Below are 288358 nucleotides of genomic sequence, written 5' to 3' on the forward strand. Positions count from 1 at the left end.
CATGCGACCCCCCTAAGATTAACTCAGGGGAGGGCGTTCATTGGCTGATATGGGCATAAAAGGAGATAAACTCATGGTGTGGCCACCATCTTCCCCTGACCTCAACCCTATAGAGAACCTTTGGAGTATCATAAAGCAAAAGATCTATGAGGGTGGGAGGCAGTTCACATCAAAACAGCAGCTCTGGGAGGCTATTCCAACTTCAAGCAAAGAAATACAAGCAGAAACTCTCCAAAAACTCACAAGTTCAATGGATGCAAGAATTGTGAAGGTGATATCAAAGAAGGGGTCCTATATTAACATGTAACTCGGCCTGTTAGGGTATGTGTCCACGTGCAGGACAAACACGCAGCATCAAACACACAGCGTCCAGATGTACAGCATAGTGGAGGGGATTTTATCAAATCCCGTCTCCACTATGCGTGGTAACACGCACCCGGCGGCCCTGTGATTCCGGACATGCTGCGCGTCTTTTAAGATCGCAGCATGTCCGTGTACCTTGCGCCGCCGCAAGGTATATCACAGGGCGCTATGTGTGGGGTGCGATGATGCAATGAACACATCCGGCATCATCGCGTCACAGAAGGGGCGGGGCTTAGGGCGGAGCGGGTTTGCCGCTCCGTCCAAACCGCCGGCCATCCTGAAGGAGGAAACATACCCTAAGGATGTTTTGGCGTTAAATAGCTTTTTTGTTCAGTGAATGTGACCTCCTAATGCTGCAAATTCCACAAATGAGCATTTTCAGTTCTTTAAAACATATCAAATGTTTAGAAATTCTACTGTGCCTAATAAGTTGAAACAGTGCATTTTGAGTTTTTATTCATTTTGGAGATTATACTGTTATCATTGGGAGGTTTCTTCAATAAAATTTGATGTATACTCTAACGGGTGATTACTTTTGTTATGGGTGATTTGCACCAACCATTTAGGAAAATCCGATAAAAATGTAATTTGCATAATAATTTGGAACATAGTGTACATTAGGGATCCTGTTATCTTAGTCTCTGAGCTGTTCCTTTGCTTTGGGGAAGGGGGGCCGCCATTGGCTTCATCTGCCTAAGACTAAGTTCACATTACATTATAGGCAGTCCTTTAGATGGACTGCGTTACACCGCGGCATAACGCGGTGTAACGCAGTCCATTAACGCTGCCATTAAGCCCTATGACGGACGCATCGCTAGCGCACGCCCAAAATGGGCGTGTGCTTGCGATGTGCCGTCATTGAGTGATGGACCCTGGGACGTGGGCTGCAGCGTTTTCGGGTCCGTCACCGCTAGTGCAGATAGAGCATCTGCTAGCTCTATCTGCGCTAGCGCGATCACATTTCGGCACTTGCGTTAACGCAGCCCGTTTAACGCATGTGTTGAACGGCTGCTTTAACGCAATGTGAACTTAGCCTAAGGTTAGTTTCACATTTCCGTCGTTTGGCCTCCGTCGCAATGCGTCATTCTGTGCAAAAAACGCATCCTGAAAAGTTGCTCGCAGGATACGTTTTTTGCACATAGACTTGTATTACTGACGCATCCCGACGTATGGACATACGTTCCATATGTCGTGCACTGGATGCGTCGGTATTTGTCGGACCGTTGTAGCGAAAAAAACTTTCAAGGGAACGTTTTTTCGTACGTCGGGTCCTGCATTTCCTACCATGCATGCGCGGCCGGAACTCCGGCCCCTCCTCTCCGGGACTTTAGAATGGGCAGCAGATGCGTTGAAAAACTGCATCCGCTGCCCACGTTGTGACGAATTTTCACAACGTTCGTCGGTACGTCGCGCCGACGCTTAGCGACGGCCGCGTACCAACGGAAATGTGAAAGAAGCCTAAGGCACCAAAATACTTTGTCATGGCTCTGTTGGAAATCACTGGGAAGAGGGGAAGCTGTGTCCTAAATGGAGGTCAACATTCTCCTCTTCTGCTCTAGTCATTGTCTATGGGACTGCCAAGTGAAGCGCTCAGCTATTTTCAGCAAAAGGGTCTGCATGTGATATTTTTGCATTCACTCAATCCACAAAAAAACACAGAGTAGCCACATAGACTTTAAAGTGTATGTGGTCTGTCAGTGACAACACTGAAACAACATGTACTTGACTGAGCAGAAGACTGGAAAAAAATTTTTCATTTTGGTGTCAATTGGCCAGAGGCCGAAGTGGCTGGTCATCATCAGGGAGAGGCAGAGGGATTGAGATACAAGTAAAAACAAAACTGTGGCGATGCTTCATATTGGATCTATTGGTGTGTTATTGAGACTTAGGCCGGGGTCACACTAGACCGTAATACGGACGAGTGCAATGCGATAAAAAATCGCATTGCGCTCGTCCCAATGTTAATCTATGGTGCAGCTCCCATCATCCGATATTTTCTCCGCCGTATTCAGGATCCGAGTGAAATCGCAGCATGCTGCGATTGTCAGCGTATCTCGGCCGAGACTCACCAATGCAAGTCTATGGGTGTGAGAAAAAATCGGATTACACACGGACCATGCGTGTGCATTGCGAGAAATACGCATCGGTGTTAGAGAAAAGCCGGTAATTCAATTGCCGGCTTTTCACTTCTCCTTCACAAACCCGACAGGATATGAGACATGGTTTACATACAGTAAACCATCTCGTATCCCTTTTCTTTTTGCATATTCCACACTACTAATGTTAGTAGTGTGTATGTGCAAAATTTGGGCGCTGTAGCTGCTAAAATAAAGGGTTAAATGGCGGAAAAAATTGGCGTGGGCTCCCGCGCAATTTTCTCCGCCAGAGTGGTAAAGCCAGTGACTGAGGGCAGATATTAATAGCCTAGAGAGGGTCCATGGTTATTGGCCCCCCCTGGCTACAAACATCTGCCCCCAGCCACCCCAAAAAAGGCACATCTGGAAGATGCGCCTATTCTGGCACTTGGCCTCTCTCTTCCCACTCCCGTGTAGCGGTGGGATATGGGGTAATGAAGGGTTAATGTCACCTTGCTATTGTAAGGTGACATTAAGCCAGATTAATAATGGAGAGGCGTCAATTATGACACCTATCCATTATTAATCCAATTGTATGAAAGGGTTAAAAAAAACCACACACATTATTAAAAAGTATTTTAATGAAATAAACACACAGGTTGTTTTAATATTTTATTACTCTCTCAATCCACCTGCAGACCCTCGCTCTGCAAAATAATAAACCAACAATATACATACCTCCTGTTGATCGGTCACGTCCCACGAAGTAAATCCATCTGAAGGGGTTAAATCATTTTACAGGCAGGAGCTGTGCTAAAGCACTCGCTCGTGCCTGTAAACCCCGGGTGCTGAAAGGAAAGCTGGGTGATCTGTACTTACATTAAGTCGCGGTGAGGTGCCCTCTGCTGGATGTCCTCATGAACTGGAGCCTTGGAAAAGTTCCCACGCTCGAGTTCATATGAGTTCATCCAGCAGAGGGCGCCTCACCGCGACTCAATGTAAGTACAGATCACCCAGCTTTCCTTTCAGCACCCGGGGTTTACAGGCACGAGCGAGTGCTTTAGCACAGCTCCTGCCTGTAAAATGATTTAACCCCTTCAGATGGATTTACTTTGTGGGACGTGACAGATCAACAGAAGGTATGTATATTGTTGGTTTATTATTTTGCAGAGCGAGGGTCTTCAGGTGGATTGAGAGAGCAATAAAATATTAAAACAACCTGTGTGTTTATTTCATTAAAATACTTTTTAATAATGTGTGTGTTTTTTTAACCCTTTCATACAATTGGATTAATAATGGATAGGTGACATAATTGACGCCTCTCCATTATTAATCTGGCTTTATGTCACCTTACAATAGCGAGGTGACATTAACCCTTCATTACCCCATATCCCACCGCTACACGGGAATGGGAAGAGAGTGGCCAAGTGCCAGAATAGGCGCATCTTCCAGATGTGCCTTTTCTGGGGTGGCTGGGGGCAGATGTTTGTAGCCAGGGGGGCCAATAACCATGGACCCTCTCTAGGCTATTAATATCTGCCCTCAGTCACTGGCTTTACCACTCTGGCGGAGAAAATTGCGCGGGAGCCCACGCCAATTTTTTCCGCCATTTAACCCTTTATTTTAGCAGCTACAGCGCCCAAATTTTGCACATACACACTACTAACATTAGTAGTGTGGAATATGCAAAAAAAAGGGGATATGAGATGGTTTACTGTATGTAAACCATGTCTCATATCCTGTCGGGTTTGGGAAGGAGAAATGAGAAGCCGGCAATTGAATTACCGGCTTTTCACATATATCGCGCTGAATTAAATATAAATACAGAATATATATATGTGTCTCAATGACATATATATATATATATATCCAGTGCAATATAAAGAGAAAAAGTGATTTTATAGAAGACCGGTGAGTGCCCTCTCTGCTTTTTCTCAACTTCAGCATATATATATATATATATATATATATATATATATATATATATATACTGTATATATGTTTTAACGAACATTTGAGCACATAAATCCATTAGACGTCGGTTTTGCAAGCCTGCGAGAAAATCTCGGCATACGGATGCCATACGGATGTCACACAGATGTCAAAAGGATCATTTGATGCGAGGAAATCGCATCCTCGCACTGCACACGGATCACTGTTTTGGAAACATTTGTGCGATTCTCGTCCGTGAAAAACGGACCGTTTTTTTATACGTTGTGTGTGTCCCCGGCCTTACAGGCAAAAATTGCCCATAAGACAAAGCAAGACTTAAAGAAAGAGGAGACAGCCTGGAGGTCTCTTTGGGGGCTGTGGCTAAGGTGGTGTGGCTAATTGCATTGTTATCATGGGGTGGAGTTTGCTGAGGCTGTTAGGATGACAATAGTCGAAGTCTTGTGTGAGATGACAGCTTGGGAGTAGCTGTTGACCAGTGTGTAGATTGCCTGCCTTAGGGTAAGTTCACACAGGGCATTTTTGCTGCTTTTTTTTTCTGCAGCAAAACCTGATCTTCTTGGGAGGAAAGAAGCTGCGTCAAAAACGAAGGTTTAGGTGCGTTTTTGGTGCGTATTTGGTGCATTTTTTTTCTCTTTCTCCATGCTAATGTCATTGGATTTTCAGCAGCAAATAATGATACCTGCGTTTTTGCTGCATTTTTTTCAACACCCATTCAAGTCAATGGGTGAAAAAACACAGCAAAAACGCTGAAAGAAGTGACATGCTCTATGTCCAAAAAACGCAGCAAAGCACAAAATACTGATCAAACAAAAAAACAATGTGTGTGCATGCGATTTCTGAAATCTCATAGGCTTTGCTGGTATTGTAAAAATCCAAAAATTGCAGACCAAAACTTTTTTTCATATGGTACACTTCCAAAATTACATAAATACAAAGAAGAAGGGAAGTACAAAACCAGAAAATAAAATTTAAAATATTTTATTCAAAATGAATTAAAACCGAAAATAATCAATGTATATAGGGAACTCAAACAAGGCAGTGAGCTCCACACATTATATATAATCGTCTAAGGGGCACTTCCGTCTGTTTGTCTGTCTGTCTTTCTTTATGTCTGTCTGTCTGTCTGTCACGGAAATCCCGCGTTCTGAATGGTCGCGGCCGCGAATTTGCCCCTTCCTACTCTCTGTCAGTGCCCCCTCCAGTCAGCGCTCACACAGGGTTAATGGCTGCGTTATGCCGCGGTGTAACGCAGTCCGTTAACGCTGCTATTAACTCTGTTTGACCAACTTTTTACTATTGATGCTGCCTATGCAGCATCAATAGTAAAAAGATCTAACGTTAAAAATAAGAAAAAAAAAAAATAAATCATTATATACTCACCTTCCGGCGCCTTTCCCGCTTATCACGACGCTTCGGGCCAAGCATTGCGGTCTCGCGAGATGATGACATAGCGGTCTCACGAGACCGCTAAGTCATCTGGGTAATTTCGCAATGCATTGCTGGGAACGGAAGCTGGCGGCCGCATCGCTTGCATAGGGACAGCTTCACTGGACGCCGGAGGGTCAGTGTATAACTATTTTTTATTTTCATTCTTTTTTTAACAGGGATATGGTGCCCACAGTGCTATATAGTACTTGGGCTGTTATATACTGCGAGGCTGCTATATACTACGTGGGCAGTGTTGTATACTGTGTGGCCTGTGTTATATACTACTTGGGCAATGTTAAATACTACATGGGCTGTGTTATATACTGCATGGATGCTATATATTACGTGGGCTGTGTTATATACTACATGGGCAGTGTTATATACTACGTGGGCAGTGTTATATACTACGTGTGCAGTGTTATATACTATATGGGCTGTTATATATTACGTGGGGAGTGTTATATACTACGTGGGCATTGTTATATAGTACGTTGGCATTGTTATATAGTATGTGGGCTGTGTTATATACTACGTGGGCTGTGTTATATGCTGCGTGGATGCTATATATTACGTGGGCTGTGTTATATACTACGTGGGCTGTGTTATATACTACGTGCGCAGTGTTATATTCTACGTGGGCTGTGTTATATACTACGTGGGCAGTGTTATATACTACGTGGGCTGTGTTATATACTGCGTGGATGCTATATATTAAGTGGGCTGTGTTATATACTACGTGGCAGTGCTGTATACTACGTGGGCAGTGTTATATACTACATGGCAGTGTTATATACTACGTGGGCAGTGTTATATACTACGTGGGCTGTGATATATACTACGTGGGTTGTGTTATATACTACGTGGCAGTGTTATATACTATGTGGGCTGTGATGTATACTACGTGGGCTGTGTTATATACTACGTGGCAGTGTTATATACTACGTGCGCTGTGTTATATACTACATTGGCAGTGTTATATAATACGTGGGCAGTGTTATATACTACGTGGGCAGTGTTATATACTACGTGGGCAGTGTTATATGCTACGTGGGCAGTGTTATATACTACTTGGCAGTGTTATATACTATGTGGGCTGTGATGTATACTACGTGGGCTGTGTTATATACTATGTGGCAGTGTTATATACTACGTGGGCTGTGTTATATACTACGTGGGCAGTGTTATATACTACATGGGCATTGTTATATAGTACGTGGGCAGTGTTATATAGTACATGGGCTGTGTTATATACTACGTGGGATGTGTTATATACTACGTGGGCTGTGTTATATACTACGTGGGCTTTGTTATATACTACGTGGGCAGTGTTATATACTGCACTTTAATTGTATTCTCATGTTTTATTAATTTCATGTGTTATGGTAAATTATTGCCTACTATGTATAGTTTCCCTTTTTTCACCATTGCCACTGTCTTACATGTCCTCCTTTATATATTCCCTTTTCTCTTTTCTTCTTTTTTCTATATTCGTTTTTTAGTATTTGCTTAAATTTTCCTTTTCTGTCTAATATTTCCTTGCTTTACACTCATTTACTGGGTTCACTGTTATGATCCTAGTGGCTGAGGATCACAAAACGGACTAGCTAAGTTTATGAACATAGACACGAGCTCTAGGGAGGTGGTAACTGGACTGACCGCAAACCTGATCCTAACCAACACACTAAAGGAAGCCGGTGAACGTGCCTAAAATCCTGGACGTCTCGACGCAGCCTGAGAAACTATCTACTCCTGGAGGGAAAGTAAGACCTCACTTGCCTCAAGAGAAATCACCCCAAAGATATAGGAAGCCCCCAACAAATAATAACGGTGAGGTAAGGGGAAAACACAAACGTAGAAATGAAAACAGATTAAGCAAATGAGGCCCGCTAATACTAGATAGCAGAAGACAGATAGTGAACTGTGCGGTCAGTAAAAAACCCTATGCAAAATATCCACGCTGAGAATACAAGAACCCCCACACCAACTAACGGTGTGAGGGGAGAAACTCAGCCCCCTAGAGCTACCAGCAAGCAAGGAAATCACATATTAGCAAGCTGGACAAAAATAAACCAAGAAACATATGACCACTGATGGTCAAAAAATGAACCAAGCAAAACTTAGCTTCTCTTGAAGAGACTGATAACGAAGGACTGCAGGAGAGCTCCAAAATAGCACAGAAGACATTACATAGTTACATAGTTATTAAGGTTGAAGGAAGACTGTAAGTCCATCTAGTTCAACCCATAGCCTAACCTAACATGCCCTAACATGTTGATCCAGAGGAAGGCAAAAAAAAACCATGTGGCAAAGAGTAACTCCACCATGGGGAAAAAAATTCCTTCCCGACTCCACATACGGCAATCAGACTAGTTCCCTGGATCAACGCCTTATCAAGGAATCTAGTGTATATACCCTGTAACATTATACTTTTCCAGAAAGGTATCCAGTCCCCTCTTAAATTTAATTAATGAATCACTCATTACAACATCATACGGCAGAGGTTTCCATAGTCTCACTGCTCTTACAGTAAAGAATCCGCGTCTGTTATTATGCTTAAACCTTCTTTCCTCCAGACGTAGAGGATGCCCCCTTGTCCCTGTCTCAGGTCTATGATTAAAAAGATCATCAGAAAGGCCTTTGTACTGTCCCCTCATATATTTATACATTAAAATAAGATCACCCCTTAGTCTTCGTTTTTCCAAACTAAATAGCCCCAAGTGTAATAACCTATCTTGGTATTGCAGACCCACCAGTCCTCTAATAACCTTGGTCGCTCTTCTCTGCACCCGCTCCAGTTCAGCTATGTCTTTCTTATACACCGGAGACCAGAACTGTGCACAGTATTCTAAGTGTGGTCAAACTAGTGACTTGTATAGAGGTAAAATTATGTTCTCCTCATGAGCATCTATGCCTCTTTTAATACATCCCATTATTTTATTTGCCTTTGTAGCAGCTGCCTGACACTGGCCACTGAATATGAGTTTGTCATCCACCCATATACCCAGGTCTTTTTCATTGACGGTTTTGCCCAGAGTTTTAGAATTAAGCACATAGTTATACATCTTATTACTTCTACCCAAGTGCATTACCTTACATTTATCCCCATTAAAGCTCATTTGCCATTTATCAGCCCAAGCTTCTAGTTTACATAAATCATCCTGTAATATAAAATTGTCCTCCCCTGTATTGATTACCCTGCAGAGTTTAGTGTCATCTGCAAATATTGAAATTCTACTCTGAATGCCCCCTACAAGGTCATTAATAAATATGTTAAAAAGAAGAGGGCCCAATACTGACCCCTGTGGTACCCCACTGCTAACCGCAACCCAGTCCGAGTGTGCTCCATTAATAACCACCCTTTGTTTCCTATCCCTGAGCCAGCTCTCAACCCACTTACACATATTTTCCCCTATCCCCATTACTCTCATTTTATGTAACAACCTTTTGTGTGGCACCGTATCAAAAGCTTTGGAAAAGTCCATATACACTACGTCCACTGGGTTCCCTTGGTCCAGTCCGGAACTTACCTCTTCATAGAAGCTGATCAATTTAGTCTGACATGAACGGTCCCTAGTAAACCCGTGCTAATACTGGGTCATAAGGTTATTCCTCTTCAGATACTCCAGTATAGTATCCCTTAGAATGCCCTCCAGGATTTTACCCACAGTAGAGGTTAAGCTTACTGGCCTATAATTACCGAGTTCAGTTTTTGCCCCTTTTTTGAATATTGGCACCACATTTGCTATACGCCAGTCCTGTGGTACAGACCCTGTTATTATGGAGTCTTTAAAGATTAAAAATAATGGTCTATCAATGACTGTACTTAGTTCCTGCAGTACTCGGGGGTGTATCCCATCCGGGCCCGGAGATTTGTTAATTTTAGTTATTTTTAGACGCCGCTGTACTTCCTGCTGGGTTAAGCAGGTGACATTTAATGGGGAATTTTTATCACTAGTCATTTTGTCTGCCTTGGGATTTTCTTTTGTAAATACTGATGAAAAAAAGTCATTTAGCATATTGGCTTTTTCCTCATCCTCATCCACCATTTCCCCCAGATTATTTTTAAGGGGGCCAACACTGTCATTTTTTAGTTTCTTACTATTTATATAGTTAAAGAATATTTTGGGATTATTTTTACTCTCTCTGGCAATGAGTCTCTCTGTCTCAGTCTTTGCTACCTTGATTTGCTTTTTACAGAATTTATTTAATTTTCTGTATTTATTTAATGCCTCCTCACTACCTACTTCTTTTAATTCTCTAAATGCTTTCTTTTTGTCCCTTATTGCGCCCCTTACAGCTCTATTTAGCCATATTGGTTTCCTCCTATTTCTAGTATGTTTATTCCCATACGGTATATACTGTGCACAGGTCCTATCCAGGATGCTAATAAACGTCTCCCATTTTCTTTGTGTATTTTTGTGTCTCAGGATATCGTCCCAGTTAATTGCACCAAGATCCTCTCTCATCCGTTGGAAATTTGCCCTCCTGAAGTTTAGTGTCCTTGTCACCCCCCTACTACCCATCTTATTAAAGGTTACATGAAAACTTATTATTTTGTGATCACTATTCCCCAAGTGACCCCCAACCCTTATATTTGATATGCGGTCTGGCCTGTTGGTTAATATTAGGTCTAGCAGTGCCCCCCTCCTTGTTGGGTCCTGAACCAGTTGTGAAAGGTAATTGTCTCTCATAGTTGTCAAAAACCGATTACCTTTGCTGGAACTGCAGGTTTCTGTTCCCCAATCTATTTCAGGGTAGTTGAAGTCCCCCATAATAATGACTTCTCCTTGAGTCGCAGCTTCATCTATTTGCTTTACGAGGATATTCTCCATTGCTTCCATTATTTTTGGAGATTTATAACAAATCCCTATCAGTAATTTATTATTTTTTCCCCCTCCCCTTATCTCCACCCACAGGGACTCTACATTTTCATTAAATTCACATATATTATCACGCAGGATGGGTTTTAAGGTCGATTTTACATACAGACACACCCCTCCCCCTCGCTTATCTGTATGGTCATTTCTGAACAGGCTATAGCCCTGCAAGTTAACAGCCCAGTCATGGCTCTCATCCAGCCTCGTCTCGGATATCCCCACCATGTCATAATTATGCTCCAACAACATTAGTTCTAATTCATCCATTTTGTTGGCGAGGCTTCTGGCATTAGTATACATGCACTTGATGTTACTCTCTGTACCTCTATTCTTTCTTAAATTACTAACTGTTCTAACCCCACCCCCCATGCCACCGCCACCCCCAACTTCCTTATTTGTGCCCAGGTCTCTATCTGCACTATCTTCCCCTCCTATAAAATGAATACCCTCCCCCCCAATCCCTAGTTTAAACACTCCTCCAACCTTCTAACCATTTTCTCCCCCAGCACAGCTGCCCCTTCCCCAATGAGGTGCAGCCCGTCCCTAGCGTAGAGCCTGTAGCCAACTGAGAAGTCGGCCCAGTTCTGCAGGAACCCAAACCCCTCCTTCCTACACCAATTCTTGAGCCACTTATTAACCTCCCTAATCTCCCGTTGCCTCTCTGGCGTGGCACGTGGTACAGGCAGTATTTCGGAAAATACCACGTTGGAGGTCCTTGCTTTCAGCTTGCAGCCTAATTCCCTGAAATCATCTTTAAGGACCTTCCACCTACCTCTAACTTTGTCATTTGTGCCAATGTGCACCATGACCGCTGGGTCCTCACCAGCCCCTCCCAGTAATCTGTCCACCCGATCAGCGATGTGTCGGACTCGAGCGCCAGGTAGGCAGCACACCGTCTGACGATCCCTGTCTTTGTGACAGATTGCCCTATCTGTTCCCCTAATAATTGAGTCCCCCACTACCAGCACCTGCCTGGCCTGCCCTGCTCTCCTATTTCCTTCCTTACTGGAGCAGTCACTCCTCCGGCTTTCAGAGGACATGCCTGGCTGCAGCAGTGCTACCCCTGTACTGGCACCCCCCTCATCTGCCAACTTAGCAAACTTATTGGGGTGTGCCAGATCAGGACTAGCCTCCCTGGCACTCTTCCCTCTACCCCGCCTTCTATCTGTCACCCAGCTAACTGCAACACTGTCCTGCAGCTCCATCCTACCATCCCCCTCCTCATCTATCCCATTGAGCGTCTGCTCTGTGAGCAGAAGACTCCTCTCCATATTGTCTATGGATCTCAGTGTTGCCAGCTACACATTTAGATCCAGTATCTGGGTTTCCAAATGCACAATGTGCTCACATCTTGCACAGCAGTATGCACCCTCGACCAGCTGGTCAAGGACTGCATACATGTGGCAAGATGTGCACTGGATGGCATTAACAATTGTGGAGCACATTTCCTAATGGGGATTGCACCACACAGCATTGACAGCAGGCAACAACTGAGAGTCCAGGTGAACTAAATAGGAAACCAGCTAAGAGATAACGAGACAGCTGATCCTGCCTCAGACCTGCAGAATGACACAAAGAACCACCAGAGGGAGCCCAAAGACAGCACTCACACAGTACCAGTTGTGACCACAAGAGGGAGCCCAAAAACAGAGTTCACAACAGTACCCCCCCCTTGAGGAGGGGTCACCGAACCCTCATCAAAACCCCCAGGACGATCAGGATGAGCCACATGGAAGGCATGAACCAAATCGGCCGCATGAACATCAGAGGTGACAACCCAGGAATTATCCTTCTGACCATAGCCCTTCCACTTAACCAAATACTGAAACCTCCGTCTAGAAATACGAGAATCCAAGATCTTCTCCACCACGTACTCCAATTCGCCCTCAACCAGCACCGGAGCAGGGGGTTCAACAGAAGGAACCACAGGCACCACATACCTCCGCAACAAAGACCTATGGAACACGTTATGAATGGCAAACGACGCTGGGAGGTCCAAACGAAATGACACCGGGTTAAGGATTTCCAAAATCTTATAAGGACCGATGAAGCGAGGCTTGAATTTAGGAGAGGAAACCTTCATAGGAACATACCGAGAAGACAGCCATACCAAATCCCCAACAAGAAGTCGGGAACCCACACCGCGATGGTGGTTGGCAAAGCGCTGAGCCTTCTCCTGTGACAACTTCAAATTGTCCACCACATGGATCCAAATCTGCTGCAACCTATCCACCACAGAATCCACCCCAGGACAGTCAGAAGGCTCAACCTGACCCGAGGAAAAACAAGGATGAAAACCAGAATTGCAGAAAAAAGGCGAAACCAAAGTAGCAGAACTAGCCCGATTATTAAGGGCAAACTCGGCCAATGGCAAAAAAGTCACCCAATCATCCTGATCAGCAGAAACAAAACATCTTAAATAAGTTTCCAAGGTCTGATTAGTTCGCTCGGTTTGACCATTCGTCTGAGGATGGAAGGCCGACGAAAAAGACAAATCAATGCCCATCTTAGCACAAAAGATCCGCCAAAATCTGGACACAAACTGGGATCCTCTGTCAGACACAATATTTTCAGGGATGCCGTGCAAGCGAACCACATTCTGAAAAAATAGAGGAACCAAATCGGAGGAGGAAGGCAACTTAGGCAAGGGCACAAAATGGACCATTTTGGAAAAACGATCACACACCACCCAGATGACAGACATTCTCTGAGAGACTGGAAGATCCGAAATAAAATCCATGGAAATGTGCGTCCAAGGCCTCTTCGGGACAGGCAAAGGCAAAAGCAAACCGCTGGCACGAGAACAGCAAGGCTTAGCCCGAGCACAAATCCCACAGGACTGCACAAAGGAACGCACATCCCGCGACAAGGAAGACCACCAGAAGGACCTAGCCACCAAATCTCTGGTACCAAAAATCCCAGGATGTCCTGCCAACACCTAAGAATGAACCTCGGAAATAACTCTGCTGGTCCAACTATCTGGGACAAACAGTCTCTCTGGTGGGCAATGGTCCGGTCTATCTGCCTGAAATTTCTGCAGCACTCGTCGCAAATCTGGGGAAATGGCAGACAAAATCACTCCCTCTCTGAGGATACCAGCCGGCTCTGAAACTCCCGGAGAGTCAGGCACAAAACTCCTAGAAAGAACATCAGCTTTCACGTTCTTCGAACCAGGCAGGTACGAGACCACGAAATCGAAACGGGAGAAAAACAACGACCAACGAGCCTGTCTAGGATTCAGCCGCTTGGCAGACTCGAGATAAATCAGATTTTTGTGATCAGTTAAGACCACTACACGATGCTTAGCTCCCTCAAGCCAATGTCGCCACTCCTCAAATGCCCACTTCATAGCCAACAACTCCCGATTACCAACATCATAATTTCGCTCGGCAGGCGAAAACTTTCTTGAAAAGAAAGCACAAGGCTTCATCACAGAGCAATCAGAGCTTCTCTGCGACAAAACAGCCCCTGCTCCAATCTCAGAAGCATCAACCTCGACCTGAAAAGGAAGAAAGACATCAGGCTGACACAAAACTGGAGCCGAAGAAAACCGGCGCTTCAGCTCCCGAAAGGCTTCCACGGCCGCAGGAGACCAATTAGTCACATCAGAACCTTTCTTGGTCAAATCCGTCAAGGGTTTAACCACGCCAGAAAAATTAGCAATGAAGCGACGGTAAAAATTAGCAAAACCCAAGAACTTCTGAAGACTCTTAACAGATGTAGGCTGAGTCCAGTCATGAATAGCCTGGACCTTGACTGGGTCCATCTCAATAGTAGAAGGAGAAAAAATAAAACCCAAAAAGGAAACCTTCTGTACTCCGAAGAGACATTTAGAGCCCTTCACAAATAAGGCATTAGCACGCAGGACCTGAAATACCATCCTGACCTGCTTCACATGGGACTCCCAGTCCTCAGAAAAGACCAAAATGTCATCCAGATACACAATCATAAATTTATCCAGATATTCTCGGAAGATGTCATGCATGAAGGACTGGAACACAGAAGGAGCATTAAAGAGTCCAAAAGGCATCACCAAGTACTCAAAATGGCCTTCGGGCGTATTAAATGCTGTTTTCCATTCATCCCCCTGCTTAATGCGCACAAGGTTATACGCACCACGAAGATCTATCTTGGTGAACCAACTGGACCCCTTAATCCGAGCAAACAGATCAGACAACAATGGCAAAGGATACTGAAATTTGTCCGTGATTTTATTTAGAAGACGATAATCTATACAAGGTCTCAGAGAACCATCCTTCTTGGCCACAAAAAAGAATCCTGCACCAAGAGGGGAGGAGGACGGGCGAATATGTCCCTTCTCTAAAGACTCCTTTATATAGCTCCGCATTGCGGCATGTTCTGGTACAGACAAATTAAAAAGTCGTCCCTTAGGGAACTTACTACCAGGAATCAAATTTATAGCACAATCACAATCCCTGTGAGGAGGCAGGGCACCGGATCTTGGCTCATCAAATACATCCTGGTAGTCCGACAAAAACTCAGGGACCTCAGAAGGAGTGGAAGAAGCAATTTATACCAAAGGAGCATCGCCATGAATCCCCTGGCAACCCCAACTTGACACAGACATAGCTTTCCAATCCAGAACTGGATTATGGGCCTGCAGCCATGGCAGACCCAACACGACAACATCATGCAAATTATGCAGCACAAGAAAGCGAATCACCTCCTGATGTACAGGAGTCATGCACATGGTCACTTGAGTCCAATATTGAGGCTTATTCTCAGCCAATGGTGTAGCATCAATTCCCCTCAGTGGAATAGGGAATTCCAAAGGCTCCAGGACAAAACCACAGCGCCTGGCAAACGACAAATCCATCAGATTCAGGGCAGCACCTGAATCCACAAAAGTCATAACCGAGTAGGATGACAAAGAACAAATTAAAGTAACAGACAAAATGAATTTAGGCTGTATAGTACCAATGGTGACAGGTTTAGCAATTTTTTTTAACGCGCTTAGAGCATGCTGAGATAACATGAGTTGAATCACCACAGTAAAAGCACAACCCATTTTGACGTCTATGATTTTGCCGCTCAATTCTGGTCAGAACTCGGTCACATTGCATAGACTCAGGTCTCTGTTCAGAAAACACCGCCAGATGGTGCGCAGATTTGCGCTCCCGCAAACGCCGATCAATCTGAATGGCCAAAGCCATTGAGTCATTCAGACTTGCAGGAGTGGGGAACCCCACCATAACATTCTTAATGGCTTCAGAAAGACCTTCTCTGAAATTTGCAGCCAGGGCACACTCATTCCATTGAGTAAGCACCGACCATTTCCGAAATTTTTGACAATACACCTCAGCTTCATCCTGGCCCTGAGAAAGAGCCAGCAAGGCCTTTTCTGCCTTGTTCTCAAGATTAGGTTCCTCATAAAGCAGTCCAAGCGCCAGAAAAAACGCATCCACATTCAGCAATGCAGGATCTCCTGGCACCAGAGAGAAGGCCCAATCTTGAGGGTCGCCACGTAACAAGGAGATAACAATTTTAACTTGCTGAGCGGAATCACCAGAGGAACGAGGTCTCAAAGATAGAAATAATTTACAATTATTCTTAAAATTCAGAAACCTAGATCTATCTCCAGAAAACAACTCAGGAATAGGTATTTTTGGCTCTGACATAGGGCTATGAACAACAAAATCCTGAATGCTTTGCACCCTTGCAGCAAGATGATCCACACTAGAAGTCAGACTCTGAATATCCATGTCTGCAGCTGAACACAAAACCACCCAGAGATTAAGGGGATGAGAGAAGCTGGACAGACTGCAGCAAAGGGAGAGGAAAAAAAAAATTGTACTCAGGGCTTCTCTTATCCCACTTCTGCGATGCATTAAACACTTGTCGGCCTGCTGTACTGTTATGATCCTAGTGGCTGAGGATCACAAAACGGACTAGCTAAGTTTATGAACATAGACACGAGCTCTAGGGAGGTGGTAACTGGACTGACCGCAAACCTGATCCTAACCAACACACTAAAGGAAGCCGGTGAACGTGCCTAAAATCCTGGACGTCTCGACGCAGCCTGAGAAACTATCTACTCCTGGAGGGAAAGTAAGACCTCACTTGCCTCAAGAGAAATCACCCCAAAGATATAGGAAGCCCCCAACAAATAATAACGGTGAGGTAAGGGGAAAACACAAACGTAGAAATGAAAACAGATTAAGCAAATGAGGCCCGCTAATACTAGATAGCAGAAGACAGATAGTGAACTGTGCGGTCAGTAAAAAACCCTATGCAAAATATCCACTCTGAGAATACAAGAACCCCCACACCAACTAACGGTGTGAGGGGAGAAACTCAGCCCCCTAGAGCTACCAGCAAGCAAGGAAATCACATATTAGCAAGCTGGACAAAAATAAACCAAGAAACATATGACCACTGATGGTCAAAAAATGAACCAAGCAAAACTTAGCTTCTCTTGAAGAGACTGATAACGAAGGACTGCAGGAGAGCTCCAAAATAGCACTGAAGACATTGACAGCAGGCAACAACTGAGAGTCCAGGTGAACTAAATAGGAAACCAGCTAAGAGATAACGAGACAGCTGATCCTGCCTCAGACCTGCAGAATGACACAAAGAACCACCAGAGGGAGCCCAAAGACAGAGTTCACAACAGTTCACACAATATACTCACGCACCTTTTACCGGTCGTTATACTTCACCTGCAGCGGAGTGCGCTTACGTCTGTTGGCCTGTCTGGGTTGCCGTGGTAATGCGTCCCTGCTCGTCATCTTCTCCCTCCCCTCTTCTGATGCATCTGAGTTGGGCGTAGTTGGTGACATGGGGCGCCGGCCCTGCCGCTTCCGGTCTTGTCCCCTTTAAACCACGACCCCCAGGAAGAAGCTACGTGCGAAACGCGCGTCGGGGTTTTCCTCTCTCCTTGCAATCCATACTAATGCAGGTAATGACATGGTGTTACTGTCTCTCTAATAATTTTTCACATTGGCATCTATGAATGGCTTTTTAGTACTTATACTTACCCTGCTGTAATCATGCACTTGCACCTTATTTAAAGCCATCTTTATTCTTTATAGGATCTTTTTTCAATAGACTCCATATATTGATATATATTTAGTTGCTATTGGTGCACTCGCACCTTATTTAAAGCCAAACATTTTTTATTTTTTATAGGACTTTCCTTCAGACCTCATATACTGATACAACTTTGGGGCCATGCACTTGCACCTTATTAGCTGATAGGTCCTGATTCTATAGGTAGTTCACTTATTTATTTAAAAAGAAATTATTTTTTTCTATAATCCAGGCCTGCTGTTTCATTGTTGTGTAATGTATTGGCACATTGGCCATTAGAACTTTGTATTTTATTGTCATTATGTTATGGATTGTGTGGAGCTCACTCTGCCTTGTTTGAGTTCCCTATATACATTCATTATTTTCGGTTTTAATTCATTTTGAATAAAATATCTTAAATGGTATTGTAAAAAGCAGCTGAAAATTAGCATAAAAAAACGCAGCAAAAACGCCCTGTGTGAACTTAGCCCTAAGTGTGTCCCCTAGTGTTCATTGTAACCTTCAAGTACCTGTAAAGCAGGTAAAATGACGCAGTAACACAGAGGCACAGAGCAAGGGTCAACTTTTGTTTACTTAATCATCAGTAATGAACTCCTCACAGGGAGACAACAGGGAGATAACAGGGAGGGGAAAACAGGTTGAACAGTGTAATGACGATTTAACTCAACAGTCTTTTCATCAGTTTCCACTTATCATGGCTCCGCTATCCTTTTCTCGCTTGCAGTCCGAAGGGTGATGGGATGCTGGCGGATGCCGGTGCTGTATCTTCAGGCTTCCCCGCCTAACACACAGTCCCGCTTCTGGCGGCAGTGGGTGGTCACAGGTTTTGCCCACTGAGCTCCTAGTCTATTGAAGTGCAGAACAGAGGAGTGAAGCGCTGCACAAGTCTCTACTCGGTGTGTGCTTTCCTGTGCACCCACCAATACCTGGATGCCCGCACTGCAATGCTGCACTTGGAGCCCGAATCTCAGCACACCCGCTGGTACCTGGATGTCCGCACCGCAATGCTCTGCTCGGCACATGTCTCTCTGTGCTCTGCGGCCGAGAGCCTTTCCAACAAATTCCCGCTCTGCATGCTCTGACCTGCACGCTCGGCAATGCTCCCTGAGTCCTTACTGCCCCCGATCCTTATCGCTGCTCACGGCACAGGTCCTCACTCACTCAGCCCTCCGGTGGGAAGCCCCTCTCTGTTCCTGCGCAAACCTCCTTATACTATCTTGACTCACCACGCCCTTTCTCTGCAGGTCATGAGTCTCCTCTGTCCTCAATTTCCTTACCCCTCTGCAACAGGAGACGCAGCCTCGGCAGTTCCTGACTCAGTGTTTCAGCAGGACTTGCAGTCTGGTTCTCTCTTCTACTTTCTGTAATAATTATAGGGGATAACTCAGGAGACTCTTTGCGTGGAACAAGACAACTACAGGACACAGTTTTCTAAGTGGTAAAGTCTATATTATCACACGATGTTTCAAACAGGTGCAGAGAGAAACTCAAGTCCACAACACTTGGTGTAAATATTAAATGCAGCTTAACAGTCTATAGGGAACTTCAGAGGAAAATGCAATCACGCAGAAGCACAATTATTCTTGAGGATACTTGACACAAATAAGTCCTTGTTTAGTCCAAACACAGATAGATATGCTTATAAGGCAGTTCAAATAATATCTTAGCTCAATCAGGGAGGCCTGGGTAATAGTCTCAGGTTTTTGCAGAGCAGCAACAGCTTACATGTCCAACAAATGCAGATGGGAGAAAACACAAGCAGCAGATGAAGGAGGATTACTGGAATCTGGTGTATACAGCAGGAACTCGGAGCAGAGTAGCAGGATCACCACACAGGTTCACAATAGCAGGTATATAGCCAGGGAGTCACCAGGGTCAGGAGCTGGAGGCAAGGCAGAATACTCTAGCACAGACTGAAGGCTGGGGTGGAGTTTTATAGCAGGAAGATACAGTGCACATGAGACCAAAGATGCCATCTTGGAAAAGGGCAGTAATGCCCAAAAGGTAATAAGAAATGTTCAGAGTCCTGACACTTTCTCTCCTTTAGCTCGCCATTCCATGGACAAGAGCTCTTTGTGCCCCTTTATGTTCTTTGGAGGTGGGTCACAATTTTCGAACCCATTTCTGCCTCTCTTGCACTACATTTTGCCAAGGAAAATCGTTCTACGCATATTGCATGGGCGGGACACCAGCGTGGACATACTGAGTACTTTGAGGCACCTCTTGAATTTTCTCATCAGGAGTACTCAGAGCTTCAGGTACCTCATGCAGAATTTCAACATCCGGCTCTCCTCCATGGCATTCAATGTCCTCCACTAAGTCATCTGACTGTACTAGGTGTGAGCCCTACCTCCTCTGCTTCACTGGGGCTGCCGTCATTTTCAACTTCCTTGGCGCACACCGGCTCTACCCAATTCACTTCCATGCTCCTGGGTAACACAGACATCCCGCTGCAGGAAAATGGTGCCTTCTCCCTCACTTCTCAGCATCCGGCGCCATTGCTTCGCCTTGCTCTGGGTGAGGCTCCGCTCTGCTCACCTTTCCATTTCTTTCAGGTCTCCGTCCATCCTCTATGGTCACTCTGCAATGGGTGGACCTTCTCCCTCCACTCGGTTCCTCGGGGGTGGGTTTTTCTGTCCAAGGACCATCTCCTCCAGGTGCAGCATTCTCTCCAGTAGGCATGACCGTTGGGGGAGTAGGCGAATCTTTGTCGTTGGCTGCCTCTTGTAGGGCAACTCTTTGTCATGTGTCCCATTTTTCCATAAGTCCAACACTCACTTTTGAGCCTGTCTGGTGGGCGTTCATTCTGTATCGCTGTCCCCCAGGAAAGGTATACCCTCTCTGCAATCATTCTTCATCCCAGGATATAGGATTAGATTCTGAGGTTGCTGCTGGAGTTTTTCTTGCGCTCCATAATCCTCCTCTAATTTCTCTTATCTCTTGCCGTAATTTACCCCGGGGTATGGGATTGAATTACAAGGTAGCAGCAAGGGTTTATTTTATGCTCCATTTTTCAGCCCTAATTTCTCGCATTTTATGCCATAATTCGCGAGCCCACTCCGGCTCTGCTGCGGGCAGGGTAGGTACTTCCGGACTATCCATGCTAGAGCCGCCCCCCCCCACCTGTTCCTGCTCTCGCATCTCCTCCCCCACTTCTAAGAAGGTGATATGTGGGCTAGTGCGCAACCGTTCTCTCAAAGCTTGCTTAAACGGCGCGTCCCTAAGATGCATCACAAACTGGTCTCTCAAGATCCTATCAGGGGGTCCCACTCCCATAGTCCCCACATCTTCCCTCTTAGCAATGTACGCACACACCTCCTGTAACACATTGATATACGGCGTCACCATCTCCCCTTCTCACTGAATGCGGCCAAACAAACGCATGCGCAGTTCCTCAACATCAATGGGGTCTCCATGCACCTCTTCCAGGATCTGCATCACCTTATCCAGCATATCCTGCTCATGTGGAGGGAGAAACATAACGGGCCTCGCCTTGTAGGGTCATTAACGCTATCTCTGCCTGCAGCGCAGGGGCCATGGGATGCATCCGCAGCATGCTCTTAACCCTTTCAGTCCAGTCCCACAACATCATGTTGCTCCCCGTGAACTTTGGGAGATTATTAATCACCCGCAATGGCAAGCTGAACCTGGGGGTACTCATAGTGGACTGGTCTGCGGCGTCTGAGTCCAAGGACTGCATCCTGCCGACTACGCCAAATGTAAAGCAGGTAAAAGGATGCAGTAACACAGAGGCACAGAGCAAGGGTTAACTATTGTTTACTTAATCAGCAGAAATGAACTCCTCACAGGGAGACAACAGGGAGATAACTGAGGGGGGAAAAAAGGTGTAATGGTGAGTTAACTCAAGAGTCTTTTTATCAGTTTCCACTTATCGTGGCTCCGCTGTCCTTTTCTCGCTTGCAGTCAGATGGGTAATGGAATGCCGGCGGATGCCGATGCTGTGTCTTCAGGCTTCACCACCTAACACATGGTCCTGCTTCTGGCGGCAGTGGGCAGTCACCAGTTTTGCCCGCTGAGCCCCTAGTTCATTGAACTGCAGAGCCGAAGAGTGAAGCTTTGCCCAAGTCTCTACTCGGCATGTGCTTTCCTGTGCACCCGCCAATATCTGGATGCCCGCACCACAATGCTGCACTTGGCGCCCGACTCTCAGCACACCCGCTGGTACCTGGATGTCCGCACCGCAATGCTCTGCTCGGCGCACATCTCTCTGTGCTCTGTGGCCAGCAGCCTTTCCCAACAAACTCCCGCTCGACGTGTTCTGACCTGCACTCTCGGCAATGCTCTCCGGGTCCTTACTGCCCTCGACCCTTATCGCTCCCGCGCGGCCTATCACTGCTCGCGGCACGACACAGGTCCTCACTCACTCAGCCCTCCAACGGGTAACCCCTCTCTGTTCCCATGCAAACCTCCTTATACTATCCTAACTCACCACGCCCCCTCTCTGCAAGTCATGGGTCTCCTCCGTCCTCAATTTCCTTCCCCCCTGCAATAGGAGGCCCGGCCTCGGCAGTTCTGGGCTCAGTGTTTCAGCAGCACTTGCATTCTGGTTCTCTCTTCTACAGACCCATAAGAGAGTTGAAACCAATAAGCTTGTTGTAAAAGTGTGAAAAAAAAAATAAAATAAAACCTTGTTTCATTATCTCTGGTCTATGTCTTTAAAAGGGAACTCAGAATCATGGTCTCGCATGCAGAAAAAATTAATACAGATCATGAGATTTTTAATCACCATGAAACATTTACTTCATTAATTAATAACTTTGTTTAAAAGCTACAAAGAGTATTAATTATAGGTGATGATGACAGCCAGAGTGGTTCTTATAACTACTCATTACCAAGTGCACTCAGCTATAGCATTCCACATAGACACTGACCTATAACAAAAAAAATGGATATATAGAAGCCACAGAACTTTTTCCTTTAGGACTCATTCACAAGTCAATGTTTAAACACGTACACTATGTGATAAAATGGTGCCAGTATCATCAGTGTTGTGCATCAGTGTGTCCATTTATATCATCGGTGTGTCATCCGTGTGTCCATTTTTACCATCAGTGTGTCAGCAGTGTTTTTAATGGATGGATAAAGAAATAAATGTATATAAAAACTTCCCCTATACTTTGCAATGTTAAACACGGTCAAAATACGAATGGCATACAGATGCCATCTTTGTGCTGTGTTTTTCATGGACCCATAGACTTGTATTGGCCCTTTTCATCCATTCTGCCAGAAAAAAAACGCACATGTCTCTGTGTGTTTTGCACGGACACGAGTTCTGTGAAAAACATGGATATGCAAACAGCAGCATAGATTATAATGGCTGCGTGTTGTAAAAAGTGGATACAACATGTACATGCAACACAGACATCTGAATGAGGCCTAACGCTACATCTACCACAAAGAGTTCATTACTGCAAAATGATAGGATTCCAGCTCTTTGACCCCATTGCTGTGTTTCAGGATCCCCGGTCTTTCCCCTCATAGCTGTTTTGCAGGATCCCAGCACTTTCTTCCCATATCTATTTTACAGAATCCCAGCACTTTTCTCCGCCATGACTGTGTTGCAGGATCCCAGCATTTTCCTCTCAAATCTTTGTTGCAGGATCCCAGCACTTTCCCCCAATAGCGATGTTCCTGGATCCCAGCACCTCCCTCACATAGCTGTGTTGCATGCATGATTCCATCAGCTTCCTCCCATAGCTGTGTTGTAGGATCCCAGCACCCTCCTCCCATAGCTATGTTATGTGATCCCAGCACTTTAACCCATAGTTGTTTTCCATGATCCTGGCATTTTCCTCCAATAGCTGTGGTGCAAGGTCAAAGAACACTCCCATAGGTTTGTTTCAGGATTCCAACACTTCTTCCCCCATAGCTGTGTAGCATGATCCCAGCCCCCCCCCCCTGAATATACCGGGAGTTAAAGTAGCCTTCCCTTGCGCTGCGGTGGTGTAGTCCCTTACTGCCTATGGCTTCACATAAGGGTCTCACAGATGCGATGTTTCGCTCTCTCTGTCCCCCGTATAGGATAGGACAAAACCCATATGACTGGTGACTTGAGCCTGTTTATAGGGTCTCTTAGATAACCCGGCTCTGTAGGTGTCACCGTGCCTCCTGGGTGTGGGTGCGGACAGGTGACCTGCAATTAGCTGTCCTGCCAGTCTCTGAAATAAGGCGTAGAGGTCCTTACTCCCTCGGTGTTCCGGCTACCAGGATTTTGCGCCTCAGAAGGAGGCAACCTGAGTGGGGCTGGACCCCTTCTGGTATCCTCTCCTTTGCTTCGACTTCCTTCACGCTCGCTGCAATACAATTCTGCCTTTCAATGTCTCTTTCTGGGAGCTGCAGCACTGAGGGCATGCACAGCTCCTTTAAACTTCTGTCCTCCTCAGACTACTGTCTGGAGCTTTGTCAGGAACTGATTCCTGTCTGGAACTGACTAACTTTCCCTACAGACTACCAGTTATATATATGGCATTGCACAGGGCCCCAGGCAGCACACAGGGGGCAGAGACAAGAGACAGTGCACAGGTCACCAGACAGCGCACAGGGGAGCAGAGACAGCGCTCAAGGGGGGAAGAGACAGTGTGCCCAGGGGGGAAAGAGGCAGCGTGCAGGGCCCCTGTGCGCTGCCTCTGCCCCCCTGTGCGCTGTTTGGGCTGTTTGGGACCCCCTGTGCGATGTCTGGGGCCCCGTTCTTGAGTATATCACTCAATCCTGTGCGATGTCTGGGGCCCCTGTGCGATGTCTGGGGCCCCGTTCTTGAGTATATCACTCAATCCTGTGCGATGTCTGGGGCCCCTGTGCAATGTGTGATGCCTGGGGCCCCCCGTGTGATGTCTGGGGCCCCTGTGTGATGTCTGGGGCCCCTGTGCGATGTGCAATGTTTGGGGCCCCTGTGTAATGTCTGGGGCTCCTGTGCCATGTCTGGCGCCCCTTGGGCTGCCTCTGCTCCTGTGGGCCCCATTCTTGAGTATATCACTCAATCCTGTGTAATGTCTGGGGCCCCTGTGCGATGTGTGATGTCTGGGGCCCCTGTGCAATGTCTGGCACCCCTTTTGCTGTCTGGGGCCCCATGCGCTGTCTCTGGCCCCTGTGTGCTGCCTGGGGCCCTGTTCTTGAGTATATCACTCAATCCTGTGCGATGTCTGGGGCCCCTGTGCAATGTGCGCTGCCTGGGGCCCCTGTGCCATGTCTGGGGCCCCATGCGCTGTCTCTGCCTCTCTGGGCGCTGCCTGGGGCCCCGTTCTTGAGTATATCACTCAGTCCTGTGTGATGTCTGGGGCCCCTGTGCAATGTATGGGGCCCCTGTGCAATGTCTGGGGCCTCTGTGCAATGTCTGTGGCCCCTGTGCGATGTATTGGGCCCCTGTGCCTTGTCTAGGGCCCCTGTTACATGTCTGGCACCCCTTGTGCAGTTTGGGGCCCCATGTGCTGTCTCTGCCCCCCTGTCAACTGCCTAGGGCCCCGTTCTTGAGTATATCACCCATGTGCAACGTCTGGGGCCCCTGTGCGATGTTTTCCGCCCCTTGTGCTGTCTGGAGGCCCATGTGCTGTCTCTGACCCCCTGTGCGCTGCCTGGGGCCCCTGTGCACTGACTAGGGCCCCTTTATTAAGTATATCACTTAATGGTTCTCAAAAGCGTGAAAAATCTGATCTAGGCCACTTTAACCCCAGGTATATTCTGGGCGGGGGGGGGGTTAATCTGGCCTGTTACAACGGATCAGGCATACTTACTCCGTGACGGATCTGTAACTGTCGGGGCTGTCACCCAGTTTGCACCCAGAAAGCTTAAGGCCCTGGACCGACCTTTGCACTCAGGAGTAGGGGGCGCAGCTAAGCTAAAAGAGCTGCAGCGCGTGGGAAATCAGTATTAGCGGGAACGTGCAGCGCGCAGGAGGGCAGTGTCAGGGCTTCTACTATAGAGCATCCTTACAGAGCAGGCCCAAGCCAGAAGAGTCTGAGAGCCGTGACCAGAGACTGCCGACAAAGACGCATCCGCTCCCCGCTGACATCGCTGACCGCGAGCGACATGTCCCTCAGTCAGGACATAGACATGCGCACGCACCGACGGGGAAGCCAGGTCACCCACCGTGAGTGGTTTCCCTTTATACCTGCCTTCAATCGTTTGTTGTCTCTGGACTCTGACAAGGAAAAAGACTGTGTTCTTCCCTGTACGTCATTTCTCAACTCACCGCCGACCATCGACCAGACCACAAGGAATCACCACCGCCGCCAGGATCCAGGACGCCATCTTCTCCAGGACTACACCGGATCTCTTACGTGCCACTGCATTGGAGCCAACGCTCACATCCCAAAAGCCGCATTCTGACGTCGTCGGACTGATGAGTTTGCTATCCTTGAACTTGTTTCTACCTTATTCACTACACCCGTTTCCCCTGAGTTCCAAACCTCTTGTTCATTTACACTGTTTTCCTCATTTCCTCCCTGCAAGGAGTATACCTGTCAAATTAAACCCCATGTTAACCCTTGCTCTGCCTCCGACCCGTTACTGCAGCTTACAACCTGCTCACCCGATCACTTTCCTCCCATAGCTCTTTTGCAGGATCCCAGCAATTTCCTCCCATAGCTGTGCTGCAGTATCCCAGCACTTTTCTACCATGGCTTTGTTGCAGGATCCCAGCACTTTCCCCCATAGCTGTACTACAGGATCCCAACACTTTCCTCCCATAATAGTTTGGTATTCAGTTGTATTAAAGAGAACATGTCATCATAATTCCTGTTTTTAAACCTGTACCACCACATTTTATGGCATCTAATTAGCATCCGATTCCTAACAAAACTTACAGAACTGTAGCTTGGCAGGCATACCTTCAAAATGTTCTTAGAATATCCCTCCCAGTATATTCTAAGGAAAGCCAGTTGGCATGTAGAGGTTTCAGAGCATGCTAATCCAACCTTTATCATATGGATGATGTCCCCCCTGTAATCTTACAATCAAAACTAGCTGTGCTGGTTTAGTGGGTTCACAACAGGCTCCGAGGAAGGTACCTACACACCCATCGGACTACTCAGTGCTCATTGGTATATAACAGAGATCATTTTCTGCGACATGCTTGGAGGCAAAGCTGTAAAGGACAGATTGATTTCATTATCCTTCTGGAGCGCCCGCTAGGACCGTGGGGTACTCGGGCCGGGTCCGGTAGTCGTTAAAGGGGTGGTCACGGTGGCAATGACCCGGTCCGTGGCCCTGGGCGTCCAAGTTAAAGGAAAGGACTTTAAAGGGGTTGTTTTGAATAAAGAATGTTCTATGTGGTATTCGGTCAGAGATGACCGACGCTGCTTAAAGGGGTCGACTGGGAATGATGGTACTGCAGCAGGAATGGTATGGCTTCCCACAGGTGAAGCTAAGTCCCCAGGGCTCCCGGTGTAGTGGGTAAAGATGACAGACGGTGTAGTGCCAGAAAGAATTGGAGGACACAAGGTTGCAGTCTCTTTACCTTTTACTGGTAGTATGCAGCCACAGTCCAGGGTACCGGTAAAAGGTGATGGTGAGGTCCGGCCAGCCTGGAAGCGGTTTGGAGTCCCTTTTATCCAGGTGGGGTTGGAAGCCTTCCTTACTGCGCTGAAGTATGCGTCCCTTGCTGCCTAAGGCTTCACACAAGGTCCTCTCTCTCTTTGTCCTAGGACAGTACCCACATAGCAAGCAACACAAGCTTTTTTACAGGTGTCCCTAGTTGCGGCGACTCTGGGCTCTATATGCCTCTATGCCTTCAGGTGTGGTTGTGGACAGGTGACTTGAAATCTCCTGCCCTCTGGTTTCTGCTGTGGGGCTTACAGTCCCACACAGCCTCGGACTCCCGGTGTCCAGTTCCTGCGATGATTCTGGAGGGAGCCCACTCGCAGCTCCCCTCCCAGTATCTTTCCTCTCCTTTGCTTCTTCTCCCCTCACACTTTCCTACAATCTGACTGACTCCTGTCAGGAGCTGCAGAACCTTGTGTCTGCACAGCTCCAGCTCTCCTTTCGACACACCTAACTCCTCCCCCAGCCAGAATATATATAAGGAAGCTCCCCTGAAACCAGGTCTAGAGCTCCCCCTTCTGGCCTGGAGTCAGAACATGTTGCATGTATGTGTTACCTGTTAAAGAGATACTCCTCGCTTCCAGGCATGTCATCACCCTCCCCGAGAGGAAGGCAATACCACTGTGGTACTCGGACTCCTGGGGTGTCACACTTCCACTTCCAGTGTTTGTAATCGTTTAGCAGCATGAATCCTCATGACACGTTCCCTTTAATAGCTGAGCTATAGCTTAGAATGCAGATAAAACCAGACATGTACCAAGTTCTATGTAAATTCATGATAAGCCAATTCCCTGTTGGGGGCAAAGCGTTTCTGTTCTATTTCTTTGCAGAAATTTCTGAAATATCCCATTCACATAAATTCAGCTTTCAAAAATCCATGCACATGCTGCAGAAATAACTTCATCAAGAGGTACAGTATGCAAGAGATTAATGCTTTTTTTTTCTGTCTTGATGTGGCTTCTATTCCAATCAGTTAAAGGGCCACTGTCACCCCCTCCAGCCGTTATAAACTAAAAGAGCCACCTTGTGCAGCAGTAATGCTGCAGTCTAACAAGGTGGCTCTTTTAGTTTTTGCTTCTGTTATTCCCTCAATAAAGCGTTTTATAATTTTCCCTAAATACCTGTCTTTGTACCTGGAGGCAGGTCTGAAGCCTCCTCTGTGAAGCGCCCAACTGCCGTCACTCATCTCTTCTGGGGCGATGGTCGCCGCCCCCTGCGCGCTGTTCTTCTTAAATCCGGCGCCTGCCTGGGGCATGCATAACACAGTGCGGGGCGGGGATTCAGTAACAGGGTGGCCGCACTGCCCGCACAGGCGCAGTCAGGCACCCGGCATCTGAGCTATGACGGCCAATGAACACTGCGCCTGCCCCAGGCAGGCACGCACAGCGCAGGCACCGGATTTAAGAAGAACAGCGCGCAGGGGGCGGCGACCATCGCCCCAGAAGAGATGGGTGACGGCAGTTGGGCGCTTCACAGAGGAGGCTTCAGACCTGCCTCCAGGTACAAAGACAGGTATTTAGGGAAAATTATAAAACGCTTTATTGAGGGAAGCAAAAACTAAAAGAGCCACCTTGTTAGACTGCAGCATTACTGCTGCACAAGGTGGCTCTTTTAGTTTATAACGGCTGGAGGGGGTGACAGTGGCCCTTTAAAGTCATATGGAAAATGAAATGGTTTGGAACCCTAGTAGTAAATCGTATTTTAAATAATTCTATTGGCGGTACGTAATTCCACAACTTGCACAATGGACACGCTATTGTCAGAATCTGTTTATTACTAAGCGTTCTTATATAATCCAAACACTGCAATTTTAAACCAGTCTCCATCTATAGAGACTAGTCATTTATATTTGATAACTATATATTTTAATAAGTCAATGAAGGGTACATTTTTATTTTGCAATCTGAGACAGTTTGTAAAAAAAAATTCAGTTGATAGTATTCCTCACTTTAACCTCAATGTGAAATGCATTCCTAAAATGTGTAAAATTACATTTTTCTTCTGAAAGTTTTGTCACTTGCCAACCCACACATGCTGCATTCTCAAATGATAAAGTAAACTGAACAATCCCATAGAGTGATGTGTAAATGTCTATGAATCGCTTGCCATCTGACGCTCCCTTCTGGCATATTCATACATGTAGTGATAGGTAAGTTCTGTTTTTTGATATGCAGACAAGTAAAGCTATAATGGACATGGTATGTGTTATCCCATCATTTATGCAGCACTTAGCACATGATGTTTTTAAAGCACTTTGCTGTATTGTCACGATTCTGTGTATTGTGTTCAAAGTAAGGCTCCAAGCTGCTCCCAGTCCAGTGTCTTCATGCGCTGAGTTACTTTTTCACAAAACTTGCCACGTTCTTGTCTCTTGTTCTTATTTTAAATTGCACTTTTAATGTTCCACTGGAGGGAAATTTGCTTCTGAAACATCTGTGTGGTCTTGTGCTGAATTTCCCACAAACTGCAAATAGTAATAAAACAGATTATAAAATAAGCTTGCATCGGAGATTCAAACCTATCTATATCACCTATTCAGAGCATATGTGTTAAATGTATGAGCGCTGTGGGACTTACTGCTGGGACCCTCACAACTAGAGGAAAGAGGGTCCTAAAGTACCATGTGTTAAAGGAGTGGTAGTGAGCATGCGCAACCTCTGCTGCATTCACTGTCTATCCGAGTGGTGAATGCACATGCTCATTACTGCACTACTCATAAAGAGGACTTAGGACCTAGTATTTCGCTACCTACATGTGGTGGGGGCCTTATGTTCAGCAGGGACAGGAAAGATCATTAGAGTTGTTAAAAAAGAATGCAGGGAGCCATGTACAGGGCAATCCTAGAGAAAAACATGTTAGAGGCTGAAAAAAAAATGAGACTGGGGTGCAGGTTCACCTTCCAACAGGACACACTACCCTATGGTAAGACTTGAAAAATGCTGTTCACAGACACTCTCCGTCCAAACTCACAGAGAAAAAAGGATGAGCAAAAATTTCAGCTTCTAGATGTGCAAAGCTGGTAGAGACATGTCCCAAAATACTTGCAGCAGTAGCTGCAGTGAAAGGGGTTCCTGCAAAGTATTGACTCAGGGGTCCTAAATACAAAAGGCACATCACAATTTTTATATTTTTAAACTACGGTAATTAAAAAAACAGGTATCATTTCCATTACACTTCACAATGAATACTTTTTCAAGGCACTGTATCTCTGATCGCAGTTAGTTAACCATTCAGATGCCACTGTCAATCCCTGCAACTGCCAATCTCATAGGAGATTATCATTCTTACTTTTTATTGCAATACTGAAGTATTGCAGTATATTGTACAAGCGATCAAACAATCACAGGTTTTTAAAAAGTGAATGTTTAGTAAAATAAAGCTTTTAAAATATTAAGGAAATTTCTAAAATATAAAAGTTTAATCCACCTCCTTTTTAAATTTAGAAATAAATCATATATATAGTTTGTGTATATCTATCTATCTATCTATCTATCTATGTGTCTGTATATATATATATATATATATATATATATATATATATATATATACTGCGTGTGTGTGTATATATATATATATATATATATATATATATATATATATATATATATATACACAGTACAGACCAAAAGTTTGGACACACCTTCTCATTTAAAGATTTTTCTGTATTTTCATGACTATGAAAATTGTACATTCACACAGAAGGCATCAAAACTATGAATTAACATAGAAGCTCATCAAGAGAATGCCAAGAGTGTGCAAAGCAGTCATCAAAGCAAAAGGTGGCTACTTTGAAGAACCTAGAATATAAGACATAATTTCAGTTGTTTCACACTTTTGTTAAGTATATAATTCCACGTGTTAATTCATAGCTTTGATGCCTTCTGTGTGAATGTACAATTTTCATAGTCATGAAAATACAGAAAAATCGTTGAGGTGTGTCCAAACTTTTGGTCTGTACTATATATATATATATATATATATATATATATATATATATATATATACAGTATATATATATACATATATATATATACATATATATATATATATATATATATGTATATATATATATATATATATATATATATATATATATATATATATATATATATACATTTGGTATAGTTGTGTCTGTTAAACCATGCCAATGTCAAAATAAAAAAATAAATAGAACAATAAAACTACCAAAATGTCCTCATACGCATATGTTGATGAAAAAAAAGTTATGGCTCTTGGATAAGGAGGTTGCAAAAAACAAACAGGAGCACCAAAAGAAAAAGTTGCCTAATCAGAAGTGAAGTGTATTAGTACATATGGCATCCCTAAAATACACAATTTATTCCATTACAAATGCACTAAAGAAATATTTCCTTTAAATAATTTTCTCTGGTTTTTTTTTGTGGCAGGTTTGTTCTCTGACCTGTGGCAAGGCTATGCTGGCATTATGCAGATCAATCATAGCTAGAGAAGGGATCCGAGACTCTGGCATTGTCTTATTTTCTTTCTTCACCAGTTTTGAACTACGAACTGGAAAAACATTAAGGAAATTGTTTGACATTACAAATATTTCGGTAATAACATTTATAGAAACATTTAGTAGAGAAAATGAAATGTTCAGGATATACTGCTTATTTGTTTTCTAGAAGTAATACACAGTTATTATAATTTTTCTGGCTGGGAAATCATTGCCTCATTGTACCTACATTTGAAATGAAGTCTTACATTACACACTGAACACCCAGAGGGAATACTCACTAATGAATTGTCCTTCATAGCTACATGTATGACTTATTCCCCGCATAACACATAGTATTCTTAAGAGACCCACAATACACAAACGACAGAGATATCTCGTAGTTATTATATCAGTTTCCTGAACTAGAGAACATCTGGCAGTGTGTTCAGTATATAGAAAATAACAGTTCTGGCTTTGTTCACACTTGTGTTTGTTCTCTCCTAGTAGGTTTCTCTTTGACAGCCAGAATAATATAGTATGCTATGGGATACTGTTCACATCGCTCCAGCAATGATGTGTTGTCCTAACATGCCATGGCGTTGCCAGCTAGGCGATGTTTCAGTCTTACTGACCTCACTTGTCCATAGTGTGCAGAACACTCTGTAATGCTCCCCAAAAAGGCTCAACTTTCTAGCAAAAGTCAGGTTCGGACTTCGGTGTTTTTTTATCCCAGCATGCGGAGCATGATCCCACAACCCTCTCTTGTCCATCTCACAGTGAAAGCGCTTAGCAAATAATGTAATGAAACAAATTCCAGGAACATTTTAAATGAATATCAGGCCATTATAGCTCCTGAAGGCATCTACACCAGAAAAGCCACTCCTTAAAAGCCAAAGAGGACAAAGAAGAGCCAATTGAAGTGTTTGAGGCTAAAAATATTCTTTTATTTTGATAAAAAACACAAAAATCCCCCACAGGGGTTAAAATAGACATACAAATGGTGATTAGCAAAGAAAGATGATGCTTTATGCATACAGGCATCAAGAGTGGGTGAGTTGGGATTCACTTGCATGTGTGTTGGGGATCAGTTTGTGCAGAATGGGTAAGAATTACTGTGCTGAAGTGTGGTGGAGAGTGTTGATGGAGGGAATTTAATGGCCACTATGACACATATGGGTAGGTTGTTCAATTTTCCTTCTCACATACCCAATCCTAATGCCTCTATGCATAAATGACCGCCTTTTATTGCTAGTCACCATTTGTATGTCTTTTTCTAACCCCTCTGGGGAATTTTTGTGTTTTTTGTACTAATAAAAGAATATATATTTTTAAGGTACCTTCACACGAAACGACTTTACAACGAGAACGACAACGATCTGTGACGTTGCAGCGTCCTGGCTAGCGATATCGTTGTGTTTGACACGCAGCAGCGATCTGGATCCTGCTGTGATATCGCTGGTCGTTGAATAAAGTTCAGAACTTTATTTGGTCGTCAGACCGGCGTGTATCATCAGGTTTGACACCAAAAGCAACGATACCAGCGATGTTTTACGCTGGTAACCAGGGTAAATATCGGGTTACTAAGCGCAGGGCCGCGCTTAGTAACCCGATGTTTACCCTGGTTACCAGCGTAAAAGTAAAAAAAACAAACACTACATACTCACCTGCGCGTCCCCCGCCGTCCGCTTCCTGCTCTGACTGAGCGCCGGCCCTAAAGTGAAAGTAAAAGCACAGCGGTGACGTCACCGCTCTGCTGTTAGGGCCGGCGCTCACACAGTACAGGAAGCGGACGCCGGGGGACGCGCAGGTGAGCATGTACTGTTTGTTATTTTTACTTTTACGCTGGTAACCAGGGTAAACATCGGGTTACTAAGCGCGGCCCTGTGCTTAGCAACCTGATGTTTACCCTGGTTACCCGGGGACCTCGGCATCGTTGGTCGCTGGAGAGCGGTCTGTGTGACAGCTCTCCAGCGACCAAACAGCGACGCTGCAGCGATCGGCATCGTTGTCGCTATCGCTGCAGCATCGCTTCGTGTGAAGGTACCTTTAGCCTCAAACGCTCCAATTTGTTCTCCTTTGTCCTCCTTAGTAAATAATGTAGCAGTACTGTGTTAGTGAAAAGAGCTGTGTTAATGGGCGTCGCAGAAGATTGTGGGATCTAATTCTGTATGCCTGGATTCCACAACCTGCAACTTCAGGCATGACTTTTATGAGAAATTTGAACCTTTTCAAAGAGCATTAGGAAGAGTTCTGCGCACTTGGACAAAGCTGATATTTAGAAAAACCTCAAGTCTAGGGCTGACCACTCTTTTATCAAGTAACAAGGGTAATCCCTGGCTGTTGATGGGTAGAATTAGTGCAAATCGATTGAGCCATGTCAATAGTCAGCTGCCCTTCTTTTTATTAGCTACCTGGACAACATCCATGTGATGTAGTGCACATGGGACATCTTGTCACAGAGAGTCAGGTATGAGGCAGTCCTCAGGGTCCTGTCCAGCTGTCACAGATTACTGAAGTGGCCAATGAACCATGCCCTGAAAGTCATTTGGCACCAATGTCAATAAAAGGAACTCTTAAAGGATTAAACACTCCATACTCACAGGTTTACTGATTCATGATAACTTTTGACTCTCCCTGTCCTTTATCATATGTCCAAGCACTTTCCACCTTCTCTTGCCTCAAATCCATTTCTAAAATCTGCTCTTTACCCTCAGCATATCCCACCTAGACTACTGAAATATCTCTGATCCTAATAGTCTTTCACCACTCCATTTCATCCTTGACTTTGCTGCAAGTTAATCCACCTAGTGAGCTATTTTTCTACCACCTTTTGATTTTTCTGACAGTCCCTGCACCTGCTATGCAAATAGCAGGTATAGATTTGTTTGTCTATTGTATGGACAAGCAAAAGCTGTTCATACAACCACCTGATCTTTATGTCCTCAAACATAACTCATTGGAGTACAGTAAGAAAACCTCCATACACATTGGTCGGTTAATCCTGCCAACTTTTATCTAATGTACATGGGGGCCTCCTGACTGTGCCTTAAATATGTTACATTTTACTCGAGTGTAGCATATTTTGGTGAATTCCTCTCATTATATTTACACTTACAATTTAAGATCTTAAGAAACAATGTGATAAAAAAAACCTCACCGCTGTAAAGAGAGCCAACATCTGTGCTTTTCAGTTCTGGCAAGTGGCCATAGCTGATCTCTGGCAGTCTCATTTCAGCTCTTGAAAACTCCCATTTTTTCTTGTTTAGCTGAAGTGGGGTCTTGTCGCTGCCAATCTGCATAAAAAGATATATAAGATAAGATAAACATAAGTTATTAGGCAACACAGGTCAATAATCCCCTGATGCAAATATAACTGCTAGATACAGTGCCTTGTGAAATATCACTGCTAGATACAGTGCATTGTGAAAGTATTCGGCTCCCTGGAACTTTTCAACCTTTTCCCACATATCATGCTTCAAACATAAAGATACCAAATGTACATTTTTGGTGAAGAATCAACAACAAGTGGAACACAATTGTGAAGTTGAACAAAATTTATTGGTTATTTTAAATTTTTGTGAAAAATAAAAAAACTGAAAAGTGGGGCGTGCAATATTATTCGTCCCCTTTACTTTCAGTGCAGCAAACTCAGTCCAGAAGTTCATTGTGGATCTCTGAATGATCCAATGTTGTCCTAAATGCCTAATGATGATAAATATAATCCACCTGTGTGTAATCAAGTCTCCGTATAAATGCTCCTGCTCTGTGATAGTCTCAGGGTTCTGTTTGAAGCACAGAGAGCATCACGAAGACCAACGAACACAACAGGCAGGTCCTTGATACTGTTGTGGAGAAGTTTAAAGCCGGATTTGGATACAAAATGATTTCCAAACCTTTAAACATCCCAAGGAGCACTGTGCAAGCGATCATATTGAAATGGAAGGAGTATCATACCACTGCAAATCTACCAAGACCCGGCCGTCCCTCTAAGCTTTCATCTCAAACAAGGAGATGACTGATCAGAGATGCAGCCAAGAGGCCCATGATCACTCTGGATGAACTGCAGAGATCTACAGCTGAGGTGGGACAGTCGGTCCATAGGACAACAATCAGTCGTACACTGCACAAATCTGGCCTTTATGGAAGAGTGGCAAGAAGAAATCCATTTCTCAAAGCTATCCATAAAAAGTGTCGTTTAAAGTTTGCAACAAGCCACCTGGGAGACACACCAAACATGTGGAAGAAGGTGCTCTGGTCAGATGAAACCAAAATCGAACTTTTTGGCAACAATGCCAAACGATATGTTTGGCATAAAAGCAACACAGCTCATCACCCTGAACACCACACCATCCCCACTGTCAAACATGGTGGTGGCAGCATCGTGGTTTAGGCCTGCTTTTCTTCAGCAGGGACAGGGAAGATGGTTAAAATTGATGGGAAGATGGATGGAGCCAAATACAGGACCATTCTTGAAGAAAACCTGTTGGAGTCTGCAAAAGACCTGAGACTGGGACGGAGATTTGTCTTCCTACAAGATAATGATCCCAAACATAAAGCAAAATCTAGAATGAAATGGTTCACAAATAAACGCTTCCAGGTGATAGAATGGCCAAGTCAAAGTCCAGACCTCAATCCAATCGAGAATCTATGGAAAGAGCTGAAAACTGCTGTTCACAAACGATCTCCATCAAACCTCATTGAGCTCGAGCTGTTTGCCAAGGAAGAATGGACAAGAATTTTAGTCTCTCGATGTACAAAACTGATAGAGATATACAGTGTCGGACTGGGGTGACAAGGGCCCACCAATAACATTGACTTTGGGGGGCCTACTTTTCACCTGCATTCAAATATTATACTGCCTTCGTTCACAAATTTATCTATACCTCTATATAATAATAAACTGGGTAGCGTGGTTAATGAATGATGAGATGCTGCTTTTTTCTGTTCAGAGTGAATCAAGTGAATTGTGCCAAGTACTGCCTATATAGTGGGGTTGGGGGCCCAGATCTACACAGGGGCTCACCCGAGGATTCCCCTGTTACCCTGTGGGCCAGTCCGAGCCTGGAGACATACCCCAAGCGACTTGCAGCTGTAATCGCAGCAAAAGGTGGCGCAACAAAGTATTAAGTTAAAGGGGCCGAATAATAATATTGCACGCCCCACTTTTCAGCTTTTGATTTTTAACAAAAATTTAAAATAACCAATAAATTTAGTTCAACTTCACAATTGTGTTCCACTTGTTGTTGATTATTCACCAAAAATTTACATTTGGTATCTTTATGATTGAAGCATGATATGTGGGAAAAGGTTGAAAAGTTCCTGGGAGCTGAATACTTTCGCAAGGCACTGTATATAGGGACATACATTGCAATTTTGCTTTACAATTGTTGGAGTGATTTTTAACCGGCTTTCCCCTCTTAGTGTTTTCTGCTTCCTCTGAATCAACATTGCAAAATACTAGGCTACTCTGAATGGAGGGTCGGGGTACTTGTAGCACTGGTAATGGATAGCAAATTCAATACGTAAACAGATGGTAAATAGTGATGAGCGAATGTGCTCTGATAAGGTGTTATTCGAGAATGCTCGGGTGCTAACTGAGTGTCTTCTGCGTGCTCGAATAATATGTTAGAGTCCCCACACCAGAATGTCTGACAGCAGCTCAACAGCCGAAACACATGCTTGGATGGTCTGTTTGTTACACAATCCCTTCTTGTGTTGCAGCTGTCGAACAGCCACCAGACATGCAGGTGCGGGAACTTGAACATATGTTTCGAGCACGATAAAGACACAGCACACGAGCATGCTCGAATAACACCTTATCAGAGCACGTTAGCTTATCACTAATGGTAAATATTCTGCACTGTTGTGATGTCACACACTATCTGTACAGTTCCTTCAGTGTTTTATGCCTTTCTCTCCCTATCTCTATGACTGAACTGTGAGCTACAACATCCTTTCACTATCCAGATTCAGAGTGTAGACAGCAATATTGAGCTTGTACATGCCCTATGCAATGTGGCATAGGAAGGTAGCCATGGACAAGGAACTCATGTTGCACACCCTGGCACCCTACATGAAAATAGGGGTTCTGACCGGATGTGTAGACTTTAGCTATGGAGGCATTACACTCTTGCAGGCTGCATGCTGCCGATGACTGGCTAGCCAGGACCAGGTCTTGCAAAGTTCAAAGAGGAAGACCAACACTTAAGGGTAAACTGTCATTTACTCAATATTAACTTGGTGGGAATTATATACAGCAGATAGTGGGTACATACATTCATGAATGTTTCTTTTAGCACTTGAAACATCTTTATACACATTCTTTCCGTGCTTCCCAAAATGACTCGGTTCTGTCCTGCTTAGACCTCTGTGTTCACCACAACCCAGCACAATACTTCTGAAACTTCCCTTTCTCCAATAACGATACTACAGTCAGTAAGTGATAATCCTTTTCTTCAACCCACAGTTCCGCATCTTTTTTCCCCTTAGGGGAGCTATTTTGTCATTATGGTCATTACTCAACCTCTCTGCTTTTCAATGTCTTGGAACTACCGCCTGGGGCACTCTCTTGTCCCATGTTTCCTGCTCTGATCTGTCCTGTTACCTTCTGGACTTACAAGCTCGGTATTGCATTGATAGGATTCCTGCCCACAGATTCAATTTTTGGAGAATCACTCACACCTTCTGTGACTTTCTCTTGCCTTTTTCCTGGATCTCGATATTCGTTCCCTAGGTCTCCATTGACCCATGTCATGAGGCTCTGCTGACTTATTAGACCGTAGGTCTGCTTTTGCTGCAGGCTGGGTCCTTTCTGACCTTCTGTCTCTGTCCCTTCACTTTATCCCCTCTCACGCTGGGCTAGTCCCAACTAATTACCTGTTGGGCTTGTCCCAACTGTTACCGTCCCTATCAACTCACTGCCGCTGGGCAGAACACAACATATCTCTAATAACACACATTACTTCTCCCCTCTGTACCAGTCTGTCACTGTAAACTTGATTACTGTAAACGATATTTATAACCCTGTATGTAACCCCTTTCTCATGTACAGCACCATGGAATTAATGGTGCTATATAAATAAATAATAATAATTACTAAAACATTGCACATCAAAATACATCACAACAATACACGTGTCTTCAAAGGGGATAAGTGGGCAAAACTTCCATCTTCTTACACCTATCTCATGGATATGTTTGCATCTTCTTTGCATGTACTATTCCCTTAAAAAAAAAAATTTCGCTGAAATTAAGTATTTTAAAGAGATTTGACCCTCTATGGGAAAGTAGCTTTCAATTTTTTTTTATTTCCTGGTAAAAAGGATTCAATGTGTGAACTCCAACATATGCTTTTATTTTGTTCATATACATATACAGGTGCTTCTCACACAATTAGAATATCATCAAAAAGTTAATTTCTTTCAGTTCTTCAATACAAAAAGTGAAACATATATATTATATAGAGTCATTACAAACAGAGTGATCTATTTCAAGTGTTTATTTCTGTTAATGTTGATGATTATGGCGTACAGCCAATGAAAACCCAAAAGTCATTATCTCAGTAAATTAGAATAGTTAACAAAAAACACCTGCAAAGGCTTCCTAAGCGGTTAAAAATGTCCCTTAGTCTGTTTCAGTAGCCTCCACAATCATGGGGAAGACTGCTGACTTAATAGATATCCAGAGGGCAGTTATTGACAGACTCCACAAGGAGGGTAAGCCACAAAAGGTCATTGCTAAAGAAGCTGGCTGTTCACAGAGTGCTGTATCCAAGCATATTAATGGAAAGTTGAGTGGAAAGAAAAAGTGTGAAGTTTCTACAATGTGTGATGGTTTGGGGAGCCATGCCATCTGCTGGTGTAGGTCCACTGTGTTTTTTTCAAGACCAAAGTCAGTGCAGCCATCTACCAGGAAATTTTAGAGCACTTCATGCTTCCCTCTACCGACAAGCTTTTTGGAGATGGAAATTTCATTCTCCAGCAAGACTTGGCACCTGTCCAAACTGCCAAAAGTACCAATACCTGGTTTTAAAACAACAGTATCCTTGTGCTTTATTGGCCAGCAAACTCACATGACCTTAAAGGGAACCTGTCACCCCCCCTGGCGTTTGTAACTAAGGCTACTTTCACATTAGCGTCGTACGACGCACATCGCAATGCGACATGCCGATGTACCGACGCATACTGTGAAAAAAAAGAACACAACGGGGGCAGCGGATGCAGTTTTACAACGCATCCGCTGCCCCATTGTGATGTCCGGGGAGGCGGGGCCGGAGTTCCGGCCGCGCATGCGTGGTCGGAAATGGCGGACACGACGCACAAAAAAAGGTTACATGTAACGTTTTTTTGTGCCGACGGTCCGCCACAACACGACGCATCTGTCGCACGACGGATGCAATGTGTGGCAATCCGTCTCAATGCGCTAATGCAAGTGTATGGAGAAAAAAACGCATCCTGCAGGCAATTTTGCAGGATGCGCTTTTTCTCCAAAACGACGCATTGCGACGTGCGTCGTATGACGCTAGTGTGAAAGCAGCCTAAAAGAGCCACCTTGTGCAGCACTAATGCTGCATTCTGACAAGATGGCTCTTTTAGTTCGGGTCCCTGGCACTGCTGCAATAATCGCTTTTGAAATTTCATACCTGTGAAATCGTGCGGGGGGCAGGTCTTTCTTCTTAATCCAGATGCCTCACATCCGTCACTCATGACCTCTGCACGCCGGGCGCTGCCTCCTCTTCCTTCAGTAGCGTCCCCGGCGCCTGCTCTGGTATTTTTTTTTTTCAGGCATGCGCAGTTGCGCTGCCCTTCGAACTTACAGTGCAGGCGCTGGGGACAATATTATTATTATTATTATTATTATTATTTATTGTTATAGCGCCATTTATTCCATGGCGCTTTACAAGTGAGGAGGGGTATACATAATAAAAACAAGTACAATAATCTTGAACAATACAAGTCATAACTGGTACAGTAGGAGAGAGGACCCTGCCCGTGAAGGCTCACAATCTACAAGGGATGGGTGAGGATACAGTAGGTGAGGATAGAGCTGGTCATGCAGCGGTTTGGTCGATCGGTGGTTACTGCAGGTTGTAGGCTTGTCGGAAGAGGTGGGTCTTCAGGTTCTTTTTGAAGGTTTCGATGGTAGGTGAGAGTCTGATATGTTGCGGTAGAGAGTTCCAGAGTAGGGGAGATACGCGAGAGAAATCTTGTATACGATTGTGGGAAGAGGAGATAAGAGGGGAGTAGAGAAGGAGATCTTGTGAGGATCGGAGGTTGCGTGTAGGAAACAATACTGAAGGAAGAGGTGACAGGTTCCCTTTAATCCCACAGAGAATCTATGGGGTATTGTCAAGAGGAAGCTGAGAGACACCAGACCCAGCAATGCAGATGAGCTGAAGGCTGCTATCAACGCAACCTGGGCTTCTATAAAACCTCAGCAGTGCCACAGGCTGATCGCCTCCATGCCACGCTGCATTGATACAGTAATTGATGCAAAAGGAGCCCCGATCAAATATTGAGTGCATTTACTGACACACATTTCAATAGGCCAACATTTCGGATTTTAAAATCATTTTTCAAGCTGGTGTTATAAAGTATTCTAATTTACTGAGATAATGACTTTTGGGTTTTCATTGGCTGTAAGCCATAATCATCAACATTAACAGAAATAAACACTTGAAATAGATCACGCTATAATGACTCTACATAATATATGAGTTTCACTTTTTGTATTGAAGAACTAAAATTAACTTTTTGATGATATTTTAATTTTATGAGAAGCACCCGTACATACACATTTTGTACAGTACATAAACTTACCAGTGTTGAAATGTTCGAATTGTAAGCCGGGGAAGGTTTTCCTCCATTTTTTTTCAAAGAACTGACAAACATCTTCCCTCTTTCATCTCCTCTTCAAGTAAATAAAAAGTTAATTTAATATGTAACTCCTAAGAAACGTGGCATCAGAGAAAGGTTACACATAAGGACTTGATGAAAATCAGCATTATCATAAACCAAATATCTACCTTTCAGCTCTATTTTGTTTTTAGGCGTAACATTGGCTGTTTAGTAATCTCATTACCCTAGGATCCCACCAATCACAAGAACAAAGGGGTCTATGTGCATGAAATGTGCAAATGCCCATTTTACTTCTACCAGAAGCAGTGCCATTCTGTGTGCAGTGTTTGGTTTTTAACTAATGCCTATTTAATTGAATGTGACTAAAATGCAATTGAGCTGCAATAACAGATACAGTGAAGCACTGCAAGCAGCCACAATACTTGCAGTACTTTAACCCAGCCTCGCCCCTATGCCAAGCCCTTCACTGGCTTCCTTTCGCCCAGAGACTCCAGTTCAAAACCCTCACAATGACATACAAAGCCATTCACAATCTATCCCTTCCATACATCTGTGACATGGTCTCCCGATACTTAATTACACGCAACCTCCGATCCTCTCAAGATCTCCTCCTCTACTCCCCTCTCATCTCTTCTTCCCACAACCGCATCCAAGACTTCTCCCGTGCTTTCCCCATACTCTGGAACTCTCTACCCCAACACATCAGACTCTCGCCTACCATAGAAACCTTCAAAAAGAGCCTGAAGACTCACCTCTTCCGACAAGCCTACAGCCTGCAGTGATCCTCAACCTACTGAATCTTCTTACAACCAGCTTTACCCTCTCCTAGTGTATCCTCACGCATCCCCTGCAGACTGTGAGCCCTCGCGGGCAGGGTCCTCCCTCCTTCTGTACCTGTATGCCTTGTTTTGTTTTTGTTCATGTTTAATTGTATTTGCCTATATTTGCCCCCTTTTTACATGTAAAGCGCCATGGAATAAATGGCGCTATAAAAATGAATAATAATAATAATAATAATATTAATAACAACCCCTTAAAGGGGTTGTCTGGTCTAAAACAACAAGTCTGCAGTCACTCTCTGTGACTGTAGACTTGTGAATACTCTCATTGTGCACACTGCGCACTGTGAGGATTCTCCGGTGTCAGCGTCGGGAATGGTGGTCACGTGATTACAATTATGTGATATGCATACTCCCGGTCAGAATCTGAATAGACTGTTTCAGGCTTTCTCAATGCAATTGTTAACACTGAAAATCACCTGGCAATGTAATTCTCCAGGTACAATTTCAGAGATACCACATATGAATAATTTTTGTTTCATTTAAGTGGTGAAAAAATATTCAGAAATTCGTAAGGAAAGAACAGTTAGCTTGTGACCCCATTTTCCGAGAGCTGTAACTTTTTCCAGTTTCGGATTTGGAGCTGTGTGAGGGCTTGTTTTTTGTGCCTTGAGGTAATGTTTTTATTGATATAATTTGGGGGTAGATACAATATTTTGACTGCTTCTTATTACATTGCTTTGTGTCGTTATGGCAGCCGAAAAAAAACGCAATTCTTGCAATTTTATTTTTTTCTCATTATACCGTTTATTGATTTGATTAATTTATTTTATATCTAGATAGAACATACTTTTAGGAACGCAACAATATCAAATATGTATATTTTTTAAATTCTCTTTATTCCTTCATTGTGAATGGGGAAAAAGAGGGGTGATTTGAACTTTTATATTTTTTCTTATTTTTTAAAACATTTTTTTATTTCTTACTGTATTTGATACTCCATATAAGGAACTTGAACCTGCGATCATCCAATCGCTTGTACTATACACAGCAATACTATAGTATAGCTATGTATAGAAAAAAAATCACTGTCTCCTATACACAACAGCCACGGGCAGGCTTTCATGGAAGTACTGTCATGACAGGCACAGGGGTCTTCAGCCCTGGCCGCCATGGCAACCCATCGGCGCCCTTCAATCACGTCATGGATGCGCCTATGGGCACATAGAACATCGTGCCCCCTGACGGCATGCTGTAAATGCTGCTGTAATTTGACATATTAACAGCCTGTTAATGGCATTTAACAGGTTACAGAAAGATGATGGCTAATTATTAGGGCTCGTACGCATGACCGTAAAAATCGGACAAGTGTTATCGATCATTTTGACGGACAGCACTTGTCCCTATGTTTTTCAATGAGGCCATTCACATGTTCGATTTATTTATTTTAGGTTGAGTGGTCCGAGGAAAAAAAATCACAGCATTCACGATTTGTCTACGATACTCGTATTGCACTCATCCATTCAAGTCTAGCCGTCCGTGGAAAACATCGGACCACCCTTGGAAGACAAGCTGAATGGTGGAGGAGGTGTAGAAAGTTTTTTTTTTCCACATCTGAGAAAATCGGATCTCACTATGAAATTTCTCTGTTCAAACTCTGATCAGAGTCTGATTTGAGTGTGATTAGCATAATCGGACCAACTTTCTCAGATGAGAGGAAAACGGTCGTGTGACCTTAGCCTTACAGCCATCATTTGCCGGCAAAGATATGAGCTTGGCTAGCACCCTTACTTAAGGTAGAGCGACGAAGTCCTCCACTCCTTACAATAAAACATGGTGCACACTGTAGTCTACAATTCACGAGCTGCTCATAATCATAAGCTAAAGGTAATTTGGGGCTACTGCAATTTCTATTTAAAGAGGTTGTCCACTACTTTTACGCTGATGGCCTTTCCTTAGGATAGGTCATCAAAGTCTGATCGGCCGGAGTCCAGCACTCAGCATCCCCGTTGATCAGCTGTTATCGGTGGCAGTGGCTGATGTCCGGAAGTACTCATTTGCAAAGCTGGCTGTCCGCTTGTGGCCGGACTTGTACTGCACATCCTCCTCCTATTGATTTGTATTGGAGGTGGATGTACAGTACCCGACCCCGGACAATCAGATATTGATGACCTATACCAAGGATAGGCCATCACTGTAAAAGTAGTGGACAACTTCTTTAATGTATTTGCAGGACCGGTTTTTGGGTAAAGAAGGATCCCGTTTGCTTTAAACATGCCTGAAGGAGATAATCTGCTGTCATAAGTGTCTGTTAGAAACATAGTGCTAACCATGCATGTTTATAGTAGATGTGATAAACTAAATACAGTGGCATGTAAAAGATTGGGCACCCCTGGTCAAAATTACTGTTATTGTTAACAGTTAAGCAAGTTGAAGATGAAATGATGTCTAAAAGGCTTAAAGTTAAAGATGACACATTTCCTTTGTATTTTATGCAAAAGGGGAAAATATATTTTCTTCTTTTATATTTTAAAAACTAGCTGAAGAGCCCGGCGTTGCATGGGCATAGTAAATATCTGTGGTTAGTTATAGCACCTCACTTCTCTTATTTTCCCATCACGCCTCTCATTTTCCCCATCACATCTTTAATTTTCCCCCTCACATCTCTCATTTTCTCCCTCACACCTCTCATTTTCCCCCTCACTCCTCTTATTTTCCCCCTCACTCCTCTCATTCCCCCCTAACACTTGTCATTTCGACCTCACATCTGTCATTTTCCGATCACTCCACTATTTTCCTTCACTCCTCTCATTTTGCACTCACACCTTTTCATTTTCACCTCACACCTCTCATTTTCACCTCAGTATATACATGTTTGTCATCTCCCTTATATATAGTATACACCTGTATGTCATCTCCTGTATATAGTATATACCTGTATGTCATCTCCCCTGTATATAGTATATACCTGCTGTGTGTCATCTCCCCTGTATATTGTATATACCTGTATGTCATCTCCTCCTATATATAGTATATACCTGTATGTAATTGTAGCGCCCCCACCACCGCAGGGCCGAGGGGTACCCGGTACCGGGCCTCCGAGTCTCTGCTCTGGGGTTGTCACGGCGGCTAGGCCCCGGTCCGTGACCCTGCCGTGGGGCGCACAGTGTAATAAGTACAACAGATGATGGTGATGAGGCCGTAGTGATGGGGGGTGGTGCGGTGGTGCAGTGCAGTAAATAACGAGGACACCAGGTTGCAGTCTCTTTACCTCTTTACTGAAGATCTCTGGGTCCTCAGTCCGGAATACGGTTCACCAGGCTGCGCAAGTCCGGCCGGTCCAATGGCACCTCCGGAGTTCTCTTCACAGGTGGAAATCGGTGCCTTCCTTCTAGCGCTATGTGTTGTGGTCCTTCCCTGCTGTGCTTACGGAAAGTCCCCCACAACTGTTGTGTCTGTTTCTTAAGTTCCCTCACAACTCGATTAGATGATGTTCTGCTAATCCTCCGTCCCTCCCTGATGTTCTGGTTGGGACAGCACCCGTTTGACGGGTAGGCTCGGAGCTCTTCCGGGACCCTAGAGTCGCCCCTCTCCACAAGTTGCCCCCCAAGACTGCATAGGTGATTTAAGGTGAGACAGCCCGCCTTAGACTGACTGTCCTGCCGCTGTTTGGAGTGTTGCTTGAAGCTGAATGTTATGATACTCCCTCGGCGTTCCGGCCACCGGTAGTGCGCCTCAGTAGGATGTTGCTTCGGTCTTACAGCACGACTCCTACTGGTATTTCTCCTTTGCGTGATCTCGTTTCTCACTCAGCACAATCTATCTCTCTTCTAATCCTTCCTTGGGTACCGCCGCTACCCGGAGCAGGCACGGTCCCGTTACGTTCGTTCAAGTTGCCAAGCCTCTGCCAGGATCCCACCCCTGACAGAGACCCTACTGTATCTTCCCCCACAACACCCTCTGCCACAAGGTGTTGCCTGGTTCCAACCCAGTCAGCTTTCTGATCTAACTTCCTGCCTGACCCCCAGTTTACCCACTATGGTGGGGAGTGGCCTAATGAATAGCACCCTTAGCTCCCCCCGGAGGCCCAGCTGTGAAATGTATTGGTGTCTGTGATACCTGATCAGATGAACTCCTTCAGTGCCATCAGACGCACCATAGCTCCCCATAGTGGCGGAGCCACAGTACTGCAACGACCAGGACTCTGGGGCGCTGCACTCCCCCCTGGTTAAACACAGTACTCCGGGACTGGGAAGAAAACAACAATACAAGTTAGCAAAAAGACATACAGTTTTGTTGAGTGCAATAACAATAAGTATACTTGAACAGAGCTTCCCTTTATGGGAGGTGAGGACACTTGAACGTTACAAACAAGGTTAAATATCATAGCAACATGCTATAAATAACTTTTCTTACCCAACCGGGTATTCTACTAAGTGCAAAATTGTTGAATAATAATTTAACATTGCCTTTAAGGACATACACTCTGAATCCACTAAAGACCTTCCTATAATCACATTATAAGGTAATTTAACTTTTTCATTCTCCTTCTTTAGATCTGCAGGACCGCCTGTCCTATCGGCACCAGACCTTCTGCCTCTCCTTTCGGTTACAGGACCGCCCCGTTCAGCCAGGGCCTACTGCCTTTTCAGCTACTATACACAGTATAGAACATAACATTGCTTTCAGTTTAAGAGCACGGAGCCATCTCTACATGACTCCTATGAGGACTCAGGGTTTACCTTCTATCCTAACTATCTATCAGCATTATCAAAACATTTTCTATTGAACATTAAGCCTTCTCATTATCTTTCTTTCTATCATGCATGCTGGACACCACGTCTATCCCTACGGGCCCACTGCATCCTTCTTCTATCTTTCACTTTTTCTTCTCAGAGAACATCATCAGTATTTCTTCACAATTTAACTAGTCAAATACATATAACTTATTCATGTAAACATTATCATCACTTTCTTTGGGTCAAGACATTATTGCTTCCAGTCTTAAAGCAATATCACGGTTTAAGCGTAACAGATGAACATCCCCTTTAAGAGGGGACCAAGTCTCTATGAGGTAGCACGCCTTCTCAAGCTACCAGTCCATACTCAGCAAAGGTTCCAGTGTGGTATCTTCACAAAGAGTCCTTCTTTAAGTAAAACCAGTAGGGAGCGCCTTTAATAAGGTGCAAACTATATACAAAAAGTTCGGATCATGCACTGTTCATGATTTCAGCAGTTCTTTTCAACTATAAACTTGTACCAAAACTTGGAAAAATCAACAAAAGCAAAACAATAGGGATCCCAGGTCCACAGAAGGATCCCCTTAAGAGTTAACCCTGGACGGGTTCAGCAGCAAAAATCAGGAAACAAACAGTTAAGAACTATGTACATATTCATGGTATCGAGGTTTATTCTTCCAAGTCTGGGGGTGATCTTTGTCCCCCGGCACCCATACTGGTAGTTGGTCTCTCAGATGCCATCAGATCAGCCGGTGCCTGGATTTGAAGGCTAATCCTGCTTGCGAGTTCGGTAGCCGCTACAAGGCGTACCGTGGTGATGGGAACAAGGTCCGGCAAATCGGGATCAGTCATGATCGGGGCAACAGGGGGCGCTCTCTCAGGCTCACACCGTCGAACGTTCCGGGCACACCATCCTTGTGCACTCCGATGGCGGGTGTAGGTCACCTGATCCCCTCTTTGTAACGGATCACCATTTTCGACTGCAGCAGGGGGTCTTCACATTATAGCTAGTAACAAAGACGTCAGTTGGCAGCCCCGGTTCCTGTATGGAGCCCCATCCCCTCTTCGGGTGGTAGGCCAGCACAGTTCCCCGCTTTACCACGTCTTTCCTACTGGGAGCAGACTTCTTACGTTGTGTGTCAGATCGTTCGGTCTCGTCTCGATCTTTCCAGTGTTGTATTAGGCATTGCTTATACTGTTCCCAGGTAAGTACCGCAAGGGTGAGGCCATCTTCCCGGGTCCCATCCGGCCCGGTCCAGGGGGTGTCCCACCGGAGGATCACCCCATCTAAGCCCACGTCTAGGGGTTCTCCCATCTTGGTTGGTAGCGGAGGCACTAGCTTCCCCATCGCGTTAGAGGTAAGGATGACCCGCTCCACCAAGAAAGAACGATCATTGCTGGGGTGAGGAGCGGTCACAGGAGCGGGATCGCTCAGGGGAACCGGATCGGTCGGGGGAGCAGAATCGGCCAGGGGAGTAGGGATGCCGTCCATACCTGCGCCTGATGTGATTCCACCGATGTCGCTCCGGTCCGTTGACGAGGACACTGGAATCGGCTGCAGCCCGGACCGTGGCTCCTCCGGAGTCACCTCTTGATGTAACTCCGCCTTCCCTGGTTCCATAGCTGGGATAGGTTGACTCGGCTACTCCATTGGCGGCTCCAAGGAGTTCGGGTCCCCCACCGGCGGTGGACGCGAGTCCGCTCCTGATGGGTGAGGGCAAGCCGGGATCACCTCGCCGCTGCTCGGGCACTTGCTGCTCATCGCCGCTGTCTGGCATTCGGCGGCAATGCATGCACCTGGCTCCGCCATTTCTCCGAGGTTGAGTTCCTCCTTCACCTCGTTCCCGCCGTTGCAAGTCAGGGGGCGGTTCTCCTCTGTCTTGAGGCAGGTCATTGCTTTGCAACAAGAGACGCAGGGGGCGGTCGCCGTTTCTGGTGCCACTTTGGTAGTCCCCTCCCATGGCACGCCCTCCTTCGGCTTCTCTGGCGCAGCAATGGCGGCAGTTTCTGGCGGGAACTTTTGGCGGCAAGTGGTAGTACACAGTCTTGGTAATAAAGTACAGTACAAGCACAATAAATCACAGTTCCAAGACACACATGACCTGATTCTTCAGGCTTAAGTAGATCCTGTTCGTGACGCCAAGTTGTAGCGCCCCCACCGCCGCAGGGCCGATGGGTACCCGGTACCGGGCCTCCGAGTCTCTGCTCTGGGGTTGTCACGGCGGCTAGGCCCCGGTCCGTGACCCTGCCGTGGGGCGCACAGTGTAATAAGTACAACAGATGATGGTGATGAGGCCGTAGTGATGGGGGGTGGTGCGGTGGTGCAGTGCAGTAAATAATGAGGACACCAGGTTGCAGTCTCTTTACCTCTTTACTGAAGATCTCTGGGTCCTCAGTCCGGAATACGGTTCACCAGGCTGCGCAAGTCCGGCCGGTCCAATGGCACCTCCAGAGTTCTCTTCACAGGTGGAAATCGGTGCCTTCCTTCTAGCGCTATGTGTTGTGGTCCTTCCCTGCTGTGCTTACGGAAAGTCCCCCACAACTGTTGTGTCTGTTTCTTAAGTTCCCTCACAACTCGATTAGATGATGTTCTGCTAATCCTCCGTCCCACCCTGATGTTCTGGTTGGGACGGCACCCGTTTGACGGGTAGGCTCGGAGCTCTTCCGGGACCCTAGAGTCGCCCCTCTCCACAAGTTGCCCCCCAAGACTGCATAGGTGATTTAAGGTGAGACAGCCCGCCTTAGACTGACTGTCCTGCTGCTGTTTGGAGTATTGCTTGAAGCTGAATGTTATGATACTCCCTCGGCGTTCCGGCCACCGGTAGTGCGCCTCAGTAGGATGTTGCTTCGGTCTTACAGCACGACTCCTACTGGTATTTCTCCTTTGCGTGATCTCGTTTCTCACTCAGCACAATCTATCTCTCTTCTAATCCTTCCTTGGGTACCGCCGCTACCCGGAGCAGGCACGGTCCCGTTACGTTCGTTCAAGTTGCCAAGCCTCTGCCAGGATCCCACCCCTGACAGAGACCCTACTGTATCTTCCCCCACAACACCCTCTGCCACAAGGTGTTGCCTGGTTCCAACCCAGTCAGCTTTCTGATCTAACTTCCTGCCTGACCCCCAGTTTACCCACTATGGTGGGGAGTGGCCTAATGAATAGCACCCTTAGCTCCCCCCGGAGGCCCAGCTGTGAAATGTATTTGTGTCTGTGATACCTCATCAGATGAACTCCTTCAGTGCCATCAGACGCACCATAGCTCCCCATAGTGGCGGAGCCACAGTACTGCAACGACCAGGACTCTGGGGCGCTGCATAATCTCCTCCTGTATATAGTATATACCTGTGTGTCATCTCACCTATATATAGTATATATCTGTGTGTCATCTCCTCCTGTATATAGTATATACCTGTATGTCATCTCCTCCTATACATAGCATATACCTGTATGTCATCTCCTCATGTATATACTATATACCTGTAGGTAATCTGCTCCTGTATATAGTATATACCTGTGTGTCATCTCCTTCTGTATATAGTATATACCTGTATGTCATCTCCTGCTGTATGTAGTATGTACCTGTATGTCATCTCCTCCTCTATATAGTATATACCTGTGTGTCATCTCTCCTGTATATAGTATATATCTGTGTGTCATCTCCTCCTGCATATAGTATATACCTGTGTGTCATCTCCCCTGTAAATAGTATATACCTTTGTGTCATCTCCTCCTGTATATAGTATATATCTGTATGTCATCTCCTCCTGTATTAGACCTCGTTCACACGTTATTTGGTCAGTATTTTTACCTCAGTATTTGTAAGCTAAATTGGCAGCCTGATAAATCCCCAGCCAACAGTAAGCCCACCCCCTGGCAGTATATATTAGCTCACACATACACATAATAGACTGGTCATGTGACTGACAGCTGCCGGATTCCTATATGGTACATTTGTTGCTCTTGTAGTTTGTCAGCTTATTAATCAGATTTTTATTTTTGAAGGATAATACCAGACTTGTGTGTGTTTTAGGGCGAGTTTCGTGTGTCAAGTTGTGTGTGTTGAGTTGCGTGTGGCGACATGAATGTAGCGACTTTTGTGAGATGAGTTTTGTGTGGCGACATGCGTGTAGCAACTTTTTGTGTGTCGAGTTGCATGTGACAGGTTAGTGTAGCAAGTTGTGTGCAGCAAGTTTTGCACATGGCGAGTTTTGCGCGTGGCGAGTTTTATGTGTGGTGCCTTTTGAGTATGTGCAAGTTTTGTGTGAGGCAACTTTTGCATGTGTTGCAACTTTTGTGCATGTGGCAATTTTTCCGCGTGTGCAAGTTTTGCGTGTGGCGAGTTTTCCATGAGGTGAGTTTTGCACGTGTGGAGAGTTTTGCATGTGGAGAGTTTTGCGCGTGGCGAGTTTTGAGCGGCGACTTTTGTGTTTCAACTTTTATGTGGCGAGGTTGGTGTATGTGTGGTGAAATGTGCGCTGAGGGTGGTATATGTGTTCGAGCACGTGGTAGTCTGTGGCGCATTTTGTGTGTGTGTTCATATCCCCGTGGTGGTGTGGTGATTATCCCATGTCGGGGCCCCACCTTAGCAACTGTACAGTATATACTCTTTGGCGCCATCGCTCTCATTCTTTAAGTCCCCCTTGTTCACATCTGGCAGCTGTTAATTTGCCTCCAACACTTTTCCTTTCATTTTTTCCCCATTATGTAGATAGGGGCAAAATTGTTTGGTGAATTGGAAAGCGCGGGGTTAAAATTTTACCTCACAACATAGCTTTGACGCTCTCGGGGTCCAGACGTGTGACTGTGCAAAATTTTGTGCCTGTAGCTGTGACGCCTCCAACACTTTTCCTTTCACTTTTTCCCCATTATGTAGATAGAAGCAAAATTGTTTGGTGAATTGGAAAGCGCGGGGTTAAAATTTCACCTCACAATATAGCCTATGACGCTCTCGGGGTCCAGACGTGTGACTGTGCAAAATTTTGTGGCTGTAGCTGCGACGGTTCAGATGCCAATCCCGGACATGCATACACACATACATACACACATTCAGCTTTATATATTAGATTACAAAAAGGAAAATAGGCTGATGCAAAAGTTTGGACTCTATGCATGCTTAGTACCTAGTAGCACCTCTTTTTGAAAGTATCACAGCTTGTAAATGCTTTTTGTAGCCAGACAAGAGTATTGCAATTCTTGTTTGAGTGATTTTTATCCATTCTTCCTTGGAAAATTCTTCCAGTTCTGTGAGATTCCTGGGTCGTCTTGCATGCACTGCTATTTTGAGGTCTAGCCACAGATTTGTAATGATGTTCAGATCAAGGGACTATGAGGGCCATTGTAAAACCTTTATCCTGCACCTTTTGAGATAGTCTAGTGTGGATTTTGACGTGTTTAGGATCATTTTCCTTTTGTAATAGCCATCCTCTTTTCAACTTCAGCTTTTTTACAGATAGTGTTATGTTTACATCAAGATTTTGTTGAAATTTCATTGAATCCACTCTTCCCTCTACCCGTGAAATGTTCCCCGTGCCATTGGCTGTAACACAACCCCATGACTTGATTGATCCACCCCCATGCTTAATGGTTGGCGAGATGTTCTTTTCCTGAAATTCTGTGCCCTTTTTTCTTCGCACATACTTTGATCATTGTGGTCAAAGAGTTCTATGTTAACCTCATAAATCCACAACACTTGTTTGCAAAATGCATCAGGCTTGTTTAGATGTTCCTTTGCATACTTCTGACGCTGAATATAATGGTGAGGATGCAGGACAAGTTTTCTTCTCTTCCATGAAGACAATATTTGTGCAGGTGTCTCTGAAGAGTAGAACAATGTACCACAACTTCAGAGTTTGCTAAATCTTTCTGAAAGTCTTTTGCAGTCAAGCCGGGGTTGTGATTTGCCTTTCTAGCAATTCTAACAGCAGCTCTCACTGAAATTTAGCTCCTATTAACTGCCATTTCTTAATTACATTTCGAACTGAAGAAGGGGCAACTTGGAAAAAATACATACAATGAGATACGGCCTTCCCAAAACCCTGTCTGATGACAAATGCACACTTAGCAGGATGCAGCAGGCCTCCACTGATAAAGGCTAGGAGTGGCACAGGTGCAGACAACTTGATAAAAACAACCACCCCCAACCTCCAAACATTGCAGGGGTTGGCTGCCTAGTAGAGAAAATGCACATTGATATAACTCACATAGGACGCCAGTCACACTGATAAGTGTGGTGCACAGTGTCTGGTGGTGTCTACTAGGCAGCCAACCCCTGCAATGTTTGGAGGTTGGGGGTGGTTGTTTTTATCAAGTAGTCTGCACCTGTGCCACTCCTAGCCTTTATCAGTGGAGGCCTGCTGCATCCTGCTAAGTGTGCATTTGTCATCAGACAGGGTTTTGGGAAGGCCGTATCTCATTGTATGTATTTTTTCTGAGTTTTTTCTATATTAGCTGTTTTTTGATAGAAGGGGCAACTTGAAAACGCTTTACTTTCTTCTTATAACTTTCTCCTGATTTGTGGGCCTCCACCATTTTCATTTACAGAGTGCTAGGCAGGAGCTTAGAAGAACCCATGGCTGCAGTTTTTTGACACAGGAGAGGAAGCTGTTTTTTTTCTAAATCTGGGAAATTTGCATCACCTGGCCTCTCCTAATGATGATAGTTAGGGTTGAGCGAAACGGGTCGATCATTTTCAAAAGTCGCCGACTTTTGGCTAAGTCGGCGTCTCATGAAACCCGATCCGACCCCTGTGCTTGTCGGCCATGCGGTACGCGACTTTCGCGCCAAAGTCGCGTTTCAATGACGCGAAAAGCGCCATTTCTCAGCCAATGAAGGTGAACGCAGAGTGTGGGCAGCGTGATGACATAGATCCTGGTCCCCACCATCTTAGAGAAGGGCATTGCAGTGATTGGCTTGCTGTCTGCGGCGTCACAGGGGCTATAAAGGGGCGTTCCCGCCGACCGCCATCTTACTGCTGCTGATCTGAGCTTAGGGAGAGGTTGCTGCCGCTTCGTCAGAAGCAGGGAGAGCGTTAGGCAGGGTCCACTAACCACCAAACCGCTTGTGCTGCAGCGATTTCCACTGTCCAACACCACCTTCGGTGTGCAGGGACTGTGGAAGCTATTTTTTTTTTTTTTTCCCCTCAGCGCTGTAGCTCATTGGGCTGCCCTAGAAGGCTCCGTGATAGCTGTATTGCTGTGTGTACGCCACTGTGGAAACCAACTGCTTTTTTCAAAGCACATATCCTCTTGTTCCTTCCTTTCTGCACAGCTATCTTTTTTGTTTGTCCACACTTTTTATTTAATTTGTGCATCAGTCCACTCCTATTGCTGCCTGCCATACCTGGCTTACATTACTGCAGGGAGATAGTAATTGTAGGACAGTTTTTTTTTTTTTTTTTTTTTTTTTTTGTGGGAGATTAAGATTGGCATTTCTGCTACAGTGCCATCCCTGTGTGTGCCATCTCTCACTGAGTGGGCCATAGAAAGCCTATTTATTTTTTCCGTGATTTGTGTTCTAAAATCTACCTCAACACAAAAACACTACATCAATCAGTGGGAGAAAAATATTGGCCTCAGTCAGGGCTTGTGTGCCACTGCTGTGTGTGCTATCTCTCATTCAGTGGGCTATAGCAAGCCTATTTTTTTTTTTTTTTTTTAATATTATTTGGTTTCTAAAGTCTCCCTGAAAAAAAAAAAAAACCTAAAAAAACAGTGGGAGAGTAATATTGCCCTTTCAGCTTGTGTGCCAGTCTTGACTCCTGGGTGTGCCACCTCTCTCCCTCTCATTCAGTGGGCCATAGAAAGCCTATTTATTTTTTTTAAAAAATATTATTGGGTTTCTAAAGTCTCCCTGAAAAAACAAAAAATACATAAAAAAACAGTGGGAGAGTAATATTGCCCTTTCAGCTTGTGTGCCAGTCTTGACTCCTGGGTGTGCCACCTCTCTCCCTTTCATTCAGTGGGCCATAGAAAGCCTATTTATTTTTTCCGTGATTTGTGTTCTAAATTCTACCTCAACACAAAAACACTACATCAATCAGTGGGAGAAAAATATTGGCCTCAGTCAGGGCTTGTGTGCCACTGCTGTGTGTGCTATCTCTCATTCAGTGGGCTATAGCAAGCCTATTTTTTTTTTTTTTTTTTTTTTTTTTTAATATTATTTGGTTTCTAAAGTCTCCCTGAAAAAAAAAAAAAAACCTAAAAAAACAGTGGGAGAGTAATATTGCCCTTTCAGCTTGTGTGCCAGTCTTGACTCCTGGGTGTGCCACCTCTCTCCCTCTCATTCAGTGGGCCATAGAAAGCCTATTTATTTTTTTTTTTTAATATTATTTGGTTTCTAATTCTCCCTGAAAAAAAAAAAAAAACCTAAAAAAACAGTGGGAGAATAATATTGCCCTTTCAGCTTGTGTGCCAGTCTTGACTCCTGGGTGTGCCACCTCTCTCCCTCTCATTCAGCGGGCCATAGAAAGCCTATTTATTTTTTTTTAAAAATATTATTGGGTTTCTAAAGTCTCCCTGAAAAAACAAAAAATACATAAAAAAACAGTGGGAGAGTAATATTGCCCTTTCAGCTTGTGTGCCAGTCTTGACTCCTGGGTGTGCCACCTCTCTCCCTTTCATTCAGTGGGCCATAGAAAGCCTATTTATTTTTTTTTTTAAATATTATTGGGTTTCTAAAGTCTCCCTGAAAAAAAAAAAAAAACCTAAAAAAACAGTGGGAGAGTAATATTGCCCTTTCAGCTTGTGTGCCAGTCTTGACTCCTGGGTGTGCCACCTCTCTCCCTCTCATTCAGTGGGCCATAGAAAGCCTATTTATTTTTTTTTTAAAATATTATTGGGTTTCTAAAGTCTCCCTGAAAAAAAAAAAAAAAACCTAAAAAAACAGTGGGAGAGTAATATTGCCCTTTCAGCTTGTGTGCCAGTCTTGACTCCTGGGTGTGCCACCTCTCTCCCTCTCATTCAGTGGGCCATAGAAAGCCTATTTATTTTTTTTTTTAAATATTATTGGGTTTCTAAAGTCTCCCTGAAAAAACAAAAAATACATAAAAAAACAGTGGGAGAGTAATATTGCCCTTTCAGCTTGTGTGCCAGTCTTGACTCCTGGGTGTGCCACCTCTCTCCCTTTCATTCAGTGGGCCATAGAAAGCCTATTTATTTTTTCCGTGATTTGTGTTCTAAATTCTACCTCAACACAAAAACACTACATCAATCAGTGGGAGAAAAATATTGGCCTCAGTCAGGGCTTGTGTGCCACTGCTGTGTGTGCTATCTCTCATTCAGTGGGCTATAGCAAGCCTATTTTTTTTTTTTTTTTTTTTTTATATTATTTGATTTCTAAAGTCTCCCTGAAAAAAAAAAAAAAACCTAAAAAAACAGTGGGAGAGTAATATTGCCCTTTCAGCTTGTGTGCCAGTCTTGACTCCTGGGTGTGCCACCTCTCTCCCTCTCATTCAGTGGGCCATAGAAAGCCTATTTATTTTTTTTTTTAAATATTATTGGGTTTCTAAAGTCTCCCTGAAAAAACAAAAAATACATAAAAAAACAGTGGGAGAGTAATATTGCCCTTTCAGCTTGTGTGCCAGTCTTGACTCCTGGGTGTGCCACCTCTCTCCCTTTCATTCAGTGGGCCATAGAAAGCCTATTTATTTTTTTTTTAAAATATTATTGGGTTTCTAAAGTCTCCCTGAAAAAAAAAAAAAAACCTAAAAAAACAGTGGGAGAGTAATATTGCCCTTTCAGCTTGTGTGCCAGTCTTGACTCCTGGGTGTGCCACCTCTCTCCCTCTCATTCAGTGGGCCATAGAAAGCCTATTTATTTTTTTTTTAAAATATTATTGGGTTTCTAAAGTCTCCCTGAAAAAACAAAAAATACATAAAAAAACAGTGGGAGAGTAATATTGCCCTCTCAGCTTGTGTGCCAGTCTTGACTCCTGGGTGTGCCACCTCTCTCTCTCTAATTGTGGGCCATAGAAAGCCTTTTTTTTTTTTTTTTTTAATATTATTTGGTTTCTAAAGTCTCCCTGAGAAAAAAAAAAAAATAAATTAGGTGGGAGATTAATATTGACATTAGTGCTTGAGTGACAGTCCTGCGTGTGTGTCATCTCTGTGATTTTGTGCCACAGAAAACAGAGTGTGTAACATTGTGCCTGATTTTCCTTGTGGTCTCACCAACCTGTTAAGGGATATTGAAATCATACTGAAGTTATAGCTCACCGTGTAAGTTGTTTGACAGCAACAAATAAAGTTACTTTGGTTAAGATTTTAAAACAATGAGGAAGTCTGGTGCAAGAGGTCGTCGTGGGCGTTCATTGTCAGCTGGTAATGATGGTAGTGGTAGAGGAGCATCAGGTGGTCGTGGGGATAAAAATATTCCACCTAAGTCTGGAGCTGTGGAGCCAGTTTCGTCGTCAGGCTACACAAGGCCTCGAACGCTCTCTTTTCTGGGAGTAGGAAAACCGCTTTTAAAGGCGGAGCAGCAACAGCAAGTTTTGGCTTACATTGCAGACTCAGCCTCTAGCTCTTTTGCCTCCTCTTCCGAAACTGGTAAATGTAAAAGCAGCGCGTCGCTTGTGGATGTTCACGGTCAGGGACAAGTCGCTTCCTTGTCCTCCTCAGCAAAAACTACAACAAGAGAGAAGGATGCAGCAGGCGACACAACGGGTCACTCCATGGAGCTCTTTACACATACCGTCCCTGGCTTAGAAAGTGAAACATTTAACAGGCCATGCCCATTACAAGTATATTCTGACATGGAGTGCACTGATGCACAGCCACAGCCAGAGTACTATGCTGCTCCTTTGACTCAGACCACCACATTGCCCTCTCAGGGTACAGATCCACAATCAGACCCTGATGAGACTATGTTGCCCCGCCACGAACGCTATACCACCGACCGACACAGTGACACAGACGAAGTTGCACACGAGCTCGAAGAGGAGGTAATAGATGACCCAGTTATTGACCCCGATTGGCAGCCATTGGGGGAACAGGGTGCAGGCGGCAGTAGTTCAGAAGCGGAGGTGGAGGAGGGGCCGCAGCAGGCATCAACATCGCAACAGGTTACATCTGCCGGGCCCGTATCTGGCCCAAAACGCGTGTCAAAGCCAAAACCTGTTGGAGCACAGCGTTGCCATCCGGTTAAAGCTCAGTCTGCAATCCCTGAAAAGGGATCCGAGTCTAGGAAGAGTGCAGTCTGGCATTTTTTTAAACAACATCCAACTGATCAGCGCAAAGTCATCTGTCAAAAATGTTCAACTAGCTTAAGCAGAGGTCAGAATCTGAAAAGTCTAAATACTAGTTGCATGCATAGACACTTAACCACCATGCATTTTCAAGCCTGGACTAACTACCAAACGTCCCTCAAGGTTGTAGCACCCTCGGCCAATGAAGCTAGTCAGCAACGCAACATCCCTTCCGTCACTGTAAGGCCACCATTTTCCGCACCACAGGCAGTATCTGTGCAGGTTTCTTTGCCAGCCAAAAGCAGTCAGGGTCAGGGAATCACCAGTTTTGTAGGAGGAAATATTGCATCTAGGGCACCGGCGGAAACAATACCGTCTCCAACCGTCTCTCAGTCTGCCATGTACACCGGCACACCCGAAAGTTCCACGATCTCCAGCTCTCCAGTCCAGCTCACCCTACATGAGACTCTGGTTAGAAAAAGGAAGTACTTATCCTCGCATCCGCGTACACAGGGTTTTAACGCCCACATAGCTAGACTAATCTCGTTAGAGATGATGCCCTACCGGTTAGTTGAAAGCGAAGCTTTCAAAGCCCTGATGGAGTACGCTGAACCACGATACGAGCTACCCAGTCGACACTTTTTTTCCAGAAAAGCCATCCCAGCCCTGCACCAGCATGTTAAACAGCGCATCGTCCATGCACTCAGGCAATCTGTGAGTACAAAGGTGCACCTGACTACAGATGCATGGACCAGTAGGCATGGCCAGGGACGTTATGTGTCCATCACGGCACACTGGGTGAATGTGGTGGATGCAGGGTCCACAGGCGACATCAATTTAGGGACAGTTGTGCCTAGCCCACGGTCTAGGAAACAGTTGGCTGTAGGCGTTCGCACCCCCTCCTCCTCCTCCTCCTCGTCCTCCTGCAGAAGCTACAGCTCTTCCACAGAACGCAGTCTGCCAACCACTCCATCGGCAGATGACACTGTTGCACACCAGTTGTCCCATTATGGGCCAGCTACTGCCAAGCGTCAGCAGGCTGTATTGGCTATGAAGTGCTTGGGCGACAATAGACACACCGCGGAAGTTCTGTCCGAGTTCTTGCAACAAGAAACGCAGTCGTGGCTGGGCACAGTAGATCTTGAGGCAGGCAAGGTAGTGAGTGATAACGGAAGGAATTTCATGGCTGCCATCTCCCTTTCCCAACTGAAACACATTCCTTGCCTGGCTCACACCTTAAACCTGGTGGTGCAGTGCTTATTGAAAACTTATCCTGGGTTCTCCGACCTGCTCCTCAAAGTGCGTGCACTTTGCTCACATATCCGACGTTCGCCTGTACACGCCAGCCGTATGCAGACCTATCAGCGGTCTTTGAACCTTCCCCAGCATCGCCTAATCATAGACGTTGCAACAAGGTGGAACTCAACACTGCACATGCTTCAGAGACTGTGCGAACAGAGGCGTGCTGTTATTTATTTGTGGGAGGATACACGGGCAGGCAGTAGGATGGCAGACATGGAGTTGTCAGGTGTGCAGTGGTCTAAGATACAAGACATGTGTCAAGTCCTTCAGTGCTTTGAGGAATGCACACGGCTGGTTAGTGCAGACAACGCCGTAATAAGCATGAGCATCCCCCTAATGCGTCTGCTGATGCAAAGTTTGACGCACATAAAGGAGCAGGCGTCTGCACCAGAGGAAGAGGAAAGCCTTGATGACAGTCAGCCATTGTCTGGTCAGGGCAGTGTACAGGACGAGGTAGCGGGCGAAGAGGAGGTGGAGGACGAGGAGGATGATGGGGATGAGTATATTTTTAATGCCGAACCTTTCCCGGGGGCACAGGAATTTGGTTGCGTGTCACGGCCGGGTTCTGGTTTTTTGAGGGACACAAGTGACGTAGATTTGCCTGCAACTGCCCCTCAACCAATCACAACCGGAGATTTGACAACTGGAACTTTGGCCCACATGGCGGATTATGCCTTACGTATCCTAAAAAGGGACACACGCATTACGAAAATGATGAACGATGACGATTACTGGTTGGCCTGCCTCCTTGATCCACGCTATAAAGGCAAATTGCAAAATATTATGCCACATGAGAACTTGGAACTAATATTAGCAACCAAACAATCAACTCTTGTTGACCGTTTGCTTCAGGCATTCCCAGCACACAGCGCACGTGATCGTTCTCACACGAGCTCCAGGGGGCAGCAGACTAGGAGTGTTAGGGGTGCACACATCAGAAGTGGCATTGGACAGAGGGGTTTTCTGACCAGGTTGTGGAGTGATTTTGCTATGACCGCAGACAGGACAGGTACTGCTGCATCAATTGAAAGTGACAGGAGACAACATTTGTCCAGTATGGTTACTAACTATTTTTCATCCCTTATCGATGTTCTCCCTCAACCGTCATTCCCATTTGATTACTGGGCCTCCAAATTAGACACCTGGCCAGAATTGGCAGAATATGCATTGCAGGAGCTTGCTTGCCCGGCAGCAAGTGTCCTATCAGAAAGAGTATTCAGTGCTGCAGGTTCAATATTAACCGAAAAAAGGACTCGTCTGGCTACCCAAAATGTTGACGATCTAACATTCATTAAAATGAACCACAACTGGATTTCGAAATCTTTTGCCCCACCTTGCCCGGCCGACACCTAGCTTTCCTATGAAAAGCTCTTGCCTGTGAATTACTTTTCTAATGTCTAATTTGCTGCAGCTGATTGTACAGCATACGACATGTTTACACCTCCCTAAATGGCAAAACTCCCCACACGGGGCCGTGGTATCGCGACTTGGCGCAAGCACCCGTGAGACTGCTGTTTGTCTGAAGAGGTGGGTGTGCTCGCTTTTGGTTGACGGCATTGCTACTGGGTCCCTCATAGTACAATGTAGTGTCTCTGGCGGTGGTGGTGCGCACCCAACGTCAGACACACCGTTGTAACATGAGGGGCCCTGGGGCGGTCCCGCCGGCCTCAAGAGAGTTCCCCCCTACCCCAGCTCAAAATGTGCTCTACCACGTGCAAAATTATGTCGCACAGCTCCACCAATCTTTAGTCTATTCGCTGACATCATTCAATGTCTGGCACTGACAATACAAATTTGTAGACATCTATGATGCAACTTAAAGTAGTCTGTGTCTGTGTCCTATATTGGCACCATTAAATAGTTACTGCCAAATTACTATGTCAGAAACTCAGTAGATGAGCCCACCCCTGTACCTAAGTATGCCACCTTTTTTTTTTGTTTTGGTTGTTTTGCGAGACATTAACATCTATTTATATTTTGGGAGTACTGGGACAGACACTCCTTGCACTACTCCTCCACTCACCACCAAGCTGCCTGTGTATCCATGTAACCGCTGTAAAACTGCCATGAGCCTATTGTTTGTTATTTTAGGCCTTTGATAGCCTGTCTGCGGCCCCTACTTGCAATACTCCTCCACTGACCACCAAGCTGCCTGCCCGTGTATCCATGTAACCGCTGTGAAACTGCCATGAGCCTATTGTTTGTTATTTTAGGCCTTTGATAGCCTGTCTGCGGTCCCTACTTTAAATACTCCTCCACTGACCAGACCACTGCTGCCCGTGTACCCCTGGAACCAATTATAAAGTGCCTACAGCCAGCCCATTTTTTTATGTTAGGCCTTTGAAGCCTGTCTGCGGTCCCTACTTGCAATACTCCTCCACTGACCACAATGCTGCCTGGAGTGCCTGCCTGTGTATCCATGTAACCGATGTAAAACTGCCATGACTGCCTACTGTTTGTTATTTTAGGCCTTTGATAGCCTGTCTGCAGCCCCTACTTGCAATACTCCTCCACTGACCACCAAGCTGCCTGCCCGTGTATCCATGTAACCGCTGTGAAACTGCCATGAGCCTATTGTTTGTTATGTTAGGCCTTTGATAGCCTGTCTGCGGTCCCTACTTTAAATACTCCTCCACTGACCAGACCACTGCTGCCCGTGTACCCCTGGAACCAATTATAAAGTGCCTACAGCCAGCCCATTTTCTTATGTTAGGCCTTTGAAGCCTGTCTGCGGTCCCTACTTTAAATACTCCTCCACTGACCACCAAGCTGCCTGCCCGTGTATCCATGTAACCGCTGTAAAACTGCCATGAGCCTATTGTTTGTTATTTTAGGCCTTTGATAGCCTGTCTGCGGCCCCTACTTGCAATACTCCTCCACTGACCACAATGCTGCCTGGAGTGCCTGCCTGTGTATCCATGTAACCGATGTAAAACTGCCATGACTGCCTACTGTTTGTTATTTTAGGCCTTTGATAGCCTGTCTGCAGCCCCTACTTGCAATACTCCTCCACTGACCACCAAGCTGCCTGCCCGTGTATCCATGTAACCGCTGTGAAACTGCCATGAGCCTATTGTTTGTTATGTTAGGCCTTTGATAGCCTGTCTGCGGCCCCTACTTGCAATACTCCTCCACTGACCACCAAGCTGCCTGCCCGTGTATCCATGTAACCGCTGTGAAACTGCCATGAGCCTATTGTTTGTTATTTTAGGCCTTTGATAGCCTGTCTGCGGTCCCTACTTTAAATACTCCTCCACTGACCAGACCACTGCTGCCCGTGTACCCCTGGAACCAATTATAAAGTGCCTACAGCCAGCCCATTTTTTTATGTTAGGCCTTTGAAGCCTGTCTGCGGTCCCTACTTGCAATACTCCTCCACTGACCACAATGCTGCCTGGAGTGCCTGCCTGTGTATCCATGTAACCGATGTAAAACTGCCATGACTGCCTACTGTTTGTTATTTTAGGCCTTTGATAGCCTGTCTGCAGCCCCTACTTGCAATACTCCTCCACTGACCACCAAGCTGCCTGCCCGTGTATCCATGTAACCGCTGTGAAACTGCCATGAGCCTATTGTTTGTTATGTTAGGCCTTTGATAGCCTGTCTGCGGTCCCTACTTTAAATACTCCTCCACTGACCAGACCACTGCTGCCCGTGTACCCCTGGAACCAATTATAAAGTGCCTACAGCCAGCCCATTTTCTTATGTTAGGCCTTTGAAGCCTGTCTGCGGTCCCTACTTTAAATACTCCTCCACTGACCACCAAGCTGCCTGCCCGTGTATCCATGTAACCGCTGTAAAACTGCCATGAGCCTATTGTTTGTTATTTTAGGCCTTTGATAGCCTGTCTGCGGCCCCTACTTGCAATACTCCTCCACTGACCACAATGCTGCCTGGAGTGCCTGCCTGTGTATCCATGTAACCGATGTAAAACTGCCATGACTGCCTACTGTTTGTTATTTTAGGCCTTTGATAGCCTGTCTGCAGCCCCTACTTGCAATACTCCTCCACTGACCACCAAGCTGCCTGCCCGTGTATCCATGTAACCGCTGTGAAACTGCCATGAGCCTATTGTTTGTTATGTTAGGCCTTTGATAGCCTGTCTGCGGTCCCTACTTTAAATACTCCTCCACTGACCAGACCACTGCTGCCCGTGTACCCCTGGAACCAATTATAAAGTGCCTACAGCCAGCCCATTTTCTTATGTTAGGCCTTTGAAGCCTGTCTGCGGTCCCTACTTTAAATACTCCTCCACTGACCACCAAGCTGCCTGCCCGTGTATCCATGTAACCGCTGTAAAACTGCCATGAGCCTATTGTTTGTTATTTTAGGCCTTTGATAGCCTGTCTGCGGCCCCTACTTGCAATACTCCTCCACTGACCACAATGCTGCCTGGAGTGCCTGCCTGTGTATCCATGTAACCGATGTAAAACTGCCATGACTGCCTACTGTTTGTTATTTTAGGCCTTTGATAGCCTGTCTGCAGCCCCTACTTGCAATACTCCTCCACTGACCACACCAATGCTGCCCGTGTACCCCTGGAACCTATTTAAAAGTTCATAGAGCCTAGTTATATATTTTATTTACTATTAATAAGGCCATGATGGACTACGCTGTACCACGCTACAAGCTAACCAGTCGACACTTCTTTTGCGAGAAAAGCCATCCCAACCCTCCACCAGCATGTAGAAGACCGCATTGTCCATGCACTCTGGCAATCTGTGAGTACAAAGGTGCACCTGACAACAGACGCATGGACCTGTAGGCATGGCCACGGAAGATTACGTGTCCATTACGGCGCAATGGGTTAATGTGGTGGATGCATGGTCCACAGGGGACAGCCTACTAAGTCTGTCTGCAGTCCCTAATTCAAATTGTCCTCCACTGTCTAAATCGGAACTTCCACCTTCTGGCTTTCGGCCTATAGTATCAGAAATTAAACTGCATTTGGCCTTCAACTTTGGTTAGGGCCTACTAACGGCTTCTGCCCCTCCCTGGTGTTGCCCTCAACTAAATAAAGCTGAGCTTCAACCTTCCGGCTCTCATTATGTGGTTTAAAAAAAAAAAATGGTGGTTAGGGCCTACTAACGGCTTCTGCCCCTCCCTGGTGTTGCCCTCAACTAAATAAAGCTGAGCTTCAACCTTCCGGCTCTCATTATGTGGTTTAAAAAAAAAAAATGGTGGTTAGGGCCTACTAACGGCTTCTGCCCCTCCCTGGTGTTGCCCTCAACTAAATAAAGCTGAGCTTCAACCTTCTGCTCCAAATTACCATTTTAAAAAATGCAATAGGCTTTTCAGGCCTACTAAAGGTGTCTGTCTGTGTGCCCCTCCCTGGTGTTGTCCTCAACTAAATAAAGCTGAGCTTCAACCTTCCGGCTCTCATTATGTGGTTTTAAAAAAAAAAATGGTGGTTAGGGCCTACTAACGGCTTCTGCCCCTCCCTGGTGTTGTCCTCAACTAAATAAAGCTGAGCTTCAACCTTCCGGCTCTCATTATGTGGTTTTAAAAAAAAAAAATGGTGGTTAGGGCCTACTAACGGCTTCTGCCCCTCCCTGGTGTTGTCCTCAACTAAATAAAGCTGAGCTTCAACCTTCCGGCTCTCATTATGTGGTTTTAAAAAAAAAAATGGTGGTTAGGGCCTACTAACGGCTTCTGCCCCTCCCTGGTGTTGTCCTCAACTAAATAAAGCTGAGCTTCAACCTTCCGGCTCTCATTATGTGGTTTTAAAAAAAAAATGGTGGTTAGGGCCTACTAACGGCTTCTGCCCCTCCCTGGTGTTGTCCTCAACTAAATAAAGCTGAGCTTCAACCTTCCGGCTCTCATTATGTGGTTTTAAAAAAAAAAATGGTGGTTAGGGCCTACTAACGGCTTCTGCCCCTCCCTGGTGTTGTCCTCAACTAAATAAAGCTGAGCTTCAACCTTCCGGCTCTCATTATGTGGTTTTAAAAAAAAAAATGGTGGTTAGGGCCTACTAACGGCTTCTGCCCCTCCCTGGTGTTGTCCTCAACTAAATAAAGCTGAGCTTCAACCTTCCGGCTCTCATTATGTGGTTTTAAAAAAAAAATGGTGGTTAGGGCCTACTAACGGCTTCTGCCCCTCCCTGGTGTTGTCCTCAACTAAATAAAGCTGAGCTTCAACCTTCCGGCTCTCATTATGTGGTTTTAAAAAAAAAAATGGTGGTTAGGGCCTACTAACGGCTTCTGCCCCTCCCTGGTGTTGTCCTCAACTAAATAAAGCTGAGCTTCAACCTTCCGGCTCTCATTATGTGGTTTTAAAAAAAAAATGGTGGTTAGGGCCTACTAACGGCTTCTGCCCCTCCCTGGTGTTGCCCTCAACTAAATAAAGCTGAGCTTCAACCTTCTGCTCCAAATTACCATTTTGAAAAATGCAATAGGCTTTTCAGGCCTACAAAAGGTGTCTGTCTGTGTGCCCCTCCCTGGTGTTGTCCTCAACTAAATAAAGCTGAGCTTCAACCTTCCGGCTCTCATTATGTGGTTTTAAAAAAAAAAATGGTGGTTAGGGCCTACTAACGGCTTCTGCCCCTCCCTGGTGTTGTCCTCAACTAAATAAAGCTGAGCTTCAACCTTCCGGCTCTCATTATGTGGTTTAAAAAAAAAAAATGGTGGTTAGGGCCTACTAACGGCTTCTGCCCCTCCCTGGTGTTGTCCTCAACTAAATAAAGCTGAGCTTCAACCTTCCGGCTCTCATTATGTGGTTTTAAAAAAAAAATGGTGGTTAGGGCCTACTAACGGCTTCTGCCCCTCCCTGGTGTTGCCCTCAACTAAATAAAGCTGAGCTTCAACCTTCTGCTCCAAATTACCATTTTGAAAAATGCAATAGGCTTTTCAGGCCTACTAAAGGTGTCTGTCTGTGTGCCCCTCCCTGGTGTTGTCCTCAACTAAATAAAGCTGAGCTTCAACCTTCCGGCTCTCATTATGTGGTTTAAAAAAAAAAAATGGTGGTTAGGGCCTACTAACGGCTTCTGCCCCTCCCTGGTGTTGTCCTCAACTAAATAAAGCTGAGCTTCAACCTTCCGGCTCTCATTATGTGGTTTTAAAAAAAAAATGGTGGTTAGGGCCTACTAACGGCTTCTGCCCCTCCCTGGTGTTGCCCTCAACTAAATAAAGCTGAGCTTCAACCTTCTGCTCCAAATTACCATTTTGAAAAATGCAATAGGCTTTTCAGGCCTACAAAAGGTGTCTGTCTGTGTGCCCCTCCCTGGTGTTGTCCTCAACTAAATAAAGCTGAGCTTCAACCTTCCGGCTCTCATTATGTGGTTTTAAAAAAAAAAATGGTGGTTAGGGCCTACTAACGGCTTCTGCCCCTCCCTGGTGTTGTCCTCAACTAAATAAAGCTGAGCTTCAACCTTCCGGCTCTCATTATGTGGTTTAAAAAAAAAAAATGGTGGTTAGGGCCTACTAACGGCTTCTGCCCCTCCCTGGTGTTGTCCTCAACTAAATAAAGCTGAGCTTCAACCTTCCGGCTCTCATTATGTGGTTTTAAAAAAAAAATGGTGGTTAGGGCCTACTAACGGCTTCTGCCCCTCCCTGGTGTTGCCCTCAACTAAATAAAGCTGAGCTTCAACCTTCTGCTCCAAATTACCATTTTGAAAAATGCAATAGGCTTTTCAGGCCTACAAAAGGTGTCTGTCTGTGTGCCCCTCCCTGGTGTTGTCCTCAACTAAATAAAGCTGAGCTTCAACCTTCCGGCTCTCATTATGTGGTTTTAAAAAAAAAAATGGTGGTTAGGGCCTACTAACGGCTTCTGCCCCTCCCTGGTGTTGTCCTCAACTAAATAAAGCTGAGCTTCAACCTTCCGGCTCTCATTATGTGGTTTTAAAAAAAAAAATGGTGGTTAGGGCCTACTAACGGCTTCTGCCCCTCCCTGGTGTTGTCCTCAACTAAATAAAGCTGAGCTTCAACCTTCCGGCTCTCATTATGTGGTTTTAAAAAAAAAATGGTGGTTAGGGCCTACTAACGGCTTCTGCCCCTCCCTGGTGTTGCCCTCAACTAAATAAAGCTGAGCTTCAACCTTCTGCTCCAAATTACCATTTTAAAAAATGCAATAGGCTTTTCAGGCCTACTAAAGGTGTCTGTCTGTGTGCCCCTCCCTGGTGTTGTCCTCAACTAAATAAAGCTGAGCTTCAACCTTCCGGCTCTCATTATGTGGTTTTAAAAAAAAAAATGGTGGTTAGGGCCTACTAACGGCTTCTGCCCCTCCCTGGTGTTGTCCTCAACTAAATAAAGCTGAGCTTCAACCTTCCGGCTCTCATTATGTGGTTTTAAAAAAAAAAATGGTGGTTAGGGCCTACTAACGGCTTCTGCCCCTCCCTGGTGTTGTCCTCAACTAAATAAAGCTGAGCTTCAACCTTCCGGCTCTCATTATGTGGTTTTAAAAAAAAAAATGGTGGTTAGGGCCTACTAACGGCTTCTGCCCCTCCCTGGTGTTGTCCTCAACTAAATAAAGCTGAGCTTCAACCTTCCGGCTCTCATTATGTGGTTTTAAAAAAAAAATGGTGGTTAGGGCCTACTAACGGCTTCTGCCCCTCCCTGGTGTTGTCCTCAACTAAATAAAGCTGAGCTTCAACCTTCCGGCTCTCATTATGTGGTTTTAAAAAAAAAAATGGTGGTTAGGGCCTACTAACGGCTTCTGCCCCTCCCTGGTGTTGTCCTCAACTAAATAAAGCTGAGCTTCAACCTTCCGGCTCTCATTATGTGGTTTTAAAAAAAAAAATGGTGGTTAGGGCCTACTAACGGCTTCTGCCCCTCCCTGGTGTTGTCCTCAACTAAATAAAGCTGAGCTTCAACCTTCCGGCTCTCATTATGTGGTTTTAAAAAAAAAATGGTGGTTAGGGCCTACTAACGGCTTCTGCCCCTCCCTGGTGTTGTCCTCAACTAAATAAAGCTGAGCTTCAACCTTCCGGCTCTCATTATGTGGTTTTAAAAAAAAAAATGGTGGTTAGGGCCTACTAACGGCTTCTGCCCCTCCCTGGTGTTGTCCTCAACTAAATAAAGCTGAGCTTCAACCTTCCGGCTCTCATTATGTGGTTTTAAAAAAAAAATGGTGGTTAGGGCCTACTAACGGCTTCTGCCCCTCCCTGGTGTTGCCCTCAACTAAATAAAGCTGAGCTTCAACCTTCTGCTCCAAATTACCATTTTGAAAAATGCAATAGGCTTTTCAGGCCTACAAAAGGTGTCTGTCTGTGTGCCCCTCCCTGGTGTTGTCCTCAACTAAATAAAGCTGAGCTTCAACCTTCCGGCTCTCATTATGTGGTTTTAAAAAAAAAAATGGTGGTTAGGGCCTACTAACGGCTTCTGCCCCTCCCTGGTGTTGTCCTCAACTAAATAAAGCTGAGCTTCAACCTTCCGGCTCTCATTATGTGGTTTAAAAAAAAAAAATGGTGGTTAGGGCCTACTAACGGCTTCTGCCCCTCCCTGGTGTTGTCCTCAACTAAATAAAGCTGAGCTTCAACCTTCCGGCTCTCATTATGTGGTTTTAAAAAAAAAATGGTGGTTAGGGCCTACTAACGGCTTCTGCCCCTCCCTGGTGTTGCCCTCAACTAAATAAAGCTGAGCTTCAACCTTCTGCTCCAAATTACCATTTTGAAAAATGCAATAGGCTTTTCAGGCCTACTAAAGGTGTCTGTCTGTGTGCCCCTCCCTGGTGTTGTCCTCAACTAAATAAAGCTGAGCTTCAACCTTCCGGCTCTCATTATGTGGTTTAAAAAAAAAAAATGGTGGTTAGGGCCTACTAACGGCTTCTGCCCCTCCCTGGTGTTGTCCTCAACTAAATAAAGCTGAGCTTCAACCTTCCGGCTCTCATTATGTGGTTTTAAAAAAAAAATGGTGGTTAGGGCCTACTAACGGCTTCTGCCCCTCCCTGGTGTTGCCCTCAACTAAATAAAGCTGAGCTTCAACCTTCTGCTCCAAATTACCATTTTGAAAAATGCAATAGGCTTTTCAGGCCTACAAAAGGTGTCTGTCTGTGTGCCCCTCCCTGGTGTTGTCCTCAACTAAATAAAGCTGAGCTTCAACCTTCCGGCTCTCATTATGTGGTTTTAAAAAAAAAAATGGTGGTTAGGGCCTACTAACGGCTTCTGCCCCTCCCTGGTGTTGTCCTCAACTAAATAAAGCTGAGCTTCAACCTTCCGGCTCTCATTATGTGGTTTAAAAAAAAAAAATGGTGGTTAGGGCCTACTAACGGCTTCTGCCCCTCCCTGGTGTTGTCCTCAACTAAATAAAGCTGAGCTTCAACCTTCCGGCTCTCATTATGTGGTTTTAAAAAAAAAATGGTGGTTAGGGCCTACTAACGGCTTCTGCCCCTCCCTGGTGTTGCCCTCAACTAAATAAAGCTGAGCTTCAACCTTCTGCTCCAAATTACCATTTTGAAAAATGCAATAGGCTTTTCAGGCCTACAAAAGGTGTCTGTCTGTGTGCCCCTCCCTGGTGTTGTCCTCAACTAAATAAAGCTGAGCTTCAACCTTCCGGCTCTCATTATGTGGTTTTAAAAAAAAAAATGGTGGTTAGGGCCTACTAACGGCTTCTGCCCCTCCCTGGTGTTGTCCTCAACTAAATAAAGCTGAGCTTCAACCTTCCGGCTCTCATTATGTGGTTTTAAAAAAAAAAATGGTGGTTAGGGCCTACTAACGGCTTCTGCCCCTCCCTGGTGTTGTCCTCAACTAAATAAAGCTGAGCTTCAACCTTCCGGCTCTCATTATGTGGTTTTAAAAAAAAAATGGTGGTTAGGGCCTACTAACGGCTTCTGCCCCTCCCTGGTGTTGCCCTCAACTAAATAAAGCTGAGCTTCAACCTTCTGCTCCAAATTACCATTTTGAAAAATGCAATAGGCTTTTCAGGCCTACTAAAGGTGTCTGTCTGTGTGCCCCTCCCTGGTGTTGTCCTCAACTAAATAAAGCTGAGCTTCAACCTTCCGGCTCTCATTATGTGGTTTAAAAAAAAAAAATGGTGGTTAGGGCCTACTAACGGCTTCTGCCCCTCCCTGGTGTTGTCCTCAACTAAATAAAGCTGAGCTTCAACCTTCCGGCTCTCATTATGTGGTTTTAAAAAAAAAATGGTGGTTAGGGCCTACTAACGGCTTCTGCCCCTCCCTGGTGTTGCCCTCAACTAAATAAAGCTGAGCTTCAACCTTCTGCTCCAAATTACCATTTTGAAAAATGCAATAGGCTTTTCAGGCCTACAAAAGGTGTCTGTCTGTGTGCCCCTCCCTGGTGTTGTCCTCAACTAAATAAAGCTGAGCTTCAACCTTCCGGCTCTCATTATGTGGTTTTAAAAAAAAAAATGGTGGTTAGGGCCTACTAACGGCTTCTGCCCCTCCCTGGTGTTGTCCTCAACTAAATAAAGCTGAGCTTCAACCTTCCGGCTCTCATTATGTGGTTTTAAAAAAAAAAATGGTGGTTAGGGCCTACTAACGGCTTCTGCCCCTCCCTGGTGTTGTCCTCAACTAAATAAAGCTGAGCTTCAACCTTCCGGCTCTCATTATGTGGTTTTAAAAAAAAAATGGTGGTTAGGGCCTACTAACGGCTTCTGCCCCTCCCTGGTGTTGCCCTCAACTAAATAAAGCTGAGCTTCAACCTTCTGCTCCAAATTACCATTTTGAAAAATGCAATAGGCTTTTCAGGCCTACTAAAGGTGTCTGTCTGTGTGCCCCTCCCTGGTGTTGTCCTCAACTAAATAAAGCTGAGCTTCAACCTTCCGGCTCTCATTATGTGGTTTAAAAAAAAAAAATGGTGGTTAGGGCCTACTAACGGCTTCTGCCCCTCCCTGGTGTTGCCCTCAAGTAAATAAAGCTGAGCTTCAACCTTCTGCTCCAAATTACCATTTTAAAAAATGCAATAGGCTTTTCCGGCCTACTAAAGGTGTCTGCCCCTCCCTGGTGTTGTCCTCAACTGAACAAAGCTGAGCTTCCACATTCTGGCTTTCGCCCTATACTATCAGATATTAAACTGCATTTGGCCTACTAGTGTGGTTAGGCCCTTGAAACAGTGTCTGCTGCTCTTGGGTTTGCTACTCCACTGAACAAAGCAATGCCGCCTGTTTAGTCCTGTTACCAATTTTGAACTGCATGTAGCCTACTTTATTCTTTGGCCCTATATCTGTTTCCTCCTCATCCTGCCCATTGCCCAGCCACTGCTAAATGAGTCTGCTGGTACATTGACCTAGACCACTACATTCCCCTTGTACTCTACACAGCCAGAATCTGTCCCTGCTGAAAGTAAGGTTCCCCTTCCCGCATGTTATACCACCTTACACAGGGACAAAGAGGAAGGTGCAGATGAAAGTGCAGGTTCCTTCATCAGGTGGGGGGGCATACTCGTTGGCGACGTCACTGGCACAGGGCCCCTCAGAGTACGCAAAAGTGTCGCTGCTGGTGGGAGGCGCCCCCGCCATGCAAACACACCGCCGTACTTTGAGGGGCCCTGTGCCAGTGGCAATGCGAACGAGTGGGCCCCCCCCCTGCTTGCTCAGGATCACAGCACTTGCAACTTTTAAATACTTACCTTTCCCTGCAACACCGCCGTGACGTAGTCCGCATTTCCTGGGCCCACGAAAAACTTGAGCCAGCCCTACTCCCCCCACAACTTTCACCCAATTCCCTATGCCCAACTATTATTATACAGTTAATTAAGATTGGCAAGCTTCAGAAACAAGAATGGATGTTTTTGGCATTAAAATGGGCACTGTAGGTGTTTTCCTGGCCTCCACTCACTGCCGACTATGCTTCCCCATTGACTTGCATTGGGTTTCGTGTTTCGGTCGATCCCCGACTTTTAGCGATAATCGGCCGACTGCACTCGACTCGACTCTGGACAAAATCGGGTTTCCCAAAACCCTACTCGATCTTAAAAAAATGAAAGTCGCTCAACCCTAATGATAGTGAACAAGCCACAATCCTAACAGCCTAATTAAGGTCTGAAACCTTGGTCAAAGTAATCTAAGCACATACATTTTCAAAAGTGCCTAACCTTTTGCATTGGCTCATCTTCCTTTTTGCAATTATTGTAAAAAAATACAATATTTATTTTTTTTGCCTAAAATACAAAGGAAATGTGTCATCTTTAACTTTAGACCTTTTGGAGATCATTTCATCTTCAACTCGCTTAACTGTTCACAATAACAGTAATTTTGACCAGGGGTGCCTAAATTTTTACATGCCACTGTTTATGCCAGCGATTGGGTTCAAATGGGACCATTCACATGTCCGATTTTTTTCCTTGCACTGACAGCAGAGACCTCTCTGATTCTGATCTGAGGATCGGATCTTCTGACATCCCGAATGTTGTCCAATTTTCATGAACTGTCACATAGCAGAAGGTGGAGAATGTTTTTTTTCTCCACGTACGAGAAAAACTGATGGCACTCGGACCACACTCTGATCAAACTCTTACACTCTGGAACGTGGAAAATACTGACATGTGAATGAGGCCATTTTCAGAATTGATTTCACAGAATTTTTAGAAATTCAGTACCCCATACAATAAGTTACAAACATGTACTGTACACTTACCTGAAGCTAACATGGCTGGAGACAGATGATGCGTTGGATGAGGACGTCAGATGAGGAGAGATGGCAGTAAGGTTGTAACTGATGGGAGGAATTATGCTACATGGGCTTTTTTGATGATCCAAACTGGTACAAGATTCTTTTAGTGCTACATAAGGCGTTCTGTTCTGATTTAGTCCATTAAATAAACTGCTAGCATTAGATGCTACATCATTCTTCTCACTCCTATCTGTGTCCATTTTGATTATCTTGACTTTTAATGGCTTTGCATCTTTTCCTTTAGATTCTATATTGAAGTCCTGTAAGTAAAGGCAAGAAATAGAAAATGAAAACATGTTAATCTGAATATGTTCTGTCAAAATGAATAAGTATAATCAATCCTTGCCCCCTTAAAACATAAGTTAACTGTGGTTTATCACTTTTTGGGAAGCTGGGTTCAAATTTCCTAGCTACATCCAGGGCTGATTACTGCCACACCTGTTCTCAATCAAGAAATAACTTGAATAGGACCTGCCTGATAAAGTGAAGTAGACAAAAGATTGTCAGAAGCTAGACATCATGCTGAGATCCAAAGAAATTCTGGAACAAATGAGAAACAATGTAATTGAGATCAATCAGTTTGGAAAAGGTTATAAAGCAGTTTCTAAGGCTTTGGGACTTCAGCAAACTGTAGTCAGAGCCATTATCATCAAATGACGAAAATGTGGAACAGTGGTGAACCTTCCAAGGAGGGGACTTCCGACCAAAATTTCCCCAAGAGCGCAGCAATGACTCATCCAAGAAGTCAAAGAAGACTCCACAACAACATCCAAAGAATGGCAGGCCTCCCTTGCCTCAGTTAAGGTCAGTGTTCATGAATCCACCATAAGAGATTGGCGCAAAAATGGCCTGCATGGCAGAGTTCCAAGATGAAAACCACTGATGAACAATAAGAATCTAAAGCCTTGTCTCAGTTTTGCCAGAAAATATCTTGATGATCCCCAAGACTTTGGGGAGAATACTCTGTAGACTGATGAAACAAAAGTTGAACTTCTTGGAAGGTGTATGTCCCATTACATCTGGCATATAAGTAACACAACATTTCAGAAAAGAAGCATTATACCAACAGTAAAATATGGTGGTGTTAGTGTGATGGTCTGGGGCTGTTTTGCAGCTTTAGGACCTGGAAGACTTGCTGTGGTAAATGGAACCATGAATTTTGCTGTCTACCAAAAAATCCTGAAGGAGAATTTCTGGCCTTCTATTTATGACCTCAAGCTAAAGCTCACTTGGGTATTGGCAGGACAATGATCCAAAACACACAGCAAGTCCACCTCTGAATGGCTTAAGAAAAACAAAGTTCTGACTTTGGAGTGGCCTAGTCAAAGTCCTGACCTTAATCCTATTGAGATGCTGTGGCATGTGTTGTGGATTCTGTTTTTGGGCTCCCTCTGGTGGTTACAAGTGGTACTGGGTGACTTTGGTGGGTTGCGGTCTCTGGTTTCCACCTGTCCATCATAGGCTGGGTGTTTCCTATTTAACCTGGCTTTCCTGTCATTCCCTTGCCGGCTATCAATGTAATCAGAGTGTCTCTGTTTGCCTCTGCTACCTGCTCCTATAATCTGCTGGACAAGCTAAGTTCTGATTTTCCTGTTTTTTGTGTTCTGCCTTATCATGTTTTTAGTCCAGCTTGCATACATATGAATCTTTGTTGCTGGTTGCTCTAGTGGGCTGAAATTACTCCCCATGTACCATGAGTTGGCACATGGGTCCCAGTAATTTCAGGATGGTTTTTTGAAGAAAGGGTTTTTCGCTGACCGCCTAGATCTCTTTTGTATCCTTCTGCTATCTAGCTGTAGCGGGCCTCATTTTGCTAAAACTGTTTTCATACCTGCATATGTGCCTTCCTCTTAATTCAACGTCATTATATGTGGGGGGCTGCTATCCCTTTGGGGTATTTCTCTAGGAGGCAAGAGAGGTCTGCTTTTCATCTTCTAGGGGAAGTTAGTTCTCCGGCTGGCGCGAGACGTCTAGAGTCCCCGTAGGTACGTTCCCCGGCTGCTGATAGTGTTTGTGTTAAGTTCAGGATCGCGGTCAGCTCAGGTTCCATCACCCTAGAGCTTGTCCTATTTTTGTGCTTGCCCTTTTGGTGATTCCCTGCCATTGGAATCATGACAGGCATGACGTGTGGCGGTTCATGCTTGGAAACCCTCCAACTTGGCTGATTTACAACAATTCTGCAAAGATTAGTGGGCCAAAATTCCTCCAGAGCATTGTAAAAGACCCATTGCCAGTTATGTTATCACAAACGCTTGATTGATGTTGTTGCTGCTAAAGATGGCCCAACCAGTTATTAGGTTTAGGGGCAATCACTTTTTCACACAAGGTCCGGTAGGGTTTTTTCTCTTAATAATAAAGACCTTCATTTTAAAAAAAACCTTGCATTTTGTGTTTACTTGTGTTATCTTTGTCTAATATTTAAATTTGTTTGGTGATCTGAAACATTTAAGTGAGACAAACATGAAAAAGAATAGGAAATCAGGAAGGGGCAAACACTTTTTCACAAAATGGTATATTCGCTTTTATTGTTGTTTACAGTCTAGGTCTGTACACTTCTATTTGTTTCATTCAGAATTAGTGTGACACAGATCCTTAATGCATTTGTGTGCAGGGCTTTAGTTACCTGTTGACTGTTATGTTGTTCACACTTATAGATTTGGAGTATAGATGAAGTAAATATACGGTACATTTATATAGCTTACCTGTATGGCCAGTGCTTTCTTTTCTCCTGGGTAATCATCTTTTTTGGAGTTTTTGATTTTCCTTGGTGGTGATGGATTGTCCTTCGAAAGCTTTTGTACTTTGGCACTGATTTCCTGTGAGAACCTTTCAAAAATATTGAATAAATAATTGTTATATAATATATATAAAAGACATATAATTCAATCTGCATTGTGTTTTTTAAACAGGGGCAAATATAGTTAAATATTTGTAGATTTGCAAATACTGTTTAGTTTTCAACTCTTCCAAGCAGGAATGTACATAGAAATCATTGGGGCCCCATTGCAAAAGTTTCAATTGCTAAAAATCAAAAACAAATTTGTTGAAGTAGCCAGGGTCACAGAGGGGCATACCTCCCAAAATTTTAAGACAGGGAGAGGAACATGTATAGCGGCAGATACACCAGTTATTTTGACCCTATTGAAGCCTCCTAGTGTTCTCACCTACTAGGATACCCCTATAGAGTATAATGCCTCCAAAAATGTCCCCTACACACAGTATGATGCACAGTGAGTTCCCCAACAATACCCATTGTACGTATAAAGTGTGATGACCACCGCATTGCTCCAGCAAAATATGATACCACACAGTGCCTCCAACACAGTATGATGCCCCTGCAGTGGACACAATACATCATGATGGTCCCACAGTGACTACCACACAGCATGATGCCCCCTGTATCCATGACTTAAAGCAAAGCGCTTCTCCTTTACTATCTAATACATATCCTGTACTTGCTCATTACAAACTGCTTGATGTGTTTGTTTTCTCAGCTTTCTACTTTGCATGCCTAAAAACCCTCTCAGTCATATGTGCACTGTTCTATGATGTATTATTCTTTGCACATACTCAATGCTTACAAAAATGTATTTATGATGCTTTGGGGACAATCTTGGAAAGCACAACTTTGTAGCTTTTTGCCAATATTCAAGGGGTATTGCACATTTTTGAAAAGTAGACCAAAACGTTGCCTGCCTTGTAAAATAAAAAAATCAGACAATATTTACCTTCACCGATATTCAGCGACAGCTTTCTGCCGCTGGTCCGATCTCAGTGATTTGGCTGTAGTGGTGACATCACATTAACAGCTCACATCACCACTGCAGCCAATCACTGAGCTCAGCAGCTTGGCAATACAAACCATTGAGATTAGTGATTAACTACAGTGATGTGAGCTGTTGATGTGAAGTCACCGCTGCAGACAAAACACTGTGGCCGCAACATGGCGGCATAGTGATGGACGGTACAAGCTCTGTTTGGTGATCTGGATCATTTGGCTTCGCACACTAACAATAACCAGCTCTGTCGGATCCCTATTAAATATATGAGAACCTGAAAATAAGCACTTAAAGTAAAATGTTGCGTTGGCAGCCAACTATTGTCATTTTAGCCCAAAGAGCCATTTAGAAACCGCAAGTGGCTCTCATGGAACAGCCAATTCCAATCATCCACATAAGACAGCTGGCTCATTGTACCAGATTTCTCATGCATCACCCATCAATGCTGCGGAAATACAGCGCTGGATCTAGGAAGGGTGACTCCTGTGTAATTTTGCTATTTTAGATAACGGGCAATGTTTGGGGTGCAGTTTTCTAAAAGTGGTAAACGAACAGAGACGTAATTGGAAAAGGCAGAGCAAGGCATGCTGTGATTTAGGAATCAGAAACGGGGTAAAGTCTCCGAAACTACAGATCTCATCTAATGAAGCACATGCTGGTAATGCAGGGAAACTAAATGAAAAATAAGATTTATAGCAGCAATTGTGCAGCACGCTCTCATTAGTCATGCCACTACCAAGGCTTTTCCAATTTTAACAAAAGAGCATCCAACCATTTTAATAAATATTGTCTCATTGCACATCATAAAGTTCTTGCCCCTGATCATCCTTACAGTCCCTGTAGGGTCATTTAATTTAATGACTTGTAATATTCTAGCATGGCACTGAAGCAATTTCACATAAGAGGCCGTGTCTAGGTAAAGATTATGCAATAAATTCAGATGAACTTTATATATCTGCCTTCAATTGTCTGAATGCTGCATATACAACCTGGACTCTAACCTTACTTTAGTAGACCTGTGGGAGAATTCAGATGTTACAAACTGCTAAACATGGATATAGTAAGGTTATGTTCACACGAAGCAGTTTTGCATCATTGTGTGTGTGTTTTTTTTCTGCAGAAAGTTGTGATTTACAGTACTAGCAAAAACTGTGAAATTTCAGAAATCTCATGCACAAACTTGTCTTTTTTCCTGTCTGAATTAAAAGAGGGTATATGGGACTTAATAAGAAAAACAAAGAATGTACAGTACCTAAGCACTAACAGGCAGGAAATTGCAACTTACCTTCCTGTTGTGCATGGTGCCGTTCTTCCCCGGCACAGAGCGGTCTGCGACCGCTCCTGCTGGAGATTCAGAAGCCTCCGCTGTCGTTGCGTCTACAGAGGGGAGGCTTGTTTTCCACTCTGCTCTGTCGATGGGGCGGGACATCCAATGTCATTCTAATTGACAACCGAATCCCAGCTGCCTAATTGTGGGAGCTCGCTGTCAGACAGAATGACGTCGGAGTCCCGCCCCGTCTCTTCAGCTGAGGCAGCCGAATCCCCAGTAGGAGCGGTATGTGATGTCACTAAAAAGCAGAGAAGAACGGTGCTGGTTCCGGGAGAAAGAGGTGGTGGGGGAGTATATTAATACACTCACACTACACTACATACACATATGCACAGATTTAGTGAAAAAAATATTCAAGGGAGTGCTTCTTTAAATATGCAACATGTCAATACTTGCAGCATTTTGCAGTGTATTTTCAGGCATAGAAAGCAATGACAAAGTGCAAAAAATACTGACAAAAAAGAAGCAAACAGGTTTGGCTGCATTTTCTGTGTATTAAACTCATTTTATTAAACATGTAATGTGGACCAGTTGCACATGTAATCCACACCAAAAAAAAGCAAAAATGCATCAAACGGAGCATTTTTACTGCAAAGAGAGCAGGTTTTGGGTTCTCCCACAAAAAAAGTTAATTTTAGAGTTGATTTTGGAAAAATAATAATTTCCGCAATTGGATGTGTTTTAAAATTTTTTTCCTACGCTGAGATAATCTTATACATGTGACCCTGCTGTGTACTGTGTAATGGCCATGTCTGACCGTACAGTAGCATGGTCTGATCATACCACAGCTCCAGGGCAGGGGAGGAAGGAAGAGAGTATACATGCATTACAGCAGCGGATTTTAGCTGATTCTTTTTGTGAGATAAAGCATTTCCCTGCCTGTTTTTAAAAATGTTTAAAGGGAATCTGTCACCCCAAAAATGGCCTATAAACTAAGGCCACCGGCATCAGGGGCTTTTCTACAGCATTCTGTAATGCTGTAGATAAGCCCCTGATGTATCCTGAAAGATGAGAAAAACAGGTTATATTCTACTCACCCAGGGGCGGTCCTGCTGTGGTCCGGTCAGATGGGCGTCGCGGTCCGTGTCGGGTGCCTCCCATCTTCATACAATCATGTCCTCTTCTTGTCGTCTTGCCGCGGCTCCTGCGCAGGCGTACTTTGTCTGCCCTGTTGAGGGCAGAGCAAAGTACTGCAGTGCGCAGGCGCCAGGAAAGGTCAGAGAGGCCCAGCACCTGCGCACTGCAGTACTTTGCTCTGCCCTCAACAGGGCAGACAAAGTATGCCTGCGCAGGAGCCACGGCAAGAAGAGGACGTGATCGTATTAAGATGGGAGGCGCCGGACCCGGACCGCGACGCCCATCGGACCGGACCGCAGCGGGACCGCCCCTGGGTGAGTATAATCTAACCTCTTTTTCTCATCTTTCAGGATACATCGGGGGCTTATCTACAGCATTACGGAATGCTGTAGATAAGCCCCTGATGCCGGTGGCCGTAGTTTATAGGCCATTTTTGGGATGACAGATTCCCTTTAACCTGAAAGAAAGAATCATTATAAATAAATAATAAATAATCTTTATTTTTTATATAGCGCATATTTTGCAGCTCTTAACAAACATTATCATTGCTGTCCCCAATGGGGCTCACAATCTAAATTCCCCATCAGTATGTTTTTGGAACGTGGGAGGAAACCGGAGTGCCCGGAGGAAACCCATGCAAACATGGAGACAACATACAAACTCTTTGCAGGATGTTGTGCTTGGTGGGATTTGATCATTTGGGACCCTTGGCTGTAACGTCTGTATCCTCTCTTTTGCCCCCCCCCCCTCCACCTTGCACAGGAGCTGTGGTATGATCAGATCATGTTCCAGCATGGTGAGACATAGCCATTACACAGTACACAGCACGGGCACATTTATAAGATTATTAAGATTATCTCAGCACAGGAAAAAAAATTCCAATTGTGGAAATTATTATTATTCCAAGATCTATTGATTAAAATGAATTTTATGGGACAACCCCTTTAAGACTTTGCTCAGCAGTTGTATCCCTGGTAATTCACTGTTACCAACTGAAGTGGCTTCTAAGTAATAATTTCAATTAATCATTACACAGCACCTATTAAAATCAATCAGCTGTCACATGTTTAACCCCTTCAACCACCAAGCCTGTTTTAACCTTTATGACCAAGCCAAATTTTACAGTTCTGACCAGTATCACTTTATGTAGTAATAACTCTAGAACACTTCAACAAATCCCATTGATTTTGAGACTGTTTTTTTCTTGTCATATTGTACTTTATTTTAGTGGTAAAATTTGTTCCATATGATTTGCTTTTATTTGTGAAAAAAATGGAAATTTGGTTAAAAATTTTGAACATTTTGCAGTTTTTAAACTTTTAATTTTTATGCCCTTAAATCAAAGAGATGTGACATGAAATAGTTAATAAATAACATCTCCCACATGTCTACTTTACATCAGCACAATTTTTTAAACATGAGAAAAACTTTTAACTTTGTTTTGTTCTCAAATAATTCTCATTTTTTCAACAAAATTTACAAAACCACTTTTTTTAGGAACCATGTCAGATTTAATGTGACTTTAAGGGGCCTATATGAAAGACAGGGCTGGTTTTAGACAAAGAGGGGCCCTGGGCAAAAGTTTAAAGTGGGGCCCCAAATGCTCACATATTGCACCATCACACAGAAAAATTTCTGTTGTATTTACATGCGCTGAGTTCAGGCCGCTAAACGAGCATGATCGACAATATTGAATGCGTTCACTTGTTTTCTGGCTTCTTTACACCGGCTTAGGAAGAATGATGTGTACAAAAGTCCACGATACAGTATAATGCAGGTCCCACATAGTACATATAGTATAATGCAGCCCCCCTCAGAATATACTTCAGCCCATTGGAGTATAATGCAGTCCCCTCAAAGCATAATGGAGCACCCCTCACAGAGTATAATGCAGCCCCCTCAGAGTATACTGCAGCCCCCTCACAGAGTATAATGCAGCCCCTCAGATTATAATGTAGTTCCCTCAGAGCATAATGCAGCCCCCCTCAGAGTATACTGCAGCCCACTCAGAGTATAATTTAGCCCCGTCAGAGCATAATGCAGCCCTCCTCAGAGTATAATGCAAACTCCTCATAGAGTATAATGTAGTCCCCTCCTAGAGTATAATGAAGTCCCCTCATAGGGTATAATGCAGTCCCCCATACACAGTATAATGCAGCCCCTTCAGAGTATAATGTAGACTCCTCAGAGTATAATGCAGCCCCCCGAGTATAATGCAGCCCCCTCAGAGTATAATGCAGCCCCGCACACACAGTATAATGCATCCCCCCAGAGTATAATTAATGCAAGCCCCTCAGAGTATAATGCACCCCCACACACAGTATAATGAAGCCCCCCCACACAGTATAGTGTAGTCCCCCCACACACAGTATAGTGCAGCCCCCACAAAGTATAATGCAGCCCCCCACACACAGTATAATACAGCCCTCTCCACTCATAGTATAATGCAGCCCCCACACACAGTATAGTGCTGTCCCCCCACACACAGTGTAGTGCAGCCCACCTACATACAGTATAATGCAGCCCCCTCGAGAGTATAAAGTAGCCCCCTCAGGGTATAATGCAGCTCCACACACAGTATAATTCAGCCTCCCCCCCACACACAGTACAATTCAGCCCCGCACAAACACACACACACAGCAAATGCAGCCCCCCACACACAGTACAATTCAGCCCCCCATAAACACACAGTATAATTCAGCCCCCCACAAACACAGTATAGTGCAGCCACCCCACACAGTATAATGCAGCCCCCTCACACACAGTATAATGTAGCCCCACACAGTATAATTCCGCCCCCACAAACAGTATAGTGCAGCCCCCACACACAGTAGCCCCCTCCAATCATAGCATAATGCAACCCCCACACACATGGTATACTGCAGTCCCCCACATAGTATAGTGCAGCCCCATACACAAAGTATATTGCAGTCCCCCCTCTCAAAGTATAATGCAGTCCCCCACACAAAGTATAATACAGCCCCTCAAACAAAGCATAATGCAGCCCCACACACAGTATAGTGCAGCCCCATCACACACAGTATAATGCAGCCCCACACACAGTAAAATTCATCCCCCAACACACACAGTATAGTGCTGCCCCCCACACAGTATAGAGCAGCCTCCACACAGTATAATGCAGCCCCCACACACAGTATAATGCAGCCCCCTCCACTCACAGTATAATGCAGTCCCCCACACACAGTATAATGCAGCCCCCCACATGCAGAGTATAATGCATAACCCCACATACTCAGTATAATGCAGCCCCCCACATACACAGTATAGTGCAGCAGACACACACACACACTATAATGCATATACACACACACAATGCTTACCTCTCCTCATTTTCCCCTGCTCTGGCTTCTGCACTCTGCAGAGCATCTCAGCTCCACTGCTGGCACACGCTGTTAGAGGCAGATGGAGAGTGATGGGAGTGGGAGCGTCATTTGACCCTCTCTTCTCCGTCTCTGCTTTCAACTATATTGGCATGTATGATGCCGATAAGTTGAATGCAGGGGAGGGGTGGCGCTGGGCCCATCTTACTAATGGGCCCCATAGTGGTGTGCTGCCATTAGTGGCATGCCACTGGCTGGGGGCCCCTGGAGGAGTGGGGGCCCTAGGCAGCTGCCTGATCTGCCTGCCCCTAACGTCAGCCCTGTTGACAGAAAATGCCCAAAAGTGACACCATTCTAAAAAACACACTCCACAAAGTACACAAAACAACATTCAAAATGTTAATTAACTCTTCAGGTGCTTCACAGGAATTAATGCAATGTGGAAGGAAAAAAATGAATATTGCGCTTTTTTAAACAAAAATTTCACTTTAGACCTACATTTTTTTTTTATTTTCACAAGGGTAACAGGAAAAAATGGACCTCAAAATATGTTGTACAATTTATCCAAAGCACACAGATACCTTATGTGGGGGAAAACTACTGTTTGGGCATATGGCAGGGCTCAGAAGGGAAGGAGAGCCGTTCGACTTTTTTAATGCCAAATTTGCTGGAATAATTAGTGAATGTCTGCAGCGCCCCAGAGTCCTGGTCGTTGCAGTACTGATGCTCCGCCGCTAAGGGGGGGCTATGGTACGTCTGATGGCACTGAAGGAGTTCACCTGACCAGGTATCACAGACACCAATACACTTCACAGTCTGGCCTCCAGGGGGAGCTAAGGGTGCTATGTATTAGGCCACTCCTCACAATCTGGTAAAACTGGGGGTTAGAGAGGAAGTTAGTCAGAAGCTGACTGGGTTGGAACCAGGCAACATCCTGTGGCAGAGGGTGTTGCAGGGGAAGATTCAGGGGGGTCCCTTCAGGGGTGGGATCCTGACAGAGGCCTAGCGAACAGAAAGAACGTTACGGGACCGCGCCTGCACTTCATCGCGGCGGTACCCCAAGAAAGGACAAGAAGCGAGGTTTATTGTGCTGAGTGAGAAACGAGATCACGCAACAAGGAGAAACACCAGTAGGAGTCATGCTGTAAGACGAGGCAACATACTACTGAGGCGCGTAACCGGTGGCCGGAACGCCAAGGAAGTATTGAGCTCCAGGCCTTACTTCAAACCTACGGCAGGACAGTCAGTTATAGGCGGGCTGTCTCACCCAAAATCACCTAAGCAGACACAGGGGGCAACAGCTGGAGAGGGGCGACTCTAGGGTCCCGGAAGACCTCCGAGCCTACCCGTCATACGGGTGTGTCCTAGCCATATCATCTGGGGGACGAAACAGAACATCATAATCGAGTTGTGAGGGAACTTCAGAAACAGACACAACAGTTGTGAGGACTATCCCGTAAGCACAGCAGGGAAGGACTACAACACACAAGTGCTAGAAGGTAGGCACAGATTTCCACCTGCAAAGGGAACTCTGGAGGTGCCACCGGACCGGCTGGACTCACGCAGCCCGGTTAACCGTATTTCGGACTGAGGATCCGGAAGCCTTCAGTAAAGAGGTAAAGAGACTGCAACCTGGTGTCCTTGTCATTTACTGCGACTGACACCACACCACAACAGCATCACCCTCCACCTTCATTGGACGCCCCTCAGCAGGGTCACGGGCTGGGTCTAGCCACCGTGACAACCCCAGAACTGAGACAGAGAGGCCCGGTACCGGGTACCCCTCGGCCCTGCGGCAGTGGGGGCGCTCCATGTCCATGTCGAGTTTGGGGAGTCCCTGATTTGCCTAAATTGTGGAAACCCCAACAAGTGACCCAATTTTGGAAACTGGACCCCTCAAGGAAGGTACCTAGATGTGTGGTGAGCACTTTGAACTCCCTGATGCTTCTCAGAAATTTAAAACATTGAGTCATGAAAACAAACAAAAAATCGCATTTCTCCCACAAAAATGTTTTTTTAGCCCTAAAATTAGCATTTTCATAAGGGTAACAGGAGAAATTTCAGTACTACTGGAAGAGAAGGAGCGCCATTTGACTTTTTGAAAGCAAAATTTGCTGTAATAATTAGCGGACGCCATGTCGCATTTGGAGAGCCCCTGATGAGCCTAAACAGTGGAAACCCCCTAAAAGTGACACCATTTTGGAAATTAGATCCCTCAGGATACTTATCTAGATGTGTGTTGAGCACTTTGAATCCCCAGGTGCTTCACAGAAATTAAGAACGTAGAGCCGTGAAAAAAAAAATCACATTTTTCCCACAAAAATGTTATTTTAGCCCCAATTTTTTATTTTCACAAAGTAACATGAGAAATTGGACCCCAAAATTTGTTGTACAATATGTCTTGAGTATGCCAATACCCCAAATGTGGCTGAAAACTACTTTTGAGGCACAGTGCAAAGCTAAGAATGGAAGAAACGCCATATTGGAGTTAAGCTTTTGCTGGACTGGTTTGAGGGTACCATGTCACATCGCCAGAGTCCCTGAGGTGCTAGATCAGCAGAACCTTCCATAAGAGAGACCAATTTACAGAGTACACCTCTCCATGAATTTATCAATGGGTGCAGTAGTCATATTGACACCACAGGTGGGTCACAGAATTTTATACCATTAGACATTGAAGAAAAAATGAATTATATTTTAACAACGAAAATGTTGTTTTAGCCCCAGATTTTATATTTTTCACACTGGGAAATGGGTACAAATGTATACCACAATTTCTGCTGAATGTAGAAAAACCCTATATATGTGTCACGGGTGTGTCAGGTGTGACAGTCATCCTGGATCCAGCTGTAGAAGGCCTTTGCGTTTAGCTCAAGCACCTTCTTGATTTTTGCATCTCTGTTATGGAGTGATATCCTTCTCCCTCTAGGACCCTATAGCTACATCAACCTTCTGCTGCTAATCACACACCTGTGCTGAATTTCCTTATTCTTTAAAGACAAGCAGTTTTTTCCAATGAAGCTAGCATTAAATGATTAAGAAATACATTCTGTACATTGTTGATGTGGTAAATGACTCTTCTAGCTGCAAAAATCTGGTTTGTAATGCAATATCTTCATAGGTGTATAAAGGCCCATCTCCAACAACCATCACTCCAGTGTTCTTATGGTACTCTGTGTTTGCTATCTGTGTAAGAAGGCTAATGGATGGTTAGAACACCCTTGAAAACCCTTGTGCAAGTATGTTAGCACAGGTAAAAACAGATTGGCTGATTAGAGAACCTATAAACCTAACCTTCCTTTGAGCGAATTGAGAATCTGGAGCATTACATTTGTTGATTTGTTGGTTCCATTAATCTCTCAAAATGGCCAGAAAAAAAGAACTTTCATGTGAAACTCGACAGTCTATTCTTGTTCTTAGAAATGAAGGCTATTCCATGCATGAAATTGCCAAGAAACTGAAGATTTCCTACAACGGTGTGTATTACTCCCTTCAGAGGAGAGCACAAACAGGCTCTAACCAGAGTAGAAAGAAAAGTGGGAGGCCCCGCTGCACAACTGAGCAACAAGACAAGTGCATTAGAGTCTGTAGTTTGAGAAATCGACGTCTCACAAGTCCTCAACAGGCAGCTTCATTAAATAGTACACGCAAAACGCCAGTGTCAATGTCTACAGTGAAGAGGCGACTCCGGGATGCTGGCCTTCAGGGCAGAGTGGCAAAGAAAAAGCCATATCTGAGACTGTTTAATAAAAGGAAAAGATTAATCTGGGCAAAAGAACACAGACATTGGACAGAGGTAGATTGGAAAAAAGTGTTATGGACAGACGAATCCAAGTTTGAGGTGTTTGGATCACACAGAAGAACATTTGTGAGGCGCAGAACAACTGAAAAGATGCTGGAAGAGTGCCTGATGCCATCTGTCAGGCATGGTGGAGGTAATGTGATGGTCTGGGGTTGCTTTGGTGCTGGAAAGTGGGAGATTTGTACAAGGTAAAAGGGATTTTGAATAAGGAAGGCTATCATTCCATTTTGCAACACCATGCCATACCCTGTGGACAACGCTTGATTGGAGCCAATTTCATCCATCAACAGGACAATGACCCAAAGCACACCTCCAAATTATGCAAGAACTATTTAAGGAAAAAGAAGGCAGCTGGTATTCTATCTGTAATGGAGTGGCCAGCGCAGTCACCAGATCTCAACCCCATTGAGCTGTTGTGGGAGCAGCTTAACTGTATGGTACGCAAAAAGTGCCCCTCACGCCAAGCCAACTTGTGGGAGGGGCTTCTGGAAGCATGGGGGGAAATTTCTCCAGATTACCTCAGCAAATTAACTGCTAGAATGCCAAAGGTCTGCAATGCTGGAATTGCTGTAAAGGAGCATTCTTTGGCGAAAGCAAAGTTTGAAGGAGAAAATTATTATTTCAAATAAAAATCTTTTTTAGATCCTTGTCAATGTCTGGACTAGATTTTCAATTCATTTGGCAACTCATTTGATTAATAAAAGCATGAGTTTTCATGAAAAACACAAAATTGTCTGGGTGATCCTAAACTTTTGAATGGTAGTGTACTTTTTTTCAGAAGTGCATAAAACTGTGGCAGACCGTGTTTTTATGCATGTCTAAAAAGACAGATACTACAGTTAACTAGTCAGACAGTTTTTTTTCGGTTGGGTTGTTGCGGACGCGGCAATACCAACTATGTGTACTGTTTTTGTTTATTTATTTTTCATACAAATATTTATGGGTACATATACATTTTATTTTGTGATTTTTTTTTTTTTAATATATATTTTTATTTGAACTTTTTTTTACTTTTATTTTTACTTTGACCCACTATGGGACTTTCACTTTTTGCAATCTGATCATTTATAAATCACAGTAAATCGGAAGCTTTGCTATGCTTTGTAAACTGTCAGCGCTGCACTGACAGACAAACTTGCTACATCATGCTCTGTGTTGTGAGTTCCGTTCTTGGGCTCCATCCTGTGGTTGCAAATGGTATTTTTGGGAGTTCTGCTCTTGGGCTCCCTCTGGTGGTTTCAAGTGGTACTTAGCAGCTGCTTCCACTAATCGGTTCCCTGGCCTTGTTATTTAACTGGGCTTTGGGCTGTAGTGGATGCCAGCTGTCAATGTTCCTTCCTGTGGATTCAGTCCTTTTCTGGAAGTTCTCTGTTGGCCAGTCCATTTCAGCTTAAGATAAGTTCTGCTAGTTTTTGGGTGTTTCCCTGCCTATGACCTTTTGTTCAGTTTAAGTTATGTCTCTTTTGTCCAGCTTGTCATCATGAAATATTCCGGCTAGTTGGAAGCTCTGGGGTTGCAGATTTGCCCCTCCACACCGTGAGTCGGTGTGGAGGTTATTTTTGTAAACTCTGCGTGGACATTTAGTTTTTATACTGACCGCACAGTAGCCTTTTCTTTCTCTGTCTATTTAGATAGTAGTGGCCTCCTTTGCTAAAATCTAGTTTCATTTCTGAGTTTGTCATTTCCCTCTTCACTCACCGTCAATATTTGTGGGGGGCTATCTTTCCTTTGGGGGTTTCTCTGAGGCGAGATAGTTTTCCGTTTCCATCTTCAGGGGTAGCTAGTTCTTAGGCTGTGAAGAGGCGTCTAGGCAGAGATAGGAACGCTCCACGGCTATTTCTAGTGTTGGTGTTAGGAGTAGGGATTGCGGTCAGTAAAGTTACCACCTCCTCAGAGCTAGTACAATATTTGTTTTACCCACTAGGTCATTTTAGTGCTGCTCCGTAATCACTAGGTCATATAGGTGATTACTGTCTGTAGAGCTGCCACCTCCTCTGAGCTTGTCCATGATTGGTTTTACCCACCAGGTCACCCACCTCAGTACCACTCCGTAACCACCAGGTCATAACAGTACAGCTGGCCCACAAAGTGTTAAATGCATCTCAAAAGAGGGAAGAGAAAGTTCTGAGTCATAGTTTTTTTTTTCTTGTTGCTTGTTTCGTCCTTTTTTTTCCCCTTGATTTTTGGATGGTGCAGGAGCTTGGTACTGATATGGAGGTTCAGGGTCTGTCTGCGCGTGTTGATCATCTCGCTACAAGGGTACAGAGTATCCAAGACTATGTTGTTCAAACTCCTGTTTCTGAGCCTAGAATTCCTATCCCTGATTTGTTTTCTGGGGATAGATCTAGGTTTTTGAATTTTAAAAATAATTGCAGATTGTTTTTTGCTCTGAGACCCCGTTCCTCTGGTGACCCCATTCAGCAGGTGAAGATTGTTATTTCTCTGCTGCGTGGTGACCCGCAGGATTGGGCATTCTCCCTTAAGCCAGGGAATCCTGCATTGCTCAATGTAGATTCATTTTTTCAAGCACTTGGATTGCTTTATGACAAACCCAATTCTGTGGATCAGGCAGAAAAAATGTTGCTGGCTCTGTGTCAGGGTCAGGAAGCGGCAGAGATATATTGTCAGAAATTTAGAAAGTGGTCTGTGCTTACAAAATGGAATGAGGATGCCCTGGCGGCTATTTTCAGAAAGGGTCTTTCTGAAGCTCTTAAAGATGTTATGGTGGGGTTTCCCACGCCTGCTGGTTTGATCGAATCAATGTCTCTGGCCATTCAGATTGATCGGCGCCTACGTGAACGTAAGGTTGTGCACCATATGGCGTGTCCTCAGGGCAGAGTTCTGAGCCTATGCAATGTGATAGAGTTTTGACGAGAGCAGAACGGCAGGAGTTCCGACGTCAGAATGGGCTGTGTTTTTACTGTGGTGACGCTACTCATGCTATCTCTGATTGCCCGAAGCGAACTATGAGGGCTGCTAGTTCGGTTACCATCAGTACTTTACAGCCTAAATTTATATTGTCTATTACCCTGATTTGCTCATTGTCGTCCTTTTCTGTAATGGCATTTGTGGATTCTGGCGCTGCCCTGAACTTAATGGACCTAGAATTTGCCAAGCGCTGTGGTTTTTCCTTGGAGCCTTTGCAGAGTCCTATTCCCTTGAGGGGGATTGATGCTACGCCATTGGCCAAGAATAAACCTCAGTACTGGACACAGTTAGCCATGAACATGGCTCCAGCACATCAGGAAAATATTCGTTTTTTGGTGTTGCATAATTTGCATGATGTGGTTGTGCTGGGGTTTCCATGGTTACAGGTACATAATCCAGTACTGGATTGGAAATCTATGTCTGCGACTAATTGGGGTTGTCAGGGGATACATAGTGACATTCCTCTGATGTCAATTTCCTCGTCCCCTTCTTCTGAAGTTCCTGAGTTTTTGTCGGATTTACAGGATATATTTGAGGAGCCTAAATCCAGTCCTCTGCCTCCTCATAGGGACTGTGATTGCGCTATTAATTTGATTCCTGGCTGTAAGTTCCCTAAGGGTCGACTTTTCAATCTGTCTGTGCCAGAGCATGCCGCTATGCGGACTTATGTAAAGGAGTCCTTGGAGAAGGGGCATATTCGCCCGTCTTCGTCACCGTTGGGAGCGGGATTTTTTTTGTTGCCAAGAAGGATGGCTCCTTGAGGCCCTGTATAGATTATCGCCTTCTCAATAAGATCACGGTCAAATTCCAGTACCATTTGCCTTTGCTCTCTGATTTGTTTGCTCGGATTAAAGGGGCTAGCTGGTTTACCAAGATTGACCTTCGAGGGGCGTATAATCTGGTCCGCATCAACAGGGTGATGAATGGAAAACAGCATTTAATACGCCCAAAGGCCATTTTGAATATCTTGTGATGACTTTCGGGCTCTCTAATGCTCCATCTGTGTTTCAGTCCTTCATGCATGATATTTTTCTGGAGTATCTGGATAAATTTATGATTGTATATTTGGACGATATTTTGTTTTTTTCCGATGATTGGGAGTCTCATGTGAAGCAGGTCAGGATGGTATTTCAGATTCTTCGTGCTAATACACTGTTTGTGAAGGGGTCTAAGTGCCTTTTTGGAGTTCAGAAGGTTTCTTGTCTGGGGTTCATTTTTTCTCCCTCGGCTATTGAAATGGACCCTGTTAAGGTCCAGGCTATTTATGATTGGACGCAGACCACATCTGTGAAGAGCCTTCAGAAGTTTTTGGGCTTTGCTAATTTTTATCGCCGCTTCATTGCTAATTTTTCTACTGTGGTTAAACCTCTGACCGATTTGACCAAGAAAGGTGCAGATGTGGTGAATTGGTCCTCTGCGGCTGTGGAGGCCTTTCAGGAGCTTAAGCGTCGTTTTACTTCTGCCCCTGTGTTGCATCAGCCAGATGTCTGTCTCCCTTTTCAGGTTGAGGTTGACGCTTCTGAGATTGGGGCAGGAGCTGTTCTGTCTCAGAGAAGTTCTGATGGCTCTGTGTTGAAACCGTGTGCTTTCTTCTCCAGAAAGTTTTCGCCTGCTGAGCGTAATTATGATGTCGGCAATCGGGAGTTGTTGGCTATGAAGTGGGCATTCGAGGAGTGGCGACATTGGCTTGAGGGAGCCAAGCATCGTGTTGTGGTCTTGACCGATCATAAGAATCTGATTTACCTTGAATCGGCCAAGCGGTTGAATCCTAGACAGGCTCGGTGGTCTTTGTTTTTCTCCCGTTTTGATTTTGTGGTCTCGTATTTTCCGGGATCTAAGAATGTGAAGGCTGATGCCCTGTCTAGGAGTTTTTTGCCTGATTCTCCTGGAGTCCGTGAGCCGGCTGGTATTCTCAAGGAGGGGGTGATTCTTTCTGCTATCTCCCCTGATTTACGGCGGGTGCTTCGGGAGTTTCAGGCTGATAGACCCGACCGCTGTCCTGTGGGGAAATTGCTTGTTCCTGATAGATGGACTAGTAAGGTGATTTCTGAGATTCATTGTTCAGTGTTGGCTGGTCATCCTGGGATCTTTGGTACCAGAGATTTGGTTGCCAGGTCCTTTTGGTGGCCTTCTTTGTCGCGGGATGTGTGTTCCTTCGTGCAGTCCTGTGGGATCTGTGCTCGGGCTAAGCCCTGCTGTTCTCGTGCTAGTGGGTTGCTTTTGCCCTTGCCTATCCCTGAGAGGCCCTGGACGCATATTTCCATGGATTTTATTTCTGATCTCCCTGTTTCTCAGAAGATGTCTGTCATCTGGGTGGTTTGTGACCGGTTTTCTAAAATGGTCCATTTGGTACCTTTGCCTAAGTTGCCTTCCTCCTCTGATTTGGTTCCTTTGTTTTTCCAGCATGTGGTTCGTTTGCATGGTATTCCGGAGAATATTGTGTCTGACAGAGGTACCCAGTTTGTTTCTAGGTTTTGGCGGTCCTTTTGTGGTAGAATGGGCATTAATTTGTCTTTTTCTTCGGCGTTTCACCCTCAGACAAATGGACAGACGGAGCAAACCAATCAGACCTTGGAAACCTATTTGAGATGCTTTGTGTCGGCTGATCAGGATGATTGGGTTACATTCTTGCCGTTGGCCGAGTTTGCCCTTAATAATCGGGCTAGTTTTGCTACCTTGGTTTCGCCTTTTTTTTGTAATTTTGGTTTTCATCCTCGCTTTTCTTCAGGGCAGGTTGAGCCTTTGGACTGTCCTGGGGTAGATTCTGTGGTGGACAGGTTGCAGCGGATTTGGACTCATGTGGTGGACAATTTGACATTGTCTCAGGAAAAGGCTCAACGTTTTGCTAACCGCCGTCGGTGCGTTGGTCCCCGGCTTCGGGTTGGGGATTTGGTCTGGTTGTCTTCTCGTCATGTTCCTATGAAGGTCTCTTCCCCTAAGTTCAAACCTCGTTTTATTGGTCCTTATAGGATTTCGGAAATTATCAATCCGGTGTCTTTTCGTTTGGCCCTTCCAGCTTCGTTTTCCATTCATAATGTGTTCCATAGATCTTTGTTGCGGAGATATGTGGTGCCCGTGGTTCCCTCCATTGACCCTCCTGCTCCGGTGTTGGTTGGGGGGGAGCTGGAGTATGTGGTGGAGAAGATTTTGGATTCTCATCTTTCAAGGCGGAAACTTCAGTATCTGGTCAAGTGGAAGGGTTATGGCCAGGAGGATAACTCTTGGGTTTTTGCCTCCGATGTTCATGCTGCCGATTTGGTATGTTCTTTTCATTTGGCTCGTCCCGATTGGCCTGGGGGCTCTGGTGAGGGTTCGGTGACCCCTCCTCAAGGGGGGGGGTACTGTTGTGAGTTCCGTTCTTGGGCTCCATCCTGTGGTTGCAAATGGTATTTTTGGGAGTTCTGCTCTTGGGCTCCCTCTGGTGGTTTCAAGTGGTACTTAGCAGCTGCTTCCACTAATCGGTTCCCTGGCCTTGTTATTTAACTGGGCTTTGGGCTGTAGTGGATGCCAGCTGTCAATGTTCCTTCCTGTGGATTCAGTCCTTTTCTGGAAGTTCTCTGTTGGCCAGTCCATTTCAGCTTAAGATAAGTTCTGCTAGTTTTTGGGTGTTTCCCTGCCTATGACCTTTTGTTCAGTTTAAGTTATGTCTCTTTTGTCCAGCTTGTCATCATGAAATATTCCGGCTAGTTGGAAGCTCTGGGGTTGCAGATTTGCCCCTCCACACCGTGAGTCGGTGTGGAGGTTATTTTTGTAAACTCTGCGTGGACATTTAGTTTTTATACTGACCGCACAGTAGCCTTTTCTTTCTCTGTCTATTTAGATAGTAGTGGCCTCCTTTGCTAAAATCTAGTTTCATTTCTGAGTTTGTCATTTCCCTCTTCACTCACCGTCAATATTTGTGGGGGGCTATCTTTCCTTTGGGGGTTTCTCTGAGGCGAGATAGTTTTCCGTTTCCATCTTCAGGGGTAGCTAGTTCTTAGGCTGTGAAGAGGCGTCTAGGCAGAGATAGGAACGCTCCACGGCTATTTCTAGTGTTGGTGTTAGGAGTAGGGATTGCGGTCAGTAAAGTTACCACCTCCTCAGAGCTAGTACAATATTTGTTTTACCCACTAGGTCATTTTAGTGCTGCTCCGTAATCACTAGGTCATATAGGTGATTACTGTCTGTAGAGCTGCCACCTCCTCTGAGCTTGTCCATGATTGGTTTTACCCACCAGGTCATCTCAGTACCACTCCGTAACCACCAGGTCATAACAGCTCTGAGCATAGTCTAGCAAGTTTGCTAGCTCTGGTGGCCCGGATGTCGTCATTTCAACAATCGGTTCCTTGTGATGACTTCGTGGGGGCGCCGATCAGAGAGCAGTGGAGGCTCCCTCCCTGAGCTTGCCTGCTAAATACTGCTATCGATATTGAGCGCAGACAGTATTTAGGGGGTTAAAGTGCTAGGTGCGGTGCAGGAGTGTTCGGTGTCAAATGTCAGAATCAGCTGACACCTAGAGCCGATCGCGGCACAGCATCTGTTCACACAAAATCACCATGACGTGTCCATACATGATTGGTCGGTAAGTACCAGCCAACCATAATGTATGGATACGTCCAATGTCGGGAAGAGGTTAAAGCATAACCGTCATTATAATTTTTATTTCATAAATCAATACTACACATTAAAAAAGCAACTTTGAGATATATCTTATCACAACAATGTTCTTCTTTCTCTGCCATAATTGGTCATTATTAAGACAGACCTTTGAGTAACTGAGATAGAATCTCATCAGTAGCTGCTCTCATCTCCTATGTGGATAGGAGGGGGAGGGGCTGTCTCTAGCTCCTTTTTCCTCACCATCTACATATAATATTATCCATCTATCTCAGTAATGTAATAATCTGTCTTCACTGAACACATATCTTACCTCACAATTTAGAATTTTGATAATGACTGATCAATTATGGCACAGAAAGAAGAACATTTTTCTGATAAGATATATTACAAAGTTGATTGTTTTCATTTGTACAATCGATTCATGAAATGAAAATTGAAACAGTGATTATGCTTTAAGTCACAGACATGCCAAACCTCCACACACTAATAAACGGTGGTCCTGAGTACCAAAAAATGCAATACATTTGCATTTGGAAAGAGGATAACTTCTGTAACTATGGCAAACATATTGGGGAATCCTACCTCATTCCACTATAGACATCTGTTTAATTTGGACATTTTCAGAAATAAAACATAAAAATGAATTTGGTAATGTTTTTTGTCATATTAGTCATTTATCCAAGTGGGCATCAATTTTTATATTTGGGAGTTCTCTTTAGAACTCTGTCCCATTAAAGGGACCCTGGCAGCAGAGAAAGACACTGCTCGGTGCTTCATGGCGGGGCCAAGTATTTAAATACATCTTCCAACCTGTTTGTGTTCTCTCAATCTCCATGTCAATCCATATGGACCCCAGAACATTAGTCAGACATTTTTAATTTTCAAAGAGGCAGAAATCACCAATAATTAGCTTATCACCCACCTCTCAGAGAAGCCATCCTTCTTGAATAGGTCATGTTGCAGCAAAGTCATACATGACGGCCTCTTGTCTGGGTCAATTTGTAAACAGTGCTGGAAAAGATGTACAATGATAATGTTTAAAATAAACAGAAAAGCTCACTGCTAATTGTCTAACGAGAATAATTAAACATTATTTCACACATGTAATAAGATGGTAATTTGTAAAAAGTTTAAATAGCACATTGTGAAATGCAGACTATTTTGAGACGTTTTGCAAGAATCACACATATATGTAGAACAGCATGAAAGATGACACATTTGTGGGGCTCTGTTTATGCTGAGATTTATTACTTAAATATACACCATATTAGGAGCCATGCGAATCTATGCCCTTCTTTACACTTGCAGGGCAAACCTTGAGTGGGCAACCATCAAGGCCAATAGTAAACTGACATAGAATGCTCTGTACTGTGCTTGTGCAGTGCAAATTTAAATGATATAGATCTGGATTGCCAACCTCAATTTTTCTTTTTTTTGTATTGTCGAGCTTTTTACAGACAAATCAGAACACCATAATGAGTGAGAGACAATAATTAATACATACTATAACTATAATATAACTAGAATTAACACAAACTATAGCTCAATTAAAAAGGACCCTTCACCAAATTTTTCCTGTTAAACTGAAATCACAATGTAATAGAAGCTGCAGAGCGTATTAAAACGTTTATTTTTTATATTGTTTTAAATTGTGCCTCTTTGTTGTGGAGATATTAACAATTAATTTGTTAAGTCTAAATAGATGTTAAACAGTTTTCACTTGTAAGGAGGTGGCAGTGACCCTTGTGTGCTTCCTCTCTCCTGAACACTTAGCACGTGTCACGTGTGGCACACTGACAGTTATTCATGTTCACTAATGCTAATGTAATGTGCAGTTCGCTAATGTTCATTAATGAGGGTCATGTATTGTAATGTGATGCATTTGTTATATACTAAGTGTAAGCTTGTAAGCTTAGGGACAGTATAGGACCATAGGGGGATTAGAATAGAGGGGGCACGATAGAGAATAGGATAAATAAGAGTATTAGTTTAGGCACAGGCAGCAAGGAGTTAAGTAGATGGGAGGGGCAGAGCAGCACAAAGCAGGGAGATATAGGATAGACACTTCCTGGTTCTGTCAGACACCTGGGCAGTCTGCCCATGGGGCAGAACGCATACAGTGAGACAGTTACAGGCTGTGGTGGATAAGTCTGAAGATGGCAGTAAGGGCCCCCCGGCTGAAGAATAGTGCAGTCGAGCACCAGCTGAACAGGACCATCCCCAAGAAGGATCCGGCCTCTACGACCGGGGCGGGGGCAGCTGAGATGGCATTCCCGGCACCTTTACCTATTGGAACCGGACAAGGGGCTGACAGGGAGCTGGTGATGCTGAAGGTACAGATAGAACACGAACCATCCAAAGATGCTGCCCAGATGGCAAAGGAAAGGAAAGCACAGACAGGACAGAGTCTGGCTAGAGGTACGTCCGTGAACGTCAAGAGTAAAGAGAAAGAAATGACAGAGATACTAGAGTCTGCCCATATGCCAGAGGAGGGGAAAGTACAGGAAACATTGCCCTGTGTGAACTGTGCTGCTGATGTGAAGAATGCAGATAAGAAGATGTCTCTGTGTTTTGACTATGCTGTCTGTGAGATGAACACGCTGCTGTCTAGTAAAGTTAAGATGTTGGAAAAAGACCTCATCTTTGAAGTAATTTGCGGAGCTCATGAATGCGGAGCCAGCATGGCAGCAGCTGAGGGGAATCTGACAGAGTTTGTGAGTGTGCTGTGGTGCATGCTGCACATGCAACACCGGGGACTTTTCACGTACAAGGTGCCGGGGTGCTCACTGACTGTTGCTTAGTGAACTCGCCCACACCTACCACCCCATGCCACCCTGTTACACACTGACTTCAGGTATCTCTTCTCACTGTATGACAAATCATAAGGAGGTAGCAACACTCAAAGAAACGTAGATCACACCCCCACCATAGTTTAGAGCCGCTTTCTCAGCGTGTGAAATGTATGACAGACAGTCTGATCTCCTAGTCTAACCTTCTGCATGGGTCAGTATGGGGGAAGGGGCAGCACAGCTGAGTTTATCTGTCTCACATTAAAAACCCTTCTATCAATTCTTTTTCTCTTCTGGTACTGTCAACTTTGCTGTAATGCCAGTACCCCAATCACGCTGTTCAGAGATTAGAGCTCAAAGTGTCAGTATCATCCTTTTTGAATGTTGTGTTCAGCTTGCAATCACTCTCCATTGACATCCGTAAGTATGGTTTAATTTAGAATCATTAAAGGAGTCTGTGTCATTATTTCAATTAAAAGGCTTTATTCTGCTTGTGTGCTTATTTACAATATAACAATAGGATTAGTAATGGATAGGTGTCTTATTGATGCCTCTCCATTACTAAGCCATGGACTTGATGTCACCGGACAATACAAAGGTGACACCAACCCCACAGATATGAACCCCACTTGCCACTGCTACACCGCAAGTGGGAACAGCCGGGTAAAGCGCCAGAATTGGCACATCTAATAGATGCACCTTTTCTGGGTGGCTGCGGGCTACTATTTTTAGGCTGGGGGGTCAATATCCATGGCCCCTTACCAGCCTGAGAATACCAGTCCGCAGCTGTTAGCTTTAGCATGGCTGGTTGTCAAAAGTGGGGTGAACCCCATGACATTTTTAAAATTTATTTATTTAAATCATTTAAAAAAAACGGGTGGGACCCCTCTATTATTTATAACCAGTCTTGCTGAAGATGACAGCTGAGAGTTTTGTCTGGCTGGTTAAAATACAGGGGAACACATGCTGGATTTATTTATAGGACAGGCGGCGGGTGATGAATACTCCCATCAGTCGCTCACTGTTATTAGCATTAGCAGCTGTAGGCTAATGGGAATGATGGGAGCCTCGCTGGTTATAAAAAAAAAACAGGGAAACCAATGTAATTTTTAAAAATGTCTCACGGTGTAGCGCTGAGCTCAGAGAGTTTACCACAGTTCTCTGTGAGAAATTTCTCATAGTGAACTGCGCTTAACTCTCTTAAGCTCAGCACTGTACCGTTAGACTTTCTCATGGTGCTAGTGGAGATCTCGCTGAGGTCACTGTAGTTAATTTTCCCAGCAGGGAATGGAGCCACAGTTACCGACGGTAAACTCAATGATGTCACCGCTAGTCATTGACACTGCGCTCGCAGCAGCTCATTCCTCAGTCGGGCAAAGCACCAGAATGGCGCATCTAATAGATGCTCCTTTTCTGGGCAGTTGCAGGCAGTTATTTTTAGGCTGGGGGAGGAAAATGCTCATAACCCCTTACCAGCCTAAGAATACCAGCCCCCAGTTGTCTGCTTTAGCTTGGTTGGTTGTCAAAAATGGGGTGGAACCCACGCCGTTTGTTTTAAATCATTTATTTAAATAATTAAAAAATCAGAGTGGAGGACCCCTCTATTCTTGATAACCAGCCTTGCTGAAGCTCACAGATGAGGGTTGCAGACTCCAGCTGTGAGTTTTGCCTGATTGGTTATCAAAAATACAGGGGAAAAAGATTTGTGTTCAGTTTCAGGTATGGCCCAATGGATAAGTGTATTCGGTCAGTGATAAGGAAGAATTGGCAAATTTTAGAAAAGGACACTGACTTATCAGAAATAGTGGCAAGGGGCCCTTTAACCCCTTTCTGACCTTAGACGGGATCGTATGTCCGAGGTCAGATCCCCTGCTTTGATGCGGGCTCTGGTGGTGAGCCCGCATCAAAGCCGGGACATGTCAGCTGTTTTGAACAGCTGACATGTGCCTGCAATAGCGACGGGTGGAATCGCGATCCACCCGCCGCTATTAACTAGTTAAATGCCGCTGTCAAACGCTGACAGCGGCGTTTAACTACCGCTTCTGGCCATCGGGCCGGAAATGAGCACATCACCGACCCCCGTCACATGATCGGGGGTCAGTGATGCGTCGTCATGACAACCTGAGGTCTCCTTGATACCTCTATGGTTGTTGATGCCGGCTTGCTGTGAGCGCCACCCTGTGGTCGGCGCTCATAGCAAGCCTGTAATTCAGCTACATAGGAGTGATCTGATGATCGCTCCTATGCAGCTGAGCCTTCCATGGAGGCTATTGAAGCATGGCAAAAGTAAAAAAAAAATGTTTAAAAAAAATATGAAAAAAAAAATATATAAAACTTTAAATCATCCTCCTTTCGCCCCATTGAAAATAAAGCAATAATTAAAAAAAAATCAAATATACACATATTTGGTATTGCCATGCTCAGAATCGCCCGATCTATCAATAAAAAAAAGGATTAACATGATCGCTAAATGGCGTAGCGAGAAGAAAAAAAAAACGCCAGAATTTCTTTTTTTTGGTCGCCGCGACATTGCATTAAAATGCAATAACGGGTGATCAAAAGAACGTATCTGCACCAAAATGGTATCAAACGTCAGCTAGGCACGCAAAAAATAAGCCCTCACCCGACCCCAGATCATGAAAAATGGAGACCCTACCGGTATTGGAAAATGGCGCATAAAAAACTGCATGAGGGCGCATACGAGGAAGCCGTGAATCGCTGTCTCGGGACAGACGGCACCTCTGCACTTCGGACATGGAGCCTCAGCGCACTTCAGACAGCGATTCACGGCTTCCTCGTATGCGCCCTCATGCAGTTTTTTATTTCAGGATCCAGCAGGATTTACTGACCCCGGGTCGTACCAATACGCAGGCCTCTTTTAGGCCCTCATATCACGCTCACTACTCCAGTTTTGTTAGAGATTATTCTGATGAAGGTCTTATAATCAGCCCGAAAACGTTAAATAACTAATCTTTGAACTGGATGCACAATAAAAGGAATGTTCAACTTTTTCTTCAATACAGCGAGTGCCAAGTTTTTTGTGATTACTATTTGACGGGCTGGAAACCTGACTTGTGCACCACCAACTAGGATCTTTGAGTGCTGTGTGTTTCTAAATCACAAGTGACTTATGTTATCTCCCCTGACCAGGAGCTGCGGTATGTACCAACCATAAACTAAAGCAGCCATGCGTAGTTTGACACAGCAGTGCCATATTCACAAGATTATCTCAGCACAGGAACATTTTTTTAACACATACAATTGTGTAACTTATTATTATTCCAAGATTTATTCATTAAAACTTGATTGTCCACCACTGATTTATATACTTGGTAAATTTAGTGAAGCTCACAGAAAAAATCCCCCCAAAAAATTAAAAATTAACCTTTATTAATATAATATGATAAAAGACAACCACATAAGTGCACTACTCAACCATCACCAAAAATTAGCAGCATACTACAGGAAAAGCCAGGGTGGTGCCAAGCCCTGCGCTATACTAAAAAAACACCCTACCTACCAGCGGAGGTTGGCACCCTATTAACCTGCACAATGGCGCCCCCGCTCCTCGTTGACTCTCCCTGCTACCCCTAATGGGCCCTGCTGGGATGGGGAAAAGAAAAATCACTCAAGCAGTGCCCCTCTAGAAAATGATGCGTCAGCAACGATGAATTAGTAGATCTATCTTGTTACCTATATTTTTTCCTTCCTGTCAGCTTAGCTGTTGTGAACTCTATTTTTGGGCTCCCTCTAGTGGTCACAAGCGGTACTGTGTAGTGTTGTCTTTCTGCAGGTTGCAGCATCAGCTGGTTCGTTATCCTTGGTTGGTTTCCTATTTAGCCCACCTGGATACTCAGTTCCTTGCCTGCTATCAATGTATTCAGTGCTCTTCAGATTCCTTGTGTCTACCTTGCTCCCAGTCTCTCCAAGACAAGCTAAGTTTTTGTTTGATCATTGTTTGATTATCAGCGTTCATTATGTTTTTAGTCCAGCTCGCTAAAATGTGATTTCCTCGCTTGCTGGTTGCTCTAGGGGACTGAGTTTCTCCCCCCACACCGTTAGTTGGTGTGGGAGTTCTTGAAATCTCAGAGTGGATATTTTGTAAGGGTTTTTTACTGACCGCATAGATTCCCTTTTCTATTTTCTGCTATCTAGTATTAGTGGGCCTCATTTGCTGAATCTGCTTTCACCCCTGTGTATGTGCCTTCCTCTTACCTCACCGTTATTATTTGTTGGGGGCTTCTATATCTTTGGGGGTTATTTCTCTGGAGGCAAGAGAGGTCTTTCTTTCTCTCTAGGGGTAGTTAGTTCCTCAGGCTGGCTCGAGACGTCTAGGATTTTTAGGCACGTTCACCGGCTACTTCTAGTGTGTTTGGATAGGTTCAGATTTGCGGTCAGTCTAGTTTGCCACCTCCCTAGAGCTTGTCCTATGTTTGTTACTTAGCAGGAGTAATTTGTGATCCTCAACCACTAAGGATCATAACAGTATAGCAGGCCAAAAAGTGTTTAATGCATCGCAGAAGTGGGATAAAAAGAAGACCTGAGTACATTTTTTTTTCCCCTCCCGCTTTTCCTTTGCTGCAGTCTGTTTAGCTTCTTTCATCCCCTTGAACTCTGGGTGGTTTTGAGCTCAGCTGCAGACATGAATGTTCAGACTCTGACTTCTAGTGTGGATCATCTTACTGCACGGGTGCAAAGTATTCAGGATTTTGTTATTCATAGCCCTATGTCAGAACCAAAGATACCTATTCCTGAGTTGTTTTCTGGAGATAGATCTAGGTTTCTAAATTTTAAGAATAATTGTAAGTTATTTCTATCTCTGAGACCTCGTTCCTCTGGTGATTCCGCTCAGCAAGTTAAAATTGTTATCTCCTTGTTGCGTGGCGACCCTCAAGATTGGGCTTTCTCTCTGGTGCCAGGAGATCCTGCATTGCTTAATGTAGATGCATTTTTTCTGGCTCTTGGACTGCTTTATGAGGAGCCTAATCTTGATAATCAGGCAGAAAAAGCGTTGCTGGCTATCTCTCAAGGTCAGGATGAAGCAGAGGTGTATTGTCAAAAATTTCGGAAATGGTCGGTGCTTACTCAATGGAATGAGTGTGCCCTGGCTGCAAATTTCAGAGAAGGTCTTTCTGAGGCCGTTAAGAATGTTAGGGTGGGGTTTCCCACCCCTACAAGTCTGAGTGATTCTATGGCTTTAGCCATTCAGGTTGATCGGCGTTTGCGGGAGCGCAAATCTGCTCATCCTTTGGCGGTATTTTCTGGACAGAGACCTGAGTCTATGCAATGTGACCGAACTCTGACCAGAATTGAGCGACAAAGTCATAGACGTCAAAATGGGTTGTGCTTTTACTGTGGTGATTCTACTCATGTTATCTCAGCATGCTCTAAACACTTAAAAAAATCGCTAAACCTGTCACCATTGGTACTATACAGCCTAAATTTATTTTGTCTGTTACTTTGATTTGTTCTTTGTCGTCCTACCCGGTTATGGCTTTTGTGGATTTGGGTGCTGCCCTGAATCTGATGGATTTGTCGTTTGCCAGGCGCTGTGGTTTTGTCCTGGAGCCTTTGGAATTTCCTATTCCTCTGAGGGGAATTGATGCTACGCCATTGGCTGAGAATAAGCCTCAGTATTGGACGCAAATGACCATGTGCATGACTCCCGTACATCAGGAGGTGATTCGCTTTCTTGTTCTGCATAATTTGCATTATGTTGTCGTTTTGGGTCTGCCATGGCTGCAAGCTCATAATCCAGTTTTAGATTGGAAAGCTATGTCTGTGTCGAGTTGGGGTTGTCAGGGAATTCATGGCGATACTCCGTTGGTGTCTATTGCTTCTTCCACTTTTTCTGAGGTCCCTGAGTTTTTGTCTGACTTCCAGGATGTATTTGATGAGCCCAGGTCCAGTGCCCTCCCCCCTCATAGGGATTGTGACTGTGCTATAAATTTAATTCCTGGTAGTAAATTCCCTAAGGGACGACTTTTTAATTTGTCTATACCAGAGCATGCCGCTATGCGGAGTTATATAAAGGAGTCTTTGGAGAAGGGACATATTCGCCCATCCTCTTCCCCTCTTGGTGCAGGATTTTTTTTTGTGGCCAAGAAGGACGGTTCTTTGAGACCTTGTATAGATTATCGTCTTCTGAATAAAATTACAGTCAAATTTCAGTATCCTTTGCCACTATTGTCTGATTTGTTTGCTCGGATTAAGGGTGCCAGTTGGTTCACCAAGATAGATCTCCGTGGTGCATATAACCTTGTGCGCATTAAGCAGGGAGATGAATGGAAAACAGCATTTAATACGCCCGAAGGCCATTTTGAGTACTTGGTGATGCCTTTTGGACTCTCTAATGCTCCTTCTGTGTTTCAGTCCTTCATGCATGACATCTTCCGAGAATATCTGGATAAATTTATGATTGTTTATCTGGATGACATTTTGGTCTTTTCTGATGATTGGGAGTCCCATGTGAAGCAGGTCAGGATGGTGTTTCAGGTCCTGTGTGCTAATGCTTTATTTGTGAAGGGCTCAAAATGCCTCTTTGGAGCACAGAAGGTTTCCTTTTTGGGTTTTATTTTTTCTCCTTCTACTGTGGAGATGTACCCAGTCAAGGTCCAGGCTATTCATGACTGGACTCAGCCCACGTCTGTTAAGAGTCTTCAGAAGTTCTTGGGTTTTGCTAATTTTTACCGTCGTTTCATCGCTAATTTTTCTAGCGTGGTTAAACCTTTGACGGATTTGACCAAGAAGGGTTCTGATGTGACTAATTGGTCTCCTGCGGCCGTGGAGGCCTTTCGGGAGCTGAAGCACCGGTTTTCTTCAGCTCCAGTCTTATGTCAGCCAGATGTCTCTCTCCCCTTCCAGGTCGAGGTTGATGCTTCTGAGATTGGAGCAGGGGCTGTTTTGTCGCATAGAAGCTCTGATGGCTCTGTGATGAAGCCATGTGCTTTCTTTTCAAGAAAGTTTTCGCCTGCCGAGCGGAATTATGATGTTGGTAATCGGGAGTTGTTGGCTATGAAGTGGGCATTTGAGGAGTGGCGACATTGGCTCAAAGGAGCTAAACATCGTGTGGTGGTCTTGACGGATCACAAAAATCTGATTTACCTTGAATCTGCCAAGCGCCTGAATCCTAGACAGGCTCGTTGGTCGTTGTTTTTCTCCCGTTTCAACTTCGTGGTCTCATACCTGCCCGGTTCGAAGAACGTGAAAGCTGATGCACTTTCTAGGAGTTTTGTGCCTGACTCTCCGGGAGTTTCTGAGCCGGCTGGTATTCTCGGAGAGGGAGTTATTTTGTCTGCCATTTCCCCAGATTTGCGACGAGTGCTGCAGAAATTTCAGGTGGATAGACCTGACCGTTGTCCACCAGAGAGACTGTTTGTCCCGGATAGATGGACCAGCAGAGTTATTTCCGAGGTTCATTCTTCGGTGTTGGCGGGTCATCCTGGGATTTTTGGTACCAGAGATTTGGTGGCTAGGTCCTTCTGGTGGCCTTCCTTGTCGCGGGATGTGCATTCCTTTGTGCAGTCTTGTGGGATTTGTGCTCGGGCTAAGCCTTGCTGTTCTCTAGCCAGCGGTTTGCTTTTGCCTTTGCCTGTTCCGAAAAGGCCTTGGACGCACATTTCCATGGATTTTATTTCGGATCTTCCAGTATCTCAGAAAATGTCTGTCATCTGGGTGGTGTGTGATCGTTTTTCCAAGATGGTCCATTTGGTGCCCTTGCCTAAGTTGCCTTCTTCCTCCGATTTGGTTCCTCTATTTTTTCAGAATGTGGTTCGCTTGCACGGCATTCCTGAAAATATTGTGTCTGATAGAGGATCCCAGTTTGTGTCCAGGTTTTGGCAGACTTTTTGTGCTAAGATGGGCATTGATTTGTCTTTTTCGTCGGCCTTCCATCTTCAGACTAATGGCCAAACCGAGCGAACTAATCAGACGTTGGAAACTTATTTGAGATGTTTTGTTTCTGCTGATCAGGATGATTGGGTGACTTTTTTGCCTTTGGCCGAGTTTGCCCTTAATAATCGGGCTAGTTCTGCTACTTTGGTTTCGCCTTTTTTCTGCAATTCTGGTTTCCATCCTCGTTTTTCCTCGGGTCAGGTTGAGCCTTCTGACTGTCCTGGGGTGGATTCTGTGGTGGATAGGTTGCAGCAGATTTGGAACCATGTGGTGGACAATTTGAGGTTGTCACAGGAGAAGGCTCAGCGCTTTGCCAACCGCCGCCGCGGTGTGGGTCCCCGACTTCGTGTTGGGGATTTGGTGTGGCTGTCTTCTCGGTATGTTCCTATGAAGGTCTCCTCTCATAAATTCAAGCCTCGCTTCATCGGTCCTTATAAGATCTTGGAAATCCTTAACTCGGTGTCTTTTCGTTTGGATCTCCCAGCATCGTTTGCCATTCATAATGTGTTCCATAGGTCTTTGTTGCGGAGGTATATGGTACCTGTGGTTCCTTCTGTTGAGCCTCCTGCTCCGGTGCTGGTCGAGGGTGAATTGGAGTACGTGGTGGAGAAGATTTTGGATTCTCGTATCTCTAGACGGAGGCTGCAGTATTTGGTTAAGTGGAAGGGCTATGGTCAGGAGGATAATTCCTGGGTTGTCGCCTCTGATGTTCATGCGGCCGATTTGGTTCGTGCCTTCCACGCGGCTCATCCTGATCGCCCTGGGGGTCTTGATGAGGGTTCGGTGACCCCTCCTCAAGGGGGGGTACTGTTGTGAACTCTATTTTTGGGCTCCCTCTAGTGGTCACAAGCGGTACTGTTTTGTGTTGTCTTTCTGCAGGTTGCAGCATCAGCTGGTTCGTTATCCTTGGTTGGTTTCCTATTTAGCCCACCTGGATACTCAGTTCCTTGCCTGCTATCAATGTATTCAGTGCTCTTCAGATTCCTTGTGTCTACCTTGCTCCCAGTCTCTCCAAGACAAGCTAAGTTTTTGTTTGATCATTGTTTGATTATCAGCGTTCATTATGTTTTTAGTCCAGCTCGCTAAAATGTGATTTTCTCGCTTGCTGGTTGCTCTAGGGGACTGAGTTTCTCCCCCCACACCGTTAGTTGGTGTGGGGGTTCTTGAAATCTCAGAGTGGATATTTTGTAAGGGTTTTTTACTGACCGCATAGATTCCCTTTTCTATTTTCTGCTATCTAGTATTAGTGGGCCTCATTTGCTGAATCTGCTTTCACCCCTGTGTATGTGCCTTCCTCTTACCTCACCGTTATTATTTGTTGGGGGCTTCTATATCTTTGGGGATTATTTCTCTGGAGGCAAGAGAGGTCTTTCTTTCTCTCTAGGGGTAGTTAGTTCCTCAGGCTGGCTCGAGACGTCTAGGATTTTTAGGCACGTTCACTGGCTACTTCTAGTGTGTTTGGATAGGTTCAGATTTGCGGTCAGTCCAGTTTGCCACCTCCCTAGAGCTTGTCCTATATTTGTTACTTAGCAGGAGTAATTTGTGATCCTCAACCACTAAGGATCATAACACTTAGCACCATATCTATAGGGGACTGGCCCGATGGTGATACGGACTATATTGCTTACATGCACCATTTATGGAAGAAGCTAAGTAACCCTTTTTGTATCTATTTTACTCCTGATGAACTTCCTGGAATTTGGGGAGGGGAAACGCGTTGAGTTAGAAAGGGAAGTTTCGTGAGTTATGAGGAGATACATCGGATTATGACCTGGTGTTGTTGGGTGTCAGAAAGGGCTTAGGGGGATCTTTCTCTGCAACACTGTATGTTGCTCTGTACCACTGGCTTGATGCCCATGATTTGATTAATGAGGAGATAGTATCTTTATTTATTGTTGTTCGTATCTGCCCTCGTTTATATAATTTGATTAATGAGGAGATTGTATCTTTATTTTTTTGTTATTTGTATCTGCCCTCATTTATATGTTTATCTGTAAACTATGTGGTATGTGAAGCATGAATGACCATCACAGTAAGGGAATATCTACATATGCATAAATTGTACCCCTAAGGACACCCTTGACACATGGTAACAAATTGAGGATTGTATTCTTCCTGATACATCTTAAGCACTACAAGCACCTTAACCTACCTTCCATATCTCATATATAGGGTTAGACTAGTGGACAGTTCTTTATTAGGGTGCCAACCCCCGCTGACAGGAAGGAAAAAATATAGGTAACAAGATAGATCTACTAATTCATCGTTGCTGACGCATCATTTTCTAGAGGGGCACTGCTTGAGTGATTTTTCTTTTCCCCATCCCAGCAGGGCCCATTAGGGGTAGCAGGGAGAGTCAATGAGGAGCGGAGGCGCCATTGCGCAGGTTAATAGGGTGCCAACCTCCGCTGGTAGGTAGGGTGTTTTTTAGTGTAGCGCAGGGCTTGGCACCACCCTGGCTTTTCCTGTAGTATGCTGCTAATTTTTGGTGATGGTTGAGTAGTGCACTTATGTGGTTGTCTTTTATCATATTATATTAATAAAGGTTAATTTTTAATTTTTTTGGGGGATTTTTTCCGTGAGCTTTAATTACATCCCCAAGGATATTTTTTCTCTGTGAATTTTAAATTTAGTGAAGTAGCAGTGTTAAACCCTAATATCTTTCAGCCAGCCCTTATAAAACCCAAATATGATGTTATGCTGAACTTATTGATGTCATAGAATACCTTGGCTAAATCTAATATAACAGGAGAGAGTTTTGGATATCTCTTTTCAAGAGGTTCAACTTCCTTTATCTCTGGTAAAGTCACACCAGCAAATAGTGGATTCTTGTAGAATAGCTCCTGCAGGCGTGGAGTCAGATTTCCTGTAACAGATAATTATTACTTATGAAGATAGTTCATTATTTTGTTACTTTTTTATTAACACCTTTGTTAATTAGTTGCCAAATGCCATTTGGTACGTTAAAGGACTTTATTTTACATTTTATTGTACAAAGCCAAAAGAGCAAGAGGTTAAATGAATCACCAGAGTGCAATAAAATATATAATGGCTCTGTTCACACCGATCTTGGGTCTTTAGCTTAGACTATAATGCTATTCCAAGATATCTGTTAGCTCAATATATGCCAGAAGACTATATTTTGGCATTTGTCTGACTGTCATGCATGATGTTACTTTTTAGTTTGTTCAATAATATTAATCATTGACAATATCATTAGATTTTTTACGTTTTTTACAGAAATCTGTTAAAATAATGTTACCTTGGCATTTCACTATGTGGTATAACTGGTCAATATCAGAGTCTCCAGGAAAAAGTGGTTCTCCAGTAAGCATTTCTGTTACCAAACAGCCAATAGCCCACACATCAACAGCCCTGAAGAAAAAAAGATCACAGCATTTATCCTCCCTTGAAGACAAGACATATTGCTAAATATTTAATTGTAGTTCATAGTTAGAAGGTCTTACTTGCCATACTTGATATCTCCAACCAAAAGCTCAGGTGCTCTGTACCATCTGGTGGCCACATAATCTGTATATACTTCTCCTGGAGCAGCCAGCGTTCGTGCAAATCCAAAATCACATAGTTTTACCACTCCTGAGTGGGAAACCAATATATTCTCCGGTTTTATGTCTCTATGAATAATCTAGAAGTTGCATTAAACAAAAGGAAAATATACAGTTAGGTCCACAAATATTTGGACATTGACTAATCTTTGTGATTTGTGCTCTGCATGCCACTATTTTTTATTTGAAATGAAACAACTGAGAAGCAATTGAGGTGTAGACTTTCACGTTTAATTAAAGTGGTTGAAGAAAAATATGCTGTGAAATATTTAGAAATTGCAACTATTTTTCTACAAAGTTTCCTAATTTCAGGGGCTCAAAAGTAATTGGACAAATTAACTTTATCATAAATAAAATGTTCACTTTTAATCCTTTGCAGGCAATGACTTGCTGGAGAATGGAAGCCATTGACGTGACTAAATGTTTGGTTTCCTCCTTTGTGATGCTTTGCCAAATCTTTACTGCATCTGACTTCAGTTGTAGCTTGTTTCTTCGTCTTTCTGCCTTAAGTTTTGTAGTAAGCATGTAAAATGCATGCTCGATGGGGTTGAGATCTAGTGATTGACTTGGCCATTGCAGAATATTCCACTTCTTTCTCTTAAAAATCTCCTAAGGTTGGTTTTGCTGCATGTTTTGTGTCATCATTGTCCATCTGTACTATGAAGCGCCGTCCAATCAATCTTGCTGCATTTGGTTAAATCTGAGCAGAAAATATAGCACTGTATACTTCGGGAATTCATCCGGCTGCTTCTGTCTTCAGTCACATCATCAATCAACACTTTAGGTGGATGTTGTTTGCTGTTGATCTTCAGACCTTTTTAAGTTCCGAAGCTTACCAGTGCGCTGTTTATTTTTTCAGACTGTACCAAACTGCTGATTTGGCCACTCCTAACATGTCCAGTTTCTGATGGATTTCTTGTTTTTTTTTCAGCCTAATGATGGTCTGTTTCTCTTCCATTCAGAGTTCCTTTGACCACAATTTTTGAGTTCACAGGTTACCTCTTCCAAATGTAAATGCTACACCTGTAATCAGCTCCAGACCTTTTTGCCTGCTTAATTGATGATGGATTAATTAATGAGGGAATAGCCTATGCAACCAGTCAAAGATGTTTTGAGATAATTGTCCAATTACTTTTGGTCCCTTGGAAAAGAGTCAGCTAAATATTAAAGAGCAGTAACTCTCTTACTCCAAAAAGGATGTGAATACCCTCAAATGAAAGCTATAATTGGATAGTAGAATAGGAGGAGTAGTCTGCACTGCTGTGCTAGATTCAAGAACTCTGGAGGATGTGATGAGCGATTAGACCATATGGTTTATTCTTAATACATTTAGAAGTACAACCAACTACTTCATCAGGAAAACCACAGTATTGTTTTTCTCATAGATTGTAAGCTTGCGAGCAGGGCCTTCATTCCTCTTGGTATCTATTTTGATCTGTGATTATTGTTATGCTGTAATGTCTATTGTCTGTACAAGTCCCCTCTATAATTGTAAAGTGCTGCGGAATATGTTGATGCCATAGAAATAAAATTATTATTATTATTATTATTATTAGAATAAACCACATGGAGTAGTCCCTCATGACGTCCTCCGGATTTCTTGAATCTAGCATAGTAGCACAGACTTCTACTTCTACCCTCCTACCAATTGTTCTACATGGCAGGATCTCCCGATCTGAGGGTACTGCAGCAGCTGTCATACCATGATGCTCAGTTGTGGGTTAAACAACTCCAAACCCAAACGGTGAGCAATTTGTATACCTCTCACCTAGACCAATTTCTCCACCGGATTTTCCCCACTTGGTATCTCCCCCTCTCTGAAGTTAAAGCTGAGAATCTGCACTTTAAGCCCATGTTGATTATGTAACTGTATCTTGAATAAGTTTTGGTAAACAGCTAAATTGCCAAAACTTTTGTCATTGTCCAAATATTTCTGTACCTAACTGTACAGGGTGAAAAATCCAGATCTTTATGATAGGAGATTCAGACAAAAGTTAAATAAATATATAAAGTATTATAATCTTGTACTTAAAATAAAAAGGAATAAGCTTTAGTTCTTGGTTACTAGATTCATCTCTGGAGGTAAAGATGGCTCCAGAAAAAAGGCCTGGAATTTCTTTTTATGAGAGAGGCAGCTGACATCTAAAATTGTGGAGACTTGCCCTAGTCATCAGATGCATTATTTCTGAATTTGCTGCCTTATACTACAAAAGAAAATTATTCAGCACTTGGACTCTGTATTCCCAAAAAACGTAAATCTTTATTAGTCCATTTTGAAAAATAATTTCTATCAAATAGACCAAAAATTAATGAATGTCTCTCCTATAAATTTGATAAACAACACCTACAGTGGGTACAGAAAGTATTCACACCCCTTTAAATTTTTCACCCTGTTTCATTGCAGCCATTTGGTAATTTCAAAAAAGTTCATTTTTTTCTCATTAACCCCTTCATGACCTTGGGATTTTCCGTTTTTCCGTGTTCGTTTTTCACTCCCCTCCTTCCCAGAGCCATAACTTTTTTATTTTTCCGTCAATATGGCCATGTGAGGGCTTATTTTTTGCGGGTCAAGTTGTACTTTTGAACGACATCATTGGTTTTACCATGACGTTTACTAGAAAATGTGAAAAAAATTCCAAGTGCGTTGAAATTGCAAAAAAAGTGCAATCCCACACTTGTTTTTGTTTGGCTACTTTGCTAGGTTCACTAAGTGCTAAAAATGACCTGCAATTATGATTCTCCAGGTCATTATGAGTTCACAAGGCACAGATGATTGGCCTCGGGGAGACCAAAACATCCAACACCGCGGAGACACCATCACATGTTTCTCAACGCAGTGATCCAGAACACTGCCCCCATCCCTTATGGGAAATATGCAAACGCATGTAGGATAGCTGCGGAGACACCATCACGTGTTTCTCAACGCAAGCAGTGAATAGCCAGACCTTTTCCCGGGAAGGAACAACCATGGGAAGGGCAGCATCCAATAAAGGAAAACATCCAATACAGGAAAACCACCTATGCCAAGCATGGTATCCATCCACAGACAGCTGTTTCGGGGTGTTTGCCCCTCATCAGTGTGGAGTAGGAATCTGGCTATTAGGAGCAGTGCCTAGTAAAAGGCTGTAAAGGCACAGATGATTGGCTTCGGGGAGACCAAAACATCCAACACCGCGGAGACACCATCACGTGTTTCTCAACGCAGTGATCCAGAACACTGCCCCCATCCCTTATGGGAAATATGCAAACGCATATGATGGTGTCTCCGCGGTGTTGGATGTTTTGGTCTCCCCAAGGCCAATCATCTGTGCCTTTACAGCCTTTTACTAGGCACTGCTCCTAATAGCCAGATTCCTACTCCACACAGATGAGGGGCAAACACCCCCGAAACAGCCGTCTGTGGATGGATACCATGCTTGGCATAGGTGGTTTTCCTGTATTGGATGTTTTCCTTTATTGGATGCTGCCCTTCCCGTGGTTGTTTCTTCCCGGGGAAAGGTCTGGCTATTCACTGCTTGCGTTGAGAAACACGTGATGGTGTCTCCGCAGCTATCCTACATGCGTTTGCATATTTCCCATAAGGGATGGGGCAGTGTTCTGGATCACTGCGTTGAGAAACACGTGATGGTGTCTCCGCGGTGTTGGATGTTTTGGTCTCCCCGAGGCCAATCATCTGTGCCTTTACAGCCTTTTACTAGGCACTGCTCCTAATAGCCAGATTCCTACTCCACACTGATGAGGGGCAAACACCCCGAAACAGCTGTCTGTGGATGGATACCATGCTTGGCATAGGTGGTTTTCCTGTATTGGATGTTTTCCTTTATTGGATGCTGCCCTTCCCGTGGTTGTTCCTTCCCGGGGAAAGGTCTGGCTATTCACTGCTTGCGTTGAGAAACACGTGATGGTGTCTCCGCAGCTATCCTACATTATGAGTTCACAGACACCAAACATGTCTAGGTTATTTTTTATCTAAGTGGTGAAAAAAAATTCCAAACTTTAAAAAAAAAAAAAAATTGCCCCATTTTCCTATACCTGTAGCGTCTCCATTTTTCGTGATCTGAGGTCAGGTGAGGGCTTATTTTTTGTGAGCCGAGCTGACGTTTTTAATGATACCATTTTTGTGCAGATACGTTCTTTTGATCGCACGTTATTGCATTTTAATGCAATGTCACGGCGACCAAAAAAAGTAATTTTGGCGTTTCGAATTTTTTTCTCGTTATGCCGTTTAGCGATCAGGTTAATCCTTTTTTTTATTGATAGAACGGGCGATTCTGAACGCGGCGATACCAAATATGTGTATATTTGATTTTATTTTTGTTGTTTTATTTTGAATGGGGCCAAAGAGGGATGATTTAAACTTTTATATTTTTTTTATTTATTTATTTTTTAAACATTTATTTTTACTTTTGCCATGCTTCAATAGCCTCCATGAGAGGCTAGAAGCTGGCATAGCCTGATCGGCTCTGCTACATAGCAGCTTTAATCAGATCGCTGCTATGTAGCTGAATTACAGGCTTGCTATGAGCGCCGACCACAGGGTGGCGCTCACAGCAAGCCGGCATCAGTAACCATAGAGGTCTCAAGGACCTCTATGGTTACTATCCTAACACATCGCTGACCCCCGATCATGTGATGGGGTCGGCGATGAGCGCATTTCCGGCCACGCGGCCGGAAGCGGTAGTTAAATGCCGCTGTCAGCGTTTGACAGCGGCATTTAACTAGTTAATAGCGGTGGGTGGATCGCGATTCCACTCGCCGCTATTACGCGCACATGTCAGCTGTTCAAAACAGCTGACATGTTGCGGCTTTGATGCGGGCTCACCACCGGAGCCCGCATCAAAACAGGGGATCTGAACTCAGACATACTATCCCGTCCGAGGTCAGAAAGGGGTTAATGTACACTCTGCACCCCATCGTGACTGAAAAAAATGGAAATGTAGACACTTTTGCAAATGTAATAAAAAAGAAACACTGAAATATCACATGATCATAAGTATTCAGAACTTTTGCTCAGACATTCATATTTAAGTCACATGATATCCATTTCCTTGTGATCCTCCTTGATATGGTTCTACTCCTTCATTAGAGTCCAGCTGTGTTTAATTAAACTGATAGGACTTGATTTTGAAAGGCACACACCTGTCTATTTAAAACCTCACAGCTCACAGTGCATGGCAGACCAAATACGAATCATGACGTCAAAGGAACTGGCCAAGCAGCTCAGAGATAGAATTGTGGCAAGGCACAGATGTGGCCAAGGTTACAAAACAATTTCTGCAGTACTCAAGGTTCCTAACAGCACAGTGGCCTCCATAATCCTTAAATGGAATAACTTTGGGACCACCAGAAGTCTTCCTGGACCTTGCCTTCCAGCCAAAATGAGCAATCATGGGAGAAGAGCCTTGGTGAGAGAGGTAAAGAAGAAGCTAAAGATCACTGTGGCTGAGCTCCAAAGATGCAGTAGGAAGATGGGAGAAAGTTCCACAAAGTCAACTATGATTGCAGCCCTCCACCAGTCGGGCGTTTACGGCAGAGTGGCCCGACGGAAGCCTCTCCTCAGTGCAAGACATATGAAAGCCTGCATAGAGTTTGCTAAAAGAACACATTAAGGACTCCCAGACTATGAGAAATAAGATTCTCTGGTCTGATGAGACAAAGATAGACCTTTTTGGTGATAATTCTAAGCAGTATGTGTGAAGAAAACTAGGCACTGCTCATCATCTGCCCAATACAATCCCAACAGTGAAACGTGGTGGCAGCATCATGCTATGGGGGTGTTTTTCAGCTGCAGGGACAGGACGACTGGTTGTCATTGAAGGAAACATGAATGTGGCCACATGCAGAGATATCATGGATGAAAACCTCTTCCAGAGTGCTCTGGACCTCAGACTTGGCCGAAGGTTCGCCTTCCAACAAGACAATGACCCTAAGCACACAACTAAAATAACAACGGAGTGGCTTCAGGACAACTCTGTGACCATTCTTGACTGGCCTAGCCAGAACCCTGACCTAAACCCAATTGAGCATCTCTGGAGAGACTTGAAAATGGCTGTCCACCAACGTTCACCATCCAACTTGATGGAACTGGTGAGGATCTGCAAGGAAGAATGGGAGAGGATCCCCAAATCCAGGTCTGAAAAACTTGTTGCATCATTCCCAAGAAGACTCATGGCTGTACTAGCTCAAAAGGGTGTTTCTACTCAATACTGAGCAAAGGGTCTGAATACTTATGATGATGTGATATTTCAGTTTTTCTTTTTTAAAACATTTGCAAAAATTTCTACATTTCTGTTTTTTTTTCATTCAAGATGGGATGCAGAGTGTACATTAATGCAAAAAAATTTGCATTGAATTTTAATTTACCAAATGGCCACAATGAAACAAAGAGTGAAAAATTTAAAGTGGTCTGAATACTTTCTGTACCCATTGTATATCAGCAATTAGCCATATGTGGATACAGTATATATTATTAAATAAATACCACAGTAAACAAAACAAATGAAGAGGAGATGTGTCATGATTCAGGTTTGGATTTGTGGCAGCTCTGGTTTCCACTATGATTTACATGTAGCTTTACTCCTTTCAGATCAGCAAGGGTTAATGTCTGTTTCCTTGCTGGCAGCTGCTGTGTTTGCTGATCAGCTGATGTAGGTGGTGACCACTCCCACCATCCTTTAAACAGTCACCTGACACATCAGCTGACTGTTGGTAATAGAGTTTTCTATGTAGACCAGCCGTGCCATTGCAGCTTTCCGGTGTCAGCACTGAATCTGCTTCTTCTGTGGATTTCAGGGGCCCGTTTCCATATCCTCCGTGGTGTGGAGCTTGACAGAGGAATCTGCAGCTAAGTTTTTGTGTATTACCGTGTCTGTCTCGTGCTTGTCACTATCCTCTGTGTTTATACTATCTGCAGTGGTGAGGCTAGCACCTTTCTGGCCAGTGAAGTAGCCAGGGCAGTGTGAGGTGACAGTTATGGACGAGGTACATGACAGCAACGGGGGGAAGGACCCGCTTAGGATGTTAGGGGAGTGCAGAGACAGGCACAGGTTGGATCTCAGAAGGTGTTCCATCCCTCGTTCCCTATTGTAACTGCCTTCCTCTCCCCTTTACCATCCCATTGTGTGTGTGTTGTGCCATCCTCTGGACCGACCCCTGCCGGGTTGAGGCAAAATGCTAAAACAGAAACGTGTCTCACCTGGGTTCTTTGTTTTACAGAGGGTATCCATATCATATATTAGTTCAATTAAATAATACATTCACAAAAAAAATTCTATGCACAAGAGACATATGATTAATCTCATTTGTGTGTATATGATGGGAGGAATCTATAGAGTAGATAGCATTAAGGCAGCAGGAATATACTTCTGAGCAAAAAAAAAATCTATAAATAGAATAATACTTATAGTCTTATAAGTTCTTGCAAATAACAGGATTTTTTGCTGTATATATGTTCAGATCCCACAATACTACTGCCTTTACTGGTGGTATACACTTAAAGGTATCTAGTGTGTAAGTTTAATGTGACCCACACATACACTGGTAAAATATCCCAATCGGTTCCCAAATAATATATTTACCCATGGTGAGAAAAAATACCTGGAAGAACACACCTAACGTGAGTTTCACGTCTGGCTTCTTCCTTTTTATCTATTTTTTATTTAATAAAGTTTATTGTATCTATATATGGCGTTATACCCCTAATTGCTTATGTAGCTGTCATTTTGAAAAATGCTTGACCGAAACAAATATTGGGATATTCAGATAAAACATAGGAGTTTATGCAATGCAGCAATCCAGGCAAATTTTAGCAGATATCTCATTATGTAGAACACCAGAGCAAAAACAATGGCTTAAGACATCTGGTTTTTAGGTAAGAATTCACAGAGGGCTTTTATTCGTGTTACCCTGTAAATATCCCTTCAAACCTAGATGGTTACTCTCAAAATAACACTTCTCACTCCAGTCCAGGAAGTTGAAATATAAGGTGCGTTTTGTTTGGAACTTTACACTCATGAGGCACTTAAGTTTTAAGTGTTTTCAAGTTCCTTTAACCTGTTATTCTATGGACTGGACTGTGTATCTTGTCACACATTGCATAAACAGAAACATGCTACTCTAATAAAAGAGGAATTGGAACCTACCAATGTCACCCAGTACACTAAATTTCCTGTGTGCTGGCCAAATCTTCAGAAATCCTTATAAAATGGTAAGCTAAATTTTAGCTTTGGGACTGTCTTGGATAAAAACTATATACTTAAAGTGTTAGTTCATTTAACACTAAAAACTACAGTAAAGCCTAACCTATAAATAGATGGGAATGCTCATAATAATGCAGTCAAACATAAAGAGGATGTATTATGCTACTTACATTGTGATTGTGGCAGAATCCAATCCCTCTTATAATCTGAAATAAATACTTTCGAACTCTGGTGAAATCTAACCCATTTGGGAACTGTTCAAGATCGTCAAGTACTGTGCGGTCAACAAATTCAAAGACTAGATACCAGCGCTTCTTTTTCTTGCAGACCTCTAATAAATTTACCAAGTTTTCATGGCATAATTGCTGTGGCAACAAAGAGAAAAGAAAACATTTAGCAAATTGTTAAATTATTTAAAACAAGTTTTCGCTAGTTTTTACCCCTCTGCAGGCTGTATGTCTAATGTTTAGTTGTCTATGCAGTAGTGAGTGAAGACTGGCCGTTATGATATCTACAATTAAGGCCCCCCTTCACAAGTCCTGATATAGCCTGTATTGGAAAAAATAGTACTGGTGGTATCTGTGTTTGTGTGTCTGTTTGTAACTTCTGCCTGGCATTCATGTGCCATCCGTGAGCACTATCAGTGTGACACATAATGATGTTGGGGAAAAAGCAGTAAAGTTAGTGTTGTTCCCAGGCGCTGGGTGCTGAATCCAACTCTCATCATTAACACCTGTTCCCCCTTATTTTTCCTAACCAGCTGAGGGAAAACAGACAGCTCGCAGCTGGGAGCTGTTGTTATTATTCTGGGAAGGTTCCAATAGCCATAAAGGTTCCCAGGTTTTTAATAACCGCTCACAGGTGTCTGCTTAGCCTTTACTGGTTAGTAAAAAGGGGGGACCCCAATAGAAAATGACGTGGGGTGCCCCTACTTTTACTAACCAGCAAAAAATAAACAGACAGCTGCTTGCTGATATTAACAGGCTCGGAAGGGGCAATGGATATTGGCCTCCTCCCAGACTAAGAACACCAGTCCTCAGCCACCCAAGAAATGGCGCATCCATTACATCTGCCAATTCCTCTGATGCGTTGGCAAGTGGAGTAATAGTTTTGGGGTTGATGTCAGCTGTTTTATGTCCGCTGTCATCAGGCCTAGGGGTTAGTACTGGAGTGGTGTCTATCAGACACCCCCATTACTAACCCCATAGTCAAAATTAATAAAGACACACACAGAGAAAAGTCCTTTACTCACTCCCTGACAATTACCCTCTTTTACCCATTTATTAACCTAAAAATAAAAAAATCAATGTAATCCTCCTCACCTGTCCGCCATTAATCCATAATGATGAGGTCTAATGACGATCCCCAACTCTGCTCCATCTGGATAGTGTGGTGAGTGTTGACATCAGCAATGTGACCGCTCACCACGCCAACCGGAAAACCCTGAGCTTAGCATGAGAACACGGCTGCAGTGATGATCGATGGCTTAATTAATGTCACAGGTCACAGGCAGCGGTAAGCACTCATGGTAAGCTTTGTGTGAGCCAGCCTATGAACTGCTTTAACCCTATTGACGTCACCGCTCACAGCAGCATACATACACTGTGTGCAGACCTATAGATTATAATGGCTCTGTGTACCACACGTACTGGGGACACTGATGTGTGAAGGGGTCCTAAAGGGAATCTGTCGCCAGGTTTTTGCCACTTAATCTGAGAGCCGCATAATGTAGACATGGAAACCCTGATGTGATGTGTCACTTACTTGGATGTTTAGTGTAGTTTCTATAAAATCACTGTTTTATCAGCAGGATGCAAGGTAGGCGTCCATATTCATGAGCTTTGTATAGCCCTGCCCCATCACTAAGGGGGTAACAAAAATCTGGTGAAAGATTCCATTAACAGTTCACAGAAAATCAAATTGAGGCATTCCTGCTCTCCTGTCTTTATGTAGCATTTGTTCAGACTTAGCAAAAGCAGAACATCATACAGGAATACTGAGCTGTGTTGCTGTGAATTCACCTTGGGAATGAGTTAAAACACTAGAAAGTAGCAGCGCATGCCTGTGTGTTTTCATGGGCTCTCTTTTTCACTCTGGTCCCCCATTTCTATAAGCAGCTGTAATCCGATATCTCTGCAATATGGAAGTATATCATGCTTTAAACTAAATAATTTGTAGCTGTATTTCAGAGTAAATGAGTTCAGAAGGTGGGCTGAGGCCAAAAAGTACCGTAGTTTACAAGTAAAGAAAAAAAAACATTTTTCTGCGATAAGATAATTATAAAGTTGTTTTTTACAAAACATTTTTGTACTTGTGATTTGTTAAACGTTTTTCAAAATGACAGTGATATTTCTGCAACCTAAAAATGAGTTCCATGAATGAATGGGGCTGTCTCTGTAGCATGTAATTTATTGCAAACCTCATTCAGATTTAAGCAATAAATTGGCCATGTGTAAACCCACCATTAGCCACTGTTTTAGTGCAACACAAAGCTGTACCACAACTACACATAGGATATGCGTCTTACATCAAATTATATGTGTTAGACTTTTCGAGCCTTAATTGAGAAGTGGTTAGGAAGAGGGCCATGGCTTAGAGGCGACAATGTTATCCAAAGTATTGTTGTGTACTAAGTCCATCAGAAGGAGGTGTAAAGTTAGACAGAAGTGCCTAAGATGAGCCAAATTTATCATCCTAAGAGAATCCTGATGATAAATTATGCACACTTAAACACTGTAGGGTATATCTTCCCCAACGTTTCCTGGATCTAGATTCTTAATAAATTTGACACGTTTCGACTGATTTATGTGCCACAAACAATCTGAAGTCTATGTCAGGTATTTGCTTGAAGCGTGCACCAGAAATTTTTTCCACATTCCTCCTCCAAATATATTGGAACATTACAAGGACATCATTATTTTTGCAAAGTTGGTGCAAGTTGTTTCATGGCAACAAATGTGAACAAGTGAAACATAGAAGTGGTTCAGGGATAGGTCACCATTTCATTAAGCAAGGTGTTGGCACATAGGTAATTTTGTCACATTACCTCGTATCAGATAACTGGCATTTCTCTTACTTCAGTCATCAAGCCCTATCTTGAAGAGTACCGTACGTGTGGCAGAACAGTAAACCATAGGATTTAATGTTATCCATGCCAAGTATACATAAATACTTCTATTATTATGTCCATGTTCAAGCTTGATGCTGGTTGACTCAGGGATGGACCCAGACAGAAGAGGGCCCCCGTGCATGAACAGTATAGGAGTCTTTTGCAGGCATAATGCACATTCCACATGCTTTGGATGTGGAAGTGACCCCCTTACCTCATGTGCCCCTGTGTGTCTGCACAGGTTGCGCTTATGATATGTCCATGCCTGGGTTGACTATGTGGAGATGTCTGAGTTGTCCAGATATAGATTTTGAAAGGACAGCACTTTAGGAATGTTATAAACTCCACCTTCAAGTTTCATGTAACCAACATGAATGGGAATCTAGATCAACTACCGTAAATACTTCACTCTTCGCCCCCTACTTCAATTCTGTGTTATAAAATCAGGTCAGCTGGGAATTTGGAATTTATAGGAAGTGAGTCTATAATAGAAAATCTATACTTTTCCACAAGTCTATGTTGTTTAGCTGTCAGTAATTAAAAATGTGTCAATATAATTATATTCATTTATTTATTCTTAGGGATTAAGCCATCTATATGTAGATCAGAAGTACAAGCTGTCAGTCATTACATGTCTCACATGTCTAGTAATGCACCCTTTCATTTACAGTATACTTCGGAGGCAGAATCGCAGAGAGTTCGGTGTCTGACCCATGGTCCTGAACAGCTCATTTATATATAAGAAAAACATGGATTTTTCTGGAATAAGACAACGGATTGCAGTTATCAAGGTATTACTTTAATCAATTTTATTTGATCTATATGCCCATATAGATGGCTTTGGATTCACAGCCAGACAGCTCAGTACTCATGTATAATGTCCTCCATGAAGCTGTACAGTATATGTCTTTCATGATGTTGCTACTTCTGAACATATGCTACACAGACATAAAAGAGCAGAATCCCTGTTCTTCAATGTTGTATATAGGGGAAATCATAGCAGCTAGTTTCACTCTAAACTAGAGTGGACTGAAAATTTGAGATTGAATCTGCAGAGCAGAAAACTGGTGAAAAATGCAGGATACAAGTCATCAAATGTCCAGAAATAATGTTGCTCCTCGTGTACATTGACTTGACAGCTTATTCGGAAAAATTATTTGAAATGACATGTACACTTTGAACAATATTCTACTAAATGGAATGTTTCATTAATAAGTTCTGATCAATTCTGACGATACTGATGATGAATGTCAATGTGTGGTTAATCTTTCCTTTCTCTCTGTGGATGGTTGATTTGTTGGTAATTATTAAATGAATTTAGGATTCAGGAAGGTTTGTGAACTGCACACGTAATGTGAACAGGCATGTGTCCAAAGTGATTAGGTAGCTCTCTCACCTTTGTCTCACGGCTTTCAACAAGTTCCAATTGTCTTCAGCTTACTACATTTAATCTCAAAATCACCTTATTAAATGCTCTTTTCAGTCAAAGAAGAAAGTGAAGTAAACAACATATTTGAGACAGCAGTCGTGCCAAGTGCATCGAAGCACAACCATTGCTGTCACGCTTGATCTGCAGTATTTCAAGCTTGTTGCCTAGGTTTTATTATAGTGATGTGCAACAGAAGAAATTAATCTAGCATTAAAAGATGAGGAAACACAGGACAAGCGAAAGACCTGAGTATAAAAAGTATTGTATTCTGCTTTGGGAGATCTATCTGATTATTTACAAAATGTAAGCTAACTGCTGTAAAAGTTCTAAAATGAAAAAAACATACCGTATGTACTCGAGTATAAGCCCACCCGAGTATAAGCCGACCCCCCTAATTTTGCCACAAAAAACTGGGAAAACTTATTGACTCGAGTATAAGCCTAGGGTGGAAAATGCAGCAGCTACCGGTGAATTTCAAAAATAAAAATAGATGCTCCATACCGTTCATTATGGCCCCATAGCTGTGCCATATAGTGCTCTGCACCGTTCATAATTGCCCCATAGCTGTGCCATATACACTCACTGGCCACTTTATTAGGTACACCTGTCCAACTTCTTGTTAACACTTAATTTCTAATCAGCCAATCACATGGCGGCAACTCAGTGCATTTAGGCATGTAGACATGGTCAAGACAATCTCCTGCAGTTCAAACCGAGCATCAGTATGGGGAAGAAAGGTGATTTGAGTGCCTTTGAACGTGGCATGGTTGTTGGTGCCAGAAGGGCTGGTCTGAGTATTTCAGAAACTGCTGATCTACTGGGATTTTCACGCACAACCATCTCTAGGGTTTACAGAGAATGGCCCGAAAAAGAAAAAAAATCCAGTGAGCGGCAGTTCTGTGGCCGGAAATGCCTTGTTGATGCCAGAGGTCAGAGGAGAATGGGCAGACTGGTTCGAGCTGATAGAAAGGCAACAGTGACTCAAATCGCCACCCGTTACAACCAAGGTAGGCCTAAGAGCATCTCTGAACGCACAGTGCGTCGAACTTTGAGGCAGATGGGCTACAGCAGCAGAAGACCACACCGGGTACTGTTATGACCCCAATGGCGAGGGTCTCAGAGGAACGTGGAAGTCTGCAGAATACAAAAATCCAGCTCATAGGGCAGTGGTAACTGGGTTGACCATATATCTACTCCTAACGCCAACACTAGAAGTAGCCGGGGATCATTCCTACGTTGATTCTAGATGACACGCGCCAGCCGGAGAATCTAGCTACCCCTAGTAGAGGAAAACAAAGACCTTTCTTGCCTCCAGAGAAAGGGACCCCAAAGCTGGATAGAAGCCCCCCACAAATAATGACGGTGAGGTAAGAGGAAATGACAAACACAGAAATGAACCAGGTTTAGCACAGAGAGGCCCGCTTACTGATAGCAGAATAAAGAAAGGTAACTTATATGGTGAACAAAAACCCTATCAAAATCCACACTGGAAATTCAAGAACCCCCGAACCGTCTAACGGTCCGGGGGGAGAACACCAGCCCCCTAGAGCTTCCAGCAAAGGTCAGGATATAGATTTGGAACAAGCTGGACAAAAATACAAAACCAAAACAAATAGCAAAAAGCAAAAGGCAGACTTAGCTGATATAACTGGAACCAGGATCAGTAGACAAGAGCACAGCAGACTAGCTCTGATAACTACGTTGCCAGGCATTGAACTGAAGGTCCAGGGAGCTTATATAGCAACACCCCTAACTAACGACCCAGGTGCGGATAAAAGGAATGACAGAAAAACCAGAGTCAAAAAACTAGTAACCACTAGAGGGAGCAAAAAGCAAATTCACAACAGTACCCCCCCCCTTAGTGAGGGGTCACCGAACCCTCACCACGACCACCAGGGCGATCAGGATGAGCGGCATGAAAGGCACGAACTAAATCGGCCGCATGAACATCAGAGGCGACCACCCAGGAATTATCCTCCTGACCATAGCCCTTCCACTTGACCAGGTACTGAAGCCTCCGCCTGGAGAGGCGAGAATCCAAGATCTTCTCCACCACGTACTCCAACTCGCCCTCAACCAACACCGGAGCAGGAGGCTCAGCAGAAGGAACTACAGGCACAATGTACCGCCGCAACAAGGACCTATGAAATACATTGTGAATAGCAAACGACACAGGAAGATCCAGACGAAAAGATACAGGATTAAGGATTTCCAATATCTTGTAAGGCCCAATAAAACGAGGTTTAAATTTGGGAGAGGAGACCTTCATAGGAACAAAGCGGGAAGAAAGCCACACCAAATCCCCAACGCGTAGTCGGGGACCCACACCGCGGCGGCGGTTGGCAAAGCGCTGAGCCTTCTCCTGTGACAACTTCAAGTTGTCCACCACATGATTCCAGATCTGCTGCAACCTATCCACCACAGAATCCACCCCAGGACAGTCAGAAGGCTCCACATGACCCGAAGAAAAGCGAGGATGGAAACCAGAGTTGCAGAAAAAAGGCGAAACCAAGGTGGCGGAACTAGCCCGATTATTAAGGGCAAACTCAGCCAACGGCAAGAATGTCACCCAATCATCCTGATCAGCAGAGACAAAACACCTCAAATAAGCCTCCAAAGTCTGATTGGTTCGCTCCGTCTGTCCATTAGTCTGAGGATGGAAAGCAGACGAAAACGACAAATCAATGCCCATCCTACTACAAAAGGATCGCCAGAACCTGGAAACGAACTGGGATCCTCTGTCTGACACAATATTCTCAGGGATGCCGTGCAAACGAACCACGTTCTGGAAAAACACAGGAACCAGATCGGAAGAGGAAGGCAGCTTAGGCAAAGGAACCAAATGGACCATCTTGGAGAAGCGATCACATATCACCCAGATAACGGACATGCCCTGAGATAGCGGAAGATCAGAAATGAAATCCATGGAGATATGTGTCCAAGGTCTCTTCGGGACAGGCAAGGGCAAGAGCAAACCGCTGGCACGAGAACAGCAAGGCTTAGCTCGAGCACAAGTCCCACAGGACTGCACAAATGACCGCACATCCCTTGACAAGGAAGGCCACCAAAAGGACCTGGCCACCAGATCTCTGGTGCCAAAAATTCCCGGGTGACCTGCCAACACCGAGGAATGCACCTCGGAAATGACTCTGCTGGTCCACTTATCCGGGACAAACAGTCTGTCAGGTGGACAAGACTCAGGCCTATCAGCCTGAAATCTCTGCAACACACGTCGCAGATCCGGAGAAATAGCTGACAAGATAACTCCATCTTTAAGAATACCAACAGGATCAGCGACTCCAGGAGCATCAGGCACAAAGCTCCTAGAAAGAGCATCGGCCTTCACATTCTTTGAACCTGGTAAATACGAGACAACAAAATCAAAGCGGGAGAAAAACAATGACCAGCGGGCCTGTCTTGGATTAAGGCGTTTAGCAGACTCGAGATACATCAGATTTTTGTGATCAGTCAAGACCACCACACGATGCTTAGCACCCTCGAGCCAATGACGCCACTCCTCAAATGCCCATTTCATGGCCAACAACTCCCGATTGCCCACATCATAATTTCGCTCGGCAGGCGAAAACTTCCTAGAGAAAAAGGCACAAGGTTTCATAACAGAGCAACCAGGGCCTCTCTGCGACAAAACGGCCCCTGCCCCAATCTCCGAAGCATCCACCTCAACCTGAAAGGGAAGTGAGACGTCAGGCTGGCACAAAACAGGCGCCGAAGTAAACCGGCGTTTCAACTCCTGGAAAGCCTCCACGGCAGCAGGAGCCCAGTTAGCTACATCGGAGCCCTTCTTGGTCATATCCGTCAAAGGTTTCACAATGCTAGAAAAATTAGCGATAAAACGACGGTAGAAGTTAGCGAAGCCCAAGAACTTCTGAAGACTCTTAACTGACGAGGGCTGAGTCCAATCAAGAATAGCTCGGACCTTGACTGGGTCCATCTCCACAGCAGAAGGGGAAAAAATGAACCCCAAAAAGGGAACCTTCTGTACACCAAAGAGACACTTAGAGCCCTTGACAAACAAAGAATTTTCACGCAAAATTTTAAAGACCAACCTGACCTGCTCCACATGCGAATCCCAATTATCAGAAAAAACCAAAATATCATCCAGATAAACAATCAAAAATTTATCCAGATACTTCCGGAAAATGTCATGCATAAAGGACTGAAAAACTGAAGGCGCATTGGAGAGCCCAAAAGGCATCACCAAGTACTCAAAATGACCTTCGGGCGTATTGAATGCGGTTTTCCATTCATCACCTTGCTTAATGCGCACAAGGTTGTACGCACCACGAAGGTCTATCTTGGTGAACCACTTGGCACCCTTAATCCGGGCAAACAAGTCAGACAACAGCGGTAAAGGATACTGAAATTTGACAGTGATCTTATTTAAAAGCCGATAATCAATACAAGGTCTCAAAGATCCGTCCTTTTTTGCCACAAAAAAGAATCCCGCACCAAGAGGGGAAGAAGACGGACGAATATGTCCTTTTTCCAGAGACTCCTTGATATATGAACGCATAGCGGTATGTTCAGGTACCGACAGATTAAACAGTCTTCCCTTAGGAAATTTACTGCCTGGGATCAAATCTATAGCACAGTCACAGTCCCTATGAGGAGGCAGTGCACTGGACTCAGACTCGAAGACATCCTGATAATCAGACAAATACTCTGGAACTTCCGAAGGCGTAGAAGAAGCAATAGACACAGGCAGGGAATCCTCATGAATACCACGACAGCCCCAACTTGAGACTGACATAGCCTTCCAGTCCAGGACTGGATTATGGGTCTGTAACCATGGCAGCCCTAAAACGACCAAATCATGCATTTTATGTAAAACCAGGAAACGTATCACCTCGCGGTGTTCAGGAGTCATGCACATGGTAACCTGAGTCCAATACTGCGGTTTATTTGCTGCCAATGGTGTAGCATCAATACCCCTAAGAGGAATAGGATTTTCTAATGGTTCAAGAGTAAATACACAGCGCTTAGCAAATGAGAGATCCATGAGACTCAGGGCAGCACCTGAATCTACAAACGCCATGACAGGATAAGATGACAGTGAGCAAATCAAAGTTACAGACAGAATAAATTTAGGTTGCAAATTACCAACGGTGACAGGACTAACAACCTTAGCTATACGTTTAGAGCATGCTGAGATAACATGTGTAGAATCACCACAGTAGTAGCACAAGCCATTCCGGCGTCTATGAATTTTCCGCTCATTTCTAGTCAGGATTCTATCACATTGCATTAAATCAGGTGTCTGTTCAGACAACACCATGAGGGAATTTGCGGTTTTTCTATCACATTGCACCGAATTAGGTGTCTGTTCAGACAACACCATGAGGGAATTTGCGGTTTTGCGCTCCTGCAACCGCCGGTCAATTTGAATAGCCAGTGCCATAGTATCATTCAGACCTGTGGGAATGGGAAAACCCACCATAACATTCTTAATGGCTTCAGAAAGGCCATTTCTAAAATTAGCGGCCAGTGCACACTCGTTCCAATGTGTCAGCACGGACCATTTCCGAAATTTTTGGCAATACACTTCAGCCTCGTCCTGCCCCTGAGACATAGACAGCAAGGCCTTTTCTGCCTGAATCTCAAGATTGGGTTCCTCATAAAGTAAACCGAGCGCCAGAAAAAACGCATCAAGATCAGCCAATGCCGGATCTCCTGGCGCCAGCGAAAAAGCCCAATCCTGAGGGTCGCCCCGTAAGAACGAAATAACAATTTTTACTTGCTGAGCAGAATCTCCTGATGAACAGGGTCTCGGGGACAAAAACAATTTACAATTATTCACGAAATTCCTAAACTTAAACCTGTCTCCGGAAAACAGTTCAGGAATCGGTATTTTAGGTTCTGACCTAGGATTTCTGATAACATAGTCTTGTATGCCCTGCACATGAGTAGCCAGCTGGTCCACACTTGTAATCAAGGTCTGGACATTCATGTCTGCAGCAAGCATAGCCACTCTGAGGTAAAGGGGAAGGAGAAAAAAAAAAAAACCTCAGAATCTTCTTTCTTATAATCCCTCTTCTGCAATGCATTAAACATTTAATACTGGCCTGGCAAACTGTTATGACCCCAATGGCGAGGGTCTCAGAGGAACGTGGAAGTCTGCAGAATACAAAAATCCAGCTCATAGGGCAGTGGTAACTGGGTTGACCATATATCTACTCCTAACGCCAACACTAGAAGTAGCCGGGGATCATTCCTACGTTGATTCTAGATGACACGCGCCAGCCGGAGAATCTAGCTACCCCTAGTAGAGGAAAACAAAGACCTTTCTTGCCTCCAGAGAAAGGGACCCCAAAGCTGGATAGAAGCCCCCCACAAATAATGACGGTGAGGTAAGAGGAAATGACAAACACAGAAATGAACCAGGTTTAGCACAGAGAGGCCCGCTTACTGATAGCAGAATAAAGAAAGGTAACTTATATGGTCAACAAAAACCCTATCAAAATCCACACTGGAAATTCAAGAACCCCCGAACCGTCTAACGGTCCGGGGGGAGAACACCAGCCCCCTAGAGCTTCCAGCAAAGGTCAGGATATAGATTTGGAACAAGCTGGACAAAAATACAAAACCAAAACAAATAGCAAAAAGCAAAAGGCAGACTTAGCTGATATAACTGGAACCAGGATCAGTAGACAAGAGCACAGCAGACTAGCTCTGATAACTACGTTGCCAGGCATTGAACTGAAGGTCCAGGGAGCTTATATAGCAACACCCCTAACTAACGACCCAGGTGCGGATAAAAGGAATGACAGAAAAACCAGAGTCAAAAAACTAGTAACCACTAGAGGGAGCAAAAAGCAAATTCACAACAGGGTACCACTCCTTTCAGCTAAGAACAGGAAACTGAGGCTACAATTTGCACAAGCTCATTGAAATTGGACAGTAGAAGATTGGAAAAACGTTGCTTGGTCTGATGAGTCTCGATTTCTGCTGCGACATTCGGATGGTAGGGTCAGAATTTGGCGTAAACAACATGAAAGCATGGATCCATCCTGCCTTGTATGGAGCATCTTTGGGATGTGCAGCCGACAAATCTGCGGCAACTGTGTGATGCCATCATGTCAATATGGACCAAAATCTCTGAGGAATGCTTCCAGCTCCTTGTTGAATCTATGCCACGAAGAATTGAGGCAGTTCTGAAGGCAAAAGGGGTCCAACCCGTTACTAGCATGGTGTACCTAATAAAGTGGCCGGTGAGTGTAGTGCTCTGCACCGTTCATAATTGCCCCATAGCTGTGCCATATAGTGCTCTGCACCATTATTGTCCCATAGCTGTGCCATATAGTGCTCTGCACCATTATTGCCCCATAGCTGTGCCATATAGTGCTCTGCACCATTCATTATTGCCCCATAGCTGTGCCATATAGTGCTCTGCACCATTATTGCCCCATAGCTGTGCCATATAGTGCTCTGCACCATTATTGCCCCATAGCTGTGCCATATAGTGCTCTGCACCATTATTGCCCCATAGCTGTGCCATACAGTGCTCTGCACCATTATTGCCCCATAGCTGTGCCATATAGTGCTCTGCACCATTATTGCCCCATAGCTGTGCCATATAGTGCTCTGCACCGTCCATTATTGCCCCATAGCTGTGCTGCTGCAATAAAAATAATAAAACACATACTCACCTCTCTTGCTTGCAGCTCCTCAGCGTCCCGTCCCGGCGTCTCTCTGCACTGACTGATGCAGAGGGCGCCGCGCACACTATATGTGTCATCGCGCCCTCTGACCTGCACAGTCAGTGCGGAGAGACGCCGGGAAGACGGAGCGGCGCCCGGCGTGTGGAACGAGGGAAGGTAAATATGTAATACTTACCTGCTCACGGCGTCCCGCTCCTTCCCCCGGACTGCTGGTCTTCGGTGCCGCAGCCTCTTCCTCTGTCAGGGGTCACCGGCACCGCTGATTAGAGAAAAGAATTATGCGGCTCCGCCCCTATGGGAGGTGGAGCAGCCTATTCATTTCTCTAATGAGCGGTCCCACGTGACCGCTGAACAGGGGAAGAGCTGCTGCACCCGGAGACCGTGGGACAGGCAGGGGGAGCGTCAGGATCGCCGGGACTAGGTAAGTATGCCTCGGGCGCCCTCTCCCCCTCACCCGCCAACCGTGACTCGAGTATAAGCCGAGGGGGCACTTTCAGCCCAAAAATTTGGGCTGAAAATCTCGGCTTATACTCGAGTATATACGGTAGGTTACTCGTCTGTAATATATCCCGCACTCCCCAGTGCCATTATCCAGAGATCCCTAAGGTCTTTACTTTTCCTGCCTTGGCGATGTGCTATAGAAAAAGCTGCAGCCAATCAAGGGCTACAGCAGTAATGCTAGTATGTACAGTGGGTACGGAAAGTATTCAGACCCCTTTAAATGTTCACTCTTTGTTTCATTGCAGCTATTTGGTAAATTCAATAAAGTTCATATCTTTTCTCATTAATGCACCCCACCTTCACTGAAAACAAAAATGTAGAAATTTTTGCATATTTATTAAAAAAGAAAAACTGAAATATCACATGCTCATAAGTATTCAGACCCTTTGCTCAGACACTCATATTTAAGTCATGCTGTCCATTTACTTGTGATCCTCCTTGAGATGTTCTACTCCTTCATTGGAGTCCAGCTGTGTTTAATTAAACTGATAGGACTTGATTTTGAAAGGCACACACCAGTCTATATAAGACCTCACAGTGCATGTCAGACCAAATGAGAATCATGAGGTCAAAGGAACTGGCCAAGGACCTCAGAGACAGAATTGTGGCAATACACAGATCTGGCCAAGGTTACAAAAGAATTTCTGCAGTACTCAAGGTTCCTAAGAGCACAGTGACCTCCAAAATCCTTAATGGAAGAAGTTTGGGACCACCAGAAGTCTTCCTAGACCTCGCCGTCCAGCCGTACTGAGAAAACGTGGGAGAAGAGCCTTGATGAGAGAGGTAAAGAAGAACCTAAAGATCACTGTGGCTGAGCTCCAGAGATGCAGTAGGGAGATGGGAGAAAGTTCCACAAAGTCAACTATCACTGCAGCCCTCCTCCAGTTGGGCCTTAATGGCAGAGTGGCCTGACCGAAACCGCTCCTCAGTGCAAGACATATGAAAGCCCGCATAGAGTTTGCTAAAAAACACATGAAGGACTCCCAGACTATGGGAAATAAGATTCTCTGGTCTGATGAGACGAAGATAGACCTTTTTGGTGATAATTCTAAGCGGTATGTGTGGAGAACACCAGGCACTGCTCATCACCTGCCCAATACAATCCCAATGGTGAAACATGCTATGGGGGTGTTTTTCAGCTGCAGGGACAGGACGACTGGCACCAGAATTTTTTCCACATTCCTCCTCCAAATATATTGGAACATTACAAATCTAGGTGGATCCCCAAATCCAGGTGTGAAAAACTTGTGGGTCCCCAAATCCAGGTGTGAAAAACTTGTTGCATCATTCCCAAGAAGACTTATGGCTGTACTAGTTAAAAAGGGTGCTTCGACTCACTACTCAGCAAAGCGTCTGAATATTAATGACCATGTGATATTTCAGTTTTTCTTTTTTAATAAATATGCAAAAATTTCTACATTTGTTTTTTTTACAGTCAAGATGGGATGCAGAGTGTACATTAATGAGAAAAAAAAGAACTTTATTGAATTTACCAAATGGCTGGAATGAAACAAAGAGTGAAAAATTTAAAGCGGTCTGAATACTTTCCTTACCCATAGTATATCACACAACCTCCAAGGTTAGCGATGTCACGTAGATGTGACATCACTAACTTGCTGCTCACTCTCCCCAGTCCCACAAGCTCTCTGCCTTGGGACAATCCTTGACTCTGATATCTCCTTCAAACCACATATCCAAGCCATTCCCCTTCCTGCCGACCTCAACTCAAAAGTATTTCCTGGATCCATACATTCTTCAACCAAGAATCTGCAAAAACCCTAGTCCATACACTCATCATTTCCCGCCTTGACTACTGCAATCTCCAGCTCTGTGTGTCCCATCTAACACTCTCGCACCCCTCCAATCTATTCTAAACTCTGCTGCCCGACTTATCCACCTGTTTCCCCCCTCTATTCCCTGGCCTCTCCCCTCTGTTAATCCCTTCACTCACTCCCCATTACCCAGAGACTCCAGTTCAAAACCCTAACCATGACATACAAAGCCATCCACAACCTGTCTCCTCCATACATCTGTGACCTCGTCTCCCAGTGGATGTAGATCAAGCTATAAACAGAAAACTATATCCAATGCAACCATCCGATGTAAAGTGATAGGCTGAAATGACACATTTAACGTGTTATAGAAGTTTATTAAAAAAAGCTGCTAATATGAGTCACTGTAAGTAAATGTTTCTGAGGCAACAAGTAATGTCTTATTGTAATAATTAGGATGGTTACAGATGCTACAATACTAAATATCTTTGTTTAGATTTGTTTAATGGGAAAAGGGGAATACTTTCTTTTGCTCATTAGGGGACTTTGCCTCGAATTCTAGTGTATTGTCCTGTCAGCATTTTCCTATTAGGCTGCGTTTTCACGATTCAGTATTTGGTCAGTATATTACATCAGTATCTGAAGGCCAAAACCAGGAGTGGAGCAATCAGAGGAAAAGTATAATAGAAACAAGTCACCACTTCTGTATTTCTTTCGAATTCCTGGTTTTCGCTTACAAATACTGAGGTAAAATACTGACCAAGTGCTGAAAGCGAGAATGTGGCCAAAAATGGAAACTGTCAGAGACATCTTGCTTAAATGCTGCTGCAATTCAGAGAAAACATAGTTAAAAAGGACCTTAGGAACCTTAGGAACAGCAAGAACAGTCTTCTGGGCAGCCAAGCTCGGCTTTCTCTCTATACAGAAATAGGGAGAGACCTGCTCATCAAGCAAAACTTGTCAGTGAACTAACAAAATGACCTTCTACCTGGTTCCCAGCTTCTTTGTAAACCATGTTTAAGCATAAATGATTTGAGGAAGCCTGTGCTTGATTTATTTGATAAGTTTCCTCTAAACATAACGCCTAACCATAAGGCCTCTTTCACACGTCAGTGTCTCCAGTACGTGTGGTGACAGTTTTCACATACCGGAGACACTGACACACATATGGTCAAATGAATGGGTCTGTGTTTTTTCACAGACCAAGTGTCCGAGTGACCCACCCGTAGACATGTCTGTTTTTGTGCAGCTGCCCGGATCACATGGTCCCATTCAAGTCAAAGCGTCCATGTAAACACATGCTGCACATGGATGCCGTCCGTGTGATGCATCAGTATCACACAGACAGCCGCCGGGGAAGAAGCGCTACAGTAAGCGATGTTCCCCGGTGGCTGGTGCTGAAGATGGCTCTCATCATTCTTTCCTGCTATGCCGGCGATCGGCACAAACAGAGGAGAATGATGAGAGTTATAATGAAGTCTGAGCGATGACAGCAGGTGGGGGATTTTGGGAGTCTTATTCCCATCTCCGACACCTGCTGCCGCTAATAACAGTGACAGCAGGAGCGTATGTCAGCTTCAGCAAGGTTGGTTATCAAGAATGGAGGGGTCCCCGAGCTGTTTTTTTAATTATTTAAATAAATAATTAAAAAAATGGAGTGGGGTTCCCCCCATTTTTGACAACCAGCCTTGCTAAAGCTCACAGCTGGGGGCTGGCATTCTCAGGCTGGTAAGGGGCCATGGATATTAGCCTCCCCAGCCTAAAAACAGCTGCCCGCAGCTACCCAGAAAAGGGGCATCTATTAGATGCACCAATTCTGGAGCTTTGCCCAGCTCTTCCCACTTGCCCTGTAGGGGTGGCAAGTGGGGTTAATATTTGTGAGGTTGATGTCACTTCTGTAACATCAGGTGACATCAAGCCCACAGCTTAGTAATGGAGAGGTGTCTATAAGACACCTCTCCATTAGGAATCCTATAGTTATATGTTAAATAAAGACATAGCCAGAATAAAATCCTTTATTTGAAAAAATGACACATACACCTTTAATATTCTAAATTAAACCATACTTACTGCAATGCCTAATTCCAGCGAAGCCCTCGATCTCCTGTAACAAAAGTAAAATAAAAAGCCAACAATATACCATACCTGTCCGTCGTTGTGTCCCATGCTGTAATCCATGTCTGGGGGCTAAATAGTTTTCAACCTGGACGGTGCCAAGATGCAACCGTCCCAGCTGAAAACCACTGGTGAATGAGCTGCTGAAAGCACAGCATCATTCACCAGCGGTGACATCATCGAGGCCGGGCTGAACTGCGGTGACCTCAGGACTGTGGGAAAATGCCAGTGATGATGTCACCGCTGATGTATGATGCTGATGGGGGTAAGAGTCCCAAAAGCCCCCACCTGCTGTTATCGCTGGCAGAGCAGGGGAGAATAATGATAGCTGGCTTCAGGACCAGCCACCGGGGAACAGTGCTTACTGTAGCGCTTCTTCCCTGTGGCAGTCTCTGTGGTACTGATGCGGCACACAGGTGGCACATGGTTGCCACATGTGTGCCGCACGTAGTACACACCCAGACACTCGGACATCAGATATCTCCGGTACCGATTTTTCTAGTACTTGAAATATCAGGATGTGTGAAAGGCCTAACGCAGTATGGCAATGCTTAATAGAAGTACTGAGATGGCATGCCTGGGGACCTTTATTACCACTACCATGACAACCTATAACATGAGGCTGCAGGTGCGTGGTGATAGAATGACATAGAAGGTAAAAAAACCCCCACAAAATATTTTATTCATTACAAAATCAAAATACACATCTTAATATAGTTAATATAGAAATTGCAACACAAAGAAGTAAAGATGGTAGAATCTATTCACAGGAGGTAAATCAGCCTGGTCAATAATCTGTGACCATTGGATGAGAGACCTGTGAGTCCCCTTTACAGTTCTTCTGTTGATTAACCCAGCTAGCATGATGTCATGTGTGCGTCACGCTGCAATCATGATGATGTGCCAGCCTGGCTAATCAAAACAGCTCCCTTTGCAATCGCCGACCAATGATGTCCCTGATGTGCTTAATGGGAAACATCAGGGGACATAGGCTGTTCACTATAGCACAAGCAACATGTGATATGGCATTATTGTGTTGAAAAATGGCTCTTGGTACATTTTGGAGAAATAACCATATTACTGCTTCCATAACTAAATCAATATAATGCTGAGCTTTAAGTGTACCTGGAATAAAGACCAGAGGGTTCTGGCTACTGTACGTTTTGCCACCCCACAGAATGATCTAGGAAGTATGAAAGTGTGAGCTTCCCATGTGAAGGTCTCTTCATGGCATTGCCCACATGACCTTCAGACACCAATCTCTGGCTATCATTGCATGCAAGACAAAAGTGTGACTCATCACTGAAGATGACAGACCTCCATACCAGCCTCCATTGCTTCATTTCAGTGCATGTGAGATCATGTGGTAAAAGCCATGAAGAGTCCTTCATATCGGTCCTACTCCTGGGATAATGGAGTGTGCTGCATAATATTCAGTAGCTGGACCCATCAAGTATTCATTCCATTAATGTCTTGGCATTACATTGATTTGGTGGTGGAACCAGTGGTAGGCCAAAAGTTTGGACACACCTTCTCATTTAAAGATTTTTCTGTATTTTCATGACTATGAAAATAGTACATTCACACTGAAGGCATCAAAACTATGAATTAACACATGTGGAATTATATGCTTAATAAAAAAGTGTGAAACAACTGAAATTATGTCTTATATTCTAGGTTCTTCAAAGTAGCCACCTTTTGCTTTGATGACTGCTTTGCACACTCTTGGCATTCTCTTGATGAGCTTCAAGAGGTAGTCACCGGGAATGGTCTTCCAACAATCTTGAAGGAGTTCCCAGAGATGCTTAGCACTTGTTGGCCCTTTTGCCTTCACTCTGCGGTCCAGCTCACCCCAAACCATCTCGATTGGCTTCAGGTCTGGTGACTCTGGAGGCCAGATCATCTGGAGTAGCACCCCATCACTTGGTCAAATAGCCCTTACACAGCCAGGAGGTGTGTTTGGGGTCATTGTCCTGTTGAAAAATAAATGATGGTCCAACTAAACGTAAACCAGATGGAATATCATGCCGCTGCAAGATGCTGTGGTAGCCATGCTGGTTCAGTATGCCTTCAATTATGAATAAATCCCCAACAGTGTCACCAGCAAAGCACCCCCACACCATCACACCTCCTCCTCCATGCTTCATGATGGCAACCAGGCATGTAAAGTCAATCCTTTCACCTTTTCTGTGTCGCACAAAGACACGGTGGTTGGAACCAAAGATCTCAAATTTGGACTCATCAGACCAAAGCACAGATTTCCACTGGTCTAATGTCCATTCCTTGTGTTCTTTAGCCCAAACAAGTCTCTTCCGCTTGTTGCCTGTCCTTAGGAGTGGTTTCCTAGCAGCTATTTTACCATGAAGGCCTGCTTCACAAAGTCTCCTCTTAACAGTTGTTGTAGAGATGTGTCTGCTGCTAGAACTCTGTATGGCATTGACCTGGTCTCTAATCTGAACTGCTGTTAATTAGCGATTTCTGAGGCTAGTGACTCAGATAAACTTATCCTCAGAAGCAGAGGTGACTCTTGGTCTTCCTTTCCTGGAGCGGTCCTCATGTGAGCCAGTTTCTTTGTAGCACTTGATGGTTTTTGCCACTGCACTTGGGGACACTTTCAAAGTTTTCCCAATTTTTCGGACTGACTGACCTTCATTTCTTAAAGTAATGATGGCCACTCATTTTTCTTTACTTAGCTGCTTTTTTCTTGCCATAATACAACTATCAGCTGTGTATCCACCAGACTTCTGCACAACACAACTGATGGTCCCAACACCATTTATAAGGCAAGACATCCCACTTATCAAACCTGACAGGGCACACCTGTGAAGTTAAAACCATTCCTGGTGACTACCTCTTGAAGCTCATCAAGAGAATGCCAAGAGTGTGCAAAGCAGTCATCAAAGCAAAAGGTGGCTACTTTGAAGAACCTAGAATATGACATAATTTCAGTTGTTTCGCACTTTTTTGTTAAGTATATAATTCCACATGTGTTAATTCATAGTTTTTAAGTCTTCAGTGTGAATTTACAATTTTCATAGTCATGAAATACAGAAAAATCTTTAAATGAGAAGGTGTGTCCAAAGTTTTGGTGTGTACTGTGTATATATATACTAGATGGTGGCCCGATTCTAATGCATTGGGTATTCTAGAATATGCTATTGCCCAGCGACGTAGTATATTGCTCAGCCACGTAGTATATTGCCCAGACACGGAGTATATTTCCCAGCTACGTAGTATATTGCCCAGCCATGTAGTATATTGCCCAGCCACATAGTATATTGCCCAGCCACATAGTATATTGCCCAGCCACATAGTATATTGCTCAGTCACATAGTATATTGCCCAGTCACATAGTATACAGCACAGAGCCACGTAGTATACTGCCCAGTCACGTAGTATATTGGCCAGTCACGTAGTATTCACCATATCCCTGTTAAAAAAAGAATTAAAATAAAAAATAGTTACATACTCACCCTCCGTTGGCGCCCGGATCGAAGCGGCCGGTTACCGATGCTCCTCGCGCTCCGGTCTGAAGAGTGCATTGCAGTCTCGCGAGATGATGACGTAGCGGTCTCGCGAGACCGCTACGTCATCATCTCGCGAGATCGCAGCATGAACCGGTTACCGGAGCGGCGCGAGCGGGAAAGGCCTGTTGTCGATCCGGGGGCCAACGGAGGGTGAGTATGTAACTATTTTTTATTTTTTATTTTTTTTTTAACAATAGATCGTTTTACTATTCAAGCTGCATAGGCAGCATGAATAGTAAAAAGTTGGTCACACAGGGTTAATAGCAGCGTTAACCGAGTGCGTTACACCGCGGTCAACGCTGCCATTAACCCTGTGTGAGCGCTGACTGGAGGGGAGTACGGAGCGGGCACTGACTGCGGGGAGGAAGAAGCGGCCATTTTTCCGCCGGACTGTGCCCGTCGCTGATTGGTCGTAGCTGTTTTGCCACGACCAATCAGCAACTTGAATTACATGACAGACAGAGGCCTCGACCAATGAATATCCGTGACAGAAAGAAAGACAGACAGACAGAAGGACAGACAGAAAGACGGAAGTGACCCTTAGACAATTATATAGTAGATATATATAGAGAGAGAGAGAGAAACAATTTAAAAATGGAAAATGACACCAAAGTGCCACGTCTATGCAGGAAAATAATAAGAAGTATATCTGTAAGCATGAACAGAATGAATCAAGGCTGATAATAACTGTAATGATAGATACAGGAAGTGTATAAATTCAATATAAATATAAATGTTGAGTGTGGTCTCAAAGTAAATGTAAATATTCAGTATAGTCTTAGTGACACAATTGTTAATATAAATACAATAACACCCCACTGGTATAGAATATAGGGAAATTCACAGGAGAGGCTCTATGTGAAGAAATCACATTTCATAGGTAATCAATATTCCAATAACATATCTATAAAATGCATAGTGCCATAATGCGGGTAAGGATTAAGGGGTAAGGATTAACCTGCCCACAAGCAATTAATAGATAATAATGTAGGCATAAGGGAAGTGAAGGGGAAAGAAAACCTCACCAAAAGCCAAACACTAAAAGGATCAAATAAGGGCAAAAAATGCAAGTAAAAAACACAGTGAAATATACAGATAGACTAACCTGCAAAGGACTTGGAAGGAGTAAGAACCCCAACGTGCGTTTCGCTTAATGCTTCTTTGCGGGGCCCTTATTTTGCAATTTTGTCTCTGACATTCTATGAAGATATGAGCTGTAGAGCACAGTCCCTGAACTTACTCCACACATGCGGACCCCACCACTGACATTCAGGTATGTCCATATGAATCACGGGGGTTAATGTTAGTATTTTTTTATACAATTATAACCACATCTATATGATAGCATAAAATAGCAAATTACATATTGTATAAACAATGGCAGAGATGTCATTCTTTTGTTTGTATAATGCATTCTTCACTACTATAATGTAGTTACAATTGTTCAACTGTGCTGGAAAAACCTGTTTTCCATTTGCAAAAAAAAAACTAAACACAATGCAAATGAAGCCCTTCAGCAACTTAGCAAATTCCATCCACGTTTGTAGTTAAAGGGAATGTGTTATCAGAAAATGATCTATTTTTAAATTAAGTTTTTGTATTAAATATATTAATACCCTATTAGATTTAGCATACAGCAAAGTCCCAGTGTATCCATATCTGATGCATAAAACAGTCTTGGTGTATCATATGTGATGAATATACAGCAGTCTCAGTGTTTCCTATGTGATGAATATGCAGCAGTCTCAGTGTATCCTATGTTATGTAGATGCAGCAGTCTCAGTGTATCCTATGTTATGTAGAAACAGCAGTCTCAGTGTATCCTATGTTATGTATATACAGCAGGCTCAGTGCATCCTATGTTATGTATATACAGCAGGCTCAGTGCATCCTATGTGCTGAATATGCAGCAGTCTCAGTGTATCCTATGTTATGTAGATACAGCAGTCTCAGTGTATCCTATGTTATGTATATACAGAAGTCTCAGTGCATCCTATGTTATGCATATACAGCAAGCTCAGTGAATCCTATGTTATGTATACACAGCAGGCTCAGAGCATCCTATGTTATGAATATGCAGCAGTCTCAGTGTATCCTATGTTATGTAGAGACAGCAGTCTCAGTGTATCCTATGTTATGTATATACAGCAGGTTCAGTGCATCCTATGTTATGTATATACAGCATGTTCAGTGCATCCTATGTTATGTATATACAGCATGTTCAGTGCATCCTACGTTATGTATATACAGCATGTTTAGTGCATCCTTTGTTATGTATCTACCGCAGTGTATCCTATGTTATGCATATATAGCAGGCTCAGTACATCATATGACATGTATATTCAGCAGGCTCTGTGCATCCTATGTTATGTATATACAGCATGTTCAGTGTATTCTGTTATGTATCTACAGCAGGCTCAGTGTGTCCTATGTTATGCATATACAGCAGTCTCAGTGTATCCTATGTTATGTATAGACAGCAGGCTCAGTGCATCCTATGTTATGTATATGCAGCAGACTCAGTGCATCCTGTTATTATATACAGCAGGCTCAGTGTGTCCTATGTTATGCATATACAGCAGTCTCAGTGTATCCTATGTTATGTAGATACAGCAGGCTCAGTGCATCCTATGTTATGTATATGCAGCAGGCTCAGTGCATCCTATGTTATGTATATACAGCATGTTCAGTGCATCCTTTGGTATGTATCTACAGCAGGCTCAGTGCATCCTATGTTATGTATATACAGCATGTTCAGTGCATCCTTTGTTATGTATCTACAGCAGGCTCAGTGCATCCTATGTTATGCATATATACCGTGTTTCCCCGAAAGTAAGACCCTGTCTTACATTAATTGTACCCCAAAAAGTCCCACCCTGTCTTACTTTCGGGGGAGGTCTTACATTAGCCGAAAAAAAAATGACAATTTCTTTTTAACCAATAAATTAACATTCTCTGCCTCTGCCTGCATACCATAACAGTGCCGTATCCCACTGCACACAGCCCCATACCCCATAACAGTGCCGTATCCCACTGCACACAGCCCCATACCCCATAACAGTGCCGTATCCCACTGCACACAGCCCCATACCCCATAACAGTGCCGTATCCCACTGCACACAGCCCCATACCCCATAACAGTGCCGTATCCCACTGCACACAGCCCCATACCCCATAACAGTGCCGTATCCCACTGCACACAGCCCCATACCCTATACAGTACATGTTTCCCTACTTGGTTTTAAATGCTGGACGTTTTCCTCTGCGGTGCGGCTGTGGGTGCGGAAGGCCTGTGCTGCAGGGAACGCTGTGCCAATCAGCAGGGAAACAGCGGTGACGTGGGGCTGGGGTGGCCAATTACAGCCCGAGCTGCTGGGCCAATCAGCACTCGAGCTGATTGGCCAATCAGCGCTCGAGCCGGGGGCCGGCAGTGACGTGGGGAGCAGGGGCGGCCAATGAGCTGTTGAGCTGGGCGGATTGCGAGGTTATCACGGCGAGTTAACCCCATGAGCGCTGGACCCGCCCAGCTGCACCTGAGGACACCTCTGGAGCCTGGGGACCCAATGGGGGACAGCGGCGGCCCAAAGGTAAGGGCCTTACATTTCACAGCGGCCCCCCAACCCTGCCTTACATTCGGGGGAGGCCTTACATTGGAGGACCCCCCCGAAACCCCCACCCTGTCTTACTTTCGGGGGGGTCCTACTTTCGGGGAAACACGGTAGCAGGCTCTGTGCATCCTATGTTATATATATATACAGCAGGCTCTGTGCATCCTATGTTATGTATATATAGCAGGCTCAGTGTATCCTATGTTATGTATCTACAGCAGGCTTAGTGCGTCCTATGTTGTCCATGTACAGCAGGCCCAATGCTTCCTAAGTTATGTATATACAGCAGATATATGAAAAGCTTGGCACTCGATTTGTGATCAATAAAGATGAAATTTTATCGTAATATTTTCCAGGTAATAAAGAGATGTTTCGGTCTATAACTTGACGTTCATCAGTCAGCTGGAATAGGGAATACTGCTTGAGCACTGCTCAGGGCCGGCGTCAGCACCCAGCGCACCCGGGCAAGTGCCGGGGCCCTGGCGAGACAGGGGGGCCCATTCAAGGCCGGCGTTAGGGGCAGCCAGCTGCCAGTGCCTAGGGTCCCCACTCCCCCAGGGGCCCTCAGCTAGCAGCACATCACGCAGCTGCTATAATGGGGCCCCTGTGAGGCAGTGGGGCCCACCTGTCGCAAGCACCAACTCCCCCGCCGCCGCTTTGAACTTTACCGGCATCTGCCGGTAAAGTTCAAAGCAAATGATGGAGGAGAGAGCATCACCTGACGCTCCCTCTCCCATCATTCCCCACTCTGCCTCTGACACTGCCGCTGCGGGTGCGCAATGACATCATCGCACACTCGCTGTGTGTCAGGCAGTGCAGCGGCAGCCACTGAGACAGGAGCAGGGAGGGAGCAGCGCGGCGCAGGAACGTTGAGAAGTGAGGAGTGTTTTTTTTGTAACTATAACAGTGACAGTGAGTACTGGACTATGAGGCCATTCTTGGGGGAGGGGGGCTCTGCTGTATACTACATGTATGTGCTATATACTACATGGCTGTTCTATATACTACATGGCTGTGCTATATACTACATGGGCCGTGTTATATACTACGTGGGCTGTTATATGCTACGTGGGCTGGGCTACATGGCTGTTCTATATGTTCTATATACTATGTGGGCTGTGTTATATAATATGTGGCTGTGCTATATACTATATGGGCTGTTATGTGCTACGTGGGCTGTGCAATATACTACATGGCTGTTCTATATACTACGTGGGCTGTGTTATATAATATGTGGCTGTGCTATATACTACATGGCTGTTCTATATACTACGTGGGCTGTGTTATATAATATGTGGCTGTGTTATATACTATATGGGCTGTTATATGCTACGTGGGCTGTGCTATATACTACGTGGCTGTGTTATATGCTACGTGGCTTTGCTATATACTACATGGCTGTGTTATATGCTACGCGGCTGTGCTATATACTACATGGCTGTGTTATATGCTACGTGGCTGTGCTATATACTACGTGGGCTGTGTTATATACTACATGGCTGTGTTATATGCGATCATGAATCGTGGTATGTGTTAAAGGGGGGCCCACTGAGACTCTTTCTCCTGGGGCCCTCAAAAACCTGTAGCCGGCCCTGGCACTGCTAGACAGAAGAGAGCACATCATCACTAGGTCCGTCTGTCAGTCAGTGCCAGGGGCACGGTTACAGCTGCCACTCTCTATGCACAGTGACTCAAACCATGCTAGTGCCATCTCATTGACTGAAAGACCACCTGCTGAGAGGAATAGCGTTCATTTTGTCACACACTGCCAGGTACGGATTGGGGCTGATATTCAGCCCTGGCATTTGAAATCACACAGGCCCATGTTGTCCCCGTCCCTAGGCACCAGAAGGGATATATTACTAATATTACCCTGGATGGAGGAAAGCAAGATTTACTACCAGACCAATATTTCTAATAATACCTGTGGCCTTCTGGGATAAGTGACGGAGTCAGCGACTTTGTGTTCAGTCACAACTCTTAATAGTATTGGTGTCTTGAGAACACAGATTCTGTTAACAATGTCAACAAGGCAGGCCACGACCAGACATGCCCTTCTGGCATTTGCCAGATGGCCAGTGCGGCCCTGCACTCTGCACATGCGGTAAAATTAAAAAAAAAAAAATCAATTCTGACATTGTTTTTTAGGAATTATTTTAACAGTATATAATAGAATACATTTTGTGGGAAAATGGAGATAGCAAAATTTATCCAGTTTTTTAATATTTTAGTGGTAAAAAAAAACTCAATCAATGTAGCCGTGTGAGTACTTGTTTTTTGTGTTGCGAGAATACATTTTTTTTACTACCATTTTGGGACAGATCTGACATTTTGATTGCTTCTTGCAGCATTTTTTCAAGTTTCGCGGTGTCCAAAAAAACTGAATTTTGGTGGTTCTAATTTTTTTTCTGTTTATGATGTTTACCAAATAGGTTAATTATTTTTAGATTTTGATAGACATTTTGACATTTATGTATGCAATAAAACCACATATGTATATTTTTATTATCTTTATTTTTAATGGGGGAAAATGAAGGTGTTTCGAACTTTTATTTTTTTTTATTTCTTTCATATTGTAAAATTTTTTTTTACTGTTTATGTTAATGCTCTTAGTGGACTTGAACCTGCGAACGTCTGAACGCTTGTTCTATATAGCAATACCACAGTATTACTGTATATAGCAAAAATCATGGTTGCCTTTGAACCCAGCTACAGATTGGGTTTCATTGGAGCTCCATGTGCCCACAAGCACAGAGGTTTTCAACGGTTGTTGTCACAGAAACGCATTGAAGCCCTGCTATCAAGTCGCAGTGCAGCAAATGGGCACATAGATTGACGGCGGCATTTAACAAGGTAACAGTTGTGGCTGGAGCTCATCTCCACTTGAGGCTGTTAGAGGCAAATCCTGATCGTTCCATACACCCGATCAGTCCATCAGTCTCCTCTAATATAAAACTGCTTTCCTGTGTGAGTTTTTGAATTGGAGAATGTTGCATGTACGCCACTCAGTATATGAAGGCAATACAAAAGAAAGATGAATTCTTGTTGGGGAAATCATACTCAGGGCGACCAATAAGTATCATTCTTCACAATATTGGGGAGGTAACAGTTTACAGGCACAGAGCTATTACAGAGTTCTGAGCTGTAGTTGATCACAGGGGTTTTATTCAAGCTTTTTTTTAATCACACAGAATCACTTCTCTTCATGTAATGCTTCATCAACATATATGAAAGTCACAGTGTCTTACCTTAAGTAATTTGATTTCTCTCATTGCTATTTTCTTAACCATTTTGTCATCTTCACTTTCCAGAAATTTTTTGATGGCCACTATTCTACCACTTTCCTTGTGTCGACACTTCATCACCATTCCATAGCTGCCTTCTCCCACAAGGCCAAGATTTTCATACTTCTCCATTGTGACAGTGGGAACGTTTATAGATGTAGCTGCAAAATATCATATGACATAGTGATTGTAATGGGTGTCTACTAATAAGATCTACTGTGTAAACTGCTCAAGACATGTGAAGTCTCGAAGCATGTACAGTAAAGTAAATCTATTACTGCTGCCGGGGGTCTCCGTTGTTATGAAGTCTCTTACAATTTATGTGACATGTTTATTACTACACCATTGTAGCTGCTAATGTAATATGAGAGCCTGCATTATCTGTGAATGTTTTCTGTTCCTTTCATTGAGCAATCTCATAAACCTTTTATTGATTTTTTAGCATATTTCTGTATAAAACCCTCATGTTTAACCAATGACATTAGTAAAATATAATGAGAAGTAGCATGACTCCAGTATTAATCTTCTCCTGAATGTATTATCTATTATAATGTATCATATTTGTAGGCTGCTCAACTTATTTTCCACTATTATGAGCAGGTTGCCTATTTAATAGAGTTACAAGAATAAAAATGTGGCATACGAGAGAATACCATCTCAATGGTAGATTAAGAAATGAAAAAACAGCAAAATTTATATTGCACATACTTTTTATTGCTTTTCTGCATCTTACATACAATATAATGATGAGTATGTTCCTTTATAAGAAGATTCCAAGGATTTGTCCAAGTAATTTACCAATACATTAAAAAACGAGCAAATACGATTACTGCGTATACTACCGTGAACCAAAACAAATCACACTACCTATATGAAAAGTACACAGAAAAAGATCATCACCAAAGTGTAAATCTTTATTTCACTGATATTTCACATAAAAAGTATTTCATGAAAGTTTTCCATTCCATTTATATGCAGTCTTTTCTGCAGAATGCAAGCTGTCTGTTTTCCGATGACAACTCAATAATTGCTACTGATTTTTAACTCAGAAACTGAGCCCGCATCTTTGGCAGCAGATGATAACTGTGTTATTCAGCCACCTTCTGCCTCTAACAGCCCCGATTGGAACTAAACTCCGCCCATGACTGTTGACCTGTTAAATGCCGCTAACAATCTGTCCCTGGGGGTGTGCTGCTCTAACTGCTCATTGGCGACCCGAGACATTATCACAGGATGGTGATGGGTTGCCATGACAGCCAGGGGTCTACTGATCGGGCAGCATATATCAGCTGACAGGTTCAGTTTACATAAAAAAAACCTATGTATGTTTGGTATCATCATAATCATAATGACCTGGTGAATCATATTTTAAGTCATTTTTACTGTATAATTAACACTGTAAATAAAAAATAGAATTGCGCTTTTTTCACTATTTCGCTGCACTTTGATTTATTTTTTATCACTTTCTAGTACATCACATGATGAAATGGTTGGAATCATTCAAATGTACAACTTATCTCACAAACAAACAAGCCGTCACATGGCTTTGTCGACAGAAAAATAAAAAGTTGTGACTTTTGGAAGAAGGTGAGGAAAAAACAAAACAACAAAAGTGGAAAACCGCCAAGTCAGGAAGTGGTTATAAAGAAAATCTCAACAGATCCGAGCCAAGTAACTAATGCTAAAATATGAGGCAAGATGGATCTTTGAAGGAACGGTTGAACAATTGCATTTGACTCATACAGTAATATAGGTTTTCTAAAAAAAACAAAGAACTAAACCATGGGATTCATGCTGATGAAAACTTGCAGCTGGTTGTTGTCGGGGGTTTGCTACAGAGCGGTCAGCAGTGAACTGCAATATAGAATTAGGCTGCACGACCGTAGATTCTGTCATACGAGAGAATCGGGTTGTTTTTGCTAATGACACTCCGATCCAAACTTTGATCAGAGTTCGATCTCAATGTCAGCATAGTATGATCCAATTCTCTTGGATGATCGCATTGGAGCACACTGTGAGGAGAAGGTAGAGAACAAAATTTCTCCAACTTTCTCCCTTGTGTGAAACTGCGCTCTGAAGTCTTCTGAGTGCCATCCGACGATTTACATGCACCTATAGACTAGAATGGGATGCAATTTGTTTGTCTTGCCGAATCAGTATCAGAAAAGAAAACGTTGCCTCATTAAATATCATTGGTCCGAGTGCTAACCGATAAATGAAACAGATAGCAGTCGTCCCATTATTATGGTGGTGAGAGCAATCCCTTAGTCACACACTTAGGCTAGTCTCACATGTCCAGATAATTCCGGTACCAGAAAAATCGGTACCGGAGTTGTCCGTGTGTCCGTGTGCTCACGTGGCACATCAGTGTGGCACACGTGTGGCAGCCGTGTGCCGCCCGTGTGCCGACTGAGGACCACACGGACTGTACAGGAGACAGCGCTAGAGTTAAGCCCTGGTGGGATCAGCAGCCACAGCCAGACACCACCCTGGAGTGGTACCTGGTAGCTTCCTGCCGCACAAGTCTGACCTCACCATCAGAGGCTCCAGCGAAGACCAAGGAAGCTACTTAGTTACGCCCCTTCCAGGGTAGTCTGGTCTGTGGTCCAGTGGGGCCGCACACCTGCGCCAACCAGTCTGGGCTCGAGTGTGACATTCATCATCTGCTATGAATGCCAGTCATGGGTCGGCATTCATACAGTTGTGCTCAAAAGTTTACATACCCCGGCAGAATGTTTGCTTTCTTGGTCTTTTTTCAAAGAATATGAATGATAACACCAAAACTTTTTCTCCACTCATGGTTAGTGGTTGGGTGAAGCCATTAATTGTCAAACTACTGTGTTTTCTCTATTTAAATCATAATGACAGCCCAAAACCTGATCAAAAGTTCACATACCACATTTTTTTAATGCCGTGTATTGCCCCCTCTAACATCAGTGACAGCTTGAAGTCTTTAGTGGTAGTTGTGGATGAGGTTCTTTATTTTCTCAGATGGTAAAGCTGCCCACTCTTGGCAAAAAGCCTCCAGTTCCTGTAGCTGATCAGCAATGACAAGCACGTGGGTCTTATGTATTCTGCAGACAACCGGTTGTCATGCCAACCCATGTCACATGATCACGGGACAATGATGGGCATGGTTTGTAACGCGCTTCTGGCACAATCATGTTAAATGCCGCTGTCAGAGATTGACAACAGCATTTAACATGTTAACAGCTGCGAGTGCAACGGTATTCCACCCGCGACTGTCATATGTTGCAAAAAATGAGGGCTCAGCGCTGGAGCCCGTATCAAAGAGGGATACATGACCTATGATTTATCTATATGTCATAGGTCATGAAGGGGTTAAAAGGATTGTCCCGCCTTAAGCTTCAAGTCTGTGTTTACTCTATGTGACTGCAGACTTGTGAATCCTCGCATTGTATGCACTGTGCACTGCGAGGATTCTCAGCTGCCGGTGCTGGGAGCTGTCAGTCATGTGATTTTCAAGTATGAGATCTGCTTACTTCCGGCCACATTCCAACTAGACAATTCAATACACTTGAATTAAGCGAGACCTTGACATAGAGTGACAGCAGACTTTAGTCTAGAGGGGTCCACAAGGAATGTGACAAAAAGGTCCCCCCTCCCCATTACAAATATCACATAGTTCAGAGAGCAGCCCATCCTAGTCATGGGTCAGGTCAAATTGCAGTCTGAAGAAACAGAGGTTGAGACATGTGCCTCAACTAACAGAAGAGCAGTAAATCGTAAACACAACTCAGCCACTGCAGCAGGGCTGTGACATAAAATGAAATAAATGTCCTCGCTGACGGAGTACAAGGTTTTTTTTTCTCCAGACTCATTTCTCAGTGCACAGTCTCTTTTTGCCCAGCTAAAAAGCTGTCAGTAGAATGCAACACAGTGGCTATACAAATAAGTAGGGTGAAGCTGGAGAAAAGAAAATCTGCTCAATCAGGGAGAAGAATGTTGTTTTTATATGACTCAGGGATGTATGTTTAAGATACTGCTCTTCTGTCAGTTAAGATGCACGTATTGAGCTGTTTATTCATACTGCAACCTGTCCTGACCTGATTTGGACAGCTTGCAGTTTGGAAAAACCCTTTAACTCTAACTTCCAAGATAGCTACCACATTGTCATAGAGAGTGCAGTGATTGTCACACCTCCCCTGCCTTTCCTAACCCACAGCTGAGGGAAGGCATAGTTTAAAATTACCACTGCACTCCTCATGCCACTGTGATCTCCACAGGGGGAACAGAATGCGGAACTGAGCAGATATGGCATCAGGAGGCAAATAGATGGCACCAAGTTGGGTGACTATATACAGTATATGTGAAATGTATAGTCACTTTTCAGTCCCGAAGGTAAGGGTCGCTATAGGGAGGTGCTATGTGACCTTTTCTCAATACTCTCATGGAGCCATCAACATTTCTTATGAACACAGACATTTTTTAGGGACACTTTGGAAAACTGTTGTCGCCACATAATGTGGGACTTTCTGAGTTATTGTGCCTGTACCAAGTTAAATTGTAAAATTCAAATACCTGCACGAAAGAGCTACGTTGATACATTGAGCATCAAAACATATCTCTCTTTATTACATAATTCGGTCAGTCTTTACATAGGTTATTAGTATTCATACACTGTAACTATCATTTGCTCAGCTTATCTCTAAATACGTGCTGGCATATTTAGCATACATACATCTCATTGGCTAAAGTTTATTCTGTCTACACCCAAATGAAAAGTTTAGGTGTGTCTCTCAATTAGTTTCATTTCTCCAACTTTCCTATATTTTCTCTAAGTCCGTTAGACAAAGACTAAGGGACCTCTGTTGTCTCACACACACATACTGGCTCAAACTCCATCTTGGAAAGCAGGACAGAATATATGCAGAATATCCACAATACAGTCAGGATAGATAAATGTAAATCCTGCTCTCACAAAAAACATAATAAACGATTATGGTTTTAAGTTACCGTATGTATATACAGTGGTGAAAATAAGTTTTTGATACACTTTCGATTTTTAAAGTTTTCCCACCTACAAAAAATGTAGAGGTCTGTAATTTTTTATCATTAAGTACACTTCAACTTTGAGAGACTGAATCTAAAAAAAAATCCAGAAAATCATTGTATGATTTTTACATAATTAATCTCCATTTTATTGCATGAAATAAGTATTTTTTGCAAGAGAAAAACAGAACTTAAAGCAAACCTGTCATCAAGATTTTGCTAATTAAACTACAGGTACTGTATAAGGATGTATATGTGACATTCTTGTGGTTGGTGTCGATGGTGCACAAGTAGGGTATCCAGCCCGTATTAACAAAATGAAGAAATTGGCACTCAGAGATGTAGTGAAATAAAATTTCTTTTATTATGTGCATTAATTATGTGAATGCGCATTCACAAGCTCGGATTTTCCAGGGTTCCTCCTTCCAGGTATTCAGTTCTGATGAAGGTCTGATGTAAGACCGAAAATGTTTAACACAACCTTGAATGCAATAATAAAAGGAACTTTATTTTACCATATCTGTAACTGAGTGCCAAGTTCTTCATTTTGTTAAACTACAGGCATTGTCAGGTTGCCACTGTTAAACTAGTTAAAAGTATGCCTGGTGGGAAGTATCCATCTTGTGGTTCTTGTGTAATCAGTGTTAGAAGTTTTCAGTTAATGAGATGCTCATGCTTCGGGTAGGACTGTAGACAGAGTCTAATCTTCCTGCTCTAAGCCAGAGAAACCAAGAAAAGACTTGCCCACAGGCCCTCCCTGAAGCACAGTCTGTCTTTCCCTTTTTCTATGATGAGGTACATGTTTGTGCTTTGGGTACTCTACCTACAGTCCCACTCTGGAGCACAAGAATTTCATTAACTAAAAACTTCTAACACTGATACACAAGAACCACAAGATGGATTTCTTCACCCCAGGTTTCATTTTAGCAGTGACAACCTGACAATGCCTGTAGTTTAATTAGCAAAATCCTGACAACAGGTAATGAATAAGTGGGCACACTGCAATTTTATGTGGACATTTGTTCTGTGTAAAAGAACCCTGATATCTGAACAGTCCATTTGAATAACATTGGTCCATGTGCTGCCCATGTGAGGTTAGTCTTTTCCACCGACAGCACTCATTAATGTAGCCTCAAAAGTAAGGATGCTGATAAAGGTCCAGGTGTGTCTACTGTGGTATTCAATAAGTAGCCTCCCATGTAAAGACTAAACTTCTGTTGATATGAAATACACACCTCCAGATCAAGATAATGCCCTGTCCTCACTATTCAGACAATGATGTTGATGTATGGGCCTCACTATCTGAGGTGGAAGTCCATGCTAATAGTAAAAATAAAATACATATGGTATATAAATATTCTTTTATTTATATACTGAATCCAAAATTACATTTACAGAAGTATGAAAGGAAACCACTATGATGCCAAACTAGAGACTGTGGCAGGCAGCTATAGAAAGGACTGTACAGCATACAATCACATCAATGAAAACTGCCTCACAAACAATGGTGAAACTGGGCTCACAGTTAAAGAAACACTGTTATATAGAATTGGATAAGGATTGTGCTTGGGAACTGGTTCGTATAACATGGGGCTCAGCATCTTCCAGTTACATTGTGGCGCCCCAGGGTCCTGGTTGTCACAGTAATGTCGCTTTCCTCATGGGGAGAGTGATGCTACGTTTGGAGGCAAGAAAGGATAACTGTAACCAGGTACCACAAACATGCAACACATTCACACTCCAGGCCACCAGGGGGAGCTTTTGATCCTATTTACTAGGTGAATCCCCATATACAGTACAGACCAAAAGTTTGGACACACCTTCTCATTTAAAGATTTTTCTGTATTTTCATGACTATGAAAATTGTACTTTCACACTGAAGGCATCAAAACTATGAATTAACACATGTAGAATTATATACTTAACAAAAAAGTGTGAAACAACTGAAAATATGTCATATATTCTAGGTTCTTCAAAGTAGCCACCTTTTGCTTTGATGACTGCTTTGCACACTCTTTGCATTCTCTTGATGAGCTTCAAGAGGTAGTCACCGGGAATGGTCTTCCAACAATCTTGAAGGAGTTCCCAGAGATGCTTAGCACTTGTTGGCCCTTTTGCCTTCACTCTGCGGTCCAGCTCACCCCAAACCATCTCGATTGGGTTCAGGTCTGGTGACTGTGGAGGCCAGGTCATCTGGAATAGCACCCCATCACTCTCCTTCTTGGTCAAATAGCCCTTACACAGCCAGGAGGTGTGTTTGGGGTCATTGTCCTGTTGAAAAATAAATGATGGTCCAACTAAACGCAAACTGGATGGAATAGCATGGTGCTGCAAGATGCTGTAGTAGCCATGCTGGTTCAGTATGCCTTCAATTTTGAATAAATCCCCAACAGTGTCACCAGCAAAGCACCCCCACACTATCACACCTCCTCCTCCATGCTTCACGGTGGGAACCAGGCATGTAGAGTCCATCCATTCAACTTTTTTGCGTCGCACAAAGACACGGTGGTTGGAACCAAGGATCTAAAATTTTGACTCATCAGACCAAAGCACAGATCTCTGCTGGTCTAATGTCCATTCCTTGGGTTCTTTACCACAAAACAAGTCTCTTCTGCTTGTTGCCTGTCCTTAGCAGTGGTTTCCTAGCAGCTATTTTACCATGAAGGCCTGCTGCACAAAGTCTCCTCTTAACAGTTGTTGTAGAGTTGTGTCTGCTGCTAGAACTCTGTGTGGCATTGACCTGGTCTCTAATCTGAGCTGATGTTAACCTGCGATTTCTGAGGCTTGTGACTCGGATAAACTTATCCTCAGAAGCAGAGGTTACTCTTGGTCTTTCTTTCCTGGGGCGGTCCTCCTGTGAGCCAGTTTCTTTGTAGCGCTTGATGGTTTTTGCCACTGCGCTTGGGGACACTTTCAAAGTTTTCCCAATTTTTCGGACAGACTGACCTTCATTTCTTAAAGTAGTGATGGCACTCGTTTTTCTTTACTTAGCTGCTATTTTCTTGCCATAATGAAAATTCTAATAGTCTATTCAGTAGGACTATCAGCTGTGTATCCACCAGACTTCTGCACAACACAACTGATGGTCCCAACCCCATTTATAAGGCAAGAAATCCCACTTATTAAACTGACAGGGCACACCTGTGAAGTGAGAACCATTCCCGGTGACTACCTCTTGAAGCTCATCAAGAGAATGCCAAGAGTGTGCAAAGAAGTCATCAAAGCAAAAGGTGGCTACTTTGAAGAACCTAGAATATAAGACATAATTTCAGTTGTTTCACACTTTTTTGTTAAGTATATAATTCCACATGTGTTATTTCATAGTTTTGTTGCCTTCAGTGTAAATGTACAATTTTCATAGTCATGAAAATACAGAAAAATCTTTAAATGAGAAGGTGTGTCCAAACTTTTGGTCTGTTCTGTATATATAGCTGGTAGTCTGTAGGGAAAGTTAGTGAGTTCCAGACAGCAGCCTGAGGAGGACAGAGGGTTTACGGAGCTGCGTAGACCACAGTGCTACAGCTCCTGGAAAGAGACATTTAGAAAGCAGAATTGATTGCAATGAGCGTGCAGGAGAGGAAGCACAGGAGAGGATACCAGAGGGAGACCAGCTCCGAGCAGGCTGCCTCCTTCTGAGGCGCAGAAATCAGGTAGCTGGAACATCGAGGTTGTAAGGACCTCCACGCCTTACATCAAAGACCGGCAGGACAGCTGAACTTCAAGTTTCCTGTCCGACCCAACACCCAGGAGGCACTGTGACACTCTTCAGAGCTGGGTCATTTAAGAGATCCTATAAACAGGCTCAAGTCACCAGTCATATGGGTTATGTCCTATCCTACCCAGGGGACAGAGAGAGAGAGAGAGAGATAACATCTGTGAGGACCTTATGTGAAGCTTCTAGCAGTAAGGGACTACACAACTACAGCGCAAAGGAAGGCTTCTATTTTCCACCTGGATAAGGGGACTCTGGACTTGCCTCCAAACTGGCTGGACCCTACCTGCCCTGTGATCCAGTGCCCTGGACTGTGGCTGCTGAAGTCTTCAGTAAATGAGGTAAAGAGACTGCAAACCTGTGTCCTCGTTCCTTACTGCATCTCTCACCATTCTACCATCTACACACTGGGAAGCTCTTTGGATATACTTCACCTTTGGGAAGGTAAACCATCTAGCTGCCATAACATCACCCCAGGGGACCCCTTAAAGCAGCATCGGTCACCATGACCGAATACCACAGGTGGCGTCACGAACAATAGACTTTATCCCTTTAAAGACCTTTCCCCCCTGTTTACATGAGCAACCCCCAGGGTCACGGACCGGGTCGCCACCGTGACTTTCCCCTGTGAACCACCGGACCCGGTACCGAGTACCTCACGGCCCTGGCCGGGCGACTCAACATCCCAGTTACCAGTGGTGTAACCATCTCAGTCGTAGAAGGCTCAACTGGTGCTAAAGAGGGAGTGGGAGTGCATGGAAATGAAGCCATGCATTGCTTTTTACTGTATTGGTGTTTGCAATAAGTGGGTACAGTTTTACACTGGTGGAACTAGATAATGGAATAGACTCTTTGGCTCTATCACTAATTCTGGTAAGTCACGGACTACTTTAGGTCTGTTGGATACCAGAGATCAAAAGTGCACAAAAGACATCAGATGGTGCAATGATCACTTGACTGTGCTGCCTATGCCCAGTTGTAGACTTCAGGGAGAAGCCTGAGTACCTTGTTGCTTGTTGCGGGAGTTGAATGCAGGGAAATTGTCACAATTTCATTTTTCAATTGAAAATCAGGGCATGGGAGGTCACAAAGTGACACATCATTAGTGTATGGAGCCACAGAGGGGGCATACTCATCATATGGACTAACTAAAAAAGGCATTATTATTGTATAGGTCCCAATATGAGCATTATTATTATTGTATGCAGAGGCGTATCTAGAGTGGGCCAGCTGGCAGGGGGGCGCAGTTGGGCCTTCTAGTGCGGCGCTCCAAAGTGTCTCTCCCCCGGCATCTGCATTCTGCCACCCCCCAGACTGGGAGTCGGCAGTTCTCTGAGCCGGCTGTTAAGCTGACAGCTGGCACAGAGAAGTTGCAGCGTGCCGACTCCTAGAGATTAATTGTACTCACGTCTTATGCACACGAGTACAATTGAGGCTCTGACTGCCGGGTCAGTGCGACGCCAGCAGCGTGATAAGTTCATGTGATCACGCTGCTGATGTCACTCGCTGGCATGCAGAAGAGAGAAGAGGGTAAGTGGTAAGTGCTCCTCTGGCTGAGGAGCTGAAGACACCGAAGATTCGGAGTGGGGGGATTTAGTGTGTGTGTGTTTGTGTTTGTGATTTATTGTGTGTGTGTGGTGGTCAAGGATTTATTCAGTGTGTGTGTGTGAGGAATTTATTGTGTGTGTGTCTGTGGGGGTCGGGGATTTGTTCAGAGTGTGTGTGGGGGAGATTTATTCAGTGTGTGTGGATTTATTCAGAGAGTGTGTGTAATTTATTCAGTGTGTGTGTGTGGGATATTTATTCAGTGTGTGTGTGGAGGGGGATGAATTTATTCTAGCTGGAGGGGGTGGATGGGGAAATGGGTGTCGACACAGTGAGTAGTGAGGGGAAAAAATGTGTGCTGACACAGTATGGGGAGCGAGAGTGATGGAATGTGTGCGGACACAGTACGGGGAGTCAGGGGGATGTGTGAGGAGGAAATATGGAAAGCGAGGGGGTAAATATGTGAGGAGACAGTATGGTTAGAAAGGGGGCATACATGAGGAGAGGGGAGGAAAGTGTGAGTGGGCACAGAATAGAGACTGAGTAGTGTGGGGAACAGAGTAAAAGCACAGCCAGGAGGGAACAGTATGCCAAGGAGGAGGAATGTAATGGAGGGGCACAGTATAGAGAATGGGCCCTATAGAGGGGACACAGTGTGAGAGGACAGTGTGAAGAGAGGGCTCGGTATGGAAAGGAGAGAGAGCAGTGTGGAGAGCAAGAGGGACAGCGTGGGGTCATATTTTGTGCAGGGAACATAGCGAGGCAATTATTTATTTAGGGGCTCAGCGCAGGGCAGATATTATTATTCAGGAGCATTATAATAACACTGCTATCTTAAAGGGAATCATGTTGGGATGTGCTGCAGAAGACCTCTGAAGATGGAAGTCTGTAGAGACAACAACGACTCCAGAGATGATGTTGTCTATCAGGTACCTGGATGTAAATGTTTTTTGTGATAGTGACTAATTCTCATATTGTTATTTATGTAAGGAGAATTAAAGGGGTTGCCCAGGTTTGTGATGAGTCTGCAGTCATTCTATGTGACTGCAGACTTCTGAATTCTCACAGTGCACACTGAACGCTGTCAGGATTCTCTCCTGCCGTCGATATGCATGCATGCGGTCATGTGCTGAATAGACATGTGTGGCCTCACTCAATGAAAATGAATTGAGAGAAGCTGGACACGTCTAGTCAGTATGTGGCCAGAAGTATACAAATCACATACTTGTGCTGACATGACCGTCCACTCTTGCCTCTGGCAAGGGAGAATCCTAAAAGTGTGCAGTGCTTGCGCTGTGAAAATTCAGAAACCTGCAGTCACATATAGTGACTGTAGACTTTCATCTGAAACCCGGGTGAGCTCTTTAATTTTAAAATGAAGCCCTGTAGCCAATCCTGACAGCATATAGTATCTTCACTGTCAGGATTCAGCTCTGCTTACAGGTTTCATCAGTCATCACATGGACACTTCACTCATATGTGATTTTCATACTGACAGTCACATGATAATGATCTTTTCTTCCTTCTCTCAGTTTTTCACTGAACATTGAAAGAATTAGGGAGAGCAGCTTGTCGGCACGTGACTTAGGCTACATCCCCACAGTCAGCGCACATGCCCGCTGCATCCAAAGCGCTGCCGGCTATTGAACACAGGTGATTCCGCTTGTGTTCAATACATTGGACGTGTGACATTTATCTTGCAGAGACTGAGCGTATCCGCAAGATAAATAGATATGCTGCTGTCTGGAAAGACGCACCGCATGTCCTCCTCTGCAGGGAAGCCGCGGGTGCCGGTGCACATGTAATACCCCAGGAATTCGGTTGTTACAGTAGTATTGCCTTCCACACGGAGAGGGTGATGCCATGCCTGGAAGCGACAAGGATCCCTTTAAAAAGTAACACGTACACACAACACTGTTCTGACTCCAGGCCAGAAGGGGGAGCTCTAGACTTGGTTTGAGGGTAGCTTCCCTATATATTATGGCTGGAGGAGGAGTTAGGGTATGTGCACATGTTGTGGATTTGGCCCTGCGGATCCGCAGCAGTTTTCCATGTGGTGTACAGTACCCTGTAAACCTATGGAAAACCAAATCCGCTCTGCCCATGCTGCGGAAAATTCCGTGCAGAAACGCAGCAGTTTATTTTCCGCAGCATGTCAATTCTTTGTTCGGATTCCGCAGCATTTTATACCTATTCCTTTCTAGGAATCTGCAGGTGTAAAAATGCACGCAGGCGAAATCTGCACAAAATCTGCAGAAAACCTGCAGGGAATCTGCAGGTAAAACGCAGGTCATTTTACCTGCGGATTCTGCAGAATCTGCGTGGAAAAATCCACAATGGAATCCTCAACGTGTGCTCATACCCTTAGGGAGTCTGTGAGGAGAGCTGGAGCTGAGCAGACATTAGGAGACATGAGGAGAATCAGGCAGATTGTAGGAGACAGTGAGGGGAGAAGGAGCAAAGGAGGAGAAAGAGAAACTGGAGTGGAGCTGCAATTGGGCTCACTCCAGGATCAAGCACAGAAACCGGAGCCCGGAATTCCGATGTTGTGGGGGTAACTGTATGCCCCACAGCAGAAACCGGCAGGCAGGAGATTTCAAGTCTCCTGGCCACCTTTACACCCAAAGGCACAGCAGCAGATAGAGCCTGGAGTCACAACGAGAAGGGACACCTGTAAAAAGAATTGAGTTGCCTGCCATGCTGGTAGTGTCCACCGAAAAGGACAGAAAGAGAGAGGACCTTGTACAGAGCCTCAGGCAGCAAGGGACTGAGAACACAGCGCAGTAAGGAAGGTTTCCAACCCCACCTGGCTAGGGGGACTCCGAATCGCTTTCAGGCTGCCCGGATTCCAAAGACCAACCTGTACCTGAACTGCATCAGTAAAAGGTAAAGAGACTGCAACCTTGTGTCCTCTAGTTCTTTCCTACACTCCACAGTCAACCTTCCCTTTTACCAGCTACACCGGGAGCCCTGGGGACCAAGCTCTACCTGTGGGGAGCTATACCATCTAAACTACCAAACCATCAGCCCCAGAGGACCCCTTTAAGCAGTGTCGCCAACCCTGGCCGAATACCACAGGTGGTGTCATGAAAGTACTACATAGACTTTATCTCATTTCTGTTAATCCCCTTTTTACTGAATGCCCAGGGCCACGGACCGAGTCACTGCCACCGTGACCACCCCTTTAAGAACAGAACCGGCCCGGTACCGAGTACCCCACTGTCCTAGCGAGCGCTTCACACGCATAGTGGACATGGGATTTCTTGAAATCCCATCCACTATGCTGTAACATCTGTCCACTGAGGGTTGGACGCTGTGGATGTACGCATTGTCCGACCCGCAGCGTTTACGGATTGTGGGAACATACCCTAAGTGTTCAAATTTCATATGTGCTTCGGGGTGTGAGGGGGCCAAATTGAATTCTTGCCCGGGGTGACAGGAAACCTAGATACACCTCTGATTGTATGGGGGCACAATGACAGCATTATTATTGTATGGAGAGACACAATGAAAGCATTACTATTTTAGTGGGGCACAAAAGGGGAGATAATTATTGTATGGGGGCACTATTACTGTGTGGAGGCTTCAGGTTTAGTGATGAGCGAATGTGCTTCGATAAGGTGTTATCTGAGCATGCTTGTGTGTTAACCGAGTGTCTTAGGCGTGCTGAAAAAATAGGTTTGAGCCCCCACAGCTGCATGTCTCGCGGCTGTTAGCTGTAACACATCCAGGGATTGACTATCAAACTAATCTCTGCCTTTGTTGCGGGATTTGCAATGGGGTGCGAGGGTGCCAATCTCATGGCGCACATTGCAGTGTGTACACCTCACTACTGTCCAGTCCTATCTTGAAATGTTGTGTCAGGTCATGAAGCTGAAGACTCCAGTGGTATTTGCTGAATCAGCTGGTAGCGTCCCTGGTAACCACACGGGCAGATGCTGAATGAGAGTGTGACATCACAGTTGCTGGCTATGGTGTCCTTTCTACTGTAGAAACGTACCAGTCAAATAACTTGACAAAAAGGATGCGCTAGGTTTCTGGCCTCCACAGCACACCGTAGCCAGCAGCTGTGACGTCACATGCTCCTTCAGCGCCCACCCATGTGGCTGTCAGGGATGCTGCCGACTGATTTTTCCTGATTTATAATCGCAGCATATGATCCTGATCAAATAGTCGAATCATACTCGCCCATACAGGTCAATAAGTCTGTTGAATCGGACTGCATTTGGATGACATATGAGTGCAGTCTGATTTCTGTGGACATTTTTCTCCATCTTCTCACAGTGTACCACGATTCTCTCATCCAAGAGAATTGGATCACACTAATCTGACACTGATCAAGCTCTGATCTCAGATAACAGAATCTACGGTCGTCTGACCCTAGCCTAAATCTGCACCTAAATTTTGGTGTCATTTTAGTGCACAGTGGGTGAAATTTGCTACATTAAGGCTAAGTGCACACATTGCAGAATAGCCGCGGAAATTTCCGTGGCATTTCCGCAACTCCTGTATATCGCATGCGGAATTGGCATGCGTATTCCCACTAAACACTAGCGTTTTACAAGCGTAATTAGCTTGCAGAATGCTAGCGTTTTCCAAGCGATCTGTAGCATCACTTGGAAAACTGATTGACAGGTTGGTCACACTTGTCAAACATAGTGTTTGACAAGCGTCACCAACATTTGACTATTGATGCTGCCTATGCAACATCAATAGTAAAAAGATCTAATGTTAAAAATAATGAAAAAATAAAAAAAATGGTTATTCTCACCTTCCTACGTCACGTGACGACCGCGACGTCATCCCAGGTCCTTCACACACAGCATCCATGGGAACGGAAGCTGCCGTGTGCAGCGCTGAGAGGCGGGAGGACTCTGGGGGCCATCAGAAGGTGAGTATATCACTATTTTTTATTTTAATTATTTTTTTTAACAATTATATATGGTGCCCAGTCACTGGAGGAGAGTCTCCTCTCCTCCACCCTGGGTACCAACCGCACATGATCCGCTTAGGGTACCGTCACACAGTGGCATTTTTATCGCTACGACGGCACGATTCGTGACGTTCTAGCGATATAGTTACGATCTCGCAGTGTCTGACACGCAGCAGCGATCAGGGACCCTGCTGAGAATTGTACGTCGTAGCAGATCGTTTGAAACTTTCTTTCGTCGCTGGATCTCCCGCTGTCATCGCTGGATCTTTGTGTGTGACAGCGATCCAGCGATGCGTTCGCTTGTAACCAGGGTAAACATCGGGTTACTAAGCGCAGGGCCGCGCTTAGTAACCCGATGTTTACCGTGGTTACCAGCGTAAAAGTTAAAAAAAAAAAACCCGTACATACTTACCATCTGATGTCCGTCAGGTCCCTTGCCGTCTGCTTCCCGCTCTGACTGTCTGCCGGCCGGAAAGTGAGAGCAGATCACAGCGGTGACGTCACCGCTGTGCTCTGCTCTCACTGTACGGCCGGATCTCAGTCAGAGCAGGAAGCAGACGGCAAGGGACCTGACGGACATCAGATGGTAAGTATGTACGGTTTTTTTTTTTTCTTACTTTTACGCTGGTAACCACGGTAAACATCGGGTTACTAAGCGTGGCCCTGCGCTTAGTAACCCGATGTTTACCCTGGTTACCAGCGAACCTCGGCATCGTTGGTCGCTGGAGAGCGGTCTGTGTGACAGCTCTCCAGCGACCACACAACGACTTACCAACGATCACGGCCAGGTCGTATCGCAGGTCGTGATCGTTGGTAAATCGTATAGTGAGACGGTACCCTTACTTCCCGCATGGTGTGCACAGCCCCATGCAGGAAGTAAGCGGATCAGTGCATTCCTAGGTGTGCGGAATCCCCGCGATTCTGCAAATTAATGAACATGCTGCGTTTTTTTCCGGAATGCGTTTCCACTCAGGAAAAAAACGCAGCATGTGCATACAAAATGCAGATTGCATTCTTTTAATAGGATGCTTAATGTGAGCGTTTTTTTTTGTGGTTTTATCGCGTTTTTATAGCGAAAAAACATGAAAAATCTAGAACGTGTGCACACAGCCTAAATGTGGAAAACTGTGGTGCCATTAGCTCAAAATTGTCTGACATGTTTGCACCACATTTTTATGTTTTAGACACTGTCTACGACTTGCTCAGCAAAGGAACGAGGTTTTGAAAGAAAGGCTTATGTCCAGATATAAAACTGAGCCCCAATTAATACGCCCACATTTTTGCACAAACACAGGCATGAAAGTGAGCAAACTAATCGATGGTGTAAGATTAGACCAGACAGACTAAGGATGCAGCATATTTATCAGTCCGTAAATACCACTGTGATAAATCTGGAACATTTTGAGACTTTCTAGTCTAAGTTTACGCTGTCTAAAAATTGGATGATTTTAATGAATTTTCCCCAAAGTTGCCTTTTATGTCAAACTCTGTTTTATTCGCTAATTTATGCTCTCTTTGTGCTAAGCCAACCCCCTCCTCAAACGAGGTGCAAAAAGTGTGTGATGCAAATGGTACCAGAATTCTGGTGCATTTACCTCATGTAAACCTCTCCCAAAATAGCCAAAGGCATCTTTTTAACCAGCAGCAGAAAATGGCACAATATCATTTTCTAGCTATTTTTCATGATACAGAAGATGTCTAAAACATATAATAAACCTGCTGTGTGTCACATTTTTCCGTTTGGTGCAATAGATGGCAGAATTTGTAATAAATCTTCCCTAATGTTCAAAAACATCACTGCCGATAAACCAACTATTCTTATTACAACCCTGTTATTTTAGAATTTACCGTACACAAGACTAAATTGTTGAATAGAAAATATTGGTTATTTGATCGACAGATTTTGCTTCAGTTGTAATGAATATGATAAATTTACTCTTTACGGGTTTCAGTATCGTGACTGTAACGATAAATGAATGTGCAATTTTGGGATTAGTTTGTCAGCAGCTTCAATGTAAGGATGACGTCGCTAATAATCAGACATTTGTAAACTCTGAAATCTAAACTTCCTTTACAATAAGATAATTCTTCCTTTTCCTTCAGGACAAAAGAAGCAGAATAAACATTAGGTAGTGAAAGCAATCCATACCACGCGCCCTACCCAGAGATGACATTGTAGAAGTGAAAGGATGACATATGCAGCAGACGGATACAAGATGGTAAGGCTTTACGCGGCATGTGAAAAGGCTTTTATGTTCTAGGCATTCATGCCACCTACCTAGTATTTCTTAACAGGCATCAGTCTTCTTCATTCAGTGACAAGACAAAGGAAGAATCCATGGCTGGCAGAGGATATGACTGCAGAACTGCAGCATTCTCTACAAGTAATCCAGTGCGGGGTCAGGAGCAATATGCCAGTCGGTGCCACATGTATGTGCCCAATGTGGGATGGCTCCTAATGGCAATCATAGACAAGCGAAGCAATTGTTGGAGCTGAATGAGAAGCGGTGCAGGGTGTGTAATGTGTGGTTAGAATTCCGAGTGTATTGGATGCCTTCTCCGCTTGTCACCTCTAGTCAGCATACAATAGAAGCCATAGTAAGCAGCCGGTAGCTGGGGGAATGCCGGTCACCCTGGCAACTGCCCCCTGCAGGGAATATACACAGGAAACACTAGTGCATTCAAGAATAGCCATGGGCAGACAACGTCGCAGTAATAGCGCACACGTATATACAGGCAGCACTCACCAGCACACCTCTATCACCTCATGCTTGTCTGGCAGCGTCCGACATGTGCTACGCAGGGGTGAGACGAGATGCCAGGCTGAAGCTGCGCCCACTCTGCGCTGCAAAAAATACCTAAACAGGCACATCCCCTCCCAGGAGACAAAAAATGGGATGTTGCACCCTGCCACCTGCGGGCTACACTTCAGCTAAGATTTCTAAATTCTTTTCTTTTCTTCTATTAAGGCTGCCGTCACACTAGCAGGATTTGGTCAGTATTTTACCTCAGTATGTGTAAGCCAAAACCAGGAGTGGAACAATTAGAGGAAAAGTATAATAGAAACATATGCACCACTTCTGTATTTATCACCCACTCCTGGTTTTGGCTTACAAATACTGAGGTAAAATACTGACCAAATACTGCTAGTGTGACGGCAGCCTAAGATTGCGTGCACACGTTAAGCATTTGCAGCATCTGCAACAAAAAACTGAGTGGTGGCAGGAAAAATGATGCTTTTCACATTTGTTTGAACAGGTTAAAAAGCGCTGCAAAAATGCTGAAAGAATTGCAATGCTGCAGCTTTGAAAAAATACTTGGATGGTTCAAATCTGCAAGGAAAAAAAGCACCCTGTACATGAGATTTCACAGCACGCATTCACTTTGCTGGTACTGTAAAACGCTATTTTTTTGCTGTATAAATGTAGCACGTGAACAAGCCCTTATTCTATAGATACAAGCCAGTCTTTGAATATCAGAGCCGTCAAATAAATTGCAGTATCTGTACTGGTGGCACAAAGGTATATAGCGTAGGAAACCATAAAACATAACTTTTGAGCGTGCAGCTCCATGTATTGCTGTGCGTCTGCACGCTCCGCTCTGGAGTGCCGGCACCAGAGCTGGGTTTTCACCTGCGAGACTCGGCCGTATCTCGCGTATGTGTGATCCCGGCCTAAGGAGTAAAACTTCAAGCACCAATATACCAAATATATGACATAGATGTTCAAAAAGTGCTCACGACGAAACAGTGCAGTAGTTAAAAAATTGGGGATATCTCATCTCATCATTTCTCTGGAGATCATCCTCAGAAGGCGGCATAAGAGACGGGGATTAGTACCGTAATATAGCTCAGTCCCTATTATCCCCAGCCGTGCCCAAATGCAGGACTCCCGCCCTAAGAAGGGCAGTACCCAAGTATGGCCATGCTGTAGTGAACCCCAACCATTCTCTACGCATTTCAGCCTTGCATTATAGGCCACATCAGGGGAAATTGTAGTAGCGGGGTGAATATATAATAAAAATAGTTAAAGGTTCCTTGAGCAGCGCAGTGGCACTAGTAGCTCAGCTACGGGCATGTCAAACATGTCAGCACCTAAAATGTTCCTAGTATTTTCCAGGGCATGTGTTCTGCCTCGGCTTAATGGCCCCTCTATAAAGGCCTGGGGTCTGATGTCACTATCTATCAGCTGTACCCAAGTAGCCGAATACCGCCCATTGTGAGATGTAATAGGAGGCTTGTCTGAGTGACAAGCACTCCCATTCATTGCTTACCAGACCATCCTTTCCCTGCAGATGGAGTGATCCCAGGGCGGGTTCCGGATCGATGGGACACTGGGCATGCCATCAATGTATGACTCAAAAAGCATCATCGAGGGCCATGTCAGTCAAGTTTTATGGTTTCCTATGCTATATGCCATTGATCCTTGGGAAAAGTCCAGAGTGGCCATATTAGCTACATTTCCACTGGTGGCACATAGTCTCATCGTGGCTGTAGTTTGTGTAGTTCATGATTGGCATCACTCTACAAAGTTATGTGTCTCCTTCTCTGGAGGTTCTACTCCTATCTTTGCCTTGATCTTGTCTGTCTGCGCTCCAGGAAGCTGTATATCCTGGTCTCAGTGTTTCTGTTCTAGCCTTGCCTTGATCTTGTTGTCCGCCCTCCAGGAGGCAGAATATCCTGGTCCCTGTGTCTTTGTTCTTGTACCTTGTCTTGTTACATTACCTTGTCTGAACTTTGTCCTACCTCTGGCTCCTTGTCTGTTACTTCTTTCCCTGCTGTGTCTTTCCTTGTGTCCTCTCTGTTTGCTTATGCTCCGCACTCTTGCAGCTCTTGTGACTTTGCTTGTGCTCCGCTCTCATGCAGCTTTACCTCTGCTCTGCACTCCTGCGGTTCTGCTCCGTTCTACTCTGCTCCATTCCTGTTGCTGCAGGAATCTCTTGCTGCAGCTCCTCTCCGCATTCCTTGCGGTTCCGCTCTGCTTAGCTTCTGTTGCTGCGCTATCTCTTGCTGCTCTACTGCTCCTATCTGCAGCCTTGCGGTTCTCTTCCTGTGTGAACAGGTCCCAACCTGTTCCTTCATACTCCTTTCATTCCGGCTTGTTTCCGTACCTGCATCTCCTGTGTGAACAGGTCCCAACCTGTTCCTTCATAGTCCTTTCCTTCCAGCTTGTTTCCCTACCTGCATCTCCTGTGTAAACAGGTCCCAACCTGTTCCTTCATACTTCATTCCTTCCTGCTTGTTTCCTTACCTGCAACTCCTGTGTGAACAGGTCCCAACCTGTTCCTTCATACACCACACCAACCTGCCCTGTGTCTCTGCTGTTCCTGCCAGCCCTGTGTCTCTGCCGTGCCAGCCTACTCATCTGAGTTTCATCCGTGCTTATCTGCTAGTCATGCCTGGTGCCCGCACCTGTCCTAGTGTTCCTGTTCTCCAAGTGGGATCAGCAGTGACAGCCAGACACCACCCTGGAATAGCACCTGGCAGCTGCCTGCCGCACAAGCCTGACCTCACCATCAGAGGCTCCAGTGAAAACCAAGGCAGCTGTCATAGTCACGCCCCTTCCAGGGTAGTCTGGTTTGTGGCACAGTGGGGCCACAAACCCCTCGAGCTCACGCCCACCAGTCAGAGTGTGAGCGTGACAGGAATTCTTAAATATAGTGCATATTGTCATTATATTATTGGCAAGGATGAATTAACCAACGGGGGCTCAGTGATTTAGCACTACAGCCTTGCAATGTTAGACCCCCTTTACACGTCAGTTTCTCCAGTACGTGTGGTGGCATGTACCGGAGCCGCTTACACACGTAGACCCATTTAAATCTTTGGGGCTGCGCACATGTCCATGTTTTCACACAGACCGTGTGTCCATATGACCCACAAGTGGACATGTACGTTTTTTGCGGCAGCACATGCGTCAATATGTCCCACACACGGGCACACTGATGACACACAGATGACATCCGTGTGTCACCTGTGTGACACGTACCAGAATGAAATTCTCCAGCAGCTGGAAAAAGCAGTACAGTTAGTGTTGTTCCCAGGCGTCGGGTGCTGACAACTGTCATCTTCTGGTCTCCCTGCAATGAGCAAGGCCAGGCGACGCTGATGACAGATGCAGTCAGCACCCGGCACCTGGGAATAGCAGGAAGTTTTCCTTTTTTCCCCTGTCGCACATTAGCTAAATAATTAAATTTAATGAACTGTGTAAGACCCCCCCTATATTTTAAAACCAGCTCAGATAAAGCAGACAGCTGCAGGCTTCTATTATCAGGCTGTGTCGGTCCATGTTCATGGCCTGTCCCCAGCCCAAAAATAGAAGCCTGCAGCTGCCCAAGAACTAGATGCGCCAATTCTGATGCTTTAGCCAGCTCAGCCACATTGCCCTGGTGTGATGACAATCGAGGTAATATATGAGTTTGATGACAGCTGTGATTTGTCAAAAATCACAACTGCCATTAAGCCCTGGGGTTAGTAATAGAGAGATGTCAGTCAGACACCCCAATTACTAACCCTGTAAGTAAAAATCATTAAAAACACACACAGAAAAGTCCTTTATTTTAAAATAAAAACTCAGACACCCTATTTCACCTATTTATTTCCCAAAAACACCCCCCCAGAGCTCTGTCGTAATCCACGACGATCCCCAACGCTGCTACATCCGGAGTCTGTTATGAGCAGTAACATTAGTAATGTGACCGCTCACCACGGCTGCCGGAACACACTAAGAGAAGCATGAGAACCAGAGGCAGCGATGAGCGATGACATTAATAAAGGGGTATTCCCATCTCCAAGCTAATATCCCAATATGTAGTAGGTGTAGTAATAATAGCAAATACCTCCAATTAGAAATGTAGTATAGTTCTTCTGATTCTCTTAGTCGTTTTACTCACATGCAGGCATTGCAAGACCTTAGGTATCCATGGTTACATCCACTAACAACTAGCTAATTAGCTATCACTATTTCAATAGACTTAATTATGGATACCTAAGGTCCTGCAATGCCTGCACATAAGGAAAGAGACAAAGCGAATCAGAAAAACTGTACTACATTTCTAATTGGAGGTATTTGCTAATATTATTATTTCATCTACTACATATTGGGATATGATCTTGGAGATGGGAATACCCCTTTAATGTTACCGCAGGTCACAGCCGGCAGTTCTTAGTGTAACCTCTGTGTGAGCCGGCCAGCTGTGAGCTGCGCTAACCTTAATGACGTCACTGCTCATCATTTTTGACATGTGTAATTCAACCTTGCGGCTAGATTATAGACGTACAAACTTTTCTTATTTGAAGTCCATATTGTCACATTGCACCACCAGTCAGAGGGCCCCAACTAAATGGAAGAGACTTGACATCTCTCACAGGCCAAGCATTAATATTTCACAGCTAGGAACAGAACAATCATGGGGCTACAATTGGCAGATGACAGCTTTTGGTGCCCAAATAGTACAGGATACATACTGACTTCTATATGACACTGTTTTTGTCCTCTTCTGTACTGTATACTTCTACACAAATACTAGTTCCAGTATTACACTATAAGGAGGTGAGGCAGTGCCACCTGGTGGTTGTACAGTGAATAGTATATGAAATACAACATGTATGTACGTTTAGCGTCTGAATATATCCTGTATCGCCATAATAATAACACGTTACAAAAATTAACTGTGGTTTACCACGACAGAGAGGAGCCAGAAGACTGCAGGGTCTTATTTCTCCTACTGCTGCACTGTTTAGAAGCACTTTACCTTCATATTAAATGGTGCAGGTTTCTTTTAGCAGTGCAAGGATTAATCTGCTCAGTTGAGAACTCTTGGAAGCTTTCCTGCATTAAAGCTCTCAGCCGGGCACTGTTAGCCACTCCCATCTCCTATATAATCTGGACCCTGGCTAGCACTCATTGTCAGATACCTTATGCTGCATGGTTAGATGGTGGTTTGTGGTTGTTGCTTGTGAAGGAGTCTGGTGGATTTATCTGAGACTGTTGCTAGGTTTTGGTTGTGTGCTAATCCCCCTCCTTCTCCTACCTTGGTTTTACCCCATGCTACACTCCCCAGTGTTTACCTCTGTTGTTTGTGTGAGTATATTTGTATTTTCCTTTATTCCTGTTTGTATTATATTGTTTGTCTGGTTGGTGTATTACAGTACATTACTATCCCCCTCTTTCTTGAGTGGGGGGAGGGTATAGGCTGATTGCAGATTCAGGAGATAAGCCAAGGTACCTGGCCCTGGCATCTTCACCATCAGAAGTTATCCGGGGAACAGGGCAAGCTAATGCGCCCCTAGCGTTAGGGACAGGGAAGGGACACCCAACAACAGAGCCGTGACAGTAACAATTGCACTGTATATGACCAATAAATAAACCTATGTATAACACAATTTGTCTTTTTTATGCTCTTTTACTGAACACTGTATAAACTATATGTAAACTCATATAAACAGAATCCTTAAAACAGAACACATAATAATGATAATAAGTAAAACCCTATACCAAGTGGTGAAGGGGGCTATATTAGCACGGGGTACTCCCATAATTAATTAAAACGCACAAAAGAGAAAAGAGCACAAATTATCCCATATAAAATATATCAAATTGTATTCAAAACATATTATGATGCAAAAACTTGATAAAATAAATCACATAAAAGACAAAGTGGATAGTTGATTTACACAGGTGTAAAGCACATGGTCCACAGTCAGTATAGTGGATGGTGTCAGGGGTCAGGTCTTCCAAACCTCCTAAAGTGAACCCTCAGTACCGCGACAAAGAACTTCCCTAGGGTGAGCTAACCATGTGGACCACCCCCCAATACAGGGAGTGTTAGGGGCAGACCCGAGGGAGACTATTGCCGCGGAAGCTGATACTCGGGGACAGAAAATAGACGCGGAGAAGACGCCGAACTGGCTAAAACGGAGACACAGGGCAAACAGGGTATGGTGGTAACACAGAACAGGCAGGGTATGATAGATGCACAAGACAGAGCAAGGTATGGCGGACACACAGGACAGAGCAAGGTATGGCGGACGCACAGGACAGAGCAAGGTATGGCGGACGCACAGGACAGAGCAAGGTATGGCGGACGCACAGGACAGAGCAAGGTATGGCGGACGCACAGGACAGAGCAAGGAATAGCTGACGAACAGGGCAGAGCAAGGTATGGCGGACGCACAGGACAGAGCAAGGTATGGCGGATGCACAGGACAGAGCAAGGTATAGCGGGACCTGGGTCAAATGAGGACAAATGACAATCAGGCAAAGAGTAGGAGGAGAGGCTACCTGATATAACAGAGTTGCGCAGCACTTCCGGGTCAGGATCCCTCCAGGATCAGGGAGGGGAGGAGTGGAGAGAGCAAGGACCAGCCAGGGGGAGTGCGCGTGCACCGACAGCGCAGATGTCAGGTGAAGTGCGCACGCGCCGGCGCCGAGAACCAGGATCCATTGAGGAAGGAAGAAGAGAGGAGACCAGGCGGCGCGCGGACGGGCCGGGAGCGCGCAGAGACGAACGCGCATGCCGGGAGCCGGAAGAAGACCCAGCAGAAGCTGCAGCAGCGTTGCGCGGGACAGGTAAGTATAAGAAGAGCCAGAAGGGGATGAGGGAGACATGACAGTACCCCCCTCCTTATGCCCCTCCCTCCTAAGCTTAGAAAGAAACTTAGCTAGAATTCGAGGAGCCTGGATGTTCTCTCGAGGCTCCCAAGATCTCTCCTCAGGACCAAAGCCCTTCCAATCAATTAAAAAGAGGGTCCTACCTCGAGATTTCTAAATAGCCAGTATGTCCTTAACTTCAAAGACATCTTGTGCGGAAATGGGTAGAGGCAACTGACCAGTGGTAGGGTGAAATTGGTTGAATATGACTGGCTTGAGTAGAGAAACGTGAAATTAATTTGGAATGCGAAGCGAGGCGGGTAACCTTAACTTTTAAACAACATCATTAATACACACTAATACCTCAAATGGACCGATATACCGTGGACCTAACTTATACGAAGGGATCTTAAGCCGAATAAACTTGGAAGATAACCATACTTTATCACCAGGTTGAAAAGACGGAGAATCCAGATGCGTCTTGTCGGCATGTTTTTTAATTCTGTCTCCAGCTCGTTCGAGTGCGGTTTTGGTCTCCTGCCAGACCCTAGAAAACTCCTCGGACAGAGGCACACCCGAGGCAGAGGGTACTGGCAGAGGTACACCAGGATGTTGCCCGTAGACGACAAAGAAAGTAGACTTGGAAGATGATTCATTAGTGTGGTTGTTGTATGCAAACTCGGCCCAAGGAAGTAGACTAGACCAGACGTTTTGATGGACGTTTGAGAAATGACGAAGGTAGGTGACCAGGATTTGATTTGTGCGTTCTGCCTGACCATTAGTTTGAGGGTGGTAGGCAGAGGAGAAGTCCAAAGTCACGTCCATTAGTTTGCATAATGCACGCCAGAAGCGCGAGGTGAATTGAACTCCTCTGTCCGAAACTATGTGCTGAGGAAAGCCATGAATTCGAAAAACATGAGCGATGAAGATCTTAGCCAATTCGGGAGCAGAAGGTAAATCTGGAAGAGGAACGAAATGAGCCATCTTGGAAAATCGATCCACGACTACAAAGATAACTGTATGACCTGAGGACTGAGGCAGATCAGTAATAAAGTCCATTGCAAGGTGTCGCCAAGGAGATGAGGGAACTGGAAGCGGATGCAATAGACCAGAGTGTAAATGTCTAGGAACTTTGTTCTTAGCACAGGACGGGCAGGAAGCGATGAAGCTTCGGGTGTCTTGAGAAAGAGATGGCCACCAGTAGTACCGCGACACCAAAGAAAGGGTTTTCTTAAAACCGACATGACCTGCCAGCTTGGAAGCATGACCCCAACGTAAAACTTGCTTCCTGTTGCGCTCTTGAACAAAAGCCTTACCCGAAGGCAACGAAGTCAAGGTAACGGGAGCAACCGAGATGACCTTGCTTGGATCCACGATATGTGAAGGTTTCTCCTCAACATCGGCTGTCAGAAAGGATCTGGATAGGGCATCGGCTTTGAAGTTCTTATTGCCAGGGCGGAAGTGTAACTCAAAATCAAATCGGGCAAAGAACAGCGACCACCTGGCTTGCCGAGGATTCAGTCTCTGTGCAGAGCGGATGTATGCCCGATTCTTGTGGTCAGTGTAGATCTTAAAATGATGAACAGCTCCTTCCAACAAATACCGCCACTCCTCCAATGCCAATTTGATAGCCAGCAACTTTCTGTCACCAATGGTATAGTTCCTCTCAGCCGCAGAGGTCTTAGGCCATGTGCACACGTTCAGTATTTTTTGCGTTTTTTTCGCGTTTTTTCACTATAAAAACGTGATAAAAATGCAAAAAAACCGCGAAAAAAACGCTTACATATGCCTCCCATTATTTTCAGTGTATTCCGCATATCTTGTGCAAATGTTGCATTTTTTTCCCCGAAAAAATCGCATCGCGGAAAAAAAAGCAACATGTTCATTAAATTTGCAGAATTGCGGGGATTCCACACACCTAGGAATGCATTGATCTGCTTAGTTTCCGCATGTGGCTATGCCCACCATGCGGGAAGTAAGCAGATCATGTGCGGTTGGTACCCAGGGTGGAGGAGAGGAGAGTCTCCTCCATGGACTGGGCACCGTATAATTGGTAAAAAAAAAGAATTAAAATAAAAAATAGTTATATACTCACCTTCGATGGCCCCCGCAGTCTTCCCGCCTCTCAGCGGTGCATGCTGCCGCTTCCGTTCCTATAGCTGGTGGGTGTGAAGGACCTGCGATGACGTCGCGGTCACATGAGCGCAATGACGTCGCGGTCACGTGACCGCGACGTCATCGAAGGTCCTGCACACACCATCTATAGGAACGGAAGCCGCTGAGGAGATCGGCTGTCTGCAGAAGGTGAGTATAAACATTTTTTTTATTTTTTTTATTATTTTTAACATTCTATCTTTTACTATTGATGCTGCATAGGCTGCATCTATAGTAAAAAGTTGGTCACACTTGTCAAACACTATGTTTGACAAGTGTGACCAACCTGTCAATCAGTTTTCCAAGCGATGCTACAGATCGCTTGGAAAACTTTAGCATTCTGCAAGCTAATTAAGCTTGCAAAATGCTAAAAAACCCGCAAAAAAACCAGGAAAAAAACGCAAAAAGAAACATGCGGATTTCTTGCAGAAAATCTCCGGTTTTCTTCAGAAAATGTCTGCAAGAAATCTTGACGTGTGCACATACCCTTAGAGAAGAAGCTACAGGTGACAAGCCAACCGGAGGAAGACTTCTGAGAAAGAACTGCTCTGGCTCCGATTGCAGAAGCTTCCACCTCCAAAATAAAGGGTTTGCTAATCTCTGGACGATGGAGTACGGAAGCTGTAGCAAAGGCTTGTTTCAAAGACTGGAAGGCATTTTCGGCCTCCGGGGACCAGGAGTGAGGGTTAGCTCCCTTGTGGATCAAAGCGGAGATGGAGCCGGACAGGGTAGAAAAGTGTGGGATGAACTGCCGGTAGTAATTGGCAAATCCAAAGAATCGTTGGATCGCCTTGACGCCTTGAGGACGCGGCCAGTTCAGCACGGCGGACACTTTTTCCATATCCATATGAAGACCAGAGTCAGATATGATGTATGCTAAGAATGGTAGGGACGACTGTTCAAAGGCGCACTTCTCTAGCTTGGCATACAGACGATTCGCTCTAAGACGTAAGAGGACTTGACGGATGTCTCTTCTGTGGGTAGGAAGATCTGGAGAGAATATAAGAATATCGTCCAAGTACACCACCACGCTAGAATAAAGTAAATCCCGGAACACATCATTCACAAACTCCTGGAAGACAGCGGGAGTGTTGCACAGACCAAAGGGCATAACCAAGTACTCGTAATGACCATCCCGGGTGTTGAATGCGGTTTTCCACTCATCTCCGGAACGAATACGGATGAGATTGTAGGCCCCACGGAGATCCAATTTAGTGAAGATACGCACACCACGGATTTGGTCAAATAGTTCTGGAATGAGAGGAAGTGGGTACTTGTTCTTAATCGTGATATTATTGCGACCTCGGTAGTCGATGCAAGGACGAAGTGTACCATCTTTCTTCTTGACGAAAAAGAACCCAGCACCAGCGGGAGAAGAGGATTTTCGAATAAAGCCCTTGGCTAAGTTCTCTTGAACATACTCGGTCAAAGCCTGGGTCTCAGCAGTGGACAGAGGGTAGATCCGGCCTCTAGGAGGAGTGGATCCTGGAACAAAGTCGATCGGGCAATCATATGGACGATGCGGAGGAAGGATCTCCGCCTCTCTCTTGTTGAAGACGTCAGCAAAGACGGTAAATCTGGAGACACAGATGTTGACTGAGGTTTTAAACTGGACGGCAAGCAAGCACTGATTTTGGCAGAGATGTCCCCAACGCAGAATGTCCCCAGACCGCCAGTCGAGAGTAGGCTTGTGCTTCCTCAGCCAAGGGAGACCGAGAAGAATAGCATGAGACAAGGAGGGTAGTACGTAGAAGACAATTCTCTCTCGATGTCGAACTCCGATCTGTAATTCCAGTTCTTCGGTAACCTGAGTAACAGACTCCCGCAGGGGTTGACCATCGACCGAAGCAATCTGCTGAGGAGTCTCCAGGGACCTGACAGGTATCCGAAGTCTTCTAACCGCCTCGAGCTGAATGAAATTTCCGGCTGAACCTGAATGAATATAGGCTACTTCAGAGAAATGCTTAGAACCTAAATGCACAAGAACATAAAGAGTCATAGGTGGAGAGGAATCAGAATCACCTAGGAAGTCCTCTCTAAGGCTACGTTCACATTTGCGCCTTTGGGCGCAGCGTCGGCGACGCAACGCACGACGCATGTAAACGCATGAAAAAACGCATGTTTTTTTTACGCAGGCGATCAACGCATGCATCGGAAAACGCAGCGTTTTTTTGTAAAATCTTTGCGTTTTTGCCAAAAAACGCAGTGTTTTCCGACGCATGCGTTTTCCTAAAGTGATGTCATTCTTTACACAATGGCACAAAATAAAGCCCCATAATTAGTGTCTAAACACTAGATAAAGACCACCAATGGCTACAAGAGGGTGGGTGTAATGTAATTGTGTATATATACACTGGCAGAGATGAATTCCTCAGATTTTGCTTGTGTTTCCAGCATCATGATGGAGCGTCCCATGGAGAGTATCTACATGAATATGGAATTGGATTTTGCCTTGGCTAATGCTTATGCTATTGCCTATTACGAGCAAAGGAAAAGGGAAAAACGGAGACGGAGTCATCGGCGCTTTTGGCTACACCCTATCGTGGAAGTCCGGGAGAGCCATGGAGCCTACCATTGCTTGTTTGGCGAGCTAAATGACAACCTGGAAAAATATTTTGAATATACCAGGATGTCTCAAGACAGCTTCCACTATCTGCTGCGTCTGGTGGAAGGAGCCATTACCAGGCAGGACACGCAGCTTCGGCGATCAATTTCTGCAGAGGAACGGCTGCTGGTGACTCTACGGTACGTAATGTAGCATGACAGTGATATTTTCTGCCCTTGTGCCCTTTTTTTTTTTTTGTAAGTTTTTGGGGTTGGGTATGGTAAATGTATTTATTTTTATTACAATGTACTTTAATTTAATTTCTTTATTTTTCTTTTTGGCAGTTTCCTGGCTACCGGAGAGACCTTGAGATCCCTGCATTTCCAATTCAGGATTGGAGTCTCCACACTTTCGGGAATTATTGCCGACACATGCCGCGCTTTGTGGGATAATCTCCGTGATGAATTTTACCCCTCCCTACAACTGAAATATGGGAGGCCAACGCCAAGAAATTTGAACAACTGTGTTCTTTCCCTAACTGTATTGGAGCTGTGGATGGGAAGCACATTAGGATTACAAAGCCTGCAAGAAGTGGATCTCTGTTTTTTAATTACAAAAAATACTTTTCCTCCGTGCTCATGGCAATTGCAGGTGCGGACTGCAGGTTTCTCGCCGTGGACATTGGAGCGTTTGGCCGTGAAAATAACTCACGGACATTTAAGGAGTCTGATATGGGCCGAAGATTATATGAGAACAATTTTAATTTCCCCCAGCCACGACCTCTTCCCAACACCGACGGCCCGGCAATGCCATTTGTTGTGGTTGGGGATGAGGCATTTCAAATGTGTGCCAACCTACTGAAACCGTACTCCAGTCGGACCACACAAAAAGTATTTTCAATTACAGACTGTCTAGGGCCAGAAGAACTGTGGAGTGCGCCTTTGGCATCCTTGTCTCCAAATGGCGTATATTAGGATCCGCCATTAATCTGAAAATTGAGACAGTGGATGAGGTGGTGAAGGCTTGTGTGGTTCTCCACAATTATATTATGGCCAAAGAGAGACTGAACGTGGAACTCGATGAACCCATACCAAACCCATTGCCCGATTACCAAAACAATCCTCTGAGGACAAGTGTTGAAATTGCGCAGATGAGGGATCGATTTGCTTCCTATTTTGTTTCAGATGTTGGCCGTGTGTCATGGCAAGATACAATGGTGTAGTGTTTATGTTTTACTGTTGTACTTTATTCTGGTTTTAACTACAACAATAAATACCACTGTGACTGTGCTAAAAATATAATATAATGATAATAAAATATTTCTACAGTATTATGTGCAATAAATGTCATCAGTTTAGGTGGCTAATGTAATGTTATTTCAAATTTGGCATCTACCTATACTTTATAAATGTTTGTGTTTTGAATAAACTTACTTTAATGTGCCCTATCTAACTTGCTACCCTTTTTTTAAAATGTTGTTGTTTAATAAAAAATATGTTAAAGCTTTCTAGACTTCTCCAAAGTCCATTTTTCTATCAACTGCGCTAAAATGGTGTACTGCCCAAAATGTACTCAGGTGATCACCAGCTCCCAAATGGTCTCAGCAAAACCCCCACACTTTTGTTCACATGGCCGTGTGTTCGATAGTTGAGCAAACATGATCGGCTCCCTCCTTGGCAAACTGTCAAGCTTCCAGACTAGTTGCATGTGGAACACGGCTTCATTGAGCGCGCTGGATGATCATAAATTTTCACCCGCCGCAGCTGCATGTGCCGCGGCAGTGTGACTGGCACCACACCATGGCGAGGCCAACAAATAGGCTTCGGTTGTGCATGGGTTGTGCCACTCACACAGCCTTGGAACATGCGGCTGCGGTGCCGGAAAAAAGCAGATCATCAACCGCACACCAGGAAGCCGGGTCCATATGCAAGTATTTGGAAAGTGTTCAGCTTGCCAACGAGGGAGCCAAGCTTGTTCGCTCCACTCTTGCGAGTCTACAGTATTAAAGTCAGGATGCAGAAATACATCCTGATTCAAATAGTGTCAACACTTTGCCACGTGACCATTGTAACCACCTTACCGGAGCACTGACCTTATTCTATGTATACAATCTATGTAATAATAGTGTTTGTAAACACCTCATAGAGCAATGAGAGACACCCAAAAAAAGGCAAAATAAAAATTGTTAAAATAGTGTCTCACATTGCATATATATGAGGTGTTTAATACACAAAATATGTGTAGACGGCGCATGGTGTGAGTTGCCGAGAAGTATACTGCACAATAAAAACAAATATTTTTTGCAAAATAACATTTTTAATAGGGGTAACAGGAAAAAAAGGGGGAAATAAAACTATGGGGTATCAACCTCAGCTACCATGGGTGAGTGGTAGGTCTCTGCTTGGGAGTGGGGAGAGGAAGAGGAGGATGATGTGGAGCCGTAGTCCAAGAGATTTGAGGGCAAATCAAAGCCCTCTGTGTATGCCGGCGAAGATAAAGCCACCTCTGCAGGGGAGGGAGGAGGCAACAAAAGTCTGCCACTTGTTCTTGACTGGCTCTGGCTGCTCCTGCTCCGGCTCGACCCCAGCCGAGATCTTGGTGTCTGTGTTGGAGCAGCCAGAGCCTCAGCTGCTGATCTTGTAGTCTTCCTCCTCTTTTTTTGACCCTCGGCACCTTCCCCAGCAGGACGGGTTCTGGAGGTTGAGGGCCTAGCAGGAGCAGGCCTCGGCGGCTCTGTGTTATGGTGTCAGTGGCGGCGTCCCTCGGCACCCGGACCTTGGTAGAGTGGCTCTGCAGCAGGAGTCGGAGTCATGCTAGCCAGCGATGGTACTACGGGCATTGTAGTCGCTGACTGCATGATCCGAGCCTGCTGCAGAGCACTCACGTAGGCATTGTTGCAGGCCTGCATCACCGAAATCTGGAGTTCCGGCGTAAGATGTTCCACCATGCCCTTGGCAATGGCACTAAAAATATGTTTTGCCGGCCTCGAGAGCTCGGATTCTATAGTTTCAAGGCGCCGGTTGATATTGGACAGAGCAGTGTCCATTCTATCGCCCAGCGCCTTGAAACAGTTCTGGAAGACCGTGCTCAAATGCAAAAATTTGGGCATTAGCGGCCTGTCCGAGGCCCGCTGACGCTGTCGGGAATACCCGAAGGAAGGAGCGCCAGTGGCCTCGGCCAGGGGAACACCTGATGGACCGGCTGCCGGTTCTCCAGATGGTGGTGCATGCCTGCTCTCGCTGTGGGATGGCTGTGACGGGTCAGATGACGATTCATGAAGGACCGCTCCAGATGGCCGTACAGGCTTGAGGGTGCTGCTGTGTGTTCTGTGAAAAGATAAGGAAAACATTAGTATTACAAAAAAAACATATCACATACACCAAATCCTGTAATATAATAAAGTTAACATTACATAACCCAACACTAAAAGTTTTTAAAATATAACTCCGTCTGTCTGTCAGTCTGTCTGTCCTTAACTCATAATTCGCTGATTGTTCTCGCCAGCTGCCTGCCATGGCGACCAATCAGCGACGGGCATGTAGCGTCCCCACTACCGCAGGGCCGAGGGGTACCCGGTACCGGGCCTCTGAGTCTCTGCTCTGGTGTTGTCACGGTGGCTAGACCCGGTCCGTGACCCTGCTGAGAGGCGTACAATGAAGGTGGAGGTATGGTGACGATGTTATGGTGCGGTGCAGGTCGTAGTAAATAACGAGGACACCAGGTTGCAGTCTCTTTACCTTTTGTTTACTGAAGGTTTGGAGGTACCCAATCCAGAGTACTGTTAACAGGGCTGGCTGAGACCGGCCGGTCCAACGGCACATCCGGAGCTCCCTTTTCAGGTGGGAATCAGTGTCTACCTTCTAGCGCCTGTGTGTTGTAGTCCTTCCTTGCTGGGCACCCCAGGATAGTCCTCACAACTTATTCTGTCTGTCTCTGATGTTCATTCTCTCCGTCCCCCAGATGATATGGCTAGGACGCACCCGTATGACGGGGTAGGCCTGGAGTTCTTCCGGGACTCTAGAGTCGCCCCTCTCCCACAGCTGCCTCCATTGTCTGCTTAGGTGTTTTAGTGAGACAGCCAACCTATAATTGGCTGCCCTGCCGTGGTTTGAAGTAATGCTTAAAGTCCCTTACTTTCTCGGCGTTCCGGCCACCGACTGTTTGCGCCTCAGAAGGATGTTGCCTCGATCTTACAGCACGACTCCTTCTGGTCCTATCGCCTCTTTACTGTATTCCTGTTTCTTCTCACTTTTTGTCCTTTCTTGGAGATCTGTCAGGATCCCATCCCTGACAGGTCCTCTCTCTAGCTCTTCCCAGTTACTTCTCTCTGTCTTCCTGTCCAACCCCCAGTTTTACCAGAGTGTGAGGAGTGGCCTACTAGATAGAACCACTCCCCCTGGTGGCCGGAGTGTGAAGTGTAGTGTGAGTGTTACCTGATCAAGTTAACTCCTTTAGTGCAGTCAGACGTAACATCACTCCCCTTAGTGGCAGAGCGACATTACTGCAACGACCAGGACTCTGGGGCGCTGCAGGCACATTGCAGAAGAAAATGAGCGCTCCTTCCCACAGTCAATGCCTGTCGCCCGCATACTCACCACTGTCATCGCTAACGGCCGGCGTTCATACAAAAAGTTTTTGGACTAAAAACATTGGTGTCAGCTACTCTTTAGTATTCACGCTGCCTATGCCACATGAATATTAAAAAAAATTGAAAGTTACAATTTGATTTGAAAAAAAAACATTGTCCTCTGTTGGCTTTTGAGACGACCGCCCGCCGGCTTTTACGATGATTGCAGGACCTGGCATGACGTCATTGTCATGTGACAGAGACGTCATCACAGTTCCTGCGATCAAAACTACCCTGGCTCGGAACGGAACCGGTCGTGGACTACAAGAACTGACGCGGTAATAAATAATAAAAAAAAAAAAACAGCCACAAAACTGGATGGGCAATGTACCATGGCACTAGTGAAAATGTAACGTGGCTGGCCAATATACTACGTGTACTACGTGAAATGGCCAATATACAACGTGGATGGACAATATGCTATGTGGCTGGACAATGTTTTATGTGGCTGGGCAATATACTATGTGGATGAGAAATATAATACGTGGCTAGGACATGTACTGTGTGGCTGGGCAATATGCTATGTGGCTGTGCAATAAACTTAAGTGGCTTGGCAACATACTATGTGGATGGTCTACGTGGCTTGGCCATGTACTATGTGGCTGGTCAATTTGCTATGTGGACATGCATATTGTGCAGTACCAGATGCTTAGCACCAATACTTACTCTCGGCGGCCAAGGACCGGTCTCAGAAACTGCAATGCCCTTGTATATTTGTATGTGGATGTCCTTGCCGCAGCAGCACCACTTCGAGCCTGCTTCTCCTCCTTCCGCAGGCCCCGATTGAAACGGTCCTTCATGGATCGCCATCTGGTCTTCAACTTTTTGACTGTGAATGCAAACAAAAAAAAAGGTAAGATAATGTACATTTCCAAATGATAACACAGCCGTGTGCGATGCAACAAAGTTGAAGGCGTTGATCACATCACACACGGTTGTGTTATCCTGGACTGATGGGTCTGAGCGGAGTTTCAAAAATACTTACCAAAGTTTGATTTGTCCGTAGTGGATGCGCTGTCAAAGCCATCCCACAGCGATTTTGCCACCTCCGCCCACATCCACCTCAACACAACCTGGTCCGCGTGGCGGGGGTCACGGCTGTCCCACAACGGGCCACGCTCCTGTATGCTGGAAATAAGGAGATCGACATCTATACTCTCATCGTGGTCCCGTTGTGAATCCTAGAATAATATAAAACATTATTGATAATGTTTTAAACAAATTGCCAACAACAACAACCACCAACACCACCCACCAGGCCCCACCGCCCTCCACCATGAAAAAAAAAGGAAATAAAAATAAAAAACATTACTTTCGTTTAGAAAAATACTTACTCGCCGTCTTTCCGCCACACCTTGGCCCCGAGGTCGCTGCTCCTGCAGGGTCCCTTCCTCCTCACTTCCAGAAGCCTGTAATTGTTCACAAAATAAATTAGTGCCAAGTGTACAAATTACAGCAAATAGTAAGCAACTGTACATAATACTCACCGAACTCCCCTGCGCCGTGTGGCTTGATGAGTCGCTCGCCATTCTACCTTGACAATTCTGCAAGGAAAAATGTAAGAAAATTTTAAAGGAAAGGCACAAAAAAACAGCCACATAAATAGAAAATAGCAGAAAATATAAATACATCATTACTACCACAACGGACTGTTCACTCATAGGACAATGCCAACTCAGCAAGCGCTGATCAAACCACTACGCCATACATTGCAATAAAAATCAATGGCAGATAAGACACAATGCAGAGTATAGCAAAAGCTGAATTCAGTTCCATAAAAGATAAAAAAAAACAATTCAGCAACAACAGCCCCCTATGTAGAAATATAAAAAATTAGACACATATACCTTTTTGGTTTAACAAAACCAAAAAAAAAATTACAAAGGGCAAAGAAAAGGCAATCTAGCATAAACCGCAATACTTTACAATAAAAAACAGCAAGACATGACCCAAGAAAACGCCATACGGTTACCCCCAGAATAGAAACCAGAATGAAAACCACATAAACCAGAAATTAAACAAGAAAATCCTTAAAAACACAGTGGAACAACCGCATGACAACAGAAGAACCCAAAATAAAATTAAAACCAAACGAAAAACTAAAGTACAGACCAAACATTGCACAAATTGAATTCAAAATGAAGAAATAAAACACAGAAAAGAAATGCAATGAGAAGTTACACTCACCGGCCACTTTATTAGGTACACCATGCTAGTAACGGGTTGGACCCCTTTTGCCTTCAGAACTGCCTCAATTCTTCGTGGCATAGATTCAACAAGGTGCTGGAAGCATTCCTCAGAGATTTTGGTCCATATTGACATGATGGCATCACACAGTTGCCGCAGATTTGTCGGCTGCACATCCCAAAGATGCTCCATACAAGGCAGGATGGATCCATGCTTTCATGTTGTTTACGCCAAATTCTGACCCTACCATCCGAATGTTGCAGCAGAAATCGAGACTCATCAGACCAAGCAACGTTTTTCCAATCTTCTACTGTCCAATTTCGATGAGCTTGTGCAAATTGTAGCCTCAGTTTCCTGTTCTTAGCTGAAAGGAGTGGTACCCGGTGTGGTCTTCTGCTGCTGTAGCCCATCTGCCTCAAAGTTCGACGCACTGTGCGTTCAGAGATGCTCTTAGGCCTAACTTGGTTGTAACGGGTGGCGATTTGAGTCACTGTTGCCTTTCTATCAGCTCGAACCAGTCTGCCCATTCTTCTCTGACCTCTGGCATCAACAAGGCATTTCCGCCCACAGAACTGCCGCTCACTGGATTTTTTTTCTTTTTCGGGCCATTCTCTGTAAACCCTAGAGATGGTTGTGCGTGAAAATCCCAGTAGATCAGCAGTTTCTGAAATACTCAGACCAGCCCTTCTGGCACCAACAACCATGCCACGTTCAAAGGCACTCAAATCACCTTTCTTCCCCATACTGATGCTCGGTTTGAACTGCAGGAGATTGTCTTGACCATGTCTACATGCCTAAATGCACTGAGTTGCCGCCATGTGATTGGCTGATTAGAAATTAAGTGTTAACAAGAAGTTGGACAGGTGTACCTAATAAAGTGGCCAGTGAGTGTATATACTTAAAACCAGAAATTAAACAAGAAAATCCTTAAAAAAAACAGTGGAACAGCCGCATGTCAAGTGAAGAACCCAAAATACATTAAAACCAATCCAAAACAAGCAAGGCCGGAGACAAGAAAACGCCATCACATAACGCCAGAAATACATCCGAACCAGATGTTAAAAAAACGATTTTCAATAAAAACCCACAGTGCCATAGCCGTAACCAAACATTGCACAAATTGCATTGAAAATGAAGAAAAAAAAAAAAAAATGCAATGAGAATTAGATACTTACAGCTTTTGAAAGCAGATCTCTGTTCAGGTGTTGTCTGTCTGTATTGCTGCTGGCAAATGAAAGACAATGCCAACCCCTTTTTTTTATATTTATAGGGTGTTTTTTAGTGTCTAGACAGTGTCTAGACACTTTTCTTGTTTTTTAATCAAAAGACGCATGCGTCATACAACGCACTGCGACGCAAGTACCTGCGTCGCCTGCGTTGTCAATACACTTCAATGGGGTTTATTGGCGCATTGACGACGCAAAGACGACGCATGCGTTTTTTTGAAAATTTATGATGCCGGAAAACTGCAATATGTTGCGTTTGCCGCGCCCCTCCAGGTGCGCTCAAACGACGCATGCGTCGCAAAACGCACCAAAACGCATGACAACGCATGTCCATGCGCCCTCAATGTTAAAGATAGGGGCGCATGACGCATGCGTCGTTATGCGTCGACGACGCTGCGCCCAAAGGCGCAAATGTGAACGTAGCCTTACCTGTCCTAGGCGGAGGCGTTTCCCGGCCTCAGGGGACAAGAACGCAGGAAATGGGAAGCACTGCCGCAGTAAAAACAGAGCCCTTGAGCGAGACCCTCTTTACGACACTGCTCTACAGGCTTGAGTCGGTCCACCTGCATGGGTTCCGGAGCAGGAACAGCCGGGGAAGACATAGGACTAAAACGAGAGGAACTAGAGGTAGCCGGAGGAACATGAGGAGATCTTCTCTCCATAGCGGCTTCACGAGAGCGCTCCTGAAAGCGTAAGTCTATACGGGTTGCCAGAGAGATCAGGTCCTCTAAGGATCTTGATCTGGGACGAGAGACCACGCCAAAAAGCTCCCACCAAAGCCTCATTGTTCCAACTTAACTCTGAAGACAGGGTGCGGAACCGAATGGCGTATTGGCCTACAGAGAGCGAACCCTGGTGAAGATTAAAGAGTGATTCCGTAGCAGAGGCCAGACGACCAGGCTCGTCGAACACCTTGCGGAATGTATCGAGAAAGGTGGAAAGCTGAGAGACTATAGGATCATCATGCTCCCAGAGAGGATTCACCCAGGCTAAGGCCTCTCCCTCTAAATGAGACACAACAAAAGCCACTTTCGCTCGGTCAGTGGGGTATTGCTGAGGCAGCAACTCAAACTGTAGTTGGCACTGATTAATAAACCCTCTGCACAACTTGGAGTCTCCGCTGTACCGTGGCGGCTTCACCAAATGGGGCAAAGGGTGAGGAGTTGTAGCCTGGGGCGAGACAGAGGCGGCGGACTAAAGGGCAAGCAGGCGATCATCCACCAATGCCATATAATTCAGAATGTGGGCCTGGGTATCACGCTGCTGAGCAAGCTCCTGTTGGAGACCGGCCAGCTGAGTAGCGCTCCCAGGCTCTGAAGGGCCGACAAACGGGACTCCATGGTCTTCAGGAAGGACATAATTCTTGTCTGATTCTTCTGTAAAAATAGAAGTTCTTTCTGGGTGGGGGACGGAGTACCAGCGGGGTCCATGGCCTGATTGTACTGTCAGGGGTCAGGTCTTAAAAACCTACTAAAGTGAGCCTTCAGTACCGCGACAACGAGCCTCCCTAGGGTGAGCTAACCAGGTGGACCACCCCAATACAGGGAGTGTTAGGGGCAGGCCCGAGGGAGACTATTGCCATGGAAGCTGATACTTGGGGACAGAAAATAGGAGGGGAGAAGACGCCGAACTGGCTAAAACGGAGACACAGGGCAAACAGGGTATGGTGGTAACACAGAACAGGCAGGGTATGATAGATGCACAAGACAGAGCAAGGTATGGCGGACACACAGGACGGAGCATAGTATGGCGGACGCACAGGACAGAGCAAGGTATGGCGGATGCACAGGGCAGAGCAAGGTATGGCGGACGCACAGGGCAGAGCAAGGTATGGCGGACGCACAGGACAGAGCAAGGTATGGCGGATGCACAGGACAGAGCAAGGTATAGCGGGACCTGGGTCAAATGAGGACAAATGACAATCAGGCAAAGAGTAGGAGGAGAGGCTACCTGATATAACAGAGTTGCGCAGCACTTCCGGGTCAGGATCCCTCCAGGATCAGGGAGGGGAGGAGCAGAGAGAGCAAAGACCAGCCAGGGGGAGTGCGCGTGCGCCGACACCGCAGATGTCAGGTGAAGTGCGCAGAGACGAACGCGCACGCCGGGAGCCGGAAGAAGACCCAGCAGAAGCTGCAGCAGCGGCGCGCCGGGACAGGTAAGTATAAGAAGAGCCGGAAGGGGATGCGGGGGACGTGACAGATGGGGAGACATTATTTGGTCCCCGGTGGATACAATGCTTAAGAACAATATTTAGCATGATTTCTGCAGTTTTTGCTCCCTTAAAGCAATATACACATCATTATTTAAGTAGTGACACAAACTATTCTTACTTATATATTTTATACATGTGTTCTAAGAATTAGTATTTTTTCCACATGGGGAACAATAACGGCATGGGCACTGGCACTTAATGAGACTTGCTGCTATTTTTTGGTCTTCACCATCCACTATACTAACTGTGAACCATGTGCTTGACACCTGTGTAAATCAACTATCCACTTTGTCTTTTATGTGATTTGTGTTATCTAGTTTTTGCATTGTAAAATCTTTTAAATAAAATTTGATAAATATTATATGGGATAATTTTTGCTCTTTTCTCTTTTGTGCGTTTATATGTAAACTCATGTAATACCTTTATGTGTAAACAAAAGAAAGCAAATTAGACCTGCCGGCAGGCTCAGACTGACCCACAGGAGAACAAGAATCCTCCTTCTGGAGGTTGGATGGAGTGAATCTGAATGCAGTGGGGCCAAATAAGTGATGTCTATTCATCCAAGAGGCCATTGAGCTTGGATTGAGGTTGTGTAGGGATATAAATGTTTGAGGGGAAAAGATAGGGAGGTTCCTCGAAGTTGGTGGTAAGTGGTGTATAGCTGGGGGGATATACAAGGTTCTGGGATGCCCAAGTGGAATCTATTCAGTGACGGCAGGTATTGGAACCCCCGTGTAGAGGGTTCCAGAAGGGCTCATGTGTAGTGGACTATGTGAAGAAAGGTTGATTGACATCTGCCTCTGAGCTGGTGGTAAAACGTCTAGAGGTAAGAAATTCAGCCTGAACAGTTGGCTAGATACATACTGCCTGATACAGGTCAGGGGCTTAGAGGACCATCCTCTCAGTTTTCATCTGTGATACTTGTTGTTTTGTTATAATAAAGGCTGATGTGGCCATTTAAATCCATCCTGGTCTGTAGTTTGTTCATTTGGGAAAATTGGGATGGAAGCAGGTGAAGGTATGTTAGGCTGGGGTCACACTTGCGAGTGTAATGCAAGAAACTCGCTCGAGTCTCTCGCATCAATACCCGGCACTGCCGGCACTCGGGACCGGAGCGTTCAGCTGCATAGAAATACATGCAGCCACACACTCCGGTCCTGAGTGTCGGCGGCAGTGCTGAGGCGACATATATAATGTGACTGAGGTTTGGTCACATGGTCATGGAGTGCGGACCTGAATGGTCTATGCCGGAAGGTCCTGGAAGCCTGTGTTGGAAGTCCTGGAGAATAGGATTCCTGAAGAGCACATGGCAGGGCTCTGGACCTAGCACTTGCCAGTGTGTGGAACGGATGGAGATCCGTGTTGTACTGACCGGGGTCAGAGTGAGAAACGTCTGAAGGATACCTCTGTGGAGGAGAGGTATCCGAGAAACCTGTGCGGCACCAACAGGTAACAGAAAGGGATCCGTGTTATGCTAACTGGGGTTAGAAGAGAGAGACATTGTGTATGGGGCACCTCTGAGGCCAAGAGGTGTCCAGGAACCTGTGAAGGTCGCCAGCAGGTAACAGACGAGGTCCGTGTCTTATGCTGACCGTGGTCAGAGACGAACTGTGGTGGAGTTGAATATGTCCAGATACTGTTCAAACTGTTACTAAGTTCCTGAGGACATGGTTTATGTTGTGAGAAATAAACCTAAAAGACTCTGTTTTATAAGAAATCCGTGCCTGAGTGTGTTAATCCCGTGCCAAGCGAGTGTCCCCCAAGACACGTAGTAGGCGCTATGCTACAGTATACATAAGGGAGCATTTTACAGTAGCAGCAAAATAAATGAGGCTTCTAAAATATCATTTACATAGTGTTTTTTTCTTGCATTTTTGAGCCATTGTGCTTTCTTTTTAAAACCGCAGCATATCAATTCTTCCAGTGTTTTTGCTACATTTTTTTTTAACCTTTTTAAATGAAAGCATAAAAAAATGCACATCATGTGCACAGCATTTTTCCTGCCAACACTCTGCATTTTTTTTAGCAAACAACTTGCATCTGCAAAAAAGCACTGTGTGAACAACGTAAAAGCACAGGTATGATCCAGTAGTTCTGTGTTCTCATATTTATCATTATGGTCATTATATAATGGACAGAATAGTCCACGCAGTTGTGACAGCAGTTATTTCACTATATGTAGGTTTAGAGAGGAGTTTGTTCAGGGTCCGCTCTGATAGTCATGTTGGTTCTGTGTTGTCACTGAGCTCACTTTTTTTTATTTTCACAAACTATTACATGTATGACATGTAGGTCGATATCATTGTGTTTTTTTGTGGAGTACGATATTTATTGCTAAAAGGGTATGTGCACACGCTGCGGATTTTGCTGCAGATCCGCAGTGGATTGGCCACTGCAGATTCGCAGCAGTTTTCCATGCGTTTACAGTACCCTGTAAACCTATGGAAAACAAAATCCGCAGTGCACATGCGGAAAAAAACGTACGGAAACGCTGCGTTGTTTTTTCCGCAGCATGTCAATTCTTTGTGTAGATTCCGCAGCGGTTTACACCTGCTCCATAATAGGAATCCGCAGGTGTAAGACCGCAAGTGAAATCCGCACAAAAACCGCAATAAAGCGGTATATCCACGGTAATTCCGCAGGTAATCCGCAGTGCGGTTTATCTGCGGATTTACCAAAATCAGTCCGGAAAAATCCACAGGACTTTCTGCAACGTGTGCACATAGCCAAAAAGTTCTAAGTATTTCTTCTTTGATTGTCTTCCGTGCATATACTGCATATCATGTACAGGATTATGAAGTTCTGCTACCTAACACATAATGCCTATGGACCCTTGTTGTGCAGGTCCTCTATTGTTACTCCTGGAAATGTGTGTATAGCACCTGGTGTAAGCAGAGTCACAAATACCTGATCTTACCTATAGTGCTACAGCTGCCATTTACTGCGTGCCATGCAATTCTTAGACCTGCAGCTGTCTCTCATTGATTAAAATCAATCAGTCACATTGCAAAATCTGTATCCCAAGCCTAACTGACAACTAGGGGTTACCATTCCTTTTCTTGCATCTCTACACAGTCTAGCATGGTGGCTCAGTGGTTAGCACTGCAGCGATGGAGTCCTGGGTTCAAATCCCACCAATGACAACATCTGCAAGGAGTCTATATGTCCTCCCCGTATTTGCATGGGTTTTCTCCGGGTTCTCCGGTTTCCTCCCACATTCCAAAGACATACTGATAGGGAATTTAGATTGTGAGCCCCATCAAGGACAGGGATGATAATGTGGATCGCCCCCGTAGGGCAGTGGGGTACTCGGTACCGAGCCCTTCGGTTCTCAAGGGGGATGTCACGGTGGTTGACCCGGTCCGTGGCCCTAGGGACGTCCGTTGTAAAAGGGGGGAAAGGTCTTTAAAGGGATAATGTTCGTGATGCCACCCGTGGTATTCGGTCAGGGTGACCGACGCTGCTTAGTGGTCCGCTGGTGTGATGTTATGGCAGCTAGATGGTATACCTTCCCACAGGTGAAGTATGTCCCCAGGGCTTCCCAGTGTGTAGATGGTGGATGGTGTGAGGCGCAGTGAAGAACGAGGACACAGGGTTGCAGTCTCTTTACCTTTACTGAAGGCTTCAGCATCCACAGTTCAGAGCACCAAATCACAGAGCAGGCAGAGTCCGTCCGGTCTGAAGGCAAATCCAGAGTCCCCTTATACAGGTGGAAATCAGTAGCCTTCCTCTAGCGCCTGGGTGTTGTAGTACCTTCCTGCTGAGCTTCTCGGTAAGGTCCTCACAACTGATGTTGGTGTTCTAGATGTTATGTCTCTCTCTCTGTCCCCCAGATGGATAGGAACAAACCCGTATGACTGATGGCCTGAGGCTTTTTTCAGGGACTCTAGCAGGCCCCGGCCCCCACAAGTTGCCACCGTGCCTTCTGGGTATAGGTCGGGCAGGTAACGTGGAATTAGCTGTCCTGCCGGTCTCTGGAGCAAGGCATGGAGACGATTGCTCCCTCGGTGTTCCGGCTACCGGATCTTGCGCCTCAAAAGGAGGCAGCCTTTCGCAGGGCAGAACTCCTTCTAGTTTCCTCTCCTTTTGTTATGACTTCGTTTCTCACCCTCTACAATACAATTCGCTGTTCTTGTCTCTTTCTTAGGATGCTGCCGCACGTCGGGCAGGTGCAGCTCTGTGGCCTTCTGTCTAGGCCTCTGACAGGATCCCACCCCTGTCAGGGGCCACTCTGTTGGCAACTGCTAGATGTTCCTCCTTTCTCTCTGTCTGCCTGACAGGTGCTGCCTGGGTGAAGCCCAGTCAGCTTCTGACTAACTTCCAATCCAGACCACCAGTTTTACCTAATTGTGAAGAATGCCCTAATAGATAGGAGCATAGCTCCCCCTGGTGGACTGGAGTGTGAAGTGTGTTGTATGGTTTGTGATAACTGGTAAAGAGATCTCCTTTATTGCCTTCAGACGTAACATCACACCCCCTGGTGGAAGAATGACATTACTGCAACGACCAGGACCCTGGGGTGCTGCAAATGTGTGTAAAGTGCTGTGGAATATGTTAGCGCTATATAAAAATAAAGGTTATTATTATTATACTGTTAGCAATGATTAGGCAAGTTTACACTGGGTAGGGACACAAAGATGAATGGTAAGAGCCATTTGTCAGTTTATTCATATATTTCCAGGAGGAATAAAGGAGGAATGACACAATGAAAAAAAAAAAAAGAAAAAAGCTCCATAATTGTTTACAAAGTATCCACTAACAAAGACAAGTGAAGACAACCAAAAGGTCCCTGTAACATCTCCCAAGAACAATCTGATCAGTGCTGTAGATTCTTGCATAGCCTGCACAGACCTGTTATCTGAGCTCCATATAGCCACTTTACAGGGTGTAAGAGTCATGTCGGTCTGGTAGTTGGGGGCAGGTATATCTCGCCTAGATACCTGTCCTATGTGAGTTAGGCTGCTCAGTGTCTTCAGCATACTCATGGGTTAATAAGTGCAGGTTTAAAAGATGACCAGCTGGAGGAATCAGGCGTCAGCCTGGGGCACACAGAATGTCTGTCTGTGTGAGACAAACGTGAGTGAGAGCTGTGCTCATGAACTGTGTATTGTTAGCTGGGTGGGAGAAGCCCCCCCAGTTGTTAGTTAGGAACGTGTTTGTTTAGTTAGTGCCGGACAGGCAAGGATTTATGTTTATGTTTTGTTTTATGATTGCTTTCACGTTAATAAACCTGACCTACGGTCAGTCTACTCAGAATCCTGCTGTACGCCTTAGAGTTTATTGCACAAACCACGTGACCTTTGACCCCAGCAAAGGCGATCCCGGAGTGTTTTGTTACAAGGGGTATAATTGGTTGTATTAGTTATAGTTAGCTGTGACTAAAGTACAAGTGTATATTTGTCCTTGACCGTAATATTAGAAAGTTTGTCCCATCAGGGATATTTGTCATATTGATGGGATATACAGTATCATCTTATGTTCCATACATAAAGGTCCTATTAGGGTCATTCAGAAATGTTTTGGAGTTCCTACAGAAATGAATGGAGAGAGTCACACATGCGCTGTCACCTTTCCTTGTCTAGAAGCCACCGTCATGGGCTTTATTTTTTCTGTTGAGCAGTGGAACATTAATCTAATATACACTATATGGCAAATCCTTTCTATTTTCTACTATTATTTGATCACTATATGGTGGTAATATGTGGTTTGGTCATGGTGTGGCAGTATTTGTTCCTTGTATGTTGTATTATTTGGTTACTATATGGTGGTAATATGTAGTCTGGTCATGGTGTGGCTGTATTTGTTCCTTATATGTGGTATTCAGTCACCATGTGGTGGTAATATGTGGTATAGTCATGGTGTGGCTATTTTGGCCCATGTATATTGTTTTATTTGGTCACTATGTGTTGGTAATATGTGATCTTGCAATGGTGTGACAGTATTTTTCCCTTGTATGTGGTGTCACTATGTGATAGTAATATGGGGTCTGGTCATGGAGTGGCGGTATTTGTCCCTTATACAGTATGTGGTATTATTCTGTCACAATGTGGTAATAATATGTGGTCTAGTCAGTATTTGTTCCTTCTACGTGGTATTATTTGGGCACTATGTGGTCTGGTCATGGCCTAGCAGTATTGGTCCCCTGTATGTGGTATCATTCAGTCACTATGTGGTCGTAATTCACAAGAAAAAGAGAAAAGGATCCACATGGCCATTTAGATAAAAATGTACAAATTTTATTTCACATGATTAAAAGATTTATCATGACAGTTATCAAGAGAGGAGGTCTGGACTGGCTGAGATATGCTGTCAGTGTGTCTCACAAAGTACAAGCCCTCCCTTTTGTGCTTCTGCTCACCGTAACACAGGGTCAGGGATGGCACTTTCCTGCTGGGCTGGTTGCATTATGGGGGGACTGTATCACTCCTTTTTTATGTGTAGCAGTGCAGCAGACGTGATGCACAAGGTGCTCAGCAGAAGCGTAACTACCGGGGGGCGGTTGCCCCAGAGCCCGTGCTCTGAGGGGGCCCACCTGGAGCTAATATACTATAACTGTATCGGAGTGAACACTGCACCCATACGGTAACACTCTGTGGCAGAGCAGCAAGACTTGATCTCCCTGCTCTGCCATCCTGCCGCTATGGGGCCCATGATCAGGAGGGGTTCACGGAGCCAGCAGCGGGTCCCTCCAACCGACATCGCAAGTTCAACTGTATTGGCTAGATGCTGATACAATTTACCATGTTGATGAGAGAGGGAGCGTTACACTCCCTCTCCCATCATTCATCCTCTTAGCATCTGACGTCAGTGACACAGATGCTGAGAGTGGGCACGATGACACCGTTATCTGGTGCCCGCTGTCCGTAATGGTGCGGGCGCTCATAGCAGTGAATGAGGAGAAGAGGTGAGTATTGTATATATTGTTTTTATGGGAGTGCATTATACAATTGAGTATGCCTATGGGGAGTGCATTATGCTATAATATACGCCTATGGGGAGTGCATTATACTATATAATATGCCTGTAGGGAGCGCATTATACTATAGAGTCTGCCTATGGGGGTTGCATTATACTATAGAGTCTGCCTATTGGGAGTGAACTATACTATATAGAGTCTGCCTATGGGGAGTTCATTATGGTATAGAATCTGCCTATGGGGGGTGTATTATACTGTAGAGTTTGCCTATGGGGAGTACATTATACTGTAGAGTCTGCCTATGGGGGCTGCATTATATAATATAGAGTCTACCTATGGGGGGTGCATTATAGAATATAAAGTCTGCCTATGGAAGGTGCATTACACTATATAGAGTCTGCCTATGGGGGTGATCTATACTATATAGAGTCTGCCTATGGGGAGTTCATTATAGTATAAAGTCTGCCCACTGGTCAACGGATTCGGATCCATGCTGTACTAACCAGGAGTAACGTCTTACAAAGAACATGATGAGGCTTATTTTCACTTTTTTTCTTGTTTTTCTCAATGTGGTGGTATTATGTGGTGTGGTCGTGGTGTGATGGTATCAGTCCCCTTTATGTGGTATTATTCGCTCAGTATGTGGTGGTAATATGTGGTCTGGCCATGGTGTGACGGTATTTGTTCCTTGTATGTGGTATTATTCGGTCACTATGTGGTCTGGTCATGGTGTGGCAGTATTTGTCCTTGAATGTGGTATTCAGTCACCATGTGGTTGCAATATGTCATCTGGTCATTGTGTGAAGGTATTTTCCCTGTATGGTATTATTTGGTCACTATGTGGTGGTAATATGTAGTTTGGTCATGGTGTGGTGGCACTTGTCCCTTGCATGTGGTATTATTGGTCATTTTAAAAAATGTATATGACACATTCCCTTAAAGATAAATATACCTAAAAACAGTATTGGATATAAAGAAATTTTGATAGGTTAGAGTACCCTGTCAAGAGTCTACCTTGTTGTGGTGGTGGCTTAAAAAATCTTTTGGCCAAATTAAAAGCTGATGGCTATGTATGTGATATGGCATTTGATGGGAACTGTTATGTGTTGAGGATGTGGTGCAGAAGTGTAGTTTTTCCAAGAGTAGGCAGTGGGACTGTGGAAAGTTCGAGGAGTGGAGGCGGATCTGGAGTGGAGCCTGGGAGGAATCTCAAGGGGGTCTGAAAATGTTGCCAGTATGTGGCCCTGAAATTTCTGGTGGCAGCCCTGTTGGTAGGCTCTAAGCACAAAAGGAGTAGTACCAGAGAAATAGCACCATAGTGAGTATAGAAGCCCTAAAGGACCGAAATTCTGGGCAAGAACTAGGCTAGATATAGAAATGATCTGTAAGATCAGAAGAAAATATAGACAGCTATAGAAATCTGCAAAGATAAATCACCGTAGTGAGTGTCTGATATACAGTATGTCTATAATACCAAATATTCAGTACAAATGTGGTAAACAAATTATACAGCAGAAACGGAGAGCGACAGAAACTCCCCTGTTGTACTCCAACATCAATAATGAACTGCATTGATGGTTAGATAAATTATACTTATAAACATGGAATATACATTAAACACCTCTTATTGCAACACACCAGAGCGCAGGGCGCAACCCTCCAGTGCATGGGGAATGGGTTGGATCCTCTTCTTCCTGTCACACAGTCTGCCTGGCACCTGGTGCTCCTAGTGGTACTATTACAGGGAACCTGTCACCCCCAAAATCAAAGATGAGCTAAGCCCACCAGTACCAGGGGCTTATCTACAGCATTCTGGAATGCTGTAGATAAGCCCCCGATGTATCCTGAAAGATGAGAAAAAGAGGTTAGATTATACTCACCCAGGGCAGCGTAAAGTACTGCAGTGCGCAGGCGCCGGGAAAGGTCAGAGAGGCCTGGCGCCTGCGCACTGCAATACTTTGCTCTTCCCTTAACAGGGCAGACAAAGTACGCCTGCGCTGGAGCCGCAGCGTGAATACAAGAAGAGGATGTCATCATAAGAAGATGGGAGGCTCCGGACCAGACCGCGATGCTCATCGTACCGGGACTGCCTCTGGGGGAGTATAATCTAACCTCTTTTTCTCATCTTTCAGGATACATCGGGGGCTTATCTACAGCATTATAGAATGCTGTAGATACGCCCCTGATGCTGGTGGGCTTAGCTCACCTTCGATTTTGGGGATGACAGGTTCCCTTTAAGAGAAGCACACAGCCATGGGTGTGCGGAGGTTAAATGCTGCTGTTTTACTGTTCCCTTACATATTATGAATAATTTACACAGAGTTTTAGTAATACACACTCTGGGGTATTATGTTATTATACAGAAAATGTATGGTGATAGCCACTGCGACACAGCGCGGTAGTGGAACGGAGACAGGTGATATCGCATGGCTCACCCTCCCCCATTATACTCATCCCATCCCAGCGTGGTCTCTCTGCATATCTCTGCTTCTCCGATGGTCTCCGGCGCATGCCGGCAGCTTGTTCCTGTGTTCAGCGGTCACATGGTACCACTCATTAAAGTAATGAATATGCGCTCCGCCTATGGGTGTGGAGTCTCGTCCATATTCATTACTTTAATGAGCGGTACCACGTGACAGTTGAACACAGGAAGAGCTACAGGCACCGGAGACCATCGGAGAAACAAAGATGTGCAGAGACCGTGCCGGGAGCAGGTGAGTATGATGTGACAACCGCCACTCCTGCTGCTCCCCCTCCCCCGCCGACCCCCTGGGACAATGACTCTAGTATAAGCCAAGAGGGGCACTCTTAGCCTTAAAAAAATGGGCTGAAAATCTCGGTTTATACTCGAGTATATACGGTAATTAAGAAATGGCAGTTAACAGGAACAGAAAACAAAATAACAATGATAGACTGGTACATAGGGAAGAGGACCATGCCATTGCGGCCTTAAATTTTACAGGATAATGGGGAAGGAGACAGTAGGTTGGGGGTTGCAGTAGCTCCAGAGATGTTGAAGTGGCAGCCTGGTCATTGCAGATTGAAAGCTTTCTTGAATCCAAAACAATCAGGCGATCCCATGTCTCCAAGTAGCTACAGACCGACATCCCTTCTAAACACAGATATAAAAATATTTTCAAAACTCCTGGCCAATAGGCTGAGCTACATTTTACCCAACTTAATAGCCAATGACCAAATGGGATTCGTTAAGGGCAGGCAACCAGCTGATGCTACAAGCAGAATACTGGACTCCATCAAACTCACCAATTCAACCAGGACCCCAACAGTTTTTATATCACTAGATGCTGAGAAGGCATTCGATCGTATTGATTGGTGCTTTCTCAGACAGACTTTAATCAAATTTGGATTTAATAGTAACCTCATTACCACATTCATGACATTATACAAAGGCCCTACAGCTAAAATTACCTGTAATAATCATGTCTCGGATGCATTTGTCATTAACAACGGTACGAGACAGGGATGTCCCCTTTCACCACCACTTTTTAACTTAGCATTGGAACCTTTAGTGGAACACATAAGGCAAAACCCCAAAATAACTGGTCTGCGCACTAATAGTCGCCAGCATAAGCTTAGCTTATTCGCAGACGACATAACTCTGACCCTCACGAACCCTGTATCATCTACTCTGGAAACCCTCAATGAGTTAGAGAAATTTGCAGCCCTTTCAAACTTTAAAATTAATAATTCAAAATCTAACATCTTGCCTATTCATGTTAACCCAGAAGAAATTTGTTGTCTAAAAGCTTCTACTTCATTTAATTGGTGTAAAGAGGAATTACCATACCTAGGCGTTATAATCAATAAAAACTTAGGCAAGACCGCCATATCAAACATGAAAAAACTGACAGACTTGATTCTTAGAGACAGTACCACTTTCAGAGATAGAGACTTGACTTGGTGGGGGAGAAACTTGGCAGTAAAATTATTTACACTTCCCAAAATCTTGTACATTTTTAGGTGTATCCCACTTCCCATCTCCACGGCTTACCTGACGGCCATTCAGTCTCAACTGAATAATGTTGTCTGGAATAATAAAAAACCCAGAACAGACACAAGATCATTGTTCAAAATGAAAACCCATGGTGGAATAAGTCTTCCAAATATCTATGCCCACTATTTTACGTTATTACTCAAACAAAGTGTATCTTGGTTTTCAGACCAGAATGCTCCCGCATGGTACGACATGGAGATGGAAATTAATAAAGGTAAACATCCTAAATCCCTGGTTCTTAAGGCTATATCTAGTTTGACATCAAGCACTTCAACACACCCAATATTCCAAGCAATATCCTTGGCTTGGTCCAGGATCTCCAGAATAGATGGCCGTAGTCAGAAATTGTCCACGCTACATAAACTGCCTCTAACCTTTGTCTACTCATTCTTGGGCCAAACCATACCCTCCCATTGGGCGGATTTTAAAATTCACACACTGGGCGATATCTCAGATGGACCCAATCACCTGAATTTCAGCACTCTAAAAAATAAATTTAAGGTACCATCATCTTTCTTCCATGATTACATGTCATTGAGGGAACATGTTAAGTTGTTTCTAGGTAAAAAGCCGAGATTCTCAGAGGCATCTTTAAAAATATTGGTCAATCCGAATCACTGAATTTTCTGGAGCCACAAGTTTGTCTATGATTGTTTTAATAAAGACATATCTTTTGTCAAAAGCGCTTTCATGCTAGCTTGGGAGAAATCCCTTAACCACACTGCTTCTATAGACTACTGGGAAGAGGCTTTCTCGATGTCTAACCATTCCACGATATCTATGTCTCTTCTGGAGTCGCATTTCAAGGTGTGCTCCAGATGGTACTACACGCCATCTAGACTGGCACACATAGATACTTCTAACTCTCCACTTTGTTGGAGAGATTGTGGCCACAAGGGAGATTTAATACACATTTTCTGGAATTGTCCCACTGCTGTTGCTTTTTGGTCAGAAATCTCTGCAATAATCACTAAACTTTTGGGTTCCACGTTCCTTCTCACACCCCAATTAGCTTTACTTTCTTTAGATAATAAACTCCTAGATAGTTCTCTGCAACGTATTGTTTTACATATATGTATGGTCGCCAAGAATTCCATCGCCTACTACTGGAAAAGCCGTACTCTACCCAGTTCTGGCACCATTATCAAGTTCATTACACAACACAGAGCACTTGAGCTTAAGTTCGCTCTGTCCAATAATGGATTGGATAAGTTCTATCGGAAATGGTACAAATGGGACCAATCTTTCACTCCTCCACTTACATAATTAGCTGATAGATTTGAGTTTGGCTACGCTTTGATTACCTATTCCCTTGCCTCTATAACCTTCTATAAACGGTTTGCTTTTTATCAAGGTCATAGATATGTCTTATTATTGCACTTTGTTTGTTTCTGATTTGTATACTATAGTTGTTGAACATAATGTTGTTTTTCAAGGGCTGTGTCCCTTGCTTTATTCAGGCCTAGTTATTGCCAGTTTGTAATTTTATGTTTTGTTTTGTTATGTTTGCTTTCCTCACCTATCCAGTTTCCCCTTGGCCCATTCCACATTTCCTTCGCCTCCCCTCCATTATTAAGGCCCCGTCTCACATAGCGATTTACCAACGATCACGACCAGCGATACGACCTGGCCGTGATCGTTGGTAAGTCGTTGTGTGGTCGCTGGGGAGCTGTCACACAGACCGCTCTCTCCAGCGACCAACGATCAGGGGAACGACTTCGGCATCGTTGAAACTGTCTTCAACGATGCCGAAGTCCCCCTGCAGCACCCGGGTAACCAGGGTAAACATCGGGTTACTAAGCGCAGGGCCGCGCTTAGTAACCCGATGTTTACCCTGGTTACCAAAAAAAACAAACAGTACATACTCGCCTTTCGGTGTCCATTGCCGTCTGCTTCCTGCTCTGACTGAGCCGCCGTACAGTGAGAGCAGAACGCAGCGGTGACGTCACTGCTGTGATCTGCTCTCACTTTCCGGCCGGCAGCAGACGGCAAGGGACCTGACGGACATCAGATGGTGAGTATGTACTGTTTGTTTTTTTTACATTTACGCTGGTAACCAGGGTGTAAACATCGGGTTACTAAGCGCGGCCCTGCGCTTAGTAACCCGATGTTTACCCTGGTTACCAGTGAAGACATCGCTGGATCGGTGTCACACACATCGATTCAGCGATGTCAGCGGGACCTCAATGACCAAAAAAAGGTCCAGGCCATTCCGACACGACCAGCGATCTCACAGCAGGGGCCTGATCGCTGGTACGTGTCACACATAGCGAGATCGCTACTGAGGTCGCTGTTGCGTCACAAAACTAGTGACTCAGCAGCGATCTCGCTAGCGATCTCGCTATGTGAGACGGGGCCTTTACCTGCCCTCCCTCCCTCTTTACCCTTGTTAAAAACAAATAAAAATATTGGAAAAGAAAGCTTTCTTGAAGAAATAGGTTTTCATGTTCCGTCTCAAGGATCCGCATGTGGTGGCTAATCGGACGTGTTGGGGCACAGAATTCCAGACAATTGGAGCGCCTGCTAGAGCCGTGGGGTACTCAGGCGGGGTCGGACTGGTCTTTAGGGGGGTTGTCATGGCAGCAGTGACCCGGTCCGTTGCCCTGGTCGTCCAATAAAATTAAGATGATAGGGGAATAAAGTTTATAGGGGATTTAAAGTGACGCCACCTGTAGTGTTCGGCAATGAGTGGCCGACGCTGCTTAAGCGGATCGCTGGGGCCACTGGTCATGCAGCTGGGATGGTTCGGCTCCCCATAGGTGGAGCGGGGCCCCAGGGCTACTGGCATAGTTGATAATGGATCGTAGACATTGGGGTGCAGGACTGAGGGTGTGTGAAATGACTGGAGGACACAAGGACTGCAGTTTCCTTTGTCTTTACTTGTTAGTTGCAGGTGCAGTCCGGGACACGTGTTACAGGTGATGATGGGGTCCGGGCAGCCTGGAAGTAACTTAGGATCCACCTAGCCAGGTGGGTTCAGAGGCCTATGTGGCGCCCCTGAGGGTCCAGTCGCCACAGAGTCCTGCATCCCACTCATAGGTGTGGGATTCCGCTCTCAGGTAAAGAGGGGGCACGGCACAGAACCCTACACCTGCATCCAGCACTAGACAATTCAGTCAGGGCCAGGCTGGATAGGAAAGTGTGTTGGAGGAGTGGGTGGGGTAGGTAAAGTAGAAGAGGAGCTAATTAGGAGTAAAAGTTAGTCAGATTGTGAGAGGACGGAGAAGCAGGAAGATGTGCTAAGAAGGAGCTCCCTGTCAGAGGGGGCTAGAGAGAGATTGTGAGAGGAGCTTGTGAAAAACATCACCTTAGGGTACCGTCACACAGTGCAATTTTGATTGCTACGACGGCATGATCCGTGACGTCGCAGCGATCGTATGATTATCGCTCCAGCGTCGTAGACTGCGGTCACACGTTGCAATCACGGCGCTGGAGCGATGCCGAAGTCCCCGGGTAACCAGGGTAAACATCGGGTTACTAAGCGCAGGGCCGCGCTTAGTAACCCGATGTTTACCGTGGTTACCAGCGTAAAAGTAAAAAAAAAAAAAACGTACATGCTCACCATCTGATGTCCGTCCGGTCCCTTGCCGTCCGCTTCCTGCTCTGACAGATCCGGCCGTACAGTGAGAGCAGAGTGCAGCGGTGACGTCACCGCTGTGATCTGCTCTCACTTTCCGGTCGGCAGACAGTCAGAGCGGGAAGCGGACGGCAAGGGACCGGACGGACATCAGATGGTGAGCATGTACGTTTTTTTTTTTTTTTTTAACTTTTACGCTGGTAACCACGGTAAACATCGGGTTACTAAGCGCGGCCCTGCGCTTAGTTACCCGATGTTTACCCTGGTTACCAGCGAACGCATCGCTGGATCGCTGTCACACACAACGATCCAGCGATGTCAGCGGGTGATCAAGCAACGAAAGAAAGTTCCAAACGATCTGCTACGACGTACGATTCTCAGCAGGATCCCTGATCGCTGCTGTGTGTCAGACACTGCGATATCGTAACGATATCGCTAGAACGTCACGAATCGTACCGTCGTAGCGATCAAAATTGCACTGTGTGACTGTACCCTTAGGCAGAGATTGTGAGAGAAGTGGAGCTGAGAAGATGTAGGGGTCTGAAGCTCCTGGCAGACAGAAAGACTGAAACAGACAGAAAGGTGCTCCTAGAGAGAGGGAGCTGAAGGGAAGTGAAACTACAGCAAGAAACTACAGTGAGAAGTCCACCCGTGGGGCTCGTATCTACGCTGACCATCGTCAGGTGGAGGGACCAGGTCACTTTGAGGGACCGGCCCTCAAACTAGTGGAGAAACTAGGAACTCAGCTAGCTAACCAGAGGCTGTGGCTTTTGCAAGAGGCACAGTCCCATTTGCACACATTCGCTGAAAAAGCAGCCATATAAGATTTGGGGAGGACTTAGCACTCACCGCCTGGCAATATCCGTTGCTGCTGGCTTGGGACACTGTGTGGCAGGCGCAGTGCAGGAGGGCGAGAGCCAGTGCAGAAAGATGGCCAGAGAAAGGAACATAAGAAAGAGGGTTCTGGAAAGTGCACCCAATTTGCTTGAGAACTGGCTGGATTACAAACCTGGAGGACAGAGCACCCCGGCTGGGGCAACTAAGAACTGTGAGTAAAGCATTGGAAACTGCACCAAGCTGTGTCCTCACATTTATTTACTGCGCTATCCACCCTGCACCACAGCTACCACAAGCACCATCTTCACATTTAGCACTACAGCTGCCCTGGGGTTTAGCTCTACCTGTGGAGAGCTGTACCAACTCTGCTGCATCACCATCAGCCCCAGCGGACTCCTTTAAGCAGCGTCGGCTAACACCTTTATTGCCGAGTACCATAGGTGGCGTCACAAACAAACTTTATAAACTTTATTCCCATTTACTGCAACCCCTTTTATTGGACGCCCAGGGCCATGGGCCGGGTCACTGCTGCCGTGACATCCCCTTTAAGAACCGGCCCGGTACCGAGTACCCCATGGTCCTAGTGGGCGCTCCACCTACCTACTGTGCTGTTCTCTTAGGACTCCTTAGGACACATTTCCCCCTAGTGAAATTCAGTACTCCCAGACTGAGGAAACATAAACATATTAACAGGTGAACAATCATAACTATTTACAAGATTTCAAAAATAAAAATTACAAAAACCAAAGCTCAAAAATAGTCCTGGTGATGATTAGTCTATGCATCATTGTCCATTGGTCATTCCTGAGCCAAGTTGGTAACTGTATACAAGTAAGGTCCTTGTCACACATAGTCCTGTGGCCCAATTGTCCTTCAATAGGTTATTATGCATATTTAAAAGTTCATACAGCAAGTCTCTGTAGGCTCTCATGCTTAACGGTTGCAATTATACACATTATTAACTTATTTACATTATCAACACATTTATATTTTAGTCCCTATACCAGGCCAGGACCTGACCTCTGATACTACGGGTGGATCTACACAGTACTGGTACCTTTAATGACCTATCTTGGTCTAGTGTTTTTGTCGCTGATGTTGTGAACCCACTAGCATCTGTGCTACTGGTAGGCCTGCATTTTACAGGTAAACTGGGTAAAGGTCTGCGAGCTCTTAGACTCACTATGGGTCTGACAGATTCACCGCTAGCAGGGGTGTTGTGAACTCTATTTTTGGGCTCCCTCTAGTGGTCACAAGCGGTACTGTGTAGTGTTGTCTTTCTGCAGGTTGGCAGCATCAGCTGGTTCGTTATCCTTGGTTGGTTTCCTATTTAGCTCACCTGGATACTCAGTTCCTTGCCTGCTCTCAATGTATTCAGTGCTCTTCAGATTCCTTGTGACTACCTTGCTCCCAGTCTCTCCAAGACAAGCTAAGTTTTTGTTTGTTTATTTATTGATTATCAGCATTCATCATGTTTCTTGTCCAGTTTCTAAAATGTGATTTCCTCGCTTGCTGGTTGCTCTAGGGGACTGAGTTTCTCCCCCCACACCGTTAGTTGGTGCGGGGGTTCTTGAAATCTCAGTGTGGATATTTTGTAAGGGTTTTTTACTGGCCGCACAGACCCCTTTTCTATTTTCTGCTATCTAGTATTAGTGGGCCTCATTTGCTGAATCTGCTTTCACCCCTGTGTATGTGCCCTCCTCTTACCTCACCGTTATTATTTGTTGGGGGCTTCTATATCTTTGGGGATTATTTCTCTGGAGGCAAGTGAGGTCTTTCTTTCTCTCTAGGGGTAGTTAGTTCCTCAGGCTGGCTCGAGACGTCTAGGATTTTAGACACGTTCACCGGCTACCTTTAGTGTGTTGGATAGGTTCAGATTTGCGGTCAGTCCAGTTTGCCACCTCTCTAGAGCTTGTCCTATGTTTTGTTACTTAGCTGGAGTATTTTGTGATCCTCAACCACTAAGGATCATAACACAGGGGGTAGATTTTCACGTTCCACTGCAGATGTGGCATCTGTTACTGGAGCCAACGAGTCTAGAGTCTCTGCTGCTTCAGGTCAGGACAGGTACTACGATGGCTTGATTCACCTGCGTCCAAGATAGGGGAAAGTCTCCAAGAATGGTATGGATCTTCTCTTCCACCACTCTCATGGGTTGAGGGGCATCTTGGTCTTCCTCTTTGTTTCTCAATTGGTCAGGGCATATATTTTCAGATGATCCCTCGACACTGCTGCTGAGGTTTATCCTCCATCTGTACTGATAAGGCACACCTTGGTGTTATCAAAGTTTGAAGGCATGATGGTGTATGGCTCAGCCTCCCACTGATTGTCCAGTTTCTGCATACTCCTCTTTCTTTTGAGGACCTGTTCTCTCGGTACTGAAGGAGTAGCCGGAGCTTGTTAGTTGTAGCTCTTTTCCTGTCTCTGCCTGGCTTGGGACAAACTTCGTTCCACACATTCTTGCACTTTGCAGTATTGCTGCTGCCGCTCTGTATCTCAGTCTGCATCTGGTGATGTCATCTCAGGTGTTAAAACTCCTATGTCAAAGTCAATGGGTAACTTGCCAGGCCTTGCTCTCATCAGGTAGGCCGGAGTGCAGTTGGTGGAGCTTACCAGGATATGGTTGTATAGATCTACAAGGTCCGGCAACTTCTCAGGCCACAGGTTTTGCTCTTCCAGGGGCAAGGTTTTCAACAGGTCAGTTACCACCTGGTTCATTTTCTCGCACATGTCGTTTGTCTGCGGATGGTATGGCAGAATTTCTTGCAGCCGTACAGAATACAGAACTTCTGGAACACTTCTGCCTCAAAGGCTGGGCCTTGGTCAGTGAGCACTTGTTCAGGGTAACCGTGTGGTCGACAAAAATGTACTTGAAAATGTACTTGAAACGCTTTGGTTGCTGTCTTCGCTGTTTGGTCTTTGACAGGCACGACTACCAGAAACCTTAAGTAATGGTCCACTATGGTCAGAGTATAGGTGTAGCCAGTCCATTTCGGAGTCAATTTCACGTGATTCAAAGCTACCAGTTCAAGCGGTTGTTTTGTAATGATTGGCTGTAATGGGCCTTGCTGGCTGTTATGGTCTTTCCTGTGCAGGTTGCATGGGGCACATTCTCGGCACCACCTCTCAATGGCTTTCCTCATGCCAATCCAGTAGAATCTCTCACGAAGTAGGACCTCTAACTTCTTCCACCCAAAGTGTCCTGTTCCATCGTGGTATGCCTCTAAGACCATTGGCCCATCCCGCTTTGGGAATACTACTTGCCAGACCAGTTCATGTGTGCACGAGTTGATATTTCTCTGACTCAGCTTACCCTCATAGATAAACAGCTTGCCCTTCTCCTTCCACAACTGTAGCATTTCTTGTGGAGCATTTGGGCCAGGGTGTGAGCTTGTGTCAGAAACTCCTTTACTAGGTGGACTGCTGGATCGCTATCCTGCGTCTGTGCCCAACCATGGTGGGGCAACGGGTTAAACGTGGCCTCTTGTATGACATAGCGCTTGCTCCTCACGCAATGGGAGCACTGGGCCACCTCATGGCGGTGGAAGGCTGGTAACTCGATTTCTTCTAGCTCTTCCGGGTCTTTTCCCCATCTGGTAAATTGGGCATCCTGGACAGCGAATCAGCATTAGCCCCACTCGGTACTTGATGATAAACTCGTAGTTGGACAGCCGGGCCATCCATCGGTGTTCCAATGCACCTAGTTTTGCGGTTTCCAAGTGAGTCAGTGGGTTATTGTTTGTGAAGGTGGTAAACTTCGCCGAAGCCAGTTAGTGTTTGAATCGCTCAGTCACAGCCCAGACTATGGTGAGAAACTCTAACTTGAAGGAACTATAGTTGTCGGGGTTCCTTTCAGTGGGACCAAGCTTCCTGCTGGCATAGGCAATCACTCTCTCACTTTGCCTTCCTGCACTTGTGACAGCACTGCTCCCAATCCCACGTTGCTGGCGTCAGTGTAAAGTATGAATGGATGGTCATAGTCCCGATAGGCCAGGACTTCATCTCCCGCGAGAGCCAACTTCAACCGGGTGAAGGATTCTTCTATCCTGTTGTTCCACTTGAACGGAGGACTCTTGTTCTTGGCCTTCTTGGGTTGGCCCACTAGAAGGTCTTGCAGGGGTGTGGCTATCTTGGTGAAGCCCTTGATGAATCTCTGGTAGTAACCTACCAACCCGAGGAACTGCCGCACTTCTTGAATGGTGTTGGGTTTTGGGCAGGTCCTGATAACGGTGACTTTGTCAGGGTCTGGTGCCAAACCTTCGGTGCTTACCACGTGACCTAGGTACTGCACCTTGGGCTTCAACAGGTGGCATTTGGACGGCTTTACTTTCAGGCCAAAGTTGGACAGGGCTTCGAACACCTCGGCCAGGTGCTTCGAGTGGTCTTCATAGGTTTTGGAGAAGGCAATGACGTCATCCAGGTACAACAGAATGGTTTCGAAGTTTTTGCCCTAGGCAGCATTCCAATAACTTCTGGAACATTACCGATGCATTGCAGAGCCCGAATGGCATGCAGTTGAACTCGCAGTGGCTTATTGGTGTTGTAAACGCTGTCTTTTCTCTATCCGCCTCTGCCACGGGAAACTGCCAATACCCACTGGTGAGATCTAAGGTGGAGAAATAGCGGATTTCAGTGCAGCTAATGATTCCTTAATTCTGGGTAACGGGTAGGCGTCCTTATGTGTAATGTAGTTAATCTGCCTGTAGTCAACACACATCCTCATTGTACCATCTTTCTTTCTAATGAGGACTAACGGAGCTGCCCAGGGGCTACAACTGTCTTTGATCACCCCAGCCTCCTTCATCTCCCGTAGCATACCCTTGGCACATGGATAGTGAGCTGAAGGTACAGACCGGTACCTCTGTTTAATGGGTGGATGATCTCCAGTGGGGATATGGTGTTGGACCACTTTTACCTGCCCAAAGTCTAGAGGGTGTTTGATAAAGACCCGCTCATATTCTTGGACCACCCAGTAAGCCCCATGCTTTTGTTACAAAGGGGTGGAATCAATGCCTATGTGCAGCTTCTGACACCAATCCTCCAGCTGTTCTACAGAGCCACTGTCCTCCACCTGGTCAGACGGGACCAAGGGTTCTATTGCCTGTATTGCGTTGTTACTGACAGTGAACAGCTTAGCAAGGGTGGCGTATCCGGGTAAATAGACCTCTTTTTCCCCACAATTCAGGATGCGTATTGGTACCCTCCCCTTACAGACATCGACTACCCCTCTGGCTGTCAGGATGGAGGGCCTACTATCAGAGTACACGGGTTCTACCAGGGCCTGTTAGTTTTGACCCCTGAGGCCTATTGCTGCTCGACATCAGATTAACATTTCACTCCTAGGGGTTATTGCAATGGGGATTGGATCACTCACTCTGACACTGCTGACTTCTCCACCAGACAGCTCTACCTCTTGCCTCTGCATCAGGGCTTTGATCTCTTTTTGCAGGACACGCTGCTGACTGGATCTGGCGGTCTTGGCTACCTGTTGCAATAAAGCAATAACCTCGCCAAGACAATTTTCTATCACATTGGTACCTTGGGTCACCATTGGGTTACATTCTCGCCGGTCAATATCTACAATTATCAGACCTTGGGCTTTCAACTCTACTCGTCCCACCTTAATGGTCACCTTTTTATACCCCACTTGTGGCAAAGGCTGACCATTACTGGTGACTATTGTCAGATCATTATCTGGGCCGCAGGTAATATCAGAGTCAGCCCAGTACCGTTTGTAAAGAATATATGGCATAGTCATCACCTGGGAGCCAGTGTCCAATAAAGCGTTCATCGGGGTGCCATCAATCCCGACGGGCAGGACCGGCCGTCCTCCAACGTACTTGTCTCACCAGCTTTGTGGGCCTGGTCGTCCTACTCCCGGGGGTTGGCCCTCTGCCCCAGGGGTTGCTCATTTTAATTGCAGAATCTTGCGATGTGCCTTGCCTTGTTGCAGCAGCGACAGATGGGCTGTCCGCCCTCATCGTAGTGATAGCTGTCTCTCCCTCTGCTTGGTGGGATTCTCTTCTGCCGTCACCATGGGACGTCATCTGGGCTTGAGGCCAGCTGGATCTTCTCCTTTGGGGACACTTGCATGGACTGCATGGTTTTGTTTAGTGCAGCCACACTTTTGGTCAGCTCCTGGACCTTGAGACATAGGCCTGCAGAGGAGTTATTATCTAGGGTCTGCACATCGGCCTCAATATGGGTCTGGGGAAAGGATGCCACCTCCTGCTGGTATGTAATTGCTGGGGACCTAGGTGGCGCGATGCCACTGGAATTTGGTTCACGCAGCACCGGGATGGCCCTATCTTTAAAGTGAGCAAAGTCCAGGTCAGGGTTTTGTAGGGCCATGATGCGCAGCTGTGTCCTGTCGGTGTTGGACAGGACAATAAACTGCTCCCTTAGCAATCTATCCTCATCTTGCACAATGTCGTCGGGGTAAACCTGCGTTACGGCCTGCAGCGCCTCTTGAAGATTAACATCAGAGACCCGTATACTGTCCTGCACCCTTTGTTTACACCCAAAGAATCTAATTTTTATCTCTGCTGCAGAGCTGGTGTCAAAGGTGTCCTTGAGCCTGGCCAAGATTTGCTTGACAGTTCTTTTATTAGTGTCCAGCCAGGACTTTACCTCCCTCTGGGCCACACCAGTTAACTGGCCAGTAAGGATGCTGACTTTTTGACTCTCAGACAGGGGGTACACTTCAAACAAACTACATAGTCTCTTTTAAATCGCTCAGGATGTGCGACTTCCCTGAGTACTGTGGTAACCATGCCGCTCCTGGTATGTATGGCATTGATAGTGGCATTATGGGGGGCTGCGGCCACCGCTGGATCTACACCCGGGATGGACATTTTCCTCCCCCCTAGTGAACCTCAGCCAGGCTCTGAGTATCATTACCGTAGTAAGCGGCTGTTCCACAGGTGGGATTGATTGAGCTCCTGAAGGTGTCCAAGTCAGGGCCTCCTGCTCCCCGCAGGCTGACGTCAGAGTGCAGGGCAAGGCTTCTCTTTGCTCTTTCTTGGGCTCTGCCTATGACAACGCACCCCTTCTGCATCTCGCACACCACGCGGCTACCATACAGTTCAATAAAGTCTATGTCACACAGGACTTGGTGGCACCGGGTTACAAAATCCTGTTCGTGATGCCAGAATGCGACACCTGCTAGGGCCGTGGGGTACTCGGTCCGGAGTTGGGCAGTTCTTCAGGGGGTTGTCACGCAGCAGTGACCCAGTCCGTGGCCCTGGCTGCACAATAAAATAATGAGGGAAAGTTTATAGGGAATTTAACGTGACAGCACCTGTGGTGTTCGGCAATGGATGGCCGACGCTGCTTAAGGGGACCGCTGGTTCTGGTCCCCACAGGTGGAATGGGGCCCCAGGGCTACCAGTACTCTTTTAAGGGCTCGTGGACGTTGGGATGCAGGACTGAGGGTGCAAGAAATGACTGGAGGACACAAGGGCTGTGTAATAATTATAGGGGATAACTCAGGAGACTCTTTGTGTGGAACAAGACAACTACTGGACACAGTTTTATAAGTGGTAATGTCTATATTATCACACGGTGATTCAAACAGGTGCAGAGAGAAACTCAAGTCCACAACACTTGGTGTAAATATTAAACGCAGCTTAGCAGTCTATAGGTGACTTTAGAGAAAAATGCAATCACGCAGAAAGTCTATGAAGCACAGTTATTCTTGAGGATACTTGACACGAATAAGTCCTTGTTTTAGTCCAAACACAGATAGATATGCTTATAAGGCAGTTCAAGCAATGTCTTATCTCAACCAGGAAGGCCTGTGTGATAATCTTAGGTTTAAGCAGAGCAGCAACAGCTTACATGTCCAGCAAATGCAGATGGGAGTAAACATGAGCAGCAAATGAAGGAGGATTACTGGAAACTGGTGTATGCAGCAGGAACTCAGAGCAGAGTAGCAGGATCACCATACAGGTTCACAGGAGCAGGTATATAGCCAGGGAGTCACCAGAGTCAGGAGCTGGATGCAAGGCAGAATACTCTAGCACAGACTGAAGGCTGGGGTGGAGTTTTATAGCAGGAAGACACAGTGCACGAGACCAAAGACGCCATCTTGGAAAAGTGCAGTAATGCACAAAAGGTAATAAAAATGTTCAGAGTCCTGACAGGCTGTAGTTTTCTTTACTTTACTCGATGGCTGAAGGTGCAGTCTGAGGCACGGGTAACAGATAGTAATGGAGATCAGGGCAGCCTGGAAGCAATTTAGGATCCACCTAGCCAGGTGGGTTCATAAGTCTTCCTACTGTGTTGTCCTGTTAGGTTCTTGCTGCTTTAAGCTCTGCTCAAGTTCCTCTTATGTCTGGCAGTTAAAATAAAACGGTACCAGCATGGCAGGCTGCTTGAGCCTATTACAGGTGTTGCTACTTCGAGTGGCTCTGGGCTCTGGCATGCTGCTGTGCCGCTGGGTGATAGATGGGCCAGGAGACCTGCAGTCTCCTGCCCTCCGGATTTAGCTGCCAGTACTTCAGTACCCGAGCAACCACGGACTCCGGTGTCTGGTTTCTAGCGCTCAGCTCTGGGGTGAGCTTGGTTACAGCCCCACTCCCCAGGTTCTCCTCGAGTTCTCTCCTCTCTCAGACTCAGACTCAGACTGACTAACTCTGCCTCCAGGCCAGAACTTATAGGGAAGCTCCCCTGAAACCGGGTGTTAGAGCTCCCCCTTCTGGTCTGGAGTAAGGAAAAGGTGTTGGATGCTGGTGTTACCTGGTAAGGTGACCCCTCCTTGCTTCCAGGCATGACATCACCTCTAGTGATGGGGGCCAATGCCACTGTGGCAACCAGACTCCTGGGGTGCCAGATATGATGTTGGTAACAAAATATTTTTTTGGAGGCCTGTGGATTAGGTATCTACAACAGACTAGATAGTTCAAACAATTTGAAAGTCAGATGTCCCCTACTGTATGATGTTAGTAACAGAAGAATTTTGGGGGGGCATGTGGATCAGTCCTCTATAACAGACTAGATGCTACAAACAATTTGAAAGTCAGTTGTCCCCTATTTTATGATGTTAGTAACAGAAGAATTTTTTGGGGTATGTGGATCAGGCCTCTATAACAGACTAGATGCCATAAACAATTTGAAAGTCCGATATCGCCTACTGTATTATGTTAGTAAAAGAAAAAAAAATTTGGTGCTTGTGGATTAGGCCTCTGAAACAGACTAGATGCTACAATTTCAATATGAGATGTCCGCTACTGTACGACGTTAGTAACAGAAGAATTTTTTTGAGGTCTGTGGATTAGGCCTCTATAATAGACTAGATCCTACAAACAATTTGAAAGTGAGATGTCCTCGACTGTATTACATTAGTAACAGAAGAATTTTTTGAGGCCTGTGGATTAGGCCTCTATAACAGACTAGAATTTTTTTAGTGTGCGCGTTGCCTGTATAAACTAGAAGATATGCTCCAAACAATTTCAAGTTAAGATTTAGCCTGCTGTATCACGTTTGTAAAGTGCCCAAAATGTTGTTTTTTACTATGTGCAACAGCTCTGCACACAAGGCAATTTAACCACCACAAAATTACAATGTGGGATATGGCGACAGCTTAATTTCAACCCAACAAAAGGACAAAATGGGATCTGGTGCTGAATCACGTTTTGCAACAGAAAAATTATATATTTTTTAATGTGTGGTAAGTCTGCACACAGTTTCATATCACCACCACAAAATGACAATGTAGAATACGGCGAGCTGTATCACATTAAGCAACACAAAAAAATCTATATTTTTTTTAAATGTGCATGAGCTATGCACACTGTGGAATTTCACCGCCACTAAATAACAAGAGGAGATATGGCATTGTGAACACATCTGCATCTGCACTCAAAAAATATTTCTTCCAGTGCAACAGCTCAAATCACATAACTATGTCACCACAGCACTAAATGACTAAGTGGGATATGGCATGCTGTTTCACATTTAGCTAGTGAAAAAATAAGATTTAGAACGCTATACTCGTGCATGGAGCAAAATAGAAGCAGTGCACAACACGCTTGTATGACATGTGCCCTGCTGGCTTTGTTTGTTGACCTCAGTAATGGCAAAAAAAAATTCACAGCCACAAATGACACTACCTAGCTAAACTATCTGACTAATGAACAACCACCTAGCTAACTACCTAAAATCTAGCTGCTAACATGGCCAGCATCAGGAGCAGCCTCTCAGCAGCCAATGACACAAACCGTTGTATCAGAACATTGTAGATATTTACTGCACCCTAATTGGCTAGCCGCAATGTCCACAAAAAAAATTACAGTTTACAATCACGCCGCGCCTCTGAGCTCTGCGAACCCCCTCCCCTAATCAAACACGTGCCAAACTGTCATGATACACCACCATTATCATTGCAAAAGTGCTGAAAATACTTTTGTGGCAACGCAAATTTTTTCCCGACATTTTTAACCAAATGTTACCGATTTTTACAGATTTTATAAAATGTTGCTCGTTTTTCCAATCACAAATACAAATGTGCCATATTCGTGCCGAATTTATGTTTGGCGATTGTTTTCCAAACAAATTTGCTCATTACTAGTGATAACATGGAAAGAGTGCTGACTAGTCTGGGGAAATTAACACCCTATCGACAAGTCAAAGGTCTAATTAGAATACGAAACAGGGGTAATATAAATTATTTTTTTAAACCTAATTTTTTTAGAAAAACATTATACAGAGATGGATAGGCAGGGAATTTACTCCTAAATAAGTGAAATCTGGATTAAAAGTTTTCACAATATTTTTAGCATTTCACCAGTAGATGGCATTATTAGCATGTCATAACACAGCACATAGTTCTTTTCACACTCCATTATTATTAAACTGTAGCCAATATAAGCCTCAAAACCTTCCATTTACAATAAACTATATTGTATGGCTCTCTAAGGGTTGTGTTCTTTGAAGAATTCCTGATTTCTACTACAGCTATAGTACAAAATCCGTCTGAGACACCCAGTCACTCCGTGTAGGACGCCCCCTGAAGAAGTGTGGAAGAAACGCATGTCGGAGTAGAGGGACGCGACACGGACCCTGCATCTCACCTTGTAAGTTACTCTCTTAGGTCTTCCTGCACATACTTATTTTGCTCCAACAGCCAATGTTGATGACAATTATTTTACTCTGGCCACTAAGTTTATCTTATACTATATTTAAGCGTAAGGCTTTACATATCCTACATGCTAATTTAAGCTTTGTATTTTATAAGGGGGATTGTGTACTGGGCCCCTTACGGTCTAGCACCATTGTGCCTAAATTCAGTTAACATACCTTCTTTTTTGAATATGCACTTTACAACTGATAATTTGGTGTTTTCTGAATAAGAGCATTCCACTAACCTCAGGATGAACTGTTGAACTGTAGCAGTTCTATTTACCGCATTATTCAGACTATAAGATGCACTTTTTCCCCAAAAAATTTGGGAGGAAAATGGGGGAGTGTTTTATAGTCCGAACGTAGGCTTACCGGGGGGTTGCGGCAGTGGTATAGCAGCGTCTCTTCCTCAGGGAACCGGCGGTGGCAGACGTGTGGCGATGCTGAGGCTCAGTGTCGGCGGTAGGTGGTGTGAAGCGCATCTTTGGTTTCCCTGCGTCCATATTCCTGAAGCCGTGGGCCACTGGAGGCGGCGCTTGTGCTGATTGAGAGATCTCGGCGGTCCTTACCTTCAGGAAGATGGCCGCCAGAGGCAGCACGTGCGCAGATTGAGATCTCGGCGGCCATTTTCCTGAAGCCGAGGGCCGCCAAGATCTCAATCTGCGCACGTGCAGCCTCAGGAAGATGGCCGCCGAGAAACCGGTGATGCACTTGGCTCTGCTCACCGTGGACACCGGTCCACAGTGTCGCCACATTTCTGCCGCCGGCATCCTGAGGAAGGGACCCTGCTCCATGCTCTGCCTCACCACCAACACCGCACCTGCAGCATCGCAACGCTGGGATACCTTGGGACCACAGCATTGCCCCAATTTTGTCTCTGCCAGCTTCCTGAGGAAGGGACCATGCCTCTGGTGTTCCCACTTTTCCACCGCCAGCCCTCAGGTAAGATACTTTAAATTCGGACAATAAGACTGACCCCTATGTTAAAAAAAATCTTTTTTCTGCTATTTTCCACCCCAAAATTTGGGGGGCGACTTATGGTCCTGTGCGTCTTATAGTTCGAAAAATACGGTATGTCATTGCCTATGGCTATTGATGTGTAACAGGGTCCCTAGCCAAAAGCGTCCCTCGCATTTAAGGCATCTTTTTAATTCAAATACAATTTTTGTATGTCACTAATGTTATAATAAAGATTGTCAATTAATTTTCTATATTTTTGTTACTGTTGTGCTTTTTCTGGTCACCTTATACCACTCCCTACGTGGAGTGACTGTGTGACTTGGACTGGCTGAGGCACAGCTGCCTAATTAACTAGAGCCTGAGGCAGGGCAGGGCTGCTGTGTGTGTGTGTGTGTGTGTGTGTGTGTGTGCACAGCAGCCTATCAATCATAGTGAACCCAGACAGAATGGCGCATATGACCCAGCGTGCGCGGCAACAGTGGTGGTCAGCCACATACCAATACAGAAGCAAAAAGAAGAGAAGCCAGCACTATTGAAGGTCAAAACGCAATATCCAAAGTGCACATGCACATAATAAATTCTGACTGTATTTCAAATATGAGATATTTAGCAAATAATTGATCAATTCTTTGAGCTACCCCGCCACTTCACGGCAATCTCATAATGGGGCAGTCCTAACTCTACGTTTTTTATTACATTGTGCCATTACGGCCTCCTAAATGTATTGACAGTGAGAAAAAAAAAAAAAAAGGACAGACCACATTAAATAACATTACATGACAAACTGTACCTGGAGCATTGACAGAATCACTCCCTTAGTGCCAGGAAGGCGAGCGCGGATAGAGGCCGATCAGGTCCTGTGCGGACATATCAGATCTGGCCCCCACACTGCCAAACCAACACCAAAGTTAAAGGATGAAACTGGCTGAGGCACAGCTGCCTAATTAACTAGAGCCTGAGGCAGGGCAGGGCTGCTGTGTGTGTGCACAGCAGCCTATCAATCATAGTGAACCCAGACAGAATGGCGCATATGACCCAGCGTGCGCGGCAACAGTGGTGGTCAGCCACATACCAATACAGAAGCAAAAAGAAGAGAAGCCAGCACTACTGAAGGTCAAAACGCAATATCCAAAGTGCACATGCACATAATAAATTCTGACTGTATTTCAAATATGAGATATTTAGCAAATAATTGATCAATTCTTTGAGCTACCCCGCCACTTCACGGCAATCTCATAATGGGGCAGTCCTAACTCTACGTTTTTTATTACATTGTGCCATTACGGCCTCCTAAATGTATTGAGAGTGAGAAAAAAAAAAAAAACAGGACAGACCACATTAAATAACATTACATGACAAACTGTACCTGGAGCATTGACAGAATCACTCCCTTAGTGCCAGGAAGGCGAGCGCGGATAGAGGCCGATCAGGTCCTGTGCGGACATATCAGATCTGGCCCCCACACTGCCAAACCAACACCAAAGTTAAAGGATGAAACTGGCTGAGGCACAGCTGCCTAATTAACTAGAGCCTGAGGCAGGGCAGGGCTGCTGTGTGTGTGTGTGCACAGCAGCCTATCAATCATAGTGAACCCAGACAGAATGGCGCATATGACCCAGCGTGCGCGGCAACAGTGGTGGTCAGCCACATACCAATACAGAAGCAAAAAGAAGAGAAGCCAGCACTACTGAAGGTCAAAACGCAATATCCAAAGTGCACATGCACATAATAAATTCTGACTGTATTTCAAATATGAGATATTTAGCAAATAATTGATCAATTCTTTGAGCTACCCCGCCACTTCACGGCAATCTCATAATGGGGCAGTCCTAACTCTACGTTTTTTATTACATTGTGCCATTACGGCCTCCTAAATGTATTGAGAGTGAGAAAAAAAAAAAAAAAGGACAGACCACATTAAATAACATTACATGACAAACTGTACCTGGAGCATTGACAGAATCACTCCCTTAGTGCCAGGAAGGCGAGCGCGGATAGAGGCCGATCAGGTCCTGTGCGGACATATCAGATCTGGCCCCCACACTGCCAAACCAACACCAAAGTTAAAGGATGAAACTGGCTGAGGCACAGCTGCCTAATTAACTAGAGCCTGAGGCAGGGCAGGGCTGCTGTGTGTGTGTGTGCACAGCAGCCTATCAATCATAGTGAACCCAGACAGAATGGCGCATATGACCCAGCGTGCGCGGCAACAGTGGTGGTCAGCCACATACCAATACAGAAGCAAAAAGAAGAGAAGCCAGCACTACTGAAGGTCAAAACACAATATCCAAAGTGCACATGCACATAATAAATTCTGACTGTATTTCAAATATGAGATATTTAGCAAATAATTGATCAATTCTTTGAGCTACCCCGCCACTTCACGGCAATCTCATAATGGGGCAGTCCTAACTCTACGTTTTTTATTACATTGTGCCATTACGGCCTCCTAAATGTATTGAGAGTGAGAAAAAAAAAAAAAAAGGACAGACCACATTAAATAACATTACATGACAAACTGTACCTGGAGCATTGACAGAATCACTCCCTTAGTGCCAGGAAGGCGAGCGCGGATAGAGGCCGATCAGGTCCTGTGCGGACATATCAGATCTGGCCCCCACACTGCCAAACCAACACCAAAGTTAAAGGATGAAACTGGCTGAGGCACAGCTGCCTAATTAACTAGAGCCTGAGGCAGGGCAGGGCTGCTGTGTGTGTGTGTGCACAGCAGTCTATCAATCATAGTGAACCCAGACAGAATGGCGCATATGACCCAGCGTGCGCGGCAACAGTGGTGGTCAGCCACATACCAATACAGAAGCAAAAAGAAGAGAAGCCAGCACTACTGAAGGTCAAAACACAATATCCAAAGTGCACATGCACATAATAAATTCTGACTGTATTTCAAATATGAGATATTTAGCAAATAATTGATCAATTCTTTGAGCTACCCCGCCACTTCACGGCAATCTCATAATGGGGCAGTCCTAACTCTACGTTTTTTATTACATTGTGCCATTACGGCCTCCTAAATGTATTGAGAGTGAGAAAAAAAAAAAAAAAGGACAGACCACATTAAATAACATTACATGACAAACTGTACCTGGAGCATTGACAGAATCACTCCCTTAGTGCCAGGAAGGCGAGCGCGGATAGAGGCCGATCAGGTCCTGTGCGGACATATCAGATCTGGCCCCCACACTGCCAAACCAACACCAAAGTTAAAGGATGAAACTGGCTGAGGCACAGCTGCCTAATTAACTAGAGCCTGAGGCAGGGCAGGGCTGCTGTGTGTGTGTGTGCACAGCAGCCTATCAATCATAGTGAACCCAGACAGAATGGCGCATATGACCCAGCGTGCGCGGCAACAGTGGTGGTCAGCCACATACCAATACAGAAGCAAAAAGAAGAGAAGCCAGCACTACTGAAGGTCAAAACACAATATCCAAAGTGCACATGCACATAATAAATTCTGACTGTATTTCAAATATGAGATATTTAGCAAATAATTGATCAATTCTTTGAGCTACCCCGCCACTTCACGGCAATCTCATAATGGGGCAGTCCTAACTTTACGTTTTTTCCTGGCACTAAGGGAGTGATTCTGTCAATGCTCCAGGTACAGTTTGTCATGTAATGTTATTTAATGTGGTCTGTCCTTTTTTTTTTTTTTTCTCACTCTCTATACATTTAGGAGGCCGTAATGGCACAATGTAAATAAAAAACGTAGAGTTAGGACTGCCCCATTATGAGATTGCCGTGAAGTGGCGGGGTAGCTCAAAGAATTGATCAATTATTTGCTAAATATCTCATATTTGAAATACAGTCAGAATTTATTATGTGCATGTGCACTTTGGATATTGCGTTTTGACCTTCAGCAGTGCTGGCTTCTCCCCTCTTTTTGCTTCTGTATTGGTATGTGGCTGACCACCACTGTTGCCGCGCACGCTGGGTCATATGCGCCATTCTGTCTGGGTTCACTATGATTGATAGGCTGCTGTGCACACACACACAGCAGCCCTGCCCTGCCTCAGGCTCTAGTTAATTAGGCAGCTGTGCCTCAGCCAGTTTCATCCTTTAACTTTGGTGTTGGTTTGGCAGTGTGGAGGCCAGATCTGATATGTCCGCACAGGACCTGATCGGCCTCTATCTGCCCTCGTCTTCCTGGCACTAAGGGAGTGATTCTGTCAATGCTCCAGGTACAGTTTGTCATGTAATGTTATTTAATGTGGTCTGTCCTTTTTTTTTTTTTCTCACTCTCTATACATTTAGGAGGCCGTAATGGCACAATGTAAATAAAAAACGTAGAGTTAGGACTGCCCCATTATGAGATTGCCGTGAAGTGGCGGGGTAGCTCAAAGAATTGATCAATTATTTGCTAAATATCTCATATTTGAAATACAGTCAGAATTTATTATGTGCATGTGCACTTTAGATATTGCGTTTTGACCTTCAGCAGTGCTGGCTTCTCCCCTCTTTTTGCTTCTGTATTGGTATGTGGCTGACCACCACTGTTGCCGCGCACGCTGGGTCATATGCGCCATTCTGTCTGGGTTCACTATGATTGATAGGCTGCTGTGCACACACACACAGCAGCCCTGCCCTGCTTCAGGCTCTAGTTAATTAGGCAGCTGTGCCTCAGCCAGTTTCATCCTTTAACTTTGGTGTTGGTTTGGCAGTGTGGAGGCCAGATCTGATATGTCCGCACAGGACCTGATCGGCCTCTATCCGCGCTCGCCTTCCTGGCACTAAGGGAGTGATTCTGTCAATGCTCCAGGTACAGTTTGTCATGTAATGTTATTTAATGTGGTCTGTCCTTTTTTTTTTTTTCTCACTCTCTATACATTTAGGAGGCCGTAATGGCACAATGTAAATAAAAAACGTAGAGTTAGGACTGCCCCATTATGAGATTGCCGTGAAGTGGCGGGGTAGCTCAAAGAATTGATCAATTATTTGCTAAATATCTCATATTTGAAATACAGTCAGAATTTATTATGTGCATGTGCACTTTAGATATTGCGTTTTGACCTTCAGCAGTGCTGGCTTCTCCCCTCTTTTTGCTTCTGTATTGGTATGTGGCTGACCACCACTGTTGCCGCGCACGCTGGGTCATATGCGCCATTCTGTCTGGGTTCACTATGATTGACAGGCTGCTGTGCACACACACACAGCAGCCCTGCCCTGCCTCAGGCTCTAGTTAATTAGGCAGCTGTGCCTCAGCCAGTTTCATCCTTTAACTTTGGTGTTGGTTTGGCAGTGTGGAGGCCAGATCTGATATGTCCGCACAGGACCTGATCGGCCTCTATCCGCGCTCGCCTTCCTGGCACTAAGGGAGTGATTCTGTCAATGCTCCAGGTACAGTTTGTCATGTAATGTTGTTTAATGTGGTCTGTCCTTTTTTTTTTTTCTCACTCTCTATACATTTAGGAGGCCGTAATGGCACAATGTAAATAAAAAACGTAGAGTTAGGACTGCCCCATTATGAGATTGCCGTGAAGTGGCGGGGTAGCTCAAAGAATTGATCAATTATTTGCTAAATATCTCATATTTGAAATACAGTCAGAATTTATTATGTGCATGTGCACTTTAGATATTGCGTTTTGACCTTCAGCAGTGCTAGCTTCTCCCCTCTTTTTGCTTCTGTATTGGTATGTGGCTGACCACCACTGTTGCCGCGCACGCTGGGTCATATGCGCCATTCTGTCTGGGTTCACTATGATTGATAGGCTGCTGTGCACACACACACAGCAGCCCTGCCCTGCCTCAGGCTCTAGTTAATTAGGCAGCTGTGCCTCAGCCAGTTTCATCCTTTAACTTTGGTGTTGGTTTGGCAGTGTGGAGGCCAGATCTGATATGTCCGCACAGGACCTGATCGGCCTCTATCTGCGCTCGCCTTCCTGGCACTAAGGGAGTGATTCTGTCAATGCTCCAGGTACAGTTTGTCATGTAATGTTATTTAATGTGGTCTGTCCTTTTTTTTTTTTTTCTCACTCTCTATACCTTTAGGAGGCCGTAATGGCACAATGTAAATAAAAAACGTAGAGTTAGGACTGCCCCATTATGAGATTGCCGTGAAGTGGCGGGGTAGCTCAAAGAATTGATCAATTATTTGCTAAATATCTCATATTTGAAATACAGTCAGAATTTATTATGTGCATGTGCACTTTAGATATTGCGTTTTGACCTTCAGCAGTGCTGGCTTCTCCCCTCTTTTTGCTTCTGTATTGGTATGTGGCTGACCACCACTGTTGCCGCGCACGCTGGGTCATATGCGCCATTCTGTCTGGGTTCACTATGATTGATAGGCTGCTGTGCACACACACACAGCAGCCCTGCCCTGCCTCAGGCTCTAGTTAATTAGGCAGCTGTGCCTCAGCCAGTTTCATCCTTTAACTTTGGTGTTGGTTTGGCAGTGTGGAGGCCAGATCTGATATGTCTGCACAGGACCTGATCGGCCTCTATCCGCGCTCGCCTTCCTGGCACTAAGGGAGTGATTCTGTCAATGCTCCAGGTACAGTTTGTCATGTAATGTTATTTAATGTGGTCTGTCCTTTTTTTTTTTTTTCTCACTCTCTATACATTTAGGAGGCCGTAATGGCACAATGTAAATAAAAAACGTAGAGTTAGGACTGCCCCATTATGAGATTGCCGTGAAGTGGCGGGGTAGCTCAAAGAATTGATCAATTATTTGCTAAATATCTCATATTTGAAATACAGTCAGAATTTATTATGTGCATGTGCACTTTAGATATTGCGTTTTGACCTTCAGCAGTGCTGGCTTCTCCCCTCTTTTTGCTTCTATATGTGTTGATAGCTCAATTTAATTTTGATCACCCCCTATTGATTCCAAAGCTATAGTGCAGCGCCCCAGAGTCCTGGTCGTTGCAGTACTGTTGCTCCGCCGCTAAGGGGGGCTATGGTATTTCTGATGGCACTGAAGGAGTTCATCTGACCAGGTATCACAGACACCAATACATTTCACAGTCTGGCCTCCAGGGGGAGCTAAGGGTTCTATTTATTAGGCCACTCCTCACAATCTGGTAAAACTGGGGGTTAGGCAGGAAGTTAGAGAGAAAGCTGACTGGGTTGGAACCAGGCAACACCTTGTGGCAGAGGGTGTTGTAGGCGAAGATTCGGAGGGGTCCCTGTCAGGGGTGGGATCCTGATAGAGGCCTAGCAACCAGAGAGAATGTTACGGGACCGTGCCTGCACGATATAGCGGCGGTACCCCAAGAAAGGACAAGAAGCGAGGTTTATTGTGCTGAGTGAGAAACGAGATCAACGCAACAACGAGAATACCAGTAGGAGTCGTGCTGTAAGACGAGGCAACATCCTGTTGAGGCGCATAACCGGTGGCCGGAACGCCGAGGAAGTATAGAGCTCTAAGCCAAACTTGAAACCTACGGCAGGACAGTCAGTTACAGGCGGGCTGTCTCACCCAGACCCAGGAAGACACAGGGGGGTAACAACAGGAGTGGGGCGACGCTGGAGTCCCGGAAGAGCTCTGAGCCTCCCCATCATACGGGTGCGTCCTAACCGTAAGATCAGGGGGACGTAGAGGGAGAACATCAGAATCGAGTTGTGAGGGAACACGAGAAACAGACGCAACAGTTGTGGGGACTATCCCGTAAGCACAGCAGGGGAGGACCACAACACACAAGCGCAGGAAGGTAGGCACAGATTTCCACCTGCAAAGGGAACTCTGGAGGTGCCATCGGACCGGCCGGACTTGCGCAGCCCGGTTAACCGTATTCCAGATTGAGGACTCAGAAGCCTTCAGTAAAGAGGTAAAGAGACTGCAACCTGGTGTCCTCGTTATTGACCGCGACCGGCACTACACCGCACCATACCATCACCTTTTATTGTGCGCCCCTCAGCAGGGTCACGGACTGGGCCTAGCCTCCGTGACAACCCCAGAGCAGAGACTCAGAGGCCCGGTACCGGGTACCCCTCGGCCCTGCGGCAGTGGGGGCGCTGCAATTTTGGCATCACGAACAGGATCTACTTAAGCCTGAAGAATCGGGTCATGTGTGCCTTGGAACTGTGATTTATTATATTTGAACTGTGACTTATTGCAAAGACTGTGCTGTGCCACTTGCCGCCAAAATCCGCCGCCATTACAGCGCTGAGGAGAGCGCAGGAGAAGAAGAGGGGCGTGGAGTGGGCGTAGACGAGCTGGAGAGCGCGAAGGACAATGGCCGCCCAGTCTAAGTATTTCTGCGTCCTGAGGACGTGCCCGTCAGCAGCCGAGGTCCGCCTCCTTATTCTCTTTGGAGGATGGAGACCATGGAGACGGGGCCGCCCACGAAAGAGACCGCGGGAAGAGGACACTGGAGAGGAAGCGAAGATGGCGACGCCGGGAGCACCGCGTGGGAATGACCCGACTCAGCGAGAGGCTGCACAACCCGACACAGCCCCGGACATGCCATCGTTGCGGGAACTGACCCTTGCGGAGCTGCCGATGGGCCGACCCCCCTGCCCGCCGTCCGAGGAGTGTGTGGCTGCAGCCGAGGCCCGGCAGATAGCCTACCGCCTGGAGGCCGACGCCCGTGTGATCGCTCGGCTGGGTCAACCTACGGAGGTCCGCCTGTCTCCGGTGTCCCCCGCTTCTTTCATCCCGACCGCGGCGGAGTGCAAGCTGCAGGCACAGGGCCTGAGGATCCTGCCGGAGGCGGAACACCTGCAGCGCCTGATGACAGCGTGGCGGAACAGACCCCAACCGGCAGCCCAGGTCGATCTAACAAGCGTCGCGGAGACTCCACCGTCACACTGGGGTGTTGTGGTGTCCTTCAACTCCCGGAAGGGAAGGGGAGTTATCCAGGAGATCGGGGAGCCACTACAGGTCCGTGTTGACCGGGAGGAAGTGGAGCCCTGTGGAGGAAGGTTCGCTTGCGACCTGGAGCCTGGCGACGCAGTGACCTATACCCGGTGGAGGAGGGAGGCTGGCGAAACTGGCTGGATAGCTCGAGGCGTCCAGCGGTGCGTCGCCCTCCAGGCTGCTGCCGGAATGCCGGAGGACGAGCCTTCCGCAGGGAAGGTGCCGGAGCCCGTCCCCGCGGAACCTCAGGAGGTCCGGGTCCACCGCGTGCCTCTGGGTCGCACTCACCCACAAGCAAGGAGGGCATCCCGACGAGGGATCCTGTCGTTGCTGGAGCCGGGACCGGCCCTTGCTGCACCAGCGCGACCCATTGGCCGGGTGAGGCCTGGAAGGAGACCACCCCCTGCACAGCCACAATCAGAGTAAGCAAGAATGCTTTATTGAATGTACATAGTTAATTGTTTTCACTGTTTTGCTGCTAAAACCCGTCTAGGGTTATTCTTAAAGGGATCCCTTTGTTGACCCGGGATCCCTATTGTTTTTGTTTGTTTTCTACTTGTTGCTTCAGTTATCAAGAGACTGCCGAATCATGGACGGTGAATGATTCAAAAACTGATTTTGTAAATAGTTTGCACCTTCTTAAAGGTGCTCTCTACTGGTTTTACATAAAGAAAGGACACTTTGCGAAGATACTGCTTTTGAAAACATTACTGGAGTCCTTATTGCGAACAGACTTGCAGCTTGAGAAGTTGCACTACCTCATAGAGACTTGGTCCCCTCTTAAAGGGGATGTTCATTGATAGTACTTAGAGAATGATGATGCTCTAAAAGAGAAAGTACTAATGCTGATATGTGAAAGTTGAATGTAACTAACTAGTTGATTGTAAGAAATGTTTAATGATGTTGATAGAAGAACGAGGACAGGAAGTGAACCCGTATGGGGTTAGTTAGTGAGTCCTCCTAGGAGCCATACAGAGATGGCTCAGTGATCTTGAACTGAAAGAAAAATGATATGTTCTATACTGTGTATAGTAGTGGAAGGACAGTAGGCCCGGGCGGAAAGGGGCGGTCCTGTACAGAAAGGAGAGGCAGAAGGTCTGGAGCAGTTAGGACAGGCGGTCCTGCAGACGTAAAGTGGGAGAATGCAAAAACGTTAAGTAGCCATATAATGTCTTATAAGAAGGTCTTTAGTGGATTTAGCGAGTACGTCCTTAAAGGCAATGTTAAATTATTGTTCAAAGATTTTGCACTTAGTAGAATACCCGGTTGGGTAAGAGAAGTTATTTATAGTCTATTATTTAAAGTATTTAACCATGTTTGTAACGTTCAAGTGTCCTCACCTCCCATAAAGGGAAGCTCTGTTAAAAAGTTTACTAGTACTTGCATTTTCAAAATTGTATGTCTTTTTGCTGACATGTATTGTTGTTTTCTTCCCAGTCCAGGAGTACTGGATTTAACCGGGGGGGAGTGCAGCGCCCCAGAGTCCTGGTCGTTGCAGTACTGTTGCTCCGCCGCTAAGGGGTGCTATGGTACGTCTGATGGCACTGAAGGAGTTCATCTGACCAGGTATCACAGACACCAATACATTTCACAGTCTGGCCTCCAGGGGGAGCTAAGGGTTCTATTTATTAGGCCACTCCTCACAATCTGGTAAAACTGGGGGTTAGGCAGGAAGTTAGAGAGAAAGCTGACTGGGTTGGAACCAGGCAACACCTTGTGGCAGAGGGTGTTGTAGGGGAAGATTCGGAGGGGTCCCTGTCAGGGGTGGGATCCTGACAGAGGCCTAGCAACCAGAGAGAACGTTACGGGACCGTGCCTGCACGATATAGCGGCGGTACCCCAAGAAAGGACAAGAAGCGAGGTTTATTGTGCTGAGTGAGAAACGAGATCAACGCAACAAGGAGAATACCAGTAGGAGTCGTGCTGTAAGACGAGGCAACATCCTATTGAGGCGCATAACCGGTGGCCGGAACACCGAGGAAGTATAGAGCTCCAAGCCAAACTTCAAACCTACGGCAGGACAGTCAGTTACAGGCGGGCTGTCTCACCCAGACCCAGGAAGACACAGGGGGGTAACAACAGGAGTGGGGCGACGCTGGAGTCCCAGAAGAGCTCCGAGTCTCCCCGTCATACGGGTGCGTCCTAACCGTAAGATCAGGGGGACGTAGAGGGAGAACATCAGAATCGAGTTGTGAGGGAACACGAGAAACAGACACAACAGTTGTGGGGACTATCCCGTAAGCACAGCAGGGGAGGATCACAACACACAAGCGCAGGAAGGTAGGCACAGATTTCCACCTGCAAAGGGAACTCTGGAGGTGCCATCGGACCGGCCGGACTTGCGCAGCCCGGTTAACCGTATTCCGGATTGAGGACTCAGAAGCCTTCAGTAAAGAGGTAAAGAGACTGCAACCTGGTGTCCTCGTTATTGAGCGCGACCGGCACTACACCGCACCATAACATCAGCACCATACCATCACCTTTTATTGTGCGCCCCTCAGCAGGGTCACGGACCGGGCCTAGCCACCGTGACAACCCCAGAGCAGAGACTCAGAGGCCCGGTACCGGGTACCCCTCGGCCCTGCGGCAGTGGGGGCGCTGCAATAGTACAAAAAGTAGCAATCACAACTGTTCACTTAGTGCTAATGAGTGGTGATATTGCGCCTATTTTATTTGTGTAGTTTGCACACCATTAATTTTGATACATTTTTACATAGGGGAAGCCAATCGCAAGTTTTCATTTTTCTATGTAGCACCACTGTGACGCTGGTAACTCAAATGCCTTCTCAGCGCTGACCTAGTCACTGCGTTCACGGCCCTGCTCCTCCCTGTGTCAGGCTATCATGCTGGCCCACCTCTTTCAGCACTCCCAGTACTGCTGCATTCCCTTGTAAAATTCCACACGTCTCCCTATAGCCAGGTCGAGACTGTCCAGACTCTGCAGGAATTTTACCTGCTGTGTCCTGCATAATTTTGCTTTCCTGGCTTATCCATTGCCAGCAGGGATATATTAGCCAGCTCCTCCCTCCACAACTAGCCTTAACTTAGGTTCCTAGTTTCAATCCATCTCCAACAATTTGTTAAGGTGTATCTTTGTTTTGTCTCTCATGTTACAAACCCAGCTTGTGTTCAGAAGATGGTCTCCGTCCATGTGCAGTACACCCGGCTGCAGAGGTGCAGTGACGCTGCTGAAATGTGTGGCGCGCGTGTGCGAGATTTGCAGGAGCTGGTGATGATGACAGCTCTTGCAAATTATGTTATTACACCCACAGGGACATGATAACATGGAAAGAATGCTGACTGGTATGGGGCAACTAACGCCCTATCGACTAGTCAAAGCTCTAATTAGAATAGGAAACTGGGGTAATATGAATTCTATTTTTTAAAACTTAATTTTTACAGAACAGAAAAACATTATACAGGGATGGTTAGGCAGGGAATTTACTCATAAATAAGTGAATACTTCTGGGTTGGAGGGCATGGGAGACCTGAGAGGTTCCCTTTAATAGATATATCTCACAGTTTATGTGCCTCATGTAGTTACTAAATGTTTCATCTTGTGATAAACACTATATAGCAAAGGCAATGATGAATTGGTTTTACCCCTGATGAAGCTATACAGCGATTCATCATTCTTCATTCCCCAGGGTTGTATGTTTGATCAGCTTGTGTTTATTTTTCTCTCTCCCTTTTTGGGGTTGATACCATATCTCTGTATGCTTTGTACAATTTACATGCTGTATTTCAATCATTTTCTGATGTTGTGATGTCTTTTGGAATGCAGGCCCTATCTGATTTAGCTTGTGACGATACTATTGGCCTGGAGGAACAGACCTTCATTGTAGCCACATATCTTCAGCCACTTTGCTTTACACCAAATGATAATACACAGAATGGTGTGTTTCTACATGTTTTTATTGTCCTTTTGTGCATTTTTCTTACTATTCTTTTGGTGACTGTATTTAATGAAGTAGTATTTTGGATATAAAAAGGGGCATTGTTTCTATTTTTGTGCATGTTTTCTTGTCTTGTTTACATTTGGCTTTGAAAAAAGCTCTAGTTCAATTTCATCTACGGTCTCAGGAATCAGAAACAGTTACAGTTACAGTAAAAGCTACAGACAGTACTTATCTACCACTATTTTGTTTGTAAGCACATACAGGCATAACGCTGTCTGCAATCCCTTACTGTCAGCACACAACACAAATGGCCCACAGCAACCTCTAATTTGGCATCGGGCCCACTAGAGAGCTAATATGGCAAAGGGTGGACCCTCTTAAAAAAAACATTTATAGAATAATAAAATCAGTTTGCAATTGATAATATTTGTGGTAAAATCTCTAAAAGTGCAGAATATAAGAAATGCATAGTGTTTTGTCTTCTAAATCTGGTATTAACTAACATTTTAAATGACCATTGGATTAAAAGTTTTCACAATATTTTTAGTATTTCACCAGTAGATGGCATTATATGCATGTCATAACACACCACATAGTTCTTTTCACACTCCATTATTATTAAACTATAGCCAATAAAAGCCTCAAAACCTTCAATTTACAATAAACTTTATTGTATGGCTCTCTAATTCTTTGAAGAATTCCTGATTTATACTACAGCTATAGTACAAAAGTAGCAATCATAACTGTTCACTTAATGCTAATGAGTGGTGATATTGCGATTATTTAATTTGTGTATCTTGCACACCATTAATTTTGCTACATTTTTACATGGGCAAACCAATTCGCAAATATTCATTTTTCGATGTAGCACCACTGTGACGCCGGTAACTCAAATGCCTTCTCAGCGCTGACCTACTCACTCCGTTCACAGCACTGCTCCTCCCTGTGTCAGGCCATCACACTGTATCTCCTCTTCCAGCACTCCCAGGACTGCTGCATTCCCCTGTTGCTGTACAGTCTGGACCTGGCTAAAGGGAGACATGGCCAGACTCTGCAGGAATTTTACCTGCTGTGTCCTGCAGAATTTTGCTTCCCTGGCTTATCCATTGCCAGCAGGGATATGTTACCCAGCTCCTCCCTCCACACCTGGCCTGAACTTAGGTTCCCAGTTTCAGTCCATCTCTAACAATTTGTTAAGGTGCATTTCTGTTTTGTTTCTCATATTACAAATCCAGCTTGTTTACCCATTTTGTCTGATCTCTCTGCTCCTGACCCCTGCTTTGTATTTTGATCATGTGTTGCCTTCCCCAGTCCTCAGACTCTCTGACCATTTTTCGACCATTGTCCTCTGTGCCTTGTTTTTCTGCCTTGACCTGCAGGACATCTGCTGCAGGTCCGGCACTGCCCTGGAGTGGATCCTGGTGACTACGGCCCAAGCCTGTCCACACCATCAGAGGCTCAAGTGAAGACCATAACATTGTTTCCTTTGCATGTCATAGGCTGTCTGTCTAGCACCCCAGGGTCCTGGTTGCCACAGTAGCATTGCTTCCCTCACGGGGGAGGTGATGTTACGTTTGGAGGCAAAAAGGGATAACTGTCACCAGGTAAACACAAGCATGCAACACATTCACACTCCAGGCCACCAGGGGGAGCTTTTGATCCTATTTACTAGGTGACTCCCCATGTATATGGTAGTTTTGGAGGAAAAGCGTAGAACAGTTCTTGCCAGGAAACAGACTGAAGCAGTCTGAGGCAGAGGAGGGTTTACGGAGCTGTATAGCCACAGTGCTGCAGCTCCTGGAGAGACTTACAGAAAGCCGAATATATTGCAGTGAACATGTAGGAGAGCGAAGCAGAGGAGAGGATTCCAGTGTGAGACCAGCTACGAGCAGGCCGCCTCCTTCTGAGGCGCAGAGACCGGTAGCTGGAACACCGAGGTTGTAAGGGCCTATACGACTTACATCAGAGACCGGCAGGACAGCTGAACTTCAAGTTACCAGTCTGCCTTAATACCCAGGAGACACGGTGACACCTTTAGAGCCTGGGGCGTGCTAGAGTCCCTATAAACAGACTCAAGTCACCAGTCATACGGGTTATGTCCTGTCTTATATGGGAGACAGAGAGAGAGAGAGAACATCTGTGAGGACCTTATCTGAAGCCATAGGCAGTAAGGGACTACAACACTACGGTGCTAGAGGAAGGCTTTGATTTCCACCTGGAAAAAGGGACTCCTAACTTGCCTCCAAGCCGGATGGACCCTGCCTGCCCTGTGATCTGGTGCCCTGGACTGTGGCTGCCTGAAATCTTCAGTAAACCAGGTAAAGAGACTGCAAAACTGTGTCCTCGTTCCTTACTGCGCCATTCACCATCTTCCATCTACACACCGGTAGCCCTGGGGATGCACTTCACCTGTGGGAAGTTATACCATCTAGCTGCCATAACATCCCAGAGGACCCCTTAAAGCAACGTTGGTCCCCACTGACCGAATACCACAAGTGGCATCACGAACATAAACTTTATTCCCTTTAAAGACCTTTCCCTTTTACATGGGCGCCCAGGGCCACGGACCGGGTCGCCACCGTGTTATCCCCCTGTGAAACACCGGACCGGGTACCGAGTACCACACGGCTCTGGTGGGGTGACTCATCTGTGTAATGTATGATGTTGTAGAGTGCATAACAGCGAGCCACCCTGTTCAGGTAATTAATAGGGATCTTTCAAAATCAGACAAAGTAGCCACAGAGGTGTAGAGGTAGCAGGTTTACTTACACTCAGGATACAGCCCGAAGTCCTTTTATTGCATAAGGCCATGTCACATGATAGGGAATGTAGGGAACACACTTCCACATTTTCCATAGGATTTCATAAGTCTCAAGTTACATATCTGCTGTTTGGTCAAACCTGGGACAAACTTTGTTGTGCATGACAAGACAATTTCTCAGGATCTTAAGGCCCTCCTACACATTAGACTAAGGGTATGTGCACACGTCAGGATTTCTTGCAGAAATTTCCTGAAGAAAACCGGAAATTTTCTGCAAGAAATCCACATCTTTTTTTTGCGTTTTTTTCCCGTTTTTTTCCTGTTTTTTTTAGCATTTTGCAAGCGTAATTAGCTTGCAGAATGCTAAAGTTTTCCAAGCGATCTGTAGCATTGCTTGGAAAACTGATTGACAGGTTGGTCACACTTGTCAAACATAGTGTTTGACAAGTGTGACCAACTTTTTACTATAGATGCAGCCTATGCAGCATCAATAGTAAAAGATAGAATGTTTAAAAATAATAAAAAAAATAAAAAAAATGGTTATACTCACCTGCAGACAGCCGATCTCCTCAGCGGCTTCCGTTCCTATAGATGGTGTGGTGCAGGACCTTCGATGACGTCGCGGCCACGTGACTGCGGCATCATCGCGGTCATGTGACCACGACGTCATCGCAGGTCCTTCACGCACACCATCTATAGGAACGGAAGCGGCAGCATGCACTGATGAGAGGCGGGAAGACTCCGGGGGCCATCGAAGGTGAGTATATGACTATTTTTTATTTTAATTCTTTTTTTTTACCAATTATATGGTGCCCAGTCCATGGAGGAGAGTCTCCTCTCCTCCACCCTGGGTACCAACCGCACATGATCTGCTTACTTCCCGCATGGTGGGCATAGCCCCCTGCGGCAAGTAAGCAGATCAATCCATTCCTAGGTGTGCGGAATCCCCGCAATTCCGCAAATTTAATGAACATGTTGCTTTTTTTTCAGCGATGCGATTTTTTAGTGGAAATGCCTACTGATACTTTGTGTAGACACTGATGTTTTAGGCTTGTTATATGACCTCCAATTTCACCTGTTGTACAGAATGGATCAATGGTGGAACCAGTCAGGTGGGCATTTCTCCAACATGTCCAGGAGCAGTTTTTCAATATGACAACGTCAGTCTGTACATTGATTTCCCTAACTTGAGCAGCCTGTTTGGCCTAAATATGTTACCATTCCCTTCAGCTTCTCCAGACTTGTCTGCCATCAAACACATCTGGGACACTATTGTTCAGTATTAGAAAAGGTAGCTGCCAGGAGTGAATCTTGATGATCTTCGTGCAGCCAAAGAATGTAAGTGCTGGTATTTCTCTGCGTGGTGCTCATACTTGATCAAATCAAGATGTTTTGAAAATTTCTATCCTGTGATTTCCAGAAGTCCATGACTTTTTCTTTTTGGTGTTGCAATTTTAATTTTGGGGGGTGTAGCATAACATATAGATGTATTTGAAATATGTTCTGCTTTCTTTGCTGCTGATCTTAAGGTCGAATTCAGATGTTTACATATTACTGTCCAACAATAGACCATGATTTATGGACTGACCTAATACTCCAAACCCAGACTTAACAGCCTCATAGGATATGAGGCTGTTGAGTTCAGGTCAAGAGACCCATAGTCAATCCTCAAGTCATGGCATGTACTAGGAGCATGATATATGGACGTACAGTGGGTATGGAAAGTATTCAGACCCCTTTAAATTTTTCACTCTTTGTTTTATTGCAGCCATTTGGTAAATTAAAAAAGTTAATTTTTTCTAATTAATGTACACTCTACACCCATCTTGACTGAAAAAAACAGAAATGTAGAAATTTTTGCATATTTATTAAAAATGAAAAACTGAAATATCACATGGTCATAAGTATTCAGATCCTTTGCTCAGACACTCATATTTAAGTCACATTCTGTCCATTTTCTTGTGATCCTCCTTGAGATGGTTCTACTCCTTTATTGGAGTCCAGCTGTGTTAAATTAAACTGACAGGACTTGATTTGGAAAGGCACACACCTGTCTATATAAGTCCTCACAGCACACAGTACACGTGAGACCAAATGAGAATCATGAAAACAAAGGAACTGGCCAAGGAGCTCAGAGACAGAATTGTGGCAAGGCACAGATCTGGCCAAGGTTACAAAAGAATTTCTGCAGTCCTCAAGGTTCCTAAGAGCACAGTGGCCTCCATAATCCTTAAATGGAAGAAGTTTGGGACCACCAGAAGTCTTCCTAGACCTGTCCGTCCAACCAAACTGAGCAATCGTGGGAGAAGAGCCTTGTGAGAGAGGTAAAGAAGAACCCCAAGATCACTGTGGCTGAGCTTCAGAGATCCAGTAGGTAGATGGGAGAAAGTTCCACAAAGTCAACTATCACTGCAGCTCTCCACCAGTCGGGCCTTTATGGCAGAGTGGCCCGACGGAAGCCTATCCTCAGTGCAAAACATATAAAAGCCTGCATAGAGTTTGCTAAAAAACACATGAAGGACTCCCAGACTATGAGAAATAAGATTCTGTGGTCTGATGAGATGAAGATAGACCTTTTTGGTGATAATCCTAAGTGGTATGTGTGGAGAAAACCGGGCATCGCTCATCACCTTCCCAATACAATCCCAACAGTGAAACATGATGGTGGCAGCCTCATGGTATGGGGGTGTTTTTCAGCTGCAGGGGCAGGACTACTGGTTGTAATTGAAGAAAACATGAATGCAGCCAAGTACACAGATATCCTGGATGAAAACCTCTTCCAGAGTGCTCTGGACCTCAGATTTGACCGAAGGGTCACCTTCCAACAAGACAATGACCCTAAGCACACAGCTAAAATAACAAAGGAGTGGCCTCAGAACAACTCTGTGACCATTCTTGACTGGCCCAGCCAGAGCCCTGACCTAAACCCAATTGAGCATTTCTGGAGAGACATGAAAATGGCTGTCCACCAATGTTCACCATCCAACCTGACGGAACTGGGAGGATCTACATGGAAAAATGGCAGAGAATCCCCAAATCCAGGTATGAAAAACTAGTTGCACCATTCCCAAGAAGATTCATGGCTGTACTAGCTCAAAAGGGTGCTTCTACTCAATACCGAGCAAAGGGTCTGAATACTTATGACCATGTGATATTTCAGTTTTTCTTTTTTTAATAAATTTGCAAAAAATTCTATATTTCTGTTTTTTTCTTAGTCAAGATGGGGTGAGGAGTGTACATTAATGAGAAAAAAAATGAACTTTTTTGGATTCACCAAATGGCTGCAATGAAACAAACAGTGAAAAACTTAAAGTGTTCTGAATACTTTCCGTACCTACTGTATGCATTTGGCCTAAGTATATATATTGTGGTCTTTAACTTAACCCCTCTCTGCCATCCGACATACTATCCCGTCCATGTGACCTGGGACCTAACTCCCATGAACAGAATAGTACGTCACATGCGATCAGCCGCGCTCCCTCCAGGAGCGCAGCTGATCACGGTTGGGTGTCAGCTGATTCTCACAGCTGACATCCAGCACTAAGTGCCAGAAGCAGTCACGAACCGCTCCCGGAACTTTAACCCCTGGAACACTGCGATCAAACATGATTGCAGCGTTCCGGAGCCGGCAGGGGGGCTGACAGCCCCTCTGCCTTTGGATCGGAGACCCTGCAGCATGACGCAGGGTCGCGATTGCTTCCATGGTAACCCGATGTCATCATGACGACATTCGGGTTACCAGAGCTGAGAGTCTTCCTGTCATGCACAATGCATGTCAGGAAGTCTCTGAGGTCAGTGTGCACAGAGTGCAGTGCTGACAGCTTATATGGCGTGCAGATGTGCATGCCATATAAGCAATCAGCCTGCACAAAATGATTGTCCCATAGTGGGACAAAGTGTAAAAGTTAGAATGAATTGAAAATGTTTTTTTAATAATTGTAAAAATATTTTAAAAAATAATACAAAAATCTATATTTATTCCATCAATAAATACATATTTCAATGTAAAAAAAAATCAAAACAATAAAAGTACACATATTATTATCGCCGCGTCCGTAATGACCCGACCTATAAAACTGTTCCACTAGTTAACCCTTCCAATGAACACCATTAAAAAAAGCAAAAAAAAAATGCTTTATCATCATACCGCCGAACAAAAAGTGGTAAGCATTGTGTCAGCACATCAGGGGCTTTCCAAATGCGACATAGCGTCTGATCTCAATTCCAGCCAATTCTGTGTTGAAAAAGTCAAATGGTGCTCCTTCCCTTCCGAGCTCTGCCATGCATATTAGCGTACTCAGGTCAAATTGCACAACAACGTTTGGGTTCCAATTTCTCCTGTTACCCTTGGGAAAATAAAAAAAATTGGGGACTAAAAGATCATGTTTGAGGAAAAAATATGATTTTTTTATTTTCACTCCCTGGCGTTTTAAACTTTAGTGAAACACCTGTGGTTTCAAAGTTCTCACCACACATCTAGATAAGCTCCTTGGGGTCTAGTTTCCAAAATGGGGTCACTTGTGGGGGGTTTCCACTGTTTAGGAACATCAGGGGCATCAGCGTACTCAAGACAAATTGCACAATCATTTTTGGGGTCCAATTTCTCCTGTTACCCTCGGGAAAATAAAAAAATTTGCATCTGAAATAATTTTTCTGTGAAAAAAAGTTAAATGTTCATTTTTTTTTTAAACATTCCAAAAATTCCTGTGAAGCACCAGAAGGGTTAGTAATCTTCTTGAATGTGTTTTTTTGCACCTTGAGGGGTGCAGTTTTTAGAATGGTGTCACTTTTGGGTATTTTCTATCATATGGAGCCCCTCAAAGTGACTTAAAATGTGAAGTGGTCCCTAAAAAAAAATGGTTTTGTAAAAATGAGAAATCGCTGGTCAACTTTGAACCCTTATAACTCCCTAACCAAAAAAAAATTTGGTTCCAAAATTGTGCTGATGTAAAGTAGACATGTGGGAAATGTTACTTATTAAGTATTTTGTGTGACATATCTGTGTGATTTAAGGGCATGAAAATTTTCACCAAATTTCTTTTTTTCCCCACAAATAAACGTAAGTAATATCAAATAAATTTTACCACTATCATGAAGTACAATATGTCTCGAGAAAACATTGTCAGAATCACCGGGATCCGTTGAAGTCTTCCAGAGTTATAACCTCATAAAGTGACAGTGGTCAGAATTGTAAAAATTGGCCCGGTCATTAACATGCAAACCACCCTTGTGGGGTAAAGGGGTTAAAGAGAATCTGCCATCAGGACTTTATACCCCAAACCAATGACATGTATGTAATGACGCTTTAATGCTGATTAAATCCATTTTTCTATTTTAGGGAAATCTATAGTTGAAATTGTATGTTAATGAGTCACAAGTGCAGTGGGTGGGCCCTGCACTTACAACTCTCCTGCCTCTCTCTCTAAGGCCGGCGTCACACTCGGCGTAAGACAATACGGTCCGTATTTTACGGCCGTAATACGGCCGAAATACGGTGAAATGTTCCCAAAATAGTGATCCGTAGTCAGGGTGTGTCAGCGTATTTTGCGCATGGCATCCTCCGTATGTAATCCGTATGGCATCCGTACTGCGAGATTTTCGCGCAGGCTTGCAAAACCGACATCTAATGGATTTATGTGCTCAAATGTTCGGGAAAACATATATACAGTATATATATATATATATGTCATTGAGACACATATATATATATTCTGTATTTAGATTTCATTCAGCGCGATATGTGTTAAAAGCCGGTAATTCAATTGCCGGCTTCTCATTTCTCCTGCACAAACCCGACAGGATATGAGACATGGTTTACATACAGTAAACCATCTCATATCCCCATTTTTTTTGCATATTCCACACTACTAATGTTAGTAGTGTGTATGTGCAAAATTTCAGCGCTGTAGCTGCTGAAATAAAGGGTTAAATGGCGGAAAAAATTGGCGTGGGCTCCCGCGCAATTTTCTCCGCCAGAATGGTAAAGCCAGTGACTGAGGGCAGATATTAATAGCCAGGAGAGGGTCCTTGGTTATTGGCCCCCCCGTGGCTAAAAACATCTGCCCCCAGCCACCCCAGAAAAGGCACATCTGGAAGATGCGCCTATTCTGGCACTTGGCCACTCTCTTCCCACTCCCTGTAGCGGTGGGATATGGGGTAATGAAGGGTTAATGCCACCTTGCTATTGGAAGGTGACATTAAGCCAGATTAATAATGGAGAGGCGTCAATTATGACACCTATCCATTATTAATCCAATTGTAGGAAAGGGTTAAAAAACACACACACACATGATTTAAAAGTATTTTAATGAAAAAAACACAGCGGTTGTTGTAATAATTTATTGTACTCTCAGTCCATCAGGAACACCCTTGCTTGGAAAAATAATAAACGCACAAGATACATACCTTCTGCTGTCAGATCAGGTCCCACGAAGTAATCCATCTGAAGGGGTTAACTAATATTACAGGCAGAGCTGCGATAATCCACTCGCTCTGCCTGTAATCCCCGGGTGCTGAAAGGAAAGCAGTGATCTATACTTACATTCAGTCGCGGTGATGTGCCCCTGCTGGATGTCCTCATATGACCTGTAGCGTGGGAAAAAGTTCCCAGGCTGCAGTTCCAATAGCAAGGTGGCATTAACCCTTCATTACCCCATATCCCACCGCTACAGGGAGTGGGAAGAGAGTGGCCAAGTGCCAGAATTGGCGCATCTTCCAGATGTGCCTTTTCTGGGGTGGCTGGGGGCAGATGTTTTTAGCCACGGGGGGGGCCAATAACCATGGACCCTCTCCTGGCTATTAATATCTGCCCTCAGTCACTGGCTTTACCATTCTGGCGGAGAAAATTGCGCGGGAGCCCACGCCAATTTTTTCCGCCATTTAACCCTTTATTTCAGCAGCTACAGCGCTGAAATTTTGCACATACACACTACTAACATTAGTAATGTGGAATATGCAAAAAAAAAGGGGATATGAGATGGTTTACTGTATGTAAACCATGTCTCATATCCTGTCGGGTTTGTGCAGGAGAAATTAAAAGCCGGCAATTGAATTACCGACTTTTCACTAACACCGCTGCGTATTTCTCGCAAGTCACACTGCTGGTCAGTGTGGAATCCGTATTTTTCACGCCCCCATAGACTTTCATTGGCGATTTTTTTGCGCAGTACGCTGACAAACGCAGCATGCTGCGATTTTGTACGGCCGTAGAAAGCCGTATAATACTGAACCGTAATATACGGCTAATAGGAGCAGCCCCATTGAGAATAATTGTGCCGTATGTTATGCGAGTTTTACGGACGTAGTTTCTGCGCTCTTACGTCCGTAAAACTCGCCAGTGTGACGCCGGCCTAATACCTGCCCGCTACCTGCCTCCTGGCTTTGACTGACAGATCACTCATGTTTCAGCCACCTGTCAGAGACTTGAGGCAGGCAGCTGCTATGTAATAGGGGGAGGCAGGAGAGATGTAAGTGCAGGGACCACCCACTGCACTTGCAAATCATTAGCATACAGTTTCAACTATGGATTTTTCTAAAGCAGCAAAACTGTTTTCTACAAGAAAGGTAAGGATTTAATTAGCATTAAATTAGCCTTAAATGTTATAAGCTTAAAGTATAAAATACTGATTGCCGGGTTATCTTTAAAGAGTGTAATGATCCCTGAGCCCTCACAACTTTCAGTAGTTATATTGCATCACTATGTACTTTTACCTTTTCTTATTACTGCTTAATGTGCTGGCATGTGATACCGATAGAAGTGTGATTGACCCTGGCTAAGGACTCACATGGAAAAACACCTACTGATAACATGGAAACCTACAATCAGGGTTCGTAGGAACATTATACTTGATAATGTACAAAACATGGCAAAACACAATGGCTTACATTTAAAAGCGAACAACAACGAAAAGAGGAAAAGGTGTGTAATATATCAAAGGTTACATAATCTGTATTCGATATAGTTACAGACTATAAAATATGTAAAATAATATACATATTATTTTACATAATTTTATAGTTGCAGCCAAAGTCTCCTTATAGATCTAGCCTAAATCAACCTCCTTTTCAATCTTCAAAAATAAAGGAAAATAAAAATATAAAGAAAACATCTGGTATTGTGTCCAAAAAAGTCTGATTGCTCAAAATATTAAGTTCTATGTTATAAACCATATGTTAAATGATGACAAGAAAAAATAAAATTGGGAGCCAGAATTACCATTTTTGTATAACGTCCTTCCCAAAAAATTGAAAAAAAAAGTGATGTTTACCCCAAATAGCACTAATAACATTTTTAGTTCAGGGAGCAAAAAAAGCTTTCACACGGCTCCATCAATAGAAAAATAAAAAAATTATAGGTCTTAGAAAATGGCGACACAAACAGTTTTTGACCTTTTTTCCCAACTAAGATAATAAAAAAAACCCTGAACATTGTGCACCATAAAAAAATAAAATAATAAAAATAAAATCTTAAAAGCAATTCAAGAATTGTGCTATTTTTTTCATTTTCACTTAGATTTTTTTCCTGTTTTCCAGTACATTGTATGATAAAATGAATAGTATTTTTCAAAACTGCAAAATCATGGAATTCCATGATCAAAGGACAGAACTGAGTCTGGAACACATAGGAAGATGTTATGAACTATGCCTGGAATGTTTTTATGCTGTTGAAATAAAGATATTGGAACCATTTTAACCACTTAGTGACCACCAATAGATCTTTTTACAGACCTGTGTTTTAAGAGAACAGCATCCGCCAATTGGTGTAAATGAAGCAGATGTCAACTGTACACTTTACCTGACACCCTGCTGAATCAGCCATCATTTGTATCGACACCAACCATCGCCTAAATCCCTGGGGCTCTCTCTTTAAACCCCTCGGCACCCTGCGATCATGGTTATGTGACCCTAATGGTTGCCATGGCAATTCTCGGCCAAATAACAGCCTTACAGTCTGCCGGCTATAGTGTCCTGTTCAGAAGTTATAAAAATTTAGGTGGCAAAAATAAAATTTTTCATTCCTGTCATGCCACTCTGCATTAATTCCTGAAAAGCACCTGAAGGGTTAATAAACTGTCTGAGAGCTGTTTTGGATAAGTTGAGGGGGGCTGTTTTTAAAATTGCATCACTTTTGGAGATTTTGAACTGGTCCCTACAATAAGTTTTGCAAAAAATGAAAATTTACTGCTACATTTTTAAACCTTCTAACATCCTAAAAAACATAAAAGAATATTTTACAGATGGTGCTGATGTAAAGCAAACATGAGGTAAATGTTATGTATTAACTATTTTGTGCGGTATGACTATCTGGATTAAAGGTATAATCAGATAATCATTGCTAATTGTCTGAGATTTTTGTCAAATTTCTGATATTTTTATAAATAAATCCAAAACATATCGATCTACAGTGGCTTGCAAAAGTACTCACCCTCCTTGGCATTTTTTGTGTTTTGCTACCTCACAACCTGGAATTTCACTTTTCTTTAGGGTTTGCATCGGTTCATATAAAGAACATTTGAATGTGAACATTTGGTTTTATTTTTTGTTTTGAAGGAAACAACAAACAAGACAAAATAACAGACAAAATAACTAAAAACTTCAGTGTGTATAACTAATCACCCCCCTAAAGTCAGTACATTGTGTAGCCTCCTTTTGTGGCAATTACAGCTGCAAGATGCTTTGCGTAAGAGCTTTCCTCCTCTTGCGACTGGGATTCTTTCCCATTCCTCAAGCCCAAATTGCTCTAGCTCCTTCAAGTTAGACTGTTTCCTCTGGTGATTAGCTATCTTCACATCTGACCACAGATTCTGAATTGGATTAAGGTCTGGGCTTGGACTAGGCCACTCCAAAACATTTAGGCTGGAGTCACACTAGCGAGTTTTATGGACGTAAGAGCGCAGAAAATACGTCCGTAAAACTCGCCAAACAAACGGCACAATTATTCTCAATGGGTCTCGTCCTATAAGCCGTATATTACGGATCCGTATTATACGGCTTTCTACAGCCATACAAAATCGCAGCATGCTGCGTTTGTCAGCGTATTGCGCAAATAATATGCCAATGAAAGTCTATGGGGGCGAGAAAAATACGGATTCCACACGGACCAGCAGTGTGACGTGCGAGAAATATGCAGCGGTGTTAGTGAAAAGCCGGTAATTCAATTGCCGGCTTTTCATTTCTCCTTCCCAAACCCGACATGATATGAGACATGGTTTACATACAGTAAACCATCTCATATCCCCTTTTTTTTGCATATTCCACACTACTAATGTTAGTAGTGTGTATGTGCAAAATTTGGTTGCTGTAGCTGCTAAAATAAAGGGTTAAATGGCGGAAAAAATTGGCGTGGGCTCTCTGAGGCAAGATAGTATTCCTGTTTCTTTCTTTAGGTGTAATTAGTCCTCCGGTCATGACGAGGTGTCTAGGGAGTGACAGGAACACCCCACGGCTACTTCTAGTTGATGTGTTAAGTTCAGGGTCTGCGGTCAGTATAGAGGCCACCTACTCCAGAGCTCGTCCATGCTGCTCCTAGGCCACCAGTTCATAACAGTACAACTGGCCAACAATGAGTTAACCGCATCTCAAAAGAAGGGAAAGAAAGTGCTGAGCCATTTTTTTTTCTGTACTCTGTTGTGTTTTTTTTTCCCTCTTCACTTCTGGGTGGCTCAGGAGTTAGGCGTTGACATGGATGTTCAGGGACTTGCTTCTCGGGTGGATCAACTTGCTGCTAGAGTACAGGGTATTTCTGATTATATCATGCAGACTCCTGTTTTAGAGCCTAGAATTCCTACCCCCGATCTGTTCTTCGGGGACAGGTCCAAATTTTTGAGCTTTAAAAATAACTGTAAACTGTTTTTTGCTCTTAAGCCCCGTTCCTCTGGTGATCCCATCCAGCAGGTAAAAATTGTCATTTCTCTGTTGCGTGGTGACCCGCAGGATTGGGCATTTTCCCTGGAATCTGGGAATCCGGCCTTGCTTAATGTAGACACCTTTTTTCAGGCGCTTGGGTTATTGTATGATGAACCTAACTCTGTAGAGCATGCTGAGAAAACACTTTTGGCCCTGTGTCAGGGTCAAGAAGCGGCGGAGTCATATTGCCAGAAATTCAGAAAATGGTCTGTGCTTACTAAGTGGAATGAGGATGCTTTGGCGGCAATTTTCAGAAAGGGTCTTTCTGAATCTGTTAAAGATGTTATGGTGGGGTTCCCCACGCCTGCAGGCCTGAGTGATTCTATGTCTCTGGCCATTCAAATTGATCGGCGCTTGCGTGAGCGCAGAGTTGTGCACACTATGGCGTTGTCTTCCGAGCGGAGTCCTGAGCATATGCAGTGTGATAGGATTGTGTCTAGAGCGGAACGCCAAGGATTCAGACGTCAGAATAGGTTGTGCTTTTACTGCGGCGATTCTGCTCATGTTATTTCTGATTGCCCTAAGCGTGCCAAGAGAATAGCTAATTCCGTTACTATCAGTACTGTACAACCTAAATTTCTGTTATCTGTGACCCTGATCTGCTCATTATCGTCATTCTCTGTCGTGGCATTTGTGGATTTAGGCACCGCTTTAAATTTAATGGACTTAGAATTTGCCAGACGTTGTGGTTTTTCCTTACAGCCTTTGCGGAGTCCTATCCCTTTGAGGGGGATTGATGCTACACCATTGGCTAAAAATAAGCCTCAGTTTTGGACACAGTTAACCATGTGCATGGCGCCAGCCCATCAGGAAGATTGTCGCTTCCTGGTGTTACATAATTTGCATGATGCTGTTGTGCTGGGGTTTCCATGGTTACAGGTACATAATCCGGTGTTGGATTGGAAATCTATGTCTATGACTAGTTGGGGTTGTCAGGGGGTTCACGATGACGTTCCTCTGATGTCAATTTCCTCCTCCCCCTCTTCTGAAATTCCTGAGTTTCTGTCAGATTTCCAGGATGTTTTCAATGAGCCCAAGTCCAGTTCCCTTCCACCGCATAGGGACTGTGATTGTGCTATTGATTTGATTCCAGGCTGTAAGTTTCCTAAGGGCCGACTTTTCAACCTGTCTGTGCCTGAACATGCCGCCATGCGGAGCTATGTAAGGGAGTCTTTGGAGAAGGAGAATATTCGGCCATCTTCTTCTCCATTAGGAGCAGGTTTTTTTTTTATTGCCAAGAAGGATGGCTCCTTGAGACCCTGTATTGATTATCGCCTCTTGAATAAGATCATGGTCAAATTCCAATACCCTTTGCCTTTGCTTTCTGATTTGTTTGCCAGAATTAAGGGGGCTAGTTGGTTTACTAAGATTGACCTTCGAGGGGCATATGATCTGGTTCGTATTAAGCAGGGTGACGAATGGAAAACTGCGTTTAATACGCCCGAGGGCCATTTTGAGTATCTTGTGATGCCATTCGGACTCTCTAATGCCCCATCTGTGTTTCAGTCCTTCATGCATGATATTTTTCGGAATTATCTTGATAAATTCATGATTGTATATTTGGATGATATTTTGATTTTTTCAGATGATTGGGAGTCTCATGTGAAACAAGTTAGGATGGTATTTCAGGTCCTTCGTGACAATGCCTTGTTTGTGAAGGGGTCTAAGTGCCTCTTTGGTGTACAGAAGGTTTCTTTTTTGGGCTTCATTTTTTCTCCATCATCTATAGAAATGGATCCGGCTAAGGTTCAGGCCATTCATGATTGGATCCAGCCCACATCCGTGAAGAGCCTTCAGAAATTTTTGGGCTTTGCTAATTTTTATCGTCATTTCATTGCCAACTTCTCCAGTGTGGTTAAACCCCTGACCGATTTGACGAGGAAGGGCGCTGATGTAGCTAATTGGTCCTCTGAGGCCGTTTCTGCCTTTCAGGAGCTTAAGCGCCGATTTACTTCTGCCCCTGTGTTGCGTCAGCCGGATGTTTCTCTTCCTTTTCAGGTTGAGGTTGACGCTTCTGAGATTGGGGCAGGGGCCGTTTTGTCTCAGAGGAATTCTGATGGTTCCTTGATGAAACCGTGTGCCTTCTTTTCTCGAAAGTTTTCGCCTGCGGAACGCAATTATGATGTCGGCAATCGTGAGTTGTTGGCTATGAAGTGGGCATTTGAGGAGTGGCGACATTGGCTTGAGGGGGCCAAGCACCATATTGTGGTCTTGACCGATCATAAGAATCTGATTTACCTCGAGTCTGCCAAACGGCTGAATCCTAGACAGGCCCGATGGTCCCTGTTTTTCTCCCGTTTTGATTTTGTTGTCTCGTATCTTCCAGGTTCTAAGAATGTTAAGGCTGATGCCCTCTCTAGGAGTTTCTTGCCTGATTCCCCTGGGATTCTTGAGCCGGTTGGTATTCTTAAGGAGGGGGTGATTCTTTCTGCCATCTCCCCTGATTTGCGACGGGCTCTTCAGGAGTTTCAGGCTGATAAACCTGATCGCTGTCCAGCGGGGAAACTGTTTGTTCCTGACAGATGGACTAGTAAAGTGATTTCTGAGGTTCACTGTTCTGTGTTGGCTGGCCATCCTGGGATTTTTGGTACCAGAGATTTGGTTAGTAGGTCCTTTTGGTGGCCTTCTTTGTCACGGGATGTGCGTTCTTTTGTGCAGTCCTGTGGGACTTGTGCGCGGGCCAAACCTTGCTGCTCCCGCGCCAGTGGGTTGCTTTTGCCTTTGCCGGTCCCTGAGAGGCCTTGGACGCATATTTCTATGGATTTTATTTCGGATCTTCCTGTTTCCCAGAGGATGTCTGTTATCTGGGTGGTCTGTGACCGAGCGAACTAACCAGACTTTGGAAACTTATTTGAGATGCTTTGTGTCTGCCGATCAGGATGATTGGGTGGCTTTCTTGCCATTGGCCGAGTTTGCCCTTAATAATCGGGCTAGTTCTGCTACCTTGGTGTCACCATTCTTTTGTAATTCTGGGTTTCATCCTCGTTTTTCTTCAGGGCAGGTTAAGTCTTCTGATTGTCCTGGGGTGGACTCTGTGGTTGACAGGTTGCATCAGATTTGGGCTCATGTTGTGGACAATTTGGTGTTGTCTCAGGAGGAGGCTCAGCGTTTTGCCAACCGTCGTCGGCGTGTGGGTTCCCGGCTTTGGGTTGGGGATTTGGTCTGGTTGTCTTCTCGTCATGTTCCTATGAAGGTTTCTTCCCCGAAGTTCAAGCCTCGGTTTATTGGTCCTTATAGGATTTCTGAGATTATCAATCCAGTGTCTTTTCGTTTGGCCCTTCCAGCCTCTTTTTCCATCCATAATGTTTTTCATAGATCTTTGTTGCGGAAATATGTGGTGCCCGTGGTTCCCTCTGTTGATCCTCCTGCGCCGGTGTTGATTGATGGGGAGTTGGAGTATGTTGTGGAGAAGATCTTGGATTCTCGTTTTTCTAGACGGAGGCTTCAGTATCTTGTCAAGTGGAAGGGTTATGGCCAGGAGGATAGTTCTTGGGTTGTTGCCTCCGATCTTCATGCTGACGATTTGGTTCGTGCCTTCCATTTGGCTCGTCTGGATCGGCCTGGGGGCTCTGGTGAGGGTTCGGTGACCCCTTCTCAAGGGGGGGGGGTACTGTTGTGAATTCTGTTGTGGGTTCTGCTCTTAGGCTCCCTCCGGTGGTTATAAGTGGTAGTGCTGCTGTTTGTCCTTCACAACAGTCATCAGCTGCTTCCACTTTGGATGGGGCTATTTAGTCTGGCTCCTTCCTTTATTGAGTGCCAGTTGTCCATTGTTTTCTAGGGATCCACATCTCTGCTTGGTTTCTCCTTCTGGATTGTCCAAATCATCAAAGATAAGTCCTGGCTCTGTTTTTGCAGTCCACATGCGGTGGACTTAATAGTTCTGTGAATTGCTATGTTTTCTCTTGTCCAGCTTTGTCTGTGTTAAGATTTACTCAGCCAAGTTGGAAGCTCTGGAGTCACAGAGTTACCCTCCATGCCTTTAGTTAGGTGTGGAGATTTTTGTATTCTCTGTGGTGGATTTTGTAGTATTTTTTATACTGACCGCACAGTACTCTTTCCTGTCTTTTCTTTCTAGGTAGCGTGGCCTCCTTTGCTAAATTCTGTTTTCAGTCTGCGTTTGTAATTTCCCTCTCCTCTCACAGTCAATATTTGTGGGGGGCTGCCTTTCCTTTGGGAATTTTCTCTGAGGCAAGATAGTATTCCTGTTTCTTTCTTTAGGTGTAATTAGTCCTCCGGTCGTGACGAGGTGTCTAGGGAGTGACAGGAACATCCCACGGCTACTTCTAGTTGATGTGTTAAGTTCAGGGTCTGCGGTCAGTATAGAGGCCACCTACTCCAGAGCTGCTCCTAGGCCACCAGTTCATAACAGTACAACTGGCCAACAATGAGTTAACCGCATCTCAAAAGAAGGGAAAGAAAGTGCTGAGCCATTTTTTTTTCTGTACTCTGTTGTGTTTTTTTTTCCCTCTTCACTTCTGGGTGGCTCAGGAGTTAGGCGTTGACATGGATGTTCAGGGACTTGCTTCTCGGGTGGATCAACTTGCTGCTAGAGTACAGGGTATTTCTGATTATATCGTGCAGACTCCTGTTTTAGAGCCTAGAATTCCTACCCCCGATCTGTTCTTCGGGGACAGGTCCAAATTTTTGAGCTTTAAAAATAATTGTAAACTGTTTTTTGCTCTTAAGCCCCGTTCCTCTGGTGATCCCATCCAGCAGGTAAAAATTGTCATTTCTCTGTTGCGTGGTGACCCGCAGGATTGGGCATTTTCCCTGGAATCTGGGAATCCGGCATTGCTTAATGTAGACACCTTTTTTCAGGCGCTTGGGTTATTGTATGATGAACCTAACTCTGTAGAGCATGCTGAGAAAACACTTTTGGCCCTGTGTCAGGGTCAAGAAGCGGCAGAGTCATATTGCCAGAAATTCAGAAAATGGTCTGTGCTTACTAAGTGGAATGAGGATGCTTTGGCGGCAATTTTCAGAAAGGGTCTTTCTGAATCTGTTAAAGATGTTATGGTGGGGTTCCCCACGCCTGCAGGTCTGAGCGATTCTATGTCTCTGGCCATTCAAATTGATCGGCGCTTGCGTGAGCGCAGAGTTGTGCACACTATGGTGTTGTCTTCCGAGTGGAGTCCTGAGCCTATGCAGTGTGATAGGATTGTGTCTAGAGCGGAACGCCAAGGATTCAGACGTCAGAATAGGTTGTGCTTTTACTGCGGCGATTCTGCTCATGTTATTTCTGATTGCCCTAAGCGTGCCAAGAGAATCGCTAATTCCGTTACTATCAGTACTGTACAACCTAAATTTCTGTTATCTGTGACCCTGATCTGCTCATTATCGTCATTCTCTGTCGTGGCATTTGTGGATTTAGGCGCCGCTTTAAATTTAATGGACTTAGAATTTGCCAGACGTTGTGGTTTTTCCTTACAGCCTTTGCGGAGTCCTATCCCTTTGAGGGGGATTAATGCTACACCATTGGCTAAAAATAAACCTCAGTTTTGGACACAGTTAACCATGTGCATGGCGCCAGCCCATCAGGAAGATTGTCGCTTCCTGGTGTTACATAATTTGCATGATGCTGTTGTGCTGGGGTTTCCATGGTTACAGGTACATAATCCGGTGTTGGATTGGAAATCTATGTCTATGACTAGTTGGGGTTGTCAGGGGGTTCACGATGACGTTCCTCTGATGTCAATTTCCTCCTCCCCCTCTTCTGAAATTCCTGAGTTTCTGTCAGATTTCCAGGATGTTTTCGATGAGCCCAAGTCCAGTTCCCTTCCACCGCATAGGGACTGTGATTGTGCTATTGATTTGATTCCAGGCTGTAAGTTTCCTAAGGGCCGACTTTTCAACCTGTCTGTGCCTGAACATGCCGCCATGCGGAGCTATGTAAGGGAGTCTTTGGAGAAGGGGAATATTCGGCCATCTTCTTCTCCATTAGGAGCAGGTTTTTTTTTTGTTGCCAAGAAGGATGGCTCCTTGAGACCCTGTATTGATTATCGCCTCTTGAATAAGATCATGGTCAAATTCCAATACCCTTTGCCTTTGCTTTCTGATTTGTTTGCCAGAATTAAGGGGGCTAGTTGGTTTACTAAGATTGACCTTCGAGGGGCATATGATCTGGTTCGTATTAAGCAGGGTGACGAATGGAAAACTGCGTTTAATACGCCCGAGGGCCATTTTGAGTATCTTGTGATGCCATTCGGACTCTCTAATGCCCCATCTATGTTTCAGTCCTTCATGCATGATATTTTTCGGAATTATCTTGATAAATTCATGATTGTATATTTGGATGATATTTTGATTTTTTCAGATGATTGGGAGTCTCATGTGAAACAAGTTAGGATGGTATCTCAGGTCCTTTGTGACAATGCCTTGTTTGTGAAGGGGTCTAAGTGCCTCTTTGGTGTACAGAAGGTTTCTTTTTTGGGCTTCATTTTTTCTCCATCATCTATAGAAATGGATCCGGCTAAGGTTCAGGCCATTCATGATTGGATCCAGCCCACATCCGTGAAGAGCCTTCAGAAATTTTTGGGCTTTGCTAATTTTTATCGTCGTTTCATTGCCAACTTCTCCAGTGTGGTTAAACCCCTGACCGATTTGACGAGGAAGGGCGCTGATGTAGCTAATTGGTCCTCTGAGGCCGTTTCTGCCTTTCAGGAGCTTAAGCGCCGATTTACTTCTGCCCCTGTGTTGCGTCAGCCAGATGTTTCTCTTCCTTTTCAGGTTGAGGTTGACGCTTCTGAGATTGGGGCAGGGGCCGTTTTGTCTCAGAGGAATTCTGATGGTTCCTTGATGAAACCGTGTGCCTTCTTTTCTCGAAAGTTTTTGCCTGCGGAACGCAATTATGATGTCGGCAATCATGAGTTGTTGTCTATGAAGTGGGCATTTGAGGAGTGGCGACATTGGCTTGAGGGGGCCAAGCACCATATTGTGGTCTTGACCGATCATAAGAATCTGATTTACCTTGAGTCTGCCAAACGGCTGAATCCTAGACAGGCCCGATGGTCCCTGTTTTTCTCCCGTTTTGATTTTGTTGTCTCGTATCTTCCAGGTTCTAAGAATGTTAAGGCTGATGCCCTCTCTAGGAATTTCTTGCCTGATTCCCCTGGGATTCTTGAGCTGGTTGGTATTCTTAAGGAGGGGGTGATTCTTTCTTCCATCTCCCCTGATTTGCGACGGGCTCTTCAGGAGTTTCAGGCTGATAAACCTGATCGCTGTCCAGCGGGGAAACTGTTTGTTCCTGACAGATGGACTAGTAAAGGGATTTCTGAGGTTCACTGTTCTGTGTTGGCTGGCCATCCTGGGATTTTTGGTACCAGAGATTTGGTTAGTAGGTCCTTTTGGTGGCCTTCTTTGTCACGGGATGTGCGTTCTTTTGTGCAGTCCTGTGGGACTTGTGCGCGGGCCAAACCTTGCTGCTCCCGCGCCAGTGGGTTGCTTTTGCCTTTGCCGGTCCCTGAGAGGCCTTGGACGCATATTTCTATGGATTTTATTTCGGATCTTCCTGTTTCCCAGAGGATGTCTGTTATCTGGGTGGTCTGTGACCGGTTTTCTAAGATGGTTCATTTGGTACCTTTGCCTAAGTTACCTTCCTCTTCTGAGTTGGTTCCGTTGTTTTTTCAGCATGTGGTTCGTTTGCATGGCATTCCGGAGAATATTGTGTCCGATAGAGGTTCCCAGTTTGTTTCTAGGTTTTGGCGGTCCTTTTGTGCTAAGCTGGGCATTGATTTGTCTTTTTCTTCCGCATTTCATCCTCAGACAAACGGCCAAACCGAGCGAACTAACCAGACTTTGGAAACTTATTTGAGATGCTTTGTGTCTGCCGATCAGGATGATTGGGTGGCTTTCTTGCCATTGGCCGAGATTGCCCTTAATAATCGGGCTAGTTCTGCTACCTTGGTGTCACCATTCTTTTGTAATTCTGGGTTTCATCCTCGTTTTTCTTCAGGGCAGGTTGAGTCTTCTGATTGTCCTGGGGTGGACTCTGTGGTTGACAGGTTGCAGCAGATTTGGTCTCATGTTGTGGACAATTTGGTGTTGTCTCAGGAGGAGGCTCAGCGTTTTGCCAACCGTCGTCGGCGTGTGAGTTCCCGGCTTTGGGTTGGGGATTTGGTCTGGTTGTCTTCTCGTCATGTTCCTATGAAGGTTTCTTCCCCGAAGTTCAAGCCTCGGTTTATTGGTCCTTATAGGATTTCTGAGATTATCAATCCAGTGTCTTTTCGTTTGGCCCTTCCAGCCTCTTTTTCCATCCATAATGTTTTTCATAGATCTTTGTTGCGGAAATATGTGGTGCCCGTGGTTCCCTCTGTTGATCCTCCTGCGCCGGTGTTGATTGATGGGGAGTTGGAGTATGTTGTGGAGAAGATCTTGGATTCTCGTTTTTCTAGACGGAGGCTTCAGTATCTTGTCAAGTGGAAGGGTTATGGCCAGGAGGATAGTTCTTGGGTTGTTGCCTCCGATCTTCATGCTGACGATTTGGTTCGTGCCTTCCATTTGGCTCGTCTGGATCGGCCTGGGGGCTCTGGTGAGGGTTCGGTGACCCCTTCTCAAGGGGGGGGGGTACTGTTGTGAATTCTGTTGTGGGTTCTGCTCTTAGGCTCCCTCCGGTGGTTATAAGTGGTAGTGCTGCTGTTTGTTCTTCACAACAGTCATCAGCTGCTTCCACTTTGGACGGGGCTATTTAGTCTGGCTCCTTCCTTTATTGAGTGCCAGTTGTCCATTGTTTTCTAGGGATCCACATCTCTGCTTGGTTTCTCGTTCTGGATTGTCCAAATCATCAAAGATAAGTCCTGGCTCTGTTTTTGCAGTCCACATGCGGTGGACTTAATAGTTCTGTGAATTGCTATGTTTTTTCTTGTCCAGCTTTGTCTGTGTTAAGATTTACTCAGCCAAGTTGGAAGCTCTGGAGTCACAGAGTTACCCTCCATGCCTTTAGTTAGGTGTGATTTTTGTATTCTCTGTGGTGGATTTTGTAGTATTTTTTATACTGACCACACAGTACTCTTTCCTGTCTTTTCTTTCTAGGTAGCGTGGCCTCCTTTGCTAAATTCTGTTTTCAGTCTGCGTTTGTAATTTCCCTCTCCTCTCACAGTCAATATTTGTGGGGGGCTGCCTTTCCTTTGGGAATTTTCTCTGAGGCAAGATAGTATTCCTGTTTCTTTCTTTAGGTGTAATTAGTCCTCCGGTCGTGACGAGGTGTCTAGGGAGTGACAGGAACATCCCACGGCTACTTCTAGTTGATGTGTTAAGTTCAGGGTCTGCGGTCAGTATAGAGGCCACCTACTCCAGAGCTCGTCCATGCTGCTCCTAGGCCACCAGTTCATAACAGCAGAGGTGCTGTCATCCCTCTGCCATCTCCCAAAATGCTGTGATTGAGCTAGATCTCAGCATTTAGGGGGTTTAAGTTCTGGGAACGGTGCGGACTGCTCCTGGCACTTAGTGCCGGGTGTCAGCTGTTAGAATCAGCTCATACCTGGTGGCGATCGTGCGTGCACAGCCTGTGGGAGTGCACTATTTTGATGCAGTAATAATACATCTGGCGTCAATAAGGCCCAGGGCGCGTGGACGTATTACTGCAAAAGTCAGAAAGGGGTTAAAAACAGTGCATATCTTTCTTGAGATCCATATTCAGATAGGGATCAGAATACAATTGCTGCCTATGAAAGTATATGGAGCAGCAAGGAGGCAGAAGTAGATAGGATCAGAGACGCAGCTGCAGCTTTTAGTGACTACAGCCCAAAGAGTACATGCTGCTAAAATATGCAGGACAGAAATCATATAATTGTGAGAAATATACATTCTTCATGTGCACGTATGACATCGTATTCTTAAAAATCACCTGAAACTACAGATATGCTTTAATAGTGAAGTTTGGTTTTCTTAATTTTATGATCCCCACATGAGCTGTTTGCTGTGTGACAATATGAAGAGACAGTATTAGAGGAATGCAGTCATTATGGCTCACAATTTTTTTTTCTCTGGAATATGAAAATGATTTGACCCTATTACATAAGTGGGACTTCTTTTGAACTTATTTGCATAAAACAGCATTATTATATTTAATTCCACTATCAAATATGTCTGATTTTATGTGCATTATCTCTGAACTTCATCTAATCTTAGTTTCATGAAAGTGGACTGCTGTTTTTTGTTTCTTTCGGTTGTTTAATATATGCGGTAGCGAAAGTAGTGCACTGTGACCTGCAGCTTTTTGGCAGCTATGTCCTGCGCACTTGATGTTTAATGGAATGTTAAGTTTTGCTAATGCCATCATTTAACTGGGAAACGCTAGTAGATAGAGTATTTAGCCAAGCAATCATCCTTCTTTACAGCTTGGTTTTATATAACTCACATAGCTGTCTGGACCTTCTGGAGCTATTGTCTAACCCTGGAGTCTTACCATATCTGAGATTTAAACACTGACCAGAAGTGTCAGTCTCCATCTCTGAAATATTTATTTTTCTGTACTTTATGTTTAGACTGCTCTACTGGTGAAACTAATTTCAAAAAGTTTATAGATAGTGAGTCCATTTTATACTTTTTCTTTAGGTTTGGCTTAACTATGTTGGTTTTTGCAAGAAACAAGAGCTGTCAACAAGAGCTGTCTTAAATTTAGTTTGTTAACATGAAAAAATATAATTCTTCACTGTTCAAATGCAGCTTAGTTGTTTAAAAATGAAGTTATGATTAGAAATGAACAAACTTGTTCAGAAAACATTCACCAATACCAAATTTGGCACAAACATAGCACATTCGGATTCGTGTTTGGTTTCAAGAGCATTTTTACGTAAAGTCGTCAAAATTTTGTCACAGCTTGGTAAATCATCTCGTTTCCACTAATGCTTTTCTTATAACTTTGGCTAGGATAGTGGTGCTGTAAGTTGAGCAGGGTGAACGGGGGAACGTGTTTGATGAGGGAAGGGGTGTCTAGGTCAGAGGAGCTGCGGAGTGTAATTTTTTTTTCTTTTATAAGTTAATGTGTGTACATTCCGGCAGCCAATCAGGGCACAAAAACCATCCACAAGTCATGACACAAGGTCTTCTGTGATTGGCTGTTGAAGTCACATGTTACTGACCATATAAAAAGCGGACATCTTGTTTTGCTCGCGCCATTTTCTCAGTGTCACAGTGCAGAGAGGTCGCTCCTGCTACTGCTGCAAGTGAACTTGGCAGTTAGATAGATAAGATCATTTCCTGTGTAAAATTGATCTTCCAACATCTAACTAGATTGTACTTAAACTGTTACAGTTTTAGGAGGCCTCATCTGTTAATCCAAATTATTTGTGTTAAAACTGTGTTTCAGTGAGAAATCAGAAGGCCAGATTTCCACTTAAAAATCGTTAGGCCTAATATTGGGTGCAGCCAGGAGGCCCAATTTGCTAATCCAAATTGTTTGTGATAAAATTGTGTTTCAGTGGTGAGAAATCCAAAGGCCACATTTCCTCTTAAAAATCGTTAGACATAACAGGGTTGTTCAGGCAGACTATCTAAGAACTTAAATAGTGATTGTTTGTTTAGTGACAGGTGACTGACAGGTGTGGACCTAAGGTTGTGAAACAGCAGGTTACAAGAGGGGAAGGGTACTGTGATGCAGTGACCCCTGTTACAGGTAGGGGCGCTGCATGGTCTTCCCGGAATACACATGGAGGCGTATTGAGGCCATAGGAATGCATAGCAATCGCAGGCATAACTGTGGTGATGCGTCAAAGTCTGGCATTATTGTGAATGGCCGGTATATGTGTCACAGAGGAAAATACTGTGCACTGTCAGCCTGAGGTAAGGATGTTCTGGGACCTGTAGTCCCACAAGTAACTGTGTTGTGTTTGTATAATTATGAAGGGAGGCTGGCAGCGCTAGTTATGAGAGAAGGGCAGCTCAAGCTAGCCACACACACACTCCCATCTAGGGGAGTGGCTACAGCTTGATAATGTGACCAGGGTGTGGGTCACAGGTTCCTGTATGGTCTCTGAGTGTGGACCTGTATGGTCTCTGAGTAAGGTCCTGGAAGCTATGTGTTGGGAGTGCTGTCTCCCTGAAGAGCACGTAGTGGGGCTTTAGACCTGGTGGCCTGGGGTGTTGGATGAATTTCCTGAATAGCACCTGGACAGGCCACATGTCTCTGTGTTGGACGGTCCCAGGTGGGATGGACATCCTGAAGAGCACAGTGTGATCTTGGTCCTGGACGGTCTGTGTTGGAAGCTCCTGTGAGTGGAGTTTTCCTGGAGCACCTGAGAGACCGTAGACCAGGAAGATCTGTGTTGGGGAAGCTATTGTCCTACGGTGGGTCTGAACTAACTGATGTGTGCCTGCCAGGCAAGTTGGTGATTCCCATGAGGCAGCTTTCCCAGAAGACAGGACTGACATGAAGTCACCGTGAGGAGCGGAGCTCCTGGAAGGTAACCCCGGACAAGGGGATTGTAATGTACTGTAGTTACGGCAGAGAAGTGTATCTACTATATGAACTGTGGTAACCCATGGCAACTGGTCAGGAGAGGACCAGCATGTTTAGTTGCCACAGACTAATGATGCAAGCTTATGATGAAGTAAAGGACTATGTGTAAGCCAATGATGTGTAACCTGGCTTACGGTGCGGTATATGAGTCTTAAATAAACCGTATAGACTGTTTTTTGTGTTTAAAAATCATGCCCGTGTGCTTGAATCCTGTGCCAAGCGAGTATTCCCCAACGTGTTAGTGAGCGCTAGCTCACTGTAATATTTATAGGGGATAACTCAGGAGACTCTTTACGTGGAACAAGACAACTACAGGACACAGTTTTATAAGTGGTAAAGTCTATATTATCACACGGTGATTCAAACAGGTGCAGAGAGAAACTCAAGTCCACAACACTTGGTGTAAATATTAAACGCAGCTTAGCAGTCTATAGGAAACTTCAGAGGAAAATGCAATCAAGCAGAAAGTCTATGAAGCACAGTTATTCTTGAGGATACTTGACACGAATAAATCCTTGTCTTAGTCCAAACACAGATAGATAAGCTTATAAGGCAGTTCAAATCATATCTTAGCTCAACCAGGGAGGCCTGGTTAATAGTCTCAGGTCTTTGCAGAGCAGAAACAGCTTACATGTCCAGCAAATGCAGATGGAAGTAAACACGAGCAGCAGATGAAGGAGGATTACTGGAAACTGGTATATGCAGCAGGAACTCAGAGCAGAGTAGCAGGATCACCACACAGGTTCACAGGAGCAGGTATATAGCCAGGGAGTAATCGAGGTCAGGAGCTGGATGCAAGGCAGAATACTCTAGCACAGACTGAAGGCTGGGGTGGAGTTTTATAGCAGGAAGACACAGTGCACATGAGACCAAAGACGCCATCTTGGAAAAGGGCAGTAATGCACAAAAGGTAAAAAATGTTCAGAGTCATGACACTCATATATGGTGGAGAATGCGGGCAGCGGTCTGGGAAAGCACGTGCGGAGTTAATTGCTGTGGCTCGGTGGGTCCACGAAGCTGACAAGTGTCTTGCTGTGAATCGGCGGGTCCACGGAGTCTGCGGTGGAGTAGTGCAGAACCTTGTGGAGTGTAGCTGCAGTTGCAGCAAGAGGTTCCGCAGCAGCCAGAGCTGCAGTGGCAGCTGCAGTGGCAGCAGCAGCAGCTTGTGATTGGCAACTGGAGGTGCCGGTGGTTTGTAAATGCAGCAGGAGCTGTGGCAGTACCAGCAGGAGCTGAAGTGACATAAAAAAAAATTGTGCTCCAGGTCGTGCAGACTCTTAAAGGGCCAGTGCAAGCCCAGAGACATAGTGGTGCACTGTGCGAACTGGGGCCTGGGAGTGCATTGGGGAAGTCCATGCGACGCACCCCAGGGAAGGCGTGGTGTCCCTAAAAGGGTGGTGTCCCTAAAAGTGGGCAGTGACCCAAACAGGGATGGTTGCCCAAAAAAATGTGGAGTCCCAAAAAGGGGTGGTAACCACAACAGGGATGGTGTCCCAAAAAGAGGTGGAATCCCAAAATGGGGCAGTAACCCGAACAGGGGTGGTGTACAAAAATGAAGCAGTTGCCCGAAAGGGGGCGGAGTCCAAAAAGAGGTGGCTGTGAATGCGCCATTGGACTGTAGCCAGGAGCAGCAAAGTTCCTGCTATGCAGGACCATGCTATAAAGAGGATAGCTCGGTCGGTGAACTGACACATCACTGTCCCTTCTGGTTAGATGGGGAAATTGTGATGGGGCTGATAGATCATGGGAGTAGAGTGTCTTTGCTGAGGATCCCTCCTGAACGTTCGGTGTCACCTGGAATGGGGACGAGAGAGAATGACTCCGGTGCGGACATTAAAGGACAATTGACAACCTACCTCTACATTGAGGTGACTGAGTGGTCCACGTACCAGGAAGTGATGGTAGTCCCGGACTTACTATACAGTATGGTAATAGGGTGGGACTTGGAAGCCCTGTGGGATTGGTGGATAAAAGGGAAAGTCTCAGTAGAAATAATGTGTATGGGAGGTAGTAATGTGGAGAATGCACCTCCTATAGTTGTCAGTCCTAAGTTAGGCATGACCAAGGAAAATGGTGGACGGCCCCAACTTACGGACATGATGTCACACATCTAAAATGTGTGGAGCTGATACCCGGTTAGAAAGCAACTGTAATACTATTGTAGGAATTCAAGGAATCTGATAGCATGGGGCAATGAACAGACAGAGACGGGTTTCTTGAGTGCAAATAGTGTATTTGTACAACAGCAATAACACCCAAAACAATATACTGATAACCCACAGTGTCCTAGAATGAAACGAGTCCTTGAAACATATACAGTAAATCAGCAGAGTTCTTAAAGGGAACCTGTCACCCCGTTTTTTCCGTATGAGATAAAAATACTGTTAAATAGGGCCTGAGCTGTGCATTACAATAGTGTATTTTGTGGACCCTGATTCCCCACCTATGCTGCCGAAATACGTTACCAAAGTCGCCGTTTTCGCTTGTCAATCAGGCTGGTCTGGTCAGATGGGCGTGGTGACATCGCTGTTTCTTCCCCCAGATCTTGCTTAGTTTTCCGTTGGTGGCGTAGTGGTTTGCGCATGCCCAAGTCCCGAATCCACTGCACAGGGGAGGGAAAAGAGCGCGATCTGCGCTATTCCCCTGGTGATCGGTGGGGGCGGCCATCTTCCTGTGGCCGCGCGTGCGCAAATGGAGCGCTCTGCTGCCCGGGGCTTCAGGAAAATGGCCGCGGGATGCTGCGCGTGCGCAGATGGAGATCGCGGCGGCCATTTTCCTGAAGCCGAGATGCGAACTCTGCTTCAGGAAAATGGCCGCCGCGATCTCCATCTGCGCACGTGCGGCATCCCGCGGCCATTTTCCTGAAGCCCCGGGCAGCAGAGCGCTCCAGCTGCGCACGCGCGGCCACAGGAAGAGGGCCGCCCCCACCGATCACCAGGGGAATAGCGCAGATCGCGCTCTTTTCCCTCCCCTGTGCAGTGGATTCGGGACTTAGGCATGCGCAAACCACTACACCACCAACGGAAAACTAAGCAAGATCTGGGGGAAGAAACAGCGATGTCACCACGCCCATCTGACCAGACCAGCCTGATTGACAGGCGAAAATGGCGACTTTGGTAACGTATTTCGGCAGCATAGGTGGGGAATCGGGGTCCACAAAATACACTATTGTAATGCACAGCTCAGGCCCTATTTAACAGTATTTTTATCTCATACGGAAAAAAACGGGGTGACAGGTTCCCTTTAAAGCAGAGTCCTCAGCAAGGTGAGTGTGATGGGTGACGTGGTGCAGATCCAAACACTGTCGGCACAGAAAGAGTCAAATCCAGGTATGAAGTAAACACAGGGAAGTCCAGAACAAGTCCACAAGTTCATCCCAGGTGTGGCATGAACAAGGGTAAGTCCAGAAACTAGTTCACAAGTTGATCCCAGATGTGGCATAAACATGGGTAAGTTCAGAAACAGGTTCACATTAAAGTATTATACTGGTGTTGTTTCCAACAGCTCCCACCGGGGGGAGTAAATGAAGGATTAAGTAGCAACACACAGTCCCAAAACAAAGTTCCAAAAACACAGTTCTTACCAGAAGGAGTGAACCGAGGGTTAAGTTCCAAGTCAGCAAACTAATGATAACCTAGAGAGTGTAGCTTACAAATGCAGGAAATGTCCAGAGCCAGAGGTAGAGACACACTCAGAACCAGCAGCTCAGCTGAAGGAGAACAGAATCAGAATACTCCAGCAAAGAGGCTGACACCTGACCCGGGTTTTAAACAAACGAACAGGAAGTAGGGCAGACAAAAACAGCAAACTCCATCTTAACAAAGGGCAAAATCATTCACAAGGTGACTTAGAAAACCCGGAATACTGACATTACTCCCCCCCTAGAAACGGCCTCAGGACGAACCTGGACCATGCTTGTCTGGGTATCTATGATGAAATTGAGCAACCTTTAGGGGAGCATTGATGTTACTTACTGGTTCCCAAGAATCATTTTCAGGAGAGTAACCCTGCCATCTAACTAGATACTGAAGCCGGTTCCTATGAAGTCTTAAATCGATAATGTCCTGTACCACAAATTGTTCTTCGCCATCAACCAACACTGGTGGAGGAGGAGGTGCGATACGTCCCTGAAATGTGTTAAGAGAGACCGGTTTTAATAAAGAAACATGAAATACTGGGTGTATCTTTAGAGTTCGTGGCAGCTTCAGCTGACAAGCAACACAGCTCACAATCCCGGTGATCTTGAATGGACCGATGAACTTCTGTTCCAGTTTCTGCGAAGGAACACCCAATTTTAGATTCTTGGTGGACAACCAAACCGAGTCTCCTACCTTATACATGGGTGCCGGTTTCCGGAATCTATCGTCCGACTTCTTGTAACGCTCCTGTGCTGCGGTCAGGGAGTCTTTCAAAACTTCAATATTACGTTGGAACACCGCCACTCTGTCTTGAACTGCCGGTACCGAAGTAGCAACCGGAGACCTAGACAAAATATTTGGATGATATCCCAGATTGGCAAAAAAAGGCGTTACCTTTGTGGAACTGCTCTGTGAGTTGTTATATACGAAAATTCCGCTAGTGGAAGTAGCTTCAGCTAATCATCCTGCAAATGACTGACAAAACAGCGTAGATATTGCTCCAAGGTTTGATTGGTCCGTTCAGTCTGCCCGTTGATCTGAGGGTGGTATGCAGAAGACAAGCAAACATTAATGTGGAGCGCAGAACAAAATCCTTTCCAAAACCTGGAGGTAAATTGTATTCCCCGGTCAGAGATGATCTCATCTGGTACCCCATGCAGCCGGAAAACGTTCTGGATAACCAGATCCACTGTCTCTGTAGCTGAGGGAAGACCGGTGCAAGGAATAAAATGAGCAGCCTTCGATAAATGGTCAACTACCACCAAAATAGTATTTTTACCACTAAAGGTGGGTAATTCCACAATAAAGTCCGTCGCAATAGACCCCCAAGGGCGAGATGGTACGGGTAGTGGCTTAAGAAGGCCAGTAGGTGAAACACGAGGAGCCTTGTACCGGGCACAAACCTCACAAGAGCGGAAATAGTCATTCACATCCTTCAAGCAGGTAGGCCACCAGAAAAAACGACTTAAAAATTCCTACGTCTTCTGTACCCCCGATGACCAGCCAATGCGGAGTTATGGACCAATTTAAGAATTCGAAGTCTCACAGCCTCAGGGACATAAATACAGCGATCTCTAAGCCATACACCATTCTGAAAGACAAGATTCACATTGTCAGCTGGGGCAGCAAGAAATACGTCACCATCATAGGCCAGCTTGATCTCCTCCCACAAGTCCCGGTCCTGGAGCACTCCTACGAAATTGGCATTAGACAAGATGGTCTTAGACGGGGTCCCAGGCACGGAGTCCATCGTGTGGATTCGGGATAGTGCATCGGCTTTTCCATTACGTGAACCTGGGTGGTACGAGATGATAAAATTAAACTGGTTCAAGAACAAACTCCACCTAGCTTGTCGAGGAGAAAGACATCTGGCAGACTTAAGGAATTTCAAATTACAGTGATCTGTGAGCACCACTGCCTTTTGAGTTGCTCCCTGCAAATGGTGTCTCCATTCCTTAAAGGCGGAAATGATTGCCAAAAGTTCCTTATCTGCAATATCATAGTTCAGTTCAGCAGATGATAACCTGCGAGAAAAGAAGGCACACGGGTGCAACAAACCTTTGTCTCCGGTTCATTGTGAGAGGATTGCTCCCAGTGCACAGTCAGAAGCATCCACTTCCACGACCAAAGGCAGTGCAGGATTCGGGTGTGTCAATATCGGAGCCGTGGTAAAACAAACCTTAAGGCGATCAAAGGCTTCCTGGGCTTGCGAAGACCATACAAACTTCTTACCCTTCTTAGTGAGGAGAGTGATGGGATGGACAATTTCTGAAAAATTCCGGATAAAACGTCTATAAAAGTTAGCAAAACCAATGAATCGTTGTACCTCTTTGATGTTTCCTGGTACCGGCCAATCTATGATCGCCTGGATCTTGCTGGACTCCATATTCAATCCCTGGGGAGAAATAACATAGCCTAAAAATTGAATCTTCGAGCAATGAAATTCACACTTTTTGAGCTTGATGTACAAATGATTATCTCTCAAACGTCTGAGCACGGTCTTGACATGTTCCTGTAGTGAATCAGAGAAAATCAAGATGTCATCCAGGTAAATTACTACATAATGATCCAGTAAATCCCTGAAGATATCTTTGGCTAAGTGTTGGAAAGCAGCAGGAGCGGTACAGAGTCCGAATGGCATCACTAAATATTCAAAATGTCCATACCAACATCTGAAAGCTGTCTTCCATTCGTCTCCGGGACTTATACGGAGTAAATTATATGCCCCAGGAACATCTAATTTGGTAAATATTTTAGCTTGGCGAACTCTCTCCAACAATTCAGGAATTAAAGGCAACGGGTACCTGTTACGAATGGATACCTTGTTTAGCTCCCGGTAGTCAATACAAGGTCTTAGAGTGCCATCTTTCTTCTTTACAAAGAATATGGGGGCTCCCGCTGGTGAAGAGGATGGTCGGATAAACCCCTTGGCTAAATTCTCATCTATGTATTCACGTAATGTCTTTAATTCTGGAGCTGACAATGGGTAAACATGGCCAAAAGGAATCGCTGCCCCAGGAAGCAGCTCTATGGGGCAGTCATAAGGTCTATGTGGGGGGAGTTGGTCTGCCTTCCTCTTGTCACAAATGTCCGAGAATTCCTGGTAAACCAGAGGGAGAGTAGATACCTGTTTTGTTTCCTCCAAGTTCTGGGTAACTGGAGCCATTACAGGTGGACTGATGGTAGGGCTGCACTTCGGAAGGAAGGATATCTCCTTGGTTTCCCAATTGATGTTTGGATTCTGTGACCGTAACCAGGGAATTCCTAAAATTACAGGAAAATGAGGAGAAGATATTAACATAAAGGAAAGTGTTTCCTGATGGTCTGGTTCCATCTTACACTTCAGAAGCACCGTGTCCCGGTCTACTGGTCCGGAAACTAATGGAGAACATCCACCGTTTCCATGGTGACTGGTGAGGCTCTTAGTTGTGTCTTAATACCATGTTCCCTGGCAAAAGAAGAATCCATGAAATTTACACCTGCTCCAGAGTCTATCATAGCAGAACTTGGTATCCACTGTCCCTCCCACCAAATCTGAATAGGAAGAGAACAATGTGAGTATTTCTCCCCTTGATCTTTAGGGGAGGTCGGCATCACTGTTAAGGGAACCACAGCATCTATATGTAAACTGGTCTCCGAAACTTCTGACTCAGTGTCCGTATTGTCATAGTCCCCTACTGCCGCCAACACTTTGTTAGGTCGCCTGGGACATTTAGGACAATTAATGAGGAAATGATCCGATTGACTGCAGTAAAAACATAAGCGCTCACGAAACCGATATTCACGACGTTTGTTACTCTCACGTTTTTGTAGTGAGTCCTCTTGCATAGGCACCTCCTCAGCTTCCCGCGGGTTCTTGCTGGTAGTTTCCCTAGATGGAAGAGTAAAATTAGTGATGCGATTTGAAGCCGCCCATTTCTCTTGTCTGCGTTCAGTTATTCGGATATCAATATGCACACAGTGTTGTAAAAATAACTCAAACTCCTGTGGAGACTGAGCGAGCTAGCTCATCCTTGATTTTACTGGACAACCCTTTCCTAAAAATTGGCAATAAAGCATTGTTATCCTAGTTGGTATCCACTACTAACCTCTTAAATTCAGTAATATACTCTATGACTGAACGTTTCCCCTGGCGTAAGGAAAGCAAGGATTTTTCAGCGGAGGCACAGCAGTTGGGATCATCAAACATTTGCGCCATAGCTGCCAGAAAATCATCCAAATCATTTAGATGGACATCGCGACTTTCAACCATAGGATTTGCCCAAGCCAGTGCCCGTGATGTCAACAACATAATAATACATAGTACCTTAGATCTATCTGACTGATAGTAGGAGGCATGTACATAAAAAAATAATATGCATTGATTAACAAACCCACGGAATTGACTTCGGTCACCATTAAACCGGAAAGGAGGCAATTTAGGCATACTGGTGGGTGGTGTAATAATAATAATAAAAATCTTTATTTTTTTTTATAGCGCTAACATATTACGCAGCGCTTTACAGTTTGCACACATTATCATCGCTGTCCCCGATGGGGCTCACAATCTAAATTCCCTATCAGTATGTCTTTGGATTGTGGGAGGAAACCGGAGTACCTGGAGGAAACCCACGCAAACACAGAGAGAACATACAAACTCTTTGCAGATGTTGTCCAAGGTGGGATTAGAGCCCAGGACTCCAGTGCTGCAAGGCTGCTGTGCTAACCACTGCGCCACCGTGCTGCACCATGTATGCTGAACAGGTGGTGTATGCTGAGCAGGTGGTGTATGCTGAGCTTCTACCAAGGTAAGTAAATTTTGGAGAGCCTGACCAAACACCTGCGCATTGTGGTTAGCCCGGGAGTCCAAGTCTCTAATCTTATTTTGTATAGCCGCCACCTCCTGCTGCAAGGAGTTAATCATAGCAAACATCTTGTCTACCCGTGTCTGTCATTGCCCCAGCAGAATCCTTTTTTTTGGGCTGGAGTATCCCGTAATACTATTGTAGGAACTCAAGGATTCTGATAGCATGGGGCAATGAACGGCAGAGACGGGTTTCTTTAGTGCAAATAGTGTATTTGTACAACAGCAATAACACCCAAAACAATATACTGATAACCCACAGTGTCCTAGAATGAAACGAGTCCTTGAAACATATACAGTAAATCGGCAGAGTTCTTAAGGCAGAGTCCTCAGCAAGGTGAGTGTGACGGGTGACGTGGTACAGATCCAAACACTGTCGGCACAGAAAGAGTCAAATCCAGGTATGAAGTAAACACAGGGAAGTCCAGAACAAGTCCACAAGTTCATCCCAGGTGTGGCATGAACACGGGTAAGTCCAGAAACTAGTTCACAAGTTGATCCCAGAAGTGGCATAAACACGGGTAAGTTCAGAAACAGGTTCACATTAAAGTATTATGCTGGTGTTGTTTCCAACAGCTCCCACCGGTGGCAGTAAATGAAGGATTAAGTAGCAACACACAGTCCCGAAACAAAGTTCCAAAAACACAGTTCTTACCAGAAGGAGTGAACCGAGGGTTAAGTTCCAAGTCAGCAAACTAATGATAACCTAGAGAGTGTAGCTTACAAATACAGGAAATGTCCAGAGCCAGAGGTAGAGACACACTCAGAACCAGCAGCTGAGCTGAAGGAGAACAGAATCAGAATACTCCAGCAAAGAGGCTGACACCTGACCCAGGTTTTAAACAAACGAACAGGAAGTAGGGCAGACAAAAACAGCAAACTCCATCTTAACAAAGGGCAAAATCATTCACAAGGTGACTTAGAAAATCAGGAATACTGACAGCAACTGGAAGGTTCACCACATTGGGGTGTGTGACACAGACTCCGAGGGTGACTGTGACATGTCATTGCCAGTAGCAACCGCTAGAGCTGAGTACGATGTTTTGCTGACAGAAACACTGACACATGGGAACAACAGCGCTCCACAAGGTGAAGTGAGAATGGCGGGAGCAGCCATACCAGAAAATATGACCTGTTTAAGTGGGGACTGCTGGTTCCAGGATGACTGATTGGGTTGTGGTGACTCCCATTCAGATGATGACACCAGTGGAAAAGAGTGCAGTAAGGCTGACTCAGGTACAAGTGGCAAGTCTTCCTCCTGTCGCCGGAGACGTAAAAAAAGAGAAGAGGCTGAACCAGTTGCACCTTGTGAAGATTTAAATAAAGGTGAGGTGACGGAAGATGGTGAAGGTTCCAGAAAACCTGGTGCTGAGGACCTGGAGTGTCTGGAGTACTCTAAAGTCCCAGCGAAACAGGACGAAGCTAAGAATGTCACCGCTGAGACCCAAGAGAGAGCTGAAGGTGGCCGTGCTGAGTCCAAGGGTGCAGAGGTGGAGGAAGCCACCAAAGGTGTAGGGCCTGACACAGATTCCTTTTCGCATGATGAAAACTCAACCCAACCAGAGGATGGGAGAAGCGAGTTAAAGAGGATCCAGGAGGCAGTAGAAACCTGGTTGAAGCAAGAGGAGCTTCAGAGACAGGCTGCTGAGTGTCAAGTGGGTGCCTTGGAGAAAGAGGTGGCGGAGCTCAGAGGTCACCTGGTGGCAAACTGTGACCAAGGCCCTTAAGGAAGACAGCGACGTGCTCAGAGAAGCAATAAATGCCCTCTACAAGAGAAAGAGGTGGTGGTCGCAGACTTACCGTGCCGGTACCAGAGTGGTAACGAGGTGAAGTGGCTAATGCCCATCTTGACCAGGGGTCTGGAAGATGGTAAAGCTGAAGAAGAGTGTGCGCTAAGAGCGGAACAAGACAGTCACCCAGTGGTACAGAGGTCTTGATGAAAAGGGCCATGGCAAAGCAGGAGCCATCTGTCCATGAAGAAAGTGAGACCCCGCTTTTCAAGAGCATAATAGAGGTACCCAAAGACATGCGAGAAGCGTGTGCCAGTAAGGGTGTGCATGAGTCCTTTAGAAAGGCAATAGAGGCGCGTAGTGTTACAAAACAGAGGATCATATTGAAAAATAATCAAGCAACTCGACGTTTGGAGCATGAAAGGAAAGCTCAAAGTCATCTGGGCTTGGTGGAAGACACAGTCCAAGTACCCAAAGTTCTGGTGGCGAAAGTCATTGTGAGACTTGGGAGAGTGATGCAGGAGATGGTGGATAAATCCGGTGTGAAGAGACTGAGGATACCGGCTGATGACAAGGTCCAGGTCATGGGTGAGGATGGGATGGTTCCATTCCTTGTTGTCGGATCCAGAGAGAGTCTTGAGAATATCCGCATGCTCTTGGAATATCACATGGCATACCTAAGAGAGGTAGATCAGCTGAGACTTGAGAGACTGCAAGTTAATAAACACCTACTGGAAAGGAGAAGAAGATGGCAGCCACTTTCGACCTGAAATGTGGACAAACAAAGGGGTGAAAGTACCAAGCCTGATGAAAGAAGTAGTGTCGCCTCAGTTAACTCAGGGTTTAGTGACATAGGTGGGAGACCTTGTAGCAAAAATAGTGACAAAGGGTCAAACTCTGACAAGACAGTAGCCTAGACTGTAAGTGGGTCTCATGACTGCACCAACCGTGGGTGGCTGCTATGGAGAGAAAGGTCGGGTAAAGTGACAGACTAGAAAAATTTTGTGACCAAACATCTGTTGACACAGACAGATGGTGACTTGAGGGCCAAACCTCAAGACTTACAGGTTGACCGCCGGGGGCGGGAAAACCCTAACAAGGTTATGATGATGAGGGATGCTTAAACCCGACTGAGAGGGCTCTTTTGACTGGTAGGGCAAGGTGACTTGGGTACCCAGTCTCGAGATCCTTGGTGTGTGACAAATGTTCAACCCTACAGGTTTGAACAGAGGAGGGATATGTGATGCAGTGACCCTTGTTACAGGTAGGGGGCGCTGCATGGTCTTCCCAGAATACGCATGGAGGCGTATTGAGGCCATAGGAATGGATAGCAATCGCAGGCATAACTGTGGTGGAGTCAAAGTCCGGCATTATTGTGAATGGCCGGTCTGGACTGACTGAAGTATGCCTGCCAGGCAAGTTGGTGATTCCCGTGAGGCAGCTTTCCCAGAAGAAAGGAGTCAGCGTGAGGAGCGGAGCTCCTGGAAGGATACCCCAGACAATGGGATTGTAATGTACTGTAGTTACGGCAGAGAAGTGTATCTGCTATATGAACTGTGTGGTATCCCACAGCAACTGGTCAGGAGAGGACCAGCGTGTTTAGTTGCCACAGACTAATGATGCAAGCTTATGATGAAGTAAAGGACTATGTGTAAGCCAATGATGTGTAACCTGGCTTACGGTGCGGTTTATGAGTCTTAAATAAACCGTATGGACTGTTTTTATGTTTAAAAATCGTGCTTGTGTGCTTGAATCCCATGCCAAGCGAGTATTCCCCAACGCGTTAGTGAGCGCTATCTCACAGTACATACAACATGAGTGGGAAAAAGCGAGGTCGTGTGGTAAGGGGAATAGGTTGGTGTTCAACGTGTATGTGGGTTAGGTGTTAATGTTAATGAAAGCTCACCTGAACAAACACAGTTTTGTTCTATCCAAAATCCACTGATAACATCTGTTACTGGACCGAGTTTGAACATTAGTATTGAGCACACAGATTGATTGAACATCATATAAACTTAGCGAAGTGAGGTTCCGATTAATAATAGTATTAAAATTATGGGTTCTGTCTGTAACCACAAATAGGTCCTGCTCAACAATTTTTGATTCAGATCTAGTGGAGCCACCCAGGGGGATGGGATCTTACGAGTATTTGAATTGTACCTACCCATTATTTTTATTTATTATTTTGTCTCCTCTTTCTAACAATGTTTAGTCTTTTAATATTGTTTTTTCTTATATGATTTGTAATCATGTAAATTTTATGTATATTCATACTGAAATCTGCAGAAAAAGCAAAATAATCATCCAGGAGTTAAAAGTGCCATTTCTGAAGAATATGACACTTCAAGTACTGAAGCTGGATTTACTGTTAATTCAAGTACATTAAAGCACTTACCAAAGTAAGTCAGAGAAATGATGTGGTAGTATTTTTTTTGTCAAATATTTTTTTCAGTTTAGTGGGCTCCAGTATAGAGGAATTTTTATTGAACAAGTAATTAAAAGAATATTTTTATCAGTAAAACACATTTTACCTCCTTTCACAACTAAATCCAGGACTTGATCGATCACATACCAAACTATTATGCAGACAAAGTCTCGTCCACATACCCACATCTGTATACTCCAGAATGTGGACACCACAAATGTTCTTGAAAAAAGTCAGGTAATCTGACAATTAATTCCAGGACGTTATTACTCACGTACCAAACTATTAGGGTATCTTCCCACGATCAGGAATCGGCAGCGTTTTGTACGCAGCACATATTCACTGCGTCCAAAGCGCTGCTGGCCTTTGAATGCAGGTGATTCCACATGTGTTCATTGAACCGTGCGGAATCACGGTGTCTAATACAACATGGGTGAAATTTATCTTGCGAAAACTCGCATTTCCGCAAGATAAAGACATGCTGATGTCTGGAAAAAAGCACTGCATGTTCTCCTCCGCAGGTAAGCCACGGGTGTCGATGCACACAGTGGGCATGGGATTTCTTGAAATCCCATCCACTATGCCGAAACATTTGGACGCTGCGGGTTGGACGCTGCGGATATATGCACCGTCCAACCTGCAGCATTTACGGACCGTGCAAACGTACCCTTATTCACGCAAATTCTCATCCACATATTCACATCTGTATATTCCAGAATGTGGACCCCACAAAGGATCTTCAAAGGTCAAGTCATCTGAAAATTATTTTTAGGACTTGATTACTCTCACAAACATTTTTGACCATTTATCTTAGTTTGACTGTTTTTACGGCTATGTCTTGCTACACAAAACTTTTGTCTCCATTTATATTACTTACATATTTATGTTGGTGATAGGGGCATGATCATTATATTGGAGGATCTCTAATAATGAAGATGTTCTGTGCTTATACACTATGGGCTTTACTGCATGGTTCTTGCCGAACCTCTGGTACCAGACAATACTTTACGGATTCTGCTGGTTTTGTGCATATAGTGGTTCCTACCTTGGCAGGCGTGAGTCTTCTATGGTATACCATGTCTATTGGCACATTCGGCTCTCATATAGGGATTGATGGAGCTAAACGGACGTTGTACGACCAATCTCTGAAAGTCTCTGTCATTCTAGCCCTGCTAGTGTTGTTTCATCTTTAGAACAAACTCAGGTTTGCCACATAGCTGGCTGCATGCTCCTCCACATTTGCCCATCATTCTAGTACTGATTATTCTTCCTGCTATAATATACGCAAATGCAGTACAACTGTTTTGTTAGCAAGACCAAGTTTTATAATCAGCCAATGTATTTTTAGGAGCATGCCTCCCTCTGTGAGCAATAATTCCTAGAAAGATTTTTTGTTTGCTCAATGTCTCTGTAAGCTTTGAATGGGTCCTGGAATTCCATAAATTTTACCCTAAAGACCAAATGGTGTGCAGTGTATTATTATAGGCACAGCTGTGTGTCAAGAACTCACATTGGTGCCCTATTGGATGTACTTTTGAAAATGAAAAACAAGTGCAATAAATTTTGAGGTGTGTTCCTCAGAACGTACAAAAAAGAATCTGTCATGATCCAGTCCGGGTTTGTTTCTGATTATCTCTCCCTGGGATGGTCATCGTTTTGGGATCTGTCTGGCTATGTAAGTCCGCTGATACCTGCAAGCAGTGTTAGTTATAGTTCCTGTCTCTGGCTTGAGCAGCTGACCCTGTTATACACTGATTTGTCCTCTGCCCATTTTCCTAGGTCCCGTTCCTGTGTTCCCCTGTGACTTCGTTTGTTAGTACTTGCCCTCCATTTTGTGACCCCTTGGTATTTGACTCGGCTTGTCCCCTGACCTCTTTGACTGTCTTGCATCTCTGGCTTTCCTGCTCCCGATCGGCTCTGACTTCTTTGACTTGTTTCTGACCACATGTATTTCTGTGACCTCTGGTACTTTGTTCTCTCTCTGTTACTGACTACTACTTTTTCTGACTACTCTTTCACCACCTAGTGGCTTCTGCCTGCTGCTCTGTGATTTCTCTGTTAGTGTACCTGTTTTCCTTCACCCGCACCCCCTGGTGGAGGTTGTGTGCTACTGCACTGCAGCAGGCATTACAGAATTATAAAAGAGATAGTGAAAAAATGCAAATTGTACATTTTGAAACTTGCATTGCATCATCTCCATAAAAAATGGTGGTATCAAACTACTCATACCTACCTAGATAAAAACATTAGGGTATAATTTACAGAAAATACATTTATGGAGGATTTCTGTTGCTTTTGAACCACACAGACTTGGCAAATATGATAATCTATTCTAAATAGAGCCAAATTCGTGTTCCAAAATGCACATTGTACCCCTTCTGTTCCGAGCCCTGCCGTTTGTCCAAACAGAACTTTTGGACTACATGCGGGGTATCGTCGCGTTTGTAACAAAGTGAATAACAAACTGTGGGGTCCACTTTTTGGTGTAATTTCCCCCTTCCTGGTTTCCTATTCTTTTGCATGTTTTTTTTTAAATGTTTCAGATCATCAAACAAATTTAAATATTAGGCAAAGATAACAAAGGTAAACAAAAAAATGCAGCTAAAAAGAAGGTATTTATTGTTAAGGGAAAACAAATCCAAACCTAGAGGGCCCTGTGTGAAAAAAGTGATTGCCCCCTAAACCAAATAACTGGTTGGGCGACCCGTAGCAGCAACAACTGAAATCAAGTGTTTGCAATTACTGACAATATGTCTTTTACAACTTTCTGGAGGAATCTTGGCCCACTCATCTTTGTAGAAGTTTTGTAATTGAGCCACACTGGAGGGTTTCCGAGTATCAACCGCCTTTTTAAGGTCATGCCACAGCATCTCAATTGGACTAAGGTCATGACTTTGACTAGGCTACTTTAACGTCTTAATTTTGTTTTTCTTAAGTCATTCAGAGATGGACTTGCTGGTGGTTTTTGGATCATTGTCCTGCTGCATAACCCAAGTGTGCTTCAGCTTGAGGTCACAACAGATGGCCGGACATTCTCTTTAAAGGATTTCTTTGAAGACAGCAGAATTCATGGTTCCGTTTGGCACAGCAAGTCTTCCAGGTCCTGAAGCAGCGAAACAGCCCCAGACCATCCTTTTCTGAAATGCTATATTACTTCTATGTCAGATGTAATGGGACATAAACCTTTTAAAAAGTTCAACTTTTGTCTCGTCAGTCCACAGAGTATTCTCCCAAAGTTCTTGGGGATCATCAAGATGTTTTCTGTCAAAACTGAGACAAGCCTTTATGTTCCTATTGCTCAGCAGTGGTTTTCGTCTTGGACCTCTGCAATGCAGATCATTTTTGCCCAGTCTCTTTCTTAGGGCTCATACTCACCAGCGAGAAACTCGGATGAGTCTCGCATGTTAATACCCGGCACTGCACCCGGCACTCAGGAGCAGAGCGTGCGGCTGCATGAATTCCTATGCGACCGCACGCTCCGATCTGAGTGACGGCAGCAGCGCCGGGTATTAACATGTGAGACTCATCTGAGTTTCTCGCAGGAGAGTAGGAGCCCTTATGGTGCAGTCATGAACACTTACCATAACTGAGGCAAGTGAGGCCTGCAGATCTTTGGATGTTGTTGTGGGTATTTTTGTAATTTCTTGGATGAGCTGTCGCTGCGCTCTTGGGGTAATTTTCGTCGGTTGGCCATTACTCGTGGAGGACAATTTTTATCTGGGTCTGACAAAACCAAACACTGAATACCTTCTTTGGCAGTAGACTGGAGGCTAGAGAATACAGTATGCCCTTGGCAGTACTGTGCCAATTATTGCCATTGGTCCAATCTGCTGAACCAGAAATCTATGGGAGTCAATGGGAGTAAAACTGAACTCGGCATGGTATAAGAAGGAATTCTTATACTGTTTATTGGGAATACCTCATCGGCAGCGCAGATCACCACTCCTATCCTCCAAGCACAAGTTATATACAGCAAGTGTCCCTGCAGCAGCTTGTCTTGTCTTGATACCTTCATTTTGGGTTGCACAACCCCAAAAAGTGAGAAGTTACTTGTTACTTCACCTTTACTTTTGTACCGGATAAGACCCAATTGGGCTGTTGTCCCACAGCCACCCAACTGCCCCACCCGCTTAGCTAGAAATTAGATTTGTATATTTTGAGTTGTTTGGTTATTATTCCCACTTTAATAGATGAAAAGAAACAACTGAGATTTGAAAATGTAGGTTTTTCATTTGGTTGCATAATAATTCTGCTTACTTAAAGTTGTCCAATAATTCTGCTCACATAGATATTTTCCTTAGAAAAACAAAACATCACTTTTACATTCTTAAAGCGAACCTGTCAGCAGTTTTGGCCGATATAAGATACGGCCACTGCCTTTCAGGGCTTATCTACAGCATTCTATAATGCTGTAGATAAGCCACCGATCTGACCTGCAAGGTAAGAAAGATAAGTTTTATTATACTCACCTGGGGGGGCGGTCCGATGCGGTCCTCCCATCTTCTTGCAATGCCGCCCTCCTGTTGATTCATCGCTCCCCAGCATCGCGCTCCTGCGCAGGCATACTTATCTGCCCTGTTGAGGGCAGAGTAAAGTAATGCAGTGTGCAGGTGCTGGGCCTCTCTGACCTTTCCCAGCACCGCGCAAGTCCCATGCTGTAAATCCATCTCAAGGGGTTAAATATATTTACAACCAGGAGCGCTGCTAATGCTGCCGGTCCCGGCTGTAAAAGACTGGGGAATGAATGGAATGCAGGGAATGGAGCTTCAGTGACTAGCGGTGCTGTCACCGATGCTGTGCCCCCTGGTGGCATGAACTCATTTGAACTGTAGCATGGGAAAGTTTCTGAATATTTTCTCACGCTACAGTTCAAATGAGTTCATGCCGCCAGGGGGTGCAGCTTCGGTGACAGCACCGCTAGTCACTGAAGCTCAGTTCCCTGGATTCCATTCATTCACCCAGTCTTTTACAGCCAGGAGAGGCCACATTAGCAGCGCTCCCAGTTGTAAATGTATTTAACCCCTAGAGATGGATTTACAGTGTGGGGCTTGACTGTACGGCGAACAGGTATGGGATATTGTTGTTTTTTTATTTATTATTTATTTTAGAAGACTGAGTGCTTTGCTTTGGATTGAGCGTACAATAACGATATTAAAAACCTGTGTGTGTGTTTTTCTTTCATTAAAAGATTTCATTCTTAATGTGTGCATGTATTTTTAACCGTTTCTTATTATTGGATTAATAATGGATAGGTGTCTTATTGACACCTATCTCCACTATTACCAGGCTTAATGTCACCTTACAATAGCAAGGTGACATTAGCCCTTTATTACCCCATATCCCACCGCTACACGGGAGTGGGAAGAGAGAGGCTAAGTGCCAGAATAGGAGCATGTTATAGATGCACCTTTTCTGGGGTGGCTGGGGGCAGAATTTTTAGCCGGGGGGGCCAATAACCATGGTCCCTCTCTAGGCTATTAACCCCTTCATGACCCAGCCTATTTTGACCTTAATGACCTGGCCATTGTTTGCAACTCTGACCAGTGTCCCTTTATGAGGTAATAACTCAGGAACACTTCAACGGATCGTAGCGACTCTGAGATTGTTTTTTCGTGACATATTGGGTTTCATGGTAGTGGTAAATTTAGGTAGATATTTTTTGCGTTTATTTGTGAAAAAAACGGAAATTTGGCGAAAATTTTGAAAACTTCACAATTTTTATTCTGTTAAACCGGAGAGTTATGTGACATAAAAAAGTTAATAAATAACATTACCCACATGTCTACTTTACATCAGCACAATTTTGGAAACAAATTTTTTTTTTGCTAGGAAGTTATAAGGGTTAAAATTTGACCAGCAATTTCTCATTTTTACAGCAAAATGTATGGCTATATGGCTGAAAATACCCAAAACTGACACCATTCTAAAAATTGCACCTCTCAAGGTGCCCAAAACCACATACAAGAAGTTTATTAACCCTTTAGGTGTTTCACAGCAGCGGAAGCAACATGGAAGGAAAAAATGAACATTTAACTTTTTAGTCACATAAATAATCTTACAGCAACAATTTTTTTTATTTTACCAAGGGCAAAAGGAGAAACTGGACCCCAAAAGTTGTGGTCCAATTTGTCCTGAGTACGCCGATACCCCACATGTGGGGGAAACCACTGTTTGAGCGCACGACAGGGCTCGGAAGGGAAGGAGCGCCATTTGACTTTTTGAATGAAAAGTTGGCTCCAATATTTAGCAGACACCATGTCGCGTTTGGAAAGCCCTTGTGTGCCTAAAGATTGGAGCTTCCCCACAAGTGACCCCATTTTGAAAACTAGACCCTCCAAGGAACTTATCTAGATGCATAGTGAGCATTTTAAACCCCCAAGTGCTTCACAAATTGATCTATAAAAATGAAAAAGTACTTTTTTTTCACAAAAAAGTTACTTAGCCTCAATTTTTTCATTTTCACAAGGGCAACAGGATAAAATGGATCCTAAAATTTGTTGGGCAATTTCTCCTGAGTACACCAATACCTCACATGTGGGTGTAAACCAATGTTTGGGCACATGGCAAGGCTCGGAAGGGAAGGAGCGCCATTTGACTTTTTGAATGAAAAATTAGCTCCAATCACTAGCGGACACCATGTCGCGTTTGGAGAGCCCCTGTGTGCTAAACATTAGAGCTCAGCCACAAGTGACCCCATTTTGGAAACTAGACCCCCCCAAGGAACTTATCTAGATGCATAGTGAGCACTTTAAACCCTCAGGTGCTTCACAAATTGATCCTTAAAAATGAAAAAGCACTTTTTTTTCACAAAAATGTTCTTTTAGCCTCAAATTTTTCATTTTCACATGGCCAACAGGATAAAATGGATCCTAAAATTTGTTTGGCAATGTCTCCTGAGTACACCGATACCTCACATGAGGGGGTAAACCACTGTTTGGGCACACGGCAGGGCTCGGAATGGAAGGAGAATCATTTGACTTTTTGAATGGAAAATTAGCTCCAATCGTTAGCAGACACCATGTCGCGTTTGGAGAACCCGTGTGTGCCTAAACATTGGAGCTCCCTCACAAGTGACCCCATTTTGGAAACTAGACCCCCCAAGGAACTTATCTAGATGTGTGGTGAGCACTTTGAACCCCAAGTGCTTCACAGAAGTTTATAATGCAGAGCCGTGAAAATAAAAAAATCATTTTTCTTTCCTCAAAAATGATTTTTTAGCCAGCAATTTTTTATTTTCACAAGAGTATCAGGAGAAATTGGACCCCAAAAGTTGTTGTCCAGTTTGTCCTGAGTATGCTGGTACCCCATATGTGGGGGTAAACCACTGTTTGGGCACACGTCTGGGTTTGGAATGGAGGGAGCACCAGTTGACTTTTTGAATGCAAGATTGGCTGGAATCAATGTCGCGTTTGGAGACCCCCTGATGTGCCTAAACAGTGGAAGCCCCTCAATTCTAACTCCAACACTAACCCCAGCACATCCCTAACCCTAATCCCAACTCTATCCATGACCCTAATCATAACCCTAACCCCAACACACCCCTAACCACAACCCTAACCTCAACACACCCCTAACCCTAATCCCAACCTTAACCACAAGCCTAACCCCAACACACCCCTAACCCTAATCCCAACCATAACCCTAACCACAAGCCTAACCCTAACCCCAACACACCCCTAACCCTAATCTTAACCCTAATTCCAACCCTAACCCTAATTCCAACCCTAAGGCTATGTGCCCACGTTGCAGATTTGTGTGCGGATTTTTCCACACCGTTTTTGAAAAATCCACAGGTAAAACGCACTGCATTTTACCTGCAGATTTACCGCGGATTTCCAGTGTTTTTTGTGCGGATTTTACCAGCAGATTCCTATACAGGAACAGGTGTAAAATGCTGCAGAATCCGCACAAAGAATTGACATGCTGCGGAAAATACCGAGCAGTATTTTCCGCACCATGGGTACAGCAGATTTGGTTTTCCATAGGTTTACATGGTACTGTAAACATGATGGAAAACTGCTACGAATCCGCAACGGCCAATCCGCTGCTGATCCGCAGCCAAATCTGCACCATGTGCACATAGCCTAATTCTAACCCTAACCCTAATTCTAACCGTAACCCTAACCCTAATTGCAACCCTAACCCTAGTTCTAACCCTAACCCTGGTTCTAACCCTAACCCTAGATCTAACCCTAACCCTAGTGGAAAAATAAAAATAAAAATATTTTCTTTATTTTATTATGTTCCCTACTTATGGGGGTGATAAAGGGGGGGTTTATTTACTATTTATTTTATTTTGATCACTGTGATATGATCTATCACAGTGATCAAAATGAATGAATGAATCTGCCGGCTGGCAGATTTGGCGGGCGCATTGCGCATGCGCCTGCCATTTTGGAAGATGGCGGCGCCATACAGAAGACGGATGGACACCGGGAGGGACACCGGTGGTCGGTAAGTATGGGGGGGTGGGATCAGAGCACAGGGGGTGGGATCGGAGCTTGGGGGGAGCAGACAGGAGGACAGAGGGGAGCAGAGCACAGGACTGAGGACGGAGGGGAGGAGATCGGTGGTGGTGGCGGGACAGATCGTGGTCTCCAGCCATGGCTGATGATATTGCAGCATTGGCCATGGCTGGATTGCAATATTTCACCAATTTTCATTGGTGAAATATTACGATTGCTCTGACTGAAAGTGAAAGTGAAACACCACTTTCAACAGCCAATCAGAGCGATCATAGGCACGGGGGGGCGAAGACACCACCCCGGGCTCAAGTACCACTCCCCCTGTCCCTGCAGGTTGGGTGAAATTTCAGTTAACCCTTTCACCCGATCTGCAGGAGCGCGATCCTGCCATGACGCCACATAGGCGTCACAGGTCAGATTGGCACTGACTTTCATGATGCCTACGTGGCGTCACTGGTCGGGAAGTGGTTAATATCTGCTATCAGTCACTGGTTTTCCCTCTCTGGTGGAGAAAATTGCGCTGGAGCCCACGCCAGTTTTTTTCGTGAATTAACCCTTTAAATTAACACCTACAGCTCCTAATTCTTACACACAAACACTTCTAACATTATTAGTGAGGAATATGTAAAAATCTAACGGATATGAAATGGCTTACTGTATGTAAACCATGTCTCATATTCTGTCGGGTTTGGCATGGACTTAGCAAAAGCTGGCAATTGAATTACCTGCTTTTCTGCTATCTAGCTCTGTATTAAATACATATATACACAGTATATATATATATATATATATATATATATATATATATATATATATATATGGACAGGCAACTAGTAGAAGAGCCTTGGTTGGGCTAAAGAATGCAAGGAATGGACATTAGACCAGTGGAAATCTGTGCTTTGGTCTGATGAGTCCAAATTTGAGCTCTTTGGTTACAACCACCGTGTCTTTGTGCGATGCAGAAAAGGTGTAGGGATGGACTCTACATGCCTGGTTCCCACCGTGAAGCATGATGGAGGAGGTGTGATGGTGTGGGGGTGCTTTGCTGGTGACACTGTTGGGGATTTATTCAAAATTGAAGGCATACTGAACCAGCAGGGCTACCACAGCATCTTACAGCGGCATGCTATTCCATCCGGTTTGCATTTAGTTGGACCATCATTTATTTTTCAACAGGACAATGACCCCAAACACACATCCAGGCTTTGTAAGGGCTATTTGACCAAGAAGGAGAGTGATGGGGTGCTACGCCAGATGACCTGGCCTCCAGTGTCACCAGAACTGAACCCAATCGAGATGGTTTGGGGTGAGCTGGACCGCAGAGTGAAGGCAAAAGGGCCAACAAGTGCTAAGCATCTCTGGGAACTGCTTCAAGATTGCTGGAAGAACTACCTCAAGCTCATCAAGAGAAAGCCAAGAGTGTGCAAAGCAGTCATCAAAGCAAAAGGTGGCTACTTTGAAGAACCTAGAATATAAGACACTAGATGGTGGCCCGATTCTAACGCATCAGGTATTCTAGAATATGCAATAAGCAAAGATAAAAAAAAAAAAAAAAAAGGGTTGTGGTTATATAAACCTCAGCCAGCTCACCGATCAGATGCAGGTGCTCGGAACTTCGTCCAGGACCACGACGAGAGAAGATACAGCAACAAAAGGAAAGCGTTCCGGCTCCATAAAACAATGTTTCTTTATTCTTTCTTTAAAATTCCTTCAATTCCATAATTCCTTGCTATTATGCAAATGCTTAGGTACAAAAAAATATGCGACGTGTTTCGATCGTATCAGATCTTAGTCAATGCATAATCCTAACAGGCATATACTGATTCTTTTATATTGTGCTTGGACCAATGCCAAGAACAGTCCAAGTCACCTGACTGGAACTGCAGGTCCTAAACAGCAAATCTACCCCTTGCATATAAATGTAACAGTTAATTTGTGCAAAACTATCTATTAAATTCACAAAGATTAAAATTTGACAATAGTAATATATTATTTTAATTGTTCGATTGAAATCTAATACATATCTGATTTGATTTACTTATTTATTTTTTTGTATGTGTTGCTTGGACCAATATCAGAGGCAGTTTAAGTCACCTGACTGGAGCTGCAGGTCCTAAACAGAAATTCTTTCTTTTGCATATATAAATGTAGATATAACACTTCATTTTGTACAAAACTATTAGTTCAATTTACAAAAGTTAAAATATAAACACATAATGCAATATAACAATAGTGATACATTATTTCAGTTTTTCGGTTGAGACCTAATGGATGTCTAGTTTGTAAATTGTATATCCAGAAGGCTTCTCTGGTGAGAAGCCGTCTTTTGACATCACCTCCACGCTGCAACATTTTAACATGTTCAATTCCTTGAATCCTCATACTAGACGTGCTTCCTGCGTGATGTATAGCAAAGTGTTTGGCAACTGCTGATATATTACGATTTCCGGCATTAATATTCGCCATATCCCTCAAGTGCTCAGATATTCTCACCTTTAATTTTCTGGTGGTGCATCCTATATAAGAGACATTACCGGCGATACAATCAATCTTATAGACATCATTATTGGTATGACAGTTAATAAAATCCTTGATAAAGTAGGATTTTGTTTCCTCTTTATTTTGGAAAGTATTTTTTGTTACAGCATTACGACAGGTGCTGCATGCTGTGACACCACATTTGGAAAAAACCCTTACAATCCAGCCAGGTTTTCGATGTCACCTGGGGAATATGAGAGCTAGGAGATAATGTACTGCCAATTGTTGGGGCTCTCCTTGCCACTACATTCAGGCCATCTTTTAAAATTTCAGAAAGCATGTCATCCTCCTGTAAAATGGGTAATCTTTTTAAGATTATATTTTTTATATCAGAGAATTGAGGACTATATTGGAAACAGACATATAGTTTATTTTTATTCTTCTCTTTACCTCATTGTTTTCTACATTTGTTCTAAGAAAATTGTCTCTAGATTTACTGCGTACTAAATTGTGTGCCCTATCTAGGGTCCAGTTAGGATACTCGCGCTTCTTTAATTTTGTCCTCAATTGATGAAATTCTTCTTCTCTATCTGTTTCCCCACTACAATTCCTTTTTAATCTGGTATACTCCCCCTCCGGGATAGATTTTATCGTATGTCTTGGTTGACTACTCCTTGCTTGTAATATAGTATTACCACTTAGGGGTTTTACATGGGTTCTACTTCCAATTATTTTATTCGTTACCCCCATCAGATCCAAATCCAAGAATGACATTTTATTAGCATCCCATCTGTGGGTAAATCTGATTCCATATTCATTAGCATTGATATAATTTATAAAATCTGGTACGGCAGACACATCGCCCCGCAAATAATTAGGGTATTGTCGATGTATCTGCCGTACCAGACAAGAGCCTCAACAAAAGGATTATCCACGTTGTAGATGTATTTACTCTCCCAATACGCCATGGTCAAATTTGCTAGTGACGGGGAGTATTTGGCTCCCATAGGAACTCCTGTTCTCTGTTCATACACCACATTTTCAAAAGAAAAGATGTTATGCTTTAGGAGGAAAAATGTTACCTGCAAAACAAAATTAATAAGATCTTGTGTGCATGAGCTATTATTTTCCAGATGGTATTGCAGCGCTTCCATTGCTAATGTATGCGGTATGCAGATGTATAGGGATATGACATCGCAGCAGAGCCATGAGAAATTGTTTTGCTATACTTTGTTTGAGAAAGTTTTTAACACCTCCCTAGAATCTTTGATGTAACCTGGCAATTTAACCACAAGCGACTGCAAGATTGAATCCACCCATTCACATAAGTGTTCATTCATCGAGCCCATTCCTGACACTATTGGTCTCATTGCGGGCAAACCTTCTCCTTTGTGAACTTCTAGAATATGCATGTCCACGTAGTATATTGCACAGCCCACGTAGTATATTGCCCAGCCACGTAGTATATTGCCCAGCCACGTAGTATATTGCCCAGCCACGTAGTATATTGCCCAGTGACGTAGTATATTGCCCAATGACGTAGTATACTGCCCAGTGACGTAGTATACTGCCCAGTTATGTAGTATATTGCCCAGTGACATAGTATATTGCCCAGTGACGTAGTATACTGCCCAGTTACGTAGTATACAGCACAGAGCCACGCAGTATATTGCCCAGCCATGTAGTATATCGGCCAGTCACGTAGTATATTGCCCAGCTATGTAGTATATTGCCCAGCCACATATGTCACAGGTTAAAAAATAAAAAATAAACATATACTCACCTTCCGAGAGCCCCTTGTAGTCCAACTTCCGGTCCCAGGGTTGGTATGAGCGCAGGCCCTGTGATGACGTCACGGTCCGGTCACGTGACCGTGATGTCATGGCAGGTCCTTCTCCCGCAGGCGTACAGGACCTTCTCACGCAGGACCTGTGATGAAGTCGCGGTCAGGTCACGTGACCGTGACGTCATGGCAGGTCCTTCTCGTGCAGGCGCGCAGGACCTGTGATGACGTCGCACTCACATGACCGTGAAGTCATGGCAGGTCCTTGTTGCATACCATCCTTGCCACCGGAACCTGACGCTTGCATGGAGCGGTCACCGGAGCGTCGCAAGGAGCGGGAAAGGCGGCAGAAGGTGAGTATATAATGATTTTTTATTTTTTTTATTATTTTTAACATTAGATGTTTTTACTATTGATGCTGCATAGGTAGCATCGATAGTAAAAACTTGGTCACACAGGGTTAATAGCGGCGGTAACGGAGTGAGTTACCTGCGGCACAACGCGGTCCGTTACCGCTGGCATTAACCCTGTGTGAGCCGTGACTGCAAGGAGTATGGAGCGGGCGCCGGGCACTGACTGCTGGGGAGTAGGGAGGGACTAATCGGACCGTGGCCATCTCTGATTGGTCGCGGCAGCCATGACAGGCAGCTGGCGAGACCAATCAGCGACTTGGATTCCATGACAGACAGAGGCCGCGACCAATGAATATCCGTGACAGAAAGAAAGACAGACAGACAGAAGGACAGACAGAAAGACGGAAGTGACCCTTAGACAATTATATAGTAGATATTTTCAGTTGTTTCATACTTTTTTGTCAAGTATATAATTCCACATGTGTTAATTCATAGTTTTGATGCCTTCAGTGTCAATGTACAATTTTCATAGTCATGAAAATACAGAAAAATCTTTAAAATGAGAAGGTGTGTCCAAACTTTGTCTGTACTGTATATATACCGTATATATATATATATATATATATATATATATATATATATATATAGAGAGACTGTATATATCTTTTCACGAATATTTGAGCCCGTGGATCCATTATATGTCCATTTTGCAAGCCAGCGAGAAAATCTTGCCGTACGGATGCCATACGGATGAAACACGGATACTTTTGGAGAAAAAATTGCATCCTCGCATTGAATACGGATCACTGTTGAGAAACTTTTCTGCGTATCTCGGCTGTAAAAAACGGACCGTATTTTTATACGTTAAGTGTGACGCCTGCCTTAGGCAATGTTCACACATTCAGTATTTGGTCAGTATTTTACTTCAGTATTTGTAAGCCCAAACCAGGAGTGGGTGATAAATACAGAAGTGGTGCGTGTTTCTATTAGACTTTTCCTCTGATTGTTCAACTCGTGGTTTTAGCTTACAAATACTGAGGTAAAATACTGACCAAATGCTGAACATATGAACTTGGGCTTAAAGTGAAAAGTGCTACTTATCCAGGAGATTTGAAGTCTTCCCTATATCTGAGAGCACCTCAGGTACTCTGGGAGACTTGGCAGTACAGTTGTGTGTGTCATATTGATGCCTTACAGAAAAATATAGTAAGTTAGCTGCAATCAAACCATTGCTGTATAGCACATCCATTTCTCCATTTCATGCAACCTTTCTCCAAGACCCTACTGCATATAAAATCCTTGGCAAATTCAGGTTAAGCAAAATAACGTCTTGATGTTGACCACAAGTGGATTCCCAGTAACAGGGTTTTTTTTTTTACTTTTTTTCAGTATTAACCTCTTTAACTGACAAGAATATGTCTTATTAGGTATCTCTATATTGGCAGCACTTATTGGATTGAATATGCTATGTTCAATGATGCACAAAATGGTATATTTAAATATAAGGACGCCACAAGAGAACGTGCTTTCAGAAACTGAGTACAGCTAATCCCCTCAATGTCTGTGGATTTGCGTTTTAAGCTTTCCATTCTCTGGTCATTGTGGATTGGGATTTAGTTGTACATTTCTGAACGTCATAGCTGGAGTCTAGTGGTGGAGGAGACACAATCTTTCTGGTTATTGATGTAAATTAACTTAATTTCTGACATACCACTGGCAATTTACAATTTGAGAGAAGATGCAGAATCACACTGGACAACGTATTCATGACTCAAACAAAACATGAGGCTGACAATATGACTATTACATAACCAGGACGTGTCACCAGGTCAGAAGTGGCCAGTGTTTACTATTATTTTATTCTTTAGGTTCCCCTGAGCATTATGCTGTTTTTGTTGTTGTTTTTTTTAAATCTGCCAGTTTCCAGAGATATGGACTTTTTTTTTCAGTGCAAAATTGTATGCTCTTAAAAGAACTTTCCAGTATAGTCTTATGGTCCCCTGAGTAGAGATGATCAAAACTTGTGGCATGTAAGGGTATAAAATTTGACTAGTGAAATGGATGTGTGATAAAAAAAGAAAAGAAATGTAGGTAGTTGCAGTTAAAGGTCTGGATTTTGGAGAATTTTCTTTCGTATTTTTAAAAAACAATTATTCCCCCTTCACAAAAAAGAAATGCAAAAACAGTCCTTTGTGACAAGCAAGCATACTGTCTTGAACACTGATTTCAGAATAATTTTTCTGTAAAAACTATTGTATAGTTTGACTTCTGTTTATTATCATATTAAGAATAAAAATCACAATGTGCAATTGTAAATAAAATGCAGCAGGACAGGAGCCAGCTACTCCCTATTACTGATCAACTGATTCTCACATTGCTGATGGCACCTTTCTCATCTCTTTCCTCCCTAGCAAATGAATCTCTGAGTGATTTAATGACTTTTCTGGTTTATTTTGCTGAGTTGTGATCTCTGACATACTCTCACCATCTTAAAATCACCATAAAATCACTGCTGCCTTCCTTGCCTCTGCTTTTATACAGGCTATGATAGTCCCTCATGATTGGCTGCATTATACCATGTGATGTGATAGCTGCAAGGCATTATGGGGAAGCCTGAAGTCATTTCAATCTTTGTTGGCTAATGTGTAGGGAATTTTTTGAGCAAATCACATGAATTGAAATTGCCAGGACAATTTCATAAAAATCAGCTCAAATTCATTTTGCATCGAATAGATTCACGCATCTCTACTCCTAAATATTCTACACTTAAGTTACATGTTACATGTTAGGAGAAATTGAAGTGATGCAGTTGTGCACATTTTACTGTAAATCTGTGAAAAATCCACATGTATTATATGTAGATTTTGTCTAAAATTTTGTGGCTGAAATGCAAAAAACATAAGTAAAATGCAGGTTTAGGGATGGATTTGGAAAACCATGCCCTAAAATCTGTGAGAATATTTTAAGCTACATATGAAGAAAGTTTTGAAATTGTGCAAAAAACTCTGCCATATGTCCTCCACTATTAAAAAGAATGAATTCCCTCTGAAAAGAGTGACTTTAAAAGGAACCTGACGGCAGGATTTTGCTCAGTAAACTACAGACACTGTCAGGTCAGTGCAGTTATACTGATGAAAATGATACCTTGGTTGATGAAATCTGTCTTCTGGTTGTTGTTTAATCTTTATTTGTAGTTTTCAGTTATTGAGATTCTCGTGCTTCGGGTGGGGCTTTATGTGGCGCTCTGCATATACTATACATACTGCATATAATAGTGTTGGCTTTGAAGATTCCTTTGACAAAGGAATTTATATTCCGATACGCGCGTCGGGGTGCGCATTATCAAGACCTTGGCAGCTTTTTAAAGATATACTCCCTTAATATATACCTATTTGATTCCCTTACATATATGCACATGGCATTTTAAGGATATGTATTGCATGGACATTGCACTTGCACATGACACTTTGAAATGGACACTAGACAGGGTGCTGTGGACTCCCAATTGTATGCACTGTATTTGATTTGTATTCGTTTGATGCTAGACACAATCTTATAGGGACCAAAACAGTTTATGAGTCTCTAGTTTCCCGGTTATATATGTTCTAATGCACGTTTTATATTTTAAATACCTGGATATGTACAACCTTTCGTGCCATATCTGAAATCTATATATTTCAGGGAAATTTTGGAAATTTTAATATATATATCGTGAAGTATACCTCCGCCATATGCAAAATTGGTTTTCTATATACATAGCTGATTTATAGCTCAATTTTTCCTATATATGAATCAATTGATATACCGTATATACTCAAGTATAAGCCGAGATTTTCAGCCCAAATTTTTGGGCTGAAAGTGCCCCTCTCGGCTTATACTCGAGTCATGATCGGTGGTGGGGTCGGCGGTATGAGGACTGTCATATACTCACCTAGTTCCGGCGTTCCTGTCGCTCCCCCTGCCCATCCCACGGTCTCCGGGTGCCGCAGCCTCTTCCCCTGAGCGGTCACGTGGGACCGCTCATTAGAGAAATGAATAGGCTGCTCCACCCCCCATAGGGGGGAGCTGCAAGCAAGAGAGGTGAGTATGTCGTTTTTTTTTTTTTTATTGCAGCAGCAGCAATGGCACAGATTTATGTGGAGCATCTATGGGGCAACGGTGCAGAGCACTATATGGCACAGCTATGGGGCAACTGTGCAGAGCACTATATGGCACAGCTATGGGGCAACGGTGCAGAGCACTATATGGCACAGCTATGGGGCAACGGTGCAGAGCATTGTATATATGGCACAGCTATCTATGGGGCAACGGTGCAGAGCATTGTATATATGGCACAGCTTTATGTGGAGCATCTATGGGGCAACGGTGCAGAGCATTGTATATATGGCACAGCTTTATGTGGAGCATCTATGGGGCCATAATGAACGGTGCAGAGCATTATATGTGGCACAGCTTTATGTGGAGCATCTATGGGGCCATAATGAACGGTGCAGAGCATTATATGTGGCACAGCTTTATGTGGAGCATATATGGGGCCATAATGAACGGTATGGAGTATCTATTTTTAATTTTGAAATTCACCGGTACCTGCTGCATTTTCCACCCTAGGCTTATACTCGAGTCAATAAGTTTTCCCAGTTTTTTGTGGCAAAATTAGGGGGGTCGGCTTATACTCGGGTCGGCTTATACTCGAGTATATACGGTACTTTATCTTGCACAGGTCTTGATATGCGCACATTGCCCATATTTATTTTAATTTTATTTTTTATACAATTTGTATGCTAAGTCTATTGCCATACTGGTTTCAATAAAGATTTATTGTTTTACCATACATTACTATTTCTTATTTCTTGCTTGGGTGGATTTCGGCCTTTATTCAGGCTTGGAGCATAGGTTATAGTTTTCCTTTTTTAGTGGTCTCCACTAAATTTTTGCACATACTGTAATCCCAAGGGTACATAATTATATATATCTACTATATAATTGTCTAAGGGTATGTGTCCACGTTCAGGATTGCATCAGGATTTGGTCAGGATTTTTCATCAGTATTTGTAAGCCAAAACCAGGAGTGGAACAATTAGAGGAAAAGTATAATAGAAACATATGCTCCACTTTTGCATTTATCACCCACTCCTGGTTTTGGCTTACAAATACTGATGAAAAATCCTGACCAAATCCTGATGCAATCCTGAACGTGGACACATACCCTAAGGGTCACTTCCGTCTGTCCTTCTGTCTGTCTGTCACGGATATTCATTGGTCGCGGCCTCTGTCTGTCATGGAAATCCAAGTAGCTGATTGGTCGCGGCAAAACAGCCCCGACCAATCAGCGACGGGCACAGTCCGGCGGCAAAATGGCCGCTCCTTCCTCCCTGCATTCAGTGCCTGCTCCATAATCCTCTCCAGTCAGCCCTCACACAGGGTTAATGGCAGCGTTAATGGACCGTGCTATGCCGCGGTGTAACGCACTCCGTTAACGCAACTATTAACCCTGTGTGACCAACTTTTTACTATTGATGCTGCGCATGCAGCATCAATGGTAAAAAGATCTAATGTTACAAATAATAATAATAATAAAAAAAAGGTTATTCTCACCTTCTGACGTCGCAGCTGTCCTCAGCACTGCAAGTAGCAGGTTCCGGTGCCAAGGATGATATGCGAGAAGGACCTGCCATGACATCACGGTCATGTGATCGCGACGTCATCACAGGTCCTGCACTCATACCAACCCTGGGACCAGAAGCTGCCATGTGCACCACACACAGGCGCCAGGACTTCAAGGGGCCTTCGGAAGGTGAGTATATGTTTATTTTTTATTTTAAGTCAATTCTTTTTTTTTAACAGGGATATGATGCCCACATTCCTGGTCTGTGCAATATACTACATGGACTGTGCAATATACTACGTGACTGTGCAATATACTACGTGACTGTGCAATATACTACGTGGGCTGGGCAATATACTACGTGGGCTGGTCAATATACTACATGGGCTGGGCAATACACTACGTGGGCTGTGCAATATACTACGTGGCTGTGCAATATACTACATGGGCTGGGCAATATACTATGTGGGCTGGGCAATATACTATGTGGGCTGGGCAATATACTACGTGGGCTGTGCAACATACTACGTGGGCTGTGCTATATACTACGTGGGCTGTGCAATATACTGTGTGGGCTGTGCTATATACTACATGGGCTGTGCAATGTACTGTGTGGGCTGTGCTATATACTACATGGGCTGTGCTATATACTACGTGGGCTGTGCAATATACTGTGGGCTGTGCTATATACTACATGGGCTGTGCAATATACTATGTGGCTGTGCAATATACTACGTGGGCTGGGCAATATACTACGTGGGCTGGGCAATATACTACGTGGGCTGTGCAACATACTACGTGGGCTGTGCTATATACTACATGGGCTGTGCAATATACTGTGTGGGCTGTGCTATATACTACGTGGGCTGTGCTATATACTACATGGGCTGTGCAATATACTGTGTGGGCTGTGCTACATACTACGTTGGCTGTGCTATATACTATGTGGGCTGTGCTATATACTACGTGGGCTGTGCAATATACTGTGTGGGCTGTGCAATATACTGTGTGGGCTGTGCTATATACTATGTGGGCTGTGCTATATACTACGTGGGCTGTGCAATATACTGCATGGGCTGTGCTATATACTACGTGGGCTGTGCAATATACTGCATGGGCTGTGCTAAATACAACGTGGGCTGTGCTATATATCCTGCATGGGCTGTGCAATATACTGCATGGGCTGTGCAATATACTGCGTGGGCTGTGCAATATACTGCGTGGGCTGTGCTATATACTGTGTGGGCTGTGCAATATACTGCATGGGCTGTGCTATATACTACGTGGCTGTGAAATATACTACGTGGACTGGGCTATACACTACGTGGGCTGTGCAATATACTACGTGGCTGTGCAATATACTACGTGGCCTGGGCAATATACTACGTGGGCTGTGCAATATACTACGTGGGCTGTGCAATATACTACATGGCCTGTGCAATATACTATGTGGCCTGTGCAATATACTACGTGGGCTGTGCAATATACTACATGGGCTGTGCAATATACTACATGGCTGTGCTATATACTACATGGCTGTGCTATATACTACGTGGCCTGTGTTATACACTACGTGGCCTGTGTTATACACTACGTGGCCTGTGCTATACACTGCATGCGTGGGCTGTTATATACTATGTGGCTGTGTTATATGCTATGTGGGCTGTTACACACTCCGTGGGCTATGCTATATACTATGTGGCTGTGCTGTATACTCCGTGGGGTGTGTTATATACTACGTGGCTGTGCTATATACTCCTTGGTCTGTGCTATATACTCTGTGGGCTGTGCTATATACTACGTGGCTGTGCTATATACTACATGGCTGTGCTATGTACTACGTGGCTGTGTTATATATTACGTGGCTGTGCTATATACTACGTGGCTGTGCAATGTACTATGTGGCTGTGCTATTTACTACGTGGGCGGTTATATACTACGTGGCTGTGCTATATACTACGTGGCCAGCCACGAACAATCAGCGACAGGCGCAAGTCCGAATCCTGTGTATTCAATGTATTATTCTAAAATCTTCATAAATAAACTACATACATATTCTAGAATAGCCGATGCGTTAGAATGGGGCTACCATCTATATATATAATTGTCTAAGGGTTTTTCCGTCTGTCTGTCTGTCTGTCTGTCTGTCTGTCTGTCTTTCTGTCTGTCTGTCTGTCTGTCTGTCTGTCTGTCCTGGAAATCACTCCATATAAGGTATGGTCTACAAACAGGATACCTTATATGGAGTGGTCGGCGGTTTGTAGACCATACCTTATATGGAGTGGTCGGCGGTTTGTAGACCATACCTTATATGGAGTGGTCGGCGGTTTGTAGACCATACCTTATATGGAGTGGTTGGCGGTTTGTAGACCATACCTTATATGGAGTGGTCGACGGTTTGTCAGGCGGCCTCGACCAATCAGAGATGGGCACAGCATGGCGACGATGATGTCATAATGGTTGCCATGGCGACGATGATGTCATAAAGGTTGCCTCGACCAATCAGCGACGGGCACAGTCTGCCGCGAATCACATACTACGGGGACATGCATATTCTAGAATACCCGATGCATTAGAATCGGGCCACAGTCTAGTCTAGTGTATATATATAGAATGGGGCTACCATCTAGTGTATATATATATATTGTTAACAGTACAAGCTGTTCAGAGCCGCTGAGCTCACTGATTGGCTGCAGCGCTGACATCAACGCTGCAGACAATAGCAGGCACTGTGAGCAGCAGCGGAGACTCAGCACTAGACCCAGGGAATGTATGGAAAGCCCAATTTTTTAAAAAAAAGTATAATGCAGCTAAAAAACTGGGAATTTCCAAAACCAGAAAACCATTTTGAAGTTACCATGTGTTACATGATTGCCCCAGTTTATTTAGTGTGTCTGCAGCTTCCTCCAGTGCTAGCATTAATATCAGATAACTTCCCTGGCAGATGACCCTCCTGCATCCTAATGCAGCTCCTAACAAGATTCCGGGGGAGGCACTGCGCCATATTGAGGTGAGAACAACCAGACACCCCGCCAATGGAGGCAGCTTAAAGGGGTGTTACACTTGACTGACATCCAGCTCTGCACACTCTGCTGGATGCTGAGTGTTCATATCCCCTGATGGTACTCTGATGACAAGAAGCGAGTGACTGCAGTGAGAATATAACTTCATTTTCTCCCTGCAGCTGCACTTTTAATTAGATATCTGCACATGATTAAAACAGCATTTACCTGCAAATTTCCAGTATGGCTGCAGGTAAATACCATTTTTTTCTGCTGACAGATTCCCTTCAAGAAAGTTTGCAACGTCTTTAAATCAGGCATATGAAATGCTATAATAATGAGTCATGCTTGTCCTTATAGTATAAAACAATTCATCACCTAGATAAAACTGTTTTACTGATGTTGCCACCCTAATAATATTAATCCCTCTTAATAGTTTACTGCATGAAAGACCAAAGTGAGCACTAGGGTTGTCCTCCAGTGAAGAGCATGACTTTTCTTTCGTTTACACTTACTACCCTTGGTGTAAATTCCAGGCAATCATTTTATAATGTATTATTTTAACGTTAACACATGACATTTTTCCAGCTATTCAATCCACTTATCAACGCGACCTTGACAAGTTATATAAATCATAGCCAGAAAGCTAAAGGTACGTTGCTAATCCATTGTCCTTTGAGGAAGAAATGATATTTGGGTGGTTATGTAATTATTATTAATTATTACATTGGATACTGGAATTACATAGTGAACCTGAACTTGTACAATCTGCTGTAAATAATGACAGCAGTGGGTGGCCTTGGGGCAATTTATAATAAAGGTGTTTGCAAAGGTATTCATAGACGTCGGATGGTGGCCTCGCAATCAGAGTACAATGGAGGAGAATGTTATATGGCTTTAGATCTTTTCTCGTGGAAACAAAATTTATAATTGTAACGCTTATCCAATATGCTTTGTTAGTAAAACAACGAGGATATACAGTTTACATATGCGCAGGGTTGACTTGGCTTGTTGAAACACTTAAAGAGGTGGATCAAAGGTCAAATAAATTTTAATCTAAATCCCTATCGCCATAATTGAAACTAATTTTATTATGCTTGCATTAAAAATTCCCTACTGTTCCCTCACTACACTATCTAACAGCTATTGCATTTTTTCCCTTACTTCCTGTGTGATGATGCTTAGTTTTAGTATCCCAGTACATGCGGTCACTATCGCAGCCTCTGTCCCCTACCTGAAATGAGCACAATCACAGAATATTCTGTGTTGCCAGCTCAGATCAGTAGTAATGAGGGGGCAATAGAGCAGCACCATCTGGTCATATGTTAGTATCATGGGGCTTCTAATTTCCCCTTTTGGGACAAGTGCGTACTACAGAAACCCCCTTATCGACCCCTAGCTCTTGACTTTTAGGCTCAGGTCTCATAACAGTAACTTCTTCACTTGGTAACTCTGCTTTCTCTAAACTCTCCCCAGCTGGTGACAGCATGGGCTTGATTATGGACTACACTCTTCTGGAGAATCATCTTTACGGTCTTGGATTGCAGAGTACAGGTCACCTAACCATCAGTACACATTCATCATGAAATTCATCTCTGTCAGTACATTCAGGAAGAACTACAGGACTGGCCAATCATCAGTGCTGAAGACTCCTATGGGAAGACTGGGTGGCTTGACGGGCTCCAGTGCTTTGTGGTGTCTGCAACCAGATGTTCTGTCCAACAGATAGCAAATGCTGACGGTAATAAGTCTTAATATAACACCTCCACCTCCTTTCTCAGGCTTCATTCTGTGGACTGAAATATCAGACAACTTTTTAACCACCACATAGGGTTCTGAATGCCATCAGTCGGTCAATCTTGTGTTTTCCATGAAGGCCCAACTAGTGGCTGAGGACTCAATCAACCGGGCTGCAAAACCTGGTCTTGAACTCTGCAGTCATAATAAGTTTTACTTCGCCTTCCCAATCGAACAGAGGCCTGATCAGCCAATCTGTGGGATTCATTCAAATCTTCCTTCAGCTGTGACACATACTTCAAGTAGTTTTTCCCAGTTGAATGATCATTAGTTATAACAAAACTAATATCCATTGGCAGCCTGGCTTCCCTTCCAAACATTGAGGAAGTAGGGGGACTATAAACGTTTATAAAATGTGCCCCCTCATACCCTGAAACTGTCCCAGGGGCGGGACTTTTCTTCCTAATCAGACTCAGCACAGCCGTCACTCTGGGCCTGTGCGTGCCAGGCGCTGCCTCCTCTTGCTTCATTATCGTCCCCGGCGCCTACACTGTAAGTATTAAGGGCAGCGCAACTCTGCATGCCCGAAAAAAAAATTTAATGCGCAGGTGCCAGGGACGATAATAAAGGGGCGTGACTAATAGGCTGTGAAACAGACACTATGCAGTACCATTGTGTGAACAACACCCTATGTGGGCCTTTATTGTGTAATTGTATACTGGGCAGTCACCCCCTCCAGGAGTGGGCATGTGGAGAGTGGCTGTTGATCTGGTATTGTGCACCTTTGTTGCTAACATCTTGCTTTATGGGCTGGCTGCACACTGCAGTGCATTTGTTCCAAGATCTGGGCAGGTAAGTGTTGCTGCCTTTTTTTCTGCTGTTGAAAATTGAATTTTTGTAGACCTTGAATTTCTAGTGGCTTTGCTATCAAATTTTAACCCTTATAACTTCCAAGCAAAAAAAAATGTTGTTTCCAAAATTGTGCTGATGTAAAGTAGACATTTAGGAAATGTTATTTATTAACTATTTTGTGTCACATAACTCTCTGGTTTAACAGAATACAAATTCAAAATTTGAAAATTGCAAAATTTTCAACATTTTCACCAAATTTCCGTTTTTTTTCACAAATAAACGCAAAAATTATCGACCTAAATTTACCACTAACATGAAGCCCTATATGTTACGAAAAAACGTTCTCAGAACCACTAGGATCCGTTGAAGCATTCCTGAGTTATTACCTCATAAAGGGACACTGGTCAGAATTGCAAAAAATGGCCAGGTCATTAAGGTCAAAATAGGCTGGGTCATGAAGGGGTTAAACAAGACAACGACCCTAAACACATCAGTAAACGAGCAAAATCTTGGTTCCAATCCAACAAAAATTTAGGTTATGGAGTGGCCAGCCCAATCCCAGGACGTTAATCTGATACAACACTTGTGGGGTGACATTAAAAATACAGTTTCTGAGGTAAAGCCAGCAAATGTCAAAAGATTGTGGGATGTAGTCCGAGCATCCTGGGCTGGAATAACAGCTGACAGGTGCCAGAAGTTGGTTGACTCTATGCAACATAGATGTGAAGCAGTTCGAAAAAACTGTGAGTATACAACTAAATATTGGGTTAGTGATTCACATGAATGCTAAATCCACAAACACAGTACTTATTGTGAGTTTGTAAAGAAAAATGCAGACACTGCTATTTTTTTTAGAACTGCCCAATGTTCATTTTTTGTTATATTCTTTAAAGTACAGTAGTTAAAAATTATATACTGTACACCACTCTTCATCTTTTGAATTAGAACATTGTGCAATGTTCCCAATGCATGGAAATAAAAACTGGTATAACAATTTGGTGATTAACTCATGTTTTTGAACTTACTGTTATTATTTTGAACACTTGAGTATATTCCCGGAAGGAATTTGTAAGAAATTATTAATCAGACTGGTGCCTCTGCATGGGGGATTGTACTGCTGTACAATGCAAAATTGTGCAAAGTGACCAGACAAACTAAAACAGCAGAGTTTGGCCATTACAGCTCTATCTAAGGGTACATTCACACTGGGCGTTTTTGCTGTGTTTTTTTCTGCCAATTTTCAGTTGCTTTTTACAGTACTAGCAAAGCCTATGAGATTTCAGAAATCTCATGCACACACATTGGTTTTTTTGTCATCAGGATATTGGGCTTTGCAGCATTTTTTGACAGAGCATGCCACTTCTTTCAGCGTTTTTAACCCATTGACTTGAATGGATGGTGAAAAAAAATGCTGTAAATACACAGGATGACTTTTTTTTTTGCAGCATATTTGCTGCAGAAAAGTCAAAGACAGCAGTATGTGACCACACAGTCAGCTCCGCTACATCTAAATGGCAGCCTGCATGGTTACATGATGCGTTCATAGAGCCTGTCATCCAGCAGAGACATGAGCAGTGGACCCAAGCCCCATTCATTTGAATGGGGGGCCTGACAATGCAGTGTTTGACAACGCGACAAACACCGTTTCTGATCGGCGGTGAAACCATCCCCGCCAGTCAGACAGCCACGGTTCCCACGTTGTCAAAAAACAGCATGAGCACTCAGCTGTGATCGGATGTATAAAGTTTACCTGCGGTCACTGCAGCTAATAACAGTGAATAACAGTGACTGAGGCTGCCCTCATAGCAGCTCATTCACCAGTGGTTCTCAGCCTAGATGGTCACACCTTGGCACCGTCCAGGTTGAAAACTGTTTATCCCCTGGACATGGATTATGCCATGGGACAGAATGATGAATAGATGAAGGATATTGTTGTTTTTTATT

General features: G+C 44.7%; 1 protein-coding gene across 2 annotated transcripts; it reads right to left on the reverse strand.

Annotated features, from left to right (window-relative positions):
* Positions 1 to 29059: 29059 nt before the first annotated feature.
* CDKL2 (cyclin dependent kinase like 2) lies at positions 29060 to 161662 on the reverse strand. Of its 2 annotated transcripts, none has more exons than XM_077276683.1 (13): positions 160978 to 161662; positions 143461 to 143657; positions 116643 to 116837; positions 108176 to 108354; positions 107971 to 108083; positions 107435 to 107574; positions 94949 to 95037; positions 75873 to 75996; positions 73135 to 73430; positions 41576 to 41666; positions 34915 to 35050; positions 31722 to 31828; positions 29060 to 29765 (listed from the first exon to the last, which is right to left on the reverse strand). In XM_077276683.1, the coding sequence occupies exons 2-13, from the start codon at positions 143626 to 143628 to the stop codon at positions 29697 to 29699; spliced, it is 1707 nt and encodes a 568-aa protein (XP_077132798.1). In that variant the 5' UTR covers positions 143629 to 143657; positions 160978 to 161662; the 3' UTR covers positions 29060 to 29696. The 2 variants fall into 2 exon arrangements, with proteins under 2 accessions (XP_077132798.1, XP_077132806.1); XM_077276691.1 differs by having other exon boundaries at positions 161447 to 161569.
* Positions 161663 to 288358: the final 126696 nt, after the last annotated feature.

The sequence above is a fragment of the Ranitomeya variabilis genome, chromosome 1 (assembly GCF_051348905.1).
Source record: "Ranitomeya variabilis isolate aRanVar5 chromosome 1, aRanVar5.hap1, whole genome shotgun sequence".
Lineage (NCBI taxonomy): Eukaryota > Metazoa > Chordata > Amphibia > Anura > Dendrobatidae > Ranitomeya > Ranitomeya variabilis.

What these genes read in the sequence shown, in the direction of transcription:
- CDKL2 (XM_077276683.1), bottom strand. Translation starts at nt 143,628, where the DNA reads ATGGAGAAGTATGAAAATCTTGGCCTTGTGGGAGAAGGCAGCTATGGA. An exon ending in GAGAAATCAAATTACTTAAG is followed by an intron (nt 116,838 to 143,460) that starts GTAAGACACTGT and finishes TTGTTGCCACAG; the next exon opens with CAATTATGCCATGAAAACTT. An exon ending in CCACATAGTGAAATGCCAAG is followed by an intron (nt 107,575 to 107,970) that starts GTAACATTATTT and finishes TATCTGTTACAG; the next exon opens with GAAATCTGACTCCACGCCTG.